General features: G+C 39.3%; 1 protein-coding gene across 1 annotated transcript; it reads right to left on the bottom strand.

Annotated features, from left to right (window-relative positions):
• Nucleotides 1-81,181: 81,181 nt before the first annotated feature.
• On the bottom strand, nucleotides 81,182-283,875 carry TCERG1L (transcription elongation regulator 1 like). The gene is made up of 13 exons (XM_032225831.1): nucleotides 283,570-283,875; nucleotides 280,538-280,684; nucleotides 275,145-275,325; nucleotides 254,442-254,606; nucleotides 155,857-155,982; nucleotides 141,357-141,451; nucleotides 139,110-139,198; nucleotides 124,747-124,901; nucleotides 113,086-113,152; nucleotides 105,362-105,497; nucleotides 100,698-100,787; nucleotides 88,631-88,749; nucleotides 81,182-81,773 (listed from the first exon to the last, which is right to left on the bottom strand). Exons 1-13 carry the CDS (start codon nucleotides 283,873-283,875, stop codon nucleotides 81,617-81,619), a joined length of 1,833 nt encoding a protein of 610 aa, XP_032081722.1. The 3' UTR covers nucleotides 81,182-81,616.
• Between the last annotated feature and the right edge of the window lie 4,483 nt (nucleotides 283,876-288,358).

The following is a 288,358-nucleotide window of genomic DNA, read 5'->3' as shown; positions in this document are numbered from 1 at the left end:
GCCCTTTTTTATGTCGGACATAGCAGCAGGGCTTTTGGACATAGCGGGATGCCTCTATGGCAGACACAGCAGCAGGGCGTTCGGACGCCCTGGTGTTGTGTCTGACATAGAGACGGGACGCCTCTATGGCAGACATAGCAACAGGGTGGCTTTTGCCTCTAGTGCCGGGACGGCAGGGCGACGAAACGCGTCCAAACGCCCTGCCGCTGTGTCCGACATAGGGCGGCTTTTGCCCGCTTGCCTCACCAGCCATAAACCTCACCGCATGTCACTGATTTCTATATACAGCAAACATATTCCATTCTGGTGTGTTTTCATGTGTATTTATCTGGGAACTCTTCTGAAATATAATAGCAAGGTTATCAAATCCAGCTTCAGAAAAGAATATATATCAAGTTGACTATCCAATGTTTGGATTTAAGGTTTAAAATCTTTTTGCTCCGCATGAGTACAAATGCATTTTCTATGATTAGGGGCAGAAAAAAAACAACCTTGAACAACATGATACAATTGCTGATTGTCAGATTGATTCTTGTCAGGGCCCCTGAAGTATCACACTTATCCTCAGACTATTTTTCCTGGTCCTATAAAAAAGGGTGGATTTGTTATTTTGTAGGGAGAAGGATTGCAGCTGAACTCTGTTTGTTGTGATCTTTTTCAGCTACCCAGGAAATCAGCTGGACAAACAACCCGTTTGTTTAATTTGTCAACTGCTTCCTAAGCTGGAGAGGCAATTTGAGGCTAACAAAGTCATTATAATAATAAATAGAGCTACTCAGAAACAATAGGGGGAAAACTGCCACCCATCTGTGTTGTTACAAGACAGAATAAACAAAACATTTTTTGGAAGCCATGAAATCAACACATCAACCCAGGACACAAATGTTCTGTGTTCCCTTTGGCAAAATGTAAAATGGATGAACCACTGAATGGTAGAAAGATATTTAAAAAATGACCTCTTAGAATATTTCTGAAGGTATGCAGATTTGCCAAATCAATAGCACACGCACGCACATGTACACACACAGACTATCTATCTATCTATCTATCTATCTATCTATCTATCTATCTATCTATCTATCTATCTATCTATGGGTGTGTGTGTGTGTGTATGTTTTATTTGTGCTGATAAATAAATAAATAAAGGGAGACTAGTATAGATCTATTTCAAGCTATTTAGCTCTCATCAGCTAGCCATACCCTTACTGGGATTCAAACCTGTGCTGTATTGCATCTTAGGCAAACGTCTTAGCCATTATGCCACAGGTCTCCTCCTTATCAGCTGAAGCCAGGGAAGAAGGTTTATATTTAGTGTCACAATCCCTGGTAAGCCCCAATTATGGGAGGAAGCTAACTGCTTCCATCATCTGTCAATCGGCTCGTCACAAGAGTCCATCACGACAGAAACCCAATATTTTTACTGTTGCCTTTGTTATATTTGTGTTTTATTTGTGCTGATAAATAAAATATATGTGTGTGTGTGTATGTCTATATATATATATATATATATATATATATATATATATATATATGTGTGTGTGTGTGTGTGTGTGTGTGTGTGTGTGTGTGTGTGTGTGTGTGTATTTAGAGTCACAACCCCTGGTATGCCCAAATTTATCAGCACAAATACAACACATATGTATATATATATATATATATATATATATGCATATATATGTATAATGTATGAAAGGGATTTAAAAAAATTTACTACCGGTTCTGTGGGTGTGGCTTGGTGGCAATGGTGAAATTAAAATTCAGCATGGCTTGGTTGGCATGGCAGGGGAAGGATACTGCAAAATCCCCAATTCCATCCCACTCTGGGGACAGCCAGAGGTTAATTTGCTGGCTCTTCAAACTACCGTATTTTTGGAGTATAAGATGCACCTTTTCCCCTCCAAAACAGGGCTGAAAATCTGGGTGAGTCATTTACTGAATAGAGTATTCTTTGCCTCCCGAAACCTGCCCCCTTCACCAAAATGGCTGTGCATTGCCTTTAGGAGGCTTCCAGAGTACTCCTGGGGCTGGGGAGGGCAGAAATGAGTGAAAAAGTGGCTTTTTTTTTTGCTCAATTTACCTCCCCAGCCCTCAGGAGCACCCTACAAGCCTCCTAAAGGCTATTCATGCCCTTTTAAAAAAAACGGACCCATTTTTGTGAAAAAAGAGCCATTTTTGGGAGGTCTGCAGAGTGCAAAAACTTTTTAAAAAATTTGCTTCTTCAAAATCTTGGTGCATCTTATACTCTAGTGCGTCTTATACTCTGAAAAATACCGTACTCAATTTCTGCTACCAGTTCTCCAGAACCTGTCAGAACTTGCTGGATTTCAACCCTGCTTGTTGGGCATGGCAGGGGAAGGGTACTATAAAATCTCCATTCCCTCCCCACTCCAAGGGAAGGTCACTGCAAAATCCCTATTTCCTCCCGATCAGCTGGGACTCGGGAGGCATAGAATAGATGCGGGCGGGGCCAATTAGAGGTGGTATTTACCACTTCTCTGAACTACTCAAAAGTTCTGCTACCAGTTCTGCAGAACTGGTCAGAACCTACTGAATACCACCTCTGATGTGAATGGCTGAGAAAAACAAATGTTTGAAAATAGGACTGGTTGGATTTCCTGGGCTAGGAGGGTAGTTCAAGTAGGAGGTTTGAGTTTATTCTGTTCAGTGGAACCTAAGACAAATGCCTTTTCCCCCACCTTCTTTATTTGCCGGAGGTCCCCACTGGTTATGACAAAATAGTCAAGTTGATGGTTGCAGTCATCCTATTGATGCCTCATCGACCAGAAATGACTCAGGTAAGAAGAGGACAATTACACTGCCACAGTCACTTCATTGACTTTTTAAAGCTGCAGATGTGCTGCTTCACCCCGAAACCCATTTTCCACTGCATGCCATCACAACGGAATCCTTTATTCCTCCAGAGTAGAGTTTAGCAATAGCAATAGCAGTTAGACTTATATATCGCTTCATAGGGCTTTCAGCCCTCTCTAAGTGGTTTACAGAGTCAGCATATATTACCCCCACAGTCTGGGTCCTCATTTCACCCACCTCGGAAGGATGGAAGGCTGAGTCAACCTTGAGCCGGTGAGATTTGAACCGCTGAACTGCAGATAACAGTCAGCTGAAGTGGCCTGCAGTACTGCACCCTAACCACTGCGCCACCTCGGCTCTCTTGTGGTTTGGCACCACAAGAGAGTCCAGGAGGAGAGGACAATAATTTTCACCTTTAGCATTCCATTCATTTTTTTCCCTCATTGAAATGAAATACATCCATCTCATTTAGATGCTGGATTGGGACACCTAAACTGCTTCAGTCCAGTAGGCTAATGAAGCTTCTGCTCGTGCCATTTTTAGTTGAACTGATTACAGTGGCTCAGTTCATTGCCAGTGCTTGATTGCTGCAGGGCAACGTGTCTTATCAAGGTGACACATCATATAAAGGAAGAAACTGTATCACTGAGGCTGATGACTGGGAAGTTGCACACTGCTGTTAATTAAATAGAACCAAAAAAAGGTATACCAATTATTGCCTTGTGCACATCTGCAGATTTTACACCAGGACTATCACCTCTAACAATCTAATTTCATATACTATTGAACATTAAACAGTTCGTTTGGAACTGTTTCTCTAACCATCTCTCTCTCTCTCTCTTCCCCCTCCAACCCTCTCCTTACTCACCTCCTTCCCTCTGCTTGCTTTTAGGGTGGCTCATCTGGACTATCCAAGTTTCTAATAGAATACATTTTAAACATTCTAGCATTTCCAACTTTCTTGTGGGAATGTGTTTTTTGGCATGGACGGATGGAAGGACAATTTTGTGAACTTATGGATAGGAGGGTGGTTAGATCAGCAAAACTAAATGGTTTATTTTCAGTGGAAAGGAATGGGGCAGGAATGTTTATTTGCATTGTTATTTATTTATTTATTTATTTATTTATTTATTTATTTATTTATTTATTTATTTATTTATTTATTATTTATTTATTTATTTATTTATTTATTTATTTGACTTATATACCACTTCATAGGGCTTTCAGCCCTCTCTAAGAGGTTACAAATTTTTTTAGCAAATTGAGTCAGCAACTTGCCCCCACAGTCTGGGTCCTCATTTCACCCACCTCGGAAGGCTGAGTCAACCTTGAGCCGGTGAGATTTGAACCGCTGAACTGCAGATCACAGTCAGCTGAAGTGGCCTGCAGTACTGCACCCTAACCACTGCGCCACCTCAGCTCGTTGAACAGTCAGTCCAGTTGCTCAGACTGGGTTTGGCATTTTTATCCTCTGATCAAATTCCTCCCAAGGACATTGGATAGGCAGATATGGGTCTTTGATAGTATTAAAAGTATTGTTGCAGAATGCCAGCTGTTCCAAGTAAAGCTGCCTTTCGCAATTGACTGATGGTAAATTTGTCAATGCAGATGGTGTTTAAGTGCTGCTCCAGATGTTTTGAGATTGCATTCAAGATGCCTCTTACTATTAATACTACCTTTTCTTCTTTGCATTATTATTATTGTGAGATTCCAAAATAGTAGGAAGAAATGAAAACCTGCTCAAACACACACTACTACTGTGTTACTTTTAAAATCTAGTTTAAATAGCATAGACATGGTGGTGCAGTGGTTAGAATGCAGTACTGCAGACCAATGTTCCCTCTACTTTTTTTTCAGTGTGTGCGGAAAAGTATAGTGTTTGAGCGGCACATTTTCATGCCTGAACACCTGAATATTTTTAGCCATAATTACCATCAGAGCAGATGTTGGGGAGGGGGCTAAGGAGGAAGGAAGGGAGGGAAGGGAGAGAGAGGGAAAGGAAATGGGAAAGAAGAAAAGGAAAGGAAAAGAGAAGAAAGGAAAAAGGAAAGGAAATGGAAAAGAATGAAAGAAAAAAGGAAAGGAAATGGAAAAGAAGAAAGGAAAGGAAAAGAGAAAGGAAAGGAAAAAGTGAAATTAGTTAATTAGTTAATTACATAGTGAAATTAATGCCAACAGTAGCATTTCTGTCTAGTTGTATTTATCTTTAAGAAACAAACAAACAAAAAATCAAGCAGGGTGAGGAAAGGAGATGCCAACGTCGTGATGATAGATCGTGCGGACTCGATAGTCCGAGTCCGCCGATGACACTTTTGCCCCTGGATGGTCTGGTAGGACCTAAACCATCCCGAAGAGACAGTGACTAGGAAGACAAAACCTTTCGCATCGCAGGGACATCGCAAAGTCCCTGATCGATCCAAGGGAAGCGCTTCCAACCGGTGGCAAACAGGCAGGCAAACACCCAGGCTGACAAAGTCGGAGACGGCTCCGAAAGGAATGAAATGAAAGTGAGTCCATCTGGTGAGGCTTTTTTTTTACTTTCAGAAGATTGCCCTAAGAAACCTTTTTTTTCTTTAAAGATATTAGTCCTCTAATTAAGAATAAAGTGGCGAATTTAATCCCTATTGGACTGCCTTAGAAAGTTCTTTGCTTTTGCTTGTAATGATGTTTTGTGGATTGAAGTGACTGCAACGTTCCCTGTTTCTCCGCTTGAAGTGAATGGACTGATTTTTTCCCCTTATTTTTTACTACCTTAATTCTTTTGGCTTAAACTAAAACTTTTTTTTATTTTAACAAATTCCTCCTTCTATTTCTTATAAAATCATATTAAAGATACTTGAAGAAAAAGTATATAAAAAAAGTTGAATCTGCCAGTTGGAAGCCTGAGCCTGAAGTTTTTTTTCTTGAAACAATGTATTCTTTGTTCATTCCTATTTGACTTCACTGACTTTGCAAAGGAAGGGTTTGGAACTTGTTTATAAAACCTGATAAAGACTCAAGGGCACGAACAGTGTTTTGCAGGTGCGTTTGGAAAATATTTTGGCAAAAGAAGGAAAAGGAAAGAAAAAGGCAAGAACTTGAAAACTACAAAAGAACTTATGCTTAAGATTTATAATAAATATAGATATATTCTTCACTAATGGAGCAAATGTGAGTGAAAGTGGAAAGAAGGGAAGCTGGAAAAGTGACTTTGACAATTTGGAGCTTTATTCCAAACCCCAAGATGTAGGAGGAAAAAAAGAGCGTGCTTGCGAACTGACAGTAGTGACTTCCAGAACACATCCCTGTGCGCAAGGTAATAATCTGGATACAATATCTCTTGAACTGAGCCAAGGTGGCGCAGTGGTTAGGGTGCAGCACTGCAGGCCACTTCAGCTGACTGCTATCTGCAGTTCGGCGGTTCAAATCTCACCGGCTGAGGTTGACTCAGCCTTCCATCCTTCCGAGGTGGGTGAAATGAGGACCCAGACTGTGGGGACGATATGCTGACTCTGTAAACCGCTTAGAGAGGGCTGAAAGCCCTATGAAGCGGTATATATGTCTAACTGCTATTGCTATTGCTAACTAGTCTGCCAGTGGGCAGAGTTAGCCTGCAATACTGCCTTCTAACCACTGCACCATCACGACTTCTCAAGGATACAGGGAAAAGGTGAACAAAACCTTAAGACAGGGAAAAGTTATTGCTTTTCATTTCTCTCCCGCCCCCCATCAAAGCAGACTTAAACCCCAAAAAGTCATTGTCTGGTCTCTAGTTTTCAAAACTTAAGCAATTGCTTATTAGTATTTTATGGGTCACTACCTTTCTGCCGGGAACAGCACAGTAGGAATATCTAAAAATCAAATACAAACTATCCATCACCTGAAACCCAAAAAGGGTAGAATGATTGACATTTGTATGGTTTCTGGCTCTTCATTTATATCAAGTAACCCTCCTGTCATCAAGAGTCAACACAGTATGAGCTCTGAATACAATGCCTCTAACCTACCATTATTGTTTGTGTGCAGATGTAAGTTAAAGCTCACATCTATTCTTCCTTTGATAAAGTGGGATCTGTACATACAGAGGGCTGTATAAATAATAGATTAGCATCGCCTTGGCTAATTTAAGTTTTTCGGTGTTATCAGCTTATTTTACCATCTTACTCTCTTGTTTACACACAAAGGATCAATACATTTCATTTATTTATCTGGTTGCTATGTTGCTCTTATGTGGTTTTTTTCTTTAAAAAAATAAACAATTAATTAAAAAAGAAAAGGGACATCACTCAGTGCAACAACATAATCACTGTTAAAAAGCTAAGATGCTACAATTAGGTAGCAATTGTAATCAGACATTATTAAAAAGATAAATACTTCCAAATACCACAATTCCTCTGGACTATTTAATTTCACATTCAAAAGGCATAATTGGCAATAGAATGCTGCACAAGCTCCCCTACCAACATTTTGTTAGTAATTATTTCTTCACACACACACCCCTCCAGAAAGCAGGAAGAAAATTGGAAATAATCCCATATTTTTGAAGAGAAAAATGTTTTACAGAGGTTCTAGATCAGTGTTTCTCCAGCTTGGAAATATGAAAGTGTGAACTTTAACTCCCAGAATTCTCCAGGTAGTATTTAAAGAATTGAAGTCCACACATTGTCAGTGTTCTGAGTAATGTGTCTGACAAAAGCAAAATTCTGAGGCAAATAGTTTCCTCAAAGAACTTCTTTATTGGATATATCATATCGGCACAGCTAGCGAAAACCAATTCTAAAAGTTCTCCCTAATTAAAAATGCAAATATTTCCCTCCCCACATGTCACTGGTCACATTGTCCAATGAAAACAGTTGGCAGGGTGCTTGGTCACTCTCCTCCTCCTTCAACTGCCACCTGATGGGATGACCTTGGTTCCCACAAGGAAACTTTTTGTTTTGACCATTAGCAAGTCTAACTATTTTCCCCCTCCCTTCCCTCTCTCAGAGTTTGTGGCAAGTATGAGGCTGCACAAAGTGGGTTCAGCGAGGTTCACTTCAGAGTTGACACACATATTAGCTAGAGCCCATCTTCAAGTTGCCAAGTCTGACAGAAACTCTTCTAGGTGAAAGAAGTAACTTCCCTGTTTCCCTGAAAATAAGACACCCCTGGATAATAAGCCCAATTGAGCTTTTGAGTGCATGCACTGAAGCAAGCCCTCCCTTAAAATAAGCTCTCCCCCAAAATATTGCAACACAGCAGCAGCCATGAGGTGACCACACTCACCACCTCCTGCACCTCAAAAATAATGAGACCTCCCCGAAAATAAGGCCAAGTGCTTATTTTTTGGGGGGGAGAAAATAAGACTCTGTCTTATTTTTGGAGAAACACTGGATTTGTATTGGCTTTAGGGATTTAGCACTCCAAGAAAACAAAAGTGACAATTTCTATGTCTGAGCCTTTATTTCTCATTGCTTCATACATATTGTATCTTATCGTCCTTCCCTAGTAGTACCACTGTTGGAAATGGATCATGCCACCACATTGATATTGTCTTTTGAAATTCTTGCAGATTCTAAAGAGCCGAGGTGGCACAGTGGTTAGAGTGCAGTACTGCAGGCCACTTCAGCTGACTGTTAGCTGCAGTTCGGCGGTTCAAATCTCACCGGCTCAAGGTTGACTCAGCCTTCCATCCTTCCAAGGTGGGTAAAATGAGGACCCAGACTGTGGGGACGATATGGTGACTCTGTAAACCGCTTAGAGAAAGCCTTATGAAGCAGTATATAAGTCTAACTGCTATTGCTATTGCTATCTTCCAGTGCTTCTTCAAGCACTTTGTGGGACATGTTGATATGATGAGAAGCCATGAGTTCAAAGCTGACGAAAAGCAAGCACACCTTCCAAGGAGGGTGTAGACCACCCCTTGAATCAAAACTCAGCAAATAGGTCCTCCTTCTAGTATATCATTTCCTCAATATTGTTCAAGGAATAATAAGTTCATTAGCACAAGAATGGATCACAACTGCAAAAAGATCACGTTGCCATCCCAAAGATTCTGAACAATGCCAATGTCTATGGCAAAGTCTTTTAAGGGAAATGTACAACAATGTTTGGGGCAATTTCAAAAGAAGGCAAAAGAAAATTTTGCATGTTCCTTGTGAATGCAGTCTACCTTGGATGCAGATATTTGAAATTATACCCATTTTATGTTGTTAGTGATGTTTGTTTGGTTATTACCACTCTCAAAGGCACGATAAGCCTTTGAAAGAATAATAGTTAACTTCATGAGCTGAAATCATCAGTTGTAGTAAGCTCTCTAGCTTAATAGCACAACCCCCAAGGCATGTATCTTCTGCAAAGCCGTTCAATCACAGTGGCTGCCTTTAGCTGAGATACTGTGAATGTATACTGTGCAATAAATTAGGACAGAATCAATCCTTTACATTCCATTATGCCAATTGACATTTGAGAACAATAGAACTTGCCTTAGCTTAGTCACCCAACCAGAACTAAGCTTTTGAAATGAAGAGAATTACTTGCTTTTATTTCCAAGTTTTGTTTTTTGAGTTTCTCAGGTTTCCAGTAGCTCTGGAATCCCAGAATAGAACTTTAGGAAACTTGGAGATGTCAAGAAATCGATATCTTTCCCATCTGGGATATTCACACCTATGGAGGAGATCCAATCCTTGAAAGAATTCTTTTTTCTATGGTTAAAAAATGGAACCTGAAAGGAGAATTCATCATTTGAAGTGTTAAAATATTAAATCGTGGCCAGGTGACATCCTAAGTAAGTTGCTTCAGAGGACTCTATCCTGGAGCAAGGGAGAAAAAAGACAAAACACAGTTGAAACGAATATGTAATTGCATTTGTATGATGATGCCATTGAGGGAGAGTTATCATTTGGACATCACTGTGGTTTTCAGGAGTGAGGATATATTGCTACCTAGTTGCTGCTCCTGTGCATCCTTTGCTAAGACCACTAAAGGTAAAGGTTCCCCTCGCACATATGTCCTAGTCATTCCCGACTTTAGGGGGCAGTGCTCATCTCTGTTTCAAAGTCGAAGAGCCAGTCCTGTCCGAAGAGATCTCTGTGGTCATGTGGCCAGCATGACTAAATACCGAAGGCGCACGGAATGCTGTTACCTAACCACCAAAGGTGATTCCTATTTTTCTACTTGCATTCTTATGTGCTTTCGAACTGCTAGGTTGGCAGAAGCTGGGACAAGTAATTGGAGCTCACTCCATTACGCAGCGCTAGGGATTTGAAGCCCCAGATTGCCGACCTTTGCAATTGACAAGCTCAGCATCTTAGCCACTGAGCCACTGCGTCCTAAGACCACTATGGAAACCCAAACGCAATGGGAAGCATATGATTATCCTGTTGATAAAGTTAATAGGTCATTAGCTAATACAGATAAGAAGGACATATGAAGATCAATGATTCCATGAGAAAAGAATCCTTTGACTTCTTCATAGGCTTCTTAGATGACAAATGAAACATCTTCAAAGAAAAAACAAGGAAGTCCAAAATAAACAGCACCTTTGGGATAATGATGACCTGGATAACTGAGAATCTCTGCAGACCTCCTCTGAGAATTGCTCACTCAAACATGTATTGCTTTTTGATTGGGAGAAGAACCTCTCTCAGGGTCTTCTTTCCAGTCCTTCCCCAGAGACAAGGGCTTCTCCATAAATAGCCAATCTCCTCTTTCCCCTCTAGGGTCTTGGGTGAAAAACCACCATCTGTAGTTCTTGTTCCCTTCTTCCTGTTCTTGGGTGTTGGGTGGATCTCTTGTCCTCCTGGGTCTTCACTTCCATGGAAGCCTCCAAGGAAAGTATGCTGCCTTCTCTTTCCAACCACTGCATCATACATTCTATGCACAAATGTTTCTGTCCATCCCTTCTCTCCCTCACCAATTTTTAGGCAGACTGATAGGACGTATTCTATACCTCTATTTTGGTACAGGATGTACCTGAGTAGATTAGGAGAACCCTCTATGGTTTAGTAAAGAAAGTTCTGATGATATTCTATTCTGCAAGTTAATAAAAGAGTGCCAAGATTTTATTTTTATGGGGATCGATTTTTATTCATCTCTCTCCTACTAAATTAGAAACAGCAGGTAAAAAAGAAAGAAAGAAAGTAATAAGAGTATAGCCGTTGAAACTTTCTACTAGCTCTGGATTCCTTGTAATGATCAAGCTTGGAACTACACTGGAGGTTTTAGCAAGTCTATTCCAGTAGAATTATTTCCAAGAGCGAGTCAGTTTTTCTTTCTTTTATTCAAAGCCAATTAAAATAAATGGAGAAATTTACAGTGATAAATGAAATTCCATTATCTAAGACCATTCTCTCTAATTAGAGTAACTCCGCTTTCATATTTGCGCAGCAGACTGCTCCAACCCGGAGGAACCAGCTCTACCGTGCAGCCAAAGATAGAATTAAATCATTAAAGAACATAAAAGAAGATAATATAAAGGAGCAATGTTTCATCACAGCATAAGAAAAGCTGACCTAAGCTATGATAACAACATATGTTGTACTTCTACAACAGCAGAAGGACGGTCACACTATATCACAGGAAGGATATCTGGAATCAAATTGAACCACACATCAATATGTCGCAATATTGTCTATCTTGGCTGACCATTTCAGCTGTTGTTTTCTAAACAAGCTTTCTGAATTGAGGTCTTACACAAAATTACTGTCTTTGCGCCCCAATTTTTTTCCAGTCAAATTTTAAACAAGAAACAGTCATCTCCTGAAAGTATGACTGAATCTTACTAGAAAGATTCGGGGCAGGTGGTCCTCGACTTACAACCACAGTTGAGCCCAAAATTTCTGTTGTTAAATGAGACATTTGTTAAGTGAGCACTTCTCCATTTTACAATCTATGTTGTCCCAGTTTTTAAGTGAATCGCTGCAGTGTCAGGCCTGCAATTATATTCCTTTTAGAATTTTGGCCTGCCCACTTTCTCTTATTTCATTATGCTGTTTCATTAGTATAGTTGATGGGAAAGGAGTATAGTTGATAGAAAGGAGTAGGATTGTGGAATGTGTTGTTGTCATTCTTTTCTAGAAGACCAAGGTCATCTTTTGTCTCCGCACTTTTACACCTGACTGGAAGCAGCTGAGTGGAGATGACTGTGGAAGAAGAAGATTGGACCATGTGATGGATTGTGGGTATGGGGACAAGATCACGAATTTTTAACTGGGTGGGATTCTGATGTAATTTCCAGAATTGGGATTCCACAGATGTGCTAAGATGTCTGCTTTATTAAATTGGAACTTTAAGGATCATTTTGCCTTGGACTCTGATTTAATTCTACATGATACTTGGAACGCTGACATGCAGTTGATCAGCTAGCAACAATAATTTGTTAAGTGAGTCTGGCTTCCCCATTGATTTTGCTTGTCAGAAGGTCGCAAAAGGGGATCGTAAATATGAATCTGGTGCCAAGCATCTGAATTTTGATCCCATGACCACAGGGATGCTGCAAAGGTCATAACTGTGAGAAATGGTTCTAAGACACATTTTTCAGGGCCATCGTAACTTTGTACGGTCACTAAATGAACTGTTATAAGTTGAGGACTACCTGTACTTTTCTTTGCTCTAGTTAACGATTTTAATACATGTTACATGATACATGAATATCATCTTAAGTTTTAGAACTTTACCAACAAGTGTGAGCACATGAATCCAAGAGTTTTGCAATTCACCTTTCACACTGAAAATCAATGCAGAGAGAGATTTGATGCAGATGATGTCTTACTTATTTTTTGAACTTTAAAAGTTCTGAAGCAGCGTACATTCATTATAAAATATACTATATAAACAAAAGAAAAGAAAAATAATTTAGAATTTTATTAAGAAATCTCCTATATTGGCTGTGGGCAAATTCACTGTCCATTCTCAAATATATACCTCTCAAGGATCATTATTAAAAAAATATGCTGTGGCCAAATACACTAAGAATTCCAGTCGAACCAAGAAGAATGGTATTGGATTATTCTGCATTAGTTTTAACATGGACCAATCTCCCCTGGAAAAGGGTTTGAAACCTGATTAAAATGGGGTTATCTAATCAATGAAGAAAACTATGGAGAAAATCCATCTTGTGATCACTGGGAGTCAAAAGTAACTTGAAAGCACATAATCAGTTCTTAATCATTCATGCTGTGCTACAAGCCTTTGTATAAAACCCATCTCAGTACAATTTTATAGAAAAGAAATTGCTTTTATACTTTTTTCCCCCCAAAGAAGAACATTTTGCCATCTTATAGGAGGTGCTTGAACTTTTTAGGTAAAAGATCATTGAGGTTCAGGGATGACACGTAGGTTCAGAATTTATGGAAGGAGTAAGACTGATATCCTGTTACACAAAATTGGTACAAGAGAGTATTGAATACAAAGCAGTTTAGAAGTACCTGCTGCTTTTTTAATGGAAACGATTATAGTAGTAATCAGTTTGGAATCTCTATGTTCCCCATAAGAAACCTCACTCCAGCACTCTAGTTAGTTTGGATCAGGAGTGTCAGTCAAACCTGTGTCATCACTTGATATATCGGGACTTTTTCCCCTTTCGCTAAACTGGGAGGGGGCGGGACCAACATGTGACGTATCCGGCCCGTGGGCCGCGAGTTTGACATCCCTGGTTTGGATGAAAGAGTGGGTTTTGAAATAGAAGGACACTAGATTTAATTTAGAAGATCATAATCTGTGATTTGGCTTGTTTGTTATATTTGGTGCGATAAAGTGAATATAGACTTTGAAAACCATTATTTCAGAGACGTTAAACGTATGAGTACAGAATAAATATTGAGATTTGACCACAGTTTAATGGTGAGTTTTCCAATTGAATTCAGTGAATTATTTGTTGTCACTATGGAGTAATCGATTCTGTTTGGATGATCAGAAAGAATTCAATACAAGAAACAACCAATGTTCTCCAATGAAATTAGGTTTGATTAATTGCTTTTGGGGGGCTTGTTAAGGGGTTGAGCTGTATACCACACCTGAAAGGAATCTAGTCCTCCCTAAAACATTTTTCAGCTTGTCTACTTAAAAGTAAAATGACTAAGACAAAAGTATCATAAAAATTAAAACAAAGTGTGCATATTGGGTAATAATTGTATTTAGTTAATTTCAACAGGAAAAAAAATGGGGTGAAAATGTCTACCTCAATAGGATTCAGGACACAGAATCATTTCCTTCCTCTGTCCACTCTACGTCAAATTTATTGGGGAATTACCTATCCATTGTACTGTGAATAAAGTGGAATTGGACACCTAGATCATAGGTTTATGCCAGTGACATGCAGTGAGGTTTATGGCTGGTGAGGCAGTCCTCTCCCCCGACACCCCACTAACTAAAGCATTTTCTTTCGCCCGCCTGAGTCTAAAGCACTTTCTTTCGCCCGCCTGTGCTCGCGGCAGAGCTCGGGCGGGCTGCCGCGAGCACAGGCGGGCGAAAGAAAGTGCTTTAGTCGGTGGAGTGTCGCAGGAGCTGAGAGAATGCCTGAGCATTGCATTTATTAAAGAAAAAATGGAAATTTGAAGGAAAAGAGGGAGCGTGGGGTGGGGTGGGGCATCAGAAACGGAGAAAGAGAGGAGGAAGAGTGAGCGTGATGCTGAAGCTTTAAACAGAATGACAGAGTTGAAGCCTCTAAAAAATGCGTCCTCTACTATGAGGCAGGAGAACTGCGTGCCTCAACTACCTCGGGAATTTTTAGGCTTTTAACCCTCACTTAACTCTGCTCGAGCACCTAAAAAGTCAGCCTGGATGAGGTATGCAGTTCTCCTGCCTCACAGTAGAGGGCGCTTTTTTGGAGGCTTTTTTAAACAGGCTGTCATTCACAGTGTGGCAGCAGCTAGCTAGCCTCACCTCAGCACTCGCCTTTTCCCCTTTTACATTTTTTTTCCTTTTCATGATTGACAGTGGTGAGGCTGTGTCTCCCCTGCCTCCCCCGACTGCACATCACTGGTTTATGCTCCAGATATTCAGGGAAATACTTTTCCTAGTAAATGAAAGAAACATAACTATGTTTCGTCCCTTATCACTTTTTCCTAGATACAGTCCCATATCCACTGGTTGCTGTTGGAGGTGGGGGGGTTGTTTTGAAAAAAAGAAATACTTGGTCCTTCATCCCTCACATACAAAATAAGAGCGAAACTGAAACCAATTAATTCTGGACACATCCAAAATGCAAATCTCAGCCAACAGCCTGTTTTCTGGTAACAGATTTGTACCATTCCCATTGATGTACAAAAGGGGCATTAGGCCTCCTTTTCTTCCTTCAAAGTATCAAGATGGGCCAACTCATTAGAATCTTTTCCAACTTTATCCAGGGACCAGCTGTTCCGACAGCACAGTTGGTATTTAGCAATGGCTGGCGTTTACAAATTGCAGCCAACTGGGGAAGGGAGGAAAATTACTGTCAGTCTACCCCAAATGTGCTGACAGGGATTGTATCTGTATCTGCTGTATAAGGAGTTTTAAAACAAACAAACGAACAAACAAACAAATAATGCTTGCTTTGGATTCCTTCTAGTGCAATAGAATCACTTCAAAGAATTCCTTTTTTCAAGAGAACAGCACTGAATACAGATGTAAAAAGAAATTGAGCACAACAAATCACGGAGTCTGGCTTAATTTCAGATCTAGACGTTATTACAGTTTAGATCAAATGTTCCCAAGCCAATCTAAAATATTTCAGGCAGGAAGTCCAAAGAGAATGGGCTGCATAATGATTAAATTTATTGTTGTATATTTTTCAATATCATCATCCTTTGATGATAGAAGCAACTTCCTGTCTGCTTCCTCCATAACATAGAAGAGTACAAAATATGAATAATGACAGGGATTAGATGAGTTTATGAAAGAATTTCAGTAATGCCACATATTTTGGGTGATGACACAAATAGCAATAGCAATAGCAGTTAGACTTACATACCGCTTCATAGGGCTTTCAGCCCTCTCTAAGCGGTTTACAGAGTCAGAATATTGTCCCCAAGAACAATCCGGGTCCTCATTTTACCCACCTCGGAAGGATGGAAGGCTGAGTCAACCCTGAGCCGGTGAGATTTGAACAGCCGAACTGCAGAACTGCAGTCAGCTGAAGTAGCCTGCAGTGCTGCATTTAACCACTGCGCCACCTCGGCTCATAAGTGGAATATAGCAGTCCTTTCCATTATATTGTTAAGGTTTTTCATTTAATAACATTTTTCATTAAGATTTATTGAATAGCTACAATATTTTGTTTTACTCTGCTAAGCCATAAACCAGTATCTACAAATCTAAAGAGCTGCATTAACATACCACTTTTAAGAAAACTAAACCAAAACTACAATACTGTTTAATGTGTTGTATAACTATTCTTGATATCTTCAAAGGGCTATTTCTGGACAACTAAGAACCACAGAAGGTTATTTGGTATTTTAGATTATAGAAAGCTGTAGTGGATGTATCTTTAATGCCATCCAACATTGATCTTTTATTCCCTCCCTCCAGCAGGTGGATATATTATTAAAAAGCCACAGATGAAGCAGCTTTATGCTTTGCTGTTTATAATAGGCTTTCAACAGTCCCCTTGTCTGGTGATCATGAATTTGGAGGAAAGCTGCTCTGAACGAGAAGGATTAAAGTAATAAGGGCCAAAGGAGATTAGTTGATACACTCCTGTTTAACATTTTTATTGAGTTATAAAATACAAAAGTAAATAGAAAAGCGCAGTGGGGAGGAAAAAGGAAAAGAGAAGTGGAGAAGGATAAGAAAGAAAGAAACATTAAGTTCGGATTTATATATTTATTATTTATTTATTGTCAAAATTTATATGCCGCCCAATCCCGAAGGACTCCGAGCGGCTTACAAAAAAAAAGAGAGAAAAAGAGAGAGAAAAAAGACAGTTTAAAATCACAACACCACATACATTCATTCTAATCGGGGCTGGACCTCAACAATGAGGTCAACAGCCCCAGGCCTGCTGGAACAGCCAGGTTTTTACAGCTTTCCTGAAGGCCATGAGAGTGGGTATGGTCCGGATCTCTGGGGGTAGCTGGTTCCAAAGAGTCGGAGCAGAGATTCTCTCTGTTGCAGTAAAATAAGGCATTAACATCAGTGGTGGGATTAAAAAAAATTTACTACCGGTTCTGTGGCTGTGGCTTGGTAGGTGTGGTTTAGGTTTAGGTTTAGGTTTATTGGGATTTATATGCCGCCCTTTTCCCTGAGGGGACTCAGGGCGGCTTACAACCACAGGGGGGGGGGGTGCAAGGGTCAAAAACAAAACAATATGTGAACAAAGAAAAGATAGTAAAACACAACTTTCATTCAACAATCAAACACTCGGGCGGGTGAATTGGAAGCCTATCCCCAGGCCTGCTGGGAGAGCCAGATCTTGAGGGCTGCGCGGAAGGTCTGGATAGTGGTGAGGGTACGGATCTCCATGGGGAGCTCGTTCCACAGGGTCGGAGCAGCAACAGAAAGGCTCTCCTCCGTGTGGTCGCCAGTCGGCATTGACTGGCAGATGGGATTCGGAGGAGGCCCAGTCTGTGCGATCTAATTGGTCGATTTAGGGAAGTAATCGGCAGAAGGCGGTCTCTCAAGTACTCAGATCCACTACCATGGAGTGCTTTAAAGGTGGTCATCAGTACCCTGAAGCGCACCCGGAGACCAACAGGTAGCCAGTGCAGCTCGCGGAGGACAGGTGTAACGTGGGCGAACCGCGGTGCGCCCACTATCACTCGCGCGGCTGCATTCTGGACTAGCTGCAGTCGCCGGATGCACTTCAAGGGCAACCCCATGTAGAGCCCATTGCAGTATTCCAGTCTAGAGATCACAAGGGCTCGAGTGACTGTTGTGAGAGCCCCCGGTCTAGGTAGGGCCGCAACTGGCGGACCAGGCGAACCTGGGCAAATGCCCCCCTGGTCACAGCTGACAGCTGGTGATCAAAAGTCAGCTGTGGGTCCAGGAGGACTCCTAAGTTGCGGACCCTATCTGAGGGGTATAAAATTTGACCCCCCAGCCTAAGCGTTGGTATATTAGCCAAATTATTGGGGGGGAAGCACAACAGCCACTCGGTCTTGTCCGGGTTGAGTACCAGTTTGTTAGCACTCATCCAGTTCTTAACGGCCTCCAGACCCCGGTTCATCACGTCCACCGCTTCATTGAGTTGGCACGGGGCGGACAGATACAATTGCGTATCGTCCGCATATTGGTGGTATTTTATCCCGTGCCTCCGAATGATCTCGCCCAGCGGTTTCATGTATATGTTAAATAGTAGGGGGGATAAGACCGAACCCTGTGGCACCCCACACGTTAGGGGCCTCAGGGACGATCTCTGCCCCCCGACCAACACCGACTGCGACCTGTCCGAGAGGTAGGAGGAGAACCACCGCAAAACAGTGCCTCCCACTCCCACCTCCCGCAGTCGTCGCAGAAGGATACCATGGTCGATGGTATCGAAAGCCGCTGAGAGGTCAAGGAGAACCAGGATGGACGCATAGCCTCCATCTCTGGCCCTCCAGAGATCATCGGTCAATGCGACCAATGTGTGGGGAGGAAGGATACTGTAAATCTCCCTTCCCTCCCCACTCCAGGGGAAAGTTACTGCAAAATCCCCATTTCCTCCCGATCAGCTGGGACTCGGGAGGCAGAGAATAGATGGGGGCGGGGCCAGTCAGAGGTGGTATTTACCGGTTCTCTGAACTACTCAAAATTTCCACTACCGGTTCTCCAGAACTGGTCAGAACCTGCTGAATCCCACCTCTAATTAACATCAAATCATAACTTTTTCCCTTTCCTAATAATATGAACCAACTATTTCTGTAAATGTCTATTGATCTCCTTGATAAAACCCAAAATCAAAGTTTCCTTCTTTTCCAACTTCAAGCATGAAGTTGAGAAGTGGGCTCCAACTGGAAACAAAAGTACTTATGTTCTTTTCTTTAATCAAAGCAGTCACTTTTGCCACTTCAGCCAACTCCATCAACTTCTGCAACCATTGTCCACAGAGATTAATTGATGCACTCCTGATAAATTCCTTTCCTGTCCTTCAAAGGAAAAAAAAATATTGAGCAGTATACTTGATCACAGGAATCAATCTGCTTCAAAGGTGACCAAGAACGCCTGCTCAATAAAAAAAATATTTTAGGTATTCAGTGAAGATGCTTCTCTCTCTTTTTTTCCCTATTGATTACTTTTCTGGAACAGTCTGAAGTGAGGGAGAAGATAGTAGAAAATATTAAAGGTATGGTAGAATGCAGCCATCAACCTACCTTGGTCAGAAATTTGAATTTTATTGTGTTGCAGCTTTTCTTAGTACCTTTCATGCATAAGCTGATTTGTTGGTTTGTTCCTTTTAAAATGGGGAAATTTAAGCAGGCAGGAGCAACAGTGGAAATGCAATGCAAAGTTGTAATGTGCATTGAACCTCTTTGCATCACTGACATTGCTACCCCTTTTTCCTCAATTCATGTCTTGACTGTAGTCAAAAATGAAAATGAGTTGATCCATTGCCTACACAAATTGCATGCTTAATACACAGCCCAGCAAATGCATCTTGGCAAGGCAATGCCTGCCAAAAACAGATCAAATAAAATACTCCAATATTTAAAGTTCTAGCAGTCTAATTCTCAAACAAATGCATTGGAAACTCACCCATGCTTTTTTCTTCTTCTTCTTCTTCAGCAATGCAGGAGAATTCCTTTTTCATGTTTTCCTGTGGGATATAATATCTGTTACCTAGATACAGATGATTATTTGAAGCATTAATGACACTTACCAGCTGATGACTCCAGAAGATAAAAGTACTCTTTTTTTTTCTAATACAGATCACTTAAAAATATTCATAGATCATAATACTGGATCGGAAATGTAATTACTGAATACGTTAACGGACTTGCAATACATCGGGATATTAAAGCTCTGTAGATACTTTAAGTTGATCAGCTGGAAACCTTTCAGACTATTTTTTTTAAAGGCTGGTGCTGCAGAAACAGGTTAAGTGTCCCTTGATAACTTTGTGTTTTTTAAAAGTACACTTTAAAGGAAGCTGCTGAATATGCAGAGATAGTAAAATAAAAATTGATTGGCTTGAAGTGTACATGGGAAGTTCATGCTTAGCTTTGGACTCAGTACAGGTAGTCCTCACCTTATGTCCATGATTGAGCTTAAAGTTTAGTTGCTAAGCAAGGTAGTTAAGTAGTTTTTGCCCCATTTTATGACTTTTTGGCTGCAGTTGTTCAGCAAATCCCTGCAGTTCTTAAGTGAATAATTCTTTTTTTTAATAAGTTTTTTTTTATTTTCAATTTTCAAAACAAACACAACACATACAATCTTCCTTTCTTACATACTGTAGAAAGTGTATCAGTTGGTTATAAAAGACTTTCGTGGATCTCTTCCACAGTCAACAAACATAATTCATATTAACTCAAGCATTTTAACTCAGATATTTATACATGTTACCATCATCATATCTCCATTTTCATTTGACTATAGTTGTTTAAACGTCCTTCATCATAAAATATATCAAGATTTAATACATAACCACATACTGGCATTTCATTTACTATTTCTAAAATCCTCCAATGACACTGAATCCTTATACCCTTTTCTAGCTAAACATCCATAATGTTTAATAACAAAGTTTTCTATCCTTCTTTCCAAATCATTGTTTACAATTTACATCTCATTTCCTTATATTGTACCCATTCATATCTATATCTATATCTATATATATATCTATATATCTATATATCTATATATCTATATATCTATATATCTATATATCTATATATCTATATATCTATATATCTATATATCTATATATCTATATATCTCTATCTCTATCTCTATCTCTATCCCTATCTCTCTATCTCTATCTCTATCTCTATCTCTATCTCTATCTCTATCTCTATCCCTATCCCTCTATCTCTATCTCTATCTCTATCCCTATCTCTCTATCTCTATCTCTATCTCTATCTCTATCTCTATCTCTATCCCTATCCCTCTATCTCTATCTCTATCCCTATCTCTCTATCTCTATCTCTATCTCTATCCCTATCTCTCTATCTCTATCTCTATCTCTATCCCTATCCCTCTATCTCTATCTCTATCTCTATCCCTATCTCTCTATCTCTATCTCTATCTCTATCTCTATCTCTATCCCTATCCCTCTATCTCTATCTCTATCTCTATCTCTATCTCTATCTCTATCTCTATCTCTATCTCTATCTCTATCTCTATCTCTATCTCTATCTCTATCTCTATCTCTATCTCTATCTATCTATCTATCTATCTATCTATCTATATCTATATCTATATCTATATCTATATCTATATCTATATCTATATCTATATCTATATCTATATCTATATCTATATCTATATCTATATCTATATCTATATCTATATCTATATCTATATCTATCTATCTATCTATCTATCTATCTATCTATCTATCTATATCTATATCTAATCTATATCTATATCTATATCTATATCTATATCTATATCTATATCTATCTATCTATCTATCTATCTATCTATCTATCTATCTATCTATCTATCTATATATATATATATATATATATATATATATATATATATATATTAGAATCTACACTTTGAACTAAGGGTTGGTTTGTTTACTCCTTGTTTACCAAACCAGAACCTGACAATTATCCTATCCTATCTATCCTGTTCTGCCCTGTCCTGTTCCATCCTGTCCTGTCCTGTCCTGTACTGTTCCGTCCTGTCCTGTCCAATCCCACTCCCCACCTCACCCCATCCCATCCCATTCCATCCAACATCTTTTAGTATTTATAGTATGCATACTGAAATATATTAAGAGACACTCTGGATAAATAAAAAGTCTTTTGATCAACCTGATACATCAATAAACTCTTACGTATAATTGTAATATGCTAAAGAGGTGTGATATAGGGTTAGCTAAAAAAAAGAAAGATACAAAGAAAATGTTAACAGTATCGAGTGATGGGAGAAGGCCATGAACACAAAACTGACAAAAATATGATTCATGACTGTTCTATAACACAAGGCCATGTTCCAGTTTTTGAGAAGACAAATATAAATCTTCATAGAATGCATTGCATAGCTCTATGATTTATTTTTGTGGCTCTGGATTTTAATGGAAAGCAAGACAGATTTTTCTCAAAGATGAGGAATTGAGAATCAGGAAACCTTATAAAGTCAATCTCATTGTTTTATTATTCTGCTCAACTGTTTGGAGGAGCAAAACATGCTGATATTCCCAATAAGGATCATAATCGGAGAAGAAGAAAATTCAGTCTCTAGCCATACTTGGTATATGGGTAAGATCCCATCTCTGTACATTCATAAATGAAGAGTAATAAATGAATCCGCTTTAATTTTAAAAGACTCATCTCTGCACAATTTAATCTTACTGAAGCAGGCTAATTCTGCTACCTGTCAATTTTGACCAGCTCAAGGTTGACTCAGTCTTCCATCTTTCTGAGGTCGGTAAAATGAGGTGGGGGCCAAATGTTGACTCTCTAAACCACTTAGAGAGGGGTATAAAGCACTGAATATAGCAATAGCAATAGCAGTTAGACTTAGACTTATATACCGCTTCATAGGGCTTTCAGCCCTCTCTAAGCGGTTTACAGAGTCAGCATATTGCCCCCAACAACAATCCGGGTCCTCATTTCACCCACCTCAGAAGGATGGAAGGCTGAGTCAACCCTGAGCCGGTGAGATTTGAACCGCCAAACTGCAGATAGCAGTCAGCTGAAGTGGCTGCAGTACAGCACTCTAACCACTGCGCCACCTTGGCTCTGCCTAGTGCTATCTTTCTATTCAGAAGTGTATTGTATCTTTGAGCAAAATGCAATAAAGCCTGCCTTTCACATGGTAATTTCTGCATGGTTCTTTGAATTCATTTCACTTTCCGCATGCCATGAGGAGGAAGACATAGAGCAATAATGATTGCTAATGGCATCATTTGTTTATGAATTTACTGCCATTCAACAAAGATACAGGCTTTATGTACTGAAGCTTACCAGTTTCTGGCAATTCCAGGTGGGATGGTAAATATCAGTTTTTGTGAAATATTAAGAGCCATTAAACAATGCAGACAGCTGGGTCAGAGTTTGAAACTCTGAAACTCATATTTTTACATTCAATAGCTTTTGCATATAGACGGTGAAGGCACCATAAAAAATACTAGTTAATTAGAGCATTTAGACCAGTGATGGGATTCAATTTTTTTTTACTATCTGTTCTGTAGGTGTGACTTTGTGGGTGTAGCAGGGGAAGGGATACTGCAAAATCCACATTCCTCCCCACTCTCAAAATTTCTGCTATGGGTTCTCCAGAACCTTTCAGAACTGGCTGAATACCATCCCTGATTTCGACACATTGAATCGTGTTGCAAGATTTGCTAAGTCTTTCTTGACAGTCTTAAGCTGGTACTTGAGTCCAATTTTACTTTGACACCTTGCTTCCCCATGGAGTATAGTGTGCGGTGTGCTTTTATAAATAATTTTCCTAATTCATAAAAAATGTGAATGGGTCTTCATGTGAATCATATCCAGATTTAAAAATTTTAGAATTGTCTCCTGGATAGTAGGTACTAAACGTTATGCCAAAGGATATGGTAGAACTATACAGAGTTTTTGAATACTGATTGCTTTTCCTCAAGGCTACTAACTTTGAAAAGCAAATGTGACATTATAATCACTTTAATCATCAGTCCTGATTGCTCTGTCCACATGCAGTAACCAAAAAAAGGTCTTTTTCACAAAATGAAATGTTGACACTTCCAGTCAACTCTACCCTTTGTCAGCACTAGTCAAAACTGGAGGCAACTTGTCAAAGCAACAAGGAAAATAGCACCACGTCTGTAAAAGAACACTGAGTTGCGAAGATTAATCAAGGCCTTTTCCCAGACCTGACATGATGGTAACCATCGGAGATGAAACTCTTAGACTATTCATATTGTTCTCAAAATGCTCAGTAGCATCCCCCTGCATTGCTGTACAAATATTTAGCGTCACTGTGACACAATTTCCGTAGTTGCTATGCTAGTTAAAATAAAATTGACGCATAGCACAAATCTCACTTTTTTGAATGTATAGAAAAGCGACATAGAAGAACAATATTCATTTACTCACCAAAAATGCGCATTCTTTGATCTGTCTCTTCAAAATCTTACTATCTGACAGACCATCTCATCAGGTTAATATTTTCTTTTCCTTTGAAAAGCCTGTGGAAAGTCAGACTTTGAAAAGTGATGTTCATCATTATATACTTGGTTGTGACCTTAAGTGAGAATAATTTTCTTTAAAAGGGGAGCATCACACGTTTCTTATTTTTTGATAGTATTTGTCTGCTCTGGAGAATACAAAATTGGGACCTTGTGCAAGATTTCAGCTTGTCTTTCATCATTCACACAAGCCTACTAGGTTCTTCCTTAATTTCAGTTTCAGAGCACCTGTAAAACTGATTTTGCCTTCTCTAAGACTCTACAATAAAAAGAATCAAGCTTTTGAAACTGACATTCAGGACAGCTCTAATGGAAAATGATGAAGGATTTTTGAGGAGCTATTACATACTGTACATTGTCAGTGAATCCAAAGATCATTTCTTTCTGAGATGCTTTTATAGTATTTAAGGCATTAGATGATAGTAGAGGTATTCTGTACCCATTGTTGAGAATATTTGAACTCTAATGGAAAGATCAGAGAGCTACAACTTCTCTGCCCTACACGTGACTGCCATGTAGTCTTTCTTTCTCTCTCTAGCTCCTTCTCCTTTCTCTGTCTCAGGGGATTAACTCATAGAATTCTTGAGGATCATGCCACTAAATTCTATAGGACGTTTTTCTTCCCTAACAGAATAAGACACGCCCCCCCATTACTTCCCACAAACAGAAATGGGGTGGATCTTCATCCTACCAAATTTATTGAAATCACAATGCTTTCAGCATGGAGCTGGAATTTGGGTTCCACCCAGGGCTGGGTTCCTACAGTTCTAACCTCTTCTATAGAAGAGGTCCACAAATCTACAGTAACCGGTTCCAGCTCCCTCCTCCCGCCTGTCCACACATCATCAAGATGAAGAGCGAGAGGAGGAATTCTGGGAGTTGAAGTCCACAACTCTTAAAGCTGTCAAGTTTGAATATCCCTGGGTTTTTTTCTAAAGGGTTAGGGGTGCAAGGGTCTGGTAACTTGACAGCTTTAAGACTTGCACACTTCATACCAGAGTTCCTGAGCCAACATGACTGGAGGAGGAATTCTGGGAGTTGAAGTCCACAAGTCTTAAAGCTGTCAAGTTTGAACACCCCTGGGGTTTTTTCTAAAGGGGTGCAGGGTCTTGTAACTTGACAGCTTTAAGGACTTGCACACTTCAATGCCAGAGTTCCTGAGCCAACATGACTGGAGGAGGAATTCTGGGAGTTGAAGTCCACAAGTCTTAAAGCTGTCAAGTTTGAACACCCCTGGGTTTTTTTTTCCTAAAAGGTTAGGGGTACAAGGGTCTTGTAATTTCACAGCTTTAAGACTTGCGTGCTTCAAATGCCAGAGTTTCTGAGCAAACATTTTGGCTGCTAAGCAAGAGTGTTGTTAAGTGAGTTTCACCCCATTTTACAAGTTGGCCACGTCCACCCAGTCACATGGGTGCCAAACCACTCCCACTCAATCACATGGCCAGCAAGCCACTCCCACAAGCAGGCCACACCTACAGAAGAGGTTTCTAAAATTTAGGTCTCTAGTAGATTTGATATTGCTCTTCAACACAGTCACTTGACTTGATTATTGAATGATTATTCTTTCTTGGTGGCAACTCAAGTCCTAAATATCTTGCCAAAACACTATTGCGTAGATAATGGAAGGAGAAGGACGAGTCATATTCAGTGGTGTGTTTAAGGATGTTAAATAGGATAATAGGGACCCTAATTGCCCTACATGTGAACTACAATTTTAATACGTGGTGTCTGCTAAGTGCTCACAAACTTCATAGAAACATTTCCTTATTAACCCTTTTATTGTAATTTAATTCAATGCTTGCTATAATAAAGCTAATTTTATATATAGAACTACTCCTTCTCACTCAATTTCTTTTGGTAAGAAAACCTGAGATCATATTATATAGTTGGGATTGTTGACCATTAAACATTTGTTTAAAATTCTTTCTTCTGGACACATCCTTCTTAGTTTATTTTACTGTTGTTGTTTAATAATACCTTAATTCTTTTAGTTTTGTTTTAAAGTTTGTTTCCATACTATTCTGATTCAATAGTCTCAGTGTTTATATTCCTAATATTCTTTTAGTTACATTTTGCTGTATGTACACTTATTATTTAAATCCCATGGTTCTAGCCTATATATCTCCAGTTACATTTACATCTTGATTGCTCCCTGCTGGTTAATGACTGTAATATTTTTTAATGATATGATAACAAATTAGCTGGTAATATTTCATTTAGGAGCACTTATTCTGATGCAATGTCCCCAATCTTATGGACAAATTATATTTGAAACTGGCATCTATCATTTTCTTCTGAAATGTTAAATTAATTGGACAATAAAAAAGTATCTGCTGGGTGCTCTAATATTTCCATCACAGCTAATAACCAATGTAGACCATTGGCCTGTAAGATAGCTTCTTTATTCATACTTATTGATGGGTCAGTCTAAACCAGGGGTGTCAAACTGGAAGCCTGCAAGCCAGATTCATCCCATGTAGGCCATGCCCACCTCAGCTCCATGAATTTTAAAAAAATTGTGAAACATCATGTGACAGCAACGTGATGCTGTGGGTTTGACACCCGTGGCCTAACCTTCGAGAGTGAAAATGGTCCACTTTGCTTCCATAAAGGGGACGAAACTGATGTGACAAATGATCATCTAATAAGCCTCCTGACTACAATCTGAAAGATACATGTACATCACACCATCTTTATGGAAACTCTCAAAGTTCAGCTAGAAGGAAGCAGGTGTTAAAGAACGGAGATCAATGTATGATATTACAGTTGCAAAAATTTAATCCAATGGAGACATACATCACTTAGGCATGGATATTTGACCTGCAGAAATCCAGACTGCAGAAGATGGCAAGGAAAGAGTAGAAAAATCCACAACCACTTAACTCTTGTGTTCCTTAGTGACTCCTGGGTAACTTTGTAACTTTATGTATGTAGTTTTAGTATTTCCACTTGAGCTATAGTTGGCATCTATTTCAGCATTTTTTTTCAATTTCTATCTTCTCCTCAAGGGCAAGTTTGGATAGAAATTACACCTTTCCTTAGTTCAGATATTACTCCTCTTGATTAAAATATTGCAAAGTATAAGTTGTATATGGCTGAACTCTGTATATAGAAAAAAGTAAGCTGGTCCTATCTTCTCTTTAATATTGTTTGCATCAGTCGGCAGAGTAGTCCGACATTGAACAGTTAGCTAAATATAAATTACTCTAGAATCAAGATCTGGGTTTCTTGAAAAGTTTAATGGCAATGAATTCAGAATGAAAGCAAATGAAAGCAGAATCAAGTCATGGTTGAATCCTAATGCCCGCCTAGATAGATAGATCCATGTTGATTTATCCCTTAACCTGGTCTTTTAGGTCTTCTAATGATGCACTCATCACACTGCAACTGAGTCCATCTAGATTGCTGGTGGTCATCCTCTTCTTCTTCTTTTCTTTCTACTTTCCCAGCATTAAAGCCTTACCCAGAGAGCTAGATCTTTGCATAATATGTCCTAAGTGTCCTAAGTGGGATAATTTGAGCCTGAACATTTGGATATCAAGTGAGAATTTGATTTATTTATTTGATGATTCATCAGTTGATTTCTTGACTGTCCATGGTAATCTCAAGATTCTTGACTATCCTATATCAAATAATATCCATTTAATTTATGTAAGCAAAAATGTAGGCTTAATTCTTAAACAACTTTGATAGTTGCATTAACTTAAGAGTGAAAACGGAGGGTTCGCACATGGCTCTTTCGAGCTCCAGTTTCACTGGCAGAAGTACCGCAGGTCAGTCCTTCACTGCTTCCAGGCAGCCCCATGGGCCAGATATCCAGAGATGATATTCAACAGGTTCTGACCAGTTCTGGAGAATCAGTAGGCAGAAATTTTGAATAGTTCGGAGAACCGGTAAATATCACCTCTGCCTCCTGAGTCCCAGCTGATCAGGAGGAAATGGGGATTTTGCAATAATCTTCCCCTGGAGTGGAGAGGGAATTGAGATTTTACAGTATACTTCCCCTGCCATGCCACACCCATCAAGCCATGCCCATAGAACCGGTAGTAAAAAAATTTGAATCCCACCACTGGCCAGATCTAAGTTCCCAATGGGCCAGATTTGGCCCCTGGGCCTTGAGTTTGACACCCTTGCTCTAGATCAATCAGTTCAGTTTAAAAATTAATTGGGACAAGTTATGTCAGCACTTAATTGGAGTGTTGTGGTAGCCTAGAGAGTAAGACATTCACTTCACATTCAGAGGCTGAGAGTTCAATCCTAAACAGTGGCAGATGCTATCTGGGGGCACAGAGTTTTCTGCTGTGAACTCTGTGTAGGCCTTAGGAAGGGCATCCAGCCAGTAAATATTCAGCTCCATTCAGTAACCCTGACTCCACCCTGATACAGTGTCATACAAAGAAAAAAAGCCAATAATTAATTAGTCAAACTTTGGAATTTACTACCATGAGGTGTTGACTACCAACTTGGCTGGCTTTAAACCTGGGTTGGAATAATTCATGAAAATCAAAGGAATCAGTGGCTATTAATCTCAGTGGCAATAGGGCTCTTCTGAAGGCAACTGCTGGGAAACTAGTGAGTTTCCTTATGCACTTGGATGGTTGACCACTTTGAGAGCAGACTGTTATATTACATAGCCCAGGCATCCAAGCAAAAGTCATTGCTGATTTTGTTAAACCATCAGGGCTGCCCTGTGTATAAATCTCACTGAAGTTCACTCTTAGTGTGATAGTTAAGTTTTCACATCACAGGTTCTAGAAACAAATACTTTTTTCACAAAACTATAATAGAGGAGTTTTTAAATATATTTTAAGTATATCAAATGAAACAAATTAGTTAACAATTAAGAGCCATGGTGGTGCAGTGGTTAGAATGCAGTACTGCAGCTACTTCTGCTGACTGCCAGCTGACTGCAATTTGGCAGTTCGAGTGTCACTGGCTCAAGGTTGACTCAGTCTTCCCTCCACCTGAGGTCAGTAAAATGAGAACCCAGATTGTTGGGGGCAATATGCTGACTTTGTAAACCACTTAGAGAGGGTTGTAAAGCACTGTGAAGCACTATATAAGTCTAAGTGCTATTGCTATTGCCAACAATTGCCGAACAAAACTAAATGGAGAATCTCTTTTATCTTCCACAATTCTTCAAGACTCAGGTCTCCTACTGGAAAGTTTAAAAGTGCAGCTTATATTATTGTGTTCCTATTTTAGATTTTTTTTTTCAGTTTAAGAAGGCTGCCTTATTCAGGAGAACCATCCTACTTTTTCTGGTTCATTGCATTGCAAAGTAAAACAAAAAGTTATAATGCAATATTTATTTGCAGATATACATTATATTGAAGTAAAAAAAAACACCTTCCCAATTTTTAGTGACACAGACCTAGTTTCTAGCCCCCAACCTTCCAAAAGAAACCATTTTTCTTACAATCTATTATTTTTTTAAAGCAATTTAGGACAGGTTATGTATTTATTTAACAAGCCCAGAATTCTAGGTCAAACACACTTCCGTCTCACCTATACCTTCTGTCAATCAACTGCTATTTTCTAACTCATGGTAACTTTTTGAAATAACTTTGCTCATTGCAGCACATTTTTAAATCCTCAAAAAAGGAAGGATGAGCCACGGTGTTTTGGCAGTCAGAATGTTCAGGAGCCCCATAATTGCTCATTTTTGTTTGAGAGCTTGAAAATTGAACAATCATACTTTATTTCTTTCTTTTTTACACGAGTAATGAATGAGGGTGGCATCAGCCTTAAAGAATTCGTGTATTGTCCTCTCAAAGGAGTGGGATGGGCCTGGCTGTCACTTCATCCAACATGTGTCCTCTCTATAATGCTCAAAAAATTATAGCATTGGAAGGAGTCATGTTGATCACTCCTGTACAACTCCTATTCCATGCAGGAATTAAAATATCCATGACAGATGACTACCACAGTATCCAGTGAAGGGAAACCACTACTGGCTCGGTGATTTCTTCCACTGTGGTATTGTTCTGCTAGGAAATCTTTCTGGATATTCAACCAGAACCAGTTTTGCTGTAAGTGAAATCCTTTATTCCATGCCTGCCTTTGGGGAGAATAATGTGAGACCAATTGAGCATTCTGGAATCCCTGAAGCAGGAAGCATTAAGCTACTATACTTATATATTTCTTTGCTGATACTGTAAATTGTGTGTATGCATGGTGTGTAAAGGTAAATGACTTGCAATATGTGCTAGTCATTCCTGACTCTAGGGGGCACTGCTTAGCTTTGTTCAAAGCCGAAGAGCAGAGCTTTCCCAAGACATCTCCGTGGTCATGTGGCTGGCATAACTAAATGCCGAAGGCACACAGAACGTTGTTGCCTTCCCACAAAAGTGGTTCCTATTTTTCTACTTGCATTTTTATGTGCTTTTGAACTGCTAGGTTGCAGAAGCTGGGACAAGTAATGGGAGCTCACTCCATTATGTGGCACTAGGGATTCGAACTGCTGAACTGCCAACCTTTGTAATTGACAAGCTCAGCATCTTAGCCACTGAGCCACCTTATCTATATAGCTTAAACATCATCTATCTATCATCTATCTATCATCTATCTATCATCTATCATATCTATATCATCTATCTATCATCTATCTATCTATCTATCTATCTATCTATCACTATCTATCTATCTATCATCATCATCTATCATCTATCATCTATCTCTCTATCTATCCATCCATCCATATCTATCTATCATCTATCTATCTATCTATCTATCTATCTATCTATCTATCTATCTATCTATCTATCTATCTATCATCTATCATCAATCGATCTATCTTAGACTACTTCACAGTGCTCTACAGCCCTCTCTAAATGGTTTACAGAGTCAGACTCTGTTGCCCCCAATAATCTGGGTCCTCACTTTACTGACTTCAGAAGGATGGAAGGCTGAGTCAACCATTAGTTAAAAGCAAAACACCTTCAAACAATACAGGAGTATTTGAAATATTCCCATGTCAATTTTTAAAATCTTTTAGAATTCCAGATCAATTAATTTTAACATACATTGACAGATCCGTTCACTTTTGCAAACATTCCCTATTCAACAGCTACGATATTGGCAGCAGGAGAGTCCGCGTAGCAGGCAGTGGGGTTGCTGGTCTAAGGCTAAGCATCTGTTTTTGCAGTCATCTGTGATTAACGCTTTGAAAGGGAAAAGAGGAGCATGAAAGAGGAGCAAAGTCCAGGAGGGCATTTCTTTGAAATGCACCTCGGATCATAGATGAAGCATATTTAGCCGATAGAGTCAGTTTCATTCAAACTCGCTGATAGTTAGCAAGAGCTTTAGGAATCAGTTAAGGGAAGTGAGGTCAGATGAAGAAAGCAGGGAGCATGCCACTTGTAGTTGAACCATAAAATTAAAATGATTCCCTTTAGTTTTGTTTGGCAACTGGAAAGAAAATCAGTGTGGCTTTTGAACTGTGGAGTCCTCAGCTGTGGCCATGCTATTAAGCATTCAGACTGAGCAGAACAGAATAACGGAGTTGGAAGGGACCTAGGAGGTCTTCTAGTCCATTCCCATGCTCAAGCAGGAAATCCTATGCCATTTCAGACAAATGGTTATCCAATCTCTTCTTGAACCAGATTTAGACATAACCATTCTTAAAGCAGATTTAAACCACTCAGATTTCTGAAAAGGTTTGCTTTTAAGGAAAGATTGAACGCCACTAGTTCTTACCTCGTTATGTCGGGGGGAAATAATTACAAGCATTTGTTGAGCCCAAAGTGGTGTGGTGGCCTAGAGGTGGAGCTCTCACCTCACAAGCAGAAGACGGCCAGCTTGACATCACTTGCTGATGCTCCATTTTCAGTCACAATGGCCTCCTGCAGCCTGTGGGCCAGATCTAAGCACCTGGTGAGCCAGATCCTGCCCGCGGGCTTTGAGTTTGACACCCCTGACTTTGAGGAGTTTGACACCCCTGACTCTCATCATGTAAAGTAGGCAGCCATAAAAGTTAGCAAGTAAGTAAATAAATAAATACTCATTTCCACTAAATTTTGGCATGTACCTGTGATTGGAGAGATGATTAGATTTTCAAATCATTTCCAAATTATGGCTCGCGTTCCTTTTTCTGTGATACACTTAAGTGAAATCGCAAGAGACTCACCAAACTATACTCTGAAATCATTTCCAAACTCATTTTTCTAATGGATCTTCAAGCTCACCGCCCCTAAGATTCATACAACGATCAGCCTCTCTGACTTCAGCAAGCTATAATTTGCAGATCAGGTCACCTTTGATTTTTTTTTTTTGGTTGGCCTTTCATCCTGGAACTCAAGGCAAGAAATAAGCATCTTAGAGAAACTATCCTCTCCTCCCCACTGACATTGTTCCCCTGCCACCGATTAACCCCTTTCCTTTCTCAATAAGTTTGACTTTAAGCTGGAAAGAAAGTAGAATATTGCATTAAAAAAAGATCTTTCACCCCTTCTGCTCAAGTTTCCAAGGGGGAAAAAAAAAGTCGGCAAATAAGTATTATTAGTTAAATTAGATTAGTTCATAAAAGAAAATAAATGGATTTGGGGAAGATGGCTGCTTTCTATGGCTGCGCGAAGCTTTGATGTGCAAAGATTTACTGGCGCTGCTCTATTAAGCAGAATGGCACTTTCACTTACCAGATTAAAGCAAGTGTGTGTTTTTCTGGGATTTTGTGGCTGTCCTTCACAGCTGAACCATGATCCTAGGAAAATGTATGTTATTGTGATTGCTTCAAGGAGTTGCCGACAGGTGCTAAAATGCGTCTATGTGCTGCTCAAAGAACCGTTTTCCTTTCAAATCTAAAATGCCTCATGGTCTTATTGACTATTATTTGAAAAGGGGGAAAAAAACGTTTTTGAGGAACTGATCTGACAATCCTTCTTCCTCACTGTTGTGCAAATCAATGCTTCTCCTGTGGAGACAAATGCTATAGTAATCACATGGTTTTTTTATCGGCTTAGAGGAAAGTGTTTTAGTCTTCTAACTAAATGTGGTGTATGGGGCTTAATTGTATTTTTTAAAAAAACAACAATTCTTCTCTAAGAGTGGCAACTCGGTTTGCTTTGTATGAGCACGATCTTCTCAGCATGTAAAGATTGGACTTTGGCAAACATCAGGAATGAACGAAGCCAAATTTCTTGAGGCTCAAGACAGCTTCCAGCAGGTAATATAAGTAGTTAGGCTGCTGTGAACTTGTGAGACCTCGTTCTGTAAATTGAGCACAAAATAGCCATCTGACTATGCCAGAGCTACGGTTCTCAGGAAGAAGTTAAATGTTTTGAGCAAAGCAGAGTAGTTGGAGAAAACTAAATAAAGATCCGTGTCTGGATGTGAGAAACACATTTATTTACCAGTTTTAAAATTGACTTGGCAAATTGGAATAGTAGCCAACATCCAAAGCTTTCAGTCTTTTTTTATCCTGTTGCTGTATATATTTATTTTTTCTCTATCAATCACATTGATTGAGTCACCAATCCCACCAAAAGCAACTACCTGTATGCAGAAAAAAAAAATATACCTCTAGCCCGGAAAGGAATGATTAAAATTAAATGGTAAATAAAATTAGCTCTATATCTCAATATAAAAGCAGATTGATTCGGTCCAACTCAGACTCCATGATTCAACATCCCTAATTGTGCAGTCCTACAGATATTATAATTAATCAGCTTTCATGCCCAAGGGAGGCCTAGAACTCACGTCTCCTGGTTTCTCAACACCTATAGCCACTACATCAAACTGTCTCTGTGTGGTATTCTGTATACATTTAAAAATGTTGACTGAAGCTGTTTCAATACTGTTTGATTTCAACTGATAGCAATAGCAATAGCAGTTAGACTTATATACCGCTTCATAGGGCTTTCAGCCCTCTAAGCGGTTTACAGAGTCAGCATATCGCCCCCACAGTCTGGGTCCTCATTTCACCCACCTCAAAAGGATGGAAGGCTGTCAACCTTGAGCCGGTGAGATTAGAACTGCTGAACTGCAGATAACAGTCAGCTGAAGTGGCCTGCAGTACTGCACTCTAACCACTGCGCCACCTCGGCTCTTAAACTGATCATATTCTACCATTATTGAATTCTCAACATCTTTACTCTTGAGTTTTCCTACACTCCTAAATCTATGTTTGAATATTCCCACAACCAGTTACATAGCTGCAATAATCATATTATTTGGTAAAGAACATTTAAAATTCTCTAATGCTAATTCTCTAATTCTCAAGCACCTGGGCAATTAGCCATGTCTTGCTGTTACAAGTGTTTTAAACTGAAAACATTTTCTTTTGCAATTCAATTACAACATAATTCTATTAATTGATCTTAGATAGCAATAGCACTTAGACTTATACCACCCCATAGTGCTTTAGAACCTTCTCTAAATGGTTTGCAGAGTCAGTACATTGCCCCCCAAAATCTGGGTCCTCATTTTACCAATCTTGGAAGGATGGAAGGAGGAGTCAACCTTGAGCCCATCAGGATTGAATTACTGGCAGTCGGCAGAGTTAACCTGCAATAATGCATTCTAACCACTGTGTAACCATGGCTATTCGGTACTGTATTTATTTTCTTCTCAGTCAGAATAAAAAAGTCACTTTTAATTTTTTGATAATAATTTAGCAGTTATGAAGAGTCAAACTTAAGTTCTACCTATCAAAATCTAATGTATATATTTGACTGAATTTATACCTCCTTATTAGCCAAGACAGTATGAATTAATAAATGTATTTTATCTAAAGGTTATAGTAGTTCCTAATACTTTCAAATTGGTTTCAAATATGCTGATTACAAGTGTTCCTCTTTTTTGAAAAAAAAAAAAACACATTACGTTGTAAATATCCATAAGACTCTCCTTTGTTTGGCACTTGAAGCTTCCTACAATTAAATGTATGGAAAGGATTCACCCAAAAATACTGCATCAAATTTGGAAAAGTGCACTTTAGGAATGTTAAGGAATTTCCTCATATCGAATTAACTACACATGCCAAATATTCATTTTAACATATATATTTTACTCCGATACACAGCCTAAATGAGGCCCATCTGTACTAATCTGTTCCCTCTTTCTATTAAAATATATTTAAATTTAATTTAATTCTCCAAGATATTTCTCTAGGAACTCTCAGCCTAAGGTAAGTTATTGCCTTTGGATGCCATCAAATGTTCAGAGAAAACTAATTTTGATAATATAGGAGCCTCAAAGGTACCTTCAAATTTACAGCAGTTTATTTATAGCGGGGAAAGGCATCCAAGTATTAATTTTACTAATTTGGAATGGAGGATTCAGATTTCTCACAAGCGCTGCGGCTGTGCATGTCTTGAGCATAATTTGTACACGTGCTTCAGAGTGGGGTTGAAACACAACTTTTGAATCATTTTCAAAGCATGCTCGGCCTTTTGAAATCCCTTTTCCATAGCTAGCTTGCAGCCAATATGCAGGGCAGCCAAGCGGTCATTGGGAAATTGTCCCTCTGATCTGCAGGGCAAGGTCAGAACAATATGTGAATATCTGTGTGGCTTTGGCAGAGAGGCAAAGGGACAAAAGATCAAAAGAAGGAAAAGTTTCAAGTTTAATTTTATTTGTAGGCCCCCAATCCCGGAGGACTCCGGGCGGCTTACAGAGAGGGGAAAGAAAATAAAAGAAAAGAAAGAAAAATAAAATAGACAAGTTAAAAACAATCCAGATACATTCATTTCAGTTGGGCTGGACCTAAGCATAAGTCAACAGCCAGGCCTGCCGGAAGAGCCAGGTCTTGACAGCTTTTCTGAAGGCCATGAGAGTGGGTGAGGTCTGGATTTCTGGGGGTAGTTCGTTCCAAAGGGTCAGGCAGCCGCAGAGAAGGCTCTCCTCCGGGGAGCCGCCAGCCGACATTGACCCTGTGGGATCTCACCTGCCGCTGGGAGGTATGTGGCAGTAGGCGGTCTCGCAGGTATGCTGGTCCTAAGCCATGCAGGGCTTTAAAGGTAATAACCAACACCTTGAATTACATCCGGAGACCAATAGGTAGCCAGTGCAGCTCGCGGAGGATAGATGTAACATGGGTGTACCTAGGTATACCCAATATCGCTCGCGTGGCTGCATTCTGGACTAGTTGCAGTCTCCGAACGAAGAGGGAACTCAGGGAAAAAAAAACGAATACCAGCATGTTTCTTTCGGCATTCCCTCGGCATTAAATTTATGCCACCCGTCTCACTGTCCAAACTTACTCTGGGCACCTTTTTATGGTTCTTTAACTTTACATAAATGGTTAAGTTGTTTTGTCACCTGGAATTTGTCAGAATTAGAGTGAGTTAGAAATTCTGCAAAGGAACAGAGCAGCACACTTAGATTTAGCTGACGTATTTTGGCTTGAAGCAAGAGAATTTCAAGCAGATACTCATCAATCATTATTTTCATTCACTCCTCACCCAATCACTTTCTCCTTGTAAAATGCAAGTTTTTGTCTTTGTTCTTTTGATTTATTACCTTTCCCTTTTAGCAAAACTTTAAAATGGGCCAAAGCACTGATCATGATTTACTTATGTCATAACCTATTCTCAAATTCTTTAGAAACCAATATACGTAGATCCTTTAAAAGCACCAACAGGTTTGCCCTTTTCATAAATTAATATAATTTAGGGAAAAAATGAATTTACTTCAAATTGAAATATTAGGATTCATGCAGCAATACACTTGGGGACAAATATATTCTATCCCTTACGTACGTCATTGTTGTGAAGAATTTTGAGTTGCAGGAAAAAAAATATACTGTGTGTGATCCCAGAGGAGAAAAAGACAGAAAACAGAAATCAGCTTGTGATTATTTTTCCTTGGCACAAATGGAGTCAGCATAGGAGCATAATAAAGGACATTTTTTTTGTGTTAGAAAGTTTCCAATATCAATAGAAAAGGTAGGCTTTCTTAAGAACACAAAATTTAAAGGAACCATGACAGGCCACATTAAGGTAATCCCATGCTTTTATTAGGTGATCCATTCTGGTTGAAGGATTTAATGGCAGGTGGGAATGACCTTTGGAGGCAAGGGGAAAGAGACACAGACTGGACAATTATCATGCAACAGCATCTCAGTCTACAGAAACAGAGAGTGCACGAGACACATATCATAAGGGACCTTCTCTGGTTTTCCAGAGGGCAAAAGGGAAGGAGGGAGGAATACTTTGAGACTTGCAAAACTCTTACAAGTATAAATGATGAACAAAGTTTCTCCTTTTGTTTTCCTACAACCCTTATCTTGAAATGAATATGTTTTGTTTTTAACATATGTCATTAGTAATTTACTTTTTCATCACTGAATTTTAAAACTTTCCTTCAAAAGGAAATATTTTAAATAATCATAACAACAATAATTAAAATGATCCAAGCAGAAATGAGAAATAACATACAAAGTATTAGTCTCTCTGTCTCTCTCTGTCACTCTCTCCTGTGTATTTGTGTCTATGTATATCTAGTACCAATTAATGACTGCAGGTTGAGAAAATACAAGGAGGGAAAGGAGCCCAGCCGATAGATAGATAAGATGATAGATAAATAGATAGATAGATAGATAGATAGATAGATAGATAGATAGATAGATAGATAGATAGATAGATAGATAGATAGATAGATAAGCACTTCATGCTTCCTTCCACAGACAAGATTTATGGGGATGCTGACTTCATTTTCCAGCTGCCCACACTGCCAAAAGCACCAAAACCTGGTTCAATGACTGGGATTACTGTGCTTGATTGGCCAGCAAACTCGCCTGACCTGAAACCCATAGAGAATCTATGGGGCATTGCCAAAAGATGAGAGACATGAGACCGAACAATGCAGAAGAGCTGAAGGCCGTTATGGAAGCATCCTGGTCTTCCATAACACCTCAGCAGGGCCACAGGCTGATAGCTTCCATGCCATGCCACATTCAGGCAGTAATTGCTGCAAAAGGGGCCCAAACCAAGTACTGAGTACATATGGATGCTTATACTTTTCAGAGGTCCGATATTGTTCTAGGTACCATCCTTGTTTTATTGATTGCATGTAATATTCTAATTTTGAAATGGTGGATTTGGGGTTTTCATGAGCTGTACGCCATAATCATCACAATTATGACAAATCACGGCTTGAACTATCTTGCTTTGAGTCTATCTCATATATTAGTTTCACCTTTTAAGTTGCATTACTGAAATAAATGAACTTTTGCACAATATTCTAATTTTTGAGTTTCACCTGTATACTATTTCAGACAAATGGTTGTCCAATCTCTTCTTAGTGTTGTCTTAGTGTTGGAGCACTCACAACTTTTGGAGGCAAGTTGCTCCACTGATTAATTGTTCTAACTGTCAGGAAATTTCTCTTAAGTTCTAATTACTTCTCTCCTTGATTAGTTTCCATCCACTGCTTCCAAATCTTTGGTGAATAGCAATAGGAGACTGAAATAGTCCACTGAATGTTAATTATGAGCAGAAAATTATCCAGATAAATCTTTTGCTACATCCAATTTTCACTATTGCTAGTATATTCAGGTTTTCTACTTCTATTAAGGGAACCATCAACATTATCAGAAAGAGCTAGCATAGTCATACTCCACTCAGTATCAAGGATGCAGCTGTAGAGGTGGTCAACAGTATTAAGTAACTGGGGTGCAGATAACTACCATATTTTTTGAATATAAGACACACCGGAGTATAAGACGCACCAAGGTTTTGAAGAGGCAAATAAAAAATAATAATTTTGCACTCTGCAAACCTCCCAAAAATGGGGCCATTTTTTTTCCAAAAAAGAGCATGAATAGCCCTTGGGAGGCTGGTGGAGTGTTCCTGGGGTGGGGGTGGGGCAAAAATGAGCAAAGAATGACCTGTTTTCGCAAAAATAGGCTCATTTTTTGTCCAAAAAAAGGCATTAGGAAGCTTATAGAGTGTGCCTGGGGGAGGGGCAAAATTGAGCAACAAATGGTCCATTTTTTTGCTCATTCCTGCCCTCCCCAGCTCTGAGGAGCTCTCTGAAAGTTTCATACAAGCTATGCATGGCCATCTTGGTGAAGGGGGCAGGGTTTCAGGAGGCAAAAAATGCTGTATTCAGTGTATAAGACGTACCCAGATTTTCAGCCTCTTTTTTGAGGGAAAAAGTGAGTCTTATACTCTGAAAAATACGGTAACTAGTCTCTCCACACATCATCATTAGTGAAGTGTGCAAACCAGCATCTGCATTTCCTGCATCAGATGAGGAGAGCACATCTTTCTCCTTCTTTCCTGGCCACTTTTACAGACGCACAATTGACTGCATCCCTGTTTGGTTGGGTGGCAGCAGTGCCTCAGACAGAAAGTCCATACAGAGAGTGGTAAGGACAGCCGAGAAGATTATAGGAAGCCTGCTTCCTGTTATTAGGTACTGCTTATAAGTGTTATGGGCTTAAAGCTCAAAGCATTGTCAGAGATCCACACAAATCCATTTTATGGTCCGTTTCTGTTGCTCCCCTCTGGGATGAGGTTTCAAAGTATTTCTAACATCCTGTAACAGCTTTGTTCTCTATGCCATCCATCTGGTAAACCCACAAGGTTCATTTCTTGCCATGTACATGTATGCATCCGAAACAGACTGTGTTGCTTCTCTGTATCATACATGACCACATGCATAATTTTGTATTATTTTTAATTATTTTTGTATTTATTTAGTCATGTTTATGCAGTGTATCATGGAGGCGGTGACCCTTCGAGAGCTGTATGCAACCAAATTTCATTTTAATGTATGCCGATTATTCAAAGTGTATGCCAAGTGACAATAAAGTTATTCTAAGTCTAAGTTCTATCCCTAATTTGCTTGCATAAGAGCCGAGGTGGCGCAGTGGTTAAATGCAGCACTGCAGGCTACTGCTAGATCAGCAGTTCAGCGGTTCAAATCTTACCGGCTCAGGGTTGACTCAGCCTTCCATCCTTCCGAGGTGGGTGAAATGAGGACCCGGATTGTTGGGGGCAATATGCTGACTCTCTGTAAACCGCTTAGAGAGGGCTGAAAGCCCTATGAAGCGGTATATAAGTCTACTGCTATTGCTATTGCTATTGCAATTGCTGAACATAATTTATAATTCTGTGCTTTCGGACCAAACAGTTGTGATGCAGTCCATGAATATATAGTACTTTTCCATAAAGCCATTCCTTCTGTTAAGTGGGATCTGCAGGGATTTCATTCTGGAGACCTTTCAAAAACATTATTAGTTTCTCAAGGATATAACACTCTTCTCGTGGGAGCTTTATTGCTTGATGCCTAGGCTTATCTTCCCACTGCAATTATAAAGCAAAGCAGCATCCTTTCTTGACATAGATACGCTTCAAATCTAGCTTTAAACATGGATTTTATTTTATTTGGTAAAGTCCTCTATCTCAAAGCTACTTATTATGTACAACCGAAGCTCATCATTATAAAACTTTGGTGTTTGTATGCATTTCTATTTCAATTTAAAATCACATAGGTTCCGCACTATTATTTTTCCGCACTTTGTGGCAATGTTTTACTGCTGTTATTTCTCTTCTTCCATTTTCTGCATTTTAAAACCAAACCCTTAAAAGCAAATCACAAGGGGCAGATTTGGCTTCGAGCCTAGGTGAAAACTGTATTTTCCTGTGCTTTATCTTTTGAATTTAGATTTTCTTTTTGCTCTTTGTTCTTAGGGAGAGTTTTTTGTTTTGTTTCCTTTGGTATCTTAACTCAGAAAAACTAGTGTTTAGCAGCTACAAAAGAAACTTTGGAATATCAAACTGTAGAAAGTGTTGTGGAAAGATAGACAACAGGTGACAAAATATTGTTTTTACTTTCTGCTGATCAGTACTCTAAAGGACACAAATTCAGCTATTATGGAATCTCCCAAATCTTTATAATCTCCACAAAAACTAGGAGAGATCTTTTTAAAAAATCAATATGCTGCTTTGTCTACCAGGCTAAAACCCAAAATGCAAAAATAACAAATATTCAGAATAATTAAAAGGCATGAATAGCCGGGGGGGGGTGTTAAGTATTAAATCAGAATATACTTAAATTTAACCCCGATTAAAAGATCTAATAGTCAATAAAGGTAAGACTAAGTTCACCTATTAGAAAAATTTTTTCACCAGGAATAGAAGGGGGGGGGGACTGAAAGGCCACTGAAAAGCCATTATTAAATAAAAACAAGGGATCGTTTTAATTACCTAAATTAATTTAAATCACAATTTTATTTTTAGCCTAACCCTCTTTTGCTTTTGAGTATGCAAACTGTAGCATGCCAAAGCCCCTCTCCCAAAAAATAACCCTTCCCCCATAAAACTTGGCACACTCTGCTGTAGAGAGCTTTTTAATCTGAAAATAACATTTTGAATAGAGTCATCAACAGGCAGCTAACTTAAAAGAGTTGTTCTATTTTTCTAATTTTAAATAAAGATCTTTCAAGAATGCCATAGAACATAATATGGCTGTTGAGGCGTAAAGATTAAGTGGCATTTGTTGCCTTTTTCTACTTTGATTCCTTTTGCCTTCGTCTTTTAAAGAAATGGAAGAATTTTCTTTTCATGAAAAGAACTGAAAGGGTGATAAGAGTCAGATCAATACTCTTCAATCGACAAAGAGCTCAGATTGTGATTATAGCGTATTTCATTTCAGAAGTCTTCACACTACCAAGAATGGGGTTCTAAGGCGCAAATCCGGATCTGATCATCTCCAGATTTGTTGGGTTTTGAGATCCATAATCTTCATCCAAATCCATGCCAGTTGTGTACTATGGGACTTGAAATCCAAAATTATAGGATGCCCTCCAGCATGGCATGAAATAATTGTAAAAAGGAAATAAATGGTTTGAATTGCAAATTTCTGTGCAAGACTGAGACCCTCATAAACTCAGACAACTAACTTCTCTCGTCTATGTGTGCCATCTGGATTTCTCATTTGCTAAGGAGGATGACAGATTTTTTGGGGGGAAAAGTTCTTCAAAAAGGGTGCATTTTTGCCCAAAAGGAAATTACTTGACCAGTCTGTCATTTACATAGCTAGCTACATAGCTAGCTATGTAATAGTGCTGTTAATGGATAGGATAGGTTTCATTAATAAATGAAATGTTGATTTTTGACCTATTTTTGATCAAATGCCCTCTGGCTAATCCCCCATCTCTAGATTCGAATGAAAAATGGGACAGGTAGATTTGGGAGGAGAAAAGATGTGAGAGGAATACCATGAGTTTATATATCTAAAGACCAATATGCTTGTCTGTTGTATTTGGGTCTTTTTCCATGTAAGATTGAGATTGTCTTGGCAATGTTTCAGCAAGTCTCACTCGCCATCTTAAGCTGGGTTTTGGGTTTTTTTAATTTTGTTTTTAAAGGACTTATCACTCTTGAATAAATAGTCGCATTTAAATGCAAAATTAAATAACTGTGGTTTATTTCATTAATAGCAGTCACTTTTTAGTGCAAATCTTTAGACTTTAGTGCAAGTCTTTAATCTTCAGTCAGCCAGCCAGCCCCAAACGTTACTCCAGTTGTCAAGATTGTTTTCATTTTACTTACCTTCCTTGAAATCAATGGAAAATCCTTAGCCTTGGGACTAATGTTAAGTGCCTCTCAAATTAGAATCAATCTTACTTTTGATGGATGGAAGCTATGCTTTAAAGCAATTCAATTGGCTTAATTTCTTGAATTATTAAATATTGTAACAAGTTTCATAGTTCCATACAATATGAAGTCCTCTCTTTTCCATGAAGGCTGTATCTGGATAACCTGTTCCCCAAACTGGTGTTCTCCTGATGTCATAATGATGGAGAATTCTGGACCTGTAGTTCCAAAGCATCTGGAAGGGAAAACAGTTTCACATCAATGTCTGGAATAAAGAGACGAGCTATTAATTCTCAAAGGTCAACTAAATTAGACCCAGTGACTTTTCTACGATCACTACTAGTGTCAAACATCATAATATGCAATATATTATAGTTACTAATATTAGGAAATGTCAGAAATCCTCAGTAACAATCCACTCAATACAATGTTTGCTTTTCAACTGAGCAAAACATAAGGAAAGATTAGTTAGTGGTGCCTCTCAATTCTGGTATGCGTTTCCATGACTTAGTTATGCAAAACCTGGTGACCCCCAGTGAAATGTGTGAATGTTTCAGGTCAGAGCACATTTTGTTTGAAGTGATGGAAATGACACAGCTTATTTCTGGCACTGACAAGGGACCACATGAGAATTGTGCATGCTTTTTCTTCCATCCATTTTTCCCAAGGAACAAGTTTCAGCAAAGTTTATCATCTAATCCTAAATAAGTTATATAAATAAGTTATATGTAAGCCTGAAACAAATGTCACTGTATACATTTATGCTTTGCACACAATTATATTATGCACAATAATCTATGGATGGCATTTTTTTTTTCTTTGAAGGGTCTCATTTCTATGAGAGTCATCAGCTGAGAACTATAGACTGTCTCTGGTTAGATGAAATGGTAACAGTTTCAGTTTCAGTTTCAGTTGTGTTTATTTATAGGCCGCCCTTTTCCCTGAGGGGACTCAGGGCGGCTAACAACTCATATAGGAGGGGAAGACGTACAATAACAAAAAACACAATGTATAATAAAACTAGCAACATTCACTCAACATTCGGGTGGGGGCAGATTGTGCTCTTACCCCCAGGCCTGGCGGGATAGCCAGATCTTGAGGGCTGTGCGGAAGGTCTGAAGGGTGGTGAGGGTACGAATCCCCACGGGGAGATCGTTCCAGAGGGTCGGAGCTGCTACTGAAAAGGCTCTCCTCCGCGTAGTTGCCAGCCGGCACTGGCTGGCAGATGGCACTCGGAGGAGGCCTAATCTGTGGGATCTTATGGGTCGAGAGGAGGTAACAGCCAAAAACAGAATTTAATACAGCCACCAATTTCTTTCTGGCAGGTGTTCTCCTTTCTCTAGAACTGAAGTTGCACTTTCTACAGTCTTTAGCAATAGCAATAGCAGTTAGACTTATACTGCTTCATAGTGCTTTCAGCCCTCTCTAAGCAGTTTACAGAGTCAGCATATCGCCCCCACAGTCTGGGTCCTCATTTCACCCACCTCGGAAGGATGGAAGGCTGAGTCAACCTTGAGCCGGTGAGATTAGAACCGCTGAACTGCAGAATTGCAGTCAGCTGAAGTAGCCTGCAGTGCTGCACTCTAACCACTGCACCACCTCTCTCTATATTCCATATCCTTTGGGAAACAGCCTACTATATAAACCCTACCTATCAGAGGTGGTATTCAGCAGGTTCTGACCAGTTCTGAAGAACCAGTAGCAGAATTGTTGAGTAGTTTGGAGAACCAGTAAATACCACCTCTGACTGGCCCCGCCCCATCTATTCTCTGCCCCCTGAGTCCCAGCTGATTGGGATTTTTCAGTATCCTTCCCCTGCCACACCCCAAGCCACACCCACAGAACCCCATCACTGCTACCCATGTAGGATTTATCTGTGCATGCATACACTATGAACAACATGCAACATTATAGTCTTTTCATGAGTAAAATATAAAGAATAAAACAACTACTTGCTTTGAAGCTCCCCAGAGAATATAAAACACCAAAAGGAGCTGCCAAATGAGCCAACTAATTATTTCATAAACATGTTAAGTTATGGCCATATAAATAGAAATCCTGGATGTTTTCCTCTTATGGATCGCGTATATTCAATGTGCTGAAATAAGAAGACTAATTTGTTTAGGAACAAAAAAGCCATTCAGGGTTTGGGCTAGGTTTATAACCTATAAACAATCAGGAACAGCAGGCAGTAGGAACAGAATCTTGCTCTCTGATCCTTGTGACAAAGATTAAGCCTCACAGGCAGCCTCGTAAATGTAAGAAAATCATGTACATAAAGTATAGTATGGAATTATAGTTCAGGGAATTTAGCCCACTTACAGTGGTCAAAAGCACTTTTTGTTGCTAAGGAGAAATTCATAATGATAGTTCATTGCAAAAAAAGATTCTAAAAAAGAATAAAACCAAAATTCAATTTTTAGTAGTCTTTCTTTCTGTGAAGAAAATCAAAGTAAATATATAGTTTCTTTGATGTCACCCACCCCTTTTAAATAGGGCCTAATTCTAGGGTGAAAAGAGATTGTTCCTTTTGAGTAAATATCCCAAAGTAGCATATTACTGCACCCCCATTCTATACTCAAAGTACTTACTCAGGAGCTCCAAACTTGGCAGCTTTAAGACTTAGGATTTAAATTGGCTGAGGAATTCTGGGAATTAAAGGCCGCAAGTCTTAAAGTTGCCAAGTTTGGATACCCCTGTATTTACTACTAGGGGGTAAATGAGATACAAAACTCAATAGCCTTAAATATTAACAATGTATGATAACTTAGAATTAAATGTGTATTTAAGCTTCTGAATATATGCACTTAACTGACAATGAGCCTTATGGCTTCCCATAAGTGCCCAAAGACCCACTTAATTCCCAGCAGTAACTTAATTCTTCTTTAGGATTATCATGGTGGAAGAAGGTCAAAAGATTTCATTAATTCTTCCCTTTAATGGATGATCCCTGATGGTACTTACTAGCATTATAGTACCACAAATCTCAATCTGCCATTCCAGACTCCTGAGAAAATATAGGTTAAACAGCTGGATGTTATTATTCCCAAAATCTCAGGGCATATATTCTCTGGTTCCTGAAATGAACTGTCCATTTGTCTACTAAATTAAAAAAAAGTATTGAGATTTGAGGAAGGCCTAATCTTTGTCTAAACTTGCACATATCAAGCTATCATTGTATGTATGATATGTTATAAGAGAGACACCACACCATCTCGTTTCTCCAGTGAGCTGCATCTGAGTATGATGGCTAAAAAAAACTGCAGAATACCCTTATTCATCTGGGGAACAATGTGAGCCTTAAATAGCCATAATGCAGCGAAGACACAAAAGAAAGAGAAAAAAAACATCCAATAATTCTTCCCATTTCTCTCTAGTCCTATTGTGGCACCGTCCACTTCATTAACATCCAGTTTCCCACAAATATTAAATCTTAGATTAAAATTTAGATTGTGCCATAATAAATGGTGTTTAAAATTATGACACATGGGTTCAGAAATCATTAATCTATTTAGCAACAGCAGTTAGACTTATATACCGCTTCATAGGCTCTCTAAGTGGTTTACAGAGTCAGCATATCGCCCCACATCTGGGTCCTCATTTCACCCCACCTCGGAAGGATGGAATGCTGAGTCAACCCTGAGCCGGTGAGATTAGAACCGCTGAACTGCAGATAAGTCAGCTGAAGTGGCCTGCAGTACTGCACCCTAACCACTGCGCCACCTCGGCTCTTATAAATTATATTTTTAGGCTAAAATATTTTTATGGCTTACCATGATGTAGGACCACAACGACACAATAAAGGATAGGGCCATCTTACCAGTGGGTGGGTTCCGGCTCCCGTTGCAACCGGGATGCAGCAATGGGCTGGGCCTCCACCATAGGGGAACATGCGTATCCACTGCCCACAACGCTTCCAGCTGTTCGATGGAGCATCGCTCAGGTTCAGTACGCTCCGTGTGCATACGCAAATGCCCCGGTCATCTCAAATAGAAGTAAGGAGAGTGGGCAGGAGGGTGGGCCCTCCAGAGCACCATACCGAATGGTACCAGCAGCACCGGTACGCCTGTACCAGGCCATGCCAGTCGTATCCCACCACTGTATCCTACCCTTCTACCAGTATTAACTAGTTTTCCTTTCCATCAAGGAAGAGGCTTGAATTAGGCAAAACCCTTGTGGTCTGCTGAGAGGATTCGATACTGATTTTATAAAAATAGCTATTGTTATAGCTGTTTTGTTTGGGACATGGCAAAAAGCGACTGTGAACTCTGGTGAATCCAAAAGTTCTACAATTCTGAATTCGGTTTTATCTCTAGAGAGCTTGGAGTCTTTCTATATAGTGAAAGCATATAAGAAGGGGAGGAGAGAGTTTTAAGGTTAAATAAGTTTTAGTCACAAGCCTTCAATAATCCACACTCTCTCCTCCTCCTTTAACCCAAAGGTGCTTTTTCACAAAACTGGACTTCTTTGGTTTTGCTTGAAGGTGTGTTCACTTCTCATCCAAGAAACTTCTTCGGTTCTGAATGAACGGTGCAGAACTGAAGTGCATAATTTCGCTTCTTGGATGAGAAGCGAAACATTTTCAAGAAAAAACGAAGTTTGATTGCCTTTTGAGAAAAGCGCCTTTGGGATAAACATGACCTTGATGACTGAGAATATCCATAGGCCTTCCTCTTTAAGATTCTCTGAATTAAAAAAAAAGAGAGAGAGAAAGAACTGGCATCATTTTGTTAGAAGGCGGGCAGAAAATAAATTTAATAAATAACTAAGTAAATAAAAATAAAATGTTTAATAGTGTTTGCAATTGGAATTATACTTATTTCAAATAACGAAATAATGACAAGGGCCCAGATCTTCTATGGGCTGTTTTGCTTCATGTTTCAAGTAAGTCAAAACTTGGACGGACTAATTTTATTACTGGGCTGTAGTAGTTCATTCTTGGGAGTTCTTCTAGCAATCCAACTTGAAATGAAGAGGTCAGGTATGTTGACTGCAGCCTGTTCCTATGCATGTATGGGTCTGGCAAAAGCTGTGGAACGAGTTTCTGAACTTGGCTAATACATGAAACTAAGCCTCTTCAGGATATTGGAGTTACAGTTTCAAGATTAAGAAGTGTAAGGCACCCTGTTGATCCAAACTACAGTGCCTCTTGGACTTAAGGAGGGAATCTTAGTGCCTAGTGTTGAATACCTGGTGGAGAGGTAAATTGATGCAGGCCTCTCATAGCAAATGTTTAAAAATAAAAATGGTTAAGTTCTGACAATCCAGCTGCTTATTTCCTGTTTCCTTACCAGAGGAGACAAAATGAACTAGTTGCTTAAGGATACTCTAGATCAGTGAATGCTGGCTGGGGAATTCTGGGAGTTGAAGTCCAGACAACTTCAAGTTGACAAGGTTGAGAAACAATGCTCTAGATCTAGGAGCAACCTGATGAGAAAAAAACCCCCACCAATTTGTATACAGATATATTATTTTGTGACTAGCTATTCCTATTTTTTAAGTGAATTTATTCTGAGCAGAATAGAAGTGGGTTTTTTGTTTGGTTTATTCTTCTGGTTTATTTCTTAGCAGATTTCTTTTTCCTTTTTCTAGTACTTTCCATAATAAGAAGGCACATGACTCTAATTCCCAGGAAATCATCCTTTTGAATGGGAATGCCTGTATTTAATGGATCCATACTTTCCTCCAATCCATCCTGGATGTTAATATGCCCATTCCTTTGTACGCCGCAGAATTACTTCAGAGCTAATTAGAACTATTACCTTGATTTGAATAGTGGAGTGGTTTGTATCAAAGCAAACGGATTCTATTATTTGAAAAGCATGTGCGGACGAAGTCCATCATCGAGCTGAAATGATTCAAAGGTTCCTTGATTAGAATTAATGTGTAACATCAATTCACCAATTGAGTTTGAAGGTGGTGATTCAAATAAATTATATTTGAAGCTGATCTCCAAATCGCTACTTGTTTAGTCCTAGCATGTAATTATTTTCTCTTTTAACAATCTACAAAAAGTGTATAATTTAGCAGCCACTTTTAGAAAAGGTAGACAGATTTAAAGAAGTACGGTTTGCCTCCAAGAATGTTTTTATTATAGTCTGGGTCTGAATGCTTCTTCCCCTTCTAGCAAGAAGTTTAAAACAATTTAACATATTCTGATCTTCCATTTCTCCATACTCTTTGTTTCCTATTTGATAAAGTACCGTAGAAAAAAATGCTCAGGAACATTATTATCGTACTAACTCTTTTGAAATAAATCTATTCTGCTTCATTACCTACCTTGGACAATAGAAATCACATATTAATCAACATCTTTCTATCAACATTAATGAGTGATGAATTTTCATCTTCTTGTAATAAAAAGCCATTCAAGAAGGAGAAGAAAATGAAAACCAGATAAAATATTTTCCATCACAAAAAGTCAGGTTAAAATGATCTATGTAGGAGAGGATATCAGGACCCAGGATTCTGACTCTAAAGAGGCTGCTCCAGCTTAACCAGTTGAATGTCAGCCTGAGGAAATAAGAAGTCAGGAGGCTCGTAGATATAGTTCATACCTTTTTTAATGAAAATTAAAATTATAATCAGTGACGTCATCAAAGTAAACAACCCGCGTACTGATTACGTCACCAGATCATGCCCGTAAGCGGAAGTGACGTGCACAGCCCCCACCCTCCGGATGTGACGTGCATAGTCCTCCTCCCTGGTTGGGATGTGCATAATTGACCTCACGTGGGCAGGATTCACAAGATCATAACCTAGCCGGATATGTTGTATTGGCCTAAGCCCATCATGATAGGTGTGGCGCAATATCCTAGCCTATTTTTTCAGATAAGACGTGTTGAAACTTACCCCATCCAGAAAGATGCCAGACTCTGTGTACATGATTAGTTTAACCCTAGATTATTCTATGGACATTCAAGGGTTGGTGGGAGGGGTGTTGTGAAATAAAAAAATGTTTTTTATTTGTAATCAATCTCCTAAGGGCTGCGTTTAACCCCACTTTTTTCCCTAGAAGGCATTATTACTAGGCAATGTTGGTTTTAATTTTTGTTGAGACATGGGGTGTGCATTTAACCATTTTTCTCTAAAAGGTATTTATTTCTAGGTAGATTGAATCCACCCTACGGAAAAGACAAGGAATATTAAACAGGAATTAAAATGTTCACAATAGGCAACACGCCAATTTGCATGCAGGGGATAAGCCTTGTTCAGGCATGCCTGGGAAATGCCCGGGCATGTCACAGCCACCCGCCAACCTGACTCCCTGTGATTCTGTACATGCGCAAGAGACATGTGTGGGACATGTCTGGACATGCCTTACCCACCCACCCTACCCAGCCCACTCCCCCTGTGATTCTGTGCATGCGCAAGAGCCATGCCAGGGACATGCCTGGGCATGTCATACCTCCCATGATTCTGTGCATGCACAAGGCGCACTTGTCATTAACAAGAGCTGGTTAGTTTGCCTTAATTTCAGCAGTCTCTTGAAGATGGCAACCTCTGATTCCAAAGATGTTTTCAAACAACAGCAAAAGCCAGCATCGAATGCTCTGAAACAAGACCCCTGCCACCATAACTCCACAAACCCTGTTGCAAGGGTTATGATAAAGAAATTTTTTATTCAGATCTGTTTTGCATGGATGCAGCATGGTGTGTTGTAATTTTAACAATGATGTGCAGAGTACTTACTGGACAGTATGTGAAACATCGAATGATGCTTCATTATCTACCTGCAATGGTAAGTAAATATGGTTTTTTAAAAAAAATTATTGATGATGTTGTAAATGAGACTGGATTGGATAACTCACGAACAAGATGCGGTTTATATTTTGCAGACTCCAAAATAATAACTCCTAGACCGCAAACTCTTCAAGACACACCGATTTATATTCCAGTGCTAATTGCCACGGTCATAAAGCTTCTGCAGATTTTTATGATCTTGACTATAACTGGGATTCTGAGCTATCCCAGAGACCACGCTATCTAACCAGTGAGTTAAAGAGCTGCAATTGTGTAAGACTGGTTTTGCTTGCGGCTGCGAACATAATTTGTAGAATACAGACTCAACAAATTGTAAAATAGCATGTTATGCACCTCTAATTCTGCTTCTGATAGCGGTGATGAGGGATATTTTTCTGACGGAGGGGGGCATGACCCTCTGAACTCTGTATAAACCAATAAAGATTGTGTTAATGTCAACAGTTGCCCCATTGTCAGAGTTCTTTCAATATAATGAAGCATGAAAAGGTTCTAAGCCATATTTATTATACTCCAGGATATGTAGGGAGTTCTGGAGGAGTAAATGCCCTTTTTCAGGAAGCTAGAAACATGATAAAAACCTGACCATGAAGCAAGTCAAGACGTGGCTGTCAGGGGCAAGGTGCTTATACGCTTCATAAGCCTGCAAGAATTAATTTCCCTAGAAATAAAACAGTGGTGTCTGGCTTAGATCATCAATAGCAGGCGACCTCATAGATGTCTCCAAAATTTCTAAAGAAAACCATGGAAAAAAATACATCTTAGCAGTTATCGATGTGTTATCTAAATATGCCTGGGCCTCCCCTTTGTCTGATAAATCAGGGAGGGAAGTTACATCCGCCTTCCAGAATATCTTTGAAACAGGACGTGCACCCCGAAAAATACAGAGAGATGCTGGTAAAGAGTTCTTGAATACGGCGCTGAAGAACTTTTAACACGTTTATGGCATTCATCATTTTGTCACCCATAGTGAAACTAAGCAGCAGTTATAGAGAGGTTTAATAGAACCCTAAAAAACAAACTCTGAAATATTTCACAGCTAGAAATACCCATCGTTAGGTGGACATTTTGGCAGAGTCTCTTCAGGGGTACAATAGCACTTACCATCGAAGCATTGGGACTGCTCCTAACGCCATAAATTTGTCTAACGAAAGGGATGTGTGGATGAGAACTTTATGGGGTAAGTTTAAAAAGTAAAGAAAGGGAAAATGTCTTAAGGCGGGGGATCATGTCAGGGTATCTAGACTGAAGGGGAAGTTTGAAAAGGGCTATCAGCAAAAATATACGGATGAGATATTCATCGTCAAAGTACTGGGGACAAGGGGGGAAAGAGTTGGTGTATAGATTAAATGATTACGCAGGTGACCTGGTAGAGGGGGGCTTTTGACTTTGAGGAGCTCCAAATGGTTCCAGCTGACCAACAGCGCATATACAGAATAGAGGAAATTATGCAAAAAAAGAGGTTGGGGAGACGCAGAGAGTTTCTAGTCAAATGGACTGGATGGCCAGAGACGTTCAACAGATCTGTTTTGCACCATTCACTCCGCTTAGGGCATGACCTGGTGACGTAATCAGCACGTGGGTTTGTTCACTTTGATGATGCCACTGATCAAAAGTAGTGATAATTTTCATTTAAAAAGGTATGAACTGTATCTACTGAGGCTGATCAATCACAGGTTCTTTCAGAACAGCTGAGCAGTCAGATGATGACATATGACCTCTGAGCTCTCACACAGGTAGCAGAGTTGAGAGCAAAAACCACTCACTCAGGCTCCTTGCCAAGTAAAGGAATAACTTGTGTGATTAAAAACAGCTGGCTGCAGCCTGACTTAGCAGGCAACTCTGACTCACATAACTCCCGGAGGAAATAGCTATCTGATTTGCAGATAGAATCTGGTTTGTTCTAGGTGTTGTTTCTCTGAAACTTGACTTTGGACTGGCTGACAAATATGACTTGGTTCTCTGACCTTTGGGCTACTTTCATAGATGTTCCTCTTGAAAGTGAAGCTACTTAGGCAAGTTTTCTTTTCAAGATACTTTGTTGATTTATATTTCTTCCTTGTCTACTGTTACCTGTTCAGCCTTGAGTAAATTGCTTTCCTCACCTAATAACTGTTGTGTGTGGGTGTGAGACCTGAAACAAGAAACATTTGAAAGAACTTATTTGGAAAAAAAAATGGAATGTATGTCAGCACATGCAAGGATACGTTATGTGTCTGCTATTTCATTTTGTGGCCCAGATACTCCAGAGGTCAGTGAAACGAAGATTTGTATTCCATGACAAATAAAATATATGTAGAAGAAATGCAAATCTTAAAAAGATAAAATAAGATTATTCGCATGGAATTTTAGGCATGGTTGATTTCATTGAAAGGTTGTTGCATGATTTCTGAATCAATTCTCATTGTTTCCATACTGAAAGCAGATTTTAAACTCAAGTTTTCTGAAATTAGTGCCTCCATCAATTCAATGTAAAACTTCATATATATGGTTAGAGAGGTTTGTAATGTTACCATTTCGTAGAATACACTTAATCCCCAAAATACATTGGCTAACTATACATTAGATCTGTGTAGCATTTGCTGAAATGATATACTATTACAAAGTTATTTCTACATTCCTAGTTCCTTTATTCAATACTGCTTATATAAAATACAGTTTTCTCACATTTTCTAAGAAAGCTAGAGCTATATTTGATAGCCAGAACTAGACTCTGGGCTATTGATTTTTATCTGTCTATCAAAAGATATCCTGTTGCGCTTGCTATTACTCTGTTTTATTATTTTTAGTCTTATTATTTTTGAGGTGCAGGAGGCGGTGAGCGTGGTCACCTCATGGCTGCTGTTGTGTTGCAGTATTTTCAGGGAGGGCTTAATTCCAGGGGAGGGCTTATTTTAGCTCATTCGCTCAAAAGCCCAATTGGGCTTATTATCGGGGTGGCCTAATTTTCAGGGAAACGGGGTACATCAATTAGCATTCAAGCAGTCCTGGTGGATTATACCAAATATTTCTAATATAAGAGAAAACCTTTGGAAATGGAGACAGCAGTGGAGCCCTCCTAATTTGCTAATTCTGAAGTGATAATGAGCTGTAATCGCATCTCCCTTCAAACTCCCTTCAATTGTTGGCTTAGTACATAATAATTCAGTGCCCAGCTGTAAGAAAATATTGTTAATTGACAGAGATGTCTCCAACTATAAGCTGCCACTTACTTTCAGCAATTATCCTGCTTAGTTGAGGTCTGGCAAGTGTAGCTTTAAATTTCTCGTTAAGAGAATAAACTAAATAAAGCATATATATTCCATAGGCTTCCTGTTTGCCTCATAGGCCACATGCTTATTAAATCTAGACTCACATTTGCAATTAGGAATTTTTCCAAGCCTGGTAAAGGAGTCTCACAAACTGATGGCCGCGAGAGGGCCTACCCATTTACAGGTGAAACTCAAAAAATTAGAATATCGTGCAAAAGTTCATTTATTTCAGTAATGCAACTTAAAAGGTGAAACTAATATATGAGATAAGACTCATTACATGCAAAGCAAGATAGTTCCAGCCACGATTTGTCATAATTATGATGATTATGGCTTACAGCTCATGAAAACCCCAAATCCACCATCTCAGAATAGTTAGAATATTACATGCAATCAATAAAACAAGGATTGTACATAGAACAATATCGGACCTCTGAAAAGTATAAGCATGCATATGTACTCAGTACTTGGTTTGGGCCCCTTTTGCAGCAATTACTGCCTCAATGCGGCTGGCATGGAAGCTATCAGCCTGTGGCCCTGCTGAGGGGTTATGGAAGACCAGGATGCTTCAATAGCGGCCTTCAGCTCTTCTGCATTGTTCGGTCTCATGCCTCTCATCTTTCTCTTGGCAAGGCCCCATAGATTCTCTATGGGGTTCAGGTCAGGAGAGTTTGCTGGCCAATCAAGCACAGTAATCATTGAAGTGGTCATTGAACCAGGTTCAATGCTTTTGGCAGTGTGGGCAGGTGCCAGGTCCTGCTGGAAAATGAAGTCAGCATCCCCATAAAGCTCATCGGCTTACATCCATATAACTGCACCATAGGACAATCTCCTCTTCTTATACAGACCAACAAAGCATATACCATTCAAATTAAGACAAAATGCACACTCACTGCTTTTAATAATTGACAGAAACACAAAACCATGAGGCCAAATGGAGATGTTTGCTTATTTCTAGCAGCACTTTTATTTCTGCATGAGGCCAGCCTATTCTTGTCCATTCTGGGCCACTTCAGGTGGCTGTGAATATTTAGGGAGCCACTATTTGGATCTTTTCCTAATTCCATTGGTGTATATACAGTCCAGAAAGTCTTGTGCAACTTTCCCATACTCACAGTTCCTCCAAATGTGATACTAAGCTTAAGTTCCTAACATAAAGGAAGTTCCTGGATTTTCTCAGATACAGGTACTAAAAGGCTTGCAAATGAGTATCTAAGGCGTCATTGCTTAATAAATTGTTTTTATTGCAAATGCAACATATGCCATTAATATGAAAAAAAAAACCCAACAAATGTGAATGGTAGGACTAAAGTTGTATATATTACAGACCCAGCGTTTGAATCATTCATGCCTCTTAACAGGTTGAAAATTATTAACTTTCCTGCAGGGCAAATAGTTGACATTGATGCATTGTTCCTGAGAAGGACCAACCTGTTCCAAGGCCCTTTGCATTTCACCTTATTTGATCTAGCTCTCACAGAAATAAAAAAAAAATTAAATACATGGAGAGTGATCATATTCATGGTTTGTAATTTAAGTCAACTGAAATGTGATTAAATTGAAATCAAATTTAGCTTGTGTTCGAGCTTATATACTTCCCGGCGTATGGCATGACACATAAATCAAAGGCTGAATTTGAATTTTGGTCCATCAACTATTCCATGATACCGCATCAAGGTCTGTGAGCTGAGGTTAATAAAAAGGTGTGTCACTTTTAACTCCTTCAAATCTTTATTCCATGGTGAGAGCAGACACATCAAAAGAATTACAGTTAATGATGAGGTTGTTAATATATGAAAAAAATAATAATGAATGGATGGTGGATAAAAGTGCAGAAGTCGGTTTCTCTCTCCTTTCTGTGCCTCTTGAAAGATTCAGAACTGCTTGAAACCAAAGGAAAGTATTTCTAAATGCTATACACATAGCAATCCCTTCCATTTTCAGGCCTCTACTCTATGCTGTTCACGAAGAAGAAACAGAGTCTCTAGGTAAATTAAACACACATTTTGAACATCAGGGGTCTTAAACCCTGGTCCATGGACCAGCCCTGGCCAGGGTATGTCTGCAACTGGGCCACACAAGTGAAGCCCCATCTAGGGGATACGAGGCAGCACACAAAACCACACCCACTCTGGTCCGCAGGAAAACCTTTCTCCATGGAACCAGTCCAGAGGTGGGTTCCTACCAGTTCGCACCTATTCGGTAGAACCGGTTCATCAAATCTAACAAACTGGTTAGAAGAGGTTCCACCAGTGGACCCAGAAAGCAGGCCACACCTACAGAAGAGGCTCCAAAAATTTTTGAAACCCACCACTGAAACCCTGGTGATCAAAGGTTGGGGGGGGCACTGATCTAGATTATCCACTGCATAAGAGTAGACAAATAGGGCAGACAACAAGTATCTACTCTAGAACACACCCCTAGGGGAGATGAGAAGCCATTTGGCAAAATTAATTCCAAAAACAAAAGAACTCCACAGAGTATCTTAGAAATGGTAGTTATTAACAAAGTGACTGGATTGCTCCATGCCATAAGGTCAGTCAATTGGATTAGAAATTCCTAAAGTAATTGTCGAATGTAAAGTCTGCCTATGATTATATTTCCTTACCTGTCATAGCAGAATTGATCAGTGCATTGACTGAGTCGTGTATAGTGAACATTTTAGCGCCTGGTGTAATCTCCATATACCTGAAATGGAACTCATGGAAGGGGAGGTCTAAATGGAAGTGAAGAAGAAATGTTTTTGAACAAAGATTCTCTGGTGCTTTCAAAGTTCAATCCACAGGAGGTAGATTTTTAGAAAGAATCTACAGTTCAGTTTTTTTTTGCAAGGAATTAGGTAAACTATGAAGGTGATAGAAATGCCAACTTTCAGACTCACCATCCTAAATGCATCAAAAGTCCAAGTCACAGTGTCCATCTCACAGAATTACAGCTACTATAGGAGTTCATAAGTTTTATTGACAGTAAAACAATATGAATCACAAAGCAGACTATATTTGGATTGGATTTGGATTTTATTACATTTATATGCCGCCCTTTTCCCCAAAGGGGACTCAGGGCGGCTCACAATTCAAATCAGGGAAGGGGGGTACAAACAGGAAATAAAAAAGACGAAACATAACAATACATAATTTAAAAACACACAACAGTCATACCATTTGAGGCGGGGGCAACAGCTCTTTAGCCCCAGGCCTGTCGGAACAGCCAGGTTTTAAGGGCTTTGCGGAAGGCCTGGAGGGTGGTGAGGGTTCGAATCTCCACGGGGAGTTCATTCCATGTCAACTGGTATTCTTTTATCTCTTGTCAAAATCATGCATGGTATATTTGGAGAAATACTTTTTAATTTAACAAAAGTAGATCAGCTATCTTTTTTAAAAGCAGAAAATAGTGTTTGAGAAGCATATCTGTGTTAAGGAGCATATCGGCTTTATAAGTAATTCTGAGTAACAACAAATCAGGATTTTTCCCCGTAGCAGTTAGAAAGAAAGAAATCAATAGAATCGATTACTTCATGAAAACCTTCAAGCTATAATATAGTTATTTGTGTTCTTTTGAAAATATTTGAATTGAACTTTGTGACTAAAAAGCATCTTTTCTGCACATAAAATATCTGTCTCTCTGCAAATATTTTAAAAATATTCAACATACAAGATTGAAAAAAAATGATTTACATCAATTTCAACATTTGGTGCATGTTGGAAATCTGGATTGGCTCAGACTAACTAGCCATTTTTATTCAATTATATTTATCAAATAAAATCCATTGAATTGATTTCATTCTGATCAAGGATCATTCATACTTCTTAGGTGCATATATAAGTGCATGCGAAAAAGACGAATGATGCCACGTATACAATCAAGGATATGTTTTAAAAGGAAATCAATTCTAAAGCACTTATAAAAATGAACCATTATGTGGGAAACCAATTTCTTTTCATGGTCTAATTAATAGAACACAGATTTTGTAGACGAAATCATTTTCCTGCTCAGTTGAATAAATTCAGCTGAAATTACAAGTCTTGTCTCGGGGCAAATTCAACAGAACATTCCTTTGTAGAAATAATTTGGGAAAAGAGTCCATGAAGAACAAAATTGCATCTGTCATAAAAATAAATATATATTCATTTAAAAAAAGGTGTAAAGGATATAATACTAAATTGTAATTGGTTGTTCACTAGTGTTTTCTGCTTAATTCATCCATAGAGTTTTTGTTTGTTCTGGTACAATTCTTCTGTATTCTTCTGTACGAGGCTTTCTCCCTCACACTCACTCAAATACAGACATGCATAGCTATTGACAAAGAGTTGTATTAGTCTTGGTTTACACAAAGGATGGCTTGTTACTGAAGTTCTGTATGATCCAGAGGTAACATGGCATCATGTTAAGCAAAGGCTGGAATCATGTACGCCTACCTAAAGCTTTGTTTCTTCAGAATTTTGCAGTAGGGTATTTTTATAATGACAAGATGGAAAGCAACAAAGAAGAGCTTGTATAATGCAAGGTAATCAAAGATACAATGGGATGAAATGAAAGCCATTGAACATGTAAGCTTGCACCAATGATGCAAGGAATCCAGACTGAAAACAGAGTGAAAATAGGGATGACATGATAGCAGTGTTCCAATATCTCAGGGGCTGCCACAAAAAAAGAGAGAGTCAAGCTATTCTCCAAAGCACCTGAGGGCAGGATAAGAAGGAATGGGTCGAAACTAATCAAATACAGAAGAAATCAAGAACTGAGGGAGGAGCCAATGTCGCAACGATACATCGTGCAGACTCGACAGTCCGAGTCCACCGATGACACTTTTGCCCTGGATGATCCGGCAGGACCTAAACCGTCCTGAAGAGATGGTGACTGGGAAGACAAAACCTTGCTGGTTGCAGGGACACCGCAAAGTCCCTGATCGATCCAAGGGAAGCGCTTCCAACTGGCAGCAAACAGGCAGCCCCCAGGCTGACAAAGTCAGAGACTCCGGAAGGAAAGAAGAAGTGAAAGTGTTCCATCTAGTGAGGCTTTTTTTTTTACTTTCAGAAGATTGCCCTAAGAAACCCCTTTTTAAAATTAGTCCTCTAAGTAAGAATAAAGTGGCGAATTTAATCCTATTGCACTGCCTTAGAAAGTTTTTCGCTCTTGCTTGTAACGATGTTTTGTGGATTGAAGTGATTGCAACTTTTCCTGTTTCTCCGCTTGAGGTGAATGGACTGACCTTTTTTCCTCTATATTTTTTACTACTTTAATTTTTTAAATTAAAGCCAAGGTGGCGCAGTGGTTAAATGCAGCACTGCAGGCTACTGCTAGATCAGCAGTTCAGCGGTTCAAATCTCACCGGCTCAGGGTTGACTCAGCCTTCCATCCTTCCGAGGTGGGTAAAATGAGGACCCAGATTGTTGGGGGCAATATGCTGACTCTCTGTAAACCGCTTAGAGAGGCTGAAAGCCCTATGAAGCGGTATATAAGTCTACTGCTATTGCTATTGCTATTTTTGTTTAAACTAAAACTTTTTTTATTTTAACAAATTTCTCCTTCTATTTGTTATAAAATTATATTAAAGATAAGTAAGGAAAAAGTAGAAAAAAATAGTTGAATCTGCTATTTGGAAGCCTGAGCTTGAAGTTTTTTTTTTTGAAACAATGTATTCTTTGTTCATTCCTATTTGACTTCGCTAACTTTGTAATGGAAGGGTTTGGAACTTGTTTTTAAAACCTGATAAAGCCTCAAGGGCATGAACAGTGCTTTGCAGTTGCTCTTGGAAAATATTTTGGCAAGAGAAGGAAAAGGAAAGAAAAAGTTAAGAACCCTTCTACTCTGAAAAACACAAAAGAACCTGTGCTTAAGATTTAAAATAAACATAGATATATTCTTCAAAAAAAATTTGACAGGCTAGAGTGGCAGTAATTATCAGATTCCTCTTTTTCTTTTTCTTTACATTTCTTTTTATTTCAAAAAATAGATCAATATTCAGATGAAGAAAACTTAATAATCCAAAACATTCTGGCTGGACTTCAAAATATTTTAGAAGGATTTGAGAGATTTGACAAGAAATGGGACAGATTATGTGGTATTACAGCAAAAGATGATGGGGTTGGAGCCCCAGAAATTAAAGAAGAGAATGAAAATACAGAAAACAAAGACAAGATACTAGATGAACTTATTCATGGAGTAAATGTGAGTGAAAGTGGAAAGAAGGGAAGCTGGAAAAGTGATTTTGACAATTTGGAGCCTTATTCCAAATTCCAAGATGCAGGAGAGAAAAAAAGAGCGAAAAGGATGGAGTTAAGACGACAAATTTATCCAGAAATAAGTTTGATAACCAAAGTTAAGCTTACGTTAATAACAATTCAAGGGCAACGAAACTACATGAGAGATCTTCCAAGCTACAAAGTGTGGAGAGAAGTTCTAAACTCTGGAAAGGTGCTGAAAAGAGAATTGACACAACAGCTGGCGAGAGAGAAAAGACCATTTTGCTACTGGAAGGACACTGGTTGATAATGTTAGTTGATGATAAAAAGTTAGCTAATTTTTGATGATCAATAAGTAGGGATTTTAGTATTTTGTAGATTGTTTTAGATTATCATTGAATGTTTATTCATTAACATATAATTTACTATGATATTAATAACAAAATGATAACCTTAATTAGGATAAATAACCGGGCCATAAATTGTAATTTGGGATCTGGTGAAAAGACGTATAAATCTTACAAAGTTTTGTTTAGATCTAGTTATGAGGGTATAAATAATTTGGGTCAGAAGAGAGGAGACGTGATACAAATAGCAAACAATTGGTTTTTCTTTTTCTTTTAACTATAATAATAAGAAAGAAATGTTAATGCATACTTTTGGTGATTATTAAGAAGAAATGTTAACATCTCTTAGATTGTCTTAGATTTTAAATGTTTATTTTGTTTATTTTGTTAATACGTAATTAACTAATCTGGGACTTAGGGAAAAGACCTATAAATCTTATTAATAAATTTCTGCTTAGAGATGGTTATGAAGGTATAATCTTGTTTGGGCCTTTGGAGAGGAGAAGTGAGATAAATAGTAAATAATTTTTAGTTAACTACAATAACAAAGAAATGTTAATTGATAATATTTAATGATACATACAGGTGTGTTGTACCAGTAAAAGTAAAATGGACAGAAGTGTTAATTTGTGAGTTTGGAGGGGGAAAAGGAGAGGGAATGTTAGATATCCTCCTAACTGACTTTCTTTTAGAATATGTTATAAGGATGTAAATTTATGGCAGATTCATTATGATTGTGAAAGTGTGTTCTTGTTTAATAAAAACAATTAAAACATTATATATTTAGGCTTTATATGTTGTTATTTTTGTAATGGGGTTGGGTTGTATACTACCCATAATCCATTGGAAATGGACAACTGTTCTGTCCCCCCTTCTTCGCTCGTTAACAGACAACAGGCAGACAGACTTAAAAGGAAAGAACTTTATCAGCCTCGGCTCACGCTGGCTGCGAGCCCAGAAATAAACATAAACTCTCTGGCAAGAAGATAACAGAATGCAAAAACAAAGATCTCTTACAAAGCAAATCACTTCTCCAAGTGTCTCTTTGAATCAGGGTTACAGAAAGCAAATCACTTATCCAAGTGTCTCTCACAAACAAACCATGACCGATGAACAATAAACCATGCACGAACGACGAATGAACGATGAACGTTGACTTCTGCAACCAGGGCGTGGCACCATCAGTCCTTTTATCTCCAGAAGACCACACTAACGAGCCCCAGCTGCATTGTTATTTCTTCATCCCGACTCAACTCACAGCAAACTTCTGCTGAGTCACAACAGACAACTGTAATAAAACTTTAACTAACTAGCTAGCTAGCTAGCTTGCTAGGCAAATCTATCAATTTGGATCTTTGTAATTCTATTCCTGCACCTGTCCATCACATTAAACTGACTCTCAGTTATTTATCCTCCAGGCAGGAGTATCAAACTGGATTTCTTTGAGGGCCAGGTCAGCATTGTAGTTTTCCTCCATGGGGTGGCTGGGGGGAAGAGGGAGAAATGGGATGGATGCCTCCTGTAGCACTTTGCCAGCCAAAAGCACCCCCTCCCCCCCGGGCACCTTGTTGTGGTTGGCAAAGTGTTTCAGGAGGCCCTCCAGGCCAAAAATGGGGCGTGGGGGGACCACGTTTTGGCTTCCAGAGACACCATAGGCTGGTCCTTTGTTATTTCCAGGCTGGCCTGGAGTATAATACACCCTCAGATGAAACTACAATCAGGAAAATACTTGAATGCGCAGAAATAGATAAAATGACAATAGAACTAAAAGAAAGAGAAGAATTGGACTTCTATAAAGTATGGAATAAAATGTACAAGTGGCTAGAAATCAGAAGCCAAGACAGAAAATAGAGAATAAATATGGTGTTACAAATAATGAATTTTATTATAAGTGTTAATATTATGTTTGCTACATTATAGGACTGGGTTATAGTAATAGGAAGGCAATGCAGAACGGAGAATTATAAAAGTTAAGCAGGAAAGCGGATATGGAAAGCTGTAAAATTACTGTATATTGTTATGTATGGTCTGTGTTTTTTTTCCTTGTTGTGTCTTCTTTACTGTTTTTAAAGATTACAACATCCAATAAAAATTATATTTTAAAAAATAATACTCCAATTTCATTTTCTCTGTATTCCTTGCAACTGCAGAGAGAACTTGTCAGCCTCTGCTTCGCTGCTGCTTTTCGGCTGCCATTGAAACGGGGAGGGGGGGCATGGTATTTGGGAAGGGAATCATTCTCTGCTGGAGGACTGTTTAATTAGGGAGTTATTCTCACCATCTCTTTGCGCATGCGGAAGGAAGGGAGTTTCCCGCCATGGCCAACTGTCCAGCATTCAGACCTGATGATGATTTTCGAAGATGTCTCCCACCTGACAGTTGGGTGAATTATGATTGGACTATGGACTGGGGTACCAAGGGGAGGGGATTGAATCTTGTATTGATATCTATTGCTTTCGCGCCTTTTTATTCAGATTCAGCTTTGCTTTGCTTCTTTTCGTTTGTAACCAGTATAAGTACACTTAATTCTGAAATATGGACTTGAGGGGTCTCTTTCTTGGTTATTAAATGAAGGGGCAGTGACAGAACTTCTCCAAACCACTTCCATGTGAATTATTTTCTAATGTCCATATTATTTTATATACTATATCTGAATTCAGTTCTTATTCCAGGGAGCCCAGAGCTGTAGATACAAGAATCATAGTTATGCAGTAGCGCTGGTGGTCCAATGTTACCAAGTGAAACCTCTTTCTCTAGAAGTTGTGCAATGAAGAAAAGATAAATATTTGCTCATATTTGCACATCCAAGTTGAGAATTATGGTAACATCTATGATAAATGTTGTCCCTGACCACACTGCTGAGACTTGTAAATATCTACACTGAAAAAGCCTACTTCTTTTTTGTTTGTTGAATTGACATGTAGAAATCATGTCCTTTAATGATTGTGATGTAGATGTAAAAGGAAGAAGGAAGAAGAAGAATTGCTACTAAGACAAGTAGGATTTGGGTCCATGACAAGAAATCAATTTTCACAAACAGGACTCTTCCGTATTCACAGGAAAATAAAGAGAGGGAAAGGACACCATCATTTAATTATTTTTTTAAATTTATATGTCTCCCATCTCACTGTTACAGTAACTCTCAGATATGTAAGATTTTATTATTATAGATGTTCCAATAAAAGTAATTTTTGACCCATGGCCATTGGTTTCTTAGACTGGTCTACCTTATACTGTACAGCTGACAATAGGTATGTATTCTTTTTTTCATAATAGTTTTTATTAAACAGTTTTCTTCATTGTGTATCACAACTTTGATCTTTACAGCGCTCTGGAATCAGTATATCTCTAAAGTACATACAAGTTATTTTCATTATTCTTCCTTTCCTTTTGTGTAATTACGTAACTATATCTAATGTCTTTTTTGTTACTTTTTTATTCTTTGCATCTCTTCTCTAGCCACACTTGATTTGTGTCCCAAATCAAATAGTATTCCATTTCTCCTCTTTCTTTTATTTCCATTGTTAGCATATCTATCTCTGCACATTCTAGCACTTTTTTAAAAAATCACCATTTCATCGGAGGGAGTGCTATTGTTTTTCCAGTTTAGGTATGTATTCTAAATATGTGCATTCAATATTGAAGTTGAACAAAAACTATATAAATTAGATAAATTTATGTTGTGACTCAGCAGAAGTTTGCTGTGAGTTGAGTCGGGATGCAGGAATAACAATGCATCTGGGGCTCGTTAGTGTCGTCTTCTGGAGATAAAAGGACTGATGGTGCCATGCCCTGGTTGCAGAAGTCAACGTTCACTCATTCGTTCGTGGTTCATCGTTCTTTTATGGAGAATTCAGTTCCGTTCCTGTTTGAGTTTGTGAGACACTTGGATAAGTGATTTTGCTTCCTGAAAACCTGTTGCTGTAAGAGTTTTGTTTCTGCATTCTGCTGCATAACCCTCGTTGCCAGAAACTTTATCTATGTTTATTTTGGGCTCGCAGCCAGCGTGAGCCAAGACTGATAAAGTTATTTCCTTTTAAGTCTGTCTGACTGTCGTCTGTGAACGAGCGAAGAAGGGGGGGTCAGAACAAATTTATATATAGTTTCAGATAAAATACACTGAAACCATAATTGAGGATGTAGTCTTATGAACCCTAGGATAGCGATCACTGAACTCATACTTGAATTGACCAATTTTTCTTTTTCCAAGATCATATAAATTTACACATGTCATGGAATACTCTCCCTGGCCTTTTTGAACTGGGAAATCCAGATCTCGGAAAAACATAAGGAAAGCATAATGATGATTATGCAAGGAGACGATTGGGATGAATTCAAAAATTCTCAGTGTTTTCAGACTTATTTGTTCCCAACCCAAATTGTTATCTCCACAATGAGTTTCACAATAAGTCAAATGTTTAGACAGGATTCGGCATTTTTATCCACCTCTCAAAGTACTCTCCAGGATCTGGGATGGCCAGATGTTGTTGTCTGATGGTGTTAGGCTATAGTGGTAGGAAGTAAGCTGTTCCAAGTAAAGCTGCTCCATCATTTGACTGATGGTGATTTTGTCAATGCTGAGGGTGTTCAAGTGGTGCTCCAGATGTTTGGGGAGTTGACTCTCAAGAGCCCCTGAGAGTCAAAGGCTTGCAACAACTAAATAAATTACAGTGAAATAAAACACAAAGACTATAGTGCATCTCACAGTTAGTGGGAGTTTACACACAAAATAACTTCTTTCTTACCTTATATGAAATCTTACACAGTGGTACCTCCATACTCATGCTTAATTAGTTCCAGGAGGCATGAAAGTAGCAAAAAACAAACAAACATGTGACTTACTATGATCCCCTTTGTTTCAAGGACTTCCTACCTGTCCCTTTTCCTATGCCTGTGATAGCATAGCCAACTTCCCGTCCATCCTCTGCAGCTATCCCGTTTCCTTCTGCAGCAACCTTCCCAGCATAGCTGGCTTCCTGTCTGCCCTCTGTGGCTGTTCCCCCGCTTCCTTTTGCAGAGTGTCAAATACCAAATAAGGATGAGTACTGAGGCAACATTTTTGTACTGAGTACCAAATTCAATTAGTTTTGAAGCAGGGGCAACACTGTAAACAATCCGACCTTATTTTATTCTTTCCACATTGCAGGAGTACCAAATCTGGACTCCATGCATCAAGACAACCTCCAATACCATTTTTATTTTGCACTTTTCTGCTGCCATGCAATGATTGTGTAACTTTGTGCAACCCAGCTGTTGTTCTTTTCAGCAGTGTGCAAAAAGAAGAAGCAGAAGAGGAATTACTTTATCCCAGAGAGTCATATTGCAAACCTGTGTGATCGTGAGGGGGCTGAGCTGACCACAGTAAATCATTTAGGATCATTATGTTATGAACGGAACATTTATATGCGTCCATATCCAATATTTATTTTATCTTGTCAGAATATAACATTAAGCAAATTTGAATTTGCCTGGGAGGGTCCCACTGCATCCGAGTGCAAATTAAACATGTAGGATTTAATTATTGATTTCACCTTTCTAAAAAAGTTGATGGCATCTAAATTGGATGCAGGTGGGTTAGGTTTCCCAAAAGACACTCCTGAGTCTTTAACAGCTGCAGTCCTTTGAGATACTCGGATTATCTAAATGGGCTAGCAAGTAATTTAGCTACTACCATTTCAATGGTGTATAAATATCTATATTTATATATAACATATATTATATTTAAAAGAACTGTATTCTTTTTAGGACCTCCACACCAGTAGTGGGATTCAAAAATTTTCACTACCAGTCCTGTGGGTGTGGCTTGGGGTGTGTGACATGGCTTGGTAGGTGTGGCTTGGTGGGCGTGGCAGGGTAAGGATACTGTAAAATCTCCCTTCCCTCCCCACTCCAGGGAAGGTTACTGCAAAATCCCCATTTGCTCCTGATCAGCTGGGACTCGGGAGGCAGAGAATAGTTGGGATTGGGGCCAGTCAGAGGTGGTATTCACCAGTTCTCCGAACTACTCAAAATTTCTGCTACCGGTTCTCCAGAACTGGTCGGAACCTGCTGAATACCACCTCTGCTGCACACATGTATGCATACATTCACACATGTGCATGTATGAATATCTGTATATCTACATATGTACTATATATGCATAATGTCTTCCATTATGTTCCCCACTGCTCTGTTTACAATGAGATCAAGGACACATTATTGATGGTAACTGAACTCAAGTGCTAAAAAAAAAACATCGAAATTAATGCAAATGTGTTTTCAACTATCAGCAATCAAGTTGCTCCTTTCGTTCTGTTGTCATTTACACTTAGCAAGAGATTCTCAACATCTTAGTAGTAGCTTTGGCTTCATATTTCTGTAGCTGTTTTACAACTAATAACTATTTTTATTATTTACATTTTCAATCTTATTAATATTTACACAGACATAAGCACACACATAAGCATCTACATACATATATAGATACACCCCTCTCTCTCTCTCTCTCTCTCTCTCTCTCTCTCTCTCTCTCACACACACACACACACACACACACACACACACACACACATATATTTGGGTGTGTAAGTATTCCAGATATTTCTGTGGATCTATTTACAGAACTGAACAGTAGAATGCAGACCTTTCATACTTCTGAATTAAACTGTTCTCCTACCACCCTTGGGTCAATAGGACATTACCCTGGCATTAACATTGTTAATCTCCATTTCACATCACCTAAAAAGTAGATACAAGCCGCAGCCAAGCATACATTTAAATGTAAGACCCTACAATCAATAGGCTTAATCATAGTTAGCTGCTCCATCATATCCTTTCTTTTAATACGGGGAGAAAACACGGAGGAATGTGTAAATCCAGTTGGCAGATTACCTAATGGATGGCCAATATAATCAATGGGGTAAAAATGTACTCCTATTTTCGGAAAGTTGTCCTGAGCTTCAATTTGGGTTCAGCAAAAATATTGATCAGCATTTATAAAATTATATAGAGTCATTCTGAAGTTTTCTTGTTTGGTGGATACCAGAAATTCAAGCAAGCTAATATGTTTATTTCTGGTGATGAGTTCTTAATATGTATAGGTCACAATACAAATATAAATAATATCCACAAGGGATCTGTTGGTGGTGGCTTCTATTTTGTGGAATCCTTTGTTCCCCAAAGCTGTTCCAATCCTGTTTGTAATACTTTGCAGATCTAGTATTGGTTCTTCACCTCCCCTTCTCCCAAAATAGATTTGGCTGCTTGTATTTCATACATTTTCAAAATAAATTCATAAAAGTTTTTGGACTGATATTTATATTTATAATTCAGAACTTATTTTTCAATGGACATGTTGTATTGTTCAATTTGTTACTCTTATTGTTTGCTTAGAGTAAGTGCTTCTTAATGGAAAAGCAGAATAAAAATATTTCAATAAATAAATATGATATCATTATTTTACCGCATAGGAAGATTAATTTATGAGTGATATAGTATATAAGCATGCATAACCTTTCCCGTTATCCAGTTTTATTTTCTTTTTGTGACCCAAACGGATATTGTAATGGCATATAGATACAGTAAATGGATCTATTTTGGAAATGATGTCACAATCTTGCTTTTGTTATTTGGATGATAGCAATAGCAATAGCAGTTAGACTTATATAGCGCTTCATAGGCCTTTCAGCCCTCTCTAAGCGGTTTACAGAGTCAGCATATCGCCTCCACAGTCTGGGTCCTCATTTCACCCACCTCGGAAGGATGGAAGGCTGAGTCAACCCTGAGCCGGTGAGATTAGAACCGCTGAACTGCAGATAACAGTCAGCTGAAGTGGCCTGCAGTACTGCACCCTAACCACTGCGCCACCTTGGCTCTTATCATCAAATCATGGGAATGCTTCTCCTTCAAATATCTCTCCACGTTCCATGGATCAAATGGATTGTTATTCTTAGAACCTCTCAGTAATAGTAATAAAAATAATAATCAGGAAGTGAATATGCTGCAAATCAACGCACAAGCCTTAAGCATCAACCATGTTTTCAATGTTTCTGGGCCGCCATATCCCAAAGGCACCCTTAACAAATGCAAACCACAAGGAAGCTCATTTGATAGGCAACATCTCGCATAGCTGAAGAGCATCTGGTCAAAGCTTGCTTTAGTTACGTTCATTATGCAACGGTTCCCGCCACTGGTGGGATTCAAAAATTTTTACTACTGGTTCTGTGGGCGTAGCTTGGTGGATGTGGCATGGCTTGGTGGGCGTGACTTGGTGGGAGTAGTAGGGGAAGGATACTGTTGAGGGCTCGGAAAGTCCTTGACATACGACCTGGCAGCTAGCAACAGGCCAGGCAACACCCTGATTGGCTAGTGTGCAGCATCACCTGTTGCTAGCCACTAGAGATGCCCTGATTGGCTAGGGCGCAGCATCATCCGTTGCTAGACGCTGAAAGCGCACCCATTGACTATCCCTGCTTGACAGCCCATTTAAATAGCTGTCAAGCAGGGATGGTGCTGAATTGCCTGTAAATAGTTATCTGTTGAATAAACCTGTGTTCTGGAAGTCCTGGCTCCCATCTCGTTCTTCAGTCGATCCACAAAAGATACTGTAAAATCTCCATTCAGACCTCACTCCAAGGGAAAGCAAAATCCCCATTCCCTCCCGATCAGCTGGGACTTGGCAGACAATAGATGGCGGGGGGGGGGGGTACTCAGAGGTGGTATTTACCGGTTTTTCGAACTACACAAAACCACTACTGGTTCTCCACAACTGGTCTGAACCTGCTGAATACCACCTCTGGTGCCTGTAAAATGCTTTCAAATTCAGGTGTATCTGCCAGCTTCAAACAGGATGCTGGTTTCAAATATTTAAAGGACTGCCTAATTCCATTTATATTTACCTGAGCCAGCAGAGCAGGAAACCAGATTCCCTCTTTTAAGAAGATTTATCTGGTGGAACAAATAAGAAGGGTCTTCTCCCCATGGTGGCTCTGTCCCTATATAACATAATCCACACAGAAATACCTTGGCACTCTTTCCAAAGGCCCTGAGAACCTGATTTTGAAGACCTCAGGGTGATATCGAACCCATCAAGTGGTTGGTTTGATTGTTGTACCAGGAGGGGGTTAATTGGATTTTGTATTTGGGGTTTTACTTCTGTTAGCTGCCTGGAGTCACCATGGGTGAGTTGGGCAGACATAGACTTTTTAAAAAAAATAAATATTTATTTCTGCAGAAAACTGATTCCAGAAAACTGTTCTTTGTTGCAAAGTAGACATTGCAGACAGAGTCAGAACAAATAGCTCTTGGTTATTTATGATATTGGAAGAAATCACATCTAATAAGGGGTCTCAGTTTGGCCTAAGATGAGGGCCTTCTTCCTTAAAGTGCTTAAATGAAATAAAGACCTTTTTTAAATTAAGTTGCATTCTTTTTGAGGTTACCTTTGGATGTTTAACTGCATTAAAGATTAACGTTCTACTTTTCCCACATGGGACAACACTTCCGTATGTTTTACTATCAGTCCTTGACATCTGCCTGAGGTAATTTCTTGCTTTTCATAGTTCAACAGTTCCAAATAATCTGTGCAAAGAGGGTGGAAACCAGGTTTGCTTCCAAGTTTAAAGGTTGAATAACAAAAGTGAAAACTGGCTTTGGGAAATATTTGAGACAGGTTTGCTTGTTTTCTTCATCATACACTTTATAAAGAACAATGAAAAAAGAAGATTCAGAGGGAATAAAAGTACAGTAAATATATATTTACTAATTCTCTATAAACCAACCAAAACAATAAAAAGGTCTACTTTGCAGAAATTGCCACCAATTATTGCTAATTTGTTGACATCCCCTATTGCTTTACATCAATATTATTCTTTGTCTTCCCCTGATTTTTTTTCTTCCTGCTGAAGGCACCAGTGACAAAACAACCATTACAGTACATTAGCTGAAGGCTGCATGCTACATGTCGCCTGACATTGATTCAACCCAATATATGATACTCTCTCTTGTTTCTCGAGCAGATGTCACTAATAAAAATGGCCTTCGGAGCAATTGCAAGCAATTATTGTGAAGCATGCTTGCCAGCAGGAAGATGGCCTTTTCAGGAGAAGCGCAGTGGAGCAAAATGTACTAGTGAGGGGATGTCTTCCAAGGTAAAAAGAGATTCAGAGGAATCAGACTGGAAATCCACAAGGATGAATGAGTGTTGTTTTTGTTGGCTTCTTAAAGGAGGTTCTACTATCTCTTTGTATCTATGAACTTTTTGACCATTAAGGCAAAGGGAAGAATATTGTCGGGAACAAAGAACCAGGATCATAGTATAAGTTCCAGTTAAACTGTTTTACTGCTAAAGCCTATACATAACAGCTGTCTGATACACTGGGAGTCCCCAACCCATGGCCTGTTTGAATCTGAGGCATGTGAGTGGCTGGCTGGTGCATGCAAATGCATGCACCATTCTACATGCACAAGCGGCAGGCTGACATGCATGCAGGCAGCTGAACTTTCCAGCCGCAGCCCAGTTCCCCTCCCCTCCGGGCCGACAAGCCATAAAGGTTGGGGACCCCTGTGATATGATACATACATGAGAAGTTATAACGCTAATGCTATACCCAGGAATATAGTCAACTAATGGTAAGCACTAAATGGGTGCTAAATAAGAGTTAGCAGAATCTAAGAACATCTGGACTTGGAACACTTGTGGGAACATAACAGATTCCTCTCTTGACTCTCCTCCCAGGCCCTGCTTGTCCTACTACCAGTGATGTGCGGTGAGGTTTATGGCTGGTGAGGCAAGCGGGCAAAAGCCGCCCTATGGCGGACACAGCACCGGGGTTTTCGGAAGGGCTCTACCACACCAAGGGAGAACCCATCTTTCTCCCGTCTCCTACAAAACTGCATCGGAAGGAGAAAGGGGCAGATTATATTAATGAAGACACCCCACACTTAAAGTGGTTCCCCTTAGACAGGAAACGGAAAATGATTATAAATATGCCTGCTGAAGGGTCAGCCTCCTCGCTTTAACAGTGTTGGGTTGCCGAAACATAAAAAAAAGTGCCAGCCCGTGTGCCAGCAGAGGTGGGTAAAACACACACAAAAATTACTTACAATAATACAATTACTTACAAATTACATTAATTTTGAATTCCTCCCCCTCCCTCCGACCCAGATACCTTTTCCAGCTGTTTCACAGAGGATTTCAACTCCGCTCTTGCCTGCCATGATGAAAATGTAAAAATGTAAAAGGAAAAAGGCAAGAGCTGCTGAGGTCAGGCTGGGTTAGCTGCTGCCAGAGTCCCCAATGGATGACTCTGCTTAACTGTTTAAAAAAGCCTCTTAAAAAAACGTCCTCTACAGGAGGAGGCGAGAGAACCAAGTGCCTCATCTACATAAGGAATTTTTCGGCTTTTAACCCTTGCTTAACTCTGCTCGAGTGATCTTAAAGATAGACTAAATGAGGCACGTGGTTCTCTCGCCTCCTCCTGTAGAGGGCGCTTTTTAAAGAGGCTTTTTAAAGCACTAAGCAGAGTCATCCACTGTGACTCTGGCAGCAACTACCTTTTTCCTTTTAATTTTCTTTTCTTTTCATGATGACAATGGTGAGGCCCTGCCTCCCCTGACTGCACGTCCCTGCCTGTCCTACTGTCCCTATATCTATCTCCCACTGGCCTCTTTGTTAGTGAAACGATTTTCCGTGTTTAAGAGAGTAAGAAGCTTTCTCTGTGTCTTTTTCCCCTTTTGTGGTCTTTTTCTCTCTCCAATATATCATTTAGGTTAGTCTTTCTCAACTTCAGCAACTTTATGCTGTGTGGACTTCATCTCCCGTGATGGCTGGGGAATTCTGGGAGGTGAAGTCCACATATTTTATTGTTGCTGAGACTAATAAACACCGTGTTACGTGATGGTGAGGTTTTTGTATCCTGTGTATTTCTTAACATATCTTTTTTTTTTCACTTTGAATACAATGAATGTCTGTTAGCATTCTTTGACAGCTGGATGCAAGATCTTGGATCTTGCATCCAAGATCAGCAGATTTGTGACCATTTCCTTTTTGAGTAGGGCGTGCTGCTATTATTACTTTATCACTTTGCATATGGTCAGGAACACTAACAGTGGCTACTATGGGATCCAAATGTCTAACATGTCAGACTGAAATATCTTCGGCTAACCTGACTTTTTTTTTTCTTTTTGAAATCGAACTCATTTATTTTAAAAATAATAATTATGAAGTAGAATTATTTTGTGATCTCGTTTTCTTGAATGAAACAAATAGAATGAAGATCTAAATTAAGCACAGTACATATTTTTAAAACCTGAACTTGGCTTCTTTACAGCTTAGATTGGCTTGAATCTTGAATAAGGTTATGTCGCTTGGGGAGAATTCATCAGTGTTTCACGCAGAAACAAGACACCTTCTGTAGAAACATTTTTGTCATTGGAATCTTCTACTATAGTCAAGAGTTTCAGCAATTGAGCCAAACAGCTAACTCAGCCTTTTAGTTTTAGCTAACATTTCTTTGTAAAATCCCAGGGTTGCAAAGGCCACTGAGAGAGGGGAGAAGAGGAAGTGAAGTGAAGTGACTGACAGGTCTATTTCACGGTAAACAGTAATTGGGTCTTTTCAATCACAGTGTTTTGGCAGTGGAAAGTTCGGCCTTATTGTAAGCTTGCAAACACTGGGAAGCTAACATTTTTGAAAGTGTTAGCAGTCTCACTTAGAGCTTCAGTGGAAACGGGTGCTGGATTCAGCTGAAGCCCAGATTGCAAGATGAAACACACCGCCAGTACCCATAGATCTCTCCTAAAAACAAACACTATACTCCCTTATCACTGTTCATTCAATACTACACCAAAGAAGAATGGCAAGTGGGGAGGACTATGGAATCCAGTGCTTCAACAAATCAGCTATTAGATCAGAGTGATCAGCTGTTATTGACTATTCTACTCGCAAAGTCTAAGGAGATGGTAAGTTCTTGAGAAGAAGGAGTGAAATCCCCAGCTTCACCATTCACTCCATGTTTTATAGTCTCTTCTCCAGAGCAGTTGTATGGTGATGTTGGTCAACTTCATTAATTCATTGATGAGCCATAATGACTTATTTATTTCGTGCTGGAAAATCCAACAAGTGTTCCCACTTACTTCTCCAACAAACAGTCCTTCCACCCAATGAAATAATGATTGGTAGTCTCCTGCAATGTGCAAATGGCTTTTTAAAGATACCATGGCCTATTTTTTTTTTAGCCCAGGGATAAGTGACAGGGGACTATTTCCACAAAATATTCCTAGAGAGAGAGGTAATTCTCTAAGAGTATCTCCAGGAGAATCACTCTCAATGATAATGGCAGTCTTTCTTCTGTCCCTGTTTTGCTTTATGTTGTTTTCATGTGTTTGTTTTGTCTCGGAGCTGTAATTCTCAGCACTCTGGCCACCGTTTCATATTTTTTTAAACAATGCTCAAGTAGAACATTATTTGGGGAAATGACATTTGATAGCAAAAATAATATAGAATATTTTAAACTACATAATTTATGCTTTGGGGGTGGGTGGGAAGAAGAAGAAAACAATAATCTCTCAAAACATTCTTAGGAAAATGGCTTTTGAGATATTTCAATTCAACAATATGAACTGAAATTTCAGTTCTTCTGAGACATAATGCAGAACAAGCATAATAATCGATGTGTCTTCTTGATATACAAAACATCTATTTGCGAGAGAAGTTCCTACTGCTTGGCAATTTCCTGGCTGATTAGTGACAGAAATGTACCTTGAGATATGTATGTGGAGTTACAATAACTGTAGCACAGTGGAAATGGTTAGCAATTTTCAGAGTGATAAAAAAATAATCAAAACCTTCCATGGAGGAATAAAGGGAATCAATCCAGAAATTATATAAATCAGAGGCGGCAATATCAGTAGCAAGCTTTAGCTGGGGAATGATAAGCTTTACTGCATGCAAAAGCAAACAGATGCATATTTCATTATGTTTTAATTGGAAGTATCATTATAAAAATCTATACAGTACTGAACATATTTGTTTAACAAGGAAGTTAAGCCCCCACCATTAATTATGATCACTGAAAACTGTAGCACAAGGAAATGTTCAGTCACTTTTCTGTCTCTTTGTATGCTTTATAAATACATGCATTTAAACGTCATAAAAGACTGCCAAATAATATAAGCTGCAATTAAGCTTTGCTGGATCTAATCACCACCCAGATAGAAGACTCCCTGCAAATTCTATGAATGAGGAGATGAGGACTGTGATTGAAAATCAGACACGATAAAGTAATGTATGCATTCATTTTGTCTATTAAGAAGTATAATTAACCATCACATATTGAAGGGTTCTAAATGCACACTATGTCAGCGTTCCAAATACCATGCAGAATTAAATCAGAATCGAAGGCAAAACTATGCTTAAAGTTCCAATTTAATAAGGCAGGCATGTTGGCATCGTGCTGTGGGATTCCAATTCTGGGAGTTACATCAGAATCCCACCCAGTTAATAGTTCATGATCTTGTCCCCACACCCACAATCCATCACATGGTCCAATCTTCTTCCATGCTGGCATCTACGGCCAGCTACTTCCGGTCAGGTGTACTGGTGCGGAGACAAAGAATGACCTTGGCTTCTAGTAAAGAATGAAAAACAATACATTCCACAATCCTACTCCTTCTATTCCCCCCTCCCATCGACTATACTTAAAGAAGCAGCATAATTAAATAAGAGAAAGTGTGGCAGGCCAAAATTCTAAAAGGAATATAAATGCAGGCCTGACACACAATGTATCCACAGGAGATGATCAGGCTGAACTCGAGGGAGGTGTCAAATGTGTTAGCAGTCATGAGTGTCTTTGCATCCACAAGAGAACTAAGTGGGCCCCACCGTGAATTCCTTCTACTCTTATCCCCCGTTAATTCCCTTTGGCCTTTAGTAGTTCAGATTCTAGTAGAAGCTTAAGCTTGCAATAAATATTTATACATATTTGAACTGTCTGAATCTGCTGCTTTTCCTGGTGCTTGACAATATCTGTGCATGTAAAGGGGTTATGGTCTTACATGAGTATTCAGGAGTGTGCAAATATTAATTTTGAGATCTATCCAGAGCGTAGCTCCCAAATATAATTATGATCATGCATTCTTCCACATGTTCATTCATTACAAAATACAAACTCTAAGTAACTTTTCTCACATGGATGGATTTTCAAAAGCATATTTTTATGGAAACACATCAGTGAAATGGGTTACTAAGGTCCACTTGATTTATAAAGACATGGAACAGTTAGCTTTCATATTGATTGAGCAATGCAAATCTTTGCTTATCTACTTCTTCTCTCACAGAACAGGAATCATGTTTGTAGACTTAATACAAAACATAGTAGAAAAATGCCTTAATTCGATTCTTTTGTCACCTATAATAAGGTGGTAAAATGATAAACCAAGATGACAAATTGTGGCAAGAATCACGCATATCAGAAATACCTGCCAACATAGTTTCATGCAACCTATGTGTTTTGTTTTTTTATTGGAAACTTTTCTCCTTTCTTTTTTAATAAAAGAATTTCATATCTGCCATATGTCTCTTTCCATCTTTTTCTTTTTGTGGGACTGACAATTGCTTCCTTTCAGCAATATCATATATAAATGGAAAACATTTGGGTTTATTTTCCCTGTTTTCAGCTCCTGGGGGAATGGTTCATTTACCCAGAATATGTTGGTCATAGCAAGTTATGAGGCACCCATTTATCTCGAAGGCAACCTGGTGAGGTTGTGATCACTCTTCCAACCCATCCCAGAAAACCATACTTTGCTCTATTATTCTTTCCATTTTTCTCAAGGCAACGAGGCATGCTTCCAAACAAAACCACACATTTTTAACAATTCTAACAATGCATATGGAACCTACATGGAACCCAAAGCATTTCTGTAAATACAGGTAGTCCTCAACGGTTCCCCGACAAATGCGCGCTCGACAAAAAGCGTGCCCGATGAAACCGTGGTGACAAAACCGCGAATTCTAAGTCATGGTGACGAATGAGCACAGAAGCGTGCCGACAACAGCACACTGACAGAAGCACGCTCTAAACCTAACCCTGAACCTAACCTTGAACCTAACCCTTACCTTAATTTAAATCATGCTTCTGTCGTCGCGCTGTTGTCGTCGCGCTGTTGTGGGCGCATTGATGATGTCGCGGTTTTGTTGCTGCGGTTTCATCGGCGCGCTTTTGTCGAGCATGCATTTGTCGGGTCACGGTCCTTGACATACAACAGTTCAATTAGTGAGCGTCCAAAGTTCCAATGGCACTGAAAAAAGTGACTTCTGGCTGCTTTTCACACGTATGACTGTTGAGGCAGCTCCATGGTCACATGATCCAAATTCAGATGCTTTGATAACTGACTCATATTTATGAGGGTTACAGAGTCCAAGGGACATGGGGTCACCTATTGTGACCTTCTGACAAGCAAAGTCAATAGGAAAGCCAGATTCATTTAATAATCATGTTACTTATTTAATAACTGCGGTGATTCCCTTTGCAACTGTGCTAAGAAATATCATAACATTGGGACAAAATTCTCTTAACAAAATGATTTACTTAGCAATAGAAATTTTGGACTCAATTGTGGTTGTAAGTCGAAGTGTACTATTGATGCACTTTTGATGGTGCACTTTTGCATTGAGAGGTCTTTCACTCTGCCTCCCAAAAGTTTTTCCAGGATTTGTGCATGCTACATGTACCCTGTTTCCCTTAAAATAAGACCTCCCCAGATAATAAACCCAATCGGGCTTTTGAACGCATGCGCTAAAATAAGCCCTCCCCTGAAAATAAGCCCTCCCACAAAAATATTGCAACACAGCAGCAGCCATGAGGTGACCATGCTCTCCGCCTCCTGCAGCTCAAAAATAATAAGACCTCCCTGAAAATAAGGCCAAGTGCTTATTTCGGGGGTCAAAAGAAAATAAGACCCTGTCTTATTTTCAGAGAAACATTGTAGTAGTTGATGCTATTATGGATCTTCATGAGGTTTTAGAGAGGGAATATTCTTTAGATACATAGACGTTCTTCTTAAAACTCCATACACTGAAGAAAAACAGTACAGAGTTTCTTTTCAAACTCCAGGTGTTTATATTGTATTTATGCACCATTATTAAATCAATACGATCTTCTTTAGGGAGATTTCTATAAAGTGCATTTCAAATGGACAGAAAATACCACCTGAAACACGACGTTCTCCTGCCATTTCCCTTGGCTTCTCATCAGAGGATGCTTTGTCTTTCCTACAAGTGCTTTTTCAAGTTAAATATATGCTCACCTTTTAGATGGTGCTTGTTTTCAGCTGAGAAAAAAAACAGAGGACAGCTTATTTCCTCAAAGGTAAACAGAAAGAAAGACCGCCAATGCTTCTCGGCTTCAACTGATAAAACAACATCTAAGGAAATGGCAAAATAATGCTTTAGCTTCACAAAGTTAAAGGATTTCTTCTTCATAATACACCACGGAGCTCATTAGTACTATTCAATTCCATCATCTTGAATTTGAAGCTCTGAATTAAATCTTTGCCCAACTGTTGTAAATAGACTTCAAAGGATGCTATTTATTTCATGAAATATTAGCAAGTCAGGGATTGTGTGGACTACGTGTGTGTGTGTGTCTTTCTCCCCCACCCCACCCCATCTGACTCCAAATGACTATGTGCAGCTTCTACTTGAAAAGCAGGTGCAGTTAAAATTAAGAAACAAATCATAGATTAAACTAAACACAGCAATAACAAAAGAAGCTATAGAAGCTCGACAGCCACCATTTATTCATTTGTTATTTATTTTGTTAAATTCATTTGCCCTCTATTTAGCCCTGGGGCTACTCCAGGTGGCTTACAATGATAAAAAGGAAGAAAAATGAAAGAAGTGTAAACAGGAATGAAATAACAGAACAACAAACAGTGCCAAAGCAACACAATGAGAATTATACATCAATATGATAAGCAAAAAGTTGGACAGGTGGAGAGGAGAAGGCATGGGAGATAGAGTCTGCCATTGGTATAGAAGCCACCGCCAGAATGGAATTCTCCCAATATCACCATATCCCTGGGCTCCCCCACTCATATGCAACAGTGCTTTAGTGGGTTGATTAATATTCTCCAGCAATTCCCTTCACCAACAACTCAGCACTGTCCCAATTAAATCCAGCCAAAAGTGGACCAATGCTAGTCCACAGAGCAATGGACAATGAGTCTACAAGGCACTTGAAAACTTCTCAAACGAGATAAACCCACCAGGCAAAGTTAAATCCACAATACGAGAGAGTTCACAAGGCAAGAAAAGTCCAGAGTTCACAAGGCAGGATCCAGGTCAAGGCATGGCATCAATCCAAAGCAAGGCAACCCCCCCCCCCAGTTACGGAAATGAACATTTTGTTCCAGGATCGCTTCCATATGTCTGCTGGGCTAAATAGTGTGGCCCATCAACAAGGGTGAGGCTGCCTCCTCATGAGTAATCTGGCTGACCTTGGCTGCTCCTGCCTTTTCTCTGCCCTACCTGTTCTTGGATCAGAGGGCAGTTAGCAATAGCAGTTAGACTTATATACCGCTTCATAGAGCTTTCAGCCCTCTCTAAGCGGTTTACAGAGTCAGCATATCGCCCCCAACAATCTGGGTCCTCACTTTACCCACCTCGGAAGGATGGAAGGCTGAGTCAACCTTGAGCCGGTGAGATTAGAACCGCTGAACTGCAGATAACAGTCAGCTGAAGAGGCCTGCAGTGCTGCACTCTACCCACTGTGCCACCTCGGCTCGGTTCCTCTTCCTAATCACTGACTGAGTGCAGCTGTATGCTTTCCCCATCTGAAGACTCAGGGCTGTTCTTCTGCAGCTGTGCTTCAGCCAAATCCTTCTCAGCTGGCTCCTCAGAGCCATTGACCAACTGCCCTCCTGATGTGTCCAGGATTGGTTCATCTTCCTCCAAACTCTGGAGTAGTATCTGGGAAGTGTCTAGGGAAGTCATCACAATCCCTGAGTCTAGGACAGGGCTGTCAAATTCATTGTCCTCAGGTTGGATGAGTCATGTGCTGGCCTATGCCCAGTTTGATGAAAAATCATGATACGCCATCTGGTTCCCACATGATGATGCGAGTATGACACCCCTAATCTAGGAGAACAACCAGGTTTCCACAAATGTTTAGAATATTATTGGGATATGGACCATACAGGCTTCTGGAGGAGTAACTATTTCAGAAAGCAGGCACCACATCAGAGAAAGCATGCTTCCTAGATCATAGTAGATGAAATTGAGGAGCCCCGGAGCCAGAGGTGGGTTCCTACCAGTTTGCACCTATTCGGTAGAATCGGTTTGTCAAATCTACCGAACTGATTAGAAGAGGTTCCACCAGTGGACCCGGAAAGCAGGCCACACCTACAGAAGAGGGTCCAAATTTTTTTGAAACCCACCACTGGTCCTTGGATATGATTATTCTACACTATCATGCTCGTATTTATACAACTCAGTGCCTCTGTGAAAGGTAAGGATGACTACTGCGTTTGTGGTGCAATCAGAACATTTCGTGTGTTGAAGTTGTTTTAACGCAAACCAAAGATGCCTTTCAAAAAACAAGTTTACATCCTATTCTTATGCATGCCAGTGCTGTGTGCGAGGTAATTTAAGGTGATTCTGACAAGTATTGTCGGCATCTTCATATCCGGTCACATGGGTGGCAAGCCACTCCCATCCGGTCACATGGGTGGCAAGCCACTCCCACAAAGGAGGCCACACCCACAGAGTAGGTTCGAACGATTTTTGAAACCCACCACTGCCCGGAGCATACCACTTTGCTTTATCTTAGAGGCAGACAGCTGGAAGACCAGGCATACTGCAGTATCCACATCATTGCTCATGCCAAGGTGATCTGGACTATTTGTATCCTCAAGGTCAAGCATTCAAACTTTCAGCCCATGAGCCGGATTCATCACACACAGGCCACACCCACCCCCAGCTCCGCAAAGGCTAAAAATGGTGAAATTGTTTCAGCCTCTTTTGCCAAGCTATGACGGCTGCCTTTTTTTTCATCAGTGTCCTATTTCTTATTTTCTACAACCAAGAACATTTGTTTTTTTTTTTTTTTAATATGCTCCTCACATTACTGAGAACCATATCGTCTAGAATTTGGAAAGAAAAATTTCCAAATATGTTGAAAGGCCAAAATAAACAGCCTGGTTTCCCCCCCCCCCCTAAGGAAATGATATAAATGATCATTACTTTTGGCTGCAATAATTATTTTTGGGTGCAAAGAAGCAGAGGAACATAACATACGATAACATAAGTAAAAGAACAACTGCTATTCTTATTTTAGCTTCATCTTGGTATTTCATTTATGTATACATAGAATTAAGGGTATTTTGAGATGTTTTGAACTAGAGAAGTAGACATCAGATTGCTTACTACTGGAGGAACTAAATTAAATAATATTGGCCTAGAATTAGAAAGAGTTTTTCCCTTCCATACTTACTCTTCAGTCTTCAATTAAATACCCGAAAAAAGTTGCAATTTTAAAGATGATTTCAATCATTTGGAAAAATAACATGACCAATAGTCTTAAAATATTTATTAATTAAAAAAAGATTAAAATCTTTGATTATACAAAGATGAGACTGATCTCATGCAAACTCTTCGCATACAATAAAAATAACTCAAATATTAGTAGGATGGGTTTACAAAATAACTTCTTTATAATAGCTTTTAGTATAGAAGTGCTGCTGTTCTTGATGTGCCTGGAGCATTATTGAGAATAATTTAATTACAAAGCTTTTTTTTCTTTTTTTTTGGTAAAGATTTATACACTGTTCTACAGGAAAGATGCCAGGATTTTCACATCTTCACTATGATTACAATTAATACCCTATTACTACTACGACTCAGAAAACTAGACTTAGACCTATGAACATTGAATAATGATTTCTTCAGTATCACTGGACCTTTAAACCATTTATTTTTTGTTTAATGTACAAAGCTGCCAAAACGTAACTGTGCAGCATTTTTAACCACTTTTATTTGGGAGCAAGTGTTGGTGAAGTCAACAGGACTTATTTCCAAATAAAGGTGCAGAGAAGTATTAGTGTTAATTTTTATTTTTTTTTCTTAAATGGTTAAAAAAAATCCTTGATATTATTATGGATGGCATCTGCTTCGGCTTAATAACAAATCACGCTGGATTTCAATTTTGTGTATATTACAAATAATTTGCATAAATTATTAAAACAATTAAGGGACTGACATATCATGTAATTAGAAACGCATCAAATTTGAATGTTGTACAAAAAGAGAGCTTCAATATGAAACATTAAGTCTCTGAGAATGAAATATACTACAGATTTCTGCAGTGCAGTCTTCCACATACAACAGACAGAAACTTTGTGTGCTGCGATGGCTCTTCGGATTTTCTGATATTTTTTCTTCCTCTAATTTCTGGGAGTAAAAAACTCAAAAGATGATATTAAAATGCATGCCATTCATCTTCTCTGCCGTAGATGACTTGCATTCTTATTGCAGGTTTCCTTTCTATCTCATTTTCCGTAGCCTTATTCTGTTCTCTTTGTCTCTCTTTTTAAGGATAAGTATGAACTGGTTGAAAAAATGCTCTTGGTCTTTCTTTTTCTGAACCAGTCGAAAACGTTGATCTGTGCCATATTTCTCTGCAAACTCCTTAAAGGTGGTCCTAGAAGGTGAAAGGGATAATCAAAGAATAAGCAAGGATTCGCAGACAGCTGCAAGCTGTGTCAAAAGAAGTTGATGAATGAAGGCCAATGTACAGTACATGATAAAGTTTCAGGATCCAATCTGGGTAGGTCAGGGATGTCACACTCAATTTCATCAGGGTTGTGTTTGACCTCAGGGGGGCAGGGAGAGATGTGGCCAGATTGATGTCACTGTTGTTGGGGCACAACAGTTGTGGCCGGAGTGCTCTGCCAGCAAAAATGGGCTCGGGAGCTCATGGGTACTTGAGAGACTGCCTCCTGCCAATTACCTCCCTACGACCAATTAGATCCCACAGATTAGGCCTCCGAATACCATCAGCTAGCCAATGTCGACTGTCGACCCCTCGGGAGAGGGCCTTCTCTGTGGCTGCTCCAGCCCTCTGGAACGCTCTCCCCGTGGAGATTCGGACCCTCACCACCCTTCTGGCGTTCCGCAAAACCGTCAAGACCTGGCTGTTCCAGCAGGCCTGGGGCTGATGAGTTCCCAGCCCCAATTGAATTGCTGTGACTGTTGTGTTGTTTTTAATCTGTTTTATGTATCTTGTTTCTGTCTTGTTTGTTTTTTGTATTTCCCCCTTCCCCACTTGTTTGTTAGCCGCCCTGAGTCCCTCGGGAATAGGGCGGCATACAAGTATAATAAACATCCAAACATCCAAAACTTTTTGGCTGGGCCAGCCTCCTGCAACTTCTGCCAGCAAAAAAGGAGTTTGGGAGGGCTGCACATACCCTTCGCGAGCTCCGTTTCTGGCCTCCTACAACCGTCTGTCAACGAAAAGGGAACCGGCTCTTCCGAGTTCCATTGTTGCTGGCAGAGGCGCTGCGGATGGGTCCTTCGCTGTTTCCAGCGCAGCCCCATGGGCCAGTTCTAAGCACCCCACAGATCTGGCCCATGGGCTTTGAGTTTGACACCCCTGGGGTAGGCCATCAGGATCACAAGTTTGGATCCTGCAATAGGTGTTTAAACTCTTTGGCTCTTTCTTAAACACACAGGGTTTTTTTTCCCCCTACTGAAATCATTCTTACTGCATCTTTTCCTTGTCACAGAGGTGAAAGAAATGGAGAGATTAAAGTCGAAAATCTCGCAAATTCATTGACCTGCTTGGCTTCTTACCCTAAGTCATTATTCTACTTTCACATAAAGGCCTTATTTATTGATTCAAGGAACCTAGAGGAATAATTAGTTCACTGTGGATGATCCAACGTAATTAAGATTAAGATGGGATTCTCAAAAAATTAAGAATTTAAATGATTGTGCTTAAACTTTCCAATCAAGATGGCTTCTTTCCTTCCATAGCAGCATAATGTTTTAAAAGGCCAAGATTTTCATCAGAACTGGTAGAGACCAATATTTTTGATTCTCAAGTGTGACGCTCTCTAGAAATATAGAGGATGGGAGCAGGACTCACATATATAGGGAAATTTGTGAAATAATTTGTATGGGTAAATAAAAAATGTATATAGCATATGGAAATTCTGGCTTAAACTTTAATGATTGGCTTTATGTAAATTGCATTCAGGGCCACATAGCTAAAACCTTGTTCTTATTTTTGTCTGTGTGCTTTGCATATACAAGGTCCTTAATAAATAGGCAGGACTTTAATCACATAGGCAAGGTGCCCATCTTGATTTTTGATGGCCCTGCTTGATGCCATCATGTAGTAATTTTTAGGCACTCCACAAAAACCACAGAAAGTGGGAGATTTAAGAGTCATATTTAAAGTGGCTTATTTTTTGAAACATTGCAGGGGAAAAAATGAATGAATCAAATGAATTTCCGGTCTCTTTTTGAAACAACTCTGCACCCCATCCCCAGGTTCCCCCAGGTATATTTGTTTCCTTGTAGCTTGAAAATATTTGATTGAAAAAAGGGATCTTTCCCCCCATGATTTTGACGGAGGTAAATATCATACTTCTAGAGTAATGCAGAACATGTTTGTCTTAGCTTAAAAAAGGAAGGTTTGCAAAATGTTCCTGCTAGAGATAATAAAATAGAGATAATAACTGGTTCACTTTACAGTACAAGAAGCTAGTTTGCTGCAATATTAACTGTCAGCCTGGAGAATTATCTTAAACTGTGAAAATGGGTCTTGTGTGCTCTTATTTCTTTGACTGAAATCAACTTTGTCTTGACTTGACTATCTGCGAGATGATATTACTTTAAAAAAAAATGGAAATGAAAGTAGGTGGTGACCCAGTGATTAGCTTGGATGTGTGCCCACCTACCCAAAACAAATAAAATGTCAAAAGCATCCAGGGTTGGACTTAGCATTCAGTGATAAGGGATATGGGTCTGGGTAGAAAGGGCATAGAGAATATCTTATCCATTTGATTTCTTGCAAATGGGTATTTTTTTGATTGTCCTAGATGTCATGGCAGCATTTTGCAACAATACCACTTTGTGATCTTAACTTTCCTAATGTTTATGTATTATTTCTCTTCCCCCCCCCTCTCTCTCCCTTCAGCTTTTGACTCCTGATGACTGCCTAGATAAGCCTTTCTCATTTTCTTGGCAATATTTCTGAAGTATTTTGACATTGCCTCTTTTCTAGGGTTGCTTAAACCCAGCTGGTTGCCTGCCTAATGCATGATTAGAACTCACATTTTCCCAGTTTCTGCTTCTTCCTTAACCACTAGACCAAACTGTCTCTAATTTTTTAAATTACATTTATATCCTACATTATGTTGAAAAACTCAAGCATATAACAGTCTGTCCTATGTTTCTTCTCCCAAAACTATTGGGTGTGAATATGAACCATAGTGATGAAACAAAAAATGATTTTTTTTCATAAATTTATATATATGTGTGTGTGTGTGTGTGTGCGCGCGCGTGCGCGCATATGTATGTAGGTATGTATGCATGTATGTATATATGTATGTATGTCTTTTCTCATGTAAGATTGTCCGGAATACAGAATACAAGACCAGCATACCTGCACCCGTGAAAATCTATGAATATATAGTCACAACCCCTGGTATGCCCAAATATGGGAAGAAGTCCACTGCCTCCTTTCTCTGTCCATCGGCTCGTCACAAGAGACCATCCAGACAGAAACCCAATATTTTTATTGTTGCCTTTGTTACATTTGTGTTGTATTTGTGCTGATAAATAAATAAAGGGAGACTAGTATAGATCTATTTCAAGCTATTTAGCTCTCATCAGCTAGCCATACCCTTTACTGGGATATATATATATATATATATATATATATATATATATATATATATATATGTGTGTGTGTGTGTGTGTGTGTGTGTGTGTGTGTGTGTGTGTGTGTGTGTGTGTGTGTGTGTGTGTTTTATTTGTGCTGATAAATAAATAAACGGAGACTAGTATAGATCTATTTCAAGCTATTTAGCTCTCATCAGCTAGCCATACCCTTTACTGGTATATATATATATATATATATATATATATATATATATATATATATATATATATGTGTGTGTGTGTGTGTGTGTGTGTGTGTGTGTGTGTGTGTGTGTGTGTGTGTGTGTGTGTGTGTGTGTGTGTTTTATTTGTGCTGATAAATAAATAAACGGAGACTAGTATAGATCTATTTCAAGCTATTTAGCTCTCATCAGCTAGCCATACCCTTTACTGGTATATATATATATATATATATATATATATATATATATATATATATATATATATATATATATATATGTGTGTGTGTGTGTGTGTGTGTGTGTGTGTGTGTGTGTGTGTGTGTATGTATATGTATATGTATATGTATATGTATATGTATATGTATGTATGTATCTATATTTTATATATATAAAATAACTTTAATGTGAAATCAATCTTTTAAATTATTACGATAACTACTGTTATACTCCTATAGGCATTGAATAATACTTCAATATTCTCCATATAGAAAAAAAAGGCATTATTAAAATCTGAAAATTATTCCCTACATTAACATATGGAGATTGATAAAATTATTCAAATTTAGACATTTAGACATTTATTACGATTTATAGGCCGCCCTTCTCCCTGAGGGGACTCAGGGCGGCTTACAATCACGGGAAGGGGGTGCAATAATACAAGACAAACAGTGAGTAAACAAGATAGATAATAAAACACCGACTTGCATTCAACAGTCAACCAACACTCGGGCGGGTAATTTAAAAACTTATCCCCAGGCCTGCTCCGAGAGCCAGGTCTTAAGGGCCGTGCAGAAGGTCTGGATGGTGGTGAGGGTACGAATCTCAACGGGGAGATCGTTCCACAGGGTCGGAGCTGCAACAGAAAAGGCTCTCCTCCGTGTAGTCGCCAGTCGACATTGACTGGCAGATGGAATCCGGAGGAGGCCCAATCTGTGCGATCTAATCGGTCGAAGGGAGGTAATCGGCAGAAGGCGGTCTCTCAAGTACCCAGATCCACTACCATGGAGTGCTTTAAAGGTGGTCATCAATACCCTGAAGCGCACCCGGAGATCGACAGGTAGCCAGTGCAGCTCGCGGAGGATGGGTGTAATGTGGGCGAACCGCGGTGCGCCCACTATCATTCGTGCGGCTGCATTCTGGACTAACTGCAGTCGCCGGATGCACTTCAAGGGCAACCCCATGTAGAGCCCATTGCAGTATTCCAGCCTAGAGATCACAAGGGCTCGAGTGACTGTTGTGAGAGCCTCCCGGTTCAGGTAGGGCCGTAACTGGCAGACCAGGCGAACCTGGGCAAATGCCCCCCTGGTCACAGCCGACAACTGATGGTTAAAAGTCAGCTGTGGATCCAGGAGGACTCCTAGATTACGGACCCTATCTGAGGGGTATAAAATTTGACCCCCCAGCCTGAGTGTTGGGATGTCAGCCAAATTGTTGGGAGGGAAACACAACAGCCACTCGGTCTTGTCCAGGTTGAGCACCAGTTTGTTAGCGCTCATCCAGTCCTTAACGGCCTCAAGGCCCCGGCTCATCACGTCCACCGCTTCATTGAGTTGGCACGGGGCAGACAGATACAGTTGAGTATCGTCCGCATATTGATGGTATTTTATCCCGTGCCTCCGGATGATCTCGCCCAGCGGTTTCATGTAAATGTTAAATAGTAGGGGGGATAAGACCGAACCCTGCGGCACCCCATATGTTAGGGGCCTCAGGGACGATCTCTGCCCCCCGACCAACACCGACTGCGACCTGTCCGAGAGGTAGGAGGAGAACCACTGCAAAACAGTGCCTCCCACCCCCACCTCCCGCAGTCGTCGCAGAAGGATACCATGGTCGATGGTATCGAAAGCCGCTGAGAGGTCAAGGAGAACCAGGATGGACGCATGGCCTCCATCTCTGGCCCTCCAGAGATCATCGGTCAATGCGACCAAAGCGGTTTCAGTGCTGTAACCGGGTCTGAAGCCGGACTGGAAGGGGTCAAGTTAGAAATTATGAGCAATATGTTTTTCTTTATCTCTGCAATATAAATATGTCATCTTAAACTATCCTGATGATTAATAAAATTATAAATAAGAATCTTAACTTTATATAAGATTCTTAGATCCTTCTTGCCATGAAAATCATGGAAAACAGCTAAATAAAACAGGCCACATTTCAAAATCTTATGGTTTAGTGTGCAGTCACCATTATGAATGATAAATTCTTGTGTGAATATAATTTGGATTTTTTCATAAGAAGGAAAAGACATTACTGATTTCATAATATAATAAAGTGTACTTGGGCATACAGCAAGCATTAATCACACTTGCAACTGGATCTGCTACTGCGAAGCATAATAAAATACTGTAATAGATTTTGACTGTTCAGTATATTTTATATACTGAGATAATAGATTTAGTTCAAGTTGCTTGTAATGCATGACAATGAATTAGATCTTCATTAACCTATTGGTTACTGCACCAATATAGCTGCAGATATCAAATGTGTCCTTCAAGTAAATTATGCATTTTCTCCATGTGTTTTACATATGGAAACCAATACTCGATCTGGAATTCAGCCTTTCTTGTATAATTTAGGGCCTAATAAGAAAGATTGGAACAATGATTGACACTTAACATGTAGTCAATCGTTCAAAATATTGGCCTTTGGTGTAATAGAATAGTGGCAGAAGATCTGGGATATTTTCTTTGAAAAAAGAAAAAACGGGTAGTGATTAATAAGCACCACTAGTTTTAAGAACTTGTCTATGATTTGAGTTGTCACTGAAAGTACCTTTATGCATTGTGCCATCTATTAAAAGGCTGGCAAAATATTTTCAGGCATGATGTTTTCACCTGCAAATTTATCAAACCATTGTGGAATAGGTTTAATGGTGTGTTTTTTTTAACAAATCTCCAAATATTTCAGAAATTCTAGCAATGGGGTTGTCATAGAGGTGGTATTCAGCAGGTTCTGACCAGTTCTGGAGAACCAGTAGCGGAAATTTTGAGTAGTTCAGAGAACCGGTAAATACCACCTCTGGCTGGCCCCGCCCCCATCTATTCTCTGCCTCCCGAGTCCCAGCTGATCAGGAGGGAATGGGGATTTCGCAGTAACCTTCCCCTATCACACCCACCAAGCCACGCCCACCAAGCCAAGCCACGCCTGCCAAGCCACGCCCACAGGACAGGTAGTAAAAAAAATTGAATCCCACCATTGGGGCGTCATATCTGAAGTATCATTAAGTCTTTTGCAAGAATATTGAAGTTTGTGAGATTTGATAGTCTCACAAGGTCTCAGCGAATCAGAAAATGACAAATATTTGTGTCCAGCACTCTTAAGTGATATATTCATGTTCAGAAGCTTGGTAGCTGGCATAATCTCAGTTTAGCCGAAACCCATATTCAAAGGATGTTCCAGTTAGGACTTGTATCCAAAAGTTGCTTCATACCTAGGTGACAATTTAGATTCCTCAAGCAGCTTTTTAAACTCTTCTTTGGCTAGTAGTAATTTGTTTTTCTTTTCCTTATATTCTTCTCTTATTCTCGTCTTGACAAACTGCTCAAATATCTTAAAGAAAGAGGAGAAGAGAAAGGAAAGTCACGAAACATCGTTAAATGAGTTACCTGTGAAGACAGACATTTCTTTAAAACAACTTTTGAAAGTCTGTTGTAAAAGAGTTGATTAAAATTATTTTATTGTTCCTCTCACAAATGTATTTTTTTTATTTATAGGCACTGCTTTCAGATCATGTCGTGAATAAAATTAAGATCCTTTCAGGTGAATAAGTTTAATCCTTAAGTCTTTGGCTTAAAGTTTTTTGAACAGGCGGAGTGGTTTACTATGATCACAGTAGTACTAGTAGTAAGATTACTGTTTTAAATGAAAGGAAAAATTCTAAACTCAGCCTACAACAACAGTACAAAATAATGATTTTTGCATTCCAGTGATACTTGCTAGAAGGTTGGCATTATGTGGGGGCAACAGTGGTGAAAATGCAGAATTGCAGGCTAACTCTGCCCGCAGCCTGCAGTTCGATCCTGACCAGCTCAAGGTTGACTCAGCCTTCCCTCCTTCTGAGATCAGTAAAACCAGACCCAGATTGTTGGGGGCAATATGCTGACTCTGTAAACAATTTACAGAGTGCTATAAAGCATTATGAAACGGTATAAATGCTATTGCTGTTGCTATTGCTACTTCATAGGGGGAGCCTTCTTATCTGAGAATTTGCAACAATTTATGCCAGTGGTTGCCATGCATTTCCTTTTGCGACTCAAAACCCAATAATCCAAAAATCCTTTGTATGCAACAAAGATAATACCCTTAAAGGTAATTGACTTAAATTTAAATGTCCCTTTGCTGGAGTAAATGGGTTTGTACATTGTTATTAACCAAAGAAAAACAATTTTGGGTACTCAATTTGCCCAGGTATGAGAAGCAGCTCCTTACACTCCAAATGTAAAAATTGCTTAATTGAGCTTTGTATTAATCTGCTGAGAATGTGGTCAGTTTTGTATTTGACTTCTGGGTCTTTCATTTGCAAAAAAAAGGAAGGCTCAATTATTTTAATTTTTATTTGCTCTGTGCCCCGCCCCAAAGTATTTCTAATCTAATTTGATATACAGGTAGTCTTAAGCTTACACGTCATTGAGTCATTATTTGAAGTTACAATGGCACTGAAAAAAAATGGCTTATCACTGTTTTATGACTGTTGCGCCCTCCCCATTCCCCATAGTCATGTGATCATAATTCAGACGCATGTCATGTGGGGTCATGTGAGCATCTTTTGAGTCCTTCTGACAAGAAAATCCAATGGGGGAAGCCAGATTCACTTGACAATCATGTTGCAAATTTTAACAACTGCAGCAATTCACGTAACAACTGTGACAAGAAATGTTGCAAAGTGGGGCAAAAACGCACTTAAACCGATGTATCACTTAGCAACATTTTGGGTTCAGTTGTGGTTGTAAGTTGAGGACTAGCTGTATTTTGGCAACCTACTGTCCCAGAAACATATAACGAACATTGAAGAATTTCTCTACACTCAACACTGAGACTAGTGCAATTCTAGCAAAAATACTCTTACCCCCTTTCTATTCATTTTACGACTGTGGGTTGCATGATGAATTGTCTTAGAGAAAATACAAACTTGAAATGAATGTGTGACGCGTCGGTGTGTGAGACGCCTCTGCTTCTGTGAAGATATCTGTTTAGCTTTAGAGTTTTCAAATTATATTTTCAGCCATCACAGGAGAACATTTATCTCCAAGCTAGTAATTACATTTTCATTGGCTTTCAGGAGTTGTATATATTAAACTATGAATGAGATGGGACTAAGAAACCCGACTCCATTTTAATGGATATACTTTCCCATTTTGAAATGTGGCACACTGAAATAAATCCATTATGGATTTTTTTTTTTAAAAAAAAACTGGTAATCACAAAAGAAATGTCATTCTAATATATGGAAATGAAATATTCAGCATTGAAAATGAATGGCACAATAAAAAGTTATGTTGGAGATGCATATTCTTAGTCAAAACTGCACATTCCAGTTCTATATTCTATAGTCAACACATCTTTGCAGCCTCCAGTTTCTTCTTTGGTCCTTTTGCATTGGGTTGCTGATCTGCCTTCTCTAAAGGCTGGACTTTAGAGAAACAGATTCAGCTGTATTGCAGTGGCTCAGCACCTGATTACATTCTTGCCACATACTCTACTTGGGTCTGCCTTTAAAGACTTCCTGAAAGCTTAAGTTGATACCAAATGCAGTTGCCCAAGTGCAATGGCCTCCAATTAGCTCCTAGGGGCAATTTGAAGTGCTGAGTTTATCCTATAAAGCTCTCTATGTTGTTGTTGTTGTTGTTGTTGTTGTTGTTGTTGTTGTTAGTTGTTAGTTGTGAAGTCCTGTCCAATCCATTGCGACCCCATGGAAAACATTCCTCCAGGCCTTCCTGTCCTCTACCATCCTCTGGAGTCCATTTAAGCTCATGCCGGCTACTTCGGTGACTCCATCCAGCCACCACATTCTCTGTCGTCCCCTTCTTCTTTTGCCCCCAATCTTTCCCAACATTAGGCTCTTCTCCAGTGAGTCCTTCCTTCTCATTAGGTGGCCAAAGTATTTGAGTTTCATCTTCAGGATCTGGCCTTCTAAAAAGCAGTCAGGATTGATCTCCTCTAGGACTGACTGATTTGATTGCCTTGCAGTCCAAGGGACTCAATGCAGGAGTCTTCTTCTCCAGCACCATAGTTCAAAGGCCTCCATTCTTTGGCGCACAGCCTTTCTTATGGTCCAACTTTCACAGCCATCCATTGCAACTGGGAAAACCATAGCCTTGACTATACACACTTTTGTTGGCAGGGTGATGTCTCTGCTTTTTAGTATGCTGTCTAGAGTTGCCATAGCTTTCCTCTCTAGGAGAAAGTGATTTTAATTTATTGGCCCAATCACCATCTGCAGTGATCTTGGAGCCCAGGAAAATAAAATATGTCACTACCTCCATTTCTTCCCCATCTATTTGCCAGGAATTGAGAGTGCTGGATACCATGATCTTAGCTTTCTTAATGTTGAGTTTCAAGCCAACTTTTGCACTCTTCCTCCTTGACCCACATCAAGAGGCTCTTTAGTTCCTCTTCACTTTCTGCCACTTTCTAGAGTGGTATCATCTGCATATCTGAGGTTGTTGATATTTCTCCCGACAATTCTAATTCCAATTTTTGATTCATCATCCAATACTGCATAGGGGAGAGTGTTGCAATCCAGCAATGATGAAACTTTGCCCAAGGGTTTTGCCAAGTTTTCCCTTCTAGTCCAAGTGACAGGAAGGATGTTAAAACTGCCTGCCCGCCCCATTCTCAGAAGGGGAAAAGCAGTTGGCACTTAAATGTGGAAGCAGCAAAAGAAACAGAAGAATTTGCCAATAAGGGGCTCCATTAACCACTATTCAAACAAAGCATCTGGCTATTACTGTCATCAAAATGGAGGAAAGATTTGAAATCTGGGCGAAAAACCTTGCTAAGCTAGCTATATTTCCAGCCAATTCATTCACGGGAGACAAGTGGTTAAAGGTTGAAATGCAGACAAGAGGTTATTATAGTGTAATACATGTTCGTAGGGGAGAAAGATCAATTCACAAGTAGATGTGTAAATGTGCCTGTTGCGTATGTCTTGTTCAAATTTAGCAGTAAATGATGTGACAGGTTATATCTGGCCACAAACTGAATTGTTTTCACAGAGATAATTTTAATTGAGGGTGCTTTTCTCCATGATGGTACTATTCTTTTTTTTTATAACTGTAGGATAGTCATAGTTAATCTACTATGACCTTTTCAATGTAGCTGAACTGTGAGATGAGACAAAATGCCAATAAATCAAGAGAAAGTTCAATCTATGATCCAATTTTAATCCACCTAGTCCCAGAGTAACTGGTTTCCATGGAAAGATTGGAGAGGAGAAACTTGAGAATTGTTTTAAATAACCAATATAAATGCAAGTCATTTGGGGGCCAGAGTTCAACATCATGTATATGTTCATTATAATGAGCAGATGAATTTTATGTTAATAAGCATTTGGTGAAGATCTGTGTTTAAAAGTTATGGCTAATTGCAACACCTCCATTTATAACTCCCCTGCTTTATGAAGTGGTACAGAAATAGCAGTAGTAGTTAGACTTACCATATATACACCACTTCACAATGCTTTACAGCTCTCTCTAAGTGGTTTATAGAGTCAGCATATTGTCCCCAACAATCTGGGTCCTCATTTTACCCACCTCAGAAGGATGGAAGACTTTGTCAACCTTGAGCCTGATGGGATTTGAACTGCCGAACTGCTGGCAGTCGGCAGTCAACAAAATTAGCCTGGAAACACTGCATTCTAACCACTGCACCACCATGGCTCATCATGTGGGAAACCCCACATTGGTCTAAACTAGTGTCCTTAACTTCAGCATTTTTATGAGGTATGGACTTCAATTCCAAAATTACTCAGCATAGTGGAAGCAGAATTCTGAGAGTTGGCCCAAACATTTTAAAGCTGCTATAATTGGGAAATACTGGCCTAGAAGACGAAGAAATAAAATTCCATAATATAGAAGATTCCAAGTAAAAAAAAGTATGTTACTGTTTTAGATTTTGGAGCATATCTTAATAGCCCTGGGAAAGATATGTCACCAAGGATGGAGTGTTTCTTGTGGAGCGACAATGAAACAGGCTAGATTGCTATAAGTCTGTACCTTTTTCATAAGATATTTTGACAGAATACAGAGTTAGAAGGGACCTTGGCAGGTCTTCTGGTCCAACTCCCTGCTCAAGCAGGAGATCTGATACCATTTTAGACAAATGGCTATCCAGGCTCTTCTTCAAAGTCTCCACTGTTGAAGCACACACAACCTCTGAAAACAAGCTTTTCTACTGGTTGATCTCCTTGGTTCTAGGTTGCTTCTTTGTTTAGCAATAGCAGTTAGACTTATATTCCGCTTCATAGGCGGAATCATTCAGCCCTCTCTGAGGGGTTTACAGAGTCAGCATATCGCCCCCAACAACGATCTGGGTCCTCATTTTACCCACCTCAGAAGGATGGAAGGCTGAGTCAACCCTGAGCCGGTGAGATTTGACAGCCGAACTGCAGAACTGCAGTCAGCTGAAGTAGCCTGCAGTGCTGCACTCTAACCACTGCGCCACCTCGGCATATCTTAATAGCCCTGGGAAAGATATGTCACCAAGGATGGAGTGTTTCTTGCGGAGCGATAATGAAACAGGCTAGATTGCTATAAGTCTGTACCTTTTTCATAACATATTTTGACAGAATACAGAGTTAGAAGGGACCTTGGAAGGTCTTTTGGTCCAACTCCCTGCTCAAGCCTCCCTGCTCAAGCAGGAGATCCGATACCATTTTAGACAAATGGCTATCCAGGCTCTTCTTCAAAGTCTCCACTGTTGAAGCACACACAACCTCTGAAAACAAGCTTTTCCACTGGTTGATCTCCTTGGTTCTAGATAAATATGTAGACTCTCTCTTTTTTGGGGCAGCCACTCAAATATTGGAACACTGCTATCATGTCACCCTTAGTATTCTCAAATAAATGTCCAACACATGCTTAACTGATGAAAAATAACTGCACTGGGTTGATTCTAAAAGCTGGAGGATTTCTGTGCAAAGGAGATTTGTGATCCCCCATAGGAATCTCAACGAGAGAGCTAAATTGATCCTCGGCAGGTGGTTTCAACAGAAATTCCTAAATGAATAACTTGGCATTCCAAATTCAAGGCTTGAGCTTGGCCAAGTGGTTTCTAGACCCACGGGATGGCAAAATTAGCTAAGAAAGTTTACTGACTATTAGGATGAAGTCTTTATAAACCCGCCGGTTGTCCTCTGTTGGTTTGAGGATGCGGATACACTCTTATATCTCAGGAAGGTTAAAATTCATTGCCTCTTTCCTGCTGGCTGTCAGTGGATTTCTTGCAGTGCGTTGCCTGGACTTGAAGTTGAATAGCTGTTGTTATACAATTGGCATCTCTTCACTGAGAACCAGCCTCAGCTTTAGAGGAAGCAGCAACGTTCATTGATTTCCCCTTACGATTCCAGCTTCAACATGCAGGCCAGAATGAACTTGAATAACCTCACAAGAAATCCAATCACTTTAAATAAACTAATATATATTGAAGAAACTCAGCCAATAAATTTAATCAATTAGCCCTTTTGCGTTTTATTTACATCCCCCCCTCCCCCCAAAAAATACATAATTCGAGTCTCCTTTTTGGGTCTGTATCCATCCATCCATCTTTTCCACCTGCAATTGTTAGATTTGCTATTGTATTGCTTTTAATTAACTGTGCAAGAAGTGAGTCTTATACCCCCAATGTAATGTTCTATGCTTGTGTGCACAAATGCACACAGGTGCACACACCCTTCCTCTGAAAAATCAGGAAATCCTTTTGAGCACTACAGTGCTACAGAATGAAAGGGAGGTTAATTGAATAACAATAACAATGTCTGAATCAGTACTGTATGCTATTTATGCTTGCCAAATTGATGACAGTATATTTTTGAATATTTCTGGGACCCCGAATGAGAAGGTTCTATCATGTTTTACTTTGGAGCTCCATAGAAAGTTGGATAGCCACAAGTTTTTAATATTGTATACACGAATCTGAGGATAAATGTGACAGCCTTATCCAACTTTACATGGTAGATGATAAAAATGACCTTTGGCACCAACAGGTTTTTGTTGCTTTTATATCAGTTTTATTTTAGTTTTCTAGAAAATGGATATTCAAACATATGTGCAAAGCAAAACTGCCATATATAAAAATATTAATATGGTACAGAAACCGACATAGAAAACAACACAATGAGTAAGATTGAAAACCAGGAAGCATCAGAAATTGAGGAAAGACGAATCCAAGTCCCTTCCGACAAGTGAGATGCAGCTACACCTTTGGCAAAAATATTTTGCTTGTGCTTTTGATAAACTAAGTTCCCCCCCATAAACAATCCTCTTTACAAAAGATTGATCAACCCAAATATAATCATTTGATAGGTTGTTTTGATCAGAGCCACCATGTTTTGCAAGCTTAAGGACATAAAATACATTTTTGTATGTTTTTTACTTTCAAATTCTTCTAAAGCATCTGCAAAGATTCGATCCTCACCATACCTTAGAATTTGGTAAACAAACACATTTTAATTGCCAAGGGAAACAACCTTCCTTGAAATTAGAAAGAGATGGTAATATAAAATTGATAAAGTTGCTCTTTATTAAAAAATATAAGCCCTTAAGTCAATAGCAATAGCAGTTAGACTTATATACCGCTTCATAGGGCTTTCAGCCCTCTCTAAGCGGTTTACAGAGTCAGCATATCGCCCCCACAGTCTGGGTCCTCATTTTACCCACCTCGGAAGGATGGAAGGCTGAGTCAACCTTGAGCTGATGAGATTTGAACCGCCGAACTGCAGATAGCAGTCAGCTGAAGTGGCCTGCAGTACTGCACCCTAACCACTGCGCCACCTTGGCTCTAGGTGTATTAGGTGTATAAACAAAGTTGACCCATTGAATGCTGATAGCATTGTAACAACATTCAACTAGTGAGGATCTCAATCTAAGGGGACATAATTGCTAGTTGAAAAGGTAGACAAATATTGTTCAATTACAAGAAGCTCAGACCTCAGATGGATTTAAGAAACCTTCACTAGATGTTCTACAGCCTTTGTTCTAACCCTTGACCACAATTGGGACCAACATTTCCATTGCTAAGCCAGAGGATTGTTACATGGATCGTGCCTGATATACAATACTTTTTGCCATGGTTAAGTGGATCTTGGCAATTGTTAAGTTAGTCACATAGTCATTAAATGAATCTGGCTTCTCCCATTGACTTAGCTTGAAACTGGCTGGGGAGATTGCACATGGTGAAAACATGACCCCGGGATCCTGCAACCATCATATCAACTGCCAAGTGCCCGAATTTTGATCACATAACTATGGGGATTCTGCAATGGTTGTAAGTACGAGGACAAGTGTAAGTTACTTTTTTCAGTGCTATTAATAACTTTGAATGAATGGTTATAAATCAAGGACTATATCAGAAACAAATCATCATTGAAAGCTTGTGTGCCTTTATGCAGGGATATAGTGTTTAGAGTAAAGGTAAAGATTCCCTTTGCACATATGTGCTAGTCATCTGGAATCTAGGGGTGTGTGTGTGCGCATTTCCATTTCAAAACCAAAGAGCCAGCACTGTCCGAAGACGTATCTGTGGTCATGTGGCTGGCATGAGTAAATGCCGAAGATGCACGGAATGCTGTTACCTTCCCACCAAAGATGGTTCCTATTTTTCTACTTGTATTTTTACATGCTTTCGAACTGCTAGGTTGGCAGAAGCTGGGACAAGTAACGGGAGCTCACTCCATTACACGGCGCTAGGGATTCGAACCGCTGAACTGCCAACCTTTCTGATTGACAAGCTCAGCATCTTAACCACTGATCCACCAGGTTCCTAGTGTTTAGGGCAGTGTTTCTCAACCTTGGCAACTTGAAGATGTCTGGACTTCAACTCCCAGAATTCCCCAGCCAGCATTCGCTGGCTGGGGAATTCTGCGAGTTGAAGTCCAGTCATCTTCAAGTTGCCAAGGTTGAGAAACACTGGTTTAGGGTATTCTAATAAAATTATATCTTCTCCTTTTCAGATCCTTTAGTTAAGTACAGAAAATGCCTTATCAACAAAACAGGGTATAATCCTACTTTAAAAAAAAATATGAAACTCTCCCTAGAATTTGAACCAGTTCAGGATTCGGCTAACTTTTCTTTTCTTATTTGGCATGGAAGGAAAAGTCTTGAAAGTCAGTGCAGCCTAAAACTTGTTTCCAAGCAATTGCTGCACACTTTCTCCATTGTCAGGCCAGCATTTTTGTGATTACGTAAGGATCCATCCTAAGACAATGTTCTCAGAGGCAGTGGGGTAAAACAGTCTATTCAGAAAGTGTGCAGCAGTCACTACCTCTTCTTTAATGCGTTGAAAGCACTTACATAATTATGAAAAAACTGAGATTATTTTTTTTCTTAGGGACCTCCACAAAAGGATGTGAAATTGTGTAAAATAGTGATCACGTTTTGCAATCCAAGCTGTGCTCCTTCTTGGGCACTTTAGCAATAGCAGTTAGACTTATATACCGCTTCATAGGGCTTTCAGCCCTCTCTAAGTGGTTTACAGAGTCAGCATATCGCCCCCACAGTCTGGGTCCTCATTTCACCCACCTCGGAAGGATGGAAGGCTGAGTCAACCCTGAGCCGGTGAGATTAGAACCACCGAACTGCAGATAACAGTCAGCTGAAGTGGCCTGCAGTACTGCACCCTAACCACTGCGCCACCTCAGCTCTCTTTAATCCCTGCCCTTCATGGATGCATATGAATTTTCTCCAAAAGACTTCCATATCTATCATTATGATTTTCTACTTATATGAAGTAGGATAGCAGATGTGGGCTGCACGCATATTAATAACAGTGAGACAGCACCAATAAGTTTTAAAAAACTGGCTTTTTTTCCCCTGCCACTCATTTTTCTTGTTGTATCCCAGATCTGATAGCAATAATTTTTCAGGGAAATCTTCAACTCAACCATGACTCCATACACATTAATCAAAAATATTTCAGATGAACACAAAACTTTCAGTCTACTATCCTATTCTGTACAATATACAGGCAAGTTTTTAATGTTTCCTATAAATTGTCCATCACCCCTATTCAAAGAGAATTCATTTATTGTTAGTTCTGGAAATCTGCACAAAGATTTAGCTTTTAGCCTCAGCATCATTTAATCATGCACATTTCTTTTGACTTTTGACCATTGCTTCTTATGCTTTGCCAGTTTATCAGAAGGTTCATTAAAAGTGAGACAAATAAACTAACTTTGTGCATTAATCTTTCAAAATAGCAAATCAAGCCTCATGTAATGCCTTCATCAAATATTACTTTTTTCCTAGTAATCAAAAATATCAAATAAAACATTGACCTTTTAACCAACGAAATATAATAAGGGGTTTTTATATTGGTCAAGTGCCCAAAATATGCAGAAGATTGAAATCATCCTGTCATATTGTATTACTGTGTGATTTGGCAGTATTACTGTTTTGGACAGGAAAGCAGTGTAGAGAGTGGTGAGGACAGCAGAAAAGATTATTGGAAGTTCACTTCCTTCTATCCAGGACATGTCATCTAACCACTGCTTGACAACAGTCTGCAGTATTGTCAGGGATGCTACACATCCTCTCCATGACCAGTTTTCTTTGCTACCTTCTGGGAGGAGGTTTTGTGCGTATCCAAAGTCGAACATCCAGATTTTGTAATAGCTTTGTAGCATATAATGTCAACCTTGTTAACTCTCAAGAGTCTTTTTTCTCTTTCGGATGTATTCAAAATGGACTGTGATTTACATGCAAACTGTCACTGCTCATTAAATGATTCTCCTATATCATGTATATGCTTAACAAATGAAAGGATATTAAAAATTGTTGGAATAACTAGATTTGACCTTTACTTATGTCACCAAAAGAAATAGAGAGTTCCCTGGGCTATGTGAAATATTCAGATCTACTGTTAGCTTCTTATTCTAAATCCTCACAATCATTTTAGGGTAACAATGCAGCTATGTTTTGATAAAATATATATATTTAGAAATGTCTTACCAAAATGTTTAAATTTAATGTCAGTTTTTAATAAATAGAAGAAAGAATGAATTAAATGATAATTTTTTAATTATTTTGTAGGCATCAACAAAGGGTCAGACTCAAAGATATTCTTCGGCTTCTAAATAGAATGAATGAATGAATATATATATATATATATATATATATATATATATATATATATATATATATATATTCTATATATATATATATATATATATTCTATATACATATACATATATACATATATACATATATACATATATACATATATATATATATATATATATATATATATATATATATATATATATCAATCAACAGGCATCAATTTGCAGTAAACAGGAAAGAAAATCACAGAAACATCCCTTCTCATTATAACAATAAAAATAAATTATAATTAATGGCCATAAAAACAAATTAGAAAACTAATAGTTTTCTGCCCATTAATAGCAACCAATACCAGTTTAAGATGGTCACCTTAATCTGCACAATATTAATAACAGCTTTTATAGAAAAGCTTTCTTTTCATCCAGCATTGTATTTTTCAAGCTGGTATGCTCAAAAGCAGTAAAAAATATTGAGAATCATTGATGGTTCAAATTTTGCAGAAAATTTCTAGCATTCTTCACCACAGTATGAGTGGAAATTGTAATTCAACCATACTTGGGGATCACAAGTCCTTGTTCTTGCAATGAAAGGAAGAATATTTCAACTTAAATAATTTTAGTTGAAGTCCATGGTAATAAATGCTAGATATGTAACCTATGTAAGATAGAAACCTTTGAGGATAATCCTCAGAGACATTCTAATATAATCAGGGAACTAACTCTCTTAATGTAACAGTTAGTCAATTATTAAATGTACAGGACATTTTGTATTAGTTATTATTAATTAAACTCAAATGTTTAAAATTTCAACTTGAAAACGTAAGAGTCAAATATCCCCAATTTTATGCACACACGTCATGGTTACTGATGATGTCTTATGCAGCCCAAATTAAAATGAAACGTGCATTTTATAAAATGTTGTGTACCAAGACAGAGTTATCACTTGTCGGTGATAACATCCGATCATAAAATGCTCTCTCAATAGAGAATAATCTGAGACTTTCTTCATTGCATCAGGTAAAAGCTGATAGAAATCTCCCTGGCTATTAAAATATGTGATTTAATAATAATTCACTTCTGATTTAGTGTCCATTGATGTTCTAAAAATGACAATATAATTTGACCTTTAATGAGGTCATTAAAGTGTAATATTATTTAAAATTTATGATCAATTTTATATTATAGCCTGTATTTCTTTTAAAAAGCTACCAAAACAGGAACTCACCTGTTTACGTTCTTCTGAGTTGAGTAGAAGATAACGTGGATCAAACACAATTTTATGAAGTTCTTTTTCCCATGTGGAAAATGCAGAGACCTGAGAAAAAAAGGTTAATAGAAGATATACTGTATAAACAAAGTTTAAAGGCTTGAGAATAAAATAGCAATAGTACTTAGACTTAAATACTGCTTCACAGTGCTTTACAGCCCTCTTTAAGCAGTTTACAGAAACAGCATATTGTTCCCAACAATCTGGGTCCTCATTTTACCAATCTCAGAAGGATGAAAAGCTGAGTCAACCTTAAGCCTTTGAGAATTGAATTGCCAAACAATAGGCAGCCGGCAGTCAGCAGAAGTAGCTTGCAGAACTACATTCAAACCACCAGGGCACAGAAGTAGGTACCAATATTACAGTGTACAATGTTTTGAATGATATTGTCAATCATCTAAATTATTATTGTAGCACAAGCAAAAAATCGTCATAGGAATTTAGATTAAAAATAAAATGGGCCACAAGAAGTGGGAAAAAGAAATGATTCATTTCTTCAAACTAGGAATTAAATAAAAAGTGAACATTTTATTTAAAAAGAACTGAAAGTATACTGTCATATACAGTGATTGAGAATCTAATAATAGAATGATTATGCTATCTAAGATTTACTTTTTTTTTTTTAGCAAATATCCTTCACCCAACATGTATTCATACGTATTCATATTTTACTCTTTCTACATAAGTTCAGCTTTTGTTCAGAGGTTTTCTGAACATTTCAGCAATTCAAGAGGCTTCAAATTGGAAAGACATTGGAATAATTCACCATAAAAGTCACTGGCTCTCAGTTGGTCTATGCATACATTTTCCATCCTCGTTTATTGGAAGTGCTAAAAAATTAACCAAGTTTATGTATAGTTGAGTCTTAAACTCATCAGAGGAAAATTCCTTTATTAGAACAAACCAAAATATCACCAAAACATTACACAGAAGTCTCTAGAACCTTCAGGCTACAACTTGGATAAGGAAGTTAGCTGCACTTTCATACCAGACTCTAGTAGTCATATCCAGTAGGCTTGGGATAGTCTGAAAAATGTTTCTACTCCTCACCTGTACGACGTCAAAAACCAAGAAAGACATTCTGAGTTACTTCAAATCAATTCTCTTAATTGTTCCTCGCCTGTAGATAAAAATCTTTCCAAACTAAACCCAACTACTTGCACCACTAAAGGTATAACTCTAAGAACTCCTAGGGAGAAGCTTTTTTTGATCCACTTCCTCTCAACCAAATTATCTAGACTTCACTGTCTCTTGCTTTTCTGCAATACAGCCCCTCCTGCCTGACGACATTCCACAACAGGACCAAAGATCCACCACTGGTAGCCTTCCTTTAAGGGACCACAACAATTGAAACTGGCAACTTGGTTATGCAAAGCAGTTGTGAATATCATGTGACTGGAGCAATGTTTATAATTTTATCCAGGCTTTCCTTTGCTTTAGAGCACGGGTGTGATTTTGATTTATGATTTTATTAATATTTGTAGGCCGCCCTTTTCCCTGAGGGGACTCAGGGCGGCTCACATAAAATCAGGGAGGGGGAATAACAAAACAATGACAAAGACACATATAATAAAAGTAATAAGCAACATACATTCATCATTCGGGAGGGGCGGCTATCCTTGTCCCCAGGCCTGACGGGCTAGCCAGTTCTTAAGGGCTGTGCGGAAGGCCTGGACGGTGGCGAGGGTACGAATCTCCACGGGGAGTTCGTTCCAAAGGGTCGGGGCTACTACTGAGAAGGCCCTCCTCCTTGTGGTTGCCAGCCGGCACTGGCTGGCCGATGGAATACGGAGGAGGCCCAACCTGTGAGATCTAATTGGTCGCAGGGAGGTAATTGGCAGAAGGCGGTCTCTCAAGTATCCGGATCCACTACCATGTAGGGCTTTATGGGTGACTAATAGCACCTTGAAGCGCATCCGGAGATCCACAGGTAGCCAACGCAGCTCGCGGAGGATAGGTGTTATGTGGGTGAACCGAGGTGCACCCACAATCACTCGCGCGGCCGCGTTCTGTACTAGCTGAAGTCGCCGGATGCTCCTCAAGGGCAGCCCCATGTAGAGCACATTGCAGTATTCCAGCCTAGAGGTCACAAGGGCCCGAAACTTGATCGTGTCTTGTGACACTATGTTTTTTTGCCTTTGCGGAGCTGGGGTGGGCGTGGCCTGCCTGTGATGCATCTGGCCCACAGGCTGCAAGTTTGACACCCCTGATTTAGAGCACCAGAAAGATATGGTCCCCAAATAGTTGGGTAACCACAAACAGCAGAACTCAACTCATGAGGAAGCTGGACAAAAGTGCAAATATTAATGTTTCTATCTACATTCAGAGTAGAGATTCAGAAGGCACATAATGGGGAATGCACATTGAAAGGAATGTGGTAGTAGCTCCCCGCATCAGCAGCTTAGGAGGCAAAAAAAGGCTTTCATTGAAAACGTATTAGAGTCTTATCAGTATAAAGCAGAAAAGCAAGGAGAGTTCTAATCAATTAACTAAAATCATAGAACTGATTTTGTTAGCTTGTGGTTAAAGACACCTTGCACCATGAAGAAGAGCAGCTCAGGAAGATGCAGATTGCTCAATCAATCTCTGTTCCACGGGTGTCAATTTGGTGACCAATGCCCACATTTCTCTCCTCCTCTCCGAAAGAAATGCAGGCATTGGTCACAAAGTTTATATTTCAGCACCATTATAACTATGGACAGTTGTTTCTGATGCAGTTGCTAAACAAGGATTACCTGTATGGCAGAGTATGTAGCAGATGGATAACAGTACAAATCACCAAACTTCAGTATTAAATAATCTCCAATTTCCACCTGTAACTTATTCATTAGGTTCTGGTGATTATGCCATAAAACAATTTCGGTTTACAAATTTTATGTACTAGATTCTAATCAACAAACATATATGTCACAATTGAAAGTATTGTTTTTAGCATGCCAAATGCTTAGGATTGTATTTATTGCAACTGTCTAGCACAGCTACTCCTGCCTCATATCCTCTTATTCACAAGCCTTTACTTCTAATGGGAAATGTTGTGGCTGTTGTTTCTGAAGAAAAATCAAAGTATAAAGATTATGACGTGTGTCCAGAGAACTCCAAAAAACCGTCACCAATTTTAATGATTTATAGCATACTTTTAGAAGATATGGAATAAGTCTATAAGATTGGTCTTCAAAGCAACTTACGAGTGAAGTTAACTAAAAATAAGTGCAAAATAAATCTCCGAAGGCTAGCATGAGCACCCAATTAATTTCAAAAGACGTTTCTTTCCTTGATTCTAAATTTACTTTTCTTAGTTATCAATGCATCCAAACATCGTATAACAGGAGTTGCTTCTCCGCAATGTAATCTCATAGATTACAGATATTTGGACAGAGAAGATCACAACATTGTTTCCCTTCCAACCAACATCCTGCCAAAATGGAGAGTGTGGATTGCATTACAAGGGTCAGAGTGATTTCCCCTTTAGTCCCGGAATTTCAAGTACTACTACTGTAGGATGAAATATAACAAAAATATTAAACTCAGTGAATTTCATTGGCTCACAGCTGCTAAATAAATGGGCCAATAATTTTAATATACCAAAATGGATTCTTTCACAATTTAAACTGTATAATTTTATGATGTCTCAATGATGAACTTAAAAGAAGATCCTCATGAAGAATGTCATATAATTAAATGTACATTTAATAGTTTAGAGATATGGATACTATAATTATTTAAGATTAGGCAGATATCAGAAATTGGAATTTGCGTGTAACTCAAGACACTGAAATAGCTTCCCAATAGGTAAGATTTAAAATCCTCCAGTCTGCTAGCTTCTAGATGTATTTAGCTATGATTCCATATTTCCTGTCTTACCTATTCTGAGTGGAAATTATGGATCTATAATCCAAGCATCTGGTTGGGGAAACTTATGCTACTGAACTGCTAATGGAAACAGCAATGCTTTAGACAGCATAAGCATAGAACATAGAAAAATAGAGTTGGAAGGGACTTTGGAGGTTTGATGTTTGAGCAGGAGACCCCATATCATTTCAGATAAATGGCTGTCCAGTGTCTTTTTGAATTCTTTCAATGATGGAGAACCCACAACACACAACTGGAAGACAAGTTATTCCATTAACCAATGGAATTGCTAATTGCTATTAGTGTTGGGAAATTTCTCCTTAGCTCTAGTTTCCAACCATGGTTTCTTATCTTGTCTTTTGGTGCTTTGCAAAATAATTTGACTCCTTGACCTTCTACAAAGACGAGGGGCTCAAATTATTAGGTCATTTGAGTCTCTCAAATATTGGAACAATGCTACCATGTCCCCTTTTGGTATTTTGGAAAAACCTACTCCTTCTTTTCATTAGACTAGACATACCCAATACATGGATAGGATCAAGAAACTTGATAAGCACAAATCGTGTTCTTATGGTTTTCTTTTCAAAAAAGCTAAGCTTGTGCAAAGTAAGGGCAATAACATAATAGTAAACAGTGGAATTATCTATTGATAAGAACATATTAACAACCAATCTAAACCATTAGTCTGTTGCAATATATCTATTACATATATTAAGATTATATCGTGTTGCCCAATATTACAGGTATCAGGAAAACCATAGGCAATTTCTTACCCCTCTTTCCAGAAGCATATCTCGAAAATGGGTAATGCGTTCCTCCAAGGGGAGGGTAATCTGATGTTCAGATGTTTTTACATTTTTCTCTTCCATTGTAATTTTTTCTAGCTCCACGTTCTGTGAATTTTCCAACCTTAAATGATAGAAGAGACACACAAAGCGTTTTTAAACTCTTGGTAAACTTTAGAGCGAAGGAGCATTTAGGAAAATATAAGCAACATAGTTTTCTCTGTAGTGAATTTGGAAAGTATATGCTAAATTTTAATCTGAGACAACGCGTTATCATGTTATTTAGTTAAATGCAACCCCACAAAGCTGTGGTGTTAGAACAAACTTTAAACCCATTTAAAAATTGGCTTTTTCAAATAGTCTAAAACCATGTGCCGGAAAAGGGCTACTGCCCATATTTTCCTTCCAAGTGTCAGCATCATTTTCAAAAGCTGATTTCCAATATTTGTTGATTTAGGCAAAGATCTAAAATAGATTACTTTGTGTGCTCAGTGAAATGCATAAAAGGAATCCTTAAAGATGAACACGGTGCTTGACAACATGGACATCTTGACAAGTTCAACGAATCACAAGAAGAATTTTACCCCTTGGGATTTTTTTCTTCTTCTGTTTTTGTTTTGTTTTTCACTTAATAAGACATGGCAGAGAAGGAAAAGATGATAGGTAGGGAAAAAATATGACAAGAAGATAACTGAAAACAATAACTAAAAGTATGAGTATGAGTATGAGTAGTTTATTTATATGCCGCCCTTTTCCCTGGGGGGACTCAGGGCGGCTTACAATTCGGAAGGAAGGGAGGACAAACAGATTGACACATAAGACAGTACATCATTAAAAGCACAACATTCATACCATTCGGGCGGGTTACAGTCTTAACCCCAGGCCTGACGGGAAAGCCAGGTTTTAAGGGCTATGCGGAAGGTCTGGAGGGTGGTGAGGGTACGAATCTCCACGGGGAGATCGTTCCATAAGGTCGGAGCTGCCACCGAGAAGGCTCTCCTCCGCGTGGTTGCCACTATGTGTTTGATATATTGCCGAATCTATTCCTATTGGCAAGACTCATTGGGGACTGAACGTATCCACAAAATATATTTGGGAGCATTTGGCAAGAAAAAAATATATATTCAAAAGACATTTCCTACTTTAAGGTGGTAGAACCTGGAAATCAAAATGAGAAGATATTTTCATCTTTTATTTCTATTGCTATCTGTTTAGTCAAGAAAAAAAATCAAAGAATAGCAATAGCAATAGCAGTTAGACTTATATACCACTTCATAGGGCTTTCAGTCCTCTCTAAGCGGTTTACAGAGTCAGCATATCACCCCCACAGTCTGGGTCCTCATTTCACCCATTTCGGAAGGATGGAAGGCTGAGTCAACCCTGAGCCGGTGAGATTAGAACCACTGAACTGCAGATAACAGTCAGCTGAAGTGGCCTGCAGTACTGCACCCTAACCACTGCGCCACCTCGGCTGCACAAAGGGACACAAAGAGATACTGTTCTGTAGGGAGATACATAACAGATACAAAGAGGAGATGTGGTCTGGAATAGTGATTCAACTGAAAGCCAGCTTGGCCCAGTGGTCAAGATATCAGGCTAGAAACCAGGAGATGGTGAATTCTAGTCCTGCCTTAGGCACGAAGTCAGTTGGGTGACCTTGGGCCACTCTCTCTCAGCTCTATAAAGGAAGCAATGGCAAATCACTTCTTAAAAAATTGCAGGACTTACACAGACAATTGCTGGAATAAAAGCTATCTAACTTGTTCATGTTCATCTTGCAGACGTGGGTTCCTACCAGTCCACAGCTATTCGGTAGAACCGGTTCGTCAAATCTACCGAACCGGTTAGAAGAGGTTCCACCAGTGGACTCGGAAACCAGGCCACACCTACAGAAGAGGTTCCAAAAATTTTTGAAACCCACCACTGGTCCTTGGATATGATTATTCTACACTATCATGCTCATATTTATAAAACTCAGTGCCTCTGTGAAAGGTAAGGATGACTACTGCGTTTGTGGTGCAATCAGAACATTGCGTGTGTTGAAGTTGTTTTAACGCAAACCAAAGATGCCTTTTGAAAAACAAGTTTACATCCTATTCTTATGCATGCCAGTGCTGTGTGTGAGGTCATTTAAGGTGGTTCTGACAAGTGTCGTCGGCATCTTCATATCCGGTCACATGGGCGGCACGCCACTCCCACAAAGGAGGCCACACCCACAGAGTAGGTTCCAACAATTTTTGAAACCCACCACTGTCGTCTTGTCAAGAAATCTAAAAGAAGAAACTTCATCAGTCCCTCCTTAAATCCCAATTTAATTTCTACTTATTTCTTCTTTAAGAAGAAATAATGAACAAAACAGCAAATAGAGAACAGGCTAAATAAAGCACTGCCATCTAGCCATTATATTTGGTCTCATCTGCAACATATATTTTTTTTAAATAACCATAGCAGTAAAAAAAAAAGTGATATATTTACACTTTTTAACTTGATGGGCTATATTCTGGAGTGTTGAATTTTTTTAAAAAGGAAGACATCTGATATCCAATTCTTCTAATGAAGTATATTTTGAGGAAATCTATATATTAGACTACCTGTTTCCAGATTCTGAGGCTGCAGAACAAACTAATAAATGTCACTGGCTGCAAATTATTCTTTCATATTTTCAATCAAATTGCTCTTTTAAATGTATCACATATTTTCGGAAACTCATTTCAAAAACTTAATAAAAGGAGACTGACTTTCAGTAGTGATACAGCTTGGACACCCGGGGAAGTATAGATTAGAAACAGGTGTGTGTGTGTGGGGGGGGTAATTGTAATAGAAATGTTAAAATTTACTTTCAGATAATAAATTGCATTCCCCAGTTAAGCAATATGGGCCCTAACTTACAGTATTATCATCTTGCCATCCATAATTGCATTAAAAATTCCACTCTTAAATTACACTAAAATGGATATTGCATGATATTAGTAGCACTAAAGCTATCAAAATGTCACCTTTCATATTAGAATAGTGACTTGGATATTGTATTAGCTATTTTAATTCTTTCAAGTTATAATATTCCATAATATGATCTATGAAACTTCCAATCTAATTTCTGGTAACTACCAAGTATTTATATTCAGTGAAATTGATGGGAACCAGAAAGTTGAATCATCAGCAAAGGTAACCAGAGAGAATCTCTTTCTTCCAGTATAGTTAATTAAAACGATTTAACAAATGTAATAGTTGTGCACTTATACCTGCAGCTAAAATTACCATAAAAGAAAAAAAAATGAATTAAAGCATTATGCAAATTAACACTCTTAAACCAGTGTATTAAAATTCTGAAGTTTGAAGGAAACATAAATGCAGTTGAACCATATTTTCTTAATATTGCATCATTTTAAATGTCATATATCTATCTAAATATAAAAAAGAAATCTAAACAACAACAACAACAACACTGCATGGCCAATTTCTGGAAAAAATAAAAGATAAAGTGGACAGTGAACAAACTTGGTTATGGTTAACAACAGGTACATTAAAGAAAGAAACAGAGTCACTAATCCTGCGCAAGAACAAGCTATCCGCACAAATGCCATTAAGGCCAAAATCGAAAAATCCTCTGATGATGCCAATTGCAGACTTTGCAAAGAAGCTGATGAAACTGTTGATCACATACTCAGCTGCTGTAAAAAAATCGCACAGACTGATTATAAATTGCGGCACAATTCAGTAGCACAAATGATCCATTGGAATTTGTGCAAAAATTATAATATTAAAACAGCAACAAACTGGTGGGAACATCAGCCTGAAAAAGTCACCAAAAATCAGATGGTCAAGATCTTGTGGGATTTCCGTATACAAACCGACAAAATACTGGCGCATAATACACCAGACATCACACTGGTTGAGAAAAATAAGGTCACAATCATAGACATCGCAATACCAGGTGATGGCAGGGTCGCCGAGAAGGAACATGAAAAAATCGCAAGATACCAGGACTTAAAAATCGAAATTCAACGACTATGGCACAAACCAGCAGTGGTAATTCCAGAGGTAATTGGCACACTGGGTGCTATTCCAAAAGCACTGGAATTACATTTAAAACAGTTAAAAATTGACAAAATCACCATCAGTCAAATGCAAAAAGCCGCACTGCTTGGATCTGCACGCATATTACGAAAATACGTTATGACGTCCTAGGCCCCTGGGTGAGGCCTGACTAGTAACCAATGCCAAATCCGGCGAAACAACTGGCCACTGTGATACAATTGTATAATAATAATAATTATGAATTACATTTTAAAAAGTTAAAAATTGACAAAATCACCATCAGTCAAATGCAAAAAGCCGCACTGCTTGGATCTGCACACATATTACGAAAATACGTTACGACGTCCTAGGCCCCTGGGTGGGGCCCGACTAGTAATCAATGCCAAATCCGGCAAAACAACTGGCCGCTGTGATACAATTGTATAATAATAATATACACATATGTTTATTTTAAACTTCCTACAAATATCATAGAAACTGTCTTCATATAATATATATATATATATATATATATATATATATATATATATATATATATATATATATATATATATATATATATATATATATATATATATATATATCAGTTTTATTCAATCTTTCTAGAATACAGGAAGGGGCAAAATTGCTTTGGCCTGAATAGTGGACATCTGATAGATAAACAAACCCACCACATACAAGCCTTATTTTATCAATTTGACTAAAGTGCGATGGTCAACTGTGATTAGTATCAGAACTAATCATATTTTCTAGCTTCCAAGTGAATAATATATATCAGAGTTCCCCAAACATTCCAGCTTTGTGGACCAGTGAAGGGTGGGAGAGGTGAAGGTCCCGCCCAAAGGGCTGGAAAGTATACACATATGCAACTTATTCATAATCAAACAAATATTGTTGAACTAATAAGGACTAAAACAGCCCATTATATAGTGATCCATGCTGATGGAACTGTCACCAGGATATTTTGATATTTAGATTTATTATATTCCTTCAATTGATTAAGGTTCAAATGTTGCATATTATAGAAAAGTAGCTGAAAAGATAGAAACCAGCTATTTTTGCATTCAGCTCAAGATACTCCTCATCAGATGCTACAGAAACTTAGTAAGGGTGAAGTATACAGGGCGGGGCATAACCTTTTCCTAGGGGGTCACAGCAAGATCGACAGCAGTTTACAACTTCCGCGACACCTCATTTTAAAGCCCATAAAAAACTGAATTGAATGAGCTATTAAATGTTAAATTTGCTTTAAGAATGGCTGGAAAATTCAATTCGGAAGAACAAAGGATCATTGACAGAATAAAATGCATTGCCTTTCGAGAGGCTCGCGATGCTGGAGCCAGATCTCAATTCGCCAGATCTCAATCCGGCAGAGAACATTGGGGCCATAATTAAGGATGAAGTGGAAGCTCTGATGATTCAGGAGCAAGGTCAAAATCGATATTCGGTTGAAACTTTGAGAATGAATTTGGAAACTGTGTTGAAAAATCTGGAAAATCGAACGGAACTGTTTGAAGATTTGTTGTGTTCTTATCCACCTCGTTTGAATGCTGTTCGAAGGGCTAATGGTGGTCATACTGACTATTAAATCGTGTCAATAAACTCAGTTTTTGATGGGCTTTCGAATGGTGTATGAATTATTTGTGTTGTTATTACAAGTGTTGCTGTGACCCCCTAGGAAAAGGTTATGCCCCGCCCTGTATATATACACTTAATGTGCCAGATTACAAGGAGAACAAAACATTGTCTAACTCTGCTGTGAGCTGTGAGTTATTCCTTAAATTCTAGTACCACAAGAAAATTAATATTGATATGCAGTGGTATATTTTCCATTGACATGGTTGAATAACCATTCAGATCAGTTAAATTTATCCCTTTGGAGGACTGATTTTTTGGTTTTCCATATTTTAACAAGATAGACAATAATATTTCCCTCATATAACTTTTTTTTAGAGATAGTTGGGGATTCAGACCCTTTTTTAAACCTTCAATAAATCAAGTGTACATCCACATGCTTATCTCTGGAATTATAATGAAACTAAAAGGTAAATTTAGGAAATGCTAAAAAAGGAAAGAGATCACAAGAAGTCCAGGATCATTGAAGGAAGAAATAGATCACAAGAAGTCCATGCTCAGCTTTGAAATGCTAAATAAGAAAAGGATTGTTTGGGTTCCTTTATAGTTTTTAAGCAGTAAGTAAATCCCATGTTGACCCTCACAATGGATCAGACTAGGTGGAATTTCCACAATAGTATCTATGTTGCTATTAGTCCACTGGGAGCAAAATAGTCAAGTTTGGTCCAAGAGAGACCATCAGCAGAATTTATTTTTCGCCTCAATCAATGTGTATTCAAGATCAACAAGATTAGACCCAGAGGAGCCTTTTCTTTCTTTAATTAGGTATTCCTCATTTGTAAGTGACCATTTTGCAGTGCAATGCAGTAATTGCTCCCTGAAAGGAGGAGAGTATATTCATTGATCCATCTGGTCTTCAACCTATTCCTGCTTAACTGAAATTATGTCTGTCTGTCTGTCTATCCGTCTGTCTATCCGTCCATCCATCCATCCATCCATCCATCCATCCATCCATCTCTGTATCTATATCTATCAATCATCAATATTTTATGGGCTGAATCAGAAAACAATGTATATATTTGAATTTCCCCTCAGTTACACAATGCATCCAAAAGACAATGCAAGAAGCAAGGGCTTTAAATTATAAAGAAATTATTTTGGATTGGGTATCAAGAAATAATCCCAACAATAACATTTATTCAACAATGACATGGAGTAGTAAAAAAATTTTCCGGAAATTTTAAAAAGAGGGCAGATGATTATTTGGCAGAGATGTTATTTTATGGGGTTACTCCACTGGGTAAGAGTTTGAACTAGATTATCTGGAAGAGACCTCCCATTCCTTATATTCTCTGAATTTGGCTTATTGGGGCTCAATATAATTCAAAATTTCATAAGAATAATGTATTTCATTTTTAGAATGATTTTACTGCAGCTCTGGAGCATCTTTGAAGATAACAGAATAATAGTTGGAAGGGACCTTGCAGGTTTTCCAGTCCAACTCCCTGCTCAAGTAGGATATCCTATACTGTTCCATACCAAGAAGATGTCCAGACTCTTCCTAAAAGTTTCCAGAGATGGAGCGTCCACAACTTCTGAAGGCAAGTCATCCTGCTGGTTAATTGTTCTCACTGTTCGAAAAATATTCTTTAGTTCTAGCTTGAATCTCTCCTTGATTACTTTCCATCTGTTGTTTCTTGTCTTGCCCTATGATGCTTTGGAAAATAGGTTGACACCTTCTTCTTTATGGTAGCCCTCAAATATTGGAATACTGCTATCATGTTACCCCTACTCCTTCTTTTCACCATACTAGACATATCCAATTCCTGCAGCTGTTCTCATAGGTTTTTATCCTCCAGCTTTCTAATCATTTTTGTTACTCTTTCCAGAGTCTCTACATCTTTTTTTATAATATGGTGACCAAAACTGTATCCAATGTGGTCTGATCATGACTTGTGTCTTTGTGCCTAAGATGATGGTGGAGGTGGAGGAGGAGTAGGTGGAGGAGGTGGTGGAAGAATTGTTTTTGCCTGGTTTTGCTTTCTCCTCTCCTCTCTCGATCTGTCTTTCTCTCTCTTTTAAATACTGTTAAGACTTACTTGTTTCTCTTTATTTTGATGCTGCTGTCATCATTCATATCTTCTGGATCTGTGCCATCTTTATCTGCTAAAAGGAAACAAACTAGTTAGTGACAAATATGTCATTAAACCAACCAGATCAGTAAGTTGAACTTTTGTTTTATTAGACTTGGTTCAGTTTCTGAATTTTCCCTCGCTCTGGCCATTACGAATGATTTAAAAAGTCAATTGCAATTTGTTCTTCCCACTATTTAGTTTAGAATTCCTTTTACAGTTACGTGCATTACAGACACCTAAACCTCCCTTTCCTTCGTTAACTCTCTAATTATCCTTTTAATAGATTAGAGTGTTACAGTTTTAGTACTTGCTAGGAATCAAGGAAATGTAGTCTAGCACATCTGGAAGCAAGGATTATGCACAAATAATGTTAACTAAATGCACATTAGTTAATCTTGCAAATAAAAACAGCATTGATAATGAACTGATTTCATTGTGCAACCAATCACATTAATTTCACACACACACACATACACACGTATGTATGTATGTATGTATGTATGTATGTATGTATGTATGTAACAAACAGGTAAACAATCCTTGAAGGTTCAGGCAAGGGTAACAGAAGTAGTAATGGTACACCAAATAGAAGTACCATTAATGTCCATTTTCTAGGACCTTAATGATGAACCGATTCTATGAATCCTCTTTCAATGATTTATTATCCTCAAAAAACAGTCCTCTCATTTAGGAAGACTATAAAGGCAACATACTATAAATGATTTGTAAGCGCTATGAAGAAATTCAAAGAAAAATCACTGTAAACAGATAAACAAGAGCCACATTGCATTCCTTGTAAATTTACAGCATAAACTCTGCAATAATCAACCAATAGTTCATTGCACAAGTCAACTCAAAAATAATAGGAATGTATGGCCTTGTTTGGAGAGGGTTAGGACCCACATCCAGTAATGCGGTTGAGGTTCCTCACATCTGAATTAGGGTAACAATCAATAGCTGTTAAAAGTTCATCACTTATAAGACATTTTTGCTAACACACTAGACAACATTTCAATAAAACTCTAATCTCAGAACAATTAGAATCTTGTTTAATCTTTATCCCAAAATAAGAATTTGAAATATTTGAATCCCAGTAATCTTTTTGGAGAGCACCAATTGCTCTTACTCCATGAAAGAAACACACTGCAGGTATCAAGAATGAGCACACAAAAGTATGCTCTGACTTATTGGACCTAATTTTCCACAAGAATATGGTATTAGGCAGCTATAAAATCTTTATCACCACATAGGCACCTAAAAACGTCTAGAAAGAAGAACATTGTATACATTTAAACATTATTCTCTCAGTGTGGAAACAAATAACTTGATCCAAGAGGCTATCGAAAGCAAACAACTTCAAAGGATATTGGTCAAAAGGCACTGGAATTGCCTACTTTCTGGAATTAAATTGAGTTTAAGAAGAAAATAGGAGCAATATAACAAATATATAAAGGTCACCCATTTACTTTATAAGAAATATGAAGTTTTCCATTCCATCTTGGAAAAAAAGATACAATGAGAAGTTGTTGTTGTTTTTTAAATGGCCACAAAAATAACAAAGTAACGTATGAATATTTCTAAATAATGTCCATCTTAACTTGGTGCCATTTATCAATGTAAAATCATTGTATTCTACGGAAGTTAAATAAATACAAACTTATCTGAAAAAAAGAAGAGGAAGATAATGTGCGTTTCTGGATGAGGATACAAATCTATCTTATCCATCCATCATATCTTAGCCACTAAGTACTATTTCTCATCAAATTCCATCCTGACCTCAATGATTTCTAGCCCACCATCAATTTTTGAAGTAATAAAAGCCCAGCTCCTTAATAATAAAACTACACAATACAGGCAATCCTCAACTTATGACCACAATCTAGTCAAAATTTCTGTTGCCAAGTGAGACATTTCTTAAGTGAATTTTGTCCCATTTTATGACTTTTATGCCACATTTGTTCAATGAACCACTGCAGTTGTTAAATTAGTAACGTGGATCTGGTTCAGAAAAATGCCATTGAAGGCAATGAATCAGAGGTGGGTTCCTACCAGTTCGCACCTATTCGGTAGAACCGGTTCGTCAAATCTACCGAACCGGTTAGAAGAGGTTCCACCAGTGGACCCAGAAAGCAGGCCACACCTACAGAAGAGGTGTTCCAACATTTTTTGAAACCCACCACTGGTCCTTGGATATGATTATTCTACACTATCATGCTCCTATTTATAAAACTCAGTGCCTCTGTGAAAGGTAAGGATGACTACTGCGTTTGTGGTGCAATCAGAACATTGCGTGTGTTGAAGTTGTTTTAACGCAAACCAAAGAAGCCTTTTAAAAAACAAGTTTACATCATATTCTTATGCAGGCCAGTGCTGTGTGTGAGGTAATTTAAGGTGGTTCTGACAAGTGTCATTGGCATCTTCATATCCGGTCACATGGGCGGCAAGCCACTCCCATCCGGTCACATGGGCGGCAAGCCACTCCCACAAAGGAGGCCACACCCACAGAGTAGGTTGGAACAATTTTTGAAACCCACCACTGCTACCGGTTCAATAGTGGGAGCACGCGCGCTTAGCACATGGCATGTCTGGGCATGCGCAGAAGGTCTGTGATGATATCTGGGTGGGTGGGCGGAGCCTTGTGCCACCGCAACTACCGGTTCGCCTGAAATGGTGCAAACCGGCAGCATACCACCAAATGTATTATAAATAAGCTCCATCACATTCTGGACAATAATAATAGACTTTCTCAGACAATGGGTGGCAGGCTCACACCTGCATGCATTAAAAACTCCTAACCTGAATGAGATTCTTAGAAGCCACAAGAAACAACACAATCTTGCATCTAATGTCAGGATACTCTCGGATGTCTGTTTGTTTCCAAACTTCACACACATGATTCGAATGCTTTTCCATACTCTTCTTCTGTTATGACATAGGCTATTGTTGTGGCCTGGCAGGAGCCGTTGGCGCTGCCACCAGACTCCGACAGCGAGGGGCCTTATGAGTCGGCCCTGGAGGATGTGGAGGACCCTGGACAGGGTTCCGACTCCGAGCAGGGGGCAGAGAGACTGGTTGGCCACCAGGTGGCGCCTGAGCCTTGGATCAGTGGGGAGGAGGCAAGAGAGAGTAATCCAGAAACTACCTGTGAGTTGTTCCGGGATGCATGCCGTCGAAGGGCTACTCGGCGTCAAGAACAACTACGTAAGTACAGGAGGTAATTACGCTCAGCTGATGGTCATTAAGCTCCTCTCCAGACTATAAAAGAGACTGCTTGTGCCACGCCCTTCTTGCAGAAGTCAACGTTTTGGACTAAAGAGAAATGAACTTGGAGGCTGGATTGCTGCTAGTTTGCATTGCTGCCAAAGTTTGTTGGCCTTGCTGCCAAAGTCCTTATCTATTTGTTTATTTGGCTTTCAGCCACTGAGAGTCTGGTCTTGTTATTAAAAGACATTCCATTTTACGCTTGTCTCGGCTTTCGTTACTGGACGGAGGAGGGGGGTCAGAACAGTAACCATTCCTGTAAAAATCGAACTTACTAGCACAGTTGGTATATTTCTGCACTTACATAGACCAACAGGTTTTAGGCTACAGGTAGTCCTTGATTTACAACCACAATTGAGTCCAAAATGTCTGTTGTTAAGTGAGACATTTGATACGTGAGTTTTGCCTCATTTTACAACCTGACTTGTCACAGTTGTTAAAGTGACTCACTGCAGTTGTTAAATTAGTAACAGTATTAGTAACTGAATCTGTCTTCCCCATTGAATTTGCTTGTCAGAGGATCACAAAAGGTGATCACATGACCCTGGGATATTGCAACCATCATAAGTGTTGAGGATGTGTTTGTTGTATTTGTTGTGTTTTTGTGTGTTAACACACTGTGTAATGTTAATTGATTGATAAGGCACCCACCAGGAACCTGTGTTTGTATAACAATCCTGTTATCCCTTCTCTTTCCCCTGCTTCATCCTGGTTTAAATCATGTATCAATTTAACTACTTCATACATTTGATTAAGTGAGCTTCAGCTCATGAAAGTTTTTATCTTTTCATAACATTTATTAGTCTGAAATGCTACAGACTTTTTAAAATTTTGAACCAAGTACTAGAGATTATTGAATGAATGAGAGTTGGGCTTGGAACACCCATTTATTTGCAATTAAGAAATACACGTTTGTTTGAACATTCATTCATTCAAGCAATAATACATTGAATGGACCAATGAGGCAAAAATTAAAAAAAGTCACGCTTAAGCATATTGGATTTGGGCTGCAAAGATCCAGATCACCACTAGATACCAGCACAAAAAAATGTAATTTTTTAAATTTTAATTCCAGCTAGTGGTTGTCTATTTTCTTTCATTTTGTTTTGCATCTCCTGATCTGTGACCCTAGCTTAAGCATACTAATCTTTTTCCTAATGTATCACTTCAAGAGACATTATGTCCATCAGGAGTCTTGCTGTTTTGTTTCGCTTTAATCCATTGTTCCTGCTTCTGATTAAGTCTCGTTCAGTATAGCCCCAATCAATCTTTTAATCCATTTTCAAGCGCTCTTTCTCAAAGCTTCCAGCTGTGAATTTTTAATTCTCTAAGGAGCCAAACAGGCTTTGACACAGAATCCTGAAAAAAGGGTTTCTTTAAGAAAAAGCATATAATCAAATGATCCCACACAGATTTATAGTATTGTAACATCACAGAATTAAAAAGGACCACAGACAAGCTAATTAAAGCTCCAATTCAAGGGCTTTACAGCCCTCTCTAAGTGGTTCATAGAGTCACCATATTGCCCCCAACAATCTGGGTTCTCTTCTTACCGACCTGGGAAGCCGGTGAGAATCGAACTGCAGGCAGCTGGCAGTCAGCAGAAGTAGTCTGCATTCTCACCACAGCTCAATGCTGTAGAATTTCAGACAGATGACCTTCAGCCTCTGAAGCCTTCATGTAAAGGGAAATTTATGATTTTGTGTGTCTGTTCCACTGCTGAAAGCTTATTCAATGGAAAATTCAGGTTCTAGCCTGAGACTTCTTCCTTATAGGTTTAACTCACTGATTCTGATCCTTCGTTCTGGAGCAATAGGAAATTAAGCCCAATCTCTTTCCTATGAGTCATCCGTTCAGACATAGGAAGACGGCTACCTTAAGTCTCACCCATTGTCTCTTCTGCGGACTAAAAATACCCAGATCCTTTAATCATTCCTCTTAGGATTTGTTCACCAGCACCTTTACCATGTTGGTAATCTTCCTCTGAACTTACTCCAATTTGTTGTTGTCATTTTTGAACTGTAGTTCCCAGAACAGAACACAATATTCCAGAATGATTCCTCAAGGAGGACCTATTAAAAGCCAGGCTACAAAAAACAGAACGAGACAAGGAGCTGGTTTTACTGATTCTGACTGAAGTTCAAAACCTCCTTAAGCTCCAAAACTCCTGTTGTTCAAAGCCTTCTTGGAAAAGTAGATCAAAATTGTCATCTATTTCTTTAAAGTAAAACCATAATTCCCAAGCCTTCAGCTTGCAGTTTGCTTCCTCCTCATTTTTCCCCTACTTTCTTTTTTAAACGAACTCTTTCGCAATTGTGGGTGAAAAAATGCCTGCCTAATGAGACAGCACAATCCACACACCAGATTAAAGTAGCAGCAGAATTCAACTGTATGTAGATAAGACCAAAACCCATCAAATGATGCCATGCATGATCAATAGAGCTGGAATTGCTAACTGTTGGAGGAGAGGGAAAAACATGGAGAAGGGAGAGTGATATGGAATGGAGTTTATATGGAATTTCATGCTGATAACATTCTATCGCAAGACTAACCTATTGCCTACCTACCTTAAATTTTTCATTCAGAAATAGCAGAATCAATTATCCAGAAAACACAGTGCGTTTCATTACATAAAATTAACAACGTCTTTATGAACATCAATGAACATGAATTCTCATATTGGTGTGAAACAGGTTTTCATTTTCTATTCATTCCTTTCAAGCATATACGCCATGGAGGAGATGCTATTAAAGTACAATATCTTTTTTTTAAAAAATAATAATAATTATGCGTTGTCAGTTTTCGATTCCCTTTCATTTAATAAACATAATGAAAGTTTAAAATGCATTAATACCAACTTTGCACAAAATCAACATCTGTCTCAATAGCAATAATTTTAAGGTGGCTTATTTAGAGTATTTATGCAATGACTTAAAACTTATTTAAAACTCAGTGAATAAGAAAGATCAAATAGGCAAATAAACAAGCACAAAAGGTTCTTTCATTTTGGGAAGAATCCTTTGGAAACTAGACAGTAGATTTCAATATATGTATTATTTTTCATTTGCTGAAAAATAATACATATATTTTCTAGGAATTCACACTAACTTGATGACAGGTAATCAGTTTATTCAGTTATTTGCTGAAACTCCCTAATTATTTCAGGCACAAAAACACAGCCCGAAACTTTCCTGAGAATATATATATTGCGCAAAATGTTTCAGGTAGTCCTTGACTTATGACCATTTGTTTAATGACAGGTCAAAGTCACAATGATCCCCCTAAAAGTGGCTTATACCATGTCTTCAACATCACCACTGTGGTATCTCACCCCTATTGGGATTTGGATGCTCATCAAACAAAATCAGCAATGCAAGCCAGATTCACTAAACAGCTGTGGAATTTGTTTAACCACCACAGTAAAAATGGACATAAAATCATGTCATGCCCAATTGCATCCCATAGCAACTGACATTCCAGTCCAATTGTGGTCATAAGTCAAGGACTACCTGTAGCCATAATTCCCTTCTTGTTTTGTCCATCTTAAACTGTCAGCATGTACATGCAATTTCTAACTTCAATGTCATTCCCGAGACTAATTTGATTTTGTACTTAATAACCGCAGCAAGACTGTTGGTGGCACAATACTGGAAGAAGGAAGAATTGCCTACTATTCAAGAATGGACATTAAAAGTAACAAACTTAGCAGAGATGGCTAAAATATCAGCATATCTCAAGGTTCACTCAGATGAGAAATATAAGCTGGAGTGGAGAAGATGGATTGACTATATTCAAAATAAATATGGGACTAAGAAATTCCAGGTAGTTTATGACTGAAGAAACAAGGAATGATATAATCTGTTTAGAGCTAGCCTAGCAAAGAGGAGTTAAAGCTCAAATGAAAGATGATACTAACTTTCTTTAAGTTTATTTTAAAACATCTTTCTTAAAGATTTATACCCTGTATTTGTTCTGGGAAGTTGGGGGGGGGAGGGAGGTTGGGGGGTTGGGCTTGGGTCGGGAGGGTGGGGGAGGGGAGGTAAATATTTGTAAAAGCCTTTTTTTTAAAAAAAAATCAATAAAAAAATGTCATTCCCAAGGAAGGGAATTTTTTCTTTTGCCTTCCAACCCTCAAACAGGACATGCATGTATCTCATGAAATTTCAGATAAAATTGTGCAAACGTGTTGCGATGGGGCTGTCTTCAATAGCTTCGTATCTGATTTTATGGGACTGTTCACCTTCAAGCGCACAGGGGAAATGCGGGAGAAATGCCTATAGTGGTATGGTCATGTACTGTGAGCAGCACTCAACCATGTTGCCTCTATCACCTTCCACTTTAATATAAATAGTGAGCATCCATGTGGCAGGCTGTAGCTAAGATAGCGATATACAACAAATGCAGATGTGAAAAAAGCCCAGTTAGATCTGGATGTTGCATTTGATTGCACAAGGCGACACTTGTTGATCCAAAAAACCAGACCTTGCCCCTGCTGGAAGGATGATGATGGTGGGGATGATGATGATATGACCATGTGTCATGACCCTATTGGAGCACAGTTCGGCAAAGGCCTTAGAAACGAAACCATCCAACCGAGATGCGCTTCTCCCTTCACATGTTTGGAGAGGCCAGGGGCTGAGAAAGAGCCGAGGTGGCGCAGTGGTTAGGGTGCAGTACTGCAGGCCACTTCAGCTGACTGTTATATGCAGTTCAGCGGTTCTAATCTCACCGGCTCAAGGTTGACTCAGCCTTCCATCCTTCCGAGGTGGGTGAAATGAGGACCCAGACTGTGGGGGCGATGTGCTGACTCTGTAAACTGCTTAGAGAGGGCCGAAAGCCCTATGAAGCGGTATATAAGTCTAACTGCTATTGCTATTGCTATGATGTTGTCCCAGGTCTCTTAGGCATTGGGGGGATGTGGTTGACCAGAAGGAGAGCTGCCTGCCTGCACAGACACAGGGGAGGATTTGCTGCTGAAGCAGTTTGGAGAACCGGCTGTTAACTTTCTAAGCAGTTTGGAGAACCGGCTGTTAACTTTCTAAGCAGTTTGGAGAACTGATTGTTGGAAGAAATATTTTGGTTTTTCCCCCCACTTTACAGGGCTAATCCTGTAAGGAAGGCAGGAAGGAAACATTCTGGTGTTGTTTCTAGCCTAATATTTATTGCCCTGCTTACAGAAACTGCCTCTCCGGTTAACCCTTATTACATTGTAACAGCTAAGGCGAAGCACCCATCGATATGACTGATGTTGAGTTGGCCATGCCCACCCAGACACATGACCACTGAGTCCCGCCTACCCAGCTGGTCATTATGGCAGAGAATGAGTTGTTAAATTATTTGAATCCCACCACTGGCCTGGAGTCTGAGAAAGACTCTGATGGAGGCTCTGTATCAGAAGCAGAGATAGAGCCAGGACCGCCTGACATTCCCCAGCTGCCTTCGGAGTCAGAGATAAGCGGGGAAGAAGAACAGCTGGGGTCTGTTCCAGATGCACATATGCGCGGAGCTGTCAGGAGAGGAAAACCGTTGAATACCAGGAGCCGACTCAGGAGGAAAGGCACAGGTGGAGGCTGAATGGCCCCTCCCTGGCTGGGGAACAAATGGAAGCAAGCAGGGAATGGTGTCATAGGAGACAACTGTTCGGATTTCTTTAGGAAGATTTGCTCATCATGATTTGTGTCTCAGGGACTGTTTAAGAGAGTTTAATTTACACCTTTGTGGCTGGCAGCTCCCGACCTGGCAATTATCCAAGGAGCTGATAAGGTCTGTATTTCAGTTAACTCTTGGAAGGATTATTGCCTGGACTTTTCTGTGTGTGAATGCTATGAATTCACAGTAGCAAAATAATGAGGGTTTTTTGGGGGGAACAGGAGTCTGTTTCTTGGTTCTGCTAAGGCTGGCTCAGACTCAGAACACCTGGTAACATATGGATTGTTGTTTGGGAGACTGAGGGTGACTGCCTTCAAGGTAGCATAGGGTGGAGCCTTACCGATCATTGGATGGCATATTGAGAGCAATAAAGGATTCTCTAGAGCAGTGTTTCTCAACCTTGGCAACTTGAAGATGTCCGGACTTCAACTCCCAGAATTCCCCAGCCAGCATTTGCTGGCTGGGGTATTCTGGGAGTTGAAGTCCGGACATCTTCAAGTTGCTAAGGTTGAGAAACACTGCTCTAGAGGTCTGCCATGCCTTGACCACCTGGGTCAGAACACCATGCTTAGCCCCAGGACTACTGCTATACACAACAGCTAAGTTGGAGGATACTTCCTTCCTCAATGAAGATAAATAAGCACTGAAGGTTTGTTCATCATTGCTGGTTTCCTCTGTATACTCAGACTTTGCAATACATCTCAGCATGACAGCCAGAATTCTTTTTAAAGCCAAAAAAATGTATTTAAGAAGTCTCTGGTGGGGGAAGATTGATTAACAACACCACATTTGGATGGAAGTACCTACATTTCTGCCAAATCTTCCATCAATCCAGTGAGATGGATCTTTCAGATCCGCTACCTACAGCTGGGTTAAATAATAGTTTATTGCGAGACAGATCCCCTGGGCAGAATGGTCAATATCGCATTTGGATGAAAGAAGTTATGCATAGGCTTTTCTAATATAAACAAGCAAAATACGATGGTAGAAAAAAAGCTACAGCTAACAATTGAAGACATTTCAGCTAACCATTTGCACACATTGGCAGTTCTCGTTTTGAACGGAAACTTACTTCTACGTAAACATCTTTAGGATGAGGGGATACATTCAGATAAGTGCAAGAAGTCCAATAATACTTGAATCACTCCTAAGCAGAGGTGGGATTCAGCCAGTTCACACCTATTTGGGAGAACCGGTTGTTAACTTTCTAAGCAGTTCGGAGAACTCATTTTGTTTTTCTCCACTTTACAGGGCTAATCCTGTAAGGAAGGCAGGAAGGAAACATTCTGGTGTTGTTTCTAGCCTCATCTTTATTGCCCTGCTTACAGAAACTGTCTCTCCGGTTAACCCTTATTACGTTGTAACAGCTAAGGCAAAACGCCCATCGACCTGAATGACGTTGAGTTGGCCACACCCAACCAGTCACATGACCACCAAGCCCTGCCTACCAAGTTAGTCATAAGGGCAGAGAACCGGTTGTTAAATTATTTGAATCCCACCACTGCTCCTAAGAACCTAGGGAATAAAATGACTATAAGGAACCAGGGATCACAGCAAACTATCAAAGTGGGCACAGTTCAAAACATTCTCTTTACGGTGTTTGAGAGTTTAGGCAGGTTTTCAAGAAGATAAATAGAGCCTTCCAAAGATGTAAGGCAACATTATAATCCTTTAAAAAAAAAAAAAGATCCTCCAAGAACTGGCTGGTGAAGTTGTTCTTTTATAACATAATGCAAATGCTTGATAGGGCCCTTAAGGCATTAAAAGTTTTCTGTCTCTGAAATATATAGGCATACATCCACCCACACATTTTACAGTGATTTTTAGATCACAAAGCTAATTTAATCTGCTAATCTAGGAAACTTAATTTTTTTTAAAAAAATCCTACTTTCAAAATAAGAGAAAAACTGTGGAGGGATAAAATGAAGTAAAAAAAAAAATCTTAACTACCCACCTCATTATAAATCAGTGTTTCTCAACCTTGGCAACTTGAAGATGTCCGGACTTCAACTCCCAGAATTCCTCAGGCAGCAAATGCTGGCTGGGGAATTCTGGAAGTTGAAGTCCGGACATCTTCAAGTGGCCAAGGTTGAGAAACACTGTTCTAAAGGAAGGAACTATTTTATTGAGAGAAAGAAAGGATTCAAGAACAGGTGTAATTTCAGTAAGAGGATTAGATCCCTTATCCTATCAGTTGCATATTTTCTGCTGTAGAAATGAAGAATAAGAGCTGAAGATGCTCACAATAGCAAGGTTAGTTTATACGAAACTATGGTATCCATCAGATAAACTGGTCCTAAATCATTACTATTATTCTTTTAGAGCAGAGGTGGAGAACAATGGGCCTTTTATGACTTGTGGACTTCAACTCCCAGAATTCCTGAACTAGCGTGGCCCTTTTTATGATTTGTGGACTTCAACTCCCATGATTCCTGAACTAGCATGGCCCCTTTTATGATTTGTGGACTTCAACTCCCAGAATTCCTGACCCAGCATAGCTCAGGAATTCTGGGAATTGAAGTCCACAAATCATAAAAGGGCCATTGTTCTCCACCCCAGTTTTAGAGATAGTGAACAGGAACTTTTGCTGAAATCAAAACTTTGCAGAAGAGTTTCCAATAATCACAATCAAGACTAACACAAAATTAACATTCAACATTTTGGCAACACACTCTTTGAGTTTAAATAGACAAAAATAATCACAGCATTAGTTACTTGCTGAAGCTTCCAGTTTGCGTTTATGAGGTGGGTCTTCAATGATCCGGTTAATATCACCGCGGTTCTTTAGATCCACTGGTTTCTCCCATACTGACAATTGCATCGTAGGGTTGAAGAAGAAGACTCGGTCATCTCCAGTCCAGACTATACACCTATTTCAATTAATAAACTAGGCTTAGAAAGAATTTCAGGAACAGTTCAGGAAAAATAAAATACTTGCATTGAAGATTCACTATTACCGGTAGATGAACTATAATTTGATTCATAGGCCAAGATTCACACATTAAACTAATGCTTAGCTTTGTTTTATTGTGAGATGTGAATCCAACTATTGCATCTTTAAATCTGTAGATTATATCCTGTTGGTTTTTTTTTTATGACCCTAGGTGTACCGAATAAGCCACAGCTAAACAAACCACTTTGTGCACTGCTTGCCGTACAAGTAATTGTTTGTTATCTCATATTATTGTTGAGAACAATGGCAAGGAGATGAACCTTTCCCCTGTCCTATTTCTTCAATCAAAATTGACTTCTATAGGTTGTTAGTTTCTTAATCAATGAAAATTTGCACATTACTGAACAAACAGCTTTATAGGGGGGGTGGGGGGTTAATCAATGGAACAGGAACAAAAATCTTAATCACTTTCCCTGGTAAGAAAAGATTCCTCATAGCTACATTTCAATTACTTTAAAACTTGTTTAGAAAGTAAACTGCGGCTCAGCCACATAATGCATAATTTTGGAAGCTAAGCAATGAATCATTGTCCTATAATATCTTTTATACTGATCTGCTATACAGCAGAAAGTTGCAATTTTATTTCAGACTAACAGCCTGAAATATTTTTTTTGCCCCTTCACAAATTGTTTCATTATCACTATGCATATGTTAAGAAAATAGCATTCGCAATTAATGTTACTTTAATGGCAATAATAGTTCAAAAATAAATACTGACAGCAGATGGAATGTAGAGATCGAAAAGTGAAGAACACATTGAAAACCCGAGATTCAGGATCCACGATATCAGCACAAATAGTTCTAATTAACACAAACACAATTAGATCTTACTCGTTACAGGCAATAATTAATTTCATTGAAATTTATAACATACAATTATTTGACAATTGCTGCACTCAGAACTGTCATCATCCTCATTGCATCCTTCATTTTTGATATGTTGATTCTTTATGTTTAAGACAACCAGTTGTTATTTTGATAGCATAATATTTATTCCAACAAGGCTATTTGATTCTGGTATATGGAATACTATCTTGTTTTGTTGTTGTAGTTGCTTTTTGTTGTTGTTGTTTTAAAGAAAGTTGCACAAAAAGCTTAGAAAGTCTGGGAGAAAAACAAGAATGTCTGAAATGGAATGATAACCTAGTGATTTGTTTAATAGTTCTTTCCATCATTCACTGAGTTAACAAGGGAAATGTGATTCCACTAATAATCCAATGTTTAAACCTACTATTTGTTCACTAATTCTGTATATTCAGGGTTCTCACAGCTTTACAGAACTTGCAAGTTAGTTGGCCTGTCCATAACTATATGTGTTTGCATCTGGAGGTATCTGAAGAACCTTTATATTCTCATCAAATGTATAAACCTATCTTCAAATGTGGAATTGTTCATTTAAAGCTGATGGACTGAAATCATGGTCACTTCCAATTCATGTTAGTGTCTCTCTGTGTGTATGGTTTTGAGAGTTGGATCAAAAGAAAGGTTGAGCATCAGTGAACAGATGCTTTCAAATTGTGAGGCCTGAGAAGTCTCTTCAGAGTCCTTTGGACTGCAAGGAGATCAATTCAGGAAATCAACGCTGAGTGTTCTTTGAAGACGATAACTGAAGACAAAGCTCAAATACTTTGGCCATAAAATGGGAAGAGAGGACTTCTTGGAAAAGACCCTGATGTTGGGAAAGACTGAAGGCAAAAGAAGAAGGGGATGAAATGGTTAGATAATGTCAATGATGCAATGACCATGAACTGTGGGAGACAAAGACAGACAGGTGAACTTGGCATGCTATGATCCACAGGGGTTGTGAAGAGTCAGACACAACTTAGCAACTGAGCAACAACAACATATAGTATATAAAATAAACTGAGACAGAATTAGTGGGAAAGAAATTAATCTAAAAGCAAGTTAAACACAAATATGAATGCTTACTTTCCAACTTTAATGGTTGATTCAGAATTTGTACTGAGTATGTAGTATTCCGGGAATCAAAAACCAAAGCTATTTTGTAAACATTGAAAATAAAGATTTAAAAATATTTTGGGAAAATGATGCTGCATAAAATTTGTACAAAACGTGAAGCCCAAGAGGGTTTGTGGAACAAGTAAAGCTTTATTTATTTATTAGTCATGTTTCTAGGCTGCCAACTGCCAGATGATTCTGGATGGCTCCACAGACTAAAAACACAGTGAAATGTAAAAAGAAAAAGAAAAAATACAAGAGAGCATAAAATTTAACTGCCGTATGGAAGGAAATCTCCAAAACACACATACACACACAGACACAGACACAGGCACACACACACACACAGACACACAGACACACCACATACCTCAACAGCAATAAAAGAACCTGCCTGAACCAGCCAGACTGGAGATACCACAAGGGGGACAAAGTGAGGGCCAAGTGGATTTCCAGTGCAATACTATTCAAAGAGCAGGTGCAGTGATAGAAATGGCCCACTCTGAGGTTCTAGAAAATGGACCTGTTTAATCGATGGACCCAGAACAGGATACTACTGTCTGAATAAATACGATGAATAGATACCATGGGAGACAATCCGTCATTCCAATTATTAGGCCCTGTACCATGGAGAGCTTTATGTCATAACCAGTATCTTGACTTGACTCTAAAAAACAAATTAACATCCAGTGTACCTTATGAAGGGCAGTGGTGGGTTTCTACCGGTTCGGACCAGTTCGGCCGAACCGGTACTGGTTTGGCCGCCTGAGTCGCTGGTTTGCTCCAAAACCGGTTTTCCGGGCATTGCCACCAGTGCTGCCATCTTGTTTTTCGCTTCTGTGCATGTGCAAAACAATTTTTATCACACTGTGCTTGCGTGTACAGCATGCACAGTGCACTCACAAGCAAACCAGCAGTAGTGACAGGTAACCCACCCCTGCCGTACAGTTGCTCCATGACTACAACACTGCTCATGCTACTGCATACTCTAGTTGTTCAAGAGCATCCTCATGTAGAACAGGTTGTAGTAGCCCAACTGTAAGTAACTAAAGCATTAGCAACCATGAGGGTCTCCTCTCTAACCCGGAATGGGCACAACTGGGATATAAACTGAACCTGTGTTAAGTCCTTCTTAACCATAGCTGACACCTGCTTGTCAAGCAGGAGCAAGGGAGTTTAGGAAGATTCCCCCAAATTGTGCAAGATTTGAGCAGGCAGTGCATCCCCTCTCAGGATGAAAGGTGGGAAATCTCCAGAACCAGGAGGACAGAAAACTGAAAGTTCCCTGATCTTGTTAGGCTGACATTGAGATTTTTTCCATTCAAACCTTCAAGCCCCTCCATCCATTTCCTCCAAGAAACCCTCCAGACTCTGGGGCTAACGTTTGACAGGACTGTTTGGTTGGTAAGAGGTTAAAATATTCATCTGACTATCCTCAGCATACTGAATTGAGTTCTGATCTTCCAAATGGATAGGTGACCTTCCTCAATGACCTCATGTAGATGTTAAACAGGAGGGGTGAAAATGCCAAGCCTTGAGACACCCCACAAACAGGGAGTTTGAGGTTTTTGAGGTTTTATTGGGATTTATATGCCGCCCTTTTCCCTGAGGGGACTCAGGGCGGCTTACAACCACAGGGGAGGGGAAGTGCAAGGTCAGAACAAACACTTTGTGAACAAAAGAAAAATAATAAAACACAACTTTCATTCAGCAATCAAACACTCGGGCGGGTAATTGGAAGCCTATCCCCAGGCCTGCTGGGAGAGCCAGATCTTGAGGGCTGCGCGGAAGGTCTGGATCGTGGTGAGGGTGCGGATCTCCATGGGGAGCTCGTTCCATAGGGTCGGGGCAGCAACAGAAAAGGCTCTCCTCCGTGTGGTCGCCAGTCGACATTGACTGGCAGATGGAATTCGGAGGAGGCCCAGTCTGTGCGATCTGATTGGTCGATTTAGGGAGGCAATCGGCAGAAGGCGGTCTCTCAAGTACCCAGATCCACTACCATGGAGTGCTTTAAAGATGGTCATCATTATCCTGAAGCGCACCCGGAGACCAACAGGCAGCCAGTGCAGCTCGCGGAGGACAGGTGTAACGTGGGCGAACCGAGGTGCGCCCACTATCACTCGCGCGGCTGCATTTTGGACTAGCTGTAGTCGCCGGATGCACTTCAGGGGCAACCCCATGTAGAGCCCATTGCAGTATTCCAGTCTAGAGATCACAAGGGCTCGAGTGACTGTTGTGAGGGCCCCCCGATCTAGGTAGGGCCGCAACTGGCGGACCAGGCGAACCTGGGCAAATGCCCGCCTGGTCACAGCTGACAGCTGATGGTCAAAAGTCAGCTGTGGATCCAGGAGGACTCCTAAGTTGCGGACCCTATCTGAGGGGTATAAAATTTGACCCCCCAGCCTAAGCGTTGGTGTATTAGCCAAATTATTGGGGGGGAAACACAACAGCCACTCGGTCTTATCCGGGTTGAGCACCAGTTTGTTAGCACTCATCCAGTTCTTAACGGCCTCCAGACCCCGGTTCATCACGTCCACCGCTTCATTGAGTTGGCACGGGGCGGACAGATACAATTGCGTATCGTCCGCATATTGATGGTATTTTATCCCGTGCCTCCGAATGATCTCGCCCAGCGGTTTCATGTATATGTTAAATAGTAGGGGGGATAGGACCGAACCCTGAGGTACTCCACATGTTAGGGGCCTCAGGGACGATCTCTGCCCCCCTACTAACACCGACTGCGACCTGTCCGAGAGGTAGGAGGAGAACCACCGCAAAACAGTGCCTCCCACTCCCACCTCCCGCAGTCGTCGCAGAAGGATACCATGGTCGATGGTATCGAAAGCCGCTGAGAGGTCAAGGAGAACCAGGATGGACGCATAGCCTCCATCTCTGGCCCTCCAGAGATCATCGGATCAGTTGATCAAACCCATCAGTTTGGGTTTGATCTCTCCTGTTCTAATCAGTACTGACTGGAACTGGATTTACAGAAAGAAAGAAAACTGTCATAACATTAAGTTCAAATAAATCCCTGTGGACAAGTTAAAAGATTAAGCAATGGGAAGATAATTTAATTATCAAACAATACATACTTTAATGACTTAATTCCATATTGATGGAAATACCTAAAAAGAATTATTTGAAGCAATTTTCAATTACCTACTGTGTAATATCTATTTTTCTATTTTGGGACTAAAAGTATAGAGGGGAAAATAGTGGGAGCTTATCTTATTACAGATATGAATAATTTTTGTGTATGCTTCTTCCCTAACTGTTGTAATAACATTTAGGGGGGAAAATCCCTCCTCAGTCTTCGTGTTTTAGATCTATGACTCACAGTATATCACCAGTGCTGTGAATCATCTTCAAAAGTGAACATGCTCCACTAAGCAAGCGTTTGGCTCACAGTAGATCACAAGTCAAGTTGTACAAAGTTTAAACAAGAAGAAGCTAAAGAACTATGAATGGAAGCATGCACACCAACAAGCTAGCATTTGAGAAGCATTGGGAGCAGGGGATGCATTCATTTAATTTAAGCATTTATTATTTAATTCATTTAACAAAATATTAAATCACTGTCTTGGCTACAATAAATATCAAATGATACAAAGAAAAGAAACCTAGACGGTATGTTGAACATTACCCATAAACAGATGTTATTGCCATCACTTACAATCAAGGTACGGATTTTCCCTTACATCAAGTATTATTTTTTTTCTGATCCTTTAATTTCTTTCCTGATCAAGTCTAAGGTGTCCAATAAAATTAGTTTTGTGAGGAAGGCAAGTGTAGAGAATCAGAGGGGGCTTATGTAAATTATACTGATTTAATTAAAGCCTCTGGGAACAATATGATTTGAGATGGAGTTATCTATCCTCCAGAATCCAAATCAGCAGTCCCAACAAGTTAACAATAACAATAGAGATTGTGAAAGGGATTTCTAGAGAAAGAAATGGCAGACAAAATATGATCTCGGCAAAGAATGAAGAGCTTTGTTCAAACTTCTCTGGGCAAGAAGACTTGAGATCATCCACAAGTGCTCCACACAATTGTTTCTTATGAGAAGATCACAAAATAAAATTCTCAGGTGGGCTGAAAGCTCAAGGAGGAGAAAGAATGGTCATCTTGGTTAAACTTAGGTCGATTCCTTTAAAAATACATTACATTTGCATGCTTCTTTTTTCTAATTATTCTTGTTAATTTATTTTCAGCTATTAGAAACCTTGGATTGGCATATTTGATTGTACTGGGTGAGTTTTTCTTCAATCTTCAAAAAAAGTTGTAACTACAAGTTTAAGAACTTAATTTTTTTTTTTGAATAAACAGCAAAATGATGATTAAAACTTTGATATTAGAAAGTTACAAATGGACTAAGAATCAAAATCAATTTGAAATAAGATTTTGGAATTAACTATAAATAATTCTTCCCATGGGAAAATACTTTACCTTTGTTTATTTATTTTTAAACGTAAGGTAAGATTTTTTTTTTAAAAAAAATGGATCCTAGAAAGAATTAAATATTTCAATTAAAAAAGAACGTATAAACTAAACTTACAATTACAGAATGGAACAAAACATTTTAAATGGACTCAGAAATTCATATTAATAGTGTCAACAAAGACTACATCTGCCTTTTTGGAGACAGTGTGTCTCAAAGATGTTATGAAAAAGGAACATGTTTTACTTGACAGGATCAAGATTGAGCTGAAAGTGGGTTTAAAAGTATACCATGGAAAAAGATGTTACACTGGACATAGAAAAAAAATGGCTGGTGTTGTAACAATTAAAAGGGATATAAAAAAATTAACCAAGAGAGTGATCGGAATAATTTTCCAATATTGGATTTAAAAAAGAGGCTTTTATATTGGAGAATTTTGTGAGAATGGACAAAGGAAAATGAAATTACATTTGATTTAGTTCTAGGGCCTTGTTTGAATGGATTAAATATTAAAATTGTTAGAAGCAAAAGGAAGGAATATAAAGTTGATTTATTTGATCAAGGTTAAAATAGATTTGGTGTTATTTCTCATAGCCCTTAATGGAGTTTTGCTGGCCATTTTTGCTGAAATTTTGCTGGGTTTGTTTATAAATTATAAATGAACTACAGGAAGAAGACACCCTCTGTCCTATTTAAAGAGGAAATGCTAAGTTACTAAAATTAGTAACACACTTGAAAATCACTTGTCTTTTTTCTATTTCTCTTTTTTATTTTTGCATCTTTTTATTCTTCTATCTTTATTTAATTTGCATTAGGTTTTACTATTATAACTATAATCTTACATTGTATTAACAGATTATCACATTCTTTATAGCTGAGTTATTTTAGATGGAGTATAAAATCCAGGAACAGTGCAGGGATACTTGAGGAATGCTGACTTAGCATATTCTAATAATATTTTTTTCTGTACCTGCCAGATAGGCAACTATAGTATCAGTCATCCCCCTGCATTTGGGTGAATAGACAGAGAGGCAAATATGTCATACATTCGCACTCATTCTTGAAAGAAATGTTTAGCTATTAAGACTTGGTTGCAACAAAATATCCAACTTTTCTATTTTGGAGAATGACTATTGCAATTCTAATTATTGTACTCATTTGATTAACAGTATTTAATTAAAAAAAATTCTACTGTGAGCCTTACCCATCCAGGAAGCTACAGAAGAAATATGTATATTGTTCATAATTATAGATGTGAATCCAAAATAAGACAACAGGATTCTGAACACTTAGGGATAATGATAGGTATACATGGCATTGGGTTGACTTAGGAGTAAGCCAAGCTATTTCCCAAATGATCCAGAAAATGGCTTGGCTCATTGCCAAACTAAGCCCAGCCAAATTTGATTCTGTCTCTCTCAGCATGTTTGACAGTCATAAATTGTTATGTCTCCCAGATGCCTGGTTGTTAAATGTCAGTTTCATTCATTCACTTGCATGTGGCTAGAAAATATCTCTCCAGTGGAGCTCACAGTGAGTTAAATAAGCAGGATGTACCTGTTAAAATGGATGGGGAAGAGCCCAGCCCTCAGATTGTATTACTGAGACCATGTTCTACATATAAGGTTTGCTACAGGACCAGCTGTTTTGGGGAATGAAATGATTTAATTTTCTTCTTTTAGTTAATTGAGTTAGGATAGACCAAGAGTATGAAACTCACATTTTCACAGCGGCATCATGTGACGTATTGGGACTTCCCCCCCCTTTGCTACACCAGGTATGGACCTAGTCAGAGGTGGGTTCCCACCAGTTCGCACCTATTCGGTAGAACCGGTTCGTCAAATCAACCGAACCGGTTAGAAAAGGTTCCACCAGTGGACCCGGAAAGCAGGCCACACCTACAGAAGAGGTTCCAACATTTTTTGAAACCCACCACTGGTCCTTGGATATGATTATTCTACACTATCATGCTCCTATTTATAAAACTCAGTGCCTCTGTGAAAGGTAAGGATGACTACTGCGTTTGTGGTGCAATCAGAACATTGCGTGTGTTGAAGTTGTTTTAACGCAAACCAAAGATGCCTTTTAAAAAACAAGTTGACATCCTATTCTTATGCATGCCAGTGCTGTGTGTGAGGTCATTTAAGGTGGTTCTGACAAGTGTCGTTGGCATCTTCATATCCGGTCACATGGGCGGCAAGCCACTCCCATCCGGTCACATGGGCTACAAGCCACTCCCACAAAGGAGGCCACACCCACAGAGTAGGTTCGAACAATTTTTGAAACCCACCACTGGACATGGTCAATGTATGAAGGCCCATGGGCTGGGAGTTTGACAGCCCTGGGATAGGCTATCAGAATGAATATGGAGATGTAAAGAAGCAGAAGCTATCTAGAGCCACATTCCCCCTTCATATTTTGACAGTATCTGAAAGGGTTCTTAAAGGGATTTCCCTTCCATGATGGTTAAGCAGTGATGGAGAAATGCTCAGCATTTGTAGGTGGGCCCACAAGTCCTGGAAAGTCTAGGCTGACAATGTCAAGGACAAATTGAATTTTGCAGGTGGGGATTGGAGAGATTTCATGCTTTTAATATCCTTGCTTGCACATTGTTCTAAATAGAGACCTCCTGGTGTGTGGAAGCTGGCATTTTGGATCCAGGGTGCTTGTGAGTTGGAAAGAGTTAAAATGAAATTCTGCTCCGTCTTGAATTTTATTCTGAACCAGAGAGAAATCTGAAGATCTGCAGTTCTTGTCTCTTCCAGCTTAACTCTTTAAGGTAATTCTTATTCTGAATCAAATACTTGAAAAGAATGAACATAAATTTTTGACCACAACTTAAACAATCAAATAAGAGGTTGTGGAAGTGCTAATTTCCCCTTATGTATAACAAGCTGAAACAATGGAGAATTCAGATGAGCAGTAATTTTTTCCTTGCACAATGACAGACTGTCTTTCTCTGAGTTGTGCTCAAGATAAGTGAAAAATGTTATCTTCACTAAAAAAAAAAATTGTTTGCTTGCACAGATAAGTGTTATGAAGAAGCACTTCAGCTGAGCCTCAGCATTTTGCAGAAACAATTGGGAAGATCTTTGCATGCCTGAAAACATTAAAGCTGAATGCAGGAACCCACTAAGCAGCAAACAGAAAGCATCTACTTGCTGACAAGAGCCTTGTAGTGCATTTTAATATGTATTTTGTTTTATTGCAAAAGCATTTGCTTATAATTAGCGTTTGGGCTCAAAGTAAGACAGAAACCTGTAAAATTGTGGGGTTGTTAGAGATGCATTCAAAACAAACTTGAAATTGCATACAGTTTAAATAAAACTCCTAAACACCTGCCTTTCAGAATCTTCCCACTATTCATTTTTCTTCCCCATTCCTGAAACCCAAAAGTCTGGCCTACATCGCAGTTAGTTTCCATCTCCCGGGATGAATGGTGGTAGAATTCATTTCCAGCTACAAATACATTCATTGTGCGAACTGTTACCACTGGGCCAGCTGAAGCTTAGGCATTTATCTAATAAAAGCAAGGTAATAGCTGAAATGGAAATGGCCCATTTTCACATCTGACTGAAAGACCTAGAGAATGTCCCTGGAGATGTGCTTAAAATGGATCCAAATGGCAGCTCCCTCTAGAAATCTCTTCACTTTCCCATTACTAACCCAATTTGACATTTAATTTAAAAATTATCAGACTCATCTCCCAGCTCGGCCCTATTTGGCATAATAAAGTTTTCAATTATCCAAATGCAAAAATATAGTGATTTGTTCAAAGACAGGCACACTAATTAAAAATGGAGGTGATGGCAGAGCTTTGTCTATAAAACGCCTCTAAAGCTAACACAATACTGAGTGCGTTCAGTTGGGTATAAGCAACAATTCAGGGTCTGCATTTCAAAATAAATATGCTAAGATCATATTATAAAGCACCAATCTAAACTAACAAGTTATCCTGCAAGCACAAATCTTTTGGTATCTTAATACGTAATTTGTTTTCAACATCCCACATAATATTTAATCTTCAGCCTATCAATCTTGCCCAAAGGGCTTAACCATTTCTGTAGTGGGTGAATATAGAGCAATTTTCTCCAATACGGTGTTGCAAAGTTCTGCACATCCTGGGAATTATTATTATTTTTAAATAAAAATAAAGAAACCAAATAGCTAATGTCTCAAGAGCTTTCATATGCAATGCTGAATTTTGACAAATTCAAGTAAATTCACATGAAATTTCAACATTCCTAGATGTAATGAAATCCAGGCTGTTATTTCATAAACATCTTGTAAACATATCAATATCATAAATTATAGAGGGATGAAGATCTAAATGTTCAAGATTATTTCCATGGCTCATAGCATCAGACAGAGTAGCTAACTCTTGGCTTTGAAGTAGCTTTATTCAACCAGTACAGATGCTCAGATCTGTAGAACAACAAGTAAAAAAAGAATAGCAGAAGTAAAACATGAACTTCACAAGGAATCCTAGAGCTGCTAAATGATTTAGAATTCCTGTTCTTGAAGTAGTTGATTTGCCAGCAATGTCAGTGAGCTCACCAGAGAGCTTTGCTTATTAACTTCAGAGATAAAGTTCAAAGTAGTGATAATTCAAAGAACTGTAATATCTACGTGCCAATATTTCAGACAGGAAAATAGGGACATCTCTAGAAAGCCCTTAAGCCACAGTAGATGTCAGCTCTCTCTCTCTCTATATATATATTATATATTATATATATATGATAAGGAGGAGACCTGTGGCTTGATGGCTAAGACGTTTGCCTAAGATGCAATACAGCACAGGTTCGAATCCCAGTAAGAGTATGGCTAGCTGATGAGAGCTAAATAGCTTGAAATAGATCTATACTAGTCTCTCTTTATTTATTTATCAGCACAAAAAGAAAGAGACACACACACACACACACACACACACACACACACACACACACACACACACACACACACACACACACACATATATATATATATATATATATATATATATATATATATATATATATATATATATATATAAAGTCACAACCCCTGGTATGGCCAAATATGGGAGGAAGGTCACACTTCGATTCCCAGCATTTTGATTCCCAGCAAGGGTATGGCTAGCTGATGAGAGCTAAATAGCTTGAAATAGATCTATACTAGTCTCCCTTTATTTATTTATCAGCACAAACATTATATATATATATATATATATATATATATATATATATATATATATATATATATATATATATATATGCAGGATCTAATCTAATTATGACTTAGAAAAGAGACCACTAAGAATCCCAGATCATAAACTGGTCTAGGAAGGTGGGAGGGCAGGGACAGAATTTATATTTTGGCCAAGAAAACAATATGGATATAGCATTCTAGTCATGAGTAATTTGAACATATTAACAGTGAAACATTTCACAAATTCTCCTCCAATATTAAAGCTGTTTGCTTTATAGTGTGTTTTACCTGTTCTTCAATACCCTATCCTCCAATTTAAAACCCAGAAAATGGATTTTAAAAAATAAACAAATGTAAGGCTACCAGATCTGGGCTTTAAAAATACAAATATAAACCAAATAGAAGCAGATCACCAGAATTCTGTATTGCTGCTGCCTTTTCTGTGTTGATAGTTTATATTTTTTACAATCTAAGTCTACTAAACAAATTAAAACTGTATTTTAAAAATACCAAGAAGCGCCAAAATATCCATCCACTATTTTTTTTCAAGTTGGGGAAGGGAAAGAATGAAGGGATAAACAAAAGTTGCTACTTAATCAACACACATGAATGACACATTTGGGATTAAAGCTGCAATATTTTAAATATTTGCATGGAATTAAGTTCCATTAAAGCATGGGACTTTCATTTAAGTAACGTTAATACCAGGCTATCAACCCATCTAGTGTGACATAAATATTGTTGGATTTGGTTCTACTATGTCAGTCCATGTTCAGTGGGCAAATACATATAAAAATCTACAGATACAAAATGTAAACAAGGCAAGGTCCATAAAATACAAAATTTAAAAAGCTGTATAGTTTACTTTATAAACTTTTAGCTATTTCCTTACTATCATAGCTAGATATATTGGTATATAAGGTACCCATTTGTAGATACAGATCAAACTAAGACATTATAACTTGGATTGTTTGACTCCAATACAAGAATTTCAAGAGTGATGTAGTGATTAGAATGCAGTATTCCAGCTCAACCAACTGTGCCCACGGCCAGGAGTTCAATTCTGACTTGCTGAAAGTTGACTCAACCTTCCATTACTTCTGAGGTCTGTGAAATGAGGACCCAGATTATTGGGAGCAATATGCTGATTTTGCAAACTGCTTAGAGAGTGCTGTAAAACACTATGAAAGGACATATAAGTCTAACTGCTTATATAGTATATTTCAATATACTGTAAGGAATGGAAAGTTTCAATCTAAACTATCATAAGGTTCAAAACTGGTCTGGAAAACAGTGATCATGAATATTGAAAAAAGAGAACAAAAAAAATGTTAGTGAACATTCTTCAGTGTCTTCAGTAAATGTGATATCATATATAATCCATCTCATGGACTTCATAGTACATTAGAGCTAATGAGATAGGAGCAGCTGCCAAAGAATAATCAAAACTCACCTTTCATTTTAAACTGCATAAATTGGAATCTCTCTCAAAACTTCCTGATCTTGTTTCTGAATGACATCCCAGTGTTTGCCTGGTAATGTCACAAGAATCACAGAATCAATTAGAAGCATGGAACCAGCCAGAGGTGGGTTTCCGGCGGTTCACACTGGTTCGGGTGAATCAGTAGTGGTAATTTGGCCTAGGTCGCAGACCTGGCAGAAACCTAGGCTTCCCACACCTCCAAACCAGTTTCCCAGTATCTGCTGCCATTGCTGGCATGTTTTTTATTAGGTTTTCATGGTCCTTGTCCATGCGCAAACAATTTACACTGGCCGAAGCAAACCAGTAGTAGCGTAGGTAGGAACCCACCCCTCGAGCCAGCCTATGAGTGGAAAAGGTTTGCGATCAATTCCACACTTTCATCAGATGTGGTGATTCTTTGTGGATTTTGATACACTGATCTTTTGATTTCATATCTAAAGACGCTCAAATTACTAATATATTCTCCAAAGGTTTGCTCCATGTTTCAGTGTGATTCTGTCATAGATCACTTGATCGAGCAGCATGATGAGCCAATGTAGATGAAGTGGTGAATGAGGTCTTTTGCATTAAACCACATTAATATAAGTAGTGTGGGAAAAATTCCCTAAAAATGAAACAAGTACCAAGATACTTGCAGAGGTATTCTATACATTTATTACTGGACAATACAGTTCTATGCATGCCTACTTGGAAATTAATCACACTGAGTTAAATGGCATTTGTTTCCAGGTATCTTACCTCTATTTAAGCATATCAGGAATACTGCCTAAATTTCAGGTTATATTTTATTTAATGTCCATCACTGATATTGCAATTCAGATGTGCAACAATGTCAGGATAAGGGATGGAGCAGAATCTCATTGATTTGTGCAGTTGTGAAGGCACTGAGATATATTCAAGGTGTCAGTTTCTGAAGAAAAGTGTTAAACATTGGATAACCGCCAATAATCATTATGTTTCTCCTTTTATTTTGTTAACAATGATATAGCATATCTTTAATTTATTCTTGGCAATAACCCCAATAATGAAGGAAAGATATCACTCCTAAAGGCACTTACCAGGGAGATCCTGGAACAGGAGTAGATGCAACAGGCTTGTTGCCGTTTGAAGTGTTTTCATCATCTGTGAGTAGTTTTAAAGAATGAGTCTTCAGAAAAAAGAAACAGATTAATCAGCAAAGGGCATTGTTATATTATGTGTTTTATTTATATTCCAACAAGCATTTTTTTTTTATTTGATAGATTATAGCTTTCCTCAAAGAGGCCAGGAAGTGCACATGATGTTATTTCATAGTTCTCTGAGCTTGGGGTTGGTTTCCAAATGTTTCGTTACCAGGCGAGGTAACATCTTCGGTGGAATTTAGGGCAGTGTTTTTCAACCACTGTGCCGCGGCACACTAGTGTGCCGTGACATAGTGTAAGGTGTGCCATGGGAAAATTACTTTATATATAGTCAATATAGGCACAGAGTTAAATTTTTTTAACATTTTCTAATGGTGGTGTGCCTCGTGATTTTTTTCATGAAAAAAGTGTGCCTTTGCACAAAAAAGGTTGAAAAACACTGATTTAGGGGATATTAGTGTCAGTGTTCTTCTTCATCGAAGCCTGACACTCCACAAGCAATTCATCAACAGACACATTGACCTACAACCAGCCTACAAACCCCTCAGGATCCAAATCAACTGCACCGACCCTCAATCAACCCATGCAATTCTGCCCCACCAGCTCTTCACCTCCCAATGACCCTGCCCTGATGTAATCTCCTTATCACAAGACCCATCACAACACTTACAGCTGACCCTCCCTTGAGACATCTGCTAGGGTATCTCCGTTGGGAGGCAGAAAGTAGTGCAGCGGAATGTACAGCTAGAGAGAAAGAATGTTGCTAGTAGAAACACACGAATAGAGTTTCAGACACTGCTAGTAAAAACAAGTAGCTTTACTACTGATAATTGTTTCACAAGCAGTGATACTGGATAGTAGATATTAATCCAAACACAATTCAAAGAAGAAACAATAGCTTACAGTAGCAGTTCACATTCCAGTCATCAAGTCATCAAGCATAGGACAAGCAGAGAGAGGGAGGGAGGGAGGGAGGGAGGGAGGGAGAGAGAGAGAGAGAGAGAGAGAGAGAGAGAGACAGAGAGCTCTCTTGACTTCTTCTTATAGTAAAGTTAATTACAGTTGTTAAGTACATCCACTCATTTAAAGCAACAATGACCATTTGTTGTTGTATAAAGATATATATTGCCTACCCAACACTAGGAGTATACTCCCAACAACATCCATACCCGAAACCATTATAAACGGAAGAATACTGACAATGACATCCCCTGAAGATGTGCTGAAGATGTGCTGAAACATTGGAAACCAACCCATAAGCTCGGAGGGTGAAACTTCATCCTCATTCTACACCCAAGATACAGATATTTATCACTATTGCAAAATACACACACACACACACACACACACACACACACACACACACACACACTGGTGGAAAACATACCCACAACACAACCATCTTCCTATTTTCTCCACAACAACATCCCTCTTGGGTTGTGGGGGGCAAATAACATGGGTTTTGTTATTTGTTAACTAACATAGTTTGTATTTTAATCTGATATATATTCTTTCTTTTAAAGTGATGTTCAAGATTTATTAGCTTTTAACATTCCTAAACTGATAAACAAGCTGGAGACTACTTCCTGATAAGAAAAGTTTGTTAGTACAAATTGGGGTCTGGCTTATCTCTTGTGAACCCTAAACAACCTTTCTCCTTACAATTTATTCCCCTTCACACCTCATTTTAATAAACATGTATGCTATTATCCTGTCCAATCAACTTTTCTCTTTCAGATTTCTTTGTTATGTTAACTATAAAAGGGGATGTAAGCTAATGATCGGGGGTTCCCTCTTTGAATGAGGGATCCCTTTTGTCTGAATATTCTGATAAATTGTAATAAAATGATCTTCCTGTCTCGGTTTGTCTCATTGGAAAATACGCACAATTTACATTTTGCTTATCATCTCAATAATGATGGTTACAGATTCTAGGGAACTCTTAATCCAAACATTCTCAATGGATTTTCCTTTTCCGATGAACTCTTCTCATCATCCAGTGTCAGATTTCTCTGGCTGGGCCCACACTCCTGGCAGTGGGGAGATGGAAGATGAAGCAAAGGAGGAGGATAGAGAAATGGGCTCTTGAATATGCCAACCTGGAGATATATCTCTGTTGCAGGAGAAATTTATGAAGAAAATCAACGCCTTTATCAATTCAGAATTAAACAGTAAGAAACTAACCTTCTCGTTTTCATTTTCTGCTGGCTTATTCTTCATTTCAGTATGTAAAATTAAGGTCGGTGGGCAGGACGTCCTCTCTGGTTCTTTCCCTTTATCTGCAATTACAAAACTATTTTATTAAGATCCAGAAAGAACCTGTATTCTAATTTTTAACTTGGAGGATCTATAACTCTTTTTTTAAAAAAGTAGAAATCCTCATTTAGAAAGTTACGTTATTTTTCCAAAATCAGTATGCATGCTATAATTCAAAACTACATATTCAGCACCTTCAAAATTTATTATTAAATTATTTGCTGATCATATCTGAGAGTAATGAATTATGCCATGTATGTTGAGAAAAGGGGAATGGAAAGTTTCAATCTAAACCAGTGTTTTCAAACTTGGTGACTTTAAGGCATGTTTTAAAACATTGGTTTTTTGATAATGCTATCTTGTTATCAAACTTTTACTGAATGAAAACAACTCATTTTTGTCAAAGAATCTACAAAATCATTTCAGTATTTATTTTTTCTGTTGTCCTCCCCTACACACACACACACACACACACACACACACACACACACACACACAGCAGTATATTAAAAACTCTGTTCTCTAATTTTTGCCAATGGTTTTCTGGACAGATTTCTGATTCCATAGAAATAATGGCTGAAGGCTCTGTTGTCTGACTGATGCATCAGCTGCGTACACAGGAAAGAAATCCCATTCATAATTTTGAAAATTCAAATACAAATAAAAAGATACAAGTAACAGAGCCTTAGGCTAGTTAATCTCATTTTAACTCCACAAACAGATCCATTCTGGGAGCAGATAATTGACAGACAGTTGGCAGGCATTTTTGCAAAACGGAGGGCATTTCCCCAATGTTCAGAAAATAGACTTGAATTTTCTTCCTAATCTTTCCGAAAATAAATAAGCCCTAGGAAAACCAAAGGACACATCCATGTCAAGAGCCTTAATCAGACTGATTTCAAAACCACCCTTTTCACATAACCCCTTGCAGCTAATGTGACATTAATCCACCAGGAAGAGATAGGATGTGAATTTTAAAAAGCTTAACTTTGTATCCTGTTTTAAAACTTATCTAAAGTATTTATTGCATAGCAAATAGCTAAATAATGGGAAGGCAAAGTTGTACAAAACGCCGATTTCCATAGTTTGTATTTCTGATTCCACCTAACCAGCATTGGCCAATTTTTCCCCCCCAAAAAATGAGCTTCCTTTAAGAAAATCAAAGGTCGGTTACATAATCCTCAATGAAAGGCTGTGTGTCAACTGTCCCGGACACTTCCCCAGGCACCTCTGGAGGATGAACTGGTCAGGAGGGGAGCAGCCAAGGGCTACTAGCCAGGAGCAGAAGGGATGAGAACAGGGAAGCAACCAGAAGAGCAGCTGGCCAAGTTAGAGACAGGAGAGGCACAGCTGAAGCTGTGGGCACACAACTGCATCTGGTCAGTGGAGATGAAGAACTGCCTCCTCCGGCTACTTGTAAGGAGGCAGCTTTGCTTCTCTTGATGGGATATATCAGGAAACAGTTATTAGGCTCAGCAGAGGAAGTGAAACCATGCTGGGAACAACATGTCTGTTTCCTTGCTATGCACCGTATTCTTCAGCTGTCGCGATTCTTGCTTTTGGAACCACTGGGGCACAATGGTTAAAATGTAGTACTGCGGGCTACTTCTGCCGACTGCCGGCTGCCTGCAATTCGACAATTTGAATTTCATCAGCTTCAAGGTTGACTCAGCCTTCCATCCTTCCGAGGTGGGTAAAATGAGGAACCAGCTTGTTGGAGGGAATATGCTGACTCTGTAAACCGCTTAGAGAGGGCTTTAAAGCACTGTGAAGCGGTATATAAGTCTAACTGCTATAATACTTTTGTGTGTGTGGTGTGTGTGTGTGTGAGTGAGTGAGTGAGAGAGAGAGAGAGAGAGAGAAAGAGAGACAGACAGACAGACAGCACAGGCTGTTTTCTGCTCTGGTGTGAGTTATTATGAAGTTCTCACCCTTGTAAGTTACTCATACTGGAGTAACAGGTAAAGCAATGCATGGGGGGGGGGTGAGAGATATTTCCCTTGTTTTCTCTATCTCTTTCTTTATGCAGTTTCACAGTGTTCAAATGGTATTTAGAGAAATAGGTAACTTCACTGATACTTTTAATACAAGTTTCAATAACATCATGCATGTTATTTTGCATATACTCTCCATGGATCTAAGCATGAAGACAGACACACACACACAAGTTATGCACATGAGGATGCCATGATACAAGGTTTACCCACTTATACCTGTGTTGCAAACTAGCACAGAAATACATAAGGGAAATAATAATATGCATTATGATGTTACGACATTTGTAAGCCACTTGGATGAAGCTGATAGGAAAAACTTTTCATCTTAAAAAAATGTCTGAAAACACATGAGATTTTGGTGTTCATGCCTGAAAGGCCACAAAAATATGAAAATTACAAGAGAGGGGGCAAACCCATGAGACTTCAGCCATTGTTTATTTTACTTTCTATGGTGTTTAATGTTGAAGCCTTATTTGTCAGAAACAGAATTCAGGACCACAGAGGAGACTTTTGTACATAACAATCTTGGATGGGTTGTTAGATCAAGCACAAAACTGCTATATTGAATTCCTCCTGAATCATGAACATGTTGTATTCAGTGAAGGACAGGAAATGCCATTTGTACTTCCCTTGGAGAAATAGGGAAAAAATTGTTGAACCTATTCAGTGCTAATTCTAAAACTAGTTTTGTTGGCATTTAAAATGACAAGAAGGGACGCAGTGGCTCACCGGCTAAGATGCTGAGCTTGTCGATCAGAAACATCGGCAGTTTGGTGGTTCAAATCCCTAGGGCCGCATCACAGAATGAGCACCCATTACTTGTCCCAGCTTCTGCCAACCTAGCAGTTTGAAAGCATGTAAAAATGCAAGTAGGAAAATAGGGACCACTTTGGTGGGAAGGTAACATTGTTCCGTGCGCCTCCAGCATTTAGTCATGCCAGCCACATGAGTACGGAGATGTCTTTGGACAGTGCTGGCTCTTCGGCTTTGAAAAGGAGATGAGTACTACCCCCTAGAGTCCGGAGTGACTATCACATACTATGTGAGAGGGGAACTTTTACCTTTACCTAAAATGATAGGAAACTTTTTCACTTTCACTGTTTGGAAGTTGTTTCAGGGCTGCAAATGGAGACTCCAAAACCTACTTTCGTACAAAAATTCTAACTAAGCCATCCTTTCATGAGAGAAGAAAATTGTGAAATAGTCCACCTATTTTGAATGATGAACTACGGTATGTGAATTCCCAAAACAGGCCAGGTAGGTGTTTAGAAAAGATCATAAGCAAACATCTATTTAATTACACACACACTCGACATTTTCATCTGCAGGTTGGTTAATGTCCCTGACATTTTATTCATCTTATCGAAAATTACAGGAGCAACTAATGTGCTGTTTAGAAAATACGGTGTCTGACCGATGAACATTTTTGAATAATAGGTTCTTAATATGCCCGCTGGAAAGTGAATTTGGGAGGCAGCGGGAAAAACGGAGTTGTTTTGATTTGTAGGAAATATTCCTTTAACAATCATTGATTTTGCAAGAGTTATAGAGATGTTGCAGAGCAACCTGCAGGCCCAAGACTTTTGTGCAAATATAATTGGCTTTGATGTTTTGCCTGTTCTAGCAAAGCTAAGCCTATTCAATTACTCTCCAACGGCTTAAGCAGCAGAATACTTTGACATCCCTAAGTATTCCTCATTTTGTGATCTTCCACTAATCTCATGATTTTGTCATCAAATAAACTCCAGCTTGAAAGCAGCACAAAACACTAGGCAATCAAAATTCATTTGAGGTTATGAAGTCTTGTTTTATTTAATATAAACAGTGGAAAAGCAGAGAATGGCTTTGTAAAAGCAAAAAACATCACTAGGATAAAACTGACTGAAAAATATATCCACTTGAATAGATCCAATCTATTCCTGTTTACTCAGAGGATTTTTTTTTAGTAATTTCAGTAGGGTTTTATTGCTATTATTAATTGGGAAATGTATGTTGGACTGGAAAATGTATATTGCTGTTCTTTTAAAGATAATATCCATGAATTTAGGGTGGAAATAAATCTAGGGTATTGTCACAATCACATAATTTAGCAATGGCATGGATATATATAAGGAACTGGATCCAATCTGGGTCGGTCACCAGGAACTGAGGTTTAGTCTTCCGAGTTTTCTAAAGGTTCTTTAAACTTTAGGTTTAGGAAGGAGCCATCATATTCCGATCCAAGGACTCCAATCTCCAAGGAACCAGTATGCAGCTGGTAGCATTTTTAGTAGGAATCAGTGAAATCACAACCAAGATAAAGCATGACAAGAATTCTTGGAGTAAGACAGAATGGTTCAATTATTGATAAATTCTTACTGAAGAATATTGCCACTATATGAGTCCAAAATCCTGTCTGATCTATTCATCTCTGGAGTTGGATTTGTTTGTTGTTATGCACTGTTGACACGTTGTTGGTTGTATATGAATTTTTAGAGGAGTGTTTGTGTAATAGTCAGCTTCTAATGATTGACAGGCAGCTTGGTCTTATCTCATGGTGGGACTGATACTTGCTGGTATATAGGGGCAGTGAAAGTTCTCCATATGATGAAACATTTCATTAAAATAAGCACCGTATGGAAAGCAGTCAACAAAATATTTTTTTGTTAGGGGCATGTACATTACAAGAGAGAGACAGTTTCATGTAGTGGTTAAAGCACCAGGCTATGAACAAGGGGAATGAGTTCTAGTCCTGCCTTAGGCACAAAATCAGGTAGGTGGTCTCTGGCCAGTCACTTTCTCCCAGCCCAAGGAAGGATGAAATGGCAAACCACCCCTAAAAAGTCCTGCCAAGAAATTGTAGGGACTTGTCCAGGCAATTTCTGAGAATTGGACATGACTGAATGGAAGAAAATATATGTGACAGTTTCAGGCTTTATAAACACACAAACACATGAATGTATGTCATACTAATAGGACAGATTTAAACTAATTCACATCCTCTAGTCTAGAACATTACAGATGAAAATAGTCATTTTTAAATACATTTCAGAAGTAGTGAACAATTATATTTAATTGGGAACCTTGTTACAGATTTCATATTAACTAGACTGTTGCTATAAACGTGATCCAGGAAGATAGCTTAAAATGCACTGGGAAGGGGGGGGTATAGTCACACATACATGGACACACACACAGTAGATAGCACTGTAACATTGAGAATTTTTGATCCTTAGAAATGAGACAGAAAATAAAGAGCAGGCCCTTTCTAGTGTTCTTGTGCAAATCTTCAAAAATTATAAAACTAATAAAGACAATAAAATATATGACAAAGTGGAATCCCTTGCAAGCAAGAAAAATACTACTGAGATATGGAGGGAAATGCTGAATTAAAAGAATCCTCTAACTTTGGTTAGAGAATAAGAAGAGCCTTCAAGTAATTTATTATAATGAAATTCAGGAATATAAAAACTGAATATAAAACATACTTTCTAATGAATAATGAGCATTTCAGCCAGTATAGTACAAAAAACAGTCATTTCAGTGTTTTTAGATGAAATATAACAACAGTGCTATAAATTCTTTCCATTAAAAGGTATAATGCAACCAAAAACATCTCATTAACTAAAATATTGGCAACAATCAGTCTTATGCAGTAACCAATGAGCAATCCAGTTCGATGTTCATTCTTATTATGCCAATAAAGTCTTAGGAGCATACTTGTATCTTAATTGTCATGTTTTTTGCAAATATATTCAAAAGCAGCTCCTTTTTCCAGTCGGGAAGGAGACTTGGAGCATTTTAGTTATTCATAAATATTGATTCGTGGGCCCTTAAAGCATGAAATGTCTCAGGTGACAGGCAGAACCAAACTCCTAAAAAATGAATACCGGTTGATTGAAAAGCTTCTCCCCTGTCAAAAAAAGAAAGCATCACAACCTATTTCCCTCTAGTTGTTGTTGCTGATAAAAGAACAAGTTATGATTAATTGCAGAATTCAGGGGCAATCATGGATGCAAGAGACAATGATATACAGATTACAAACAATAAATCAATAGATCCCTTTTGGGAAAAAGATGTCACATGCAATGAATCTATGGTGCCTCTGTTTCTATTACTGGATTTCGCACAATAACCCAATGCTACTGAAATGCACGATTCACCTTCAGCCCAAGCTATTGATCTTTATTCTGGCAAAAAAAAACCCCAAGAGATAGCTGCTTTACTCATTCTGCTTTGATTATGATTAAAAGACCCAGAAAGGTCTCATAAAATAAAGCAAATGGAGAGGGGGAATAATGTACTCCAAGTTCCAGGAAGGCATTTGCTTCGAAATTGTTCCCATTTCCATTGCAGGTTGCATACGAAAATTGCACACTGAATTGGAATGGTTTTGTTCTTGTGGCTATAATTCTTCTAGGACTACATAGATACTGCAGTTGGTGAAAAGCTCCTATTTGCATGCGTGATTGAGATTTAGCCTCTAGCACAGTGTTTCTCAAGCTTGAGAAACACTGCGCTAGCATCTCTAGATAAGGGATGCAATGGCTAAGATGCTGAACTTGTCAATCAAAAACATCAGCAGTTCGAATCCCCAGCATGGAGTGAGCTCCCATTAATTTGTCCCAGCTTCTGTCAACCTAGGAATTCGAAAACATGTGAAAATGCAAGTACACAAAATAGGAACCACCTTTGGTGGGAAGGTAGCAGCGTTCCGTGTGCCTTTGGCATTTAGTCGTTCCAACCACATGACCACGGAGATGTCTTCAAGCAGCTTTGAAATGGAGATGAGCACCACCCCCTAGAGTTGGGAACGACCAGCACATATGTGTGAGGGGATCCTTTCCTTTTTCCCATCTCTAGATGGGGCTTCAAAATCTTCAATCTGAAATCCTGCTGCCAATATGTGTCAATAATACCAAGCTGTGTGAATAATTTTTAGTAAACTGTGAAGTTGTGTATTCTCTTCTTTATGCAAGCTGATTTTAAGTGGAATTACAGCCCATCAAAATATAAATATTCCCCTGTTCCACTTCTATGAAACATTGCTGCTTGGGGTTTAACTGGTAGAGGCTCTAGGTCAGTGTTTCTCAACCTTGGCAACTTGAAGATGTCCGGACTTCAACTCCCAGAATTCCCCAGCCAGCATCTGCAAGTTGCCAAGGTTGGGTGTGGAGATTGTGCATTCCAAGTATCTACAATATGTCTGTACCGCTCTCTAAATGTGCATGGAGTGATGTGAATTTATTGATGCTTATACCTACTGTCACCTTATTTTCGTATTGATTCCCGCACTCTCCCATGACCTGCTATCCACCATGCCAAGTTAGGAAAAAGATGAAAAAGTGCTAAGAGGAGAGTTGGTAAGAATATAAATATTTTTTTTTTAAAAAAAATCTACCATGGCTATCTACTGGAGTGGTTTTGCAAGATCTGTCACAATGGATTTCATCACAGTATAGATGACAGCTTTGAATGGCATTTGGTATTTTTCCCTTGCCGTTCAACAATCTCCACCTGGACACACATATAAACTCTAGGAGTGATGTATCTGAAAAGGAATATGCTTCTGAAACTGGTTACACTTTCCAAATAGAATAGTTTTTAAACAAGAGCTAAATTGAGAAACTTTTTAAAAATGCTTCTTTGGGAGACATTTATATGAAATAGAATACCAGGGGAGGGGGGGAGTTTCTAACATATTTTTTATAAACAATAGCAACAGCAATAGCAATAGCAGTTAGACTTATATATCGCTTCATAGGGCTTTCAGCCCTCTCTAAGCGGTTTACAGAGTCAGCATATCGCCCCCAACAACAATCCGGGTCCTCATTTTACCCACCTCGGAAGGATGGAAGGCTGAGTCAACCTTGAGCTGATGAGATTTGAACAGCCGAACTGCAGAGCTGCAGTCAGCTGAAGTAGCCTGCAGTGCTGCACTCTAACCACTGCGCCATGCCATTAGCTGAAGTTGTATAGTATAACTTTTCCATTTTAGGAAAACAGGCAAGTGTTTAATTGTTTTTTAATGGACATTTTTTTAAAAAAAAACCTCAGTAATGGATGGGAATCCTTCCCATCTAACATAAGTAGTAAAGTAGACTGCATTTCTGTCATTTCTATATGCCTAACAGGACAAGGAAACACAGGTGAGTTCAAAAAAAGAAATGACAACAATTCATATAAATGAGAACATCTGTAATGTATGGCAACCGAGATAGGAAATAACTATAGGAAGGGAGCACCAATCGCATGATTTACATAGCAATTCCATTTTTATTTAATTCTCCAGTTAGGGAGAATTAAACGAGCTTCTAATGGATTCAATTATTTTATTACAGTAACCAGATCATACCTGTAGAAAAATACTCCTGCCAACTGATATACATTTTAGGTTTTGAGAGTACGTTCTTCTAATTATTTTTATTTAAAACATTCATATAAACCCCTAGAGTCACATTGAGTTGGATAACCACACAAATGTTTTGAATAAATATAAATATAATCTGCGAAGCAAAAATCTGAAAACCAATTTGCCTCTGTTGCACAGCTTCTGTATATACAGGTAATCCTTGATTTATGATGATCCGTTTAGCAACCAAAGACCTTTTACAACCCCTGAGGCACCACACATAATGACTGTACAGGGGAGAATAGGGATTGCATGGGTGCCTTGTTTAACAGCAACAACTTTAACGACTGTAATTCTGGGCTCTGTTGAAGTCGTAGGCCGAGGACTATCTGTATTAGGGAAGCTTCTTTGGATTTACCAAGGGGGGCACTTCCCAGACACCAATCTGTTCTGTCTAGGTTGCAGGCCTTCACATTCAGACACAGTTGCTATGGAGTCAAGGAGATAATAGTAGACAAGATTGTAAATGAGGGTTCCGTACAAAAGGATCTTGCCTGAATAAATCTGTTTGAAGCCTAGGCTGCCATAGAATGGACCAAGAAGTCAAGTTGATTGTCTGCCAATCCAATACTCAGAGATTTATAAGTAAACAGAGGAACAAGAATCACAAACTGGGGTTTCAGATGGCTCTTTCCAACCAAGATTGAACACCCAGCAGTTACATAAATCTGCCTGCGCACAGCTGGCTGCAATTATTCAGGCCGTGCCCTTTGCCTAGCGAGAAGGCTCATTGACTGCCATTGCTCTGCTGGCGGCTGCATGTATCAACGTCTGGTGCTGATGATCGTCATTGTCTGACTGCTCCAGCTGATTTAGGAGATGCCTATGATTGCTCAGCCTTCTCTCATGAATTGTGGCTTGAAGATTCCCGAGGCTGAGCTGGAGCAAGATTGTCAGAATCAGAGTTTGAATCCAAATCCTGGCCCCTGACACACACCCTTGAAAGAACTTTGAACTTTAATAAGATTTGTATGCCACCCACTCCCTTGGGACTCTTAGCGGCTCACAACAAAATAAAAACATATTTAAAATATTAAAAATACAATATTAAAAATTAATACAACATCCGTTTCATCAGGTGGGGCTGGAACTTAATCAACAGCCTCAGGCTTGCCGGAACAGCCAGGTCTTGATCGCTTTACGGAAGGCCGGGAGAGTGGTGAGGGTCCGGATCTCTGCGGGTAGCTCGTTCCACAAGGCCGGTGCGGCTACAGAGAAGGCCCTCCCTTGGGGAGCCGCCAGCCGGCATTGTCCGGTCGACGGCACCCGGAGGAGGCCCAACCTATGTGATCTTATTGGTCGTTGGGAGGTGAATGGCAGGAGGCGGTCTCTCAGGTAGAGAACAGAGTAGAGACCCTTTTTTCTAATTGGAAGTCCTCGTGGAGATGTCCATTTCCTGTACCTATCATCTAGAAAGCAATACTGGTCCAAAGCATCGTGTCCCCAAGACTCAAAATTCAGAATAGTCCAAGACTACTCCCCAAGACCATTATAGAGCTGAACTAGAAATGGCCGGGCGGGCTCATTGGGAACAGTTTGGCCCAATCCAATGTGTTGGGCTACTGAATCCAAGAAAGACATTCTCTGCAGAAATAATTCTATAATTATTGCTGCGAGAAGCAGACAAGATTTCAACTTGATGTATTGATATGCTGATACTCTTCCTTCCTGCTGAATTTTGGACTCCATCCTTTCCTTTCTACTCATTGCCCCTTCCCTCTATCCCGATAATCAGTATGTAAAAGCTAAGAGGGAAGCTCTGGGTGTGATTATATTGGCTGGACAAAAGGCTGGAATGAAAAGGGTCTGTAAATAGCTCTACTGAAGGATTAGCAGTGACAGAGAGAAAAACAGTCATGTTGGAACACACAATTGTCTGTATATCACGTGAGATGCTATCAAAGCTGCCCAAAATACATCTATGGTTCAGTTTCTTCCGGATAATATCACCTTCAAGTCTGAATCACTAATCATAAATTTCCAAACTTTAAATAACATAAATCTATCTCAAAAGTGCTGCTTGTAATACTGGATTAAAATAAAAACTCCACGTAGCCCACCAAATCCCTTATTCTACAATGACTTAGGAAATCAGAAAAAAAAGTGTTTTTCAGGTTCTAAAAAATGTTCCCAAACACCAAAAGGTACAGCAAAGGAAATATAATATATATATTTCGCTCCTATAAACTGTTCATGATTTCCAGAATGGAATTCTAATTACGGTAACAATTAAACTCAATCCCCCCCCCCCCAAATTGAACCATGTCAAAGCTTTATCTCTAAAGCGTGTATTTCCACCACATTAGCCCAGATGCTAACAATATTGTGGTCATAGTTTCTCTAGCAAAATACTTTGTTTTGGTAACTTGCAAAAAGTCTGCAGCAACTGGTAGAAAAAACTTTACCTGAAGACTTGGGCACAGGATTAGGCAAGGTATCTACTAATGAGGCTCAGCTGCAAAATATGCAAACAGAATCAGGTGTCCCTATTGTTTATGTCTAAAAAGGCTCTTTTGCATTCCCAATGCATTGTTTCAGCTGGTACGCTAATATTCTTGTTTGAAACAGGTGCAGCTTTTTAACAAAGCAAGAGGTGGAGAGTATCTTAGGATGCACAAGACATTGAATGTGGTAGAGTCCAATCTAAACTGAAAGGGAGGAGGAGCAGCATCCAAAAGGACTGAAATTCAGACTCTGCTAAATCCAGTCATTAACTAATCTCAGCTAAAGTGAGTTATCCAGAAGATTTTGAACTTCTGAATTCCGCATCAGAGTCAAAACAATTGCAATGAGTGAAAATATATGTCTACTGCAAAACATGAATGGAGACTGATGTATTGGCCCTGGAATTAGGAGGGGCCATCCTGCTAAGAGTGAAGACATCTCAGGATTTTATGACACAGAGATGACATGCATGTGTGCTATGTGCCTGATAGAGCAGAAAGAGATGAATAAACAAATGTTTAAGGGATGGTGTAAGTATGGGTGGCCAAGTAGGGGTGTGTTGTGGCCCGCGGCATCCAGCAAAGCTGACAGCAGATTCAGACAGTGAGGAGGTTGTGGAAGAATATGGCCCAGTGCAGAGGTGAGTTCCTACCAGTTCGCACCTATTCGATAGAGCCGGTTCGTCAAATCTACCGAACCGGTTAGAAGACATTCCACCAGTGGACCTGGAAAGCAGGCCACACCTACAGAAGAGGTTCCAAAAATTTTTGAAACCCACCACTGGGCCAGTCCTTGGGACTGAGGAAACCTCAGGAGAGGGCTCTGTGTTGGAGGCAGAGAGGTAGCTAGACAGCAGTAAGGCAAAGGAACAACTGGTGCCTGTCTCCGTATGCGCATACGCACAACTGCCAGAACACAAGAGCAACTAAGAAAGCAGGGTCAACTTGGGAGTAAAGCCACACCTTGGAGGTGATTGGCTCCTCCCATAGGAAACAAAATAGGAGTGAATGGGGAGGGGGCTTTTGCAGGAAACATTTTGTTCCTTCTCTAGTTTCAAGAGTGGAAAGTTCTGTTTGTGACTAAAAGAGACTCTGTGCTGTTATATATGTTGTGAGGGAAAGAAGCAGGAGCCATGGAATCAGAGAGTAAGATGTTTATTGCGAGATGACAAGCGATTCAAAACGTCCCTGCAACTGTCAGGGTATTTATACTTGAGCCCAAAGCAACTGTCAAATGACCAGCCAATCAGAGAGCTGGTAACAGGGAACATTTGCATATATAACACTCCTTCCCCCCAGTTATTTGCATACTCAACACTCCTCTAACATTTGCATATATAACATGTGCCAAGTGTTCCCTTTCTCTTCGTTTGGAAACTAGTTATCTGGCAGCTCTCTGGCAAGCAAGATGAGGTTCGTGTTGATAAATATTCCTCTGAAAGACTGTTTGCCAAGCCTTGCTGACTGTGAATGAAAGGAATTTACAGTTGTGTAAATAAAACCAGGACCAAGACTCTGCTTCATGCTTTTTAAGGAAGCCTGGATCAGAGAAGGGTTCCTTTGTCCTTGGTCCCTTTGAAGCTGGGACTCTTTTGCTGGAGTACTCCAATAAAAGAAGCTAAAAGCCATCCCTCCTGGCTTCAGAATCAGGCTAAGGCCCATTATTGGGAACAACAAACTGTGGAACAGAACAAATTAATCTATTCATCAATTCACCATAAACTACTGTGAATAGAGAACCGGCATACGAAGTTGATAGCAATATCAGTAAAGTGTTTGGAGTGATATTAATGGTTTTATGCATTCATAAATTTTATGAGGAACAGGAATATGAGAAACACTGAACAATTCAAATAATTTTTGGCTAAGAGTTACAGTTCCTTGGAATTAGAGTTATTGACTAGGAGAAAAATTAAACAAGAAGATACTGATTTCATTAAGCTTGTTGATCTCCAACGTGAATTTGGACAATGTATTTGTACAATGTATTTGTCTTATTCTACTATTGTTTTTATATAAACAATATTATATAATCAATGTGTTCACAAGACACACCGAAATGTGTCTGAAAACCCACAATGTAGCTTAGTATATTGCACAACAAAGGGTACCTGTATATTTAATTTATGCCTCATTTACAGAACTGGATAAATTGAGTGAAGCATGACCAGACTGGCATCAATGTGTCTTATGAAGATACTCAAGACTTTGCTACCAGCTTTTATATTAGATGTTATTGTGGGTTGTTGTGGGTTTTTTTTGATGGTATGCTTTTTCCCAGGTTTTGACAAAAAATGCACCAGAATAAGTGCATTGAGCCTCTTAAGCTGTTCTAAAGTTGTCCACAGGAGACAAAATATTGTAACCTACACAAAAGTGTTTTAAGTTAGTATCTACTGCAGTCTTTGATTGATAGAGATTGAAAAACCAAGCTATAGATCTTCCAGTGGAATAAAATTGTCCCTCTGAATTTAAGACAATTGCATCCTCTCTTGCATAAGTTAATTAAAGCAAAATAGTTTAAACACGTGCGACATTCAGACAACTGCAAAAAATAACAGATCCTGTCCAGGAAGTGTGAATTAGTTCAGTTTTATATTGGAATCTGGGCAGATTGAACATTTGAAAAATCACTATTTTTCACCCACCAGGCTGCTACCTCCACATCTTGGTCCAGAGGAGGAAAAAAAAAATCCCCGAAATTGTGGAAAAGGTAAAGAGCTAAGACAATTCAGAGGAGATAAAAAAACAAAACAATTTCAGTGTGTCTAAATGGCAGCTGGCTAGTTACAGTCGGTAAGCCTGAAGACCAGAAAGACAAAGAAGGAATATGATAATATGATGACAAGTAAGACAGAAATAAGGCATCTCAAATAATTGCTCAGTCATCACAGAAACCATATAGACATATTCATTCCTGTACCATGATAACACATTTTAGTGGAGATGTGGCTTCTATAATAGCAATAGCACTTAGACTTATATACCGCTTTACAGTGCTTTCCAGCTTTCTCTAAGCGGTTTACAGAGTCAGCCTATTGCCCCCAACAATCTGGGTCCTCCTTTTACCCACCTCGGAAGGATGGAAGGCTGAGTCAACGTTGAACCTGGTGAGATTTGAACTGCCAAACTGCAGGCAGCGGGTGATCAGCAGAAGTAGCCTGCAGTACTGCACTCTAACCACTGCGCCACCACGACTCTAATACTTCTGCTCTAATAAATAGAGGTATCCTTTTGCAACTGACATTTTAAGGACAGACTTTCAAAATGTTACTGCTCAAATCTTATTTATTAAAAGAGGGGGGAAAAACCCACTTCTTTGATTCCAAGGTCTAAAAGGGGAGAGAAAAAAATAAACCATTCTGGAATAGACTTTGTAAAAAAAAAGAAAGAAACTTCCTCTGGTCTTCAACCGATGCAAATCCTACAACAGTTGCTGCGTACCCATGTTAGATTTAGTTCAATTGCAAAATGCTTCTGTTAGTAGAGGGTTTTTTTCATTACTGTGCAACGTAGGAAACAATCTGGTTGAAATATATGCAAATACGCAACATATGCTTTAGCGGGATAATCAGTATAGTGAAACATAAACACACCTGCTAATGTTGGATCCACCAAATTGGTTGCCATGAACGTCACAGCTGGTGATGAGATAGCCGCTACCCTGGTGACTTGAGCTGGCATCAAAGGATTCATGCGAGTTTCGAGTCTAGAGGCGATGCCTGCATACAAAAGAGAAGAGAAACATTTGAGTTTATCACTACAAAAAGACAAAGATCCTGGAACTGAATGTGAGATTGAATCAGAAACCAAATGTTAACTATTTAGTAGTAGGGATTTGATTTAATGTGCAATTATAACTAAGTGCACAGCAAGAAAATCAAAATACTATCTACAGTACAACCTGCAGTAAAATATATATATATATATATAATACTCAATGTAAGGCATTTGCTAATGCAATATAACAGTGCACAACCAAAATATAAATCCCTAGTGAATAATGAGAAAGAAGGTTCTTCCAGTTTCATAAAGGTCGTGCGTAAAGAAGCCTTTTTAACTTGACTTCTTTAAATCAAATGAGATTCAAGGGAGAATGGATTCCAGGAAGTTAAGTGGGGAAAGTCCTACAGTGTAAGGGGGCCATTTGGACATGAGGAAAAACTTAACACACAATCAAGCTGAAAACATAGGAAAAATGAATTGGAATCGAGGTGTTCAAATAGGCCAGTTGGCCTTGTATACACAACCTGAAAAGTCAAACATTAGGAATTTAAATGCATACAGCTTCTTAATATTCAGCCACAATTGAGGCAGAAAAAAGAAACAGGAGCACATCCAGACAGATCTAGGAGCAAATTCTTCTGATATGAACCAGCGCAAGGACATCATAGTTAGAAAAGCCCACCTATCAACTATTAGCATAACACAGGTATGACATCTTCAAGTGTGAACTAATGTTTTTGAAACAAAGAAGATATGAATGAATTCAATTAAAATATTAACATTAATGGCAACATTAGTGGTTTTATCAATAAAAGACTATTGGCAAAATATGAACTGATAGACATAAGTTGGTCTAGTCAAGATTTTTTTGAAGAGTTGGAGATGCAAAGGATATATCTTAAAAAGAAGAAATGTGCAATTAAATTAGATAATGTTTCTTTAAATAAATAGCTACATATGGTTTGCAAAGCATGTTGTTACCACAACAAGGGAAGGGAAGTGCAGAACAATACCTAAGAGCCCTAACCTAACAATTTCTGTTTTAACTAATGATTTCTGGATAAATTTATAATGCAGCTTTCAAAGTTTTCTAGATAAATATTTATACAAACTAAGATTTTCTACTCCATTCATTGCATTCTCGCAAGCAAAAACAAGTTAGAGATGAAAGCATAGCTGAAATATCAAAACACCACAAAGCAAGTAGGTGCAGTGGCTGAACCTTTTGAGACCAAAAGTGGGTGTTTCTCAAGTCATATTTTTATAGTGAGACAAAGAACCAAGAAAATTTTTTTACCTGACATTTATCTTCTCCATATACACAGGTAGCCCTACCTTTACAATGGTAACAGGACAGATTTATATTGTTAAGCAAGGTGGTTTTAAAGTAAAATATCATTATTTGCATTACTTAGTGATCACAGTCCTAGCAATAGCAATAGCAATAGCAGTTAGACTTATATACCACTTCATAGGGCTTTCAGCCCTTTCTAAGTGGTTTACAGAGTCAGCATATTGCCCCCAACAACAATCCGGGTCCTCATTTTACCCACCTCGGGAGGGTGGAAGGCTGAGTCAACCCTGAGCCGGTGAGATTTGAACAGCTGAACTGCAGAACTGCAGTCAGCTGAAGCAGCCTGCAGTGCTGCATTTAACCACTGCGCCATCTCGGCTCCTTCAGTCTCCATTGCCATTGTAAGGAAAGTTCACAGGTCATTAAATAGCTCTATGAGATGATTACATTATACTCAACTTCCTTCTGGCTTCCCACAAGTAAAGCCAATGGGGAAGCCAGCAGGAAGTGGCAAGTTTTAGGCAGCTTGCAAGGAGATTGCCAGGCAGATAAGTAGCTACTGCTGGCTGAGAGAGGAACACGAGGGACCAATGTACTGCAAGTGAAACTAGACTTCATATGGCTGCTGCTGGGGTGTGGAATGGGGGGGGGTATTTACTGAAGTGATTTACTCCCTTAATTGTTTTCCCATTGACTTTGTTTCTGGGAAGCTGGCCTAGAAGATTGCAAATGACTATTCCATGATTTTAGGATGCTGCAACTCTTCTAAGCATAAGGCCAAGTACTCAGATGATGATTGCATAGCCACAGGGGGCTTGGGATAGTGGAACTTCAAGGACCATGGCTACTACCTGTTGTTCAGCACCATCATAACTTTGAACAGTCAACTGAATGAGTGGTCGTTAAGCAAGGACACTTTCAACTTCACAAATGTATTATTCTTTAATAGCAAAAGTATCCTTCAGACCTACATATGTTTTGGGTTTTTTTTGCAGATGCTATTAAACTAGTTACTTTGAGTGTCAGGCACCAGTTCTAAACTGGGAAATTATTTTGACCCATTTAGAAACCAGTTCCGCCACGGGTCATCCTTGACTTACAACCATTCATTTAATGACTCTCCAAAGTTACAATGGGTGGAAAAAAGTGACTTATGACTGCTTTTTATACTGCAAAATCCATTTGTCCAAAATTCTGACTTTTGGCAACTGGCTCATATTTATGATTGTTGCAGCGTCTTGGGTTCATGTGATAATCTTTTATGACCACTTGATAAGCAAATCAGTGGGGAAGCCAGATCCATTTAACAACTGTTTTACTAACTATAGTGATTCAGCTAGTGATTAACAGCTGTGGCTAGAAAAGTCTAAAATGTGTCTGGGGAGGGGGTTGATTTATTGCTTAAGAACAGAAATTGTGGGTTCAATTGTCCTAAATTGGGAACTACCGGTACTTATATATGGAAACATAGTTTCAGATGATCAGATGTTCAGTTTAAGGAGACAGTGTCCCTATAAGACACACATTAGTATCTGAAATGTGACTCATTCTATTATGAGCACAGGTAGCAGTTTTGCAATTAAGAGACAAAATACCTAACCATATTCATCCTTATATATGGCTCAGTTTTCAGTAATTAAGTCTCAGACTGAATATTTCACTGACTCCTATTCACTTTTCTGCATTTCCCAAACTGGTTATATTGCAATAATAATAATAATAAAAAATAAGAGTCAGATTTAGAGAGTAATCTAAACATATCATTAAGTAGACAATCAATCCTTGCTTGCTCGACTCTACCATCCATAAAAGGCAAGTAGCAGTTATGGGACTGGGATTAAGCTACATAGAAGGAATGTTTAAATGTCCTTTTCTCCAGACAACAGTCCTAAGAAAATATAATAAAAATTACACGGTAACCAATCAAGTCCATATTTCTACACCTTTACACAATGTAGGTAATTTAATTCAGAGCTAATCATTTCATTGATCTGAAGAGGGAAACAAGTCGAATCTTAAAAATTCCATTAATTTCCAGCCCTCATTTAATAAGTATTTTCATTAACATCTGTTAAAACCTGGCTGTGTCGGCAGGCCTGGGGTTGATGAGCTCCCCTCCCCTCTCGACAGGTGTGGTTGTTGGTCATTTCAATATGTTTATTTTGTACTTGTATGTTTCCCCTTCCCGTTTAAGTTGTTCACCGCCCTGAGTCCCTTTTAGGGAATAGGGCGGCATATAAATAAAATAAAACTTAAACTTATGTTTTGAGATTGATATCTGTACTTTTCCTTGTTCATTGCAGCTCCAATTAAAAAAACAGACTAAGAATACCTCTCTGAAAAGAATCCAATGAATATGAAACAATATTAGTCATCCTGAATATGGTACAGGTGTTTAATCTAGGTATATCTTAGAAAACCATGGTTTGATTTTATATGAATGCTTTGCACATCCTTAGCAATTCTTCCTTGAATCTGTAGGCAAATGTTGCTTCTTCCCTTGTATGCCAGAGACGATGCCATAGGGTGGGTATCTCAACAAGTCCTTTTCAATGTTTGGTCACATCTGCTGCCTTTCCATTCAGAATACAGATGAAGCAAGCTTTTAAAATGAAACTTCCTGACCTCTCTACTCAATCCTTTCCCTTTATCTTAGGTAAACATAAGGATGAGCCAGACTTCCTGTTTCTGAATTGCTTTTCAAGCCTTTGCTCTGACCCAGGCTCATGTACTTTCTGCTTTTCTAATCAACACTCTCTGCATGCACATTTTTTCCATTTGGTACTTGAAAAAGCCATGGTGAAAAAAGCCAGCAAATGCATTTAGGCTACTTTTGTTAGCTGCGTTCCCCCCTGCCCTCCCCAACCCCCCCCCCAACCACTACAATGTAGAACTAACATCAATCTGCACACGATTTCCACTGTAATGCGCTGTTTTTCCTCTCCCCTCTCCTTCTTAAAAAAGAGGGAGATTTTCACTGTTAAGTTGTGCATTCATTTCTCCAGTAGTATGTTTGGTACACATTTATTTACATTTTGTACTTGTAAGTTGTCAAAATTTGAAAATTCTAAATTTTCTAGTATTCAGGAGGGTTCCCCCCCCCCCCCAGTATCCCTGCATATTTTTATGTAATATATTTTTCATCATTTCCTAGAGTCAAACCAGATTAGGTCAAATCCTAATCATAACCCTTAGCAATAGGTTGTATTTGTCCCACCAAGTGATATACCACTCCTTGATTTCAGTTCCAGTGCTGGGTCATTAAGATTAATATGTTTCTGAACATTCTCCTGTTGTCTACAGGACAGGACAGGACAGGACAGGACAGGGAAGGGAAGGGAAGGGAAACGAAGGACATTATGGGGAGAGAATGAGGAGAGGGAAGGAAAAGGAAGGAATAGAGGCAGATAGAGAAGGTTGATTGGTTTTGATGGGTCTTTTGCTCATTTGTGATAAAATGAATCACTGTTATCTTTAGAACAGTGTTTCTTAACCTTGGCAACTTGAAGATGTCCGGACTTCAATTCCCAGAATTCCCCAGCCAGCATTCGCTGGCTGGGGAATTCTGGGAGTTGAAGTCCGGACATCTTCAAGTTGACAAAGTTGAGAAACACTGTCCTAACCACTGCTGGGGAATTCTGGGAGTTGAAGTCCGGACATCTTCAAGTTGCCAAGGTTGAGAAACACTGCTTTAGAAGGTCAATTCCAATTGGTTTTGAAGCCAGCAACTGGAGTAAAACTTTTCATTTTATTAGGCTAATATGTGCAATTGTCCAGTTTTGATGCTACACACTGTGCAAGTTGTGTTCTTAGAAAGGGGGGGGGGATTCTTCTATTTAAGTAGATATCTGTGCTCTGCGCATGGGAATAAGAATCAGGAGAGGAAAAACGCTTCCTCTTAATTTCTGAATATCAAGATACAGAAACAGAAAGTGAAATGGGGGAGATGGCAGGGCAGCCCTTTCTGAATTCAGCATCTGAGTTATCCAAAAGAAAGGAAAAGAGAGAAAATGCTTTCTGCCAACTTTTCTTAAGCTGATGGGAAATTGCCGCACCCCCAAAGTCTTGATACTTCATCATTATTTGTTTCGCATGGTTAAGTCCAGCACGTATTATTATTTGTCACATTTTAATACATTTTTTTTTCTTGCATGACAAGATAGGGACAAAATTCAGATGATCGATCAATATAATGTCAGGATTCAGATGTTCGAAACAATCAATAGAGTGAAAGCAAGGGCTTAATTCCACTTAAAAGGCTTGGATGGTACAGACAAAATTTTACTTCCACACTAAGCCAAAAAATTAACTTGTTCTTTCCGAAGCAGTCTGCTTAATGGATACAATTTACAACATTTCCTTCTTATTTATGTCATCTGTCAATATGGCGAGTCAATCAAATCAAAACAGCAATTATGTAAGTATGGAAATGGAATATATATTCTATACAATATATGAATTCAGATGATATGGAGATTTGGATTTGATGGACATTCCCTTTCCTGATGGTCCATTAAAGTAGTGTTTCTCAACCTTGGTGACTTTAAGTCCCGTGGAGTTCAACTCCCAGAATTCCCCCAGCCAGCAGAGCTGGCTGGGGGATTCTGGGAGTTGAAGTCCACGGGACTTAAAGTAGCCAAGGTTGAGAAACACTCCATTAAAGGTTTACTCATTAACCTTGTTTCCATCATTGCTCTTGGCTTCCTCTTATTAGCTGTAAATATGGAACAGACCTTTTTATATACAATAAGAGCTTTTACGTATCCATGGCTTTTTTTAAGGGTTTATTTATTTTTATTTTTTGCACAGTTCTGTTTGGAAAATGACATTTCGCAATGATTTCTTTTTGTATGGAGAATGGCTTTGACGCATGTAGAAAATAGATTTTTTTTTCAGTCATTTCCTTTTAATAAATTGTTATCCACAATTCACAAATAATGAGGGTGAATAAGAAGGAAGTATACCATTTTAATGCTATGTCGCACTTTAAAAAAAATGTTTTCATCTTTTATAGCAGTCAAAATGGGAAAAAAATAAAGCTCACAAAAGCTACAAGGATGAAGGAAGGAAAACAAAGAGGTTGCTGATAAAAGCTAGCAAGCTATAAAACAATCTATAATCAGTCTGTGATCGGGGGTGATGGAGACTTACATGAAAAGAAGCAGGTGCCTAAGAGAGGATGTATATTTATAGGCAATTTAACAGGATAAATCTATGATTCTGTTATAGCAGAGGCATTGTGCTGTGAGTTCATCTAGATTAAATCTGTATTTTTATGAGAATGTTATGTGTCCAAGTAATAAACCAGAAGACAAGCATCAAGAATAACAAAAAGATTGTGAACCACAATTGTTACTATCATTATTAGCATTTTCACCAAAATAAATCATATTGCCCACTCTTACCATGTTACAAGGATACTTGAGTTTAACGCATACATATATGCAAAATAAATAGCACTAGGCAAAAAAACATGTTTCCCACTAGTCCAATAATAGTTAATATGTGGGGAGGGGGTGTTGCTTTTTAAAATATTTTTTTTAGAGATGCAAAATAAATTTATATAGAGTGAACAAAAGGAAGCAGGTGACAGAAGGTGACAGATAATAATGTACGTAAAATTGATTAGTAAAGATGTCATAGTAAAATTAGGTAGATGGATGGATGGATGGATGGATGGATGGATGGATGGTGTTCTGTGCCCTTAGCAAGCATTAGAATAAAATCAAGTACTTTTTACTAACAACTGCAATTATGCAAAACTTCACTGCATTCCTAGTAGCAGAGAAATTGGTAAGGAGACGAATCAGATCTGCCTGCACAATGAGTAAGAAGTGGCGTTGTGGGCTCTGCATGCGAAGCAAAGCAGATGAAATGAAAAAGGAAAAAAAACAACATGACCTACTGATTCAATTGCAGAGGTGCAAAGAGAGGCGCAGAAACATTCTGCGTAAGGGATGTTATTATATCTCTTCTTAGTCAGAATCAAAGGTAAGGAATGATCTTTGCTACTGTGAATGCTCTTCTGTTGTAGCACAAGGGATTCTCCGGAGATAATTGGGGAGCGTAAAAAGAATATGAAAGAGATTCTTGGTTCAGAGAATTTCGCATCTGTAATTCTACAGGTCCAAGTTAAGGATTCTTGTTTGTTCTGAGTGATATTAGAGATGAGACAGACAGGCTGAGCCAATGATTCATTCTTAGATGTGGCAGATTCTCATTTTGACTTAGACTTAGAATAACTTTATTGTCACTTTGGATGTACACTACCTCTACATAAACATGACGAAATAAATAAATAAATACAAAATTATGCATATAGCCACATATATTATATGACACGAAGAAAAAGCACAGTCTAGTTCGGATGTATACATGTAAATGGTGAGAAAAACAAATATTGCGAGTTTACCCGACAGATGCCCATCGGGAACAAAGCTGTGATAGAATCTGGTAGTCCTGCAAGAAATATTTTGAAACCTCCACCCAGAGGGGAGCAACAGAAACAGACCGTAAAGCGGGTGTGTGGGATCTCTGGCAATGCTTTGAGCTCTAAGCACATAGCGCTTATGAGCAGTATTCTGAATAACAGGAAGCGAGCCGCCTATAATCTTCTCAGCTGTCCTTACCACTCTCTGTAGGGACTTTCTGTCCGAGGCACTGCTGCCACCCAACCAAAAGTGATGCAATTTGTTAAAATGCTCTCTCAATCGTGCCTCTGTAAAAAGTGACCAGAACAGAAGAAAAAAAGATGTCCTCTCCTCATCCAACGTAGGAAATGCAGACACTGGTTTGTATGCTTCCCTAAGGATGATGTGTGGAGAGACCAGTTCATTATTTGAGCTTCTCTAAAAGGACATCTGAAGCTTAGCTACTCAGAGCAGAAACCAGCAATAAGTGTCTGATGAATTGGATTCGGCAGTTTCAAAATAAGAATAATCAAAATATATAGACCAAACCATGGCAGATTCAACACCTTAATGTCAAAACCTTCAATGGCTGTAGGAAACAATATGACATCATTGAGTACTGAGATCAATGGTGACCTCTTAATATTTGTTCTAACCTGGAACTGTATGTCTAGAAACAGAAGCATCTTTGCTTTGCTGAATGTCACAGCTTTCTAACATAGGTTTGCATTGTCTCTTAGTGAGAAGCAATCCCGTTGTTTTTGAGTTATTTATTTCCATCCCCTCAGTCTGGCTGTGTTCAGCCACTGTTTGACATTTACAGAGGGATCCAGTTTGGCTGCGGGGGGGGAAATAGCTGGGTCAACAGCCCCAAAGAGTATATAAATCAGCCTCTGGTTTAATGGGTCTGACATTCATATTGAAAGACGGCATGGACAAATTCATTGACATAAAAGTTGAATGGAGTTGAGGGATCTTGGTTCACTTGCTTGCGAGCAACCTCACTTTTGTAAGAATTTGCCTTGTTAAGGTACCACTGCTATTGCATTTAATTTGCATGGTGTGCCCTCATGTAATTAATATAATACATCATAGCATTGCACTAGAAGTCAGACTACAGAGACAAGGAAGGAATGCTATTATTCTTATGAGTGAACTATAACTCATTGAGATTTATTTAAAGATTCCATAAATAATGGGCCTTTTTCCAAAAAGGATTCAAATTCACAGTGGAAACTATGATTCCTGAGCTATTGTTTACAATAATACTCATTAACATGAAGCCAACAACAAAACAACAACATGACAACATAAATAGAACAAAGGAAAGAAGCACAATTTTCCTCCCTATTCTATGCTTGCATTTTATTTTTTGGCTTCAATACAAAATATTCACAATTACAAAACTGCCTTATTCCTATTGTGCTCCATTTTTAAATTAACTTTATATTTAATTTGCATTATTGTGTTAGACATAATAGTGATTAGCTTCAGAAAGATACTTGGCAATGAGAAAAATGTTTTGAATTGTCTGTTTACATTTAAATTAATTTAGTTTTGTTTTTAATACATTGTAAATATTATAAGCTGCTCAGGGTTTCCAGAAATGGAACAGCATACAGTATATGCCATGAACAAAGAAATAAATAAAATGAAGGTTGAATTATTCAGTTAAATTAAAAACATATTGTTTTCACAAAACAAAAAATTAAATTCCCCAAAGAACAGAATATTTGCTTTTCCATAACCTTTAACATCAAGTAAACTTTGGCAATAACAACTTTTATTGACATTTTAAAGCAACTTCTTGCTTTAAAAAAACAATAATTAATATTGTTTTAATATTCATTTCTTTCATTTCTACACATTAATCTTGTATAAATAATGAACTGGTTTGGATTAATTCAGAGCACTGAATTGATTCTACAAATCAAATTAACAGATTGATTTGATTCATCAAAGTGAATCATGTCCACCCAATTCAGTTCTGTTGGAAAGCTTTCCTAGCATCATAACACATATTATAATCATCTGAATTAGCCAAATGAATTGAAGTTAAGTCCACTTTGAAAAATTGGTCCCAATATATACAGATATCCAAATCAAATTTGATTGACTAAATTCTAAATTATTTGAACATTACACTGAACTGATTTTCCAAATTATTTCAAATGTCTAATCTAAATTGATCCCGATTTGCCCATCTCCAATAAAAATATTTATACCATTTTTTTTTCCAAAAGCTTTTACTTAGTTTATCAGGAGCCATGAAATCTTTTTTAGAAGAAAAGAAATTTTTAGTCACTGTTGTGCTACTAATGATGGGAAATATTATTGTTAAGCATCAAATTATGTTTGCATTTGATATAGATAAATATAATAACCCATTACAAAAAAAAAGAATCTTCATAGGATCACAAGCAAAGTGGCATATTATTTGGGCAAATAGGAACTGGTTTGTTAATTCAGACACTCAAAGAACTGAACCCCTTATTTCACAAATGTATAGAAACATTTTCTTTATAGATTATTTCAGGTGCCAAACGTAGCATCAGTAATAGAATACTTGACCTCAAATGATTATCATAAATGGCAAAATTAGGTTTAGGTTTATTGACATTTGTATGCCGCCCACTCCCTAGGGACTCTGGGCAGCTTACAGACAAGACAAGGGGATAAATAAAATTTAAAATAAAAATACAATTTTTAAAAATTACACAATATACATACTACTTAGAGTGGGGCTGGCTACTAATCAACAACCCCAGGCCTGTCGGAACAGCCAGGTCTTAGTAGCTTTATGGAAGGCCGGGAGGGTAGTAAGGGTCCGGATCTCTACGGGGAGATCGTTCCATAGGGCCGGGGCAGCAACAGAGAAGGCCCTCCCCCGGTGGGTCGCCAGCCGACATTGACCGGCCAATGGCACCTGGAGGAGGCCCAATCTGTGCGATCTTGTTGGTCGTTGGGAGGTAAGTGGCAGGAGGCGGTCTCTCAGGTAGCCAGGTCCTAAACCATGTAGGGCTTTAAAGGTAACGACTAGCACCTTGAAGCGTGTCCGGAGACCAATGGGGAGCCAGTACAGCTCGCGGAGGATAGGTGTAACATGGGTGTATCTAGGTACACCCATTATCGCTCGCATGGCTGCATTCTGGACCAACTGCATCTTTGAGCACTCTTCAGGGGCAGCCCCATGTAGAGTGCATTACAGTAATCCAGTCTTGAGGTGACGAGGGCGTGAGTGACCATCTGAAGGGCCTCCCGGTTCAGGTAGGGTCGCAACTGGTGCACCAGGCGAACCTGGGCAAAGGGCCCCCTGGTCACAGCCGACAAATGATGTTCTAACATCAGCTGCAGATCCAGGAGGACTCCCAAATTGCGGACCCTATCTGAGGGGCATATAATTTCACCCCCCAGGCTAAGAGATGGAATGACTGGACTATCCTTGGGAGGGAGCATCAATAGCCACTCAGTCTTGTCGGGATTGAGTGCAAGCTTGTTCGCTCCCATCCAGATCCTGACAGCCTCCAGACATTGGTACATCACGTCTACTGCTTCGCTGAGTTGGCACAGGGCATTACATACTAGTGCAGTTGCGCAGTCAGCCAACTTTTATATGGAAGAAAGCTTTTAAGGGGTTGTGCTATAAACAATCGTACCATCTCCAAGCTCAAAATATATAGGTGGCTACTATATTAGAACAATATCTCTTTGCTGCTATTGATTGCTTGTTCACAGTTTTGAGGCAAAATAAGTCCTATAAATGATAACTGTTGTGGCCCGGCAGGAGCCGTTGGAACTGCCACCAGACTCCGACAGTGAGGGGTTTTATGAGTCGGCCCTGGAGGAGGTGGAGGACCCTGGACAGGGTTCCGACTCCGAGCAGGGTGCAGAGGGACTGGTTGGCCACCAGGTGGTGCCTGAGCCTTGGATCAGTGGGGAGGAGACAAGAGTGAGTGATCCAGAAAACACCTGTGAGTTGTTCCGGGATGCATGCCGTCGAAGGACTACTCGGCGTCAAGAACAACTGCGTAATTAGAGGAGGTGATTATGCTCAGCTGATGCTCATTAAGATCCTCTCCTGATTATAAAAGAGACTGCTTGTGCCACGCCCTTCTTGCAGAAGTCAACGTTAGGGACTAACAAGAAACAAACTTGGCAAGCTGGATTGCTGCCAGAGTTTGTTTGCATTGCTGCCAAGTTTTGTAGGACTTGCTGCCAGAGTGCTTATCTCTTTGTTTATGTGGCTTGCAGCCAACGAGAGTCTGGACTGATTAAAAAACATTCTCATTTATGTTGGTTTTGGCGTTCGTTCGTGGATGGAGAAGTAGGGTCAGAACAGATAACTATGCTAGTCTAAGCAACCATCATGAGGTTTAAGTCACCGTCATGAAGATTATAGTGTTTAAGTTGTTTGGGGGTTGAATCTTTTGTCTTTTTTTACTTTGAGAAACTATGAGCATAAGACATTTGCTTTTCTGTGCTGCATTGTGTTTTTACACGAGATGCGACAAGGCTAAAAATATGTTTCATTCCAGCAATGTCTAATTACTGTTTTTATTTATGTATTTGAAAACCCTTTCAAGGTTGGTGGCCATTTCTCATGCAATTAGCATCACTGACACTCAGCTGTATAAACCAGGATAGATAAAGGTTAAATTGCTGCTCAAGCAATAGAACAACAAATAATGGTTACTTCTAGAGGATCCTTGTTTGTAAAACATATTGGAAGCAACCTTCATAATTTCAAAATGTTGGGAGCAACCTTCCACCTTCAAACAAATCGAGCCTCTTTGAGCAAATTAATTTAGATTTCTGTTACTCTGTTTACCTGCTTTACAGTGTCAGAGTTCTATATTTCCAATTATTCTGTCAAAAGTACAGCAATTGGTTTTCAAATCAAGCAATTTATAAAGAAATAAAAATGAGCCAGTGTGTTAACCAACATAGTCTTTGCACTGAAATCAGCTGTATGTGATATTACCAGCAACATGAAAAGTTCAAGGTTTTTCTTTACGAGATAAATATATATTTTTCATAATGATACATTTGGTACTTAACTCAAGATCAGTAGTTGGCCAATCTGTCATTTCTTACTCCTCCACCACTATGTTTTTTAAAATGTCAACTTCTCATGATTTAATCAAAATTTGCACAGCCCAAATTCAAAAGGAATAACTATTTCCAACATATTACCATACCTACCGTTAAGTAAGCTCCCTGTTAGGAGAATGAGTGTGTGCAGAGAAGCGTAGTGAAAGTGGTGTGGAAGAAACGCATAAACCAGCATACGGAAACACTGAATTGTAAAAACAAATAGTATTTTACTTCTGTGGAAATAGAGGTATCCAGAGTCCCATTCATACACGGTTAAGATAGTCAGTCATCAACGTTCTCAGTTAAGGTGTGATCCAACAAACACAGTCCAGTATCATATAATCAGTTCAGCAAACAAAGTTGCTAACAGTAGCAAAACTCACAGTAATTCACGCTGAGCAATACACGACACATCTACAACCAGTATCCAAGATCAGCATCTAACAATCAGAGAGCTAACAGTCATTCTGGCTCCATCTTATGGCCGCTTGAGGTAACAGCAACCAATCACATTTACAGCAGTACTTGGAACGAGCTCCCCATGGAGATCCGCACCCTCACCACGATCCAGACCTTCCGCGCAGCCCTCAAGATCTGGCTCTCCCAGCAGGCCTGGGAATAGGTTTCCAATCACCCGCCCGAGTGTTTGATTGCTGAATGAAAGTTGTGTTTTATCATTTTTCTTTTGTTCACTAATTGTTTGTTTTGACCTTGCACTTCCCCTCCCCTGTGGTTGTAAGCCGCCCTGAGTCCCCTCAGGGAAAAGGGCGGCATATAAATCCCAATAAACCTCAAACCTCAAACCTACTTAAAGAAACAGTACTACTATCGCACTGGCCCCACAAGTCAATCGTACTGTGTTGTTGTAGAGTTATTTTTCATTCAGGACTCTGACAGCCCAAGGATAAAAACTGTTCTTCAGACTGTTGGTGCCTATGCTTCTATATCTTCTTCCAGATGGTAGGAGAATAAAGAATGGCTGACCAGGGTGTGTCGTCCCTGAGGATTTTCCTCACTCTCCTAAGGCAGTGAGCCCTAGCGATCTCATCTAGTGGAATCAGGGGACAGCCCACAATGTTTTGTACTGTGCTCACCACCCTCTGTAGTGTCTTTCTTTCCTCGGCTGTCAAGCCAGCATATCACACCGTAATGCAATAAGTAAGGACCCATCCGTTGTTGTTCCACTTTGTTTTTTCGCAAGACCCTGAGGAAGTGGAGTCTCTATTGAGCCTTTCTGGCCACCTGGGTCGGGTTGATTTTCCAGGTGAGATCTTTGCTGAGAAGATACTTTGAAATGCATCTTTCAAGGTCCACTTAACTTAAAAGGTGAAGGTGGGGATGATGGAATCTGATGTCTGCTGCCCTATCTTCCAGAGCCTCCCAGTCCTGGCTGTGTGTCTTGCATGCTGGGAATTTTCCCTTGCTATCTGTGGATGTTGCTATGCAATCCAATCTGCCTCTTTTCAGATAAAGACCCACAACCTTCTGTGGGATTTGCTTATAAATATATCAAAGAATATAGCCTTAAGCACTCTTGTTTATTAAGCTATATTTCTGTCCATTTCAGCCACAATAGCAAATAATGACAATTTGCCCAAGGCTAAGAAATAAGTGAATGGCTGCCCCTGAATCAGAGTCTGGCTTGGACAGTTATACTTTATTGCTTCCTTATATACAAATAGCACTTTTTCAATGGGGATTTACTTTGATGCATACATGGAAAAACAAACTGGGTAACTCTGTCCCTTTTTTAAAAAAAATACTTATAAAAGGTTCAAATGATTCCTTTTAGCTTATTTTTTTTTAATGGTTTAAAAGTCAGAATGAAAACATCAATTCCAACCTTGGGACGTTCTTCTTTCTTTTCCATCATATTCCCTGAAATGGCCATTTTACATGCAACACGGAAAGCGACATAGTCATTTCCAGAAATACAGAAGACAAGATAAGGTTATCCGGAACGGTTTGATATTGCTCTTAGCGCTCTACCTTTTGAAAACAACACACAGGCACACAAACAACGGAAAGGCTACCTGCCCATTTCATATATTAAAGAAAATGTAGTTTCCCCCTCCCTCCTTTGGGCAGAGAAAGTTCAAGGCGAGCTACTTTGCTTCTAGGTTCTGCTTTTCAATTCTTTACATGTTGGGGATATAAAAGAACCAGTCTTTTTTTTTTTCATCTGGAGTACAAATGCTGATTTGTAAGTGAAGTCAGCAGATCCACCTTCAAATAAAAGATTATAAACCCTGGTGTTCACATTCAGAATGATCACTATTGTTAACAACCACCACTTCATTCAAACGGAAACGATTCACGTTTCCTGGTAATTGAATAGTTTCTTGGTCCTTTTGTTCCATTGCTTAAATTAAAAATGCATAGAGGAATATATTAGAAATGAAATGTTACAGTATAAATATTACAGAGATTTAAATTTATGGAATAATCCATGCTGGTTTCAAGTAAGAGCCATGAATTTTAAATTGAGAATGCTACTGTGGTTTTGGGGGTAGATTTACTGTTAGACACCCAAAATACAATATGAAAGAAAAGGGAACATCTTTTATTTGAGTATCTCAGTTTCTAACAGTCAAATCTATTTATTTTTGCTTGATTAGGTTGCTAAATCTGAATGTAATTCTTGGATTAATAACTCAAATGACTTGCCACTGTTATGGGATAGAGAAGAGAATTTAACAAGACACATGTAGTGAGTTATACACAAAATGCCCACCACTGTTAAATGAAACTAGGCGCATAAATCTCTTCTTGCTGTGCCTGGAGAAAACATCATTTGTCTTTTTTTCAAGTATAAATTATTTTACACTTTTCAGCGAATGAACGAATCCTTTAATATGCAGGGTTAGAAAACACACAGAAAAGTTAACCGAAGCGCAGCATTCTCCCAACATTATTTTGCGTCTTGCAGTTTTCAATAAACTCTTCGTAGGCACTTCTAGGTGAATACACGGCGTTTTTAATGAGAACTTCTAGCTGCGGAATAATTCAGAGCTGTGCTTGCCCGTAACATTCAAATGTGGTTGTTATTGTTATTGCAAATGGACTCATAATCTACTTCTCCACTGGAATTTTTCAGAGAAGCCTCAGAGCAGAGCAGGGCCTGGTATACTCATACAACTGTATCCATAGGAAATGTTATTGCCACGGCAAGACTTTGGATTCTGCACCGCCGTTCCTCCAATGGAGAAAGTGAGTTGGGAAACTTTTCTGTCTGCTGTAGCCTGTCGCAATGTTGCGGCAAGGAAAACCTAAGTTTACCCATGTTAAGAATATCTTACCAGCCAAGCACAAAGCAGAGTTTTTAAATCTGGCTTGTTTCCATGGTCCCTAGTTAATATTTACCCTAGCATAGACCTCAGCAATAGTGACAGCATTTGTTGGGAAGGAGACAAAAATAGACAAGATGGAGAACATGGTGATATAATGCTGACCCTGCCCTTTTTAACAGATTGACAGAGTTGGGTCATCTTGGGTATGGGTCACCTAGTCCAACCCCCCGCTCAAGCAAGAGGCCCTACGGCATTTCTGACAAATGGCAGCCCAATCTCTTCTTGAAAGTCTCAAGTGATGAAGCTCCCACAACTTCCGAAGGCAACTTCTGTTCCATGGGTTGATTGTTCTCACTGTCAGAAAGTCCCTCCTTATTTCCAGCTTGAATCTCTCCTTGGTCAGTTTCCATTTTTGTACAAGGGTAGTCATTGGAGTCCTTCTACTATCTTGTTTGCTTTTGACACCTCACTTCCTGGGGAAGAGGAAATATAATGGATGCTGCCTTGTGGCCGAGGTGGCGCAGTGGTTAGGGTGCAGTACTGCAGGCCACTTCAGCTGACTGCAGTTCTGCAGTTCGGCTGTTCAAATCTCACCGGCTCAAGGTTGACTCAGCCTTCCATCCTTCCGAGGTGGGTGAAATGAGGACCCAGATTGTTGTTGGGGGCAATATGCTGACTCTGTAAACCGCTTAGAGAGGGCTGAAAGCCCTATGAAGCGGTATATAAGTCTAACTACTATTGCTATTGCGTTGTACTGAATAAAGGAGGAAGGAAGGAAGGAAGGAAGGAAGGAAGGAAGGAAGGAAGGAAGGAAGGAAGGAAGGAAGGAAGGACAGACAATTGGCCATTGCAATTTTCAGTCTCCTCCTCACTGTTGTTAGACATCTTACAGCTAGTGCTCGACTTATGACCACAATTCAGGCCAAAATTTATGTTGCTAAGGAAAATATTTGTTTTGGCCCACTTTATGACCTTTCTTGCCACAGTTGTTAAGTGAACCACTGCAGTTGTCCAGTTAGTCACATGGTTGTGAAGCGAATCTGGCTTCTCCACTGACTTTGCTTATCAAAAGGTCTCCAAGCTGATCGTATGACTCCACCATAAATATACGTCAATTGCCAAGCATCCAAATTTTGATCACAATGACCGTGGGGATGGTGCAAAGGTCCCAAGTGTGAAAAATGGCCACAAGTCACTTTTTTTTCAGTGCTGTTGTAACTTTGAACAGTAAATGGTCTGTTGTAAGTTAAGAACTACCTGTATTTGTAGTGTCATTTTGTTATTATTTTGTCGAATCCCTCCTGTACAAAGTCCACCGACAAACTCCTCAGGGAGGGAAATCAGAAAAATTACCCTTTTAGAAGGATGGGAGGAATGGGTAACATTTATATTACAGATGAGCAATATAAAAACCACTGAGGATTGTGCCTAAGTTTGCTTTTTATATTTTTAAATACAATCCGCTTATTTTTTTGTTTGTGTGTCATATTCTTTGTGAAGGTAAACTTAATAATAGCTGGACCATCTTTTACTGTGTTTTGAATTTATTTCATTTTACTCCTCTTTGTAATAAACTACAGCACCTCTCAGAGTTACAACATCCAGAGTCTATGGAGATTCTCAATTATCAAGGTCACCAAGAACTCCTGGCATCTTTCAGAACTGGCTGCGGTTCTGTTGTGGGCCCTCAGCAGCCAACAGAGCTGGCAGCAGAATCGGACAGTTGAGGAGGGTTGGGGAGGAACATGGGTCAGTCCTGGAGTCCGGGAAAGGCTCAGACGAGGGCTCTGCGTCAGAGGCAGACAGGGGGTCAGGGCCATCTGGGAGTTATGTCCTGCCTCCGGAGCCTCCAGAGTCTGACATCAGCGAGGCAGAAGAACAGTGTGAGCCTCTTCCCACTGTGTGCATGCGCAGAGCTGCCAGGAGGCAAGAACAGTTGAGACAAAAAGGTCGACTCGGGAGTAAGGCTTGGAGAGGATTGGCCCCTCCCATAAGATATAAAAGAGGAGGAGGGGGTTGGACTAGAAGACCTCTAAGGTCCTTTCCAACTCTGTTATTCTATTCTATTCTATTCTATTCTGTTCTGTTCTGTTCTGTTCTGTTCTGTTCTATTCTATTCCATTCCATTCCATTCCATTCCACTCCATTCTATTCTTATTCAAATTACCCATCAGTGGCTTTCTCTGGCTTCTTCTTCCTCTCAACCTCTTCTCTCCTAGTACAGTTTAAATTATGCTTACATGCTACAGCACTACACAATTGCTGTGTGGCATACTGATTACATTTGTGGCACACAGCATTCATGAACACTCATTAAGGCTGCCTGCCTGCTCATGGTCCGGAAAATTAACATATATATTCTAGCTTAATTTTACTATTAAGGTAATAAAGTTATTAATTAAAAAGAGGGATAAAACACCTACATTAAAACACCCTTGTCATCCAGCTCTAGATTGATTTGCTTTGTTATGATGGCTTTTTCTGCCCTTTCCTTCACACAATTCACAGCAGCTTATGTGAGTGGAAGCCTCCTTTTAATATATCACTAATGTCTTTCATTTTGGCTTCCAGTAACTCAGGATAGAATTATTTTCACAGCTCATTTAGGACAACACGTGAAACATATAATGAGTCTGGTGCCAATGCAGCAAAGAATCATGCAGGAAATGGTTTTCCAAGGGAAAGTCTACGCATGTTAAAATTAGATTTTGAAGATGCAGGATAGAAAGAGTATTGGGCACATCATGTAAAGAACTATCTCTATTGGGAAGTCAATACGGTCAAGAAATGGAGAAGGAAAAAGGAGAAAGAACGACCAACAGCAACGTGGCTAGCCTTAATTTCATTGCAGCTGTGATGCTTCTATACCAGTGTTTCTCAACCTTGGCAACTTAAAGATGTCTGCACTTCAACTTCCAGAATTCCCCAGCCAGCGAATTGCCAAAGTTGAGAAACACTGCTCTACACCATTAGAATATTGGGAAAAAAAACAGATTGTGGGTCATTCTGAAGAAAACCTATCTGTATGATGTCTATGAATCAACACTAACTTAATGGCACATTGTCATAAATAGCAATAGTACTTAGACTTATATACCGCTTTACAGTGTTTTACCACCCTCTCTAAGCAGTTTACAGAGTCATCATCTTGCCCCCAACAACCTGGGTCCTCATTTTACCCACCGAGGAAGGATGGAAGGCTGAGTCAACTTTGAGCCTGGTGAGATTTGAACTGCCAAATTTCAGGCAGCAGGCAGGCAGCAGCACTGCACTCTAATCACTGCACCACCTCATAAATATTCTTAGGGAGAATATATCTCCTTCCCCTACTACAAAATAAAACCCCATCCAGGACAACGTGGTATAAAATACAGTGGTACCTCAGCTTTCGTAAATAATCTGTTCCAGAAGATATGATGAAAAGTAAAACTGATGAGTACCAAAAAAACCACATAATCATTTATCTGAAATGGTATAGGGTTTCCTGCCTAAGCAGGGGGTTGGACTAGAAGACCTCCAAGATCCCTTCCAACTTTACTATTCTAAATTCTACTTACTACGTGACCCACTATTTTGCCTGGAAGAAATAGCAAATCATGATGCAGCCAACTTCATCAAGTTGTCCTTTGAACATCAACTACCAGGAGAAAAGCAATTGCCGGAACAAGATTTCTGCTCAAAATGCTTTGAATCCAATGAGTTGTGAAGCAATAGAGTGCTGAATTATGTCAACAATATGCTCCTATTGCATTGAGAGCAACAACAGAAAGAAAATAATTTCACCCAATTTGTGACTCGCCATATATAGCGAATTGCACCAGAAGCAAACGATGGGCGAGATTCTTTTTTCTAATGAACATCTGATGGACGATGTTCTCTTTTTTTCTGCCCACCACATGAGGAGTAGATGTTGAGAGGCCATATTGCACAGAGCCATAATGGCTGCCTGAGAGTCCTCTCAAAACATGTCTTCTCTAAAGCACAGAGTTTTGCATGTCAATTCTCAGCCATTAAGTCTTTTTCCAGAGCAGAAGGTTGACAAACATTGTTCAAGAGTCATCTGTGGTAGCATCCGAGAAAGTTATGTTAACATTTTCCTCTCCACTGACACAACCATATGGAGCTTTATGGCCTACCATAATTTTCCATCTCTAAAAACAGGCTATCGCCTGAAAATGTTCAGGCTGCAATAAATATGCTTGGCTTTAATGTGGCTCTATGCTCTTTAACAGCTTGCAAGTGCTCTTCTGGCAAACGTGTTGAATTTCTTTTAAAAGTGACTTAAACGGCATTTGTTATTTCCATGGAGTGCATGGTGTAAGATTTATGCATCCAATTCTTTCTTTCATGTGTTTCATGGTCCTTGGTGGCGCAGTGGTTAAATGCAGCACTGCAGGCTACTGCTAGATCAGCAGTTCAGCGGTTCAAATCTCACCGGCTCAGGGTTGACTCAGCCTTCCATCCTTCCGAGGTGGGTAAAATGAGGACCCGGATTGTTGGGGGCAATATGCTGACTCTCTGTAAACCGCTTAGAGAGGGCTGAAAGCCCTATGAAGCGGTATATAAGTCTACTGCTATTGCTATTGCTATTGGGATTTTTGAACCTACTATCTCACTCGTTTCCACTATCAGGAAAACAAAAAGTTTCTTCAAGGAGATGACAGTTGAGAGAAATGTAAATATAGTAAGCATTTAGCTACTGAAAGGGCTTGGATTTTATTGTGAAATAAATTCTGACTGTGTCACACAACCCCTGAATGATGACATGTTTGAGGAAAAACCAGTCTTCCTAGACATTGTTAGTTTGGAACACCCCTAGGCAACTACATATTCTATAAACCCAGCAAACCCTCATCAAGATCTCCAATATCATTATAATAAAAATACATTATGACATGATAAAAGAGTTAGGTTTGTGAAAGAGTTAGGGTTGCTTTAGATTAGAACAAGATTTTTTCTATCCAGTTGTGACTCATCTTGAATTGTTAGCTTCCACATCAATTGAAGTACTATTGGTGCACCTAGGCTCTCGCTTCACATTTCATATGAAACATTTCATATAATAAATAAATATAGGTATCATATATAGCGACAAGAGCACTATAGCATAATAAAACACCCTTTTTACGACCCTATCATCTTTTAATTCGCGGTAGAGTTGGATCTGCGCATTTAGCGGCCTACGGCACATTAAAATTTAATTAAAATCAAAATTTACTGGCCAGATTTCCATTAAAATAATTTCTTAAAATACACATATAATGTAAATAAACAACTACATATTCTAGAAACCTAGCAAATCACTTGTCAAGGTCCCTAATGTCATTAAAATGAAAATATATTATGGCACAATAAAAGAATTAGGTTTGTGAAAGAGGTTGGTTTTTGATCTACAGAAAAATTATTGTCCAGTTGTGATTGGTGTTAGTTTCCACATCAATTGAAGAACAAGTGGTTCACTCAGACTATTGCTTCACATTTCTGTGCCATATATTTATTTATTATATTTGTTACCTCTGCCAATCAGACCCCATTCAGTGGGTTACAAGAGCACTATAGCTTAATTAACTCTCTTTTTATAACTTTGTCATTCCTTAATTCAGGGTAGAGTCAGGATGGAGCTGAGCATTTACTGCCCACATGCATATTAAAATTAAATTAAAATTAAAAATTACTGGCCGGGTTCACATTAAAAAAATAATTCCTGAAAAATACACATATATAAAAAGCTAAAGTACAGTCCTAATTAAAAAGCAGATAGCAGCAACGATTGCTCATGTGCACATCTAAATAAGTCAGTATGGAGCAATTTATAAAATGCTTACAAAGTGAGGATTGATTGCATCTTATTGGCCATCTTGCTATCATTCTTGCCATCATCAGTTGTTATGCTGCATCTGACACAATGTTGATTTTAAGTTGTATGGTTTAATCGGTTATTTATTGTACTTGTAATAGAATTGTCTATAATGCACAAGTGTGCAGTTTAGGGATAAGGTGCCACCAGATTTGAAGAGAATGTTAAAAACCACAGTCCAAAATTTGGCAAAGTCATTTTGGGACATTTATTCATTCATTCATTCATTCATTCATTCATTCATTCATTCATTCATTCATTCATTCATTCATTCATTCATTTATTAGACTTATATACCGCTCCATAGAGCTTTCAGCCCTCTCTAAGCAGTTTACAGATTTTTAGTAAATTGAGTCAGCATATCACCCCCACAGTCTGGGTCCTCATTTTACCCACCTCGGAAGGATGGAAGGCTGAGTCAACCTTGAGCCGGTGAGATTTGAACCGCTGAACTGCAGATAACAGTCAGCTGAAGTGGCCTGCAGTAGTGCACCCTAACCACTGCGCCACCTCGGCTCTGATGGTAATTAATCATTAATTTTCATGTGTCGATTTATCAAGCCCGATCACATAGTTTTGTAGCAGAGCACGGGTATTCAGCTAGTTAGTTAATTACTGTGAGAAAGAAAGCAGCCTATCTGTTTGGCAAATGTAGTGTGATGAAATAAGATTGCATAGAAATTAATCCAGCAATATGGGGTTATTTTATTGTTTGTAATAGTCAGTTCAGAAGGATACATACTGTAGTGCTGTTCCGTTTTTAAATTCACCACTTTACCTCCCCACACATCAAACAGAAACAACCGCATGCTAAATAGGGAACAAATCTTAGCCATAAAATAAGGACATTTATTGTACAAATCCGCCAGACTCCTAGGGATGAAGTTGAGTTCCTTTGAAAATAAGTGTTGATTGAACATGAAATTATAGGGCAAAGACATATTAAGGAGCCGAATTTAATTATATAGTGTTAGAAGAAATTATTATAAATTAACAAAATGGAAATTTATTTAGGAAAAGAAATTGGGAAATAAGGTAGAGGAACAATAGCATCAAGGATTTCATTACTGATGTAGTAACAACAGAAGTGTTTTTTTTTCCCTTTTGTCCATAATTCACATTCCATTATGTGTGGTGCACCTGGAACTGCATCAAAATGTACCAGGTGCAAGAAAGAAGTGAATTTAGCCATTTCAAAGAAATGTGGGTTTAGATAATTATGGTAAATATGTTTCCTTCCTTCCTTCCTTCCTTCCTCCTTCCCTCTCTCCCTCCCTCCCTCCCTCCCTCCCTCCCTTCCTTCCTTCCTTCCTCCCTTCCTTCCACAATCTTCATAGAGTCAGCTACCTCAGGGGTGGTACACACTTACCTCCCCTACTGGTTTTCAAATGTGAGCATGTGCCTTCTGCACATGCACTTTTGCCAAAACAAAGGGCCTAAATGGGATGCCATAGAGCCAGGGCGGATGGGCGTGGCCACCCACAATTTCCGCTACCAGTTCGGGCGAACTGATCTGGACTGGTAGAATACCACCACTGAGGTACCTATCAGATAGACTACCTATCTTGTTGGCATACAGTCAAACAGAGGTGCACATCATTGGGAGAGGAAATTCACAAAGGTTTATGACTTCATAATCTGGTGCTCTATGGGAAGATCACAAAGCTTAGATCCACTGTAGTCCACCTTGGAGGCAGTCTGGATGAATAGTTGATATTCTCTGCTAGTTCTAGATTTGCACGACTATAGATATGGCCGTGTTTCTAGCACCATCCACCTCATGGAGATCTCAGTAACATTCCAAATTCATTTTAATGCACTCTCTGAATACTTGACAACTATGAGCCTGGAATCTAAGTTATGTAGATCTTAGCAGGGTAATTAAAAAAGAAACCAATACAATCCTCATATGCTCATTAAAAGATACTAGATAAGTTTCTATTCCAGGATGGGGAGAGAAACAAAGTCCCATCTTTAAGACTGTGTGCACTCAAGTGTGCCATATACCAAATATCTCTGCAGTCTCTGGAAAGTGTGCATTTTTTTTTCAACTGACATTTTGTTTGGGAATCCTCTCACATCACCACTCGATCACTGAATTCCTCACCTTTTGTCTAAGAGCTGTTTGTTATTAAGAATCTGCTGTTTTGAGATGAGTGAAAATTTTAGCAGTAAGTGGGAATCACCACTGTCTTCTTCATCAGCAGTGCTCTCTTTGGTGAGTCTGCAGACAAATGGGTTGTGGCCCGCCAGCTGCCAGCAGAGCAGGCAGCCGACTTGGATGATGAGGAGATTGGGGAGGAACCTGGGCCAGTCCTGGAGTCTGGGGAAGGATCTGATGGATGCTCTGGGTCAGAAACAGAGATAGAGCCAGGGCTGCCCAACATTTCCCAGCTGCCTTTGCAGTTGGAGATAAGAGTGGAAGAAGAACAGCTGGGGCCTGCTCCAAATTCACTTATGGCAGAGCTGTCACGAGAGGAAAACAGTTGAATACCAGGAGCCGATTCAGGAGGAAAGGCACATGTGGATGCTGAATGGCTCCTCCCTGGCTGGGGAATAAATAGAAGAAAAAGCGGAGTGATCCAGGGGTGGGTTCCAGCAGGCACTACTGCTGGTTCGCTCATGTGTGCGCCCCATTCATGCGCTTGATGTGTGCTGCACGTGCATGCACAGTACAATTAAAATTGTAAAGAGCCGAGGTGGCGCAGTGGTTAGAGTGCAGCACTGCAGGCTACTTCAGCTAACTGCTAGTTCAGCAGTTCAGCAGTTCAAATCTCACCGGCTCAGGGTTGACTCAGCCTTCCATCCTTCCCAGGTGGGTGAAATGAGGACCCGGATTGTTGTTGGGGGCGATATGCTGACTCTGTAAACCGCTTAGAGAGGGCTGAAAGCCCTATGAAGCGGTATATAAGTCTAACTCCTATTGCTATTGCTATTGTTCTGTGCATGCACAGAACTGTAAAACAAGATTGCAGAGCCTACGGCACCACCGGGAGAACCAGTTCAGGGGTGTGGCAGGCCTGGGTTGCTGCTGGTTCCAGTGACTCAGGCCACCAAACTGCAGGTCTGAACCAGTAGGAACCCACCACTGGAGTGGTGTCATAGGAGACAACTGTTCGGATTTGCTCATCATGGTTCGTGTCTTAGAGAACTGCTTGAGAGAATTTAATTTACAGCTTTGTGGCTGGAAGCTCCTGACCTGGCAATTATCCAAGGAATTGATAAGGTCTGTACTTCAGTTAACTATTGGAGGAATTATTGTATGGACTTTTCTATGCCATGAATTAGCAGTTAGCAGTTAGACTTATATACCGCTTCATAGGGCTTTCAGCCCTCTCTAAGCGGTTTACAGAGTCAGCATATTGCCCCCACAGTCTGGATCCTCATTTTACCCACCTCGGAAGGATGGAAGGCTGAGTCAACTTTGAGCCGGTGAGATTAGAACCGCTGAACTGCAGATAACAGTCAGCTGAAGTGGCCTGCAGTACTGCACCCTAACCACTGTGCTACCTCGGCTCTTAACAGTAGTTAAATGAAGGGGTTTTTTTTGCAACAAGGAGTCTGTTTCTTGGTTCTGCTAAGGCTGCGTCAGAACAAAATTGACATTTTGGATCGTTCAGTGTTGGCCTATAAATGTCATGTGCATGTTTCATTGGAAGAGGATATTTATGTTCTCTAATAAAAGGCTAGAAAATGTCCCCTAGAACTCCAGGAAAGAACTGAAAGCTTTGGGAGAGCTGTCTTTATAATTATTTTCATTACCACTACCTCTTAAATTTTTAAAAAGGAAGAAATTACTTGAATCCAATTATATCTGCCATAACATGCAAAAATGCATGCAAACACACATATTTCTTTATCAATAAATTTAAATGTATTTGCAAACACGCATTTTGCATTAATATAAAAAAATTATATCTAACCTCGTGCCAAACGAGCTGTATCTCGGAGAAAAGAGGAATGGCAAATCCATAATATTCACCAAAATCTATTCTTGGATGCAGCGATGGGATTCAAAAACTTTTGCTACCGGTTCTGTGGGCATGGCTTGGTGGGCATGGCTTGGTGGGCGTGGCAGGGGAAGGATATTGTAAAATCTCCATTCCCACCCCACTCCAGGGGAGGGTTACTGAAAAATCCCCATTTCCTCTCAATCAGCTGGGACTCGGGAGGCAGAGAATAGATGGATGTGGCACCAGTCAGAGGTGGTATTTACTGGTTCTTTGAACCACTCAAAATTTCCACTACCGGTTCTCCAGAACTGGTCAGAACCTGCTGAATACCCACCTTGGCTTAGATGACCTTCATGATGTATTAAGGGTTATCCAGGCTGGGCAACTTTGGGGTATGCTATGGGAAAAACTGAAGCTTCCAAACTAGAAGCATTTCCACCCAGAAGCTTTCTCCAATAGTAGTGGTTTGGAGTGGTTTAAGGCCATCCAATTTCTTGAATGTGGCTTGAAACATCTTCAAGAAATAGAAAAACCAAGAAAGTCCAGTTGCCTTTTGAAAAAAGCGCCATTGGGGCAATCATGACCTGGATGACTGAGAATCTCCATAGATATTACAGTTTCTTATTATCTAGTAGCATTTTTATTGAATACAAGGTTACAATTCTAAAAAAGCTTTTTGAATGAAAAGCGAAACATCTTCAAGGGAACAAGAAAGTCCAGCTGCTTTTTGGGGACAAGAAATTGTATTCCGACATTTGGTTCGTCTCCAGATTTTGGCAAACAATTAATGATGATTTTTATGGGGAAAATAAAGAAAGTGGCGTGGAAAGAATTTTGGCTGGCGGAAGAGGAAAAGTCTCCTGGTATCAGAGGACTCCTGGATTTCAACACGTAACTTTTTAAGTGAAAGTTTTTGTCAAATGGGAAACCCCCTTCTTCTGCATGCTGCTTTTGATCATACCTATTGCATCTCAGGCCAGATCAGGTAGTTTTAAATTAGCAGTGTGATCAATGTGATCATAAAAACAAAATACAATGTATTTGTATTTATTTGTCTTGTATGCCGCCCACTCCCGAAGGACTCCGGGCGGCTCACAATAGACAAGGGAAGGGGGAAAACTAGACAAAGACAACACTTTAAAACAAAACCGCAACATTCACAATTTCCGTGGAGCTGGATATTTCACAGGCCCCCCCCCCCCCCAGCCTGCTGGAGCAGCCAGCCATGTGTCGCATAACACCCGCAAAAGAAACTGGATATGTTGTTTTTTTTAAATTGTTTTCTCTATTGCTTTTCTTGCTCTGGGCTGATCAGTAATCATAGACAAAGTTATCTATTTGTGCATCCCTAAAAAAAAAAAAGAAATACAGGAAAATAATACAAAATAGGAGGCCATACTGTCAGTAAGCATTCACAAGGAAGGCCAAGTGACAAAACGTGTTGGTTTTGCAAGGAACACAAATTCTGTAACAGCATCTTTTAATAGCAAAGACTGACGCTCAATAAAGATTTCCTGAGTAATCCAAGCTCCCGCATTGCTTGTCTTTAAAACACTTTCCAGTTTACTTACTCTCCATGCACAGTCATCCCACATAACGTTCTCCTTAACAGGTAGCTTTATAGTGCTGTACTTTCAACTCTACACCTCCATTCAAATGTCTTATGCTGCTTCAAATTTGTAAGGCCTTTGCCCAATCCGCTTGGAACCCAAAATCACTTGCGTGACTAGGAAGAAGATGCCACAGCTGTTACTTGGATTAACTTACTCCTGCTGCAGTGTTTCTCAACCTTAGCAACTTGAAGATGTCTGGACTTCAACTCCCAGAATTCCCCAGCCAGCGAATGCTGGCTGGGGAATTCTGGGAGTTGAAGTCCGGACATCTTCAAGTTGCCAAGTTGAGAAACACTGTCCTGCTGGGCTTGGCTTTGCGTACCTTCACAGGCTATTGATCTTTAAAAGTTGGTGGCACCATGTGGTACCCACTACAATATCCTTGTTAGCTAGGATGTTGGACACTCAAAGGGGCTATGAACATCCAGGCTGCTCTTAAATATTGCCGTATACTGCCACTGTTCAAAGCAGCATTCACATCACCTTTGTCCTACTTATGACCGAACATGACTCAGAACTTCCTAGAGTTGCTAAGGTACATTCAACACCTTCTGAAATTCCTGAGCTGTTTGGTGCCACCTCACTGTTGTTCACTACTCCTGGCTCCCACTTTTATGTTCTCCCAATACATTTAAGGCTTCAGCTCTTTCCTGCATCTCTTATTATTTCTGGTTGTTGTTCTCTGTTTCTCCTCCTCCTCCTCCCACATTCTTTCCTTCTGTCCTTTCATTCTTTTCTCTTTCTCCTCAATATTGTTACATCCTATACCAAAGGTATCAAATTCAAGGCCCATAGGCTGGATTTGGCCATGGGATGCTTAGATCTGGTCCAGTGCTGGGTTTCAAAAATTTTCGGAATCTCTTCTGTAGGTGTGTCCTGCTTTCCGGGTCCACTGGTGGAACCTCTTCTAACCGGTTGGGTAGATTTGACGAACCGGTTCTACCGAATAGGTGCGAACTGGTAGGAACCAACCTCTGATCTGGTCCATGAGGCTACCCTGGAAACAGCGAAGGACTAGCCCGCAATGCCTCTGCCAGAGATGCATTTTCACTGGCAGAGGGTTGCAGGAGGTTATCACAGTTGGAACCATAGCTTGGGAGCCCATTTTCACTGGCAGAGTGTTTGAGCCACCACACGCATCCCTGACTTGAGTGACATCAACCTGGCCATGCCTACCCTGGCCACACACCCCCAGCCCTGCCCCCTGCCTACAAGTCAAACACAACCCTGATGCGGCCCTCAATGAAATCAAGTTTGACACCCTTGTCCTACGCCATAAACTGATGTGTGGAATCACCAACGAATGGGGTTGGAATGGGGGGATTAGAGATGCTTGTCAGCATGAAATTGTTCCAGAGGACGAAACCTCATAGACTGGACTAGGGAAGCCTTATCTATTGGGTCCCAAGGGAATGTGACAAGTCTGATGAGATTCAGAGCCGAGGTGGCGCAGTGGTTAGGGTGCAGTACTGCAGGCCACTTCAGCTGACTGTTATCTGCAGTTCGGCGGTTCTAATCTCACCAGCTCAAGGTTGACTCAACCTTCCATCCTTCCGAGGTGGGTGAAATGAGGACCTGGATTGTTGTTGGGGGCGATATGCTGACTCTGTAAACCGCTTAGAGAGGGCTGAAAGCCCTATGAAGCGGGTATATAAGTCTAACTGCTATTGCTATTGCTATTCTTGTAACATGGCCAATCAACAATAAAGAAACTGCTTTGGTCTATTCACAAAGTTGTCCTGGTTCTTTCCACATGACAGCAAGGCTCTTTTTAAATGGGTGGTCCCTTAAATAGAGGTCAGGCCATCAAAGGGGACAGGACATTCTGTTTAACTTATATTTCCCTCTTCACGTGCCATTTTAAAAGGGCTTATTGCAATCATTTCATAAGTTCATTTTTAAAGAATTAAATTATAAGGCCTCATTAGTTCAAAATTATTTCATTCTTTTTTAATAAAAGCATCTGTTGATTTTATATGAAAAGTCATAAATGATTGGTTACTGCTGGAATTCAAACAGAGAGGATCTTATTAAATCACATTTCTTTACACAAACCAGAAAGGGAAAGAGTTTGTTATTCATAGCTCTAATTATTCACTTATTCAGAAATTGAATTTTAAATATTCTGAGTTTTTTGGGGGGAAATCCAGTCCATTTTTTGGAACAGATTCTTGATGTTTTATTTTACAAAATAGCAAAAACACAGTTGCACCAACTAGTTATCATAATAAATTCAATTTTTCACTTCATTTTTGGTAAAATAAATTTAAGCAGTAGATATTTTTTTATATAACACAGGTGAATCCAAACAAAACTGAGTTCTATTCTTGGCTCTTTTACTTAAATAACAAAATCAATGCATTTTTTTTTCTAAAAGGCAAGTATGTTTAAGATGGTACATTCAATTTTGATTTTGACTTCTGTGTTTTGAAAGCATGTTTCAGCACAGAATGAAATGAGTAAATACAATAGAAGCACTTTAAGATTAAAAAATATGTGTAAGAGAAAATGAGAGATGGATTTAAATAATATTAATGGAACAGGTGTTATGTTACTGTGCAAAAAGAATAAAAATACAGTTGCATAGACAAATTATTTATTATTAATATTAGAGCATCATTATGTAGTCTAGGTTGTTTAGTTAAAAAAGGTAACGAGTAGAAAAACATTGTGTACATTTGTACTCAATCCTCATAATGGCCTGGAGTTTTACTTACTTATATAACTTCCAAGAAAAAAGCTTGTCATTTTAAAATGTAGCACTAAACCAGATTAATTCTACTGTCAGTATCCAAGGACTTTAATACCATGCAGCTGAGCCACAGGTATTGGCTAAAGGTCATCCAAACAGAATCAATAATCCCACATAAAGTGGGACGACAGCTGTATTTACATAGAGCATCTCAATGTAGTTAAGCTTCTCCGGTCATCTACTACCTGTATGTATAAAATTATTATGGTTTCTTCTCACATGACTGCAGTGTTGGGAAATGTGAGATGCAGAGGAAATGTTATGGTTCATGTATAAATACTTTATGTCCCAAGAAGAGTTAAAGTAAGAAAAATCTCCTTCTACTTGTTACAAATTCACTTTGAAATAAATGGATATATTCAATCTCTCAAATTAGTTCTTTGTGATGGTCATATTACTTTCTGTTTCAATTTGCCAGCACCGGTGTCGTCCTGAAGAGAGTCACTTAGAATGGTCCAACCCAGATGCTTTATAGAGATCTTAAGTTTCCAACAGTCTGACACATTGTTTTTTTTAATAAAAAATAATTGCATCTGGCTTATAATTCTGAAATAAAGATAAAGGAAAAGGTTCCGCTCACACGTATGTGCTAGTCATTCCCCATTCTAGGTGCTCATCTCCGTTTCAAAGCTGAAGAGACAGTGCTCTCCGAAAACGTCTACGTAGTCATGTGGCCAACATGACTAAATGCTGAAGGCGCACCGAACGCCGTTATCTTCCCACCAAAGGTGGTTCCTGTTTTTTTCTACTTGCATTTTTACATGCTTTCAAACTGCTAGGTTGGCAGAAGCTGGGTCAAGTAACGGGAGCTCACTCCATTATGCGGCGCTAGGGATTCGAACCACTGAACTGCCAACCTTTTTGATCGACAAGCTCAGAGTCTTAGCCACTGAGCCACCGTGACCCTAGAAATTCTGAAATACCTAGAAATTCTGGAATACCTAAAAATTCTGAAATACTAGAGACTTAAAAATATTAATAGAGGCACGCAGCTCTGAAATAATGGGCTTTGTTTGCTAAACATGACCATTTCACAGATGATGGAGATCTCAAGCATACATATAAGTTACAGTGGAGAGAGAGAGAGAGAGAGAGAGAGAGAGAGAGGGAGGGAGGGATGGATGGAAGGAGGGAGGAAGGGAAGGAGGGAGAGGGAGAAATTATGTACGTATCTATATGTAGGAGATCTGTTCTCTTCCTTGGAGCAAGCTGGCATCACACTTGGCTTCCATGAAGATTTCCCCCCTGGGCTTCTATATCAGAAAAGGCTTCTATGCAGATTTTATGCCCCAGAAGAACCCTTTGTCAGTTTGGGCAAAGAGAACTGGCCAACTATTTTAGCAAGCTGTGCTGGAGAAGGTTCAGACCCAGATCCTCTGGCGCTACTTGCCAAAGCCTCAGGCAAGTCATGCCAGAAGAGGACAGCAGAACCTTGCACCGATATTTGGCCACAATATCACAAAAGAACTGTACTGAGAAGGGACCCGCAAAGCAGAGGAAAGGAAAGAAAGATCATCCCTTTAAGTCTTAGAAGTGAGGATGCTGTGCTACTCTGCAAAGCAGCTCCGAGGAAGTGCTTCTTTTGAACCTTTGAAGCCAAAGCACCCCTTTGAAGATTTTCACAGCCCTAATAATAATTGCAAGAGCCATTCACAGACTTGTCAGCCCCCGAATCTAATACTTTCCTCCTTGCAGAAATGTAAGATACTATTTTCAAAGACATCTTCAAGGCTTTTTTTAGTGCAGAGCATGATGTCCTGTCCTTTCCAATGTGCTAAGCTCCCAAACAACTTATTAAAAGCTGAACTCTCCAGAGAATTTTGAATCAGAGATGAGTTAGATGCCTGCTAAAATCGGCCCCCTTTCCACTGAATTTGATATAGCACATACTAAATAGAATCAAAGACTTCGTATAATATGTTATCTTCATTTTTTGTACTCGTTCCTTTTATCCCGTGATTAGGCAGAATTTTACACAGTTGGAAATTTTTTAAGAAAATTCAAGTGTGTCGGTTGTGATAAAACATGAATAATGATAAGAAAAACAGAGAGAGACAGAGACAGGGAGAGACAGACAGAGAGAGAGAGAGAGAGAGAGAGAGAGAGAGATTTCCACGAAATATTTCATATATTAAAGATGACACTCTTTAACATGTGCATCAACTCAATTTCTGAAAAACATGTTTTAAATTTTACAAAGTGCGACATAATCAGTCAGGCGGATCATCAAATTGTGTCACGCAGAGAGGTGTAAAGGAAATGCATTAAGAGGAGATTGCTACAAGTAATATACTGTATATACTCGAGTATAAGCCTAGTTTTTCAGCCCACTTTTTGGGCTGAAAAAAGCCGCCTCGGCTTATACTCGAGTCAGTGAAAAATTTGCCCGAAATGGAGGAGAAAAAGGGGCGGGGCCATGCCGCTGGGTGACACTTGTGAATGGCCCAGTGCCCCTGTGAGTTTCCCCTCCCTCTGTGTCAGTTTGCCGCGCAGCGCGCACCGCACCATCCCCCCTCCTCACGTTCTAATGTAATGCAGGGCTGTCTTATGATTCCCCTTCCTCCCCCTCCTGCCGCTCTGCAACGATGTCCCACCTCCTCCTTTTTATGGCAAGCAGCCACATAGCGATGTCCCACCTCCTCTGGTACAGTGATCCAATGATAGGAATCACTGTGCCGTGTGTCATAGGAGGCGGGACATCGCTCCCGCGGCTGCACGGGACATCATCATCACAGCGGGACATCAGCATCATGAGGTGAGTGAAGTATTTCATTGAATACACCGCTAGTTTACTGTTTTTCTTTGAAATAAATATTCAAAAACATTATTGGTATCTATTTTTATTTTTGAAATTTACCGGTAGCTGCTGCATTTCCCACCCTAGGCTTATACTCGAGTCAATAACTTTTCCAGTTTTTTGTGGTAAAATTAGGTGCCTCGGCTTATATTCGGGTCGGCCTATACTCGAGTATATACGGTATACACTTCTCATTAATTTTACTCCTGTAACCACCTGACAAAAACTGCATATTAGCTATTGGTGGGGAACAAAAGCACACGAACAAAGCTAAAAAAAAGCGCACGAACAAATAAACTGTCATTTAAGATTAGTGCAAATTGAGTTCTATATTCCAGGCAAGGTGACAAATTATACCTTTACTTAAAAAAGAATGATAATTTCTTATGATGATTTCATCCCTCTACTGCATGTTCACTTAAACTGTAATATATGAGTCACCCTAATATACTATTTTCAGAGAAATTGACTTCCAGTTGCTAAAGATGATTCTCTCTGTGTGTTTATGCAAGTATGTCTTTTAGAGAGAGATTTATTCAGTTTTATTTGTAACTAAATCATACACCCACGGAGAAAATCTATCTGTGTGGTAGCAGCTTGGTGGCCCATAATCAGTCAAATCGTACAGCTGTGCATTGAAGGCATAGATATTAATTAGCAGAAGAAATAATTTCATACAAGAAGTTACACTTCTGCAAAAGTTTGATGGTGTAGTTTCTGACCTTAGCTTAGTGATCAGATCCCTGAGGTACCTGAGGAATGAATATGATGTTTTTTCATTCTATAATAAAATATCAATAATCTGAAATTTCCTTGGCTGGCTATCTTTCAATTTCCTCCCATAAGGACAGCACAGACAAAGAACCCTAAATTATTAGAGGATTTAATAGTAGTCACAGCCAGAAAGGCTATAAATAAAGAAAAAGCAATAACAGAGCCTCTCTGCCTATTGAAAATAATAAAATTAGTTCAAAACTCTACCAGAAAAAAAATATAAACCATAGGACTAACTTCCCATTCTTTTCATTAATGCCTTAAAATGGTAATCTTTGTCACATTTCTCTTTTCTCCATTTCTTTATTAATCCCATTTTTGCCTTCTTGAAAATCTCTATTGACACAGCATGGGGGGGGGGGCGGGAACAAGCTATCTCTGTATGAAATACAATGACTACCATGAATGCTATGATTTTTTTTCCAAGGCTTTTAAACGACAAAATATATATATTTTGATCAGAAGGCAATATAATGTTCAGAGAAAATAAATGATTTATTGACAAAATAGATGAACAATGAAGAAACCCATTCTGGTTCTGCATTTTTCTCAAAATCAGGGAACTACCATAGGTATAATTTACCTGAGCACAGAATTATAGAGCAGCTGAACAATAAAGAAAATAGTTTAATATATTGTACAGTGCTAGGGTAAGATACCAGATATTCACCATCTTTTTTAAAGAAACATTTTCAGTGTTGTTTGTATAGGGAAGGAAGAGGTTGACATCTATTCATTCCATCTTAAAAACTATACTGGTGCACCTATAGCTATTTTATAGAACACTCTAATTTTAAAAGGAATGGAAATCACTGGGTTTCAAATAAAATTATAGGCTTGGGTGTTCTAACTTTCCCTCTGTAGAATGGAATAGAATTCAGGGAATGATGTGCCCCATCTTAGTTTTCTTGTTGAATGCCTTGTGCCTCTCTACCCTCAGATATTCTACGGTTCAGTGTCGAATGTGCAGGAACGTTCTAGGGAAAGGTAGGGATACCTTATGAAAGTTTCTTTTTAATGTAAGGAGAAATGCATGATCCAAATGCATGATGTGTTTCATATCCTATCATATCAAAAATTGATGGGTGACTGATGGTTATCATGTGTTCCTAGCTTTTAAAGGTTGTAGCTTTTAAACTCAAGTCATACCCATTTTTGAGCAAAGTAAATGGAATACTGGGGCTGACTTAGAAACATCCTATCCTAGGAAGTAATATAGAGAGTAGATATTGAGAATGTTCCACAGAAATGTGTAACTTGATATGAATCGGAAAGGAGAACGGAAGAAGCTTCTTAGATGAGAAGCAAAATGTCTTCAAGGAGTAACAAAGAAAGTCCAGTTGTCTTTTCAAAAAGCAGCCATGACTTGGATGACTGAGAATGTCCATAGCAAAGGAGATGCTTATTGCTTAATGTGATATGTATTGCAAGATTTTATTTCAGCATATTTAAACGTTCAAGGCGTATGGATTAATAATTGTAAGAGGCTTACATTAAGAGCAGTGACGTGCGGTGAGGTTTATGGCTGGTGAGGCAGCAATTTTTTTAGACTTGTGGACTTCAACTCCCAGAACTCCACAGCCAGGCATGCTCAGTTACGATTTAAAGCGACAGCATTTGTTTTTCTCCTTTGCTAAATAAGTTTCCTTCTTTCTTTTTCTTCTCCCTTTCCCTCCTTCCTCCCTCCCTCCCTCCTCTCTCAAACACACACAGAAACACACACACACACACAAAATTGCACCAGGAGGATGAAGTTTGAATTCCTCACCCTCCCTCCGACCAACATGTACCTTTTCCAACTGTTTCAGAGAGGATTTCAACTCTGCTCTTGCCTGTCATCATGAAAAGGAAAAAAAAATGTAAAAGGAAAAAGGCAAGAGCTGAGGTCAGGCTGAGCTAGTTGCTGCCAGAGTCACCGTGGATGACTCTGCTTAACTGTTTAAAGAAAGCCCCTAAAAAGCTCCCTCTACAGGAGGAGGCAGGAGAATGATGTGCCTCATCTATGTCAGGAATTTTTGGCTTTTAACCCTTGCTTAACTCTGCTCGAGTGATCATAAAAAGTCAGACTAGATGAGGCACATCATTCTCCTGCCGTCTCCTGTAGAGGGAGCTTTTTTAGAGGCTTTTTTAAACAGTTAAGCAGAGTCATCCACACGGTGACTCTGGGAGCAACTAGCTCAGCCTGACCTCAGCAGCTCTTGCCTTTTTCCTTTTACATTTTTTTTCTTTTCATGACGACAGTAGTGAGGCTCTGCCTCCCCTGCCTCCCCTGACTGCACATCCCTGATTAAGACACAAGCATGGCTCTTTCTGGAAATTATTGATCTAGCGTGTTGATGACTTTTTCCTTCAAAAAAATGGAGACAACATCCAAGATTTGTTTCTAGGAAAAAAATAATAGACAGATGGAAAATAGGAGAAATTTTTTGGGGGGATAATCATCTAATGCTGCGGGTTTATATATTTCCAGACACTAACGCTGAGTGTACATTATTTGTTTTATTTAATTCATATAGCTGCCCATCTCATTAAAAGCAACTTTAGATAGCGTATAACAAATCTGGTATTTGAAGGCAGATCTTAGACTTTTTTTTAAAAAAAAAAGAGGACATTTTAATAAATTCAGAACAATAGAGTAGGATTCCATGGAAAGAAAAATAATAATTGAGAAAATAAACCAAGGGTGTTGGAAGTTTCCCAAAAAGATGAATTTAAATGCTTAATTGCAAGCAGTTCAAATGAGGAAAAGGAAATACAGCAGAAAATGCCAATATCATTACAAGAACACTTACTTGAAATGTGAAGATTTAAAACGATAAACGTGGGAGACAGGGTTGGGAAAGCAAAAGCACATCATGACCTGAAGTTAGTTAACAAAAAAGTCACTTTCATATATGTTCCAAATAAAAGAATAAGAAACAGTGCCACTCAGTGAACATGGAAAATGGGTGATAAATAACAAAGAAAGGGAAGAGTTTCTACACTGATTCAATATTATCTGCATTTAGAATAATAAGAGTTGGAAGGGACCTTGGAGGTCTTCTAGTTAGGCAGGAAACCCTACACCACTTTAGACAAATGGTTCTACAATCTCTTCTTAAAAACTTCCAGTGTTGGAGCATTCTGGAGGCAACTTCTGTTTCACTGATTAATTGTTTTTACTGTCAGGAAATTTCTCCTAAGCTCTAAATTGCTTCTCTTCTTTATTAGTTTCTACCCATTGCTTCTTGTCCTACCCTCAGGTGCTTTGGAGAATAGCCAGACTCCCTTTCTTTCACCAAGCAATTAAGATTCCAGTTCTATCAAAACAGAAGTATACTTAAGGTTAGGTTTAGGTTAGGTTTATTGGATTTATATGCCTCCCTTCTCCCAAGGACTCAGGCGGCGTACAACATAAAAGAAAACACATATTACAAAAATTAAAAGGGACATTAAATAAAATATCCAAAAAACCCAATTGATATTTACAATAAAATTTTAAAAATTAAATTAAAATTAATAACCAAATTAATCCTATATTTTATTCTATTCAGGCTAGGCCAGCTTGCTGGAAAAGCCAACTTTTTATGGCATGTCGGAAGGACTGGAGGTCAGGGATTATGCAAATCTCTGAGGGCAACTCATTTCAAAGGCCACTTTGCCACTTTTATCGCCATTAAGTAGGATTTAATATGAATTCTTACCAGTGTTCGATCGGATTTGGACCGGCTGGCCCTCCAACCACTCTCTAGGCATCTTTTCTGGTGTTTCATCTCCCGGAGCTCCTCGGTAAACCAGGGAGCTACCCAGGATCGACACCGGGTCAGAGGCCGCAAAGGCACAACACGATCCAAAGCCCCAGTGGCCGTCCTATCCCAGGCTTCCACTAGGACTTCGGTCGAGCTGTTAGCAAGGGATTCAGGGAAAGTCCCAAGCTCCATCAGGAACCTTTCAAGGTCCATCAGGCACCTGGAGCAGAACCATTTAGTCGGTTCTGCCTCCCTGCGACGAGGGGAAGTCAAGCCTGATGAGGAAATGATCCGACCATGACAAGGGTTGGATAGAAATATCCCCTAAATCTAGATCATTCATCCACTGCCCAGAGACGAAAATCAGGTCGAGCATGTGTCCCCCATTATGGGTGGGGTCTTGAATTAACTGAGTTAGGTCCATAGCCATCATGGAAGCCATGAACTCCCAAGCTGACTCGGATGTCTCGCCAATGGAAGGAAGATTGAAATCCCCCAGGATCATAAGCCTGGGGAAATCAACCGCCAATTAAGCTAACACATTCAGCAGCTCCGGCAGGGCCGATGAAACATAGCAGGGAGACAGGTACGTAACAAAAAGGCCCACCTGAACTCCAAGGCCCCATTTACACAAAAAGGGACTCACACCCACCTATCTGAGGCACAGTGACCTCCTGAGGTCTGAGACTTTCCCTAATAACCACTGCTATCCCTCCAGCCCTGTGCTGGGCTCTCAGCTGGTGAAACGCCCGGAAGCCTGGTGGGCATAAATTAACTAAGGGAAACACCCCCCTCATGGCCCAACCAGATGTCCGTAATGCACGCCAGGTCCACTCTACCCTCTTGTATGAGGTCGTAAATGAGGGGAGCCATATGTACCACGGACCTGGCGTTAAGTGACACCAGCCGGAGACCAAGGTCCTGTAATCCCGAGCACACGGGGGTGCGAGAAGGGTGATGAGGGTTGGAACATGCTCTTAAATAGCGAACCCGCGTCCCCCTAACATAATTCAGCCCTCGGCCCCCACCATATCTGCCTCTTCCACAAACAGTAGAGAGCCTATTGACTCTAAGTTCAAATGATACCAACAATGCTAAAAATGCTTTTTGATGGTTTAGATGAACCTCTATTCATTATCCTTAAGAAATTTGGTAGAATGAGGAAACTATATAAGAAAATGATTTTTTGTTTGTTTCTAACTTTAAAAAGAAGGGGGGGGGGAAATGAACCAGATTACTTATTCAGGCAAAAATCTTAGAAAAAAATCTAGGGCAGGTTATGAACAATTCACCTACAAATATCTTGAAAATAGTACAGTAATTAATAAAAGCTGTCTTGGATTTAGTATTTCATGATATCCCAATTAGCATGCTGGACTGGATAGTAGATTCATAACTAGCTTGAAAACTACTCAAGCATTACTCATGAATAGCTCCTTATCAAGTGGAATCAAGTGAGATATACTTCAGAATATTATATGAGTGATGTTCTTGTGCCTCAGACATTTTCATAAATGATCTGGATGAAACTGTATAAAATTTCAAATGGTACAAAACTGGATGGGATATTTTAAAATCTACCAAACTGGAGGGGAGTTCAAAATTATTTTGATTAGTGTGAGAGGTAGGCTTAAAATAAAATAAAATTCAATATATATGCAAACGGTGGTGAGTATCTGGACTGGTAGTAATACCTGTGACAAGAGTTTAGGAATCACAAGTTGAATATGAGTCAGAACTGTGAAAGGATTGATAATAGCAGTAGCAATAGCAATAGCAGTAGACTTATATACCGCTTCATAGGCCTTTCAGGCCTCTCTAAGCGGTTTACAGAGAGTCAGCATATTGCCCCCAACAATCTGGGTCCTCATTTTACCCACCTCGGAAGGATGGAAGGCTGAGTCAACCCTGAGCCGGTGAGATTTGAACCGCTGACCTGCTGATCTAGCAGTAGCCTGCAGTGCTGCATTTAACCACTGCGCCACCTTGGCTCAGTGGATAAGAGGAAAGGCAAATATAATTTCTGGCTGCATTAATAGAATTCTAATTTCTAAATTACAAAAAATAGTAATTCTAGTCTATTCTGCATTGGTCAGGTTCTATCTTAATTTTTTAGTTTAAGTTGAGAGAAGAGCAATGCAGATAATCAACAGCTTAGAAACTAAACCTTATGATCATAGACTATAACTGGGTTATGTTCAATTTGTGAAAAGATTATTGCAGGGAACAAATGGTTACTTTTTTCATATACATGACAAGATACTTGGAGAAAGTTCTCCAGAAATAACCAGAAAATGTTCACTATGATTCTCAAGTTACAAGAAGACTGATGCTGGTTACATGTTTGAAAGACTACTTTGATAAAGGAATCAGCTACCCCTTGTTGGCATTTTCCAGTAGAGACTAGAAAAATTTCTATTGACAATGCATCTAGATTTTTATCATGATTAAGGAGATAAGCTCAAAGGTCTTAATTTTCCCAAGAATTCTATGTTGTATGAATTAAATGCTAATTTCTCCAGGGCATATACCTGTAGTTAAATAAATAAATGCATCTCCATAGCATGATATTTTTTTTCAGGTTCACCATATGTGACAGCTATTGGAACAAGAGAAGTCCCTATTATTTCTTTAAACCTGCCATTCCCATCATGGATATAAATTTCACTCGTATCAATTCCTGCCTTGCAGAAATAAAACTGCACTTGAAGCTCTCTGAGTTTAAAACAAGCTTTAAAATGGCTCGACCAGATGTTTGAACAGTATGCCTGAATATATTTTGAACGAGAAATATTCCATTTCATTAAAAAGAAAAATCCTGAGTTGTAAAAATTATTTACATGTAATTAAATTTGACTACCATCAATTTGACTACCAAAGCAGGAAGAGGGAGAGTATATTAAAAAAAACAACTCTCTATCAACTACTGTTCAGCTGATAAGGTAGAAACATACATACATATATGTATGTGTCTGTGTGTGTGTGTGTATGTTCTATTTGTGCTGATAAATAAATAAAGGGAGACTAGTATAGATCTATTTCAAGCTATTTAGCTCTCATCAGCTAGTCATACCCTTACTGGGATTTGAACCTGTGCTGTATTACATATTAAGCAGTTGTATTAACCACTAAGCCACAAGGTTCTCCTCCTTTATCAGCTGAGTCAGGGAAGTAGGTATGTATTTAGTGTCACAACCCCTGGTATGCCCAAATATGGGAAGGATATATATATATATATATCTCGCCATCTTCAGGACTTAAAGTGTGATCGGAGCTGCTGTCTTTCTATAAATCTTGGTGGTGGTGGGTGTGGAGTGCTGGCTTTGTTGCTGTAAGTGGGTTGATTGGTTGTGTAGTTGCATGCTGATTGGTAGATGAGTTGATGTTTGGCCAATAATGGAAACTTTCCTCAAGTTTTCCTTTCTTCTTTTTAATTATTATTTAGTGTATATTGACAACATGATAGAAGAAGATATACACACGATCCACATAATTATATACCAAAGGGGTTGAAGGGGAAATGTTTCATCACTGGAGGTTTTTAAGAATAGCTGGCTGGGGGATTCTGGGAGTTGAAGTCCACAGGACTTAAAGTCACCAAGGTTAAGAAACACTGGTATAGGATCTCCTGCTTGAGCAGGGGGTTGGACTAGAAGACCTCCAAGGTCCCTTCCAGCTCTATTCTGATTCTGATTCTCCTAACTGGATATCCAATTTAGCTATATTGAAGATTGCCTCTGACATTGCTTCATGCGGATCTTCAAGGAGATTGGCTCTTAATGTTGTCATTAGTTGCCAGAGTAGGGTATTTCAGTATTAGCGGAATGAAAAACAACTAAATACAGAATGCTAACTGTGTTTACAATTAAAAGAGGAGGTAAAAGGCTAAGTCAAGTTGACTTTACTATGCTTAGGAGTACAAAGTACTTATAAATATGTCTCCTCAAGTATGACAAAAGAACTACCAATTCCACACGGAATTCTTTTTGTTCCAGGGACAATTGTGAATCTCAGTTCAGCTCAACCTTTTAAGATATCTTGACAAATCATAAACAGTGAAAACACAGCCCTGAAGATCATGATTAGAAGGGGGAAACAACCTAGACATTTTCAGCTCTGTGACTGAAACACAAAAGGGCCTTAGACACAAGTAACATAAAAAGAAGGAAAAGATCAATGAAACTTAAATTCCTGAACAATATACATAATACATGATCCTTTAATGTAAGTAAAGGGTTTCCCTGTCAGTCATTTCCGACTCTAGGGGTAGTACTCATCTCTGTTTCTTGGCTGAGGGAGCCAGTGTTGTCTGAAGAGAATTTCTGTGGCCAGCATGTCTATATGTTGAGGCACACAGAACTCTATTACCTTCCCAAGGAAGTGGTACCTATTCATCTATTCACATTTGCATGCTTTCGACCGGCTAGGTGGGCAGGACTTGGGGAAAGAATGGGAGTTCATCCTGTTGTGAGGCAATCAGGTCTCAAACCTGGGCGTTCAGCTTTCAATAGCAGTTAGACTTATATACCACTTCATAGGGCTTTCAGCCCCCTCTAAGCGGTTTACAGAGTCAGCATATCGCCCCCACAGTCTGGGTCCTCATTTCACCCACCTCGGAAGGATGGAAGGCTGAGTCAACCTTGAGCCGGTGAGATTTGAACAGCTGAACTGCAGATAACAGTCAGCTGAAGTGGCCTGCAGTACTGCACCCTAACCACTGCGCCATCTCGGCTCTAGATAGATAGATAGATAGATAGATAGATAGATAGATAGATAGATAGATAGATAGATAGATAGATAGATAGATAGATGGATGATAGATGGATGATTGATAGATAGATAGATAGATAGATAGATAGATAGATAGATAGATGATAGATAGATAGATAGATAGATAGATAGATAGATAGATAGCAATAGCAGTTAGACTTATATACCGCTTCATAGGGCTTTCAGCCCTCTCTAAGCGGTTTACAGAGTCAGCATATCGCCCCCAACAACAATCCGGGTCCTCATTTTACCCAACTCGGAAGGATGGAAGGCTGAGTCAACTCTGAGCCGGTGAGATTTGAACTGCTGAACTGCTGATGTAGCAGTCAGCTGAAGTGGCCTGCAGTACTGCACTCTACCCACTGCACCACCTCGGCTCTTTCTAGCTGACAAGGTCAATTATTTTTAACTACTGAACCATCACACCCCACACTTTTAATAACTTAATAGTTTTCTTTACATACTAAGTAAAGACAATGATTTTGTCTGGGTGCAGTAATACAGATCAGAGAGAAAACTCAACTAATTATCACCACTGTAAAGAGATGGGAATAGTACTTAAAGCCATTATCATCACAATCATCACCATTATTATCTTCAGAAATATTACCACAATGCTGTGACATTTGCTCATATTTTATTTATTCATGTACTTCTTGTTGTTGCTTACTCCAGTAGAAACTGAAGATGAGATAGGCCGGACTAAAAAAACCCATAACAATAAAACATTATAGTCCTCCACAAACAGAGGCCTGGGAGCAGAAGGAGACACTTAAGAGCTTTCCGGAAGCCCAGGAGAATTGTTAAAGGTACACTATCATTGTCCTGGGAAATGTCATTGTTGAAGTGGGTACTTTCATAAATCGTCATTTCCTTCCAACTTTTGAAAAGGCATGTGATCGGTCTTTGCTTTACTTTGATCTAACCAAACTCAAATATGAGATCTTTTTTTAAGAAAAAATAATAATCTACATCTCCTGTAGCTTCAGTGGCATATGAAGTTACTTTCAAAGAAATGGAGATTGAACAGGAATTTTGAAAACAATACTATAGCAATAGCAGTTAGACTTATATACCGCTTCATAGGGCTTTCAGCCTTCTCTAAGCAGTTTACAGAGTCAGCATATCGCCCCCAACAACAATCCGGGTCCTCATTTCACCCACCTCGGAAGGATGGAAGGCTGAGTCAACCTTGAGCCGGTGAGATTAGAACCACTGAACTGTAGATAACAGTCAGCTGAAGTGGCCTGCAGTACTGCACCCTAACCACTGCGCCATCTCGGCTCTAGATAGATAGATAGATAGATAGATAGATAGATAGATAGATAGATAGATAGATAGATAGATAGATGATAGATAGATAGATAGATAGATAGATAGATAGATAGATAGATAGATAGATAGATGATAGATGGATGATAGATAGATAGATAGATAGATAGATAGATAGATAGATAGATAGATAGATAGCAATAGCAGTTAGACTTATATACCGCTTCATAGGGCTTTCAGCCCTCTCTAAGCGGTTTACAGAGTCAGCATATTGCCCCCAACAACAATCCGGGTCCTCATTTTACCCACCTCGGAAGGATGGGAGGCTGAGTCAACCCTGAGCCGGTGAGATTTGAACCGCTGAACTGCTGAACTAGCAGTCAGCTGAAGTGGCCTGCAGTGCTGCACTCTACCCACTGCGCCACCTTGGTTCTTACTAGTGGGGGAAATGTGAATATATGCCATTATCTTATTTTTCCAAAGAATACAATAGACTAGAATAATTTATTGGCCAAGTGTGATTGGACACACAAGGAATTTGTCTGTGGTGCATACACTCTCAGTGCACATAAAAAAATCATGGAAAGATACATTTGTCAAGAATCATAAGGTACACACTTAATTATAGGCAAAGGGTACAAATAAGCAATCAGGAAACGGTATCAATATAAATCATATGGATGTAAGCAATGGAATTACAGTCCTGCAGTCATAAGTGGGAGGAGATGGGTGATAGGAATGATGAGAGGACTAATAGTAATAGTAATGCAGCCTTAATGAATGGTTTGACAGTAGTGAGGGAATTATTTGTTTAGCAGAGTGACAAATTGTTCTTGTGGACAAGGACCCATGAAGTGGTCAAGGACCCATAATTTTGATGTCTTGCCTGTAGTCCAATCATCTAGCTTATTATCTACTCGCAGTTCATCATGCACAGAAATCATATTCTGCATTCATAACATATATGAGCTCATGCTGGCTGAAAAGCCACATGTTGCTGTGACTGTATTGCTAAGCCATGCTGCTTAAGGCAGAGCACAGAACATCTCCGTTGCAGTAATTGTTTAAGTAAACATAAAAGTTTTCTTCACATGAGAGCAGGGATCTGTTCAGGAAATTGCTCCTGAGGGAACCAACTGCCAGGCTTTAAGGCAGTGAGGATGACAGAGAGCCAGGGAAGGCAGTAGCAATTAATTTAAAAAAAGAAATCTCTTCAGTAACTTTTATCACCATCACCCCGATGGCAGAATAGAGAAGTCAATGTAATGCCCTGCCAATGAGTGCATTATGCGCTATGGTACTTTTTTCATGTGACAGCTAAAAAAAATTATGCTGGTATCCTAATTACTTTTAATAAATATCAGGAAGCAGGCAGCACATAACCTCTAAAAGGGAGATGGAGAAGAGAACAGTTAAGTATATCTTGAAATGTGGGAATAATTGCAGAGACCTGCTCCCACAGGCTGTGCCGTAGAGCACACAAAACAATGAAAGCGCATGGGAATGTGGAAAACAGGATGAATGACTCATAAAAAAGTAACGGCCACAGCCAGCTCTGGCCCTAAGCGATAACATTGTATGCTAATGAGTGTAATAAGAATAAAAGGGAGTTTCGGACTCTGTTCTGAGCTCTCATCCCGAGACATCTTGCCTGCGTGTCTTATTCCTCATGAGAGACCACCACATTGAAATGAGTAACATGCAACAGAAAGATGATGGTTGATCTATTACGTATATTCATTATGGAAGCCTTGAAGGTTTTCAATAGTTCTCTCCCATTATTTTGTGGTCTAAGACACACTGTCTTAAAAAATAATTTGTATCAAAGTTGGTGCATTTGATCCAGAACCAGGAGAAGAAGAAGGGAAGGACACCAACTGGATTACAGATTAAACTATGAATAAAACCCCCGTGTCATAAAATGACCTCCTGGTTTTTACTTTGCAGACAGATCTGTAATTGTTGTGAAAGATTAAGTCAAAATTAAGTTCAAATTCCAAAGAAATGGCAACTGATATGTAATTTTTCTGAATCATTGGAGGTTGAGCATTAAATGACTCAACCAACATAAGTTTAGCTAGTAATTACTAATGCGTGGTTTCATGAACGTTACATGAGTGCAAATCAAATTGATTTTTAAAAATCCTATTCAATATAACACAAAAATTGAAGCATTCAGTCACTACAATACATGAAAGATTATAGAAGAATCTTTGTACAATATTACAATTTTTTGTTTCCTCTCTGGATGATTAAATTTCCTATTAAAAGAATGCATAATTGAAGGGACAATTGAATCATTAATATTTACATTTTCTGTGGACTTCAAACCAAGTGTTCATTCCATGGGCAATCTTCTTTATTTGTTATGTTACATTATTTTATTTTCAAATAGGCATATTGGCTGCTTTATTGTTAAAATAAGAGTTTCCATCTTTGGCATTTTCAACAATAAGAGTGAATGTTCTAAAGAAACAAATAAAATACTTCATTCTTTTTCTATCCTTTGATTGTATGCAGAGAAAATAACTACAGAAAACTAATCCAAAGGTTGCACTTGAAGATAGAGCCCTGGGATCCCATTCAGAAGAATGAATAGGACTGTCCTCAAATGGAGTTCACCCTCTCCTATTCTGAAGTACATTAAGTAATATAGATGACCTTCTAAAACAGAGTTTTTCAATCTTGGCAACTTTAAGATGTGTGGACTCCAAGTCCCAGAATTCCCCAGACAGCATGCTGGAAATTGAAGTATGTAGATCAGGAGTGTCAAACTTGTGGCCCAAGGGCCAAATGTGTCATGCGCTGACCATGCCCACCCCCGGTTTAGTGAGTTGTGATACGTCATGTGATGACAAAGTGTCATCACAAGTTTGACACCCCTGCTATTAGATTTTAGAGTTGCCAAGATTAAGAAATGGAGTTCTGAACCAAGGGAGTGCAAATTTGCTCACCTTTAAGGCAAGTTGAGGGATATTACTGTAAACATTAGCAGGGCAGGTAGATTGAGCCGAGGTGGGGCAGTGGTTAGGGTGCAGCACTGCAGGCCACTTCAGCTGACTGCTATCTGCAGTTCGGCTGTTCAAATCTCACCGGCTCAAGGTTGACTCAGCCTTCCATCCTTCCGAGGTGGGTGAAATGAGGACCTGGATTGTTGTTGGGGGCAATATGCTGACTCTGTAAACTGCTTAGAGAGGGCTGAAAGCCCTATGAAGCGGGATATAAGTCTAACTGCTATTGCTATCTATCTATCTATCTATCTATCTATCTATCTATCTATCTATCTATCTATCTATCTATCTATCTGGGTGAAATGAGGACCCAGACTGTGGGGGCGATATGCTGACTCTGTAAACCGCTTAGAGAGGGCTGCAAGCCCTATGAAGCGGTATATAAGTCTAACTGCTATTGCTATTGCTAGTTTCCTTCCTTCCTTCCTTGTGGTTAGAATGCAGTATTGCAGGCTAACTCTACCCACAGTCTGGAGTTTGATCCTGACCGGCTCAATGTTGACTCCGCCTTCCATCCTTCCGAGGTGGGTGAAATGAGGACCCAGACTGTGGGGACAATATGCTGACTCTGTAAACCACTTAGAGAGGGCTGAAAGGCCTATGAAGCGGTAGATAAGTCTAACTGCTATTGCTATTGGAAGTAGCTTCAGGAGTCTGAGAGCACCCATTTTGCTCATTACCTGATTCTCCAAAATAAACAAATTAGGGGGGAAAAAACATTGCATTTTTAGCACACGCACTTGACAACTCTAGGGAGTCACAAATGAGATGCCATTGAATTGCATATTTTGGTTTTCTTTTTCTTAAGCAGTACGTTGAGGTGACATTAAGTAATTCTGGCATATACTCACCCAGAAAATCCATCCTTTCTTTTTTTTAAAAACAACAACAACTAGCTACCAAGTTTTAAATGTTGAAGTATATCACACTAAATTAGCCGGGATTGTACTAACCCTAACTTTTGGCTTCAATATTTATTCAGTACCTTGGAAAATGTCCTGAGATTCAAACTGTGATTTGGAAAAGTTTAATTTCTATTTCTCATGTATTGCCTAAGAAACCAAGAAAAAGAAATTATACCTGACACAAAGGGATTACGTTTTCGTGACTGGCAATTCTGTAGCTGAGGTTGATATACACTCAGTGTGACGCATATAATGTCATGTTTTGACCATATCTTTAAGATTTATCAATCAATCAGTGGTAAAACACATCACAATTGAAATTGCCAATAACTATTGCCCCTTCATAAAGGGCTTCTTATATTTGTTTATGGCAAATTTTCATGAAAATGACCCAGAATTTAAAGGTAGCTTTCTCTGGGGATGATTATATGCCTCCCCACTGCATTTCTTTTTTGACACTTTAAATGGAAATTAGAGGAACATCTAAATCATTTTACAAGGATAAATTCACAAAATAGAAAGTTCATTATGAAGCAGTTTAAAGCTGTATTTCACTAAACCAGTGATGTGCGGTGAGGTTTATGGCTGGTGAGGCAAGTGGGCAAAAGCCGCCCTATGTCAGACACATTGGCAGGGCATTCAGGCGCCCCGGTGCTGTGTCCACCATAGAGGCGGGATGCCTCTATGTCGGACATAGTGGCAGGGTGGCTTTTGCACAAAAACTCTTGCTAATCGTCCTTCTGTTCAGGAAAGTTTGGTATCATGATAACTGTTCATTTAACACCCTAACAATGTTTTCCTCACACATTTAATTGGACAGGAAACTGTAGTATTGCTGTAAAATGTCCCAAGTTTAATTCAATTTACGCTTCTTTCATATTGGCACCTCAAATGAACACAAACTGTCAGGAAATCGTCCTGGGGAAATTAGTAAAACTGGTCTCAGTGCATTTTTGGAGAAAGGAAATGAAGGTCTTGTAGAGTGGTCTCTGAAATATTGGGTTTCATTGTTTAGCTAAAACATTAACAAATCCTTCATATTAAAAAAAATATATACAGTACTGACTTAATACTAATCCACTCTTTATTCTCTCTCTCTCTCTCTCTCTCTCTCTCTCTCTCTCTCTCTCTCTCTCTCTCAACACTTATTAAATAATTTTGATGAAAAATGCAATTATGAAAATATTGGCATTGGAAATTATAATGCTTCCTTATTGTCATCAGGGCGGCTACAAAAAAATTGAAATAGTACCTAGGGCAACTAAAATACACCCCTCTTGCATGTGTGCTGAACATGGGTGGCAACTATCTCATTTGACCTCCTGCAGAAGTCCCCAAATTAGCTGAGGATCCATTAAGCCCTCTGCTTTCCCGAGTCACCAGGCAAATTTCTTTTCCAATCCTGCTGCTCAAGTTCTTTTTAACAATCCAAGGGCTGAGAATCAAGGAGAAAGCATTGACAAGTCATTCTGGGTGCACTTTTGGGTGGATAGATAAGGGGCCCAAAGCCTCAGAAGTTACAAAATTTGAACTTTCCTTTTTTGAGTGGATAAGAACATTGGGACCCAGGCTGCCTAATTTGAGATGTCATAAAACAAGACAGTGAGTTCAACCATGTGCTCAAAATCATCCACCCTTTCAAAAATGCAGTTGTAAAAAGTGGCCAAGTCTTCAACCATCACAACTGCCATTTTGATTTTTTGTTCCCCTTCTAAAGATGCATAGTGGCATGGTAAGATTGTATACCTAATGTAGATGTCAACTTCCATGTTGACATTCCACGCATGTCGTCCAGCTGGGTCTCAGATTACAATAGCTGGCTTGAGACAGGTGGATTTATTGGACAACATGATTTATGACACAGAGTGAGGGGAGGAAAGGAAGAGGGGCGAAGTTCCGAAGCACAAAGACAAAGCAAAAGAAATGTCTGCAAATAAATCTTGCCTAATGAACCTGTTAATAAATCACTAGTTTCTGTATAAGAAACATTAGCTCTTATTGTGTGTTTGTTATGGCATCGTTGGGAAACTTTACAGCAGATGCATGGGCCATGGGTGTAGAACATGTTAATAGATGTCTCAAACCAGCCCTTTTATACGCATTACTATTCTGGAGCATTAATTACAAATATCAAAGTTTTGCCCTACCATTTCCTAATGGAAATACTGTTTTTGTTCATCCAGAATGGATATCATTTGGGGAACATAAGACTATAACGACTAACAAGTGCTGGCACTCATAGCAATAAAGTGTCTTTCAGGTTATTTTCCCAGAGAAGTGTGGTGGCCTAGAGGTGAAGCTTTTGCCTCACAATCTGGAGGTTGTGACTTTGATCCTAGGCAGCAGCAGATATTTATCTCTCTGGGTACAAAGAGGGAAAAAAATCTGCTGTGATCTCTGTGTAGGCATCAGGAAGGGCATCTGGCCAGTAAATGCTCAGCTCCATTCAATCACCCCGATTCCACCCTGATACAAGGGATTAGAGAAAAAATAAAAAAAAATCATCTTATTTTCCTCAGACTCTACTGATAGCTTGTTCAGTGTAAGAGCATGAAATATGCCAATTTTCATATTCATTTTGCAGAATCTTTCTGCCTGTACCGATTATCTACTCAAGCTTTTTCTGCAGCATTCACAAAGACTCTTGATTATTCTTTATGGATACACCGTCTGTCCATCTTTAGCTTTTTAGTGACATAAAAATGGAATGGAGAAAGAGAAATTGCTTACAAAGCCAAAAGTCCAATAGAGGTCACACATCTATACAACTGTGATATTTACAATTATTTTGCACAGGAAAAAGAAAAGACAATGAATGGACAATTTGCCAGGACAGAGGGGGGAAATGAATGAGAGAGGTGAATTGACTAAAAGCCAGTACAGTGGAGAAATAAATATATGGACAGTGATGTATGTGGTATAAACAAAGAGAGGAAAATTGGATACGACAACAGAGGAATGGAAAGCTGGATAAGCAGGTGAAAGCAAGTTCAAGTGGGAATTGATAAGGTGAGAAAGGAGAAAATGAATCCATTGCAATTCATTTACAAGAGAGATCACAGTAGCCACGCAGGACCAGAGACTGAGTAAAAACAACACATAGTAGTCAACAGAAACAACTGCACGTAACTCTCTCCACCACATATTTCCATGCGCATATATTTAAATGAGATGTTTTGCCATTGTTTAAAGTCCTTTGAATCAAATATTTAATCTGTCCCTGTGAAACAAGGCAGACCATTGTCTCCATATGTTGCACTGGAAATCTGTCAAGATTTAGTTTACAATACAATAACAGCAGGGGTGCGGTTGTGCGTGCTTCTTCCTGGGATTCATTCAGCCTTGTGAAACAGCAGCATAATCACTTCTGTTTATATGATTTCCAAATCTCAAACTTATGACAGAAGGACAAATGAAAAACCATAGCTTGCAGGCTGCAGCAATTCATGCGCAATAGATATCACTGGTGTGAACAATGGCCATTTTTTACCCAAAGTTTCTTTTAAATTAAAAGTATTTTAGGGACAAAAATATTTTGCAAAGAGTTTCCTTAATAGAGTCCATCAACAGATGGATAACCAAAACAATACCAGTACTATAGATAGTAGAATACAATGGTTCACACAATTCAGAAAAGATGTCATCTAAGTTTGGGGGGGAGGGTAATCAATTGCAATCATGCTGAGCTCTAATGTGATATGCAAGATGAATATCCTGATTCTTCTTTTTCTAAATTTTTAAGAAGAACTTACTCCATTTTAAAAAAAAAACCTGGTGAGATTCTTGACCTTATTGTTCCTATAACACGGACAAATTCATTGCCATTCTGCTCTTTCAAAACCCAAGCATCCTTGCCTAAACACAGTATTTTTCAACCTCAGCAACTTGAAGATGTGTGGATTTCAATTCCCAGAATTGCCTTTAGCATGCTGTCTGGAGAATTCTAGGAGTTGAAGTCCATACATCTTCAAGCTTTTGCAGTTGAGAAACACGGGCGAAAGGCTTCCTTAAGAAAATAGGTTAAAAACAACCCTAAATAAAGTAAACCTCATTTGCCATTCATGGATAATTTAATTTGTCTTTTTGTGTGTCTCTCTGGGTGCTCATAGGTATATGAGAAACAAAGTAACTTTGTGACTTTCATTTCTGAAATATGATTTTGAAATTTCTCCTGAATGTTTTTTTTTTCATATATAAAGGTAGGTGCATACAGTATAATAAAATGAGAATTAGAGACATAGAAGAGAAAAAGACTGCTCAACTATCATTGGATGTGTGTACACTCAGAAATTTTTTTTCTAACATATCTAATCAGTTGCATATAAATAATCTTAATACAATGTCTCTTCTCTATATTATTTCCTTAAGCAATTTTTTTTCTGCAGATTTCTGCAGTCTCTGAAGAGGAAAAAAGTGGGCATGAAACGGGTGAAGGGATTTCAGGTTTTGAATGTTTTGTGTATTCTTTCAAATTGGTGACTATTCTTATTATTTGGCCCACAAATTTAGCAGATAAATGTAATAAAAAGGAGTAAGTGCAAAAAAGGGAAAACTTCCAGTGGAAATCAACCTGAAGCATTTTGGCATTTAAAGCAAATGATATTCTTCAACCACCCAAATCTAAAGGACATCATAGCCAAAGTCAGTTAATTATTTTGATAAATGAGGCAAAAAAAGAGAGGCTCTCATGCATCTCTTCACACTGGTGGCAATGAAAATATGATCAACTGATTCTTGGCATGTCCTTTAATATCAATGAAATCTGCTGCTTGGGGTAGCCATATCACTCTCCCTAAAGCCAGGGGTGGGTTCCTGCCAGTTCTAACCTCTTCCATAGAAGAGGTTCCACAAATCTACAGTGCCGTTTAGAACCGGTTCCAGCTCCTTCCCCCTGCCTGTCCGCACATCATCAAGATGAAGAGCGAGAGGAGGAATTCTGGGAGTCGAAGTCCACAAGTCTTAAAGCTGTCAAGTTTGAACACCCCTGGAGTTTTTTCCTAATGGGTTAGGGGTGCAAGGGTCTTGCAACTTGACAGCTTTAAGACTTGCATGCTTCAAATGCCAGAGTTTCTGAGCCAACATTTTTGGTTGCTAAGCAAGAGCGTTGTTAAGTGAGTTTCACCACATTTTACAAATTGGCCACACCCACCCAGTCACATGGCTGGCAAGCCACTCCCACCCAGTCACATGGCCGGCAAGCCACTCCTACTCGGTCACATGGCCGGCAAGCCACTCCCACAAAGCAGGCCACACCTACAGAAGAGGTTCTAAAAAATTTTGAAACTCACCACTGCCTAAAGGTAAAGTCACCCTACTAATAGGCATGATTACAACTGGTGGGATCATGAGCATTTTTAGACGTCTATGTGGAATGAAGCACATTTTACTTGGCTAGAAAAACATATTTAAAATACGAGTGAAAATTGAGCGAGCTCAATGTTAAATTACTGTACTTCTTATTACAATAGTAGCAGGTAGTGATAAGGTGCATTCTGGTGGGAAGGAAAAGTCCCAGGATGTAGCAGAAATGGAATAGCAATAGCCCTTAGACTTATATACCACTTCAAGGTGCTTTATAGCCCTCTCTAAGTGGTTACAGAATCAGCATATTGGCCCCAACAATCTGGGTCCTCATTTTACCGACCCACATTTTACATGAAGGACAGAAGGGTATGTTAACCCTGAGCAGTCAGGATTGAACTGCTGGCAGTCGGCAGAATTAGCTTGCAATTCTGTATTCTAAGTACCGCACCACTACAGCTCCTGAACCTGGAATTTTCTTGGACTTACAGAACAACTAAAGAACAATACATTCACACACATAAAAAATTCAACAAATAAAACATAGGCTATTCCTGTGAATTTACAGCTAACCAAGAGTCACATATTCCAGCTGTTATATATTATTCATTGCCATATTATGTTACATATTATTATTTCCAGTTGCTTATGCCTATATTCACACAACTTATTCTTTTTTTTTAATTTTAAAATATTATACACTAATAAATAGTACAACTACAGTAGATTCAAAAGTATCAAAACAACCACAAACTTAAGAAGCATTACAATTTTTCCTTGTGCTTTTTCCTTGAAGACGCTTCACTTATCCAAGAAGCTTCTTCAGTTCTGAAACATCTTCAAAGAAACAAGGTCCAGCTGTCTTTCGAAAAAGCACCTTTGGGATAACCATGACTGGGTGATTGAGAATCTCCATAGACATTACAGTTAAAACAAATGAATAAAAACCTTGAAATGATGTGAACATCTCTACAAGCTTTTGCCATATTGTTAAAAAAAAAATTGTCCTTGTTTAAAAGGACCAGTTTAAAAGTTGATAAACAATCCATCTCAATCATCTAATAAACTGGGAGTTAACATCTCCTTCCGGTGTTGCATAATATTTTTTGCAGGGTTTTTTTGCAGTTAGACTTATATACCGCTTCATAGGGCTTTCAGCCCTCTCTAAGCGGTTTACAGAGTCAGCATATCGCCCCCAACAACAATCCGGGTCCTCATTTTACCCACCTGGGAAGGATGGAAGGCTGAATCAACCTTGAGCCGGTGAGATTTGAACCGCTGAACTGCAGATAACAGTCAGCTGAAGTGGCCTGCAGTACTGCACTCTAACCACTGCACCACCTCGGCTTTTTTAGCCAAGCTAGCAATAACAATTAAAATAAGCGCCCTGGGTGAAATTCCAAACATCTAGTGTAGCATTTGAACATCATTGCCACTGATAAAATTGCTATCAATCAATTGTAAGTAGCAGCTTTATATGGAAAAACATCCTGTGACGGTACTTTTAACACCATCACAGAACATCACCTTACTCCACTCACTGTCACCTTGGGAAGGAATATTTAGTTAGGAAAAAAATGCCATATTTACCCTAAACAACTGGCTGACTATGTGACCAAGTTTAATAATTTAATAATAATTTGTTAAACTTGTATGCTGGCTGACCCTTAATGATTCTGGGTGGTTCATGACATTGAAAAAATTGCAATAAAATTATAAAATATAAAATAAAATTCCCCATACATATAAGGGGGATTGTTCAGCATCATATGACTAATTCTGTTCATGCAGTAATAATAGTAATAATAGAACAAAACAAAACTATGAGTTCCTATTTTGCTTTCAAGAACAGAATAATCGTAACCAGTTGTTATTAAATAGTCTCATCCAGTATCCATCCAAAAAGGGGGGGAATGGTTTATTAAGCTCATTTTAAGATGATTGGAAACTAATTCCATATTTCTTAATATAAGTTTACATTAATTTAGCAGAACAATTCAAGTCTGTTATTACAAAGGTGATAGAAATAACTAATATTTATTCCACTAACTTCCTCCAACTTCCTAGAAAGAAGAACAATTCACTTGGGAGATACAGATAATTCTTCCATAATCTGTGAGATGTAAATGTGATAAATTAAAAAAAAGCAAAATACTGCGGGCTTTCAGAAACATATCTGCATTTGGACAAAATAAAGCAAATAACAAGTCTTTTAAATTGAAAAATACTGCCTAAAAACATTCTGAGGTAAATCAAAGACATGTTTTAAAATTCTGCAAATGCTTTAAGAACAGTGTCCTCAGAACTGAGATGTTTACGGAATAATAATGTAGTGAGAGGCCAGCTTTGCTCCCTAAAACAGATCCAGATGCTATTTTAAAACTGAGATTCAAGTCATCAAGTCATAGTTATATCTGCAACCCGGTATTTTCCACTTAAATCTTACAGCATTAAATGCAAAAATGATCCCTGTGCAAACAGGATTTTGGTGGATCAAATAATGAGCCTAAACAGCAGCTATATTTTGATGTCTGTTTTTCCAGATAGTAAGTCAAGCTAAAATAAAGGCCGAGGAAAAATGATAAAACTGTGAAAAGTTAAAAGTTACCCTTTAAAATGGGTGTTGGTAATAATGAAACTTGCACGGGAGGTTTTGCCAAACAAGTGTATTCAATGAGTTATAAATTTATTGAAATAATATGATAGGAATGGTCTATGAATAATAGACAACTGTAATGTATCATCCTGAAAGCCCTTTACGAATGCTAAACCTTGAATTTTAACAATGCTAAATCTTCATGTGCCTCCTTCTAATTTTTTTTAACTTTATATACTGTTTTTATATTTTAGTCTTGTACTGTACAGTTTTTGAGGGATTTGGGCAGTTCAAAAATGTAACAAACAAATAAATCGTGGTTTATTCACATCCATAAATACAGTTCTTGTCTCCTTTTTTGTTTTGTATTCTGGTTTATTTTCTTGTTTTATAGCTTTGTGATTTTTTTTCCCTTTTTTCAGTTCATTAACAAATCTTTACAAAAAGAAATGAAGTGTCTCTCATAATATAAAATAGCCTTGGGATTATGTTAGTCTGAAATACACTTCTTTTACTCAAAGTCTTACAGTGAGTTAGTAGCAAAAAAATATTTAAAGAATTAAGGATTCGTTCAACATCCTTGGAAAATTTGCTTCCCCTTTAAGATAGCTTAAAAAAAAGATATATTTTTTTTTGAGGGGAAAAAAGATGCTTAGATTCTATGTTTTATAAAGCTGGCATGTTATTCTTTATATCCAATGACATGGGTTTTATTGAAGAGTTCCGTTTCTTCTTTTGAAGAAATAATGTTCATTAGAAAGAGCACTATGTTTTCTGAACATAAGGCCCTTCCCATAAAACCTGAGTCCTTTACACTGTCTTATAGCTTTGTTTGCTTGGAAGATACATCTGAAGTAAACATCATATCATATTACAGAAATCATATCACATCATATTGCCACATCATCGGATCCCCCAAAATCACTTCAAATCCAAAGCAATAGTGGCCTTTGCCCCACACTCTTTATGGTCAAGTGCCACGCAATCTTTGGGATCTGTGTTTATTTGTTCATATGACCGTTCATAGCCACCGTCAAGTCCTTTGGGTGACATGCAATAAAAACAAGGAAAACAATGTGTAAAGTATACAGGAAAAAACAAATAAAACCCAAAAAGATACATGAACAAAACATCCCAATAAAAACAGTTATTAAAAACTTACAGAGGTGATAAAAAAAAAACCACTAAAATGAAATGTATTGAAACATTTCATAGTGCAGTAATAAAAGGAAATGAAATAAAAGGACATCCAAGAATAAAATTTGCTTAGAGCTGAAGAAGAAGATCATCTACCGTATGTCTCTGAAGATGGTAGCCAACACCTGGGGAAAGGCTACCATAGGGAAAAAAAAAATCTCAATGGATTCAGGATTACAATTACCATTTCATGGCACCATTTTCTAAAATGTCCTCTTGCACATGTGGCACTTTAGATCCCAGACATAATTTGTGTTTTCTAAAAAAAAAGAAAAAGGAAGTCTGGCCTCTCAAAAGTACAGTAGATTTAGATAGTTTAAATACATATAACCAAAACACTTAGTTTCTTGGTGTAATGAAGCATTTCAAATTTGTTTTAACCAGGGGCCATTAACTCTTTGTGCCCAAGAAACCAGTGACACCAATCTTATCTTAATCAATGCTTTTCAAACTTGGCGTCTTTAACATGTGTGGACTTCAACTCCCAGAATTCCCCAGCCACCATGTTAAATGTTAAAGTTGCCAAGTTTGAAAAACACTGATACGTGTTATTCTATCAATCTAAATTGGATATTTTTCCTATTTGGGGTCCTGGCAGCATAACTCTTAAGAATCTGTGCTGATTTATCCCCTTATTTTATAATAGTGGTGTTAGCAGATCTTTTTTGAAAGTCGAAAGATAGTGAACTGTTACACGAAGAATTCCCAGTTGTAAAAATTCAAGTTGACCTCTCAGCACAGGCAAATTTACAGAAAGGTGCCTTGATTGTCTAATTTGGAGCTCTAAGCAGGGTTAAAATGCTACCGGTTTGGACCAGTTCACTCGAACTGGTAGTAAAAAATGCTACCAGTTCAGGTGATCCGGTAGTTCTGATAATCAGCTAGGTGACAATCAGTTGTGCTGCGCGATTTATAACGTGGCACAGCTGATCGTTGGAATTACTAGTTTGACTGAACCAGTAGCATGTTTTTACATTCCGATGATCAGCTGTGTGACAATCAGCGATGTGCATGCATGCGTGGAGCGAACCAGTATCAAAGCAAAGCGGTAGCAGACTTCAGAGCATTTCACCCCTGGTTCTAAGTATATATGAAAATGATGATGATAAATCCAAAATAAAGTCAAGATAAGAATTCCCTAACAGGATTTCCTCAGCCACATGAATCACGAAAGCCCAAGGTAAAATATAAAAAAGCAAAGGAAAAACCAACCACCAGCTGGAGTTCAACAACAGAACCATGAACACATGAAAGAAAACACCACAAGCCAGAGAAAATACTCCAAGGTCATCAAGAAACTAAAAATAAAGCTTATTTTGGGAACTTTTCATCTCACAGCTCCTCTCTACTGACTAGGGACACATCTGTCACAGGTTATCTTCTCATTTATTTATTCCATTGGGGAAAAGGATAATGCAAATACATATTTATGGAAGACATCTCCTGAAAAATGCATATCCTTTTCTGGATTTCTTCCAAAGTTGTCAATTGCTTAGCTGATTTTTTTAAAAAACTTTAAATTACTACCAGATATCTCCTATTCGTTGAATTTATTTATTCATGTATTCCTGTGCATGAATGTCATTACTCTACCTGCTTTGATATTAAAGTGTTGGCTAGAATATGATGGGGCCATAAAAAGGAACAAGAGCAATTGACAGCCATTCAAAAGATGACATTCGTGGTCTAGACTCTATAGTTAAGCCTTATGATTTAAGGACATCTCTTGAGGGGATGGATGGGGATCTGTTCATGGAGCTGTTTACTTTCTATCTGACCACTTACCTCAGTAAGTGTAATTCAGGAGGTGTATAGCTCTTGTAGAAATGCCACACGCATATATGTTTGCTTACTGCAAAGACCTATGTTACATGCCACAATGCTGGGCAGCTCACAAAAAAATAAAACATCAAAATGAAACTATAATACCATAACAAAAGCTTCCAGTGCCCCAAAATAAATGTCCCTTCATCCACATTGAATTTCCCAGGACTTCAGACATCTCCTCAAAGATTTCTGTTTCACAACCAAGGTGTCAGCACTCCTTCATTGGATAATCAGGAAAGAAAACCACAAGGCTCCATTGATAGAAATCAAGTGTACTTTTACTAATTATAAATGATTAGAAGCGTAGCGAAGCGAAGACTGATTATTCAGGCGCGAAAGCAAATGATATATAGAATAACCCATCCCCCACCCCTTGGCATCCCAGTCACAGTCCAATCATAATTCTCCCAAGTGTCAGGTGCGAGATAACTTCGAAAGGCATCACCAAGAGGGAATGTCGGTGCCGTTGGCCTTGGCGGGGAATCCTCCTCCGCATGCGCAGTAAGACAGGCAGCAGAAACTCCAGAATCTTCCTCCAGCACAATTAATAGTCCCCTCCCAAATACCATGCCCCCCCTCCCCGTTTCAATGGCAGCCGAAGCAGCAGCAAAGCAGAGGCTGACACAAGGACTACTACAGAGGAATGCTTCCTGGGTCTCCCCAGATAGGACTTATAAAGGATTTTTTTTTTAAGGAAAGGAACTGCTCCTACACTATCTGACCTGGTGGAATCCACAAATACCCCCAAGAAGAGATGGTCCCTCAAATAGCTTGATGCCATTCACTGAATGGACATTGGAAACCTTAAATTTTACAATGGAAGAACCTGGAAGCCAATGCAGCTCGTTCATCAGGAAAGTAATACAGGCAAACCATGAAGCACCAAAATTGTGTTTGACACTGCATTCGAGACCAGTGAACCATCAAAAGACAGGGCTCCCACTCCCAATGTTCTGGTCTAGAAGAGTTATTTATACTGAATTCTGATTAGAGATCCAAGATGACTAGGAAGGATTCACCAGTCCTATCCCAAGCCCTCCAGATGCCATCTACAAGTGCAATCAATGCCACAACTTGGCACTGGACTTCTTATTGAAAAGAGTACAGATAATCTGCTTCATTCACTTCATCTAGGAACCTATAAAACTGAACACCTGACATCAACATTCCCAAAACAGAGAAAGACAAATGTTGTCCAATACAATAGGATTCAAAGGTGGCCTTTTGAGAAGGGAGCACACCACCAAACTTTCAAGGCAAGTGGCAACATCCCCTCACTCAACAAGGCCTTAATGTTCCTCAAAACCTTTCCTAGCTAATGAACTGGGAAGTTGGATGCATTCTTCTCCAAACTAAGATCTAAAAGTAAATTGTGGGTGTGTGGGCCCTGATCTGTAAAACCACCCTAGCAGATGAAATTGAATGAAATATTTACAAGTGACATGATTAAAGTTGTATATCTTATGTTCAATTTTCTGGGATTCTAAAAGATTTAAAAAATGGAAACACAATGTCCCCTACACCAAAAAGTCTACATATTTAAAATACATAGTCTTTAGCATGCCACCACAATATCTTATTTTATTATGCAATCAAAGTCACATTTAGATTACATTCCTTTTTGTTTCTAACTTCAAAGAGAAAGTAAAATATTTGAAGCTGAATATTACAACAACTCTATTCATTTTTCAGTCATCGTGAACTGTGCCAATTTTGTAGAAAAACAGCATTTCTGAACACAACACTTTTTTGTTAAAACGTTTAGCAGATTCTGAGCCATGAATTGTTGAGAAAAACTGTGGATTCTTTTTACATTGATATCCCTAGTACAAAGAACATTTCTAAGTTTAGAAATATCTTTCTTAATGAACGTACTACATAGATATAATATTAATTACAGATAATACATGATATATTTATGGCGCAATGTTGGATTATCTTTCCAGTACTTTTGGCAAACTGCAGAGTACTGCATCTCGTTCAAGATGGACAATACGGAGATTAAAGGGACAATACAGACATAAAAGAGGAATGGTAGGTGAGCTTTTGCAGGAAGTAATTAGTTCATCTGGTCAGTTCGAGCTTTGAAAAGTTCTGTTTGACTCTGTGCTAAGTTTGGCCTTGCTCTGCATTTGGCAATGAGGTCTCTGGCAGCATTTCAAGGGAGATAAAGGTGGGTGTTTATCAACATTCCCCTGAAAGACTGTGGCAACTCGAGCAGACATCTGTCGGAATCTTCACAGCCTTGTGGATTGTTAATGACCATAATTTACAGCAGTATGAATAAAAGAGGGTTTTGGAGACTAGGATTGTGATTTATGCTTCCTCGGGAAGCCTAGGTCGGAACTTAATCAAGGAGAGAAGCAACCTAGAACTAAGGAGAAATTTCCTGTTAGTTAGAACAATTAATCAATGGAACAACTTGCCTGCAACTTCCGACCCTTTGGAACGAACTACCCCCAGAAATCCGGACCACACCCACCCTCATGGCCTTCAGAAAAGCTGTCAAGACCTGGCTCTTCCGGCAGGCCTGGGGCTGTTGACTTCATTGTTGAGGTCCAGCCCCGACTGAAATGAATGTATTTGTGTTGTTTTTAACTTGTCTTATTTTATTTTAATTTTCTTTTATTCCTTTCTTCCCCTTCTGTAAGCCGCCCGGAGTCCTCCGGGATTGGGCGGCCTATAAATAAAATTAAACTTGAAACTTGAAAAGTTTTGTGTGCTCCAATAATAGTTTTAAAGAAGAGTTTGGACAGCCATCTATCTGAAATGATATAGGGTTTCCCTGTTTAAGCAGGGGATTGGACTAGAAGATGCCCAAAGCCCCTTCCAACTCTTTTATTACATTATTTGGTTTTATCCTGTTGTTACTGCTGAAGTTTTAAATTCAACTGTCAACATTTTGTTCAAGCCATGTTCTAACCAGTTTCATTCCTGGTACCTCTGGATAAAACCAGAAAAAGTAAATGAAACATTTCAAAATAATGCATAAAGTTACAACTATGTTTTGTTTAACCTGGGACGTGATGTGTATTTTGAAAATGCTCGATAAAGAATAAAATCAAATGGTTTGGACTTTCATGTGCTAACTTCATCAAGAAACATATCCAGGATCTTGTGCTCAGACTATTAAATCATTCAGCTGCTTCAAAGCAGCTCATGTGCTTTGATGCTCAAGTTAGCTTAGGATGCAGTCTTGCAGTTAGTTAATTGTAAATTAAATCTGTAACCATGCTACACCGTTCTCACATTCATCTTAGACAACACCAACAAATTTCACCGTGACATAAAGGTATTATGTTCCAATTACATATGTAAGGACTTCAACAAAGTTCTGTTATTTGTGTTTCCCAACAGTGAGAGAAATTGGAACAGTTTGCCTCCTGGAGTTGTGGTGCTCCATTGCTCGTGGTTTTCAATGAATTCTGAACACCCATTTGTCCAGGATGTTATGAGGATTCCTGTCTTCAGAAGGGGGTTGGACATTATAGGCATCTGCATCCTCTTTGCCGATGATGACTATTTAACGCCACAGGCAATTCTACTACTGTACAAAACAACCTAGATTATGTATCTGAATGGTCAAACAATTGGCAACTCCAAATCTCTGCTAACAAATGCTCAGTTCTACACATTGGCAATAAAAATCAGAACATCAAATACGAGCTAAAAGATGAGCCACACTCTGTCAAAGACCTAGAAGTACTCATTTCAAAAGACCGAAGTCCCAGAGGTCACCTGTAACAACATAGCCAAAAAGGGGTTCAGAGTTGTCAACCTTATTTTACATAGTTTTCTCTCTGGTAACGCTATGCTGCTATGCCGAGGTGGCGCAGTGGTTAAATGCAGTACTGCACGCTACTTCAGCTGACTGAGGTTCTGCAGTTCGGCTGTTCAAATCTCACCGGCTTGAGGTTGACTCAGCCTTCCATCCTTCCGAGGTGGGTGAAATGAGGACCCGGATTGTTGTTGGGGGCAAATATGCTGACTCTGTAAACCGCTTAGAGAGGGCTGAAAGCCCTATGAAGCGGTATATAAGTCTAACTGCTATTGCTATTGCTAACTAGGGCATACAAAACCTTTGCCAGACCTGTATTTGAATACTGCTCACCTTCCGGGAACCCACACTGCATTTTGGACATTAAAACATTAGAGAGGGTCCAGAGCAGGGCTGGGTTTCGACCGGTTCGCACCGGTCCCTGCGATCCGGTTGGTCGCCGAACCCGGAAGTAAGTAACTTCCGGGAACGGCGAAGCCCCCCCCCCCCGCGCCCACGCGCGCCCGCACACCCGCGCCCGCTCCTTACCCGGTTTTTTCGAATTTTGCGCTTTCCACGCATGCGCAGAACGCCTGCGCGATCCTCCAGGAGCAGCTGGAGCATCGCGCAGACGCTAGTACGCATGCGCGCACCGCGCGCGTGCACGCGCCCGCCGCATGCGTGTGCGAGGACGCCGCCGGCCTCGTTCCAACCGATCCGGTTGGAACGGGGCGAGAAACCCACCCCTGGTCCAGAGGTATTTTACAAGAAGAGTACTCAACTCCTCTGCTCGTAATAAAATTCCGTACACTACCAGGCTTGAAATTTTAGGCCTGGATAATCTTGAACTACGTATGTTCTAACCCGAGCTTAGTCCACAAGATAATCTGCCATAATGTCCTACCTGTTAATGACTACTTTTACGTCAACTGCAATAACACAAGGGCTATCAATAGATACGAACTAAATGTAATCCGCTCCAATCTTGAGCGCAGGAAAAATGATTTCAGCAATAGAGTAGTAAATGTGTGGAACAGCCTACTTGATCTTGTTGTTAGTTCCTCTAACCCCCCTACCTTTTACTTTAAGCTGCCTGCCATGGACCTTACATGTTTCTTAAGAGGTCCCTAAGGGGGTGTGTCCCTGTCCTACTGTCCCATTTATATGTCCTCTTTTTATGTCTTTATAGATATGTTTTGCTTATTTATATCCATTTATTTGTGCCATTTTTCATGTGTTTTCATACTTGTTTCCTTGCGCTTGTTGACAAATAAAAATAAATAAATAAATAAATTTGTCCCAGATGTTATGAGGACTCTAAGGTCCGTTCCATTCCTATGGACTTTGTCAATCAAACTGGCATGTAAAACTTCATTTTGTTCCTCTAATCATTTGAACTGGAAGCCTGATTATTTATATTACTGTTGCAGAAGAAATAATAATATACTGCAGTCATATTAAGCATGACATTTATGCCATTCCGTTCCTGCCGACTTAAAGAATGGAATCCTTGCTAGTAAAGGAAATTATCTGGGGCAGCAGCCTCCCAGGTCTGCACTTTTCTTAGAGAATTCTAAATGCAAAAAAAGCAAAAACTCACCTGTTTCTATTCCTAGTGTCATGATTTATGGATTTATTGGTGCTCCCTCTGAGAGCAGATCCCTTGTTCCACTGCCAATGCAGAAATCCCATTAATCTAGTTAACAACAGAAGAAGCAAAGTCCTCCCCTTTATGAAGCAAGGCAAACTACAGTAGCTTCATCTTGTTTTGACAAGGCCTGCATCAACTTTCCCGCTGCGTTTTTGCCTCGACTGCTTTTAGAGCGCGCACTCTCCTTCTGCCGGAATTCCGCAGTCTATTTAAATGCAGAGAAAATTGGGGTCTCAGCTGCTCCTGTGGTGCTCTTGTTATTGCTGTGCATCTGTTTCATGCGGTCCAGATTAACGCATCTTAAAAAAATGCATTGTTAAAGCAATTGTGTTTCCAACAGTTTGCACCATAACGTTAAAAACCGTAGCACTGTTTAGTAAGCTGTTTGCCTCTAGAAGAGGCAGAGCTTAGCTTTTTCCAGAAGTGGGAAGTGGGTCTGGTTGATAAATAATTCTGATCCTAGCTTAGTTGATCCTAACTTTTAAATGGAGGCCAATCATTTTCCAGGGTGCTTCCTTGAGGCTCTCCAGGATTCTCGTGGCATTCTAGAAATGAAGGAGTAATATCATGCATTTTCATTGGAGAGCAGAATTTTCACAATCTTAGCATTGAAAAGAAAACATTTGTGCCTCAAAATAGTGCCAAGGATAGTTAACATTTTCTAACTACTGTCCTATGCTGTCTGACTTGGAAGCAAGATCCAGTACAAAATCAGAGTAGACATGGATAGGATTACTCTGTTAACAGAGTGAAAACCTGGCTATAACTGAGGAACAAGCTGTATGCTAAATCAGAGTTATTAAAAGGGCCCCAAATGGCCCATTGGCATCTTAGTTCTAGCTTCCAATGTTTAATACCATATAGGAAAATATAAGAGGTAGACCAATTTTATTACTTCTTAACATTCTCCCTTCCCAAAGGGATCCTGGCCAGAGGTGGGTTCCTACCAGTTCGCACCTATTCGGTAGAACCGGTTCGTCAAATCTACCGAACCGGGTTAGAAGAGGTTCCACCAGTGGACCCGGAAAGCAGGCCACACCTACAGAAGAGGTTCCAAACTTCTCTGAAACCCACCCATGGTCCTTGGATATGATTATTCTACACTGTCATGCTCCTATTTATAAAACTCAGTGCCTCTGTGAAAGGTAAGGATGAGTACTGCGTTTGTGGTGCAATCAGAACATTGCGTGTGTTGAAGTTGTTTGAACGCAAACCAAAGATGCCTTTTGAAAAACAAGTTTATATCATATTCTTATGCATGCCAGTGCTGTGTGTGAGTAATTTAAGGTGGTTCTGACAAGTGTCGTCGGCATCTTCATATCCGGTCACATGGGCGGCAAGCCACTCCCATCCGGTCACATGGGTGGCAAGCCACTCCCACAAAGGAGGCCACACCCACAGAGTAGGTTCAAACAATTTTTGAAACCCACCACTGATCCTGGCCCCATCTAATTTTGTAGTGCAGTGTTTTTCAACCACTGTGCCGCGGCACACTAGTGTGCCGTGACATAGTGTAAGGTGTGCCGTGGGAAAAACACCCGCCTATATTGAATATAGGCACAGAGTTAAATTTTTTTAACATTTTCTAATGGTGGTGTGCCTCGTGATTTTTTTCATGAAAAAAGTGTGCCTTTGCACAAAAAAGGTTGAAAAACACTGTTGTAGTGTGACTCTACGTTAAGCAACACTGCAGCCACCACCACCCCACCATCACCACTACCGGTTCAGCCGAACTGGGCTGAACCGGCAGCAACTCACCTCTTGTCTGGATGTCTACTAGATCAAACTGTTTAAGGTCATTGACCTTATTCATTTAAAAAGAAATCATTCCCAGATCCATGAATACAAACATCCATTGGCTTCTGAGTGTTTCTCAGTGTTTCTCAGTGCTTCTGAGTGTCAAGTATTTATTCTATATATTAGAAAATGGTTGTGACTATTTCTACTTGAGTTTCTTTTTTGGGGGGTCTTTCATGGAACCCTATCCAGTTTTCAGAACAATATTGTTTCTACAGAACAAATTTGGGGGGAAAAAACAACACCACCCAGAACTAGATGATTTTAAAGACCTACATAATGTCTTAATTCTTGCTACTATATAGTGCACCCCGGATTTCTGCACTGAAACATTCTCATTTAGACTCAGCAATTTTACTGTCTTCTACCCTTGTTAAAATTAAAAATGCAATCCGGATTTTCAGTTTCAACATTGAAAACAGCAGCATTCCTGTGCACACTTGGATAGTTACATTTTTTAAAAAAGTTTTAAACGTTTTGGTTCAATGTTTATAGGCAGCTGGGCAGCAGAACTGTGGCTTTATATAATGGATAGTAAAGGCATTTTGGTGAGGTGGGGAGAGTGTTGAAAGAAATGTCCTTCTGGGTTCAGCTCCAAGTGGGGAAGAAGACACTGGAGACATGGAGGCTGCTTGGAAAGATGGTTTATCGTTGGACAGGGCCACATGGCTTGAGCCCTGAACAGAAAAGGGGATCACATGCTTCAATGTTGGTGGAGAAGAAGAGAAGGGCTGAGGGAGGGGCTTGCTAGGCTTTTTATACCCTGTTTAGTCCCACCTCTCTGTTTCCTGTTCCTGTGTAAGAAATGTAATCTGATTGGTTATTAGACTCCCATGGTGCCATGCAGGGGGCTACTCTCTAGGCTGTGATGAGTTCTCAGATGCCTTGTGGTCAGTTGAGTATATTATCATGCCTTTCTGTAGCTCCTGGTGAAGTCTTTATTATGTAAAGTGGGCTAGCCTGGCCATTTTAATGGCCCATTAGCTGGGGATGGGCAGAAAGCTATAGGCAACTATTCTGTCTTTTAAAACATGTTTCTTTCTTTTCATATCCAGAGAAATAGTCTGCCTTTTCAATATTTCCTAGGATATTTCATTTTTCTGGGAGAGGGCTGGATGATAACTTCCCACAAGAGGAAAGGGAAGAAACAGCACTCATTCATTTATTCATTGATCATATTTGAAATGCCGAACATTTATGGTTCAATCAGTGCTCACTATCTTTATTCTTGTCTAGGTCTCCTGGTTTATGGCCGTTCTTTCTAGCTATTCATTTTGCTTGTTAATCACTTAGTTGCTTCTAGAAGATGCTGAGCTCTTACCAAAGCAAATTTTCCACTACTTAAAAAAAAACAACAACAACTAAACAAACAAAGAAAATGCCCATCCAGCTTTACTGCCTGCTTTAAAAATGTCCTTTAGGACATTTCTTTGACTTTTCATGTAACTAAATTTAACATATAAAAGCTTCAGCAGACCATCTCACCTTCATTATCTTGCGATATTTTAAATATAAGACATTATTGCTAATTCGTGCCAAAATGATATTGTACTTTTATTCATTGCAGAGATCAAAGAAACATAATGGGATGTGTTGTTCCTTTTCTTATTTGTTTGTTCCGCAGCCCCCAATTCACGTTAGGTAAAGAGATTTAGAACGTGTTTACTTCTAGTGTTAAAGTATCACATACATCCGCAAGCTCACATGAGCAATTTAATTAATTTCCACAATCCTTAGGCTCCCTGGACCCAGGAATAGCAATTGTTTACTGAAGGAAAGTACATAACATGAATGATTCTCATGATGGCACCATCAATATGTCCATATATTTATCCTTTACAAAAATGGTGGCAGCCTTCTTCACCCAAGCAAGCAGACAAATATGGTCTTCCATGAAGCAAACAGAATGAAAATTCTTTTAGGAAGGAAAGCTAACCAAGATTTTTTTTGTAAAATGATGTTTAACACATGGTAAATACAGTGAAACTGTTGAAGTTAATAAATGTAACAGGGGGAAGACTTTAGGAATTCACCTGAAAGCATGAGGATTTTGAAATCTTATGCAGAGTGTGGATAATCTTTGATCCATATTTAGCTTTATTATTTTAGGGGCCACTTGTCTCCCATAGTATCTGTCTGGCCATTCAATGTAGCAGGATTGGCATGCTTTGGGTGGGTCTAGAAGAACACGCCATAGCCAACTCACCACAGCCAAGTTTCCATGACCCATTTCCTGAGGGACAACTCAGCATGGCCAACTGACCATGGCAGAATCAGCAAAGGACACGAGTTACACTAATATAGAAGAAATGATGAAATAGAATCATTAAAGAAAGGATGCAAAAGGAGGGAAAACAGGAAACATGAATGACCAAAAAAAAAACAATTTTAACATTATTTTAAATAATTAAATTGAGTTTTGGAATTGTCTCGTGGTGAGTTGACCCATGGCAAGTTGGCCACGATGAGTTGTCCCATTGCAGTCTATTGGGTTCTATTGATTAATGTGAGCCTCTGCTTTGCTGTTGCTTCGGCTGCCATGAAACGGGGAGGGAGGGCATGGTATTTGGGAGGGGTTACTCATTGTGCTGGAGGAAGGTTCTGGAGTTCAGCTGCTGATCGGACTACGCATGCGTGGGAGTTTCCCGCCAGGACTAACAGCACCGACATTCCATCTTCGTGATGCCTTTTGAAGTTATCTCGCACCTGACACTTGGGAGAATTATGATTGGACTGTAACTGTGATGCCAAGAGGTGGGGAATGGGCTATTCTATATATCCTTCGCTTTCGCGCCTAAATAATCAGATTTCGCTTCGCTATGCCTTTAATCATTTATAATTAGTAAAAGTACACTTGATTTCCACACATGGAGTCTCGTGGTCTTTCTTTCCTAATTATCTAATGGAGAGGTGCTAACAATTAAACAATGCCACCGGTTGGGACCCTGGAAGTCCACCTTCTCTGTAGCAATGCCTACCCTCTGGAATAAAGTTCCCTCCAGAAATTTGAATGATTCCTGCTTTGCTGGTATTTTAAAGAGCCTTGAAGACCTGGAGGGGGAAGGAGAAATACCCAAGCCTTTGGCAACAATGACTGATGCCCCTTTTTTCCTTTTTGCTCCCCATCTCATTGGTTTTATTTGCCATTGTTGTTCTGCCCCATGCACTGCTTGTGTTTGTGTATGTCTATATGATTGTACTGATTTTTCTCCTTAAATGTTTTTTACTATTGTAAACCACCCAGAATTTCTGGGAGTCAGACAGTGTATAAATTCAGTTGATGATGATGATGATGATTCCAAATGAGTATAAACATTTCAATTAATATCAGATGGCAATACTTTTTTGCCACCATCTAGTTTTCATCAGGATTATTATTATTTTTTTGCAAACGAGATATGATAATTTATTCCTTCCCTCCCACCCAGCCCTCAAAGGGTAGATGGATATAATATTTCCGGAATGTTGTTTGTTTGGAGGGTTTTTTGAGCCTCCAGAGCTTACTCCCACATCGGTGTAGTTCACAAATCCTTAAGAAACAGGCCCATGTTCCTAATTTTGAAGCATTTACATGGGGCTGCCCTTGAAGAGTATCCGGAGACTTCAGCTAGTCCAGAATGCGGCCGCGCGAGTGATTGTGGGCGCACCACGGTTCGCCCACATAACACCGATCCTCCGTGAGCTGCACTGGCTACCTGTCGATCTCCGGGTACACTTCAAGGTCCTACTCACCGCCTATAAAGCGCTCCATGGTAGTGGATCTGGCTATTTGAGAGACCGCCTTCTGCCAATAACCTCCCTGCGTCCCATCAGATCTCATAGAGTTGGCCTCCTCCGTATTCCATCCGCCAGTCATTGCCGACTGGCGACTACTCGGAGGAGGGCCTTCTCTGTTGCGGCTCCAACGCTATGGAACAATCTCCCCGTGGAGATTCGTACCCTCACCACCGTCCAGGCCTTCCGCACAGCCCTCAAGAACTGGCTAGCCCGTCAGGCCTGGGGATAAGTCTACTTTCGCCCCTCCCGAATGCTGAGTGAATGTTGTGTTTTACTGTTTAATTTACTTTTGTCCACATCTCTTTTTGTATTTGTCCTTCACTCCCTTTCCCCTTTGACTGTAAGCCGCCCTGAGTCCCCTCAGGGAAAAGGGCGGCCTATAAATGTGCAATAAATACAAAAAAATACAAATTTTCAAAGGGCAAAATGAGTAGATTGTTTCAAGATTTCACACGTGCAGGACAGCTCTAGACAAATATTATTCAATGCAAAGTTATTCAGTGAGACAAATGATATTTACGTTAAAATATAGAACAAACATAAGACAGCCTAATATTATATAGGTATTGTTATCGAACATCAAACTGCTTCGTTATCTTCTATTATCTAAATTATCTATTATCTAAATATATGCAAATGTATATATACTCTGTGTGTGTGTGTGTGTGTGTGTATGTGTGTGTGTGTGTGTGTTATGTATATATGTATATATCAAGGACCCTGGAGTACTCATCTCAAATGATCTACGTGCCAGAGCTCACTGTAAGAGAATTGCCAAAAAGGGCATTAAGAGTTGTCAACCTAAACTTGCAAAGTTTCTTCTACGGTAAAATTGCACTCCTAACTAGGGCATACAAAACCTTTGTAGACCAGTTCTTGAATATAGCTCCTCTGCCTGGAATCCGCACTGTACATCGGATATTAATACAATTGAGAGAGTCCAGAGGTATTTCACACGAAGAGTACTACACTCCTCTGCTCGCAACAGAATACCTTATGGCACCAGGCTTGAAACTTTTGGCTTGGGCAACCTAGAACTATGCCATCTATGGTTGGACTTAAGCGTAGGACACAAAATTATCTGCTACAACGTCCTACCGTCAATGACTACTTCAGCTTCAACCGCAATAATACAAGAGGACACAACAGATACAAACTCAATGTGAACCGCTCCAAACTTGATTGCAGAAAATACGACTTCAGCAACAGAGTGGTCAATGCCTGCAATGCACCACTTGACCCTATTGTTACATCCTCACATTCCCATAACTTTAACCCTAAACTGTCTACTATTGACCTCACCCCAGTCCTAAGAGGTCTGTAAGGGGGCGTGCATAAGCCCACCATCATGCCTACCATCCTGTCCTACTGTCTCCATTTATTCATATTTATGTTTATACTTATACCTGTTATCTTTTACATGTTGACAAACGATACACACACTATCTACTATATACAAACTATACATTGCATACAAACTGTAAACTACACACAGAGAGAGAGAGAGAGAGAGAGAGAGAGACACCCCTAAAACTATCCTTCCAAAATATAAATGTTTTATTGAATGGCATTCTTCACAGCTGTTGACAGTCATAGTTATTCTTAAGGCAGTAAAACTCCAGAGTTTGCTCCCTCAGATCAACCTTCCCCCATCTCTGTTATTGTTGGAATGTGGGTTAGAGAAAAACTTCGCGGCTCTGGGCTGGGATAAAACTGGTTCTTATTTGCTGCATTTCACAATATTTCTGATTATATTATTTATTAATACATGGCAGCCCTGGAACATTTCAATGTTTCCTTGACTATGACATGCATAATTGATAAACAGTATCAACTAACAACGGGCTTTCGTGACTGATATCACCGTTTTGAAAATGAATTTAAAACGGTGGGCTGTTAGCCTTATTGAAATGGGTGGCTTCTCTGAACGGTTATGCTACACTTTGAAAGAAATCAGTACTAGAAAAGTTTTTCCAATGATTTATTAATGCATCACTTTATAAAGGAACAACTGGTGTTGAGAAGTACTTGGAGCCCCTTGGTGAGGAAAAAAAAAAGGCACACAAATCAAAGTGTTCACAATTGTGGGGTTGCCTTGTTTAGGCTTTGGCTAGCTATGCAGTGCCGCAGCACAGAGATTCAGAAAACTCTTAGCTGTCATCTGTAGCGCTCATCTAGAACGGTGTTTGTGAGGTCCTTGGTGCTCTCTGAGCTTGGTTGTTTTCTTGCAGATGTTTCATTACTCAACTAGGTGATATTATCAGTGCACTGAAACATCTGCAAGAAAATAACCCAGTCCTCAGTGCACCGAAGGACTCCGCAGTTCAACCCTGAGCTGTAATATTCTCTTTTAAAAGCAGTGCTTCTGAACCATAGCAACTTTAAGATGTCTGGACTTCAACTCCCAGAATTCCCTAGCCAGTTGCTCATGTCTTAAAGCTTCTGAGGTTGAGAAATACTAATCTAGAGTTTTGCAATCCAGATCTAATAGCCTTATTTCACCTTAGCGTGATCCCAAAATTCAATATTACTACATCATTCATAGCAGACCTTACTAAAAAGCTTGCTCAGGCAATTACTGTAATTCCCTTCCTATCTGTACACCTTCACTCAAAGTATGAAAGGGTAGCCTTTGCCACAGTGTCATGGGAACAATCTCTTCATAACGGGCCTTCTCTTATGAGATTGAAATGGTCCTGCTCCTCATTTCAGACAAACATAGCAAGCAGAAACTTGCTTGAGTTCTTCAGAGATCAGCTTAATTACATTTTTTTTCTCTTCATTTTGCTGTCTTCTATTTATCTTATTTTATCAAGGGTTTGTTCATTTATTTAGTAGCTTTTCTAAACTGTCTCCTTTACTTCAACACAAAATAGAGATAACTATAGCTACCTGCTCTTTCCCCCCTTCACGGCTCTTAACAAACGGCAAGACAAATAAACTTAAAAGGAACTTTCTTTATCAGTTCTCAGTTCAAACTGGCTTCGAGCCCAAAAATAAACTAATTAAAATCTCTGCCAGAAGATAACGGACTGAAACACAAATCTTTCTTACTTCAATACAAGGTGAATCAAACGAAAGCAAAGCCCTTCTTCCAAAGTCTCTACAAATCAGGGTTACAGAAGTCAAACCACTTTTCCAAGTGTACAGCAAAGAAACCACGATCAAGGAACACACGAATGAACGTTGACTCCTACGACTAGGGCGTGGCAGCATCCGTCCTTTTATCTCCAAACCTGCCCCTAACAAGCCCCAGCTGCATAATGAATCTTGTATCCCGAAAAGACTCACAGCAGACATCTGCTGAGTCACAACAGCTACCTAGAAGAAGGACTTTTTCCTGACATTCCTTAAAACCCCTGGAGCATCACTGAAGCAATGGGGACCCCAAAAATACTGTGCCAGTTTAGCCAAACAATTTCTGCATCAGGGGACAATGGGAAGCCCAATAATCTCCCACAAACCTTCCTGTACACAAATTATAATACTCTTGGCAGCTCGGATTAATCTTGGCAGTATTATAAAGGTGGCTCAATCTCTTATTTAGGCAAAATGTTGAGCCAATTTATTTCAACCAGATTATCTGGGTCACAATCCAATAGCCGAAGGAGAAATCTGGGCATGCTTCGCGCAACCACAGATGCCTCCTTCAGCATTCCAGGAGCTGTGATGGCACAGTGGTTAGGATGTACTATTTCAAGCGAATTCTGACCACAGTTTGGGGTTTTATCTTAGTTGACTCATCGTTCCATCTTTCTGAAGTTGGTAAAATGAGGAATCAGACTGTTGGGGGCAAAATGCCGACTCTGTAAACTATTTAGACAGTGCTGTATGTTGCTATGATAGCAGTAGATAGCAATAGCAGTAGACTTATATACCGCTTCATAAGGCTTTCAGCCCTCTCTAAGCGGTTTACAGAGTCAGCATATCGCCCCCAACAACAATCCGGGTCCTCATTTCACCCACCTCGGAAGGATGGAAGGCTGAGTCAACCCTGAGCTGGTGAGATTTGAACCGCTGAACTGCTGATCTAGCAGTAGCCTGCAGTGCTGCATTTAACCACTGCGCCACCTCGGCTCTTCACCTCGGCTCTATGAAACGGTATGTAAGCCAAAGTGCTATTGCTACCACATTTTGCCCATTTCTCAAGCTATTTTGAGGTGCTATTAGCCATGGATACCGTATTGACACACACCTGTGATGCACTACTTGAAAGTTGAGTAAATTCAATTAGCAGTCTGTTCAGTTTTGCTCTATTAACCTCCTCTGCCTATATTAGCCAGATTGTTACAGTAAGTTACCGGTGTAGAAGAGAGGGAATGAGAAAGCAGGCTGTTATCTCCAGGTATACCCCCTTTAGGTCCATGGTTTATCTATGACTTATCAGGTTACATTTGAACACAAATCTAGCATTTTGAAAGAGTGCTAAATCTGTGACTTTATTTATTAATTTTTAATGTCGTTCATCTCATCAATTCAGCGACCACAACAGCCTGGTTAACAGGTTAGAAGCACAGAGGAAGGGCTCTGGGGGGTGAACTGGTTGGGGCTTGTTTAAATGTACCAAATACACAGGATTTCTTCCTGTTTCCCACCAAACCCTTACTCCATGTCATTATGGAGAAGAGTATGGAAAGGCTTGTGTGGCAACTTCAGAAAAGCATAAACTTGGTCCGGAGAAAACAGGAATGCATGAGAAAGAAACTGAAGTTTGGCCCAACTTGATTCACTTTGGTATAGCTGGGAGAAAAGGAGAAACAATTGCAAACTATATGTTATGACTGCAGTTCAGCGGTTCTAATCTCACTGGCTCAAGGTTGACTCAGCCTTCCATCCTTCCGAGGTGGGTGAAATGAGGACCGGCATTGTTGTTGGGGGCGATATGCTGACTCTGTAAACCGCTTAGAGCGGGCTGAAAGCCCTATGAAGCGGTAGATAAGTCTAACTGCTAACTGCTATTGCTATTGTTATGTCAATAAAGTGCAATTCTAATGGAGGGTTTCCTGGCATGGTCTACCTTGAAAGGCAAACATTGTTTATTTTAATTTTTTTTTATTTTTTGTCAAGCATGTATTAGATAACATATATAAGTATAAACATGATTTTAGATACACGAAAAGGATACGAATAAAAAGAAGACAGGAATGGTAGGCACATTGGTGTGTTTATGCACACCCCTTACAAACCTCTTAGGAATGTAACCTCTCATCTGCTCAATCCATTGCTATAGATATCTAGTAGAGTGGTGAATTGGTTGCTAGTTTCCACACCAGCAGGTGATGATCAGTGAAAGGAAAACTAAGCCAGGGCAATCAACCAATCACCGTATTTTTCAGAGTATGAGACGCACCTAAGTATAAGATGCACCTTAGTTTTGGGGGAGGAAAATAGGGAGAAAAAAAAATAGAAACTGGACAAAAGAAGTACCCCTTAAGGCAGTCTTCAAATCTTTCATCCTAGGCTTCTCCCAGCTGGAACGAACTGGGGAATTTTTCCAACAGTATGCTGCAGTAAAAATATTTGAAAAACACAGTACTTTCCTATCAGTTCAAAACTTGGAGAAAACTACTAGACTTAAGACATTGCTAAGTGGAATAGACTATTCCTGCTGAAGTGCCAGTCATGTGACATTCAGCTCCAACTTTTCAGAAGTTGTGTTCTGAATTCTGTATTGTATTCCAATTCTGTATTTTAAATTCTGTTATTCTCTTTTAGAAAAAAAGAAAAGAACAAATCCAATGCCCTTTGTTTCTATACTTCAAGTTCTCTTTCCATTCTTACAGGATGTCAGTATGCATCTTCTAAGAATAGGAACAAAATTTTGAACAATGAACTACACACTGTAATAAAATTGGAGTACTTAAATTTCAGTAATTACTATGATTGTATATATGTCTTTAACCTTCCTGATAGCACTTTTGAGCTTATTTTGCATGCTTGATAATCCCAAAGCCAAGGTGGCGCAGTGGTTAAATGCAGCACTGCAGGCTACTGCTAGATCAGCAGTTCAGCGGTTCAAATCTCACCGGCTCAGGGTTGACTCAGCCTTCCATCCTTCCGAGGTGGGTAAAATGAGGACCCAGATTGTTGGGGGCAATATGCTGACTCTCTGTAAACCGCTTAGAGAGGCCTGAAAGGCCTATGAAGCGGTATATAAGTCTACTGCTATTGCTATTGCTATTTTGACATGCTACAGGTTTCCTACTGTTTATTTATCTTCACTCACACGGATTCAATAAATACTCTTACTTGTTTTCTTGTCTTACTCAAGGACGCTAGACTGGAATGAATATTTAAAGATTTCCAAACAGGATACTTTGTAAGATAATGTATTATCTTTTTATGGGCTTTTATGCATTGTATCATCAAGGCATTAGTATTTGTTTTTTACTCTGTAAAAAGGAAATGATTTGAAATTGTCTGAAGTGAAAAGACAGAGAAGCAACCAATGAAATCTATTTTTGTATCAATGATTTGTACACACACTTCTAGGGAATATATCTTAATGCTCAAGGCAATTTGCTTTGAAGCACGATGTATACTGTTGCCTTAAAAACCAATGTATGAAGAAGAAGAAAAAATCCCTTTCCAATCCAAACTATGGTAGTCCTGAATTTATAACACTTTGCTTAGTGATTGTTCAAAGTTACAAAGGCACTGAAAAAGGTCACTTATGACTGTTTTTCACACTTATGACCATTGCAGCATCGCCCCATGTAAACAAAATTCAGATGATTGGCAACTGGTTCATATTTATGACAGTTGCCATTTCCCAGGGTCATGTCACGTTTTGTGACCTTCTGACAAGCAAAGTCAACGAGGAAGCCAAATTCACTTTACAACCATTTTCCTAACAACTGCCATGATTTAAATCAGTGTTTCTCAACCTTGGCAACTTGAAGATGTCCGGAATTCAACTCCCAGAATTCCCCAGCCAGCATTCGCTGTCTGGGGAATTCTGGGAGTTGAAGTCCAGGCATCTTCAAGTTGCCAAGGTTGAGAAACACTGATTTAAATGTAAGAATAAAAGTCATAAAATGGGACAAAATTGACATAGCAAATGCCTCACTTAGCAACAGAAACCTTGGGCTCAATTGTGGTTGTAAGCCAAGGACTATCTGGATATCATCATTTTATTTTATTTTCTCATGCCAGCATGAGATATGCTGACTCTGTAAACCGCTTAGAGAGGGCTGAAAGCCCTATGAAGCGGTATATAAGTCTAACTGCTATTGCTATTATTTTTCTGAGGTTTTTCTTTCAGCTTGAATATTCTAACCAGAAGAATCACGATCAGATATTTAACGAAAAGAGGTGGATTTTGGAATTACTTGCTTAGCACATTATAAGAACACAGCAGGAATTCACCATGAGATGATGAACTGCAACAAGCTTGGATATCACATTTGCAAGCGGATAATATAATTAGCATATAATTTTCCCGGTGACAGGTTGGAACCGTTCTGCTATAATATGCCTAATTTGAAATTACCTTCTGTACCCCTAGATTACAATGCCTTTAGTTGACTCTTCAAATTCAAACAATACGGATCCAGAAATCATTTGAGACGGAATAAATCCACTCCTCCAGACTTTTTGCTTTAGGGGGGAAAAAGTCAAGGTTTTCCTCTTCAGTCAGTTTTTTTTTTTTAATATGAGCTACTATAATAGATTTTAGTAGTTTTCATGAGAATATAAAGATTTGATATTTTCAGCGGCTTGAATGCCCAAAGGCAGAAAGGTAGGATATAAATCATAGGAATGAAGGATGGATAGGCATGGCAATTTGGAGCTTATTTTTCTTTTTTCTTTTGTTTGATGGAGACAAGGGGATTAGAAGATGTGCAAGGTTGGCCTTTCCCAACCAGGATATCCCCAATGGTATAACTTTCAAGATGAAAGCCCACAGATCATGAGCCGTTTAACTAAAGAGGGAGGTGAGGTGTCAAATAAATTTAATAAATAAATAGACGCAAACATGTCAGACCGACTAGAGTTAAAGTTGCACATAACAGCAATCTTCTTATTTAAAAAGATGATGTTCACAATCATGATTGTAGGCTTGAATATTCTTATAAATGTGTATACATACACCACAATCTATCTTCCTTTCCTGAAATAAAGCAATTTCATTTCATTTATTTCAATTACTTTATTTGTATGCCGCCCTTTTCCCTGAGGGGACTCAGAGCGGCTCACAATTCAGGGGGAGGGAAGGACAAACAAGTTACAAACATGAATAGGAATAGGAATAAGAATAGGAATAAGAATAGGAATAAGTTTATTTATAGGCCGCCCTTTTCCCTGAGGGGACTCAGGGCGGCTAACAACTTATAGGGAGGGGATACAAACAATAACATATAACATAACACATAATTAAAAAATAAACAACATTCATTCAACATTCGGGTGGGGGCGGATCAAATCTTTACCCCCAGGCCTGGCGGGTAGCCAGCTCTTGAGGGCTGCGCGGAAGGTCTGAAGGGTGGTGAGGGTACGAATCTCCACGGGGAGATCGTTCCAGAGGGTCGGAGCTGCTACTGAAAAGGCAATACATCATTAAAAATGAAGACAATACATCATTAAAAAAGCACAACAGTCATACTATTCGAGTGGGGTTGGAGTCTTTAGCCCCAGGCCTGTCGGGACAGCCAGGATTTAAGGGCTTTGCAGAAGGTCTGGAGGGTGGTGAGGGTACGAATCTCCACGGGGAGTTCGTTCCAGAGGGTCGGAGCAGCCACCGAGAAGGCTCTCCTCCGGGTAGTTGCCAGTCGACACTGGCCGGCGGATGGAATTCGGAGGAGGCCTAATCTATGGGATCTTATTGGCCTAGTGGAGGTAATTGGCAGTAGGCGGTCTCTCAAGTACCCAGATCCAATGTTCTTTCTCAAGCAAAGTGGCTTATGGTTGTGTCGGTTCAGCAATGAACATGTTCGGCATGGAAGCCATTGGGGGATAGGGTCTCAAGCCTGCCACATATTCAAATGTAGTTACTATGGGAAACTGGGAGGGGGGATGGTATGGAGCTTGGGAGATGTGTAGCCATAATAATATTCCTTCTCAGATAGTCAAGGTCACCTTATGCCTGCACATGGATGGATGTGGATGGGAGGAATCTTTCTCCACAGCAGTAAATTATTATACCATTCGATGGATTTGTGGGTGTTGGGGCAGAGTCTTGAGCTTTCAACTGAGTGGGGGAAAACCTGGAAGTTTTCAGATTCGGGTTTTCCCAGATGTGCCAACATGGCTCTTCTAATAAATTGGTGTTTTGAGGAACTTCTTGCCTCGAGCTATTATTTCATAGACGACGCTACTTGGAACCCTGACGGAATGTATACAGAACTATCTAATGTTCCCCCTCCCTTCCCCATTATACATAGGCACCACAAACACTACCAGCATCTAAAATTACTGCGATGACATTTGTTCTAGTTCAGTGTTTCTCACTCTCAGCAACTTTAAGATGTGTGGGCTTCAACTCCCAGAATTCCTGAGCCAGCATGCTTAACGTTACAATATTTATATAGCAACTCTAGGAAATGCCTCCCCTACAGACAAACAATTGATCTAATGTGTGAATGACTGTGAATAGGGCCACGAAGAATCCATAGTTATCATGTTGGCCATGAACTCCTGAGCAGCCTCTGACTGCAGGCCCAGAGGTGGCAAGTTGAAGTTCTCCAGGCCTCAAAACATGGAGAACAATGTCAAATCAACCACAAAATCCAGCAACTCGGGCAATAAAACTCTTCCATAGCAGGAGGCAGACAAGGAAAACAATCCCACATGATCACTATGGCGGAGCTTCATAGAGTTTCATATCTGATCATTTGCAAAGCAGATCCCCAGAAGTCACTGGAGTATTTTGCATAAAAATAGCCACATTCTTACCCTCTGTCCCTAAGTCTCAACGGATGTGAAACCCAGACAGGCAAACCGCATCCAATCACGTCTCAATGATGTGTGCCAGGTTGGCTCTGCTATCCTTATTTCAGTTTGTCGTGACATTTAACAACAATAGGTGAAATCTGGAGTCAATGATCTAGTTTCTGGGATTAGCACATGGGATTATAATATGACACTGGTGCAAAACACCAAGACCATCTTCCCTGAGACTGACTGCCATATAACTGCCATATAAGAGCCGAGGTGGTGCAGTGGTTAGAGTGCAGTACTGCAAGGCTACTTTAGCTGACTGCTAGTTCGGCGGTTCAAATCTCACCGGCTCAGGGTTGACTCAGCCTTCCATCCTTCCAAGGTGGGTGAAATGAGGATTGTTGTTGGGGGCAATATGCTGAATCTGTAAACCACTTAGAGAGGGCTGAAAGCCCTATGAAGTGGTATATAAGTCTAACTGCTATTGCTATTGCTACTTTAAATCTGTCACCTATCACTTGTCCCAATGCCTACAATCTACATGAATACAAGGGACATTTTAGGTTGAAGGGGCTGAGGGTCAATCCCAAAGGTGCTTTTTTAAGAGACAACAGCTTGGAGACAGCTTGTCATTTGCATTATTTTAGCAAGTCATTAAGGTCACCTGGAGGTTTATTTGTGTCCTCTCTCAACAGAGGGGGAGGGATATGGTATCACCTATCTCTAATCTTTATCACAGTCCTTTCAACCATTCCAAGAAGGCTCCACACCCATTTGCACCACTCAAGTGACCCTGATGACACAGATAAACCTTCAGGACCCCTTAACAACTCACTAAAATAATGCAAATGAAAAGCTGTCTGCAAGGAGTATAAATCCTTCCATTCCCCACCATCCAGTCAGAGCTGAAGAAGCTTCTTAAATGAGAAGCCTTCAAAGAAAAATCAGAAAGTCCAGTTGCCTCTTGAACAAAGCACCTTTGGGACAACCCTGACCTGGATGACTAAGAATTTTCATAACCATTTAGCCGACTGTCAGTCTTTCTCCTATCTGTTCATCCCATCAGAAGACTTTATATACTGATTTGAGGGCAAGGTGGCTGCAACTGCAGTAAGCATAGCATCACGTGGTCCTGAAAATTAACAGCATTTGTCCAGCTGGGCAACAGACAAAGAATATGTGGCAGAATATGTTGCTTAGGTATCCTTCTTTTGGGACATGGTGGTGCCACAATGCTTTGTTTTAAGAATGAAGAAAGAGACCATGACAATAGCTAGCAACAATACTCCTTCAGTCTTGTAAGAAGCAGCTCTTTGAACTATTAAACACCTCCATCCAAGTTCCAGTGAGGCCAAATCATACTGGATTCAACCAGTATGATTTCCCCGGGTGCATTTTATAAGAATGAAAAAGATCTTGAGGGAAGACTAGATCTGAAATCCTTTTTTTTAACCTTTAAGCAACAAAAAAGATTAAATTTCAAAAATCAGTTCAATGCTAAATGTTTGGAAGGTTTTCCTTTTCATTCATTGACCAAAGATAGTCGCTTTCCTACAAAGCTACTATGACTCAAGCAATCCTAGAAATGTAAATTGCATGTGTATGTACATTATAGCAAATATTAATCTGGGGGAGGGAAACTTATTCCAGTTTTATTTTGAGAACAAAACTATTCTTCAGTAATGGTAAAATATTCATTTCCTTGCTTCATTACCTTGCTTTGATGCTAGACAAAGACTATGTCACGAATAAATGAACTTTTCCCTTTTTTTATCAGTAAATTGGCTTCAGATGATTAGTATTTTTTATTACAAATAATAATTCATGTGGCTACATTTGCTGTTATGCGCTCTAGGTATATTAGAGGGAACTATTCGGTCCCACATGAATCTCTTTGAAATCGAAGGATATTTTAGACACCAAACCATCAAGAATTAAATTAACAAACTTACAGACTTGGAAAGGTTTAGGTTTAGGTTTATTGGATTTATATGACTTGGAAAGACTTGGAAGACATCAATATTTTTATCACAATACACACACACACACACACACACACACACATATACCCCACATACCAAGCTATACAGGTAGTCCTCGATTTATGATCACAATTGAGCCCCAAATTTATGTTGCTAAGTGAAACATTTGTTAAGAGAGTTTGTCCCATTTTACAACTTTTCTTGCCAGAGTTGTTAAGTGAATCACTGCAATTGTTAAATTAGTAACAGAGTTGGCAATAGCAATAGCAGTTAGACTTATATACCGCTTCATAGGGCTTTCAGCCCTTTCTAAGCGGTTTACAGAGTCAGCATATCGCCCCCAACAACAATCCGGGTCCTCATTTTACCCACCTCGGAAGGATGGAAGGCTGAGTCAACCCTGAGCCAGTGAGATTTGAACAGCCGAACTGCAGAACTGCAGTCAGCTGAAGTAGCCTGCAGTGCTGCATTTAACCACTGCGCCACCTCGGCTCTTCGAGTTGTTAAGTGATGTTCTTAAGTTGCAAAAGCTGATCACGTGACCCCAGGATACTGGGACCGTCATAAATTTTGGACTCAATTGTGGTCCTAATTTGAGGATTACCTGTAATTAACAGCTAAAGTACCGAGACAGAGTTGAATTGGAATGTTTCTCTCTTATAGAAAAAGAAGAAAATGGCAAAATTATTTTCCAACTCAGTATTCAGAAGTTATATCCAACACGGTGCTTATGCAAACAGACCAAGGGCAACGATTCCATCTTTCCCCCCATAGGTATGAGAACAGAATAGAACCTTCTGTTTATTTTATAGGCAAGCAATAAAAAAAAGTTACAGTATTTCTAGCTGCCACTTATCAGGGTGGTCGTAAGTATTATGGCCAGTTTGAAAGGAGCCTGGTATGTTTTACTGCAGAGGAACCCCAGTTCTTCCGGGAGCATCCCACCAATAATAACACTTGGATAATGGTGGCTATTAAAACCTTGTTTTACTGTCAGCAAAAATTGCTAATGAAGCGAACTGACAAACACATGAAAGTGCGTGTGGCAAATCCCTGGGCTGAAGAGCAAATTTTTTTTTTCCACATGCAATGTTGTTCAGCCATTAAGTTACTGATAGGAAAAATACTTAGTCACTTCCCAGCTGTTCAGTGGCAAGCAGAAACATAAAATCTACGCCATTAAATAAGTCTGAAAGGAGAAGAACAGGTGGCCAATGGTTTATATAACAGATGGTGCCTCTTTTTTTAATATTTGTACTCCTAATTTACAATACAAGAGTCTATAACAACCAAGTTGTGTTTTACCTTTCTCGTGCTAGAAAATGTTGAATTGTAGAAAAATGTATGAAAACGAACACCATAATTCTTTTTTGGTAAAAGGCAATTATATCATTTCGCCTTCATTGTTTGATACAATAAATAGAGAATGTATATATCAATGAAGTTCTACTCCAGATTTCTTTGCCCCCAAAGCATGAAACGCTAAGGGTTATGAGTTCGGCAATCGTATCGTATAAGTTTCAGCTTATTTTTGTCTTTATAAAAAGCAGACAATGATACAGAAATAAATGATCTTCTCCTTTGGTTAGCACATGTTTAAAAGGTGCGCGTGCTATGAAAATTTACCTTGTGCCATTACTGCATTTCCACAGGCTTTGGATGGCATATTTATTTATTCTGTTGGTTTATGGACAGGTAAATAGTAAGTAAAAAGATCAGGAACAGACAAAACATCCTGGTGACAAATAATGGCATGAACAAGTGTTTTTTTTTTTCCTGGTGAAACCAGTCTATAGCAATAGCAATAGCAGTTAGACTTATATACCACTTCATAGGGCTTTCAGCCCTCCCTAAGCTGTTTTACAGAGTCAGCATATCGCCCCCAACAGTCCGGGTCCTCATTTCACCCACCTCCGAAGGATGGAAGGCTGAGTCGACCTTGAGCCGGTGAGATTTGAACCGCTGAACTGCAGATAACAGTCAGCTGAAGTGGCCTGCAGTGCTGCATTTAACCACTGCGCCACCTCGGCTCTATCAGGGCAACCTGATCTATCCAGATTTGGGATGGAGCATCCACTTTCACCTTCCAGCCCCAATCCAGGAGCCTTTGCACAACTGTGTGTTGAATTTATATTTTACTGACAAAGAAATAAAGGGAAGTCTAGTACAGATCTATTTCCAGCTATTTAGCTCTCGTCAGCTAGCTGTAGCCTTTCTGGGACTACGGGTTCGAATCCCAGGAGGTTATGGCTAGCTGACGAGTGCTAAATAGCTTGATATAGATCTATACTAGACTTCCCTTTATTTCTTTGTCAGTAAAATATAAATTCAACACAATGGCATGGACAATTAATTCTTATGTATTAGAACGCTAGTACCAGAGGTGATATTCAGCCGGTTCTCTCCGGTTCGGGTGAACGCGTAGTGGCGGCTGCGGGAGGCTCCGCCCACATGCCCCAACGTAATGCACAACCTTCCAGAGTGCTCACATTTGCGAACTGGTAGCGAAGGGAAGTGAATCCCACCACTGACCAATACCCAACCTTTTTGGCTGGCGGACCATTGGAAATGGTAGTGGCAGAGTGGGGATGGTTTCACACGTCGGTGCACACAGCTTTCACAAATGCAGCTTTGAACATGCGCAAATACACACACACAAACTACTTTGGCAGCCTGGTTCTGAACAGGCTATGGACCAGTATGGTGCTGCGGACCAGGGATTCAGGACCCCTGTATTAGAACAATCACAATCAGCACATTGTGAATGTGATGCACATATTTATTGTCTATTAAATTCACAATGCAAGATCAAACATAAATAAATGTAACAGCTGTTTGACAAAGTACGGCATAATCTTGGGAGGCCAAACACCAGCAATACTGACCAGTCTTTAACTTGAAATGTATAAATGTATAAAGCAGACAAGACGTTTTGATAAGGAAATTGTTTTGCATTTTAAGCGTGAGCGATCAAATCTATTTCTGAAGTTCAGCGCTCAAATTTTCAGCAGCCTGAGTTCCTTGATCCCTTGCCACGTTTACTTCCTGCATTGCTATTAATCCAAACACAGTAATTATTTATTGAATAAATAAAAACGATCATAGAGAGATGGCATGTGGGTCATTCCGAGTTTCACATATGAAGTTTTCTAGATGTTCCTTGGAAATGTTACTAGTTTGCATTACTTATAACAGGAATGCCCTTGGATACTCCCTAAATTTTGTGGTATGACTATCAAAAATTAACAATATAGTTCCTCGTCATTTTGATGCAGGAAGCATGGGGGAAATTGTGCTAAGGCTTAAAACAAAAATGGTAGGCAGGGGAAAGCAAGGCAAGGCAAGGCTTAGGGTGTGAGATCTTATCCTTGTTTGCAAAGATTCTCAGTCATCCAGATCTTATTTCTCTCAAAGGGGCTTTTTCAAAAGCAACCAGACTATTTTTCCTAGAATTCAATTTGTCAATTTTAATAGATTTGTATGCCGCCCAATCCCGGAGGACTCCGGACGGCTTACATAAAAGACAGTTTAAAAAAGAAGATATTAAAAATTTAAAATATAAGACAGAACAAATTAAAACAGGACACAACAAGCACTCGGTCTTAGTGGGGCTGAAGGTCAATCAAGATCAGCAGCGCCAGGCCTGCCGGAACAGCCAGGTCTTAACAGACTTTCGGAAGGCCGAGAGAGTGGGGAGGGTCCGGATTTCAGGGGGCAGTTCGTTCCAGAGGGCCGGGGCAGCTACAGAGAAGGCCCTCTTCCGAGGAGCCGCCAGGCGACATTGTGCAGTCGATGGTACCCAGAAAAGGCCCACCCTGTGCGATCTTATTGGGCGCTGGGAGGTATGTTGCAGGAGGCGGTCACGGAGATATAGAAGGAGGAGGAGGAGGAGGAGGAGGAGGAGGAGGAGGAGGAGGAGGAGGAAAATGTTTCACTTCTCATCCAAGAAGCTTCATTACTTGTGATGGCAAGCCCATCACAACTAATGAAGCTTCTTGGATGAGAAGTGAAACAGTTTCTTTTTCTTCATCAAGAAAGAAATAAACAGACTGGTGGCCTTTTGAAAAAAGCACCTTTGAGACTTCCTTTTGTTTGTTCCTTTGTATATATACCCGTTCAGCTGTGACTTAAAAATAATATCCGCTACTAGTCTTCTTATAACGGGAGCGTGAGGAAAAAAGAAGGAGGGGAATCTGCAACCAGGCGCATTAAGTCCATTCAAGAGAGAACGCCATTAACAGTAGCGGAAAGAGAGAAAGGGGTTGGAACCCAGCAAGAGATTTCTTAAATTGGCTTCATTCCTCCCGGGTTTGCCCCGTGGGAGTCAAGCAGCTTTAGGCTGCTGTGTGAAAAAAGCCCCTTGTGAATATTGCCACAGGTTGGAATAAGGTGATCCTTCTCTTTTGCAGGCTGAGAAGCAGAAAGGACAAGGCTGTTCATAGGGCAGAGCTCCTTCAACTCAGCACTGATGTCAATTTTTCTTTGGATTTTGTTTCATCATGTAAGATGCTTCGAAGGCACCTCCATAAATATGTACATAAACATATAAAGAACAGTTGCTGGAAGTGGGTCACCTAGTTTAATGAAAAGAAGGACTAAGGGAGACATGATAGCAGGGTTCCAATATCTCAGGGGCTGCCCCAAAGAAGAGGGAGTCAAGCTGTTCTCCAAAGCACCCGAGGGCAGGACAAGAAGCAATGGGTGGGAATTAATCAAGGAGAGAAGCAACTTAGAACTGAGGATTAATTCCCTCAAAGGTGGGTTGCTACTGGTTCGCAATGGTTCAGGTGAACCAGTAGTGAAAACTGTGACTGGGTTGCTGAACTGGTGGGGATGACAGGCTCGCCACGCCTCTGAACTGGTTCCCCCGTTGCCACAGCATGGAGGGTTTTTTTTGACATGTTTAATTTTCTGTGCATGCGCAGACCTTTTTACAGGCAACTGCGCACAGGCATGGAGCAAATCCCACATGCACTGAACCAGCAGTAACGCCAGCAGAAACCTATCCCTGAATTCCCTGATACTTAGAACAATGAATCAGTGGAACAACTTGCTTCCAGAAGTTGTGATTGCTCCAACACTGGAGGTCTTTAAGAAGAGATTGGATAGCCATTTGTCTGGAATGGTGTAGGGTTTCCTGGCGACGCAGGGAGTTGGACTGGAAGACCTCCAAGGTCCCTTCCAACTCTGCTATTCTATTCTAAATATTGATGCAATATTTCTTTTTATTTTTTAAATAAAAATGACTTTTCATCATAAGAAAATAAATCCTGTTTCTTGATGAGAGGAAAGGGACACTGAAAAGAGGAAAGGAAACTACAGGAGGCCTGCAGGTTCCAGAACCCAACCCAACTGGGATGGGGCAAAGTACAGGTAGTCCTCAACTTACGACCACAATTGAGCCCAAAATTTATATTGTTAAGTGAGGAATTTGTTAAGTGAGTTTTGCCCCATTTTTGCCACATTTGTTAAGTGAATCAATGAAGTTGTTAAATTAGTAACACGGTTGTTAAGCAAATCTGGCTTCTCCATTGACTTTGCTTGTCAGAGGGTTATTTATTTATTTATTTATTTATTAGACTTATATACCGCTTCATAGGGCTTTCAGCCCTCTCTAAGCGGTTTACAGATTTTTTAGCAAATTGAGTCAGCAACTTGCCCCCACAGTCTGGGTCCTCATTTCACCCACCTCGGAAGGATGGAAGGCTGAGTCGACCTTGAGCCGGTAAGATTTGAACCGCTGAACTGCGGATCACAGTCAGCTGAAGTGGCCTGCAGTACTGCACCCTAACCACTGCGCCACCTCGGTTAAAAAAAGCAATAGCAATAGAAATAGCAATAGCAGTTATATATACCGCTTCATAGGGCTTTCAGCCCTCTCTAAGCGGTTTACAGAGTCAGCATATCGCCCCCAACAACAATCCGGGTCCTCATTTCACCCACCTCGGAAGGATGGAAGGCTGAGTCAACCCTGAGCCGGTGAGATTTGAACAGCCGAACTGCAGATAACAGTCAGCTGAAGTGGCCTGCAGTACTGCACCCTCAGCACTGCGCCACCTCGGCATTCACATGACGCTGGGACACTGCAACTGTCATAAATCTAAACCAGCTATCAAGCATCCAAATGTAAATCATGTGACCATGGGGGAGGCTGCAATGGTCTTAAGTGTGAACAATGGTCATAAGCCCCTTTTTTTTCAGTGCCATTGTAACTTTGTCACTAAATGAACTGTTGCAACTTGAGCTATCCTTGTACTACCATAAAACCATACGCCCCATTCTTCATTGTCTACTAACTGATCACTTGAACACCTCTTAAAGCATATTCCTATGTTAAAACATCGCAGATGGCTTCTCCCTCCATCTGATTGCTTGCTCCCACTTTCAAGTAGTTCTGCTTCATTTCAGGCAAAGTGCAACTTAATAGAAAAGGAAGGTGGCATTTTGCAATAGCACTTAAGACTTACATACCGCTTCACGGTGCTTTGCAGCCCTCTCTTAGTGGTTTAAAATAGTCAACATATTCCCCTCCTCACCCCCCCCCCCAAAAAAAACCCCTGACTCCTCATTTTACCGACCTCAGAAAGATGGAAAGTTGAGTATCGAACTTCTGGCAGTTGGCAGAATTAGCCTGCAATACTGCATTCTAACCACTGCACCGTGGTGGCTGCACGCGAGGTTTATCAGGACTACCAAATGGACCAATTTTCAACTGTGAGTCAGTAGGAAGTATAGTGGTACAGAGATGATATAAAAATAAAATAATTAAATAAAAGAAGCACTTTTATCAGCTAAAATCTATAGATTGCTTAGAGCTATGTTGCTGCGAGAAAACCAAATCTTTCTGGCTAGATTTAAAAAGAAGGTACTCAATGGGTAGGCTTTGTATTGATTCACATGCTGTATCACCCCAGGTCACCAATTTGCTTATCTTATCATCCTTGTTAATCACCTCAGGAATGCGTCTTTCCCCTTCCACTCAAGGGCTTTCCTGGCAAAATAATCTGCAAATCCCAAATATTACACCGAGCCCTGAAAATTATTTTTATCTTTCCTCACAACTGATGCTTCCTCTGCCTCTCCTGTTAGATGCAATTCTTGTTTTCCTTTCCCAAAAACAATTCCAGCTGCTCTCTGGAGAAGTGACGGGAAAGGGGCTGCGTGTTCCCAGAGTTTCATTAATAATTTGTAAGCCAGGAATTATAGGGAAGCATTTCTAGCTCTCGGATTCACCCAGTGAGACTAAGGGAAAATGGTGCGGAAAACATGTTTCAACAGCTACAGTAATGCCAGAGGAAATGCTGGTTTTGCTGTTTACTTTGGACCTGTTCTGAAATAAATTCATGCTACCATTATACCAAGGGACATATCGGTATTGACAATGCCCACAGTCAGAGGAAAAGTGGGCATAGGAACAGTGGTTCGAAGGTGGATCATTTTTTTATTATTATTACTAGACAACTTATAATCTGTTGAGTCATCCTTTGAGAGGAAATTAGGGCAGTATAATGTGAACAGAATAACATTAAATCTTAGGCTGACCATATTACTTTTTAGCCCAACGTTGAAGGGTTTTTGTGACCATCTAAGAAGAGCATATATCATAAACAAAAAATAATTGTAGAAACACATCAATAATAATAATAATAATTAACATCAATAATAAGTCAATGTTTACTTATGTAAAGAGGTAAAGAGAATTACCATGGGCATGCAAAAAAGCCGCAGGAGCAATTTCTGATTTCCTCTGGCTTCCCCATTGCCTTTGCTTGTGGGAAGCCGGCAGGGAAGGTAGAAAACCATATTCACATGATCATGGAGACACTGAAGTGGCTGCGGTTTTGTGAATAAAAATCATCTGGAGATTCCTGAAATTCCAGTGCCGTGGGAGTAATGGGCCCTGATTTAAGTAGTCCTGAGTAATGGGCCCTGATTTATTTTACACAGTAATTAAATTAGCAGATTTTAAATAACTTGATTTGAAAATTGGTATGACATATTGTGTGATTGGGCTAAGTGAAGGGTAGAAACTGATAATGAGAGTTTTAGTTGTGTATAGAATATTATAAATAGCAATAGCAATAGCAATAGCAGTTAGACTTATATACCGCTTCATAGGGCTTTCAGCCCTTTACAGAGTCAGCATATCGCCCCCACAGTCTGGGTCCTCATTTCACCCACCTCGGAAGGATGGAAGGCTGAGTCAACCTTGAGCCGGTGAGATTTGAACCGCTGAACTGCTGAACTAGCAGTCAGCTGAAGTGGCCTGCAGTGCTGCACTCTACCCACTGCGCCACCTCGGCTTTATAAAGGGCTAAGTCTATGTTGAAATATTTTTTTGAGGTGGGACTTTAATTATAGCCGAGATTCTACTGCTTTGAGATATAAGCAATTATGTTAATGCTATTCTTTTTTGAGAAAAAATATGCAGGAAAATATTTATTTGACTGATTTCTTCGTCGTATTAAAATCTAGGTTTCTATATTTAATGATTGCCAAGCTTTTGAACTTTCAGAGTGAACACCTGTTATTCCATTTTTTTAAAAAAAAACATGAAACCCATCTGTATAATATTTTGGAACAAATGTTTCCATGGGCTAGTTTAGATTACGGCTCCATCCTTGGGTCTAGTAATTTTTTATTGCTTGGATAATTCAATTGATGACTTTACTTAAGTGCGCAATCCCATATTGTGGGGAAATGCACCAGATTTTCTGGATGCTATGAAGGATCCATACCCACAGTTGGTCTAGAATCTTCCCTCCAGCATCTTGTTCTACCTTCAGTCTTCTATAGATTATGCAGAATAAAAGAGCTTGTAGTGAGCACTCAGGCCTGAAGATGTTTCTTCCCTGGTGTGATTAATAGCACACAAGCAACAACTGAAAGATGCTTCCAGTGTTTATTTATAAGTACACGGAGATGCTGCGGGAGTCCAGAGTGCTAACCTGCCTCCTTGATGCTGTTTTTCATGCTGACAACACCCACAGAGGCTAAAAAGAGCTGACTCATCATGCAAGGACTTTCCAGACGGGAATCCTACCACTGGCAAGCCACGGATTTATTTATTAGTTTGTTTGTTCAATTGATTTAAACCCCATCCAAGAGCTCAAAGGCAGAAAGTACAGCATTGAAGTTTGCCTTCCAAATAGCAGCTTGTGGAATAGACTGAAAAATAGTGACTTATATACCGCTTCATAGGGCTTTCAGCCCTCTCTAAGCGGTTTACAGAGTCAGCACATCGCCCCCACAGTCTGGGTCCTCATTTCACCCACCTCGGAAGGATGGAAGGCTGAGTCAACCCTGAGCCGGTGAGATTAGAACCGCCGAACTGCAGATAACAGTCAGCTGAAGTGGCCTGCAGTACTGCACCCTAAGCACTGCGCCACCTCGGCTCAAAGGTTAAGAGTTAAGAGTTGATGTTTTCTCTTAGAGCAATATTTCTCAAACTTGGCAATTTTAAAAATACATGGTCTTCAATTTCCAGAATTCCCCAGGGAATTGAAGTCCAAACATGTTAAAGTTGCAAAGTTTGAGGAAGACTGTACTAGAGCATGTCCCGTGTGTTAAGTGTGTATATTATTATATAATTAACTTCCAAACAAATATTTTGATTGGTTAGGGGAAAATAATAATAGAATTGTTTAATATTTTTTAAGTGTAATATTTTTGCAACAGTTTCAGTCACGTTATAAATGCCAAAGCAATTCGAATTATCTTAATTATCTTAATCATAATTATCTTATGTAAGGTCTGGAGAACAATAGTGTTATGTTGAGGGCTTTCCAATTTTGCATCTATAATGACAAGATTACCTATCAAAATATTATGAAAGGCAAGCATGAAATGAAAGGTCATTATTATTACATTATACATCAAAAAAAGATAATGAAAATACAATAGTTTTCAGGGCCTCTGACAGCATTCTCTGAAAGATTTATTTTGGTCAGAGTTAAGGGCAGTAAGTCATGCTTAATGAATGCCTATATATTGATATTTTTTAGCTGAACGGAAGACTAGCTGTAAAATATACTGTACACAAGGGATTATCTCTATATTAGATAATTTGCTTCTCATCCCCCTCCACACACACACACACACACACACACACACACACACACATTAAACTTTGCAGCGAAACATTTCATTTTTGAGAGCTGACTACTACTTTTTGGGCAATTGACTTCTTTTTCCTCTTTCAGGAAAAGATATTTTAATTTAACTGCACTACACGGCCAATACTACAATTCGGTTGGAAATATTATGAGGAAGCAGTTTTGCAAAGAAAAAGAACCACATAAATTAAAATACTGTATTTTGAAAATACAAGTTGCATTCCATTCCTCTTATGAAGGTGCTCAGGGATTACATAGCATCATCATTTGAGCCTTTAAAAAAAAACACAGAATAGAGTTGGAAGGTACCTTGGAGGTCTTCTAGTCCAACCCCCTGATCAAGCAGGAGACCCTCAACCAATGAAGATAAGTGGCTGTCTGGTGTCTTCTTAAAAATCTCCAATGTTAGACCATCCATAACTTCTGGAGGCAATTTCTGTTCCACCCGTTAATTATCCTCACTGTCAAGAGGTTTCTCCTTAATTCCAAGTTGCTTCCCTCCTTGATTAGTTTCCATCCATTGTTTCATGTCTTCCCTTCTGGTGCTTTGGAAAATAACTTGACCCCCTTAAATACTGAAATAATACTGCTATCATGTCACCCTAGTCCTTCTTTTCTCTGTACTAGATAGATCCAATTCCTGAAACTGATCTTCATACTTTTTGGTTGCCAGGCCTTTAAAATCATCTTAGCTGCTCTTCTCTGCACTTTTTCCAAAGTTTCAACATCTTTTTTGTAATGACCAAAACTCGATGCCATATTCCTGGTGTGGCCTTACCTAAGGCTGTATAAAGTGGTGCTAATACTTCACGTGGTTTTGATTCTATGCTTCTGTTTATACATTCAATGATTGTATTAGCTTTTTTGGCTGCTGCAGCACACTGCTGGCTCATGTTTAAGTGACCTTCCACTAAGACTCCAAGGTCTCTCTCACAGTTACTGTTTCTGAGCCTGGTTTCTCGTAATCTATACTTGTAAGTGATACCTGGCTCAAAAACATTAATTGTTTTCTTTCTTAAGCGTCCAAGTATTCAACGATGAATCTCCAAGTTTCCTATCCAGCAACCGACATTCAGGACTAACGAGCTGCATCAAGACGCCCAGGACTGGGGAAGGATATTAATATCATCAGGCCTCTTTATACATTCTAAAGGCAAAGGTTCTCCTCATACATATGTGCTGGTTGATTCCGACTCTAGGGGGCAGTGCTCATCTCCGTTTCAAAGCCAAAGAGCCAGCGCTGTCCAAAGACGTCTCCGTGGTCATGTGGCCAGCATGGCTAAACACCAAAGGCACACAGAATGCTGTTACCTTCCCACCAAAGGTGGTTCCTATTTTTCTACTTGCATTCTTTACATGCTTTAGAACAGCTAGGTTGGTAGAAGCTGGGACAAGTAACGGGAGCTCACTCGGTTATGGGGCACTAGGGATTCAAACCGGTAAACTGCCAACCTTTCTGTTCAACAAGCTCAACGTCTTAGCCACTGCGTCCCATATTATACACTTTACATGGGCTTATATTATTCATTTGTATTAAATAATTTAATTGTAATTTAATAATATTATTTCTTCTTTTTGATAAATTGCACCACATTTTCTTTATTTGGTCAACTATTATGAGCATGCTAAACTGCTACATGTATACAATAATAAATAACAGTTTGGCCATTTGTTTTACAAAATGTTATTACCATGATCTACTGCCATCGTGCATACTAGGTATATTTTTGCTGCAATTATTGTAAATTGTTTAATTAGACAGCTTTCACAGAGTTCTGTATTTTGCTTTGCAATTTAAGATTTCTTTACAAGCTCAAATAATTAGCATTTTTTTTCCAACTCTAGGAAATTGTTGTTATTTATTTAACTGCTGTCATAGCCACGAAAAAAACATCTCATAATCTTGTGTTCCTTTCTTTAGCACGTTATTGAACTGGAAAAGGAACATTATGAAAAAAAGGAGTATTATTAGGATTAAACAAATGTGCTACATTATATACTTTAGGCAAACAATTGTCAGAGATCTCAAGCTGAATAAGATGCGCGTAGGTTGTAAACAGAAATAACATAGATCATGGAAGCCAGATTCCCTCTCAAAAAATTAATTACAACAATAAAGGTAAATTAAATCAATTTGAATCATGAATCATCAGATGGAAGCATTTGCTATAAGGTGAGCATCCTATGTCCGTGATCGTGAACCTATGGCACGTGTGCACGAAGTGGCATGTGGAGTCATGTTGCTTGGCACGTGTGACGTCGCCTGCTCCTCTTCTGGGTTTCTGATGCAACAATCAGCTGGCCTTTGTGCTTGTGGCAGTGCTGGAAACTAGATGAGTTGCTCTTCCAGTTTCTAATGTGGGCATCCAGCCAGCTGATCGCCGTTCATGCATGTGTGCCAGTAACTGGAAGACTAGCTGAATGGTGCTCATACGTGCGCCAGAAACCAGAAGTTCATTTCCAGGTGCGCACATGCCCCCTGGGGAGCTTGTCTTCTGGTTTGTGGCCCAGATGAGCATTCGTACGGGTGCACTCTCTTTTTGGCACTTTTGGTGCCAAAAACGTTCACCATCACTGTCCTATGTTATCTCATTGGGGGGAAGGGACACCTACAAGGCACAAGTAAGGACCATCCAAAGCATAGAGCCGAGGTGGCGCAGTGGTTAAATGCAGCACTGCAGGCTACTTCAGCTGACTGCAGTTCTGCAGTTCGGCGGTTCAAATCTCACCGGCTCAGGGTTGACTCAGCCTTCCATCCTTCCGAGGTGGGTGAAATGAGGACCCAGACTGTGGGGGGCCATATGCTGACTCTGTAAACCGCTTAGAGAGGGCTGAAAGCCCTATGAAGCGGTATATAAGTCTAACTGCTATTGCTATAAAGGTCATCCCAACTGCCCAACTGCTCAAACCAGACCTTTATAGAAAGCAGCAGTGATACAAGATGATTTTGGAGGATGAGGATCGGTTTAGTGTCAACAGCTGTTCCTCAGCAGCATGGTTAAGTGTATCCTACACCATTCTCAGTGCCACCCATTCCACAATCATCTGTCACTATACTGCCAATCATTTTATATTGTCGATCCCTGTGATTTTCTTGGCAATGCCTGGTGAAAGGAAATGGTAAATCACTCCTCTATTTTACCAAGGGAATCACATGGATGCGGTATTGAAGCTTTTAAATGTTGGTGTTTGAAAAAACCGCCTGAGGATACAATGCTCAGGATACGAAAACACAAATGGACCAAGTCAAGAATCAGAGATTTTTACTTGAAATGACAAAGCTCAAATTATCATATTTTGAGGAAGTGATGTGTAGATCCAGATATCTTAAGAAGTCCACAATCTTGGAAAATATAGAAGGGAAGAAAAGAACACTCAAGAAATGTTTCTTAGCCCCAGGAAAAATATTCAGGCATTTCCTTCATATCTGACAGTCATCCAAGAGAAACTTAGAACATAGAACAATAGAGTTGGAAGGGACCTTGGAAGTCTTCTAATCGAAATTCATGCTCAAGCAGGAGACCCTATTCCATTTCAGACAAATGGTTGTCCAGTTTCCTTTTGAAAGCCTCCAGTGATCAATCAGAATAGAGCTGGAAGGGACCTTGGAGGTCTTCTAGTCCAGCCCCCTGTTAAAGCATAGCATTTCAGACAAGTGGCTGTCCATCTTCTTCTTCAAAATCTCCATGATGAAGCACCCACAACTTCTGAAGGCAAGCTGTTCCACTGGCTAACTATCCTCCTCACTCTTAGGAATTTTCTGCTTAATTCCAGGTTGCATCTCTCCTTGATTAGTTTCCATCCATTCCTGCCTTATAGTGCTTTGGAAAATAAATTGACCCCACCCTCCTTGTGGCAGCCTCTCAAATCCTGGAAGACTGCTATCATACCCCTCCCTCAGTCCTTCTTTTCTCTTGCTAGCCAAATCTTCTAGACTAGCATCTCTCCTTGATTAGTTTCCAACCATTGTTTTCTTGCCTTGCCTTTTGGTGCTTTGAAAAATAGTTTGACCCTCCTCATCTTTGTAGGAGCCCCTCAAATATTTACTCAAATAAATGCACCTCCATTAGACTTAGTCTAGTTGCAATTCTGGACCCCAAGTCCACCAGATGATTTCCAAGGCATCCATTCCAGTTCTATCCAACATCCAAGGCATGAATCATATATTATAGATTCCATTATGTCCCAGATAGAGCAGGTGCTGAATGCCAGAGGCAATTACATAATTCAGGTAGTATCTGCTTTCACTTTTACTTATTTCAAAGTTCCATTGTGCATTCCGCTTGACAGGATATCTATAAATAATGCAATTTCCTGCCGCGTGATGGATAATGGATTTATTTTTCTGGTACTCCTAACATGCTATTTGATATCCTATCAACCTAAGGAAAACATTGCTACCAAAACCTGACATGTTTATCCTTGCAAAGTCAAACCAAACTGGTTATCTCAATGGGATAGCTCTTTGCAATAATCTTCCGGGGAGCTTAAGCAATTTTACAGAGAGTGTATACTGTAATAGCTGTTTTAAAAAGTACATCATTGAAATGTTTCACTGTTTTTATAGCTGAAGAATTTTTTTCTCTCTCAAAAAATAAAGAAGTCAAGACAGGATTTTAGGATTATCTCCCTTATAATGATAAGGCAAAGTGCTTTTTGTCCTTCTTGATAGCTACAAGAAATCTACATGAATGCCTTTATTTTTAACATGTAATCAGCAATAATTTCTGTAATTCCATCTTTAGAATTTAGCTGATTCACAACAATTTTGTTCATACATAGCTACAAAGTAAATTCTATGAATTTCTTTTTATTTTATTTTATTTTTTATTTTTTTTATTTTATCAATTTCATATATACATTCACAATTATATGATCTCATAACTGTTATTAATAGTATGTATTTATAACAATTTTTCCTACTGTTGACAATATACTTGAAGATTGCTTTTTTAACATCCCATAGATCCATCTTATCTTACAACGGTCCTACTTCTTCTTCCCTCCCTCCCTCTTTCCTTCCCTCGTTTCTTCTCTCCTACTCCCCTTCCTTCCCTCCCTCCTTCCCCTTCCCTCCTTCTCTCCTTCCTTCCTTCCCTCCTTTCTTTTCTCCTTCTCTCCTTCCTTCTCTCCTTCCTTCCCTCCTTCCTTCCCTCCTTTCTTCTCTCCTTCTCTCCTTCCTTCCCTCCTTCCTTCCCTCCTTGCTTCCCTCAATTTCAATTCAAGTTATTACCCAGTAAATAGCGATATGCTTCTCATCTAAATATATTAAACAAATATATAATACGGACCGAGTCAGGATTCATGTAAATGGTGCAGCTTTCATGATTAGCTAGCCAAATGTGGCACACTGCCCAGCAGATAAATCTTCTGAGTTATTTTTTCTATGTAAGGCCCTATTGATAGCCCCTGTCCCTCTAAGGGTAAAGGTTCCCCTCACACATATGTGCTAGTAGTTCCCAACTCTAGGGGGCATTGCTCATCTCCATTTCAAAGCCAGAGAGTCAGCGTTGTCCAAAGACGTCTCCATCATCATGTGGCTGGTATGACTAAACGCCGAAGGTGCATAGAACGCTGTTACCTTCCCACCAAGGGTGGTTCCTATTTTTCTACTTGCATTTATACATGTTTTCGAACTGCGAGGTTGGCAGAAGCTGGGATGGGAGCTCACTCCATTCCGCGGCACTACGAACCACTGAACTGCCGACCTTTCTGATCAACAAGCTCAGTGTCTTAACCACAGCTACCACGTCCCTCTACAATTCACTAAATTGTTGTTTTTGTTCTGTGGCAAATACCTGGAAGTGACCCTGTCCTTTGAAAACAGCCTTTCTGGGTTAGCAGAATTTTGATGCTTATTCGTGAAATTATTCATAAGACATGATCAAGCATTACTTCTTAAACTCTAACTTGGAAGAGCCGAATGGAAGTTTGCTAGTTTACCATTACTTTTTCTTTCGAGAACCTTCCTTAGCCAATAAGCTCTCCACGATTTCTCTCTCACATCAAAGGCTCCACTTCAGACAAATCTCCGCTTCATATAAATCACGCCCTCAGAGAGCGAATGCTAATGCAGCATCTCTTCTCTGCCTTCAGTCATTTCTGGTGACTTTCACTTTCAAAGTAATTCCACAGAATTGCTCTCTGGCATGTAAGGCTTACCAGCATCGATCCTACCATCCCTCTCCCCCCCCCCCAATCCCCATCTCTTCAGTTCTTGTCTCAATAGGATTTCCACAAAATAGATTTGCCCTCCTGTTAATGGTTCTCTTCATTTATGCACCAAATGGCCGGATCACTTTATTCCTAGTTGATAAATTCATATATTTTTTTTTAAAAAAAATTCTGATCTGAACCTTTAGCTATTCATTTATAAGATCATAACCAGAAATAATATACATGTTGCATAGAATATGACATACATATGGAAACATATGATTAGTTTTTTTTTCCCTAACTACCGTGTTTCCCTGAAAATAACAGGGTCTTATTTTATTTTGACCCACGAAATAAGCACTTGACCTTATTTTCGGGGAGATCTTATCATTTTTGAGGTGCAGGAGATGGTGAGAGTGGTCACCTCATGGCTGCTGCTGTATTGCAATATTTTCAGGGAGGGCTTATTTTCTGGGGAGGGCTTATTTTAGTGCATGCGCTCAAAAGCCTGATTGGGCTTATTATCCGGGAGGGGGGTCTTATTTTGGGGAAAACAGGGTACTTGTACAAGAATTATTCTTTATATTATTCATGTTGTCTTGTATTCCTGTACAGACTGCAGCAGTGGAGCCAAACCAATTTCACTGTATACATGATGTACAATGACAACAAAGGCTTTGCATTTATTTTATCTTTTGGATCCTCTCATGATTATCGGCCGAAATACATTTGCTGCGTGACCCAATACAATTAGGGTTTTACTACACCCTGAGCATTTTTAAAAGAGTAAGTTGAATTTTGGCTTCTGTGGGAACCATTCAGGAAACAATTCAGGATGCTGTTCATTCATACAGCACTGAAATATTACATTGATTAACAAGCAAAAAAAAAACCTCATACCTTGGAAAGGTGATGCCAAAACTGGGACTTTTAACGGTGACAAAGTCAGCACATGGCATGGTTGGATACTTGATGGTGGTCCCTGAGGGGGCTCAGCGTCTATGGAGAGCATGGCTGCTGCAAAGGCAATGGCCTTGTTGCCTCTAGTTTGTTTAAGGGAACCAGCTGAGGAGGAAAGAAAAAAAATATGAATCACATTACAGTATGTTCGCTGCATACTTGAATTCTTCAACATTCATATAAAATCTACTCAGGTGTGGTTTTCACTTACCTTCCCTACTGGTTTGCAAATGTGTGTGTGTGCACGCGCGTGTGTGCGCATGCTCACTTTGCTCACAGGTGCCCCATCCACACATGCGCTCGGCCTTCCGCGCATGCACTTTGCTCAAAAAACATCCCTAAATAGAGCCAGGGCGGGAGGGCGGGAAGGTGGGAGGGCGGGCCCACCAGCAATTTGCGCTACCGGTTCGGTTGAACTGGTCTGAACTGGTAGAATACCTCCTATGAATCTACTGCTTAGCAGCCAGCTCTGTCATCATGGTTTGATGACAAGATTGCTTCAAATTATTTTTCTTCTTCCTAGCATGAAGAAAAAAAAAGTATATTTTGCCTGGCTTTATAGAACAAAACCACTTCCACACTTTTCATGTAGGAACAACAACAATGAATCAGCTATGAAAGTTCAAAACCACTGCAGCCCAATCAATACAATATAATTTTGATTTAAAATGGTACAGGTTAATATTCTTGCTCAACATGGAATGTAAAACATTTTTTTTTTAAATCAGACACTATACAAATAAGTGGGGTTAAGAATAAGGTACCGGTGCTTATTTCTGAAACCTGCTTTCAAAGGCAGAATTAGGAGTTGAAATGCTATACCATAATGGGGCTACCATATGTAATTTAAATGTCCCCATGGTTACCATTTCAGCTATTATTATTCAGAGTATACGCTCATCTGGTATGAAATATCTTTAGTAGTGGATTTGATGAAAGTACTTATATCTGAGTCCTTGGGAGAAGGGCGGCATATAAATCCAATAAACTAACTAACAAACAAGGAGAAAGCGGCAGAGTGACATTTTAGAGGAAGGCCAGAGTAATGAAATGATGGAAGGAAGGAGAGAAGGAGAGAAGAGTGGAAGGAAAGGGAGGAGGAAGTGAAGGAGGGAAGGAAGGAGGGAGGGAAGCAAAGAGGGAAGGAAGGAGGGAAGGAAGAAGAGAAGGAGAGAAGAAAGGAGGGAAGGAAGGAGGGAAGGAAGGAGAGAAGGAGAGAAGAAAGGCGGGAAGGAAGGAGGGAATGAAGGAGAGAAGAAAGGGGGAACGAAGGAGGGAAGGAAGGAGGAAAGGAAGGAGAGAAGGAGGAAAGAAAGGAGGGAAGGAAGGAAGGAAGGAGGGAAGGAAGGAGGGAAGGAGAGAAGGAGAGAAGAAAGGAGGGAGGGAAGGGGGAAGGAGGGAGGGAAGGAAGGAGGGAAGGAAGGAGAGAAGGAGAGAAGAAAAAAATAAAAAAAAATAAAACCAGCACAAATATAACAAAGGCAACAGTAAAAATATTGGGTTTCTGTCGTGATGGACTCTTGTGACGAGCTGAAGGACAGATGATGGAAGCAGTTAGCTTCCTCCCATAATTGGGGCTTACCAGGGGTTGTAAAAATCTAATATATATATATATATATATATATATATATAAAAGAAATGATGGATGAGAGCTAGGTTCTCAACTTCAGCAACATTAAGATGTTAGACTTCAAGTCCCAGGATTTGGGAGGTCTTGGGAATCCTGGGAATTGAGATATATCCATATTCACATTGCTGAAGTTAGGAAACACTAGATGGATAAAGTTTGCAGTTTAGATTTTAGGCAAACTGGACCCTTTTGTTCTTTAGCAGGCTGGTGGGGCAAAAAGAGAGAGAAGCTAGAAAAAAAATCACTGGCTCAGCAAAAGCAAATAGACAAAAGGGAGGAAAGGAGGGAGAGGAGGAGGTAGAAATAATCTAAAAGAAACCAAGAGAAATTGCACGTTGGTAGAAAGAGGGTGCGAGAGAGGAAATGGGTTGCATCATCAAATCTCAGCTGTAAAAAATGGCCGCAAAAAAGCACTTTCTTGTATTAATCTTTTTTTTTTTCATTCTTAACTAGTAGCCCTAAGAAAGTGGGAAAGAAAGAGAAAAGGCACAATAAAAGGATAGACAAAGGACATTGTTAAACCTGCCAGCACTTAAAACTTTAAACAGAAATGATCCTCGGCTCCATTAGTTGAAAAAGGAATAGTTTTATTAGGAGTCAAGTGCATTGCAGTAATGCATAGCATTGCATGAGAATTGCATGCCAAAATCCCTAAATTCAACTTTCCATCCCTTAACTTCCTTCCATTGCTGAACCCCATAACCGATCAGGTTCAAGCAATGTGTTTTCAAAATGGTCAGGACGAGCATAGATTGGTGTGCATCTGCTTTCTTCTCCCAGCTGGGTGACCTTGAAGCAGCATCTCAGGGAGATATAGAGGCTACTTTCACTTTCCCCCAAGCATTCTCTCTCTCTCCCATCCATCCTCCCCAGAGTTCATGGCAGACTGTCACCACATGGTAGCAAAGCACACAAACAAGCGTAAAGCGGCAGCTGACAGACATAGGGACTAAGATGGGGTGCCCTTTTAAGAGAAAGAATATTGTTATGTCATTCTATCCAAGCCCAACACAATTGTAATAAATGGATACATATAAATGTGTTGTGGCCCGGCAGGAGCCGTTGGAGCTGCCACCAGACTCCGACAGTGAGGGGTCTTATGAGTCGGCCCTGGAGGAGGTGGAGGACCCTGGACAGGGTTCCCACTCCGAGCAGGGTGCAGAGAGACTGGTTGGCCACCAGGTGGTGCCTGAGCCTTGGATCAGTGGGGAGAAGGGGAGTTGTTCCAGGATGCACGCCGTCGAAGGGCTACTCAGCATCAAGAACAAATACATAATTACAGGAGGTAATTACGCTCAGCTGATGCTCATTAAGATAATCTCCTGATTATAAAAGAGACTGCTTGTGTCATGCCCTTCTTGCAGAAGTCAACGTTAACGATTAACAAGAAACAAACTTGGCAGGCTGGATTGCTGCCAGAGTTTGTTTGCATTGCTGCCAAGGTTTGTAGGACTTGCTGCCAGAGTGCTTATCTCTTTGTTTATGTGGCTTTCAGCCAACGAGAGTCTGGACTGATTAAAAAACATTCTCGTTTACGTTTGTCTCGGCTTTCGTTCCTGGATGGAGGAGGGGGGTCAGAACATAAATGTATATTATTTCAGAAAAGCAGTGACTGAATGAAGGCGGTATTGTCTATTCCAGTGGTTCCCAAACTTGGCAACTTTAAGACTTGTGGACTTCAACTCCCAGAATTCTCCAGCCAGCAGAGCTGACCGGAAGAAGCTGGGCATGAGAATTCTGGGAGTTGAAGTCCACAAATCTTAACGTTGCCAAGTTTGGGAACCACTGGTCTAGTGTATTTTACCAGGCAAATGTAGGTGATTTCTGTGCAACACAATCTATCCCAGCCTCCACGTTAATGGAATTTATAGTCGCAAACTGAATGAACCAATGCTGGCTCAGAAGTATGGAAGTTGCAATAGATCTGATGATAGCAAATCAGGGAAGCCAGCAAATGTTCCGAATGCCCTTTACACTTGATTCCAAAATGCAAAAGGAAAGGATATTATGGCAATGTATCTTCTTCCAAAGAACAAACTGAATTCAATAATTGATAATGTAGAAATATTGCTTCATTATCTCCAATGCTTTCTCTTCATAATATTTACTTTCTGGGAGGATAGGGGAGACATGCCTTGCTTGATCAGAGCTCAAAAACAGGGAAAGGAAAAAAAATAAAACTCTTAAAGGAAAGTTAATTTGACAAATGCCAGCTGTTGTCATCTCTACACTGGATAATGCACGAAATAAATTTAAATAAATCATTAGCTTATTATGTTATTCAGCAAATCTATTTAATTGACAAGGAAGCCCTTCAGACATTAAGGCAACAAGTAAGTCAGCCAAGAGCCTTGTTGGGGATGACTCATGATTTTAGAAATTTCATAACAGAGCCGAGGTGGTGCAGTGGTTAGGGTGCAGTACTGCAGGCCACTTCAGCTGACTGCTATCTGCAGTTCGGCGGTTCAAATCTCACCGGCTCAAGGTTGACTCAGCCTTCCATCCTTCCGAGGTGGGTGAAATGAGGACCCGGATTGTTGGGGGCGATATGCTGACTCTATAAACCACTTAGAGAGGGCTGAAAGCCCTATGAAGCGGTATATAAGTCTAACTGCTATTGCTATTGCTAGGTGCACGTTTTAGGATTTATTTTGAAGATTCAGCAGAATCCTAGACCTGTTCCTTGTTGCTGTTGTCACTTATGATCACAACAACATTTATGGCTCCTTAATTAATAGAAGTTAAGGACTGGATACTTCAACTTACTTTCTTATCATTTGGCATATGAATGTCTAAATAATTACATCTATTAAAATTGCAATAAAAGCAGGAAACAGAAAGGCAATAATGTCAATAAAAGTCTTGCGATATTCCTACCCTGAAAAAGTGTGTGTTTGTGTTGTTTTTTTCTTTATTGTGTGTGTTTTCTTTCCTGCCAAACCTTTCTCCCCAATTGTGCTCTTGGGGATTAAAATCAATAGTTAGCTTATAGTTGCAATAAAAGTAAGTATATCTTCATCAGAATCAAGAACATTGATTGTCAATACTGTAACTGATCTCGTTCCTCAGAGTTATTTTAAGCAGCTGGCCTTTTCATAGGGAAGGATTCCCTCAATGTTAGAATTACGTTTTAATTAATGGAAAAGAATGTTTTTAAATGTATTTTAATGGATGAATCCTGGAAGGCTGTCCTGGATATGATTGATTTGTCAACCTGTTGCACCCAATTTCTATGTACTGTAAGTTTTGAAAGTTGCAACATGATGCATCTGGAGGGCAAAGGATTAGAAAAAGTTATTCTAGATCAGTGTTTCTCAACCTTGGCAACTTGAAGATGTCCGGACTTCAACTCCCAGAATTCCTCAGCCAGCATTCGCTGGCTGGGGAATTCTGGGAGTTGAAGTCCGGACATCTTCAAGTTGCCAAGGTTGAGAAACACTGTTCTAGATCATATGTACCTGTACATTGCAAAGATCGGGTGTGATGCTTTATGTCTCCATTAACCTTTTATGGGGATGAGACTGTCTTCTGTCAGTGGTGGAAGGCAGTTTTCATTTCAACTGCAAGGTTTCAAAACTGTTTTTGCTTTTCATTTTGACTAGAAGGTTTCAAATTTTTAACTGTTTTCTGTGTTGACAGAACCAGAAAACTGTGGGTGGGTAGGGGAGAGAGAGAGAGAATAGAAACCATATGGAATTTTTAAATCCATATGTATTCATGTATGTATGCATTGCAAGAGAAAGGTTCTATGTCTCACAAAAGGGGATTAAGAAATTATGCAGCATACAAGATTATTGTGGACAAAATAAAAAAGGTGGTGGGCGTTGTGTATACCTGGAGTTGCATAAAAATAAAAGTGAGCTATCGATCTAATAGTTAGCAAAAATAATAAATAAATACCTAATAGATAAGTTACTATTTATTACATGAACCTTAAATAATTATGCTGGGAAGAAAGTGCCATTGAAATGACTGTGGAAAAAAAAATCTCATTTATTTTTTCCTGAATGGATTTTCTTTTGCTGTTTTCAGACAATTTGATCGATTTCAAAAGAGAGCGAAGGCTATCGGGTCCTGGATGGATATGTATTCCGAAGTTAATGGTAACCAGGATTATACATACAATTGTTCTTCAGCAAAGAGCATTGCTGTGTCATTCTTAATTGTTGCTCTTGCTGTTGCTTAATGCCATAGAGATATTGATTGCTTTTGCCCTGTCACTCCAGTGCATCTGCTGTCTGACACACATTTCAAAGGCTCCTGTGACTGTCAAGAAACGGAGAAGTCTAAAAAAACATCAGTAAACGGTACAGAAAATCTTTATGGTGGAAGCAATCAGCCTCCCCTCAAACACTACCTATAAAAGAAATCATTACTACAGACATAAAAGAAGAAAGATATTTACAGAAGGAAAGAAATCTGCAATGTAATTAGCAATAGCAATAGCAGTTAGACTTATATACCGCTTCATAGGGTTTTCAGCCCTCTCTAAGCAGTTTACAGAGTCAGCATATCGCCCCCAACAACAATCCGGGTCCTCATTTTACCCACCTCGGAAGGATGGAAGGCTGAGTCAACCTTGAGCCAGTGAGATTTGAACCACCGAACTGCAGATAGCAGTCAGCTGAAATAGCAGTTAGACTTATATACCGCTTCATAGGGCTTTCAGCCCTCTCTAAGCAGTTTACAGAGTCAGCATATATTGCCCCCACAGTCTGGGTCTTCATTTCACCCACCTCGGAAGGATGGAAGGCTGAGTCAACCTTGAGCCAGTGAGATTAGAACCGCTGAACTGCAGATAACAGTCAGCTGAAGTGGCCTGCAGTGCTGCATTTAACTACTGCGCCACCTCGGCTCTAATAATTAAATATATTGTTTCAAAAAATGCTTGTTGCTACAGTATATATGGAAACCACTGAGAAACTTGATGACTATTCGCATGAAGTGAATCTAGCGTGGACTTGAGTCTTCGCCCACCATTCCCATGATCACATATCTTCCTTTCTTCCTCTGTGTGCCTGGTATGGATCCCGTCACTCTGGAGGGATGAGATTGGCTCTCTTTAAAGAAAGGACATTTACACTGTTTGCGGATCCCAAAATTGCAAATCTCAGTCAACTTCACTGGAGCCTTGGTGCCATCTGTGGATTTCACGATATACCTGTATACTCTAATGAGGAGAGCTGTACAAATTGACCAGGATCCACACAGATTTATTAGTTACTATCACTTCCTATTTCCAAACCAGTAATATATGCAATGTATCCTTTGTTGTTGTCCAATCACTATGTTCTGTCCAACTCTTTCTGATCCCATGGACCACATACACCCAGGCCTTCTTCTCCCCCACTGACTAATGGAGTCTTGCCAAAACTCATGCCTACTGCATCCATGACACTATCTAACCATCTCATCCTCTGCTGTCCCCTTCTTCCTTTACCTTCATTCTTTCTCAACATCTGGATCTTTTCCAGGGATTCCTTTCTTCCCATTTGATGGCCAAAGTATTTGAGCTTCAGCATCACTATCTGTCGTTCCAAAGAACAGGGTTGATTTCCTTTAAAATTAACTGATTTGATCTCCTTGCAGTCCAAGGGATTCTCTAGAGTCTTTTCCAACACCATAATTCAATTCTTTGGCAGTCATCCTCCCTTCAATATCTTATTTCAATTGATCGAATCAAAGAATAAATATCAATCATATTGTGACTAGAGATTCTCCAGGGTGATCTGTTCCCAACCAGGCCCTTCAGATCTTCCACTTGGTCATTCACTCCTCTGTAATCCACATTGCTTCTGATTATCCTCTTTCCTTCCATGTTCCCTAGCATTATGGACCTCTAAATAGAATTAAGATTTTACATAATGTGAGCTGTCCCTGTTATTCTCAGGATACCTTCCCCAACATAGAGTTCAAATGTGTCTATGCTCTTTCTATTCTTCTACATTGTCATGCAGTTCTAATCTTCAAAATTCTAGGCACATCATGGCATCTAAATATCTTTTCCAAGGCTTTCATTGCAGCTCTACCAAATGCTAATCAGAAACATATTTCTTGACTAAGGTTCCTTTACTGTTGATAGTCAATCCTAAAAAAACATATGCTACCTTCCATCTCAGAATCTTCGTTGTCAATTCTAAAGTCTGTCATTGTACCTGTCATCATTACTTTTATCATCTTTATATTTAATCTTAGTCCCATGTTTTCCTTGTTCTATTTCCATTTGTGAAGCTTGCAGCTCATTTGCATTTTCAGCAGAGTACTCTCATCAGCAGAGCACAAATGATTGATGTTTCATCCCCAGGTATGAAAACCATGCTTACCTTCTTCCAAACCAGACTCCTTTGACAGATATCCATCATAGAGGTTAAATAAATAAGGCGAAACTATACAGACTTGTCTCTCTCCTCTGTCAGCCTGGATCTAGTCTGAATGTCCATATTCTATGGACTCCGGCCTTCCTGTCTTATGCATAAATTTTGTACGTGGATAATAAGAAGGTATGGGATTCCCATTTCCTTAAAATATTCCACAGATTGACATGTCTAACACAACTGATTCCTTTGTATAATCAGTACTTTCTGGCCTCTTTCTTTAGTTCATTCGTCCTTTCTTTCTTTCTTTCGTTCTCGCTCCCTCCTTCCTTTACTCCCTCCCTCTCTGACTCCTTCTTTCTTTCCTACCTTCCTCCCTCCCTTACTCTCCTTCTCTTCATCTTTCCTTCCTCCATCCCTCTCCCCTCCTCTTTCTTTCTTTATTTCTCTTTCTTTCTTTCTTTCTTTCTTTCTTTCTTTCTTTCTTTCTTTGTTTTCTATTTGTTTTTCCCAATGTGCATCAGCAATAATACATCACATTCTTTGGCCTATGCTAAAACCTCTGGCATCTCTCTTTGTATGTAAACTCCAGTAAACTACACTGAATGATTGTAAGTGATATTTTACTGGCACATTAATAATACTGTCTAACTGTTTGCACACCCTTTTTAAATCTCTGTTGCTTGATATTGATATGTAGATTGGTGTCTTCCAATGTTTATTGCCCATTGTTTATTTCTCCAGGTTGCTAGGATAATGCTGGGTTAGTGATTCTTCTTCTGTTGAAAAATCGGAAGTATATATTTAACATTTCTTGAGCTGAGTAAGTAGTGAATGTAGTTCAAATCAATTATTTAGTTTTGGCAAATTAGGAGCTGGTATGAAGAGTTTACAATAATCCATCAATGAGCCTTCTAATGGATTTCTGAACTAGATGCTTTCTGTAGAGATTGTTATAATTTCCATTTTGTTTTCTTCAGTGTCTTACAGATATCATTATAATATTGCTTCTTGTTTCTTCTAATAACTTTGGATGATGAGATGGTGGCATATATATTTAACAAATAAATTACTTTCTAAAATTCGTTGTCAAGTTCTGTTGTCCTGTACCTTTTAAAAGCTTGATGTTTAATCACATTAAATAATGTCCCATAAGTTGATTTCTTATAATTTTGTCTTTATCTGGTGGCACAGTGATTAGAATGCAGTATTGCAAGCTAATTCTGCCAACTGCCAGCAATTTGATTCTTATCAGCTCAAGGTTGACTGAGCCGTCCATCCTTCCAAGGTCAGTAAAATGAGGGGCGATATGTTGAGGACAATATGCTGATATTTGTAAGCCACAAGTAGAGGACTGTGAAGCAATGTGAAGCAGTGTATAAGTCTAAGTGCTTATCTAAGTGAGATAAGTGCTATCTCATTTCAGAAACAGCTTAATGTATCTCTTTTGTAAATCAAGATAAGACAGTTTTCCACATCAATCTTCTCATTTATTCTGTCTGTATGTCCTCTTTAATTATTGAGACATTGGCTAGTTTCAAATGTAAACTCGTTGTAGCATCCTCTTCCATTTTCAAATCCACAGCATCAAGAGCATTCTGTATTGCTCTTGTAGGCTGGCATTTTTAAGAAATCCATCTTCAAATTCAAATGCACTTTAGCCTCAACTTCTGTTTTATCAAGTAAATTCAATTCTTCTTCTATATTCTCTGTTAAATCCATATTTTAGTGTTAAACAATCGTGCAATTTCTGAGTACACTGTTCCTATTGTTTCCAAACTGCCTTAATTTCTTCTATAGTCAAATAATATTGTTCCATTGTATATTAATGGGTGTCTTCTCCTTTAACTTTAATCTCTGGTTCTCTCTTGTCCCATCTATTCAACCTTCAAAATTCCCAATTAGCATATATTTGTTTACCAGGGAGCCAGGGAAATAGGTATGTATTTAGTGTCACAACCTCAGCTGATAAAGGAGGAGAACCTTGTGGCTTAGTAGTTAACACATCTGCCTAATATGTAATACAGCCCAGGTTCGAATCCCAGTAAGGGTATGGCTAGCTGATGAGAGCTAAATAGCTTGGAATAGATCTATACTAGTCTCCCTTTATTTATTTATCAGCACAAATATAACACAAATGTAACAAGGGCAACAGTAAAAATATTGGGTTTCTGTCTGGATGGTATCTTGTGACGAGCCGATAGACAGAGAAAGGAAGCAGTAGACTTCCTCCCATATTTGGGCATACCAGGGGTTGTGACACTAAATACACATACATACATACATACATACATACATACATACATACATACATACATACATACATATACACTTGCTTCAAGAAATATTCTTTCAAGTCCATCTAGCCTCTTAATTTTCTAAAATCAACATTCTTGTTCCCATTTTGCTGTTTTCCAAAAATTAAAGTCCTTCTATTTAATCTTTAAACTTACATAAAACTTTTTTTCATCTAGACCAGAAGGAGGCTCTCCTGACATCATAAAGTTTGGCTTTCAGAAGGTTCTTAACTTCCAGTAACTCACTAACAAAGAACTTCCTAAAGAACTAGACAGGAAGTAGATAAAACCAGTTTCCCTTATAACAGGGGTGTCAAACTGGTGGCCCATGGGCCAGATGCATCACTTGCAGGCCACACCTACCCTGCTCCGCAAAGGCAAAAAACATCACAACAGGTCATGATGCGTCATGTGACGCAATCGAGTTTGACATCCATGCCTTAAAAGGCACCAAATTGCAGCTTAGGTAGGATAGTTTTTCCTCTAACTCCCACAGCTCTCAAATCTGCGCTATATTTTTTTTTTAATGATCTCTTTATAGAGAGCCTTGAATGGAGCAAACCTATGGGTAATCTAGTCCTTTCTTTGATCTGGAAAGGAGTTCTGAGGAATCAATCCACCCATTGGCTTCTCTTTCACAGTGGCCCTCATTCAGTTCACCTTTGCTTTCCTGAAAGTCCTATTTTCACCCATTCTCAAAATTCATATCAATTGGCTGTGTCTGTCTGAAAAACAATAGTGGCATAAACACACAGATTTACAAGCAACAGTAAAATTGGGAATGAGTTGTAGCCTCTTGGGAATTGTTGCTCAAGTTGATGAAAATGAGTTCTGATGTCCTCGTGGTTTGCCTTTAAATTTGACTAAATTTGGAAGCATTTATCTGAAATTTCAAAGGCTTAATGGAGACTTTGAATTCATTTGTCACATTACGTCGTGTTGCATACAAACAGAGATTCAGTTTGTTTGGTGAAAAACTTTTATCTCTATCTAAGAAACTACGTGATAACCAGCACTAAATGACAATATAATACAAATACAAAGGTAATCAAATCCAAGTCTGTTCTAACCAAGTTAACACCATCACCCATATATATATATATACCATTATCCCATCCAGCTCCACCCACAACTCCACCCAGATGACACCCACCCACCATCACCAATCACCATGACCCACACCCTCAGCCACACCCCTACTCAGTGTTCATCATAGCCTCTTTCCTGGTTAGCCCCATCCGAGCAAAAGAGTTACATCAGAGTAGGCCGTTGCACCCGAATAGAAGAGCCACATGCAACTACAGGCTCAATCAACATCAGAGAGGCAACATCAACGTGGCAGCGTTAGTGGCATGTCAGCATGGCCGAGCGGGCCCCCTGGATGGCAGCCTGAGGGCTGACATCATTAATAAACATGTCCATGGTCTTTGTGGAAGATGCTTATAAGATGCTTGTCACTATTGCATAGAATGTAATTTCTGACAAGCAGAATATAGCAATATTACTACCTTAAAGAAAATCCATCAATGTTCATTGTAGAAACCGAAACCATAAAACTTTCTCTTCTCCGGAAAAAAAAAATTGGTTAACTCTTTGGTTTTTCTAATGATATTAAGCAACTACATATTGAAAACAGCCATGTTAAAGTGGTCACAAAACAGAAAAGTAGTTGAATATTATTTGGCTTCCTCTAATAAGTTATTTATGGAACTAAAATCAGAAATAGTTTTAACAATAACAAATGATTGTTCCCTTGGTTCAGCAACATATATACTTGGCAGAATAATTTAAAGACAATAAGCTTGCTAAAATTCAAGGAAAGGGGGGGGGAAGTATGGAGAAACTTTCTTTAAGATCATTAGTGCTTGAACAATGCCACTTTTTTCAGATCTTTGCTTTGCTCAGGTGTTACACTAAACCAAACCCCCTGTGCAAACCTACTCCACAGTTGAGAAGGAAATTGGGAGGGGGGAGTTAATTACGTATGCTTCTTTCTACAGCTTACTGTAGAAAACTGTAGTCAGAGGCTTATGGGACTCATATTGTAGATCTTCAGTTCTAAGTATGATCTGTTCTAAGTGACAAAATTATTGACTGAAGCACCTATCTAAAACAATCATAGGTTTAGGATTGACCTATCAATCAAACTGATTTTTGGAACCTACAAAACAAAATTATTCACTGTGGATAAGGAATCCTGCTTTGTTTTTCAGTTTATTCTTTGCCCCTAGATTCTTTCCTCCTTGATGCTCACTCCTGTTATTTTATCTTTTCATTGCTTCTGTGATCAAACTACACAGAAACCATCTTGCTTCTGAATCACCTGAAGAACTATCTACAGACCCAGATTTACTATCTATCAATCATCTATCAATCTATCAATCTATCAATCTATCAATCTATCAATCTATCAATCTATCAATCTATCAATTATCAATCTATCAATCTATCAATTATCAATCTCTATCTATCTATCTATCTATCTATCATCATCCATCATCCATCATCCATCATCCACCATCATCTATCTGTCTATCATCTATCTATCTATCTATCTATCTATCTATCTATCTCTATCTATCTATCTATCTATCTATCATCATCATCTATCATCTATCATCCATTATCCATCATCCATCATCCACCATCATCTGTCTATCTATCTATCTATCTATCTATCTATCTATCTATCTATCTATCTATCTATCTATTTATCTATCATCATCATCTATCATCCATCATCCATCATCCACCATAATCTATCTATCTATCTATCTATCTATCTATCTATCCATCCATCCATCCATCCATCCATCCATCCATCCATCCATCTATATCTCATTATCTATCTATCTATCTATCTATCTATCTATCTATCTATCTATCATCTATCTATCTATCTATCATCTATCATCTATCATCCATCACCAACCATCTACTATCTATCTATCTATCAATCTATCTATCTATCTATCTATCTATCTATCTATCTATCTATCTATCTATCTATCTACCATCACCAACCATCTACCATCTATCTATCTATCATGATTATCTATCTATCTATCTTCTACCATCTATCTATCATTATCTATCTATCTATCTATCTATCTATCATCCATCCATTCATCCATCCATCCATCCATTACCATTTCTGCATATATAACACATTTTACTGCAGTCACAATTCTTTTTTTTCCCTGTGATGTATCAACAAATACATAGGAATTCATGCACATCTCAAAAGAAGCATCACAATGCAGTCATACATACTACCTCATTAATATTCTGAAGCCCTAATGTGTTTGGAATAAGTTACAATTGAGCTGTCAGTGTAATTGGCAACAGTTAATTAATTGGCATTCTTCAGATGAAGTAAGATAAGCCTTCTCCATTCCCTTCATTCTTTCTAAGTGTTTTGTCAGTGTCAGTTTGTGCATCAGCGGCATAGAGGGAAAATAAAAATGAATTTAAGGAACAGAAAGCGCTAGCAAATTTGAGATTTGGTCCTAGTTAAGCTGGAATTCAGGATCAAAAAACAAAGAACAGTGATGGAGGAACCCTAAAAATGATTCTAACTTTTCCCATTGTGATAGAAAAGGACTTGATTTCATTTTTCGCCTAAAGCAACAGAAAGTCTCATGATGGGATGCACAACTATTTCAGAGGTCATTTCTATGAAATAATAACGGAGAGGAATTTTCAACTGTTCTGTCCTTTCTTCTGTCCAGTGGACTGAAGCTTGACCTGTTTTCCATTTGTGATTCAATCCATGGCATCTGAGAGAATTCGTATTACTGGAAGCTAGTTATTGGAGCTACTTAAGGAACATTCAGGATAGTTGAAATGAAGCGATGTGGCCATTTCATTTCCCTTTTGGAAATAAGGCCAGGTGGTTTCAAAAAGCATTGTCAAAACAAAGCCCCTTCATCCTTTTGAGGCGACCCTAGTGAATAATAAGGAAAAAAAAATAAAAAGAGCAGCAGGCTCTCCCACCTGGCAATAATTAAACTCAAAATGACGTCAATCAAGTTCAAAAGTATCCTGTAAATGAGGCAGAGAAGAGGAAACGCCTTTCATAAAAGAAAAAAATATGGAGAAACCAGAAAAATCTAGTATTTTCTAGCTTTAGAATAAATGACACACAATTCATATCCTTATCATCACTAACGCCATCACAAACACCATCACTAACACCTGTCAATCTTGAAGCTGACCTGACCGAGGCCATTTTGAGGCTTCAGGGCTGCCACAACTGGAGCTAAGGGAGAGGGAGGGGGGGAGTAGAGATAGGTAGAGTTTGTAGCCAAAACAAATACTTTCTCTTGGGAACCAAGCACCTTCCAACAGGTGCTTGGGAGGAGGGGACTGATGTCACCTAGCAACTGGACTGTATCCTGATTGGACCGTGTGACTGATTGTTTCGAGGAAACTTCTACTTTTAATTAGGTGAAAACCACGGGAACATTTGGAGTCGGTTTTCACCAGCCTGTGCCAATAGGGCATATCCAATAAAACTATTCTTTCAGGAATCTACCTGCCTCCAAATTTTGTCTGTTCTGGGTATGTCACTTGGAACCTTGATAACACCATTACAATCTACTCAAACTCTTGTTTTTCTTTGTGGCAGAAGCCACAATTTCCATTCTCGTTCTTCTGAAGGCCTAGGACAATAGTTAGTCAGAAAGCAGGAAAAGAAGGCATAGGTTTCTTCCATGTCTGCAATAAAACTATCAAGATGGTTTACCAGTGTGAATGTAAGGATGCTCGGGATACTTCTTAGAAACCATCTTTATTATTAGAACCAAATTGAAAAATTAACCAAAAGGGAGTGATTGAGCACATAACACGATGGCTTCCCTTCATACTGGGCCTTTAATCAAGTGTTGATGGATACATCTCCAAATCTCAAGGCTCTGAAAATCATTGGTTCTCTACTGGTGGCTAGCAGTGACACTGAACAAGATTCCCAAATCTGCCCAAGAGACTCTCAAAATCTATCATGGTTTCTAAAATGAAATTTAGGGGTAGGATATCTTGAAGTTATTCGAAGCCCACCCATATCCTTTGGCTGTTAAAATAAATGAAATTGGAGGAAACTATAATCAACCTTCACTGCTTTCAAGGAACAAAAGCAACCTTTTCAATAACTGCTCATCTTGACACATTAATACACTTGTTTTACTTAAAAAGTAAAGCGAGCAAGTAAATCCAAAGCCTATATATAATTTGGTTGAATGTCATGCTGAATGAGAAAAGGTCTCTAATGCATAGCATGCAAAAAGGCTACATCTAAATTACTATATAATAGTATGATTCATTGGGTAGTTGGTAATTTTTCTGCATTGTATAAAGTCGGAACCATTTGTCCTCTTCTAAACAAGTGATATTGATTAGACAGAGTGTGGAGGAGGTATTAGAATATAAGCTGTGCTTCCTCCTTTAGGTATCTCCCCCTCCCCAAATAATTAAATTTGTGCAGTGTTTGACAGTTTCTTTTTATCTGACAGAACATAAGGATTCATTACTCTTTCCTGCAGAAGATTAAAAGTTTCTGCTTCCAGGTCATTTGAAACTGCCAAATCTGGCTTAGTGAGCATTTGCCAACTTTCACTGCTTCATAATGAATTAGCAGTTTTTTTTCACTCGGTCAATTGCTACTTGAAAAAAGGTTCATTGTCATTAAAAAAAAGAAAATTATCTATTCTCAACTTCTCAGTATCCCTAACTCCGTCCCTCCCTCCCTTCCCCCATATATATATAGAGAGAGAGAGAGAAAGAGAGAGAAAGAGAGAGAAAGAGAGAGAGAAAATATAGATAGATAGATGATAGATGGATGGATGGATGGATGGATGGATGGATGGATGGATGGATGGATAGATAGATAGATAGATAGATAGATAGATAGATAGATAGATAGATAGATAGATAGATATAGAGATAGAGATAGAGATAGAGATAGAGATAGATAGATAGATAGATAGATAGATAGAGAGAGAGAGAGAGAGATAGATAGATAGATAGATAGATAGATAGATAGATAGATAGATAGATATAGAGATAGAGATAGAGATAGAGATAGAGATAGAGATAGATAGATAGATAGATAGATAGATAGATAGATAGATAGAGAGAGAGAGAGAGAGAGAGATAGATAGATAGATAGATAGATAGATAGATAGATAGATAGATAGATAGATAGATAGATAGATAGATAGATAGAGAGAGATAGATAGATAGAGAGAGAGAGAGAGAGATAGATAGATAGATAGATAATAGATAGATAAATAGATAGATAGATAGATAGATAGATAGATAGATAGATAGATAGATAGATAGATAGAGCGCTACACTGATTGTAGGTTAATACCTTTAAATTAAATGATATTTCCTGCTTGCTCCTCTTCTTATCCTTTTTCATTCCCAACAATCAGGTATAGAGATCTATAGCTACAATTCTTTCTGCATAACTGCCAAGGAGGACAAATAAAATTCTGTACTACAATATCTGTAGAATTCATTTTTATATGCATCAGGTTATGCAATACTACATCTATGATCATTGAGCATCCACAAGAGGCCTTATCCCTGGCTAAATTAAATTTAAAATATAGCTGAAATTTCATAAGTAAGTCAAGATTTTGTTAAATCTCTTGAGACCTAAGGAGATGTTGGTATTCCTCCTCAAGATTCTCAAAACTCCTCAAGTTTTGGAATTATATAGCAAAATCATAGAACATGTCAGGTATAAGACTGCCAAAATCTTGTTGAATTTACATTATTCTTATTCAAAACATCATGATTGGTGTATCCAGGTATTTGGACTTGATTTGGCATTTTTATCCACCTATCGAGTCCTTCCCAAGGACTGGGTTAGGCAGATGATGTTCTTTGATAATCTTAAAGGATGTAAGCTCTTCCAAATAAATCTGCCTTTTGCAATTGATTAATGTCAGTGTCAATGTTATTCAAATGATGCCCCAAATGCTTTGGAAACCCAGCCTATGGGAAACCATAGCCGGTCACAAGCCCGGATAAATGGGGAGTGTTGGTTCCCGTGGCGACGGAACCGTGAAACAAGCTGAGAATCCAATGGCAGGACAACACACGGATAAACAACTCTGTAATCCGTGACGTTCTGCCTTTGGCCTTCACAATGCAATGGTCACTGCCTTGTGGACATTGACATTTACGAAGATTAAGTCCAAGTAAGTCCAAATGCTTTGGAATTGTACCAGGGATGAAATTCAGCAGGTTCTTACAGGTTCTGGAGAACCGGTAGTGGAACTTTTGAGTAGTTTGGCGAACCGGCAAATACCACCTCTGGCTGCTCCCAGAGTGTGGTAAGAATGGAGATTTTGCAATCTCCTTCCCCCAGGAGTGGGGAGGGAATTGAGATTTTGTAGTATCCTTCCCCTGCCATGTCCACCAAGCCACGTCTACAGAACTGGTAGTAAAAAAAATTCAATTTTACCACTGAATTGTACCCAAAGTTGATACTAGATTTGTTTTCATAGTCGTTCTGCTTCTTTTTGCAAGTTTTTAAATGTTGTGATCTAGTTCTTTCTGGCTTGTAGGAAAATTTATTGCAGATATTTTAATGCACAATTGTTGCTAGTTTGTGATGCCGTTGTTTGCAGTCAGTCTAGGCAATCTTCTTATAATAGCTAATTAGGCCATCCACAGTTTATTCAGCTTCTTTGCAGAGATGGCTTTCGGTGTCTATTGCTGTCTTCTCAATTCTGGCGTATGACTTTGTTCTTAAGCCTAGAGCCCGAATTGCCTCTTTTGCCTCTTCAACATTCCTCTCTTGGCCATTACAAGATCTTGTTGTATCTGCTTACCCTGCTAAGAGCCGAGGTGGCGCAGTGGTTAGGGTGCAGTACTGCAGCCACTTCAGCTGACTGTTATCTGCAGTTTGGCGGTTCAAATCTCACCGGCTCAAGGTTGACTCAGCCTTCCATCCTTCCGAGGTGGGTGAAATGAGGACCCGGATTGTTGTTGGGGGCGATATGCTGACTCTGTAAACTCCGTAGAGAGGGCTGAAAGCCCTATGAAGCGGTATATAAGTCTAACTGCTATTACTATTTGTATTTTCCATGTACTGGCCACATAATACTTTGTCATATTGTAATTCTTTGCCTTGCCATTTCTATTTTCTCTTTTCCATTGGGCTTCCTTATAGGCCAGTTGTGTCTCTCTAGTATTATTTTAGTGCTCACGTTATCATATAAAATTGTGCGACAATAGCAGTCCTCCCCACAAAAAACTTAATCCATAATGCACATAATGTCACCTACATTTCAGTTCAATAAAGCAGCAAGTTCTTTTTGACCAATGCATATTGCCCTACACAATAGTGGAGAATATCTGTAGGCAGGGTGTAGGGTGAAGGCAGAGGTTTGTTCTCCAAGTTTGTGGGTTGGTTTCCAAATGTTTCCTCACTAGGCTAAGTAATATCTTCAGTGGAAAATTTGAAAACTCCACTGAACATGTTTACTAACCTAACAAAACATTTGGAAACCAACCCACAAGCTTGGAGAATGAATCTTTACCCTCCTATTACCTATGCAATACCACTATCAAGAGTTACCATCTACAAGAAAATGTAAACAGACACAAAGTTTGTGATATATTTTAAACTTTGTAGAATGTAGCCTTCCCATAGCTTGGCATCTCATTCACATGCTCCCCATTAATTTCACCCTCTCAAAACAACAACAAGAACAACAAGTCTTGAATCTTGTGCATTAAAAAGAGGTAACAAGCTGTGCGCTCCTGAAAAACTTGTAAAGAAGAACTATTATTTTACTAAATAAACATGAGGCAACAGCATGATATGGCAACAAAAAGGCAAATGATTAACTTGTAGTTTCCAAACCATGCAAAGTAATGATAGTTCTACTTTATTTGTCAATATTGACATCAGAAATAAGAGACTTCTAATTTGACAGCAGGTTTTCCTAGATTATTCCAACAAGTGTCATTTTGCTTCTTGCTACCACCTGGAGATGTACATGTATTTGTCATCCGTGGCTGTACGTCGCATCGCTTAGTAATGATTGTTATTGCTAACAGACCATGGGAAGGAAATGTATCATTTTTACATTTAAAGAGGAGGTAATCAAATTAGCCAAGTCGGCTTTCCTCCTCCTTTCCATATGAATCTTAGAAACTTTCAAGGAATAAGTCAGTAAAACAAGTATCAGTAAAATTGCCTTATTTTCCAGAGTATAAGATGCTCCGGAGACACACCTTAGTTTTTGGGGAGGAAAATAAGAAGAAGAAAAAAATTCTGCCTCTGCCTACTAGCATCCATGGTATTCAGCTGGCACATGGTAACAAGATCAGCCAATGAGTAGGCATAGCAACTAAGTCAGCCAATGAGGGCTATTTGGACTGTGAAATTTGCTGTGTGAGCAACAAGGAGACAGGAAAGAGCCTGGCTTAGAGAACTGAATGTGAAACTGCTGTATTTACTGCTACCTTCGAAAACTCTACTTTTGGTAATGCATTGTATATTATCAGTATTTGGAATCCTGCTGAATCAGTTACTGTACTTCCTGAATGTGATTGTTGCTGCAAACTCTGACCAACCAGGTCAGCTTTAGCACTTTTGCAGCCTGATTCATCACAGGTGATTGGTGGGTGGATCGGACTGCTGGAATGCCCGCAATCAGCTGGTCCAGGCTGCAGGGATTGCCACAGATCATCGCTGCCTCCATAACTCGTGCTTTTGACTTCTGGTGGGGATGGATGGGGCTACATTCGGTATATAAAACGCACCCAAATTTTCACCCTCTTTTTGAGGGAGAAAAGGTGCATCTTATATGCTGAAAAATATAGAAATTTGAAGTTGAAACCAATTAACAAAACTGTTCCTGAATTTCCTTTCACTGGATATCTGGAAACAGAAGCTGGACAGCAACCTATGAGACTTGCTTTGAACTGGATTCAAATAAAGTCAAAGTTGAATTCAATGGCCTTTCATCTCTACGATGCTATGATTTTAGAACAGCTTACACAACTTAGGTATCAGTGTTTCTCAATCTTGGCAGCTTGAAGAGATGTGGACTTCAGCTCCAGGATTGGGGAATTCTGGGAGTTGAAATCTACACCTCTTCAAGCTGCCAAGGTCTAGAAACATTGACTTGGATGATGTCATCGCATACTGCACTTCAAAAACAATGTGTAATATGGCATGTCATTTAAATTTTCCCCTTGGTGAAAGATACTTTCTAAATGGAAAAATGTTCAAATACCCATCACAGCTTTACACATTCCGGAGTTGATACACATTTGAGATGATTGTCATTGAAATGCTTGCCTCCAGACAAGTTCTAATACTAGCATCAACATGAAGAAATGTATATAATTCAAATGTTATTTATTTGCAACTAACCTGGAATCGATTGAGGTGTTAATACAACTGTAGGAAAAGGCCTGGGAGCAGTGGCTGGCCTAGATACAGCCACAGCGACTTGGTTTGTTGTCACAAGCGGTTTTTCATGCCCTTGGTAGATTCTTAGTTCCTTGGGATGTATCCACGTTGAATCAAGAGCAAATGCGTTGTTCAAATAAATCTGCAGAGAATATATATAAAAAGGAAATGTATCTCTGTACAAATACATTCATTCACATAAATGGAATCCTCTCCATCTGTTAACTGCTAGCCTGTGTTTCAACAGGATTTCCAAAAACATATCTAAGGTCGTCTAAATCCAATCCATTTTTAAAATAAACAAATAAATAACCAGCTCTCCAATTATCCAGAAATACTTTTCAGCTGATGAAAGCTGCAACTTTTTCCTATATAAAAAAAATTCATCCTTGGAAAGTGAAGACTAAGTTCAAACATTCTTTCTCGCTATTGTTGACACATTTGTAATCTGTCCTAGACTCCTGTTGGAACTGTGGTTGATAAAAGGGGAAAGAGCTATATCAGAGATAACTTCTAGAGGATTTTAGAAGACTTTCAGTCTTCCCAATCTTTGGAAATATTTTCAAATGAGAAGCAAATAAACTTCCATCTGGAAGCAAATGAGATAGGCGGCATTAAAAAAAAAAGTTAAATAAATAAAATAGTAGTTCCTCTTTTCTGGCCAGAGGTATCTGCAAGATTGAAGACTTTTATTAACATGACAAAAACAGTATCAGACTATTATATAGGTACAGACAGAAAGCAGCACAGGGTTTTTGTGTGTGTGTGTGCGTGTGGTTGTTTCAACAAACACCCTCTAATTCTGGCTTCTACATTTAGGAATCTTCACTGCTTTCACTATTGGAACATGTATTCTTCAGCCATAAAAATAAGATTGTCATATAGACGTGAGATAACTAAAACACCAGATAAATTTAGCAAGGCCTGTTTTTAACTTTGGTTAATGCAAACAAATAGCAATAGCAATAGCAGTTTTAGACTTATATGCCGCTTCATAGGGCTTTCAGCCCTCTCTAAGCGGTTTACAGAGTCAGCCTATCGCCCCCACAGTCTGGGTCCTCATTTTACCCACCTTGGAAGGATGGAAGGCTGAGTCAACCCTGAGCCGGTGAGATTTGAACCGCCGAACTGCAGATAGCAGTCAGCTGAAGTGGCCTGCAGTACTGCACCCTAACCACTGAGCCACCTCGGCTCTAGATTAAAAGTATTTGGCTATGATATGCTCTATTAAAAACAAATGGAAGCTTTTTGTTGATGTTGTTAAGATGCACGTACCAAGCCAGAGGAATATACTGATGTTAGATAATAAATATTTTTCATTTATTATATATATATAATCAGAATCTGATTTCAAAGAAAGCAAAGCCACAAAGCATGTACAAATTCTCAAACCCATTTAAGACTGTGGTTTGGATTTCAGCCTTTCTGCATGGATTAACATGGTAATGTGCAACATATAAAATATTCTTAATAAATCTACATAAGATAAAAAAAAGATGCCCAAATATTTAAGAAATCTTGATGCTGATCAAATTTTATCAACTATTAGCTATTGGAAAATATTTCATGAAAATATAGTATCAAGAATAGGTTGGCAAAATGATGGATTCCTGCATTGGCTATGGATAAAAATTTAGGATGGATCCAAAAATTTAAGCTCCAGAGGCATCTTAAATTATGTTCTATAAGCAGACATGCAGACATAATTTATTTCTCATACTGCTGGACAACATGGATTCCTATTACAACAACTTTGTTACCTATTACAACCTTAATCTGGCGGATATTAGAAGCTAAGTCATCATATTATATATATCAGAGGTGGGTTCACACCTATTCGGTAGAACAGGTTCGTCGAACCGGTTAGAAGATGTTCCACCAGTGGACCCGGAAAGCAGGCCACACCTACAGAAGAGGTTCCAAAGTTTTTTGAAACCCACCACTGGTGGGTGTGTAATGTCCCGCAGTTATCTACGCATTAATAATGATCTAGTAATATTTCCTTATACATTTTAGGGACCTTTCCTTATATAATTGGTCTTTTCTTTCATACTTTTGGATTTCTAATTTCTGTTTCCATTTGTTGGCAATTGCTAAAACCAATCCCACGTGAAAAAGTATTCAAAGCCTTCTTGATTTTAATTGTCAATTTATTTATTCCTGCACATTGTAATATTTATTCATTTACATATCTCTGTTTTTCCACTGTTGTGCAAACACAATTCCAGCAGCTGCTAACATGTGTAAAATTAAATATATATTATACTCCCTTTCAAATAGCCAACAAAATATTTCTGGTTTTAATTCCATATCTTGCTTTACGATTGCTTCTAACCACTAACTTCTGAATAGCTACTTGGACCGACCTAAGTACTAATTCATAATTTCATATCCGGTCACATGGGCAGCAAGACACTCCCATCCGGTCACATTGGCAGCAAGCCACTCCCATCCGGTCACATGAGCAGCAAGACACTCCCATCCGGTCACATGGGTGGCAAGCCACTCCCAGAAAGGAGGCCACACCCACAGAGTAGGTTCCAACAATTTTTGAAACCCACCACTGATATATATATATATATTTTTTTTTTATTTGAAGCTCAGATTCAAAAGAAACATATCAAATGTTCAGAAACTGTTTTGGTACACGTGTACCAATTCAATTCTGGTTCTCATTAAGAATTTAATGTAGTGCTTGCTACAATGATAATTGTTTTCAAGAAGAATGGAATAGTGAACACATTTAAAAGTCTCATTGCTACACATTGTCAAATATTATGACGTCTTTGAATTGGTGTATGGATCATCTTTTTTTTAGTAATCAAGCTGGAAACAATCTTCTTACAGTATTGATTTACTTTCTACCCAGGTTGATGAAAATAATTTCCCAATTCTTTTAGGATAACTGCATGATTATATCCATGTAGTCAAACTTGTTTCAAAAGCATCTTAATGTTTATTGAGCGAATTTACTAGGTACATCAAAGGACCAAAATCTTTGCACTGTTGATCACATATTGGCAGACTCTCTTTGATATCTGTTTAGATGCTACTATTTCTTAGGCTCAGTGCAATGATCTAGGACGGTTCACTGATGTTTCTTTTACTTGATACTCATTATTCTCATTACATGCTGATTATATACTTTAATCACTGAGAAGTAACAGCCTCCCCCACCTGTCACTCCGGAAGTAGAATACTCTATCCAAACTGTAAAGGGTTAATGCACTCTTTTAGAAACAGCACTGCAGCATGCAGTCAAAACCAGAGTAAAATCAGAAGTGAAAGTTTAACAGTTCATTTATTGACATACAGTTAATAGGATTGATCTTCAAGTAAAATCATAATGAAGCCCCTTCAGTCTCTCTATTCATCATTCATCATTAGCTTTAGAGAGGGGATTTGCCAGGTCACTTTGTTTTTACAGATTGTTCTTACAGAACAAGTCCTCCCTTACAGCTGAAAGCTCTACAGAGTCAGCATTGCCTGAGCAGAGCTGAGGGTTTTGTTGGCTATCCTGGCCCATAGAGAAGTTGCATCATTTTTTTATCATTATTACTCTTGTGTTGCTACAATGCTACCCAAGAGTTGCTTTGTCCCATTCCACCAAAGAGAGGCTGTTGGTGTTTTTGCTGCTACTACACATGTCTTTAGATCAAACGTTAGACTTAGCCAAGTCAGCAATATCTTTCAGCTTTTGACAACCATCACAAACATGGTGGAGAACTGCAACCTGTGAGTGCACAAAATGGCTTTTTTTTCCCTCTTTAAAAAGGATGAGTATTTGTACAATCTTTGGAAGATCTATCTGCCTTAAAATAGTTGCAGGTCTTTGATCCACCTCCTAGACCCAACGAAAGAAAAATTAAAAAGGTAGATAGACATAAATATATTTTAATCTTTTTAGTTCAATTGTTGGACTGAATTTACTTTTTAATTTTAATGTATACTTGTAGTTTTATTTTTATTCTGTTTAAATAAAGAATTTCAAATCACTCTATTGGGCTGAAATAAAATAAATAAATAAATAAACAAAACAAATAAAACAAATAAAACAAATAAAATAAATAAAATATATAAAATAAATAAAATAAATAAATAAAATAAATAAAATAAATAAAATAAATAAAATAAATAAAATAAATAAATAAAATAAAATAAAATAAATAAAATAAATAAAATAAATAAAATATATAATATATATGATTTTTACAACCCCTGGTAAGCCCCAATTATGGGAGGACGCTAACGGCTTCCATCATCTGTCAATCGGCTCATCACAAGAGTCCATCACGACACAAACCCAATATTTTTACTGTTGCCTTTGTTATATTTGTGTTTTTTATTTGTGCTGATAAATAAATAAAGGGAGACTAGTATAGATCTATTTCAAGCTATTTAGCTCTATTTTACTGGGATTTGAATCTGGGCTATATTACATATATATTACATGTCTGCCTAGTATGTAATATAGCCCAGGTTCAAATCCCAGTAAAGGGTATGGCTAGCTGATGAGAGCTAAATAGCTTGAAATAGATCTATACTAGTCTCCCTTTATTTATTTATCAGCACAAATAAAACACACACACACACACACACACACACACACACACACACACACACACACACATATATATATATATATATATATATATATATATATATATATATGTATATATATATATATATATATATATATATATATATATATATATATATATATATATATATATAAAACGTGTGTGTGTGTGTGTCTGTCTGTCTGTCTGTCTGTCTGTGTGTATCTTCCACTTGGATCTCTGGTCAAAGTTAGAATGTTTGCTATCATTAATAGTAGTTGTAAATTTAACAGCTCTCAAGTTTAATATTGAATGTCAAACTGTTGCTATTTTAATACAGGTACTCCCTAATTTATGACTACCAATTTACCCCAAATGTCTGCTTCTGAGTGAGACAGTTATTAAGTGATTTTTCTTTTTCTTTCTTACCACATTAAGTGAATCACTGCAGTTGTTAAGTTAGTAACATGGCTGTTAAGTGAACAAGGTTCCCCCATTGACTTTCCTTCTCAGGAAGATTGCAAAAGATGATCACACGCACCAGAATACTGCAACCCTCATAAATATGAGTCATAGAGTATAAAACATAGAATAATAGAGTAGAGTTGGAAGAGACCTCAGAGGTCTTCTAGCCCAGCTCTCTGCTCAAGCAGGGCCCTCCAAACATTTCAGATTCCGCAAGTACTGTATGCATAGAAAAGCTTTTTGTTGTACCATTATAGCAGATTGGAGTTATTTGTAATTTTCAGACATCGCTATTTGCAATTTTTTCAAAATAGTAGAAATAGAACTTACCTTGCAACTTGGTAATCTCTTTTCTACCCAATTTTTCCCAGAATGGGGTAGAGCAGTGGTAGTATATACAGGTGGAAAAAGAGGAACAAACTCCACATTTGAGGAAGGTGAAAATCCAATTACTGGAGAGTGATGTCCAAATATCCACTAAAATAAAGTTTTGGAACAGTTAGAATTCTCTATATTAAATCTTATCTATAGCATTTGCAAGCATTTGTTTTTTTTAGATCTTAATTTATATTACAAGACTACTTTAAAAAACATACGGTATAAATCCATGTATATTCTAATGTTTCCTTCCAAACAAGATAATGGTTATCAAAATGTATGGATTATGGAATTGAACTATTACTGCTATTTACTCATATAACAATGGAACAGAGCATAACTCATGATGATGTTTGACCATTGATCAAACTTGCCCACCACATGCAATGTGTTTGTTGTAATGTTACATTTGGCAAATGTAGTAAACCAAAAGAAATATCTGAATCTGAGTAAAGCAGCATCCATTTTCATCCATTATTCAGGGGCAGATAAAAATCCCATTCATAGACAGTTAACCACTTAATGAAAGATGTAAAGAAATTGACAAATTGTAAGGCAGAGGAGGAGAGATTAAAAAAACATTTTAAAAAATGTGGATAATAGAAAATATGAGTCAAAACAAATCTTCAGTTTGGAAGGATTTTACACAACCGATTTGAATTTATCCCTTACTGTAACTTCATTTTAAGTCATAAGTGCCCTGTGTAATGCACAATGCCTTGGGTTGGTTCACAATGGATTGAGGAGAATTACATGCCATGAATATAGTTCTACTGTTCCAAACAGAACCATGAAAAAATGTAGGACTTCATTTTGATTTGATGGATCATGATGAGCTACAGGTTATGAACAGATGTAACAGTGACTGCTTCATATTCTGAACTATTCTTACTGTGAAATTTCTATAATGGGTTTTTTTTTCCAGAAAGCAATACAATATTTTTGAAAAACAAGCCAATGATAGCAGTACAAACATACCATTATCCAAATGCAAAGATTTACAGTAAATAATCTAATAAACAGACAAAAAACACGGTGTTTTTCATACAAAAGCAAAGCTTTTTATGATTGAAACATTCATTGCCACTCTTTCTTAACCTTGCATTATCATGAATGGCCAAAATGTTCATTTACTTCAATGCAATTATATTTTTTAATTCTTCTATTTTTAAAAAAAATGCCTTCACTCACTTCCAAGCTTTGTTTCTATAATCTATTAAGTGCCAGCATATGTTTCAGCTGGGAAGCTGAAAATAATCCAACAAATTTAGATCTCATAATGTTTAAATGAAATAGCATCAAACCTATGTCTGAGGCATTGCAAGCAATAATTCCACAATTAATATAGGGCAAGAAATCAAATGTACAAATTTAATGTTAAAAGGCAAATCTCAGTCACCTACCACTATTTTAACTTTCACTTTACAACCCTGATAAATAATTGAAGCATTCATTAAAAAATGCTAATGAGATGTATTGGTTAAATTAATATTTGATCAAGATTAGTTAATGTCTGCTACCAAATGCTACAAACATCACATTAGAAGCTACTGGATATATTTGTGGATCACATCATTTTTTTTATAGGTCTGACCAATATTGTCTCTGTCGGCTCAGTCAAATCAATGGAAAAAGGGTTGCCCCTAATAAGGGGATTCATAAGTAACCACCCACACACTTCCATTATTAAAATATTTTGCAGATCTCTATACATGAAGGGAAACACAAGTTTCTAGTCACTATATACCTCTAGTGGCAGCATTCTGATATAACAGTTTTGGGGAGACAGCTATGTGGCAACCTATCTTCTTCTAAATCAGGTCCCTTCTGAAAAACTCTTAAGAACTGGGGGGGGGGGGAGTACATAAAATGTGTTGCTTTCTCCAAAATTAATTAAATGAACACAACAGCAGAACCAATATATTGACTATATAATGTAAGATTTGTTTCATCTCGTGGCAAAGAATTTTAATGAAATATTAGAATGATAGTTACCTTGCTTTTCTTTAGATGACCTTAATACAAGGTTCCAATTTATGTTGATGGGAAAATAAATACTTCACTATGAATTTTAAGAGAGTCTACTGATTATTAATCACTTTGTGAACAGGAATTCATCTGCAGTAGGCTGGTTCATGTCGCTTAGGGTTTTTTTCCCCAGTGGGGATTGGCATAGTAAACATTTCCAAATTCTGTTGTTTATTGTAAAATGCATTTTCCTGGTCTTCGGACAAGTAAGGTGGTATTAGCAGGATTTGTGTTTAAAGGAAGAGATCCGACTCAATAGGAAGTCGGTACAAGTACATTATTATAAATTAGCAGCAAACAACCCTTAACTGTCAAAAGACTGCAACCTTATTATGAATAGGCAGTATATTTTTGGGGAATATGTTTTCTATCCCTGGAAGGTAAAAAAATAATAATAGTATGTGCACTGTTTATGTGGTTTAAGAGTGGAAATTACAAGCTCAGCATTAGCAATAAATTCTTATTAATACTTAATGTAGTCTCTCCCGCGCCAGGATTTCTAAGTCTCGTGGAAGAAGGCACAGCTCCGACGAAGCAGAGGCTCACGTCCGCCAGTCGGGAAAATCAGGCAGAGAACTTCAGCACCACGGCTCTCCGGACAGCAACCGAAGTTCCTTCTGACGTTCTATATTTCCTACCTATGGATCCTAAGGTTGTCTTCAAGATTGCTTTTTCCCACCGCCACCGCTTCTTTCTTTCTTTCTTTCTTTCTTTCTTTCTTTCTTTCTTTCTTTCTTTCTTTCTTTCCTTCCTTCCTTCCTTCCTTCCTTCCTTCTTTCGTGTTTTAAACGATTTGCACGCAAAGTGTGGGGCAGACCTGTGCTGTCTGCGTCAAGTCAAGAAGCGCTCACCATCAAAAACCCTCATCCACGAAACCTGAAAAGCCCGGAGCGGCGGTGGCTATGGGTGTAGGGACCGAAAGGGGGGGAAAGGGGAGGAAAAGTCGCCTTCCTTACCTGTCCGTTCAGAAACGGGAGCTGGTGAACGGCCGCGTGGGGCTCCGACGCCATCAAAGGCACAAAAGGATCGCAGGGCAGTTGCCAGCTGGAAACCCCCTGGATCAAGGGGGCCGGCGGCGGGGGAGGCGGCGAGGAGAGCAGCAGCGGAGGAGGAGGAGGAGGGGGCCCTACCCCGGCAGCGCCTCCGATCCGAAAAAGCCCAGTCGCGCTCGGGACCATCCAAATCCAAGGAGGCGCTGGGGGTTCCGCATTCCCGGGCCACAGGAGAGGCTGCTGCCGCTGGGCTCTGAGCGCCGGGCGCATCCTACATCTTACAGTAGGATCCCACCGCTGGCAGGGGGGCGCCTCCGGCGAAGGCAAGCGGCGGCAGCAGCCCAGGCGCAAGACGGGATCCCAGGCAGCTGTGCCAAGGCGGCGATGCCCATCAGTGCCCCCGCTCGGGGGAGAGAGCTCCGAGCGGAGGCGGCGGCGGCGATGGCAGCGGCGGCGGCGGCAGAGGAGCCGGCGAGGCTCCGACTTGGTTCTGTGGCTCTGCCCGGAGCTCCTCCCTCTTTCGCAGCCCCTCCCGCCTTGACCACGCCCCCGCGGCCGCTGCAGGAAGCCCCAAAACTGGGGAAGAGTCGCAGCTCTGCTGCAATTGCCTGGCTGGCCAAGAGGACCAACTTCTCGTCTTTCTCCAGCCCAGGGCGCGGGCGGGAGGCGACGGAACGGACCGCTCCAAGGGGAGCAAGGAAGCGGGAAAGCACTCCGGGGAGAGAGGGGAGGAAGGGGGGAGGAAGGGATCGGTGCCGGAGAAAGAAAGGAGGGAGAAAGAGGGAGAGAGAAAGAAGGAAACGAAGATGGCAGAAGGTGGGAAAAGAGAATACCTTTGATGGAAGGGAAAGTACTGAGTGAATCAACGAAGCAAAGAAAGGGGGGAAGAAAAGATAAAGGAAAGGAGGGAAGGGAAGGGAAGGGAAGAGAAGATGCCCGCGTAAATCAGCCAGACGTCTCCATATCGACCTTATATTCCTGGGAAGATTTACAAGAATTCCACCTCATTTCTTTAAAACAGAAGTCTTAAGAAGGAAGACTTTTGCCTTCAAGGAGGCGAAAGAAAGAAAGACGGCAGGAGGGAGGGAGGAAGGAAGGAAGGAAGGAAGGAAGGAAGGAAGGAAGGAAGGAAAGGCAACATGATAATGGCAGAAGGCAATTAAAGGGGGTGGGATAAAAACCCAACAGAGGATAAAAGTTTGTTCATCTGCAACATGTGAAGGTGAGGACCAAATAATTCTTATCTGAGTTGACTAACAGAGCTGTAAACATATTTCTTGGAACAAATTAAGAAGAAGCAGAAGAAACAGAAAAGAGAATCCATGTTCCAATTGGACTGCCCCCCCCCAAAAAAAGACTCCCTGCATTTCCTTCCAACCATATTGCTCCTCTCCAAAAGTTACTCTATTTACAGAAGGGGTGGAGGATGGAAGAGAATAATGAGGCTATTGCACTTTTCTGTGGGAAAATAAATGAAGTTCTTGTTCTGTGAACATATCCAATGTATACAAATATTTTGTCACCACTCTGTACCATTGGAAGCATCTATTGATTCTACTGCTTTCTATTTCCAACAGAAGAGGCATGTGACGAAAGCAGTAGCACATAATACTTATTTACTTATTCAAATATTCCTGCTACCACCCCCACATGTGACCTCTTTGCCTTTGGCAGCATCTTCTGCCCTATGGAAAAACAACTGTCCAACATTCACACCTCAGTTTTCAACTTATTTCAGCTATTTAATTAATGTGTCTGCCTTACTCATCTAGTTTCTGGAAGCTTTTCCTCATAAACATTATTGAATGGGAGCCCTTTGGTGGTTCACCCCTATGTAGAACTTCAAAACATTTTGTTCCCCGGCCAAAAATCTTTCTTTATTCACTCTGAAAGCCCAATTATTAAAAATGTGAACATTTTCACAGCCATTTACTTCACATCCCCATTTCTTCACCAGACAATGATGGATCATAACCTTATGTTCAGGAAATATAATTAATAATTAAAGATGATAGAAAGTATTGTTCGCATTTTTTGGTTTTCCTTCATTAAACACTTGTTCAGACTCAAATAAACAGCAGATATTCTGGCAGAAGGCTAGAGATTAGGTTTACGTGGCACTACAGATTGAAAGATTTTAGTTCAGTGCTGATGAACCTCTTATTGTAGGATAATCATATACACCAGTCTTCCTTGGGTATAGTCCTTGACTTATGACCACAATTGATACCAAAAGTTCTGTTGTTAAGTGAGATAGTTGTTAAATGGGGTTTTGCTCCATTTTACAATTTTCCTTGCCATTGTTGTTAAGCGAATCACTGAAGTTGTTATGTTAGTAACATGGTTGTTAAGTGAATCTGGATTCCCACGTTAACTTTGCTTGTCAGAAGGTCTTAAAAGAGGATCACATGATCTTGGGACATTGCAATCATTCTTAAATTTGAACCAATTGCTAATTTTGAACACATGGCCTCAGGGATGCCCCAACAGTTGTAAGTGTGAATAAAAGTGTGTGTCACTTTTCTCAGTGCCGTTGTGACTTTGAACAGTCACTAAATGAATCGTTGTAAGTCAAGGACTGCCTGTATAGCCAGAAGTTCCCATATCTTCAGTAACCAGGACGTCTTTTACAAACAGGAAATAAAAGCTTGGGAAAGAAAAATTAGTATGCGGTTCAGGAGTGGTAAGGAAATAAGGAAAGGACTGCAGCTTTGCTCAAGAGACTGATAGGATTTGGAGAAAGTCTACAATAATCAGGAGTTCAACATTCACCAAGTAAAGAAAATAATCTTTACAACATGCCAGGATCAGGATACATGTAACAAAGGTAAATCATGTGTAGACATAATTTAGAAGTTAAGCTACTCTATCATGCAGCCCAGGCTTATCGACATAATATTGTGGGTTTCTTCATTGTAAGTTGGAATTTTTGGCCAGTAGGTGAAAAATGTAGGGATTGAAATTCAGACCTTCCACTCTTTGAAAACAACATCCTTATTCCTTATTAAATTTTGTCTGAGATTTATATTAGCAGTAGCTCTAAATTCTGTATAGGCAAGGACTTTCTTACGCTGTGCCATTATTTTGTCTCATGTATCTATGCTCACATAAGCATCCCTATACATCTGCCTCACCTGCGTCTTTATCCTGTAATTCTGGGGTCTTCAAAACACACACACAGACACACCAAATTTTGTGAACTCCCCCCACCCAAAAAAACTTTCAGCTTTTCCAACCCATTAGCAGCTAAATTTGAACAGATGATAGTGATCCCAACAGATTTATTTGCTAACACAGGGAGCCTATCCATTCAAAATGTTTTCATATACTATGAAGATGTAGAGATGGATTATCAATGGCAACACACACACACGCACGTGCACACACACACATTATAAGAGTCACTGTGGTGCAGTGGTTGGAATGCAGTACTGCAGGCTAAGTAACTGTTCACTGCCAAGAGTTTGATCCTGACCAGCTCAAAGTCGACTCAGCCTTCCACCTTTCTGAGGTGGGTAAAATGAGGACCCAGGTTGTTGGGGGGGGGGGGGTAACATGCTGACTCTATAAACCGCTTAGAGAGGACTGTAAACTACTGCGAAGTGGTTTATATAAATCCAAGTGCTATTGCTATTAAATCCAAATAATAAAACTGAATAAACTTACAGTCTTGCTGTAGTCTTCACGCTTTAAAATTAAACCCACTTGAAATTGTCTTATAACCGATGAGAAAAGTTGGAGTTGCTTGAAGTTGTGGGAGCGCAGCACTACAATTGCATTCAGAGAGGAAGAGATTGGCCAAGGAGTTTGCCTTCTCTTTATTCCACTCGTGTCTTAGCCTCCCTTTCCTGCAAGAGCGAAAAGCATAAGGTGACCGTGGGTCTGCCAGCCATAGTGGGAGGAAATGGGTCACAATATGGGGTGATAAAATAGCATCTTATTCTCAGACTTTTATGTGACAGGCGTTCTTGGCCCTTGATAAGGTCAGATGGCTCAGATTGGGCTGATATATTTCATTTCTTTGCCATTCCCATTTTGGTTGTTTTCTTTTGTGGTCCTTTCCTCTCTCTCTCTCTCCCTCCCTCTTTCCCTGTTATTTCTTCCATTTCTTCACTCTTACTCTTCACTTATTGCTATAACATTTATTTTCCAAATGCAAATCATTATATGCAAAAAAAAATTGAATGCTGCACCAGCTTCCTTCCTTCCTTCCTCTCTTCCTTCATTCCTTCCTTCCTTCCTCCCCATCCCCATACTCTTCTTTCTTTCTTTCCTTCTTTTTTTCATTCATTCATTCATTCATTCATTCTGTTTCCTTCTTTCCTTTCTTTCCTTTCTTTCCTTTCTTTCCTTTCTTTCCTTTCTTTCTTCTTCCTTCTTTCCTCCCTTTCTCCCTTCTTTCTATCTTCTGTCCCTCTCTACCCTTCCTTCCTTCCACCCTTCCTCTCTCTCCCTCTCTCTTTCTTTTTCTTTCTTTCTTTCTCTTTCTTTCCTTACTCCTTTCTTTTCTCTCTCCTTCCCCTCTTTCTTTCTTTCCTTCCTTCCTTCTGTCCTTATTCCTTTCTTCCCTCCCTCCCTCCCTCCTTCCCTTCCTTCCTCCTTCCCTTCCTTCTTCCTTCTCTCTACCAGTCCCCAAAGCATGGTGGGATTTTTTAAATATACCCAGTGAAACATTTTTAAAAAGGAAGCCTCTTCCATATGCTACCATGGAGTATGAGGCTACTCTGAGATAATCTGGTTGTCATCATCCCAT

Source organism: Thamnophis elegans, chromosome 10 (genome assembly GCF_009769535.1).
Source record: "Thamnophis elegans isolate rThaEle1 chromosome 10, rThaEle1.pri, whole genome shotgun sequence".
Lineage (NCBI taxonomy): Eukaryota > Metazoa > Chordata > Lepidosauria > Squamata > Colubridae > Thamnophis > Thamnophis elegans.
This window is presented reverse-complemented; position numbering and strand designations above follow the sequence as displayed.

What these genes read in the sequence shown, in the direction of transcription:
- TCERG1L (XM_032225831.1), bottom strand. Translation starts at nt 283,875, where the DNA reads ATGCGCCCGGCGCTCAGAGCCCAGCGGCAGCAGCCTCTCCTGTGGCCC. An exon ending in GGTGGATCCAACATTAGCAG is followed by an intron (nt 141,452 to 155,856) that starts GTGTGTTTATGT and finishes TTGTAATTGCAG; the next exon opens with ATAAAGGGAAAGAACCAGAG. An exon ending in ATCAAAATAAAGAGAAACAA is followed by an intron (nt 105,498 to 113,085) that starts GTAAGTCTTAAC and finishes CTATCATTTAAG; the next exon opens with GTTGGAAAATTCACAGAACG.